The sequence below is a fragment of the Squalius cephalus genome (genome assembly GCF_949319135.1).
Source record: "Squalius cephalus genome assembly, chromosome: 9".
In the NCBI taxonomy this organism is placed as follows: Eukaryota; Metazoa; Chordata; class Actinopteri; order Cypriniformes; family Leuciscidae; genus Squalius; species Squalius cephalus.
The window spans coordinates 29,912,087-30,200,444 of record NC_137130.1 but is presented as its reverse complement, the minus strand read 5'-3'; the positions used below and the strand labels follow the sequence as shown (position 1 = coordinate 30,200,444).

Below are 288,358 nucleotides of genomic sequence, written 5' to 3'. Positions count from 1 at the left end.
AATAGCCTGTTTTAACTTTTTCATTCTTCTTGAATTGCAAAAACAGAATAAAATGGGTTTAGTTGTGATATTTGTATTCTTTTATATAGAAATAAATGGTATATAATTACATTTTTAGAAGATTTTTAGTGTTTCCTTTTTGGACATTATTTAATCCCTCGCCATAGCAAAACCGTTTGAGATATTTATTATCCATTCACAATTTAGCATATTTAATGTAGTTTCATCATGTTGAAAAAGTTTGGTACGAATAAAATAAATAGTTTAAGAGGAGTGGCTAAAAATTCAGAGGCTGATTTTGCAAAAAAATTCACATTCAGACCAAAATATCTGACTTCCTGATGGCCAGAGCTATTGAATGTAAATTAGAAAGTTGTCCGGCTTGATGAGAACAATATACAAACTGTTTTTTCTTTACTGTAGTTAAAACTAACCCCCCCACTTTTGTCAAAAGCATGTTGAAAGTGACACACTTCCTGCTGCCAGTTGGTGGCGCTATAACTTTGACTCACAATAGCTACATCCATCTGATCGGCCTCTTACCACGAACACACTGCTGAAGTTTCATCAAGATCAGTTAATGTATGCAGAAGTTATTCCACTTCCGTGTTTCTCTTTTCTCGCCATAAATTCGATTCCTCGCCACAGCCAAACCGTTCGAGATATCAAAAATCCGTCCACAATTTAGCATCCTCAAAGTCTTGACTACATGCACACCGAGTTTGAAGGGGACACGGTGAATTTTCTAGGAGGAGTATTTCACATTCCACAGCAAGCGTTTTCCAAACAACCCATAATAGCCGACTTCCTGTTGGGCTGGCGTAAAACTTGACCGGGGTAAAGTTGTTTGGCCCGATGAGATCTATATGTGTACCGAGTTTCATATTAATTCATGCGAGCGTGTTTGATATATGGATCAAGTTTTAGAACCCCGTTCAAGGGGGCGCTGTTGAGCCCCCCAGCCACGCCCGGGTACCAGCTTCAGCCCGGCCCTGATGGCCGTGGGTTCTGACCTGTGTGCAAAGTTTCAAGAGTTTTTGAGCACGTTAAGGACCCCAAAAGCCCCTGAAACCTTGATTAACAATATAAAAGCAATAGTCAAATCCCCCCCTCCCCTCACACACACACACACAGAGACACAGAGAGAGGGAGAGAAAATTCTTCAGAAAATCCACATTCAAACCAAAATATCTCTCTTCCTGTTGGTCGGAGATGGTTTATGTAAATTAGAAAGTTGTCCGTCTTGATGAGAACAATACACATACCAAGTTTTGTGATTCTAGGAAAAACTAAGCCCCCATTTTTGACTAAAGGTGGCGCTACTGAGCCATTCCACCACGCCCGTTTCTGAAACTTTGCACATGTCTACGGGCTAATAAATGTGATGTGTCTGTTGAGTTTCATGCAATTTCAAGTATGTTAAGAGTCTCAAAAGCATCAAAAAATAATATTAAAGTTTGATGCGTTGCCACGGCAACAGTATCTAAGATATCAATAATCCTTTAACAGGTTTACATCTGCCGTGTGTCTACATTGTACACATAAAGTTTGAAGCAAATCGGGTAAAAATAAGACACTGATTTCAAAGTATTTTGAAAGTGATGTACTTCATGCTGCCTGTTGGTGGCGCTATAACTTTGACTCACAATAGTCACATCCATGTGATCGGCCTCTTACAACGAACACACTGCTGAAGTTTCATCAAGATCAGTTAATGTATGCAGAAGTTATAACACACTTCCTGTTTCATTTTTTCGCCATAAATTTGTTTCCTCGCCACGGCCAAACCGTTCGAGATATCAAAAATCCGTCCGCAATTTAGCATCCTCAATGTCTTGACTTCATGCACACCGAGTTTGGAGGCGAATCGATGAATTCCCTAGGAGGAGTACATTAAATTCCACAGCATGCGTTTCCAAACAACGCTAAATAGCCAACTTCCTGTTTGGCTGGCGTAAAACTTAGAGCACGAAAGTTGTTCGGCCCGATGAGATCTATATGTGTACCGAGTTTCATATTATTACATGCAAGCGTGTTTGATTTATGGACACGTGTTCGGATCCTGTTCCAGGGGGCGCTGTCGAGCCCCCCTGCCACGCCCGGGTACCAGCCTCAGCCCGGCCCTGATGGCCGCGGGTTCTGACGTGTGTGCAAAATTTCAAGAGTTTTCGAGCATGTTAAGGGCCCCAAAAGTGCCCGAAAGGTTGACAAAATAATAATAATAATAATAATAATAATAAATATAGCTGCGAGCAGCGATTACGGGCCCAAGCCGGTGGCACCGCAACCCCGGTGCCTTTAGTTACCTAAAGGCACCGGGGTGGCGGTACCGCCGGCTTTGGCCCTTCATCGCTGCTCGCAGCTATATTTATTAGGGCCCAAGCCCTGAAAGGGCGAAGGCCCTATTGTTTTCGGTAGGATTATTATTAGGGCCCAAGCCCTGAAAGGGCGAAGAGCCCTATTGTTTCCGGTAGGATTATTAGGGCCCAAGCCCTGAAAGGGCGAAGGCCCTATTGTTTCCGGTAGGATTATTTATTATTATTATTCCTCGCTAAAAGACAGAAAATATTACTTGACTTACCTTATTCTGATTTTATGATACACTCAAAATATTCCACAACAAATCCTTTAAATTTAATGTAAAAATAAAAATGAAAGTAAACAGTGTTGGGCTCACGTAACCCTCTCATTAGAATCAAAATGTTTCAACATTTGCGATGTATTTGGATGCTAAACTATTCTTTATTATAGGCTTTGTTCTTCACTCGTGTTCCAATATCAACGGAAAAAATCATCCTCTTCACACGCGCAAAAATGTGCTTGAAACATCACAGTGGAGCGGTGCTTACCGTGAATGGTACAAATTGTACTACTGACTATTTAAACAGAGCAGTGTAATTTTTATATGCTAGGTTGACTATTTTATTATTATATTTTATTAAGGCTATAATGAACAGGCTGCGATGTCAAGATTGCAATGCTGGAATGTGTGTGTGTGTGTGTGTGTGTGTGTGTGTGTGTGTGTGTGTGTGTGTGTGTGGCACGGGCGCGGGTGCGGGTGCGATTGAACAGTGGACACATAAAAACATACTCCGTCATTTACAGGACATCATTCAAACTGCAAAGTGTTAACTTATACTTGTTTACAGTCGCAATAAAATACAACATTGTGCTTTTGTCAAATAAATTCAAGCAATCCGCCTCCCGAAAGGCGCTAATTTTAAAATTAAACTAAAATACTCACTGCTGCACGGGCATTCATACCGGTGCGCGTCCATGGCGAGGAACGAGAAAAACAGAGTCATCCATAGGAATTCATTGAAAACGCTCGCTCAACCATTATCAAAGTCAGTGCGGACGAACATATTTTACTTTCGTTTTTAAGTTAGCGATTCAAAAGCCCCCAGCGGTGTCACACATCGATTAACCGGTGGGGAAATATTTCCAGAGTCACATCCCTAATATATTTATATATAAATACTATAGGCCTACCTGATTTTGAACACAAGAGGGCAGTATAGCCCTATGTATGACTTGACTTTTATGGGACTAAATAGTACAATAACTATTTTTAAACTTATAAATAATTCTTAAAATGAAAAAAAAAGAATTAAATGGGTTTAGTTGTGATATTTGTATATTTTTTTATAGAAATAAATGGTGTTTAATTACATTTTTTGAAGAAATGAGGCTTTTAGTGTTTCCTTTTTGGACATTACTTTAGTCCCTCACTATAGCAAAACCGTTTGAGATGTTTAATATCCGTTCACAATTTAGCATATTTAATGTATTTTCATCATTTTGAAAAAGTTTGGTGTGAATATAATAAACCAGTTAGGAAGAGTAGCAAAAAACTCAGAGTCTGAAATATCCAAAAAATCCACATTCAAACCAAAATATCTGACTTCCTTTGGCTCAGAGCTAATGACTGTAAATTAGAAAGTTGTCTGGCTCGATGAGACCAATATATATACAGATTTTTGTAACTGTTGGTAAAACTAACCCCCCCCCCCCACTTTTGTCAAAAGCATGTTGAAAGTGACACACTTCCTGCTGCCAGTTGGTGGCGCTAAAACTTTGACTCACAATAGTTACATCCATCTGATCGGCCTCTTACCACGAACACACTGGTGAAGTTTCATCAAGATCAGTTAATGTATGCAGAAGTTATACCACTTCGTGTTTCTCTTTTCTCGCCATAAATTCGTTTCCTCGCCACGGCCAAACCGTTCGAGATATCAAAAATCCGTCCGCAATTTAGAAACCTCAATGTCTTGACTTCATGCACACCGAGTTTGGTGGGGATTGGATGAATTCTCTAGGAGAAGTACTTCGCATTCCACAGCAAGCGTTTTCCAAACAACCCATAATAGCCGACTTCCTGTTGGGCTGGCGTAAAACTTGACTGGGGGAAAGTTGTTCGGCCCGATGAGATCTATATGTGTACCGAGTTTCATATTAATTCATGCAAGCGTGTTTGATCTATGGTCCAAGTTTTGGGACCCCGTTCAAGGGGGCGCTGTTGAGCCCCCCTGCCACGCCCGGGTACCAGCTTCAGCCCGTCCCTGATGGCCTGATGGGGTTCTGACTTGTGTGCAAAGTTTCAAGAGTTTTTGAGCAGGTTAAGTACCCCAAAAGCCCCTGAAACCTTGATTAACAATATAAAAGCAATAGTCAAATCCCCCCCTCCCCTCACACACACAGAGACACAGAGAGAGGGAGAGAAAATTCTTCAGAAAATCCACATTCAAACCAAAATATCTCTCTTCCTGTTGGTCGGAGATGGTTAATGTAAATTAGAAAGTTTTCCGTCTTGATGAGAACAATACACATACCAAGTTTTGTTGCTGTTGATAAAACTAACCCCCCCACTTATGACTAAAGGTGGCGCTACTGAGCCCCTCACCACGCCCGTTTCTGAAACTTTGCACATGTCTACGGGCTAATAAATGTGATGTGTCTGTCGAGTTTCATCCAATTTCAAGTATGTTAAGAGTCTCAAAAGCATCAAAAAAGAATATTAAAGTTTGATGCGTTGCCATGGCAACATTATTAAAGATATCAACAATCCTTTCACAGGTCTACATCTGCCGTGTGTTTACATTATACACATAAAGTTTTAAGCAAATCGGGTAAAAATAAGAGGGTGATTTTAAAGCATTTTGAAAGGGACACACTTCCTGCTGCCAGTTGGTGGCGCTATAACTTTGACTCACAATAGTCACATCCATGTGATCGGCCTCTTACAACGAACACACTGCTGAAGTTTAATCAAGATCAGTTAATGTATGCAGAAGTTATAACACACTTCCTGTTTCCATTATTCGCCATGAATTCGTGTCCTCGCCACGGCCAAACCGTTCGAGATATCAAAAATCTGTCCGCAATTTAGCATCCTCAATGTCTTGACTTCATGCTGACTGAGTTTGGAGGCGAATGGATGAATTCCCTAGGAGGAGTACATTAAATTCCACAGCATGCGTTTCCAAACAACCCAAAATAGCCGACTTCCTGTTGGGCTGGCGTAAAAAGTAAAAGTACGAAAGTTGTTTGGCCCGATGAGATCTATATGTGTATTGAGTTTCATATTATTACATGCAAGCGTGTCTGATTTATGGACCAAGTTTTCGGACCCCGTTCAAGGGGGCGCTGTTGAGCCCCCCTGCCACGCCCGGGTACCAGCTTCAGCCCGGCCCTGATGGCCGCGGGTTCTGACCCGTGTGCAAAGTTTCAAGAGTTTTCGAGCACGTTAAGGGTCTCAAAAGTGCCCGAAAGGTTGACAGAAAAATAATAATAATAATAATAATAATAATAATAATAATAAATATAGCTGCGAGCAGCGATTACGGGCCCAAGCCGGTGGCACCGCAACCCTAAAGGCACCGGGGTGGCGGTACCGCCGGCTTGGGCCCTCCATCGCTGCTCGCAGCTATATTTATATATATATATATATATATATACATACATACATACATACACACACATACATATATATGTATATATATATATATATATATATATATATATATATATATATATATATATATATATATATATTATTGTTCAAAAGTTTGGGGTCAGTAAGATTTTTAATGTTTTTAGGAGAAGTCTCTTCTGCTCACCAAGGCTGCATTTATTGATTAAAAATACAAACAAAAACAGTAATATTGTGAAATATTATTCCAATTTAAAACAGCTGTTTTCAATTTTTAAATATTTTACATAGTAATTCATTTCTGTGATCAAAGTTGAGTTTTCAGCATCATTACTCCAGTCTTCAGTGTCACATGATCCTTCAGAAATCATACTAATATGATGATTGATGCTCAATAAATATTCATTATTATTTTCAATGTTGAAAACAGTTGTGTACAGATTTTTTTTTTTCAAAATGCTTTGATGAATGTAAAGTTCAAAAGAACAGCATATATTTCAAATATATATATTTTTAACATTATAAATGTCTTTACTGTAACTGTTGATCAGTTTAACTCATCCTTCATAAATAAAAGTACTGATTTATTTTATTTATTTCCCCCAAAAATAAAATTTTAATTATTACTAACCCAAAACTTTTGAGCGGTAGTGTTTAACGTTACAAAAGCTTTAGATTTCAGATAAATGCTGTTCTTTTGAACTTTCTATTCATCAAAGACTGTACACAACTGTTTTCGACATTTAAAATAATAATGAATGTTTCTTGAGTATCAATCATCATATTCAAATAATTTCTGAAGGATCATGTGACAGTGACGACTGGAGTAATGATGCTGAAAACTCAGCTTTGATCACAGGAATAAATAACAGTTTAAAATATATTAAAATAGAAAGCAGCTGTTTTAAATTGGAATAATATTTTACAATATTACTGTTTTTGTTTGTATTTTTAATCAAATAAATGCAGCCTTGGTGAGCAGAAGAAACTTCTCTGTTATGTGCGCGCCACAGACTGCACGCACGTCCGCTTAGAGTTCCGCCTTTTGCCTTCCGTCAATATTACGTTATTAGAAAATATTTTTTTAGAGAATTGATTTTTTGACATTTGTGAATCGATTCAGAATCGTCCACGTCCGCATCGCGATGCATCTAAGAATACATTTTTTCTCCCACCCCTAGATTTCATACAACAGGTTAATAAACAGTTACAATTAAGTCACTTACATTTTAGATGCAATGTTGACTGTTTTTGTTCTGTTTCAGCAGCGAAAATAGTTAAACAAAGATCACGGCAGAACCATCACGCATCACGTGTTTTCTCATAACTGAACGATTCAGCATTTTTAACGAATCGGTTGACTCAAAGATTGAATGATCAATCCATAAACATCTGTCTTAATCATGATCGACTCATTCGAACGAATCGTTTGAACGAATGAATCAATGACTCGCTTATTAAGATGGATGCCTGGCGACACCTAATGGCGGTTTAGTGTTGTTTAAAAGCATCATTCTTTCCCACATGTGTGTGATTTGTGTGTGCAACATTATCATTATTTTTCTTACACTATTATATTAGCGATTTAAAAGCACCCACTCGTGTCACACGTCGATTAACCGGTGGGAAAATATCCTCAGACACATACCTAATACATGTATATTTAAATACAATATTGGCCTACCTGGTAAAAAGTTTTATATACTATTTTGATGTCCTTTTGGACACAAGAGGGCAGTATAGCCCTATGTTTGCTTTTTTGTTGAACCAAATAGCACTAAATAGCCTGTTTTAACTTTTTCATTCTTCTTGAATTGCAAAAACAGAATAAAATGGGTTTAGTTGTGATATTTGTATACTTTTATATAGAAATAAATGGTATATAATTACATTTTTAGAAGATTTTTAGTGTTTCCTTTTTGGACATTATTTAATCCCTCGCCATAGCAAAACCGTTTGAGATATTTATTATCCATTCACAATTTAGCATATTTAATGTAGTTTCATCATGTTGAAAAAGTTTGGTACGAATAAAATAAATAGTTTAAGAGGAGTGGCTAAAAATTCAGAGGCTGATTTTGCAAAAAAATCCACATTCAGACCAAAATATCTGACTTCCTGATGGCCAGAGCTATTGAATGTAAATTAGAAAGTTGTCCGGCTTGATGAGAACAATATACAAACTATTTTTTCTTTACTGTAGTTAAAACTAACCCCCCCACTTTTGTCAAAAGCATGTTGAAAGTGACACACTTCCTGCTGCCAGTTGGTGGCGCTATAACTTTGACTCACAATAGCTACATCCATCTGATCGGCCTCTTACCACGAACACACTGCTGAAGTTTCATCAAGATCAGTTAATGTATGCAGAAGTTATTCCACTTCCGTGTTTCTCTTTTCTCGCCATAAATTCGATTCCTCGCCACAGCCAAACCGTTCGAGATATCAAAAATCCGTCCGCAATTTAGCATCCTCAATGTCTTGACTACATCCACACCGAGTTTGAAGGGGGCACGGTGAATTTTCTAGGAGGAGTATTTCACATTCCACAGCAAGCGTTTTCCAAACAACCCATAATAGCCGACTTCCTGTTGGGCTGGCGTAAAACTTGACCGGGGTAAAGTTGTTCGGCCCGATGAGATCTATATGTGTACCGAGTTTCATATTAATTCATGCGAGCGTGTTTGATATATGGATCAAGTTTTAGAACCCCGTTCAAGGGGGCGCTGTTGAGCCCCCCAGCCACGCCCGGGTCCCAGCTTCAGCCCGGCCCTGATGGCCGTGGGTTCTGACCTGTGTGCAAAGTTTCAAGAGTTTTTGAGCACGTTAAGGACCCCAAAAGCCCCTGAAACCTTGATTAACAATATAAAAGCAATAGTCAAATCCCCCCCTCCCCTCACACACACACAGACACAGAGAGGGAGAGAAAATTCTTCAGAAAATCCACATTCAAACCAAAATATCTCTCTTCCTGTTGGTCAGAGATGGTTCATGTAAATTAGAAAGTTGTCCGTCTTGATGAGAACAATACACATACCAAGTTTTGTTGCTGTTGATAAAACTAACACCCCCACTTATGACTAAAGGTGGCGCTACTGAGCCCCTCACCACGCCCGTTTCTGAAACTTTGCACATGTCTACTGGATAATAAATGTGATGTGTCTGTCGAGTTTCATGCAATTTCAAGTATGTTAAGAGTCTCAAAAGCATAAAAAAAGAATATTAAAGTTTGATGCGTTGCCACGGCAACAGTATCTAAGATATCAATAATCCTTTCACAGGTTTACATCTGCCGTGTGTCTACATTGTACACATAAAATTTGAAGCAAATCTGGTAAAAATAAGACAGTGATTTCAAAGCATTTTAATAGTGATGTACTTCCTGCTGCCTGTTGGTGGCGCTATAACTTTGACTCACAATAGTCACATCTGTGCGATCGGCCTCTTACAACGAACACACTGCTGAAGTTTCATCAAGATCAGTTAATGTATGCAGAAGTTATAACACACTTCCTGTTTCATTTTTTCGCCATAAATTCGTTTCCTCGCCACGGCCAAACCGTTCGAGATATCAAAAATCCGTCCGCAATTTAGCATCCTCAATGTCTTGACTTCATGCACACCGAGTTTGGAGGCGAATCGATGAATTCCCTAGGAGGAGTACAATAAATTCCACAGCATGCGTTTCCAAACAACCCTAAATAGCCGACTTCCTGTTGGGCTGGCGTAAAACTTAGAGCACGAAAGTTGTTCGGCCCGATGAGTTCTATATGTGTACCGAGTTTCATATTATTACATGCAAGCGTGTCTGATTTATGGACAAGTGTTCGGATCCCGTTCCAGGGGGCGCTGTCGAGCCCCCCTGCCACGCCCGGGTACCAGCTTCAGTCCGGCCCTGATGGCCGCAGGTTCTGACCTGTGTGCAAAATTTCAAGAGTTTTCGAGCATGTTAAGGGCCCCAAAAGTGGCCGAAAGGTTGACAAAATAATAATAATAATAATAATAATAAATATAGCTGCGAGCAGCGATTACGGGCCCAAGCCGGTGGCACCGCAACCCCGGTGCCTTTACCTAAAGGTAACTAAAGGCACCGGGGTGGCGGTACCGCCGGCTTTGGCCCTCCATCGCTGCTCGCAGCTATATTTATATATATATATATATATATATATATATATATATATATATATATATATATATATATATTATTGTTCAAAATTTTGGGGTCAGTAAGATTTTTAATGTTTTTAGGAGAAGTCTCTTCTGCTCACCAAGGCTGCATTTATTGATTAAAAATACAAACAAAAACAGTAATATTGTGAAATATTATTCCAATTTAAAACAGCTGTTTTCAATTTTTAAATATTTTACATAGTAATTCATTTCTGTGATCAAAGTTGAGTTTTCAGCATCATTACTCCAGTCTTCAGTGTCACATGATCCTTCAGAAATCATACTAATATGATGATTGATGCTCAATAAATATTCATTATTATTTTCAATGTTGAAAACAGTTGTGTACAGATTTTTTTTTTTCAAAATGCTTTGATGAATGTAAAGTTCAAAAGAACAGCATATATTTCAAATATATATATATTTTTAACATTATAAATGTCTTTACTGTAACTGTTGATCAGTTTAACTCATCCTTCATAAATAAAAGTACTGATTTATTTTATTTATTTCCCCAAAAAATAAAATTTTAATTATTACTAACCCAAAACTTTTGAGCGGTAGTGTTTAACGTTACAAAAGCTTTAGATTTCAGATAAATGCTGTTCTTTTGAACTTTCTATTCATCAAAGACTGTACACAACTGTTTTCGACATTTAAAATAATAATGAATGTTTCTTGAGTATCAATCATCATATTAGAATAATTTCTGAAGGATCATGTGACAGTGACGACTGGAGTAATGATGCTGAAAACTCAGCTTTGATCACAGGAATAAATAACAGTTTAAAATATATTAAAATAGAAAGCAGCTGTTTTAAATTAGAATAATATTTTACAATATTACTGTTTTTGTTTGTATTTTTAATCAAATAAATGCAGCCTTGGTGAGCAGAAGAAACTTCTCTGTTATGTGCGCGCCACAGACTGCACGCACGTCCGCTTAGAGTTCCGCCTTTTGCCTTCCGTCAATATTACGTTATTAGAAAAATATTTTTTTAGAGAATCGATTTTTTGACATTTGTGAATCGATTCAGAATCGTCCACGTCCGCATCGCGATGCATCTAAGAATACATTTTTTCTCCCACCCCTAGATTTCATACAACAGGTTAATAAACAGTTACAATTAAGTCACTTACATTTTAGATGCAATGTTGACTGTTTTTGTTCTGTTTCAGCAGCGAAAATAGTTAAACAAAGATCACGGCAGAACCATCACGCATCACATGTTTTCTCATAACTGAACGATTCAGCATTTTTAACGAATCGGTTGACTCAAAGATTGAATGATCAATCCATAAACATCTGTCTTAATCATGATCGACTCATTCGAACGAATCGTTTGAACGAATGAATCAATGACTCGCTTATTAAGATGGATGCCTGGCGACACCTAATGGCGGTTTAGTGTTGTTTAAAAGCATCATTCTTTCCCACATGTGTGTGATTTGTGTGTGCAACATTATCATTATTTTTCTTTCACTATTATATTAGCGATTTAAAAGCACCCACTCGTGTCACACGTCGATTAACCGGTGGGAAAATATCCTCAGACACATACCTAATAAATGTATATTTAAATACAATATTGGCCTACCTGGTAAAAAGTTTTATATACTATTTTGATGTCCTTTTGGACACAAGAGGGCAGTATAGCCCTATGTTTGCTTTTTTGTTGAACCAAATAGCACTAAATAGCCTGTTTTAACTTTTTCATTCTTCTTGAATTGCAAAAACAGAATAAAATGGGTTTAGTTGTGATATTTGTATTCTTTTATATAGAAATAAATGGTATATAATTACATTTTTAGAAGATTTTTAGTGTTTCCTTTTTGGACATTACTTTAATCCCTCGCCATAGCAAAACCGTTTGAGATATTTATTATCCATTCACAATTTAGCATATTTAATGTAGTTTCATCATGTTGAAAAAGTTTGGTACGAATAAAATAAATAGTTTAAGAGGAGTGGCTAAAAATTCAGAGGCTGATTTTGCAAAAAAATTCACATTCAGACCAAAATATCTGACTTCCTGATGGCCAGAGCTATTGAATGTAAATTAGAAAGTTGTCCGGCTTGATGAGAACAATATACAAACTGTTTTTTCTTTACTGTAGTTAAAACTAACCCCCCCACTTTTGTCAAAAGCATGTTGAAAGTGACACACTTCCTGCTGCCAGTTGGTGGCGCTATAACTTTGACTCACAATAGCTACATCCATCTGATCGGCCTCTTACCACGAACACACTGCTGAAGTTTCATCAAGATCAGTTAATGTATGCAGAAGTTATTCCACTTCCGTGTTTCTCTTTTCTCGCCATAAATTCGATTCCTCGCCACAGCCAAACCGTTCGAGATATCAAAAATCCGTCCGCAATTTAGCATCCTCAATTTCTTGACTACATGCACACCGAGTTTGAAGGGGACACGGTGAATTTTCTAGGAGGAGTATTTCACATTCCACAGCAAGCGTTTTCCAAACAACCCATAATAGCCGACTTCCTGTTGGGCTGGCGTAAAACTTGACCGGGGTAAAGTTGTTCGGCCCGATGAGATCTATATGTGTACCGAGTTTCATATTAATTCATGCGAGCGTGTTTGATATATGGATCAAGTTTTAGAACCCCGTTCAAGGGGGCGCTGTTGAGCCCCCCAGCCACGCCCGGGTACCAGCTTCAGCCCGGCCCTGATGGCCGTGGGTTCTGACCTGTGTGCAAAGTTTCAAGAGTTTTTGAGCACGTTAAGGACCCCAAAAGCCCCTGAAACCTTGATTAACAATATAAAAGCAATAGTCAAATCCCCCCCTCCCCTCACACACACACAGACACAGAGAGAGGGAGAGAAAATTCTTCAGAAAATCCACATTCAAACCAAAATATCTCTCTTCCTGTTGGTCGGAGATGGTTCATGTAAATTAGAAAGTTGTCCGTCTTGATGAGAACAATACACATACCAAGTTTTGTGATTCTAGGAAAAACTAAGCCCCCATTTTTGACTAAAGGTGGCGCTACTGAGCCATTCCACCACGCCCGTTTCTGAAACTTTGCACATGTCTACGGGCTAATAAATGTGATGTGTCTGTTGAGTTTCATGCAATTTCAAGTATGTTAAGAGTCTCAAAAGCATCAAAAAAGAATATTAAAGTTTGATGTGTTGCCACGGCAACAGTATCTAAGATATCAATAATCCTTTCACAGGTTTACATCTGCCGTGTGTCTACATTGTACACATAAAGTTTGAAGCAAATCGGGTAAAAATAAGACACTGATTTCAAAGCATTTTGAAAGTGATGTACTTCCTGCTGCCTGTTGGTGGCGCTATAACTTTGACTCACAATAGTCACATCCATGTGATCGGCCTCTTACATCGAACACACTGCTGAAGTTTCATCAAGATCAGTTAATGTATGCAGAAGTTATAACACACTTCCTGTTTCATTTTTTCGCCATAAATTTGTTTCCTCGCCACGGCCAAACCGTTCGAGATATCAAAAATCCGTCCGCAATTTAGCATCCTCAATGTCTTGACTTCATGCACACCGAGTTTGGAGGCGAATCGATGAATTCCCTAGGAGGAGTACATTAAATTCCACAGCATGCGTTTCCAAACAACGCTAAATAGCCAACTTCCTGTTTGGCTGGCGTAAAACTTAGAGCACGAAAGTTGTTCGGCCCGATGAGATCTATATGTGTACCGAGTTTCATATTATTACATGCAAGCATGTTTGATTTATGGACATGTGTTTGGATCCCGTTCCAGGGGGCGCTGTCGAGCCCCCCTGCCACGCCCGGGTACCAGCTTCAGTCCGGCCCTGATGGCCGCGGGTTCTGACGTGTGTGCAAAATTTCAAGAGTTTTCGAGCATGTTAAGGGCCCCAAAAGTGCCCGAAAGGTTGACAAAATAATAATAATAATAATAATAATAATAATAATAATAATAATAATAATAATCCTACCGGAAACAATAGGGCCTTCGCCCTTTCAGGGCTTGGGCCCTAATAATCCTACCGAAAACAATAGGGCCTTCGCCCTTTCAGGGCTTGGGCCCTAATAATCCTACCGGAAACAATAGGGCCTTCGCCCTTTCAGGGCTTGGGCCCTAATAAACAATAATCCTACCGAAAACAATAGGGCCTTCGCCCTTTCAGGGCTTGGGCCCTAATAATAACAAATAATCCTACCGAAAACAATAGGGCCTTCGCCCTTTCAGGGCTTGGGCCCTAATAATCCTTACGAAAACAATAGGGCCTTCGCCCTTTCAGGGCTTGGGCCCTAATAATCCTACCGAAAACAATAGGGCCTTCGCCCTTTCAGGGCTTGGGCCCTAATAATAAACAATAATCCTACCGAAAACAATAGGGCCTTCGCCCTTTCAGGGCTTGGGCCCTAATAATAATAATAATAATAATAAATAATCCTACCGGAAACAATAGGGCCTTCGCCCTTTCAGGGCTTGGGCCCTAATAATAAATAATCCTACCGAAAACAATAGGGCCTTCGCCCTTTCAGGGCTTGGGCCCTAATAATAAATAATCCTACCGGAAACAATAGGGCCTTCGCCCTTTCAGGGCTTGGGCCCTAATAATAAATAATCCTACCGAAAACAATAGGGCCTTCGCCCTTTCAGGGCTTGGGCCCTAATAATAAATAATCCTACCGGAAACAATAGGGCCTTCGCCCTTTCAGGGCTTGGGCCCTAATAATAAACAATAATCCTACCGAAAACAATAGGGCCTTCGCCCTTTCAGGGCTTGGGCCCTAATAATAATAATAATCCTAACGAAAACAATAGGGCCTTCGCCCTTTCAGGGCTTGGGCCCTAATAATAATAATAATAATAATAATAATAATAATAATAATAATAATAATAATAATAAATAATCCTACCGGAAACAATAGGGCCTTCGCCCTTTCAGGGCTTGGGCCCTAATAAACAATAATCCTACCGAAAACAATAGGGCCTTCGCCCTTTCAGGGCTTGGGCCCTAATAATAACAAATAATCCTACCGAAAACAATAGGGCCTTCGCCCTTTCAGGGCTTGGGCCCTAATAATCCTTACGAAAACAATAGGGCCTTCGCCCTTTCAGGGCTTGGGCCCTAATAATCCTACCGAAAACAATAGGGCCTTCGCCCTTTCAGGGCTTGGGCCCTAATAATAAACAATAATCCTACCGAAAACAATAGGGCCTTCGCCCTTTCAGGGCTTGGGCCCTAATAATAATAATAATAATAATAAATAATCCTACCGGAAACAATAGGGCCTTCGCCCTTTCAGGGCTTGGGCCCTAATAATAAATAATCCTACCGAAAACAATAGGGCCTTCGCCCTTTCAGGGCTTGGGCCCTAATAATAAATAATCCTACCGGAAACAATAGGGCCTTCGCCCTTTCAGGGCTTGGGCCCTAATAATAAATAATCCTACCGAAAACAATAGGGCCTTCGCCCTTTCAGGGCTTGGGCCCTAATAATAAATAATCCTACCGGAAACAATAGGGCCTTCGCCCTTTCAGGGCTTGGGCCCTAATAATAAACAATAATCCTACCGAAAACAATAGGGCCTTCGCCCTTTCAGGGCTTGGGCCCTAATAATAATAATAATCCTAACGAAAACAATAGGGCCTTCGCCCTTTCAGGGCTTGGGCCCTAATAATAATAATAATAATAATAATAATAATAATAATAATAATAATAATAAATAATCCTACCGGAAACAATAGGGCCTTCGCCCTTTCAGGGCTTGGGCCCTAATAAATAATCCTACCGAAAACAATAGGGCCTTCGCCCATTCAGGGCTTGGGCCCTAATAATAATAAATAATCCTACCGAAAACAATAGGGCCTTCGCCCTTTCAGGGCTTGGGCCCTAATAATAATAATAATCCTAACGAAAACAATAGGGCTCTGCGCCCTTTCAGGGCTTGGGCCCTAATAATAATAATAATAAATAATCCTACCGAAAACAATAGGGCCTTCGCCCTTTCAGGGCTTGGGCCCTAATAATAATAATAATAATAATAATAATAAATAATCCTACCGGAAACAATAGGGCCTTCGCCCTTTCAGGGCTTGGGCCCTAATAATCCTTACGGAAACAATAGGGCCTTCGCCCTTTCAGGGCTTGGGCCCTAATAATAACAAATAATCCTACCGAAAACAATAGGGCCTTCGCCCTTTCAGGGCTTGGGCCCTAATGAAGAAAAAAAAAAAAAATAAAAAAATAATAATCCTTACGAAAACAATAGGGCCTTTGCCCTTTCAGGGCTTGGGCCCTAATAATCCTACCGAAAACAATAGGGCCTTCGCCCTTTCAGGGCTTGGGCCCTAATAATCCTAACGAAAACAATAGGGCCTTCGCCCTTTCAGGGCTTGGGCCCTAATAAATAATCCTACCGGAAACAATAGGGCCTTCGCCCTTTCAGGGCTTGGGCCCTAATAAATATAGCTGCGAGCAGCGATTGCGGGCCCAAGCCGGTGGCACCGCCACCCACCGGGGTGGCGGTGTCACTGGCTTGGGCCCTGCATCGCTGCTCGCAGCTATATATATATATATATATATATATAAATAAATAAATAATGCAACAATATATATATATGTAACAAAAAAAAAAAAAAAAAAAAAAAATATATATATATATATATATATATATCAGACAAGTAATATTCTCTGTCTTGTCCCTTAATGTTTTTTTTATATATATATATATTTTTTTTTTTTTTTTTTTTGGGATGCTAAACTATTGTTTATTATAGGCTTTGTACTTCACTCACGTTCCAATATTGAAGGGAAAACTTCACATGCTCTTCACATGCGCAAAAATGTGCTTGGAAACATCACAGTTGAGCAGTGATTTCTGTGAATAGTATGAATTGTACTACTGTCTATTTAAACAGAGCAGTGTAATTTTTATATGTTAGGTTGACTATTTTATTATTATATTTTATTAAGGCTATAATGAACAGGCTGCGATGTCAAGATTGCAATGCTGGAATGCACAATATGTTGTTGTTTTGTTTGTGTGTGTGTGTGTGTGTGTGTGTGTGTGTGTGTGTGTGTGTGGCGCGGGCGCGATCGAACAGTGGAAACATAAAAATATAGGCTACTCCGTAATTTTGTTCATACAGGACATCATTTAAATTGCAATGTGTTTACTTATATTTATGTACACTCACAATAAAACACAACATTGTGCTTTTGTAAAAAAACATTCAAGCAATCCCACCCCCGAAATGGCGCCATTTTTAAAATGAAACTAAAATGCTCACGGCTGCATGGGCAATATGTGTCTACAGCGAGGAACGAGCAGAACAGAGTGAATGTTTTTTAGTTCATTCCTACTGGACGTCCATATTTCACTTTCACTTTTAAGGTAGCGATTTAAAAGCCCCCACCGCGCTGTCACACATCGATTAACCAGTGGGAAAAAATTCTCAGTCACATCGCTAATATATTTATAAATACAATATACAATGGGCCTACCTGATTTTGAACACAAGAGGGCAGTATAGCCCTATGTATGACTTTTTTCTTTTTACTAAATAGCTCATTCTGGCTGTTTTTAAACTTGTACATAATTCTTGAATTAAAAAAAAACTGAATAAACCCAAAACTGGGTTTAGATCTGATATTTGTATAATTTTATATAAAAATAAATAGTGTATAATTAAATTTTTAGAAGATCTGAGACGTTTTCTGATTCCTTTTTTGACATTACTTGAATCCCTCGCCATAGCAAAACCGTTTGAGATATTCAATATCCGTTCACAATTTAGCATCTTTAATGTATTTTCATCATGTTGAAAAAGTCTGGTGTGAATAAAATAAACCACTTAGCAGGAGTGGGTAAAAATGTAAAGGCTGAATTTGCAAATAAATCCACATTCAAACCAAAATATCTGACTTCCTCTTGGTCAGAGCTAATGATTGTAAATTAGAAAGTTGTCCGACTCGATGAGACAAATATACTTACTGATTTTTATAATTGTGGGTAAACCTAACCCCCCCCCACTTTTGTCAAAAACATTTTGAAAGTGACACACTTCCTGCTACCAGTTGGTGGCGCTATAACTTTGACTCACAATAGTTACATCCATCTGATCGGCCTCTTACCACCAACACACTGCTGAAGTTTCATCAAGATCAGTTAATGTATGCAGAAGTTATACCACTTCGTGTTTCTCTTTTCTCGCCATAAATGCGTTTCCACGCCACGGCCAAACCGTTCGAGATATCAAAAATCCGTCCGCAATTTAGCATCCTCAATGACTTGACTTCATGCACACAGAGTTTGGTGGCGATTTAATTAATTTTCTAGGAGGAGTGTTTCAAATTCCACAGCAAGCGTTCTCCAAACAACACATAATAGCTGACTTCCTGTTGGACGGAGCTAATAACTTAGAGTGCGGAAGTTGTTCGGCCCGATGAGATCTATATGTGTACCGAGTTTCATATTAATTCATGCAAGTGTGTTTGATATATGGACCAAGTTTTCAGACCGTGTTCAAGGGGGCGCTGTTGAGCCCCCCTGCCACGCCCGGTTACCAGCTTCAGCCCGGCACTGATGGGCGTGGGTTCTGAACTGTGTGCAAAGTTTCAAGAGTTTTTGAGCATGTTAAGGACCCCAAAAGCCCCCGAAACCTTGAAAAACTAAGATTAAATGGAATAGACAAATCCCCCCACCCCCACCCCCACCCCCACCCCCCTACACACACACACACACAGAGACGTAGGCTAGAGGCAGAGAGAGAGGGAGAAAATCCTCAGTCAAACCAAAATATCTGACTTTCTGTTGGTCGGAGCTAAGGAGTATAAATTAGAAAGTTGTCCGGCTTGATGAGAACAATATACGTCCCAAGTTTTGTGATTCTAGGAAAAACTAAGCCCCCATTTTTGACTAAAGGTTGCGCTACTGAGCCATTCCACCACACCCGTTTCTGAAACTTTGCACATGTCTACTGGCTAATAAATGTGATGTGTCTGTCGAGTTTCATCCAATTTCAAGCATGCTAAGAGTCTCAAAAACATAAAAAAAGAATATTAAAGTTTGATGTGTTGCCATGGTAAGATCTAAGATATCAATAATCCTTTCACAGGTCTACATCTGCCGTGTGTCTACATTATACACATAAATTTTGAAGCAAATCGGGTAAAAATAAGAGAGTGATTTCAAAGCATTTTGAAAGTGACACACTTCCTGCTGCCAGTTGGTGGCGCTATAACTTTGACTCACAATAGTCACATCAATGTGATCGGCCTCTTACAACGAACACACTGCTGAAGTTTAATCAAGATCAGTTAATGTATGCAGAAGTTATAACACACTTCCTGTGTCCCTTATTCGCCATAAATTCGTTTCCTCGCCACGGCCAAACCGTTCGAGATATCAAAAATCCCCTGGCAATTTTTCATCCTCAATGTCTTGACTTCATGCTGACCGAGTTTGGAGGCGATTGGACGAATTTTCTAGGAGGAGTATTTCAAATTCCAGAGGATGCGTTTTTCAAACAACCCATAATAGTTGACTTCCTGTTGGGCTTTTGTAAAACTTAGAGCACGAAAGTTGTTCGGCCCGATGAGATCTATATGTGTACTGCGTTTCATATTATTACATGCAAGTGTGTTTGATTTATGGACCAAGTTTTCGGACACCATTCCAGGGGGCGCTGTCGAGCCCCCCTGCCACGCCCGGGTACCAGCTTCAGTCCGGCCCTGATGGCCGCGGGTTTTGACCCGTGTGCAAAAATTCAAGAGTTTTTGAGCATGTTAAGGGCCCCAAAAGTGGCAAAAAGGCAAAAGAAAAATAATAGAAAAAAAAAAAAAAAAAAAATCCTACCGGAAACAATAGGGACCTTCGCCCTTTCAGGGCTTGGGCCCTAATAATAATAATAATCCTTACGAAAACAATAGGGCTCTGCGCCCTTTCAGGGCTTGGGCCCTAATAATCCTACCGGAAACAATAGGGCCTTCGCCCTTTCAGGGCTTGGGCTCTAAATAATATGTGTACTGAGTTTCATATTATTACATGCAAGCGTGTTTGATTTATGGACCAAGTTTTCAGACACCATTCCAGGGGGCGCTGTCGAGCCCCCGTGCCACGCCCGGGTACCAGCTTCAGTCCAGCCCTGATGGCCACAGCTTCTGACGTGTGTGCAAAATTTCAAGAGTTTTTGAGCATGTTAAGGGCCCCAAAAGTGCCCGAAAGGTTGACAAAATAATAATAATAATAAATAATCCTACCGGAAACAATAGGGCCTTCGCCCTTTCAGGGCTTGGGCCCTAATAATAATAAATAATCCTACCGAAAACAATAGGGCCTTCGCCCTTTCAGGGCTTGGGCCCTAATAATAATAATAATAAACAGAGCAATTCCAAGAGGGTCCTCACACCATCGGTGCTCGGGCCCTAAATAATAAACAGAGCAATTCCAAGAGGGTCCTCACACCATCGGTGCTCGGGCCCTAAATATATTGGAATTTTACAATGACATAGACCTTTAAAAAAGGTATTGCCTGTATCACTGCAATTTAAATGCAATTTAAATTTAAATGTAACTAGTCGAGTTTGTCTTTCTTCGTCTCATCTTTGGTATCGCTATATGTATAAAGTATTTTTGAAATGTGATTTAAATAGATCCACTAATTAGTTTAATTGATTAGGGAAAACATAATAGAATAGAAACTGAATAGAATTAGCTGTAGATGTAATACTTGAATTATTATAGAATTTATATGTTGTATGATGTTTTGTGTTATATATTTAGAGGTCAAGCTGCTTTATAAGATTGCATTTAGGCTTTTATTCACATTTATGTGAATAAAACATATAACACATTCATCAACTCACACATCAGTTGTGGCAAACTGAAGCTCAAGCATGTTTGCTTGACATGCGAGAACCAATGACGTTCATTCTTGTGTTACGCAGCACATTTGAGCTTCAGCAAGAACTAATGAGGTTCATTCTCGAGCTTCTGCCAGAACCAATGAGGTTCGGTCTTGCACGTCAAGCAGGTTCGGTTGAGCTTCGGTTTATGTTCGCTGATCAATGTTTAAATGTGAATAAAAGTCTAAATTCAATTTGTTCATCGAACGAGTCTCTTCAGAAAATTTGGACTAAACCGCTCAATTCATATTAGCGGATATATAGTCCGCTTGGATTAGTTTTGCGATCTCTTTATGAACGTTTTGAGCGTCAAATGTAGTTGCAAAGCTGTCTAGACCAATTTCGAGCCGACGTCACAGTTACATCATGGCGTTAGCTGGTGGCAAAACAAAGGGAAAACTGGAGGTGGCCAATACAAACCAGCACAGATTCGGCTACTTAATAAGGAGCTTAAATTATTATAATTGTTATTAAATGTCCTCTTGTTGTGTTGTTGGGTGCAAGGATCAACGGAGTACAGGCTCCAATTTGAAATTTTATGGCATAATGTTTTCTAAATGATTGTGATTATGTTTGAATCATCTATGATTGTATACATTGTTTTGATTGATTGTGACTAGACTTTTTGAAGAACCTGGTAAGGTATCAAATACATAGTTAAAAAATGTATATGCTGTATCTGGAATTTTTGTTTCTAGAAAAAATTCATCATTAAAATTGCACCATAATGTCACTCTTTACATTGTCGTCTTCTGTCTGGTCTTGGTGCTGGCTAGGCAAAACTGCGGATCGTAGGCTACCACACAAGTCTTGTACGTGACCATTTAGTACAGTTATAGGCATCTCTTTATATGCCCTCAGTTTCTCTTTACGCTCAGTTTCTCTATCAGGTAGGTAGAAGTCAGGCCACTGAACCGGAGGAAGTGTTAACGTTAATCCTGTCAGATCGTCCATCCATTGACTGAGCGTGTACGGGTCAGCCAATCTGGGATGTCCGTTAAAATGAACTTTTGCAAATAACAATCATGGTCCTGGACAGTGAGTGACCTTGCACATTAAGTCAAAATCGCATTTTCTCCAGTCATTATTAAAAAACAAGCTAACAAAACTTGCAAACTAACGTTAGTGAAGCGGCCAGAGGGATCGTTCTGCCACCACCTAAGCTCCGCCCACAAAAAAAACGTCACCATGTTTACCAGCTGAAAAGGGGTCTATAAAGCTCTCAGATTTCATTACAGTTTTTCTCAATTGCTTAAACACTATAACCAGGCTTTTGAACTAAAATTTCAAAACCATAATGCCATTTATCAAAAAGCACACCCATTTCACTAAACTATAAACACTATTCCCTGTTTTGACACATGAGTCAGGTTTGTTGAAGTGTCACTGCAAAACTCTACACTCAAATCCCTTAATTTCTCATTGCCTAGACCATGTTGTCATGTATAAAGCACTAGCATTCAATATTGTTCACTCAAGTCAGCACAGCTTCAGCTCAGTTAGCACACAATTATCAAAATTGTCAAAATTGAACACACATCAATCACATCATTCAATAGACAGATAAAAGGGCCCAAATCAGTTTATTGAGATTTGGAACAATGGATCCAGAAAGACATGAAGGAAGAGATCGAGGAGGGATAAGGAGGAGGAGGAGGACGAAGGGCAAGGGCAAGAAGACAAGCAGTCTCAGATGAAATTCAAGCCACTCTAGTTGCCCATGTCTTAGTCAATGTTATGACTATGAGGGAGGCTGGCTACGAGTAAGGCCAAATTTGAGTCGCTTTACCGTCGCCTCGAGAACCTTCATGGGGGTGTGGTGGAAAACAAAATTCTATCACTGAATAAAAGACAAACATTTCCAATAGTCTTTGATGAGGTTTATTTTCTTGCAAGAAAAGGCCAGCAGTCGTACAGTCACACAGAGCGGCTGCGGAGTGTGACAGTGAAGGGATGGCATCCTTTCTACTTTATAGTCTTGACTCCCAGAATGTTACATTTCTAGGCCAATGATGGTATTTCAACCATATGTGGAACATTCTTAGACGTGTTCATCATATTGTCTCCTTGAGTGGAGGCCCTCCTGTCACGACCAACACTCTTTACCATTCCAATACCATTCCATATTAGAATAAGGTTTGTGTGTGCTCTTTTACTGTCATATGATGGTCACACACATCTTTAGAGGAGAGAGTAAAAAAAAAAGAAGAGTAAAACAGGAAGAATTTTGTTTTGTTTTGTGTGTGTGTGTGTGTGTGTTGTTCTGTGTAGTACATGAATGAATAAAAATGCGCCAATGTATCCATTGGTTGTGTCTTTTGTGTTCATCATGTGAAAAGGTTTGTGAGGGGGGGGGGGGGGGGGGAGTTTGGTTTTTCAGCAAGAGTGAATGGTTTTGAGTGTAGAGCATCATTTTGACCTGAAAACAGGATGTTTGGGGAATTGGGTGAGACGTTATGGATTTGTGTTTACTGTTTTGAGAATACGAGGCATAGTTTCAAGAAATGTGTTTAAGCAATCGAGAAAAACTGTAAAAAGATCTTCATTTGTGTTCAGAAGATTAACAAAAAAACAACATGAGGGTAATTAATTAATAGAATTTCCATTTTTTTTTCTTCTTTTCTGAAAAGTGATTTTGGTTTTCAGTGGCATTGCATTTTTTTACTTCACAAAAACCAGCTGTTTACAGTTTTTCTCAATTTCTGGCAAAATCAAACAATTGCCTCAAAACGTCTCGGGTTGTACTTCAGATATGAGTGGTTTTAGATAACCAACTGTACTCTTAATAAAGGGAATAGCTCCTAACCCTTGATGCATAACTAGATGGACTGACTTCTCTCAGCCTGAGGCCTAATGTAGGAACCTCAAAGGCTACGACCTTGACCATCCGACACATGCGATGGAGGATGGAATACCCGAAGAATCTTACCATTGCCTACAGGTACCTCAGTACCGGGCAAAAATAACGTTGAGTGGCTCCCACGCTAGCAAGTAAGAGGGGGCAGCACCACCACTCTTCCAGTGAGTAAGACGAGCAGGAAGCAGACTCAATAGATTCTCCTATATATACTTATATATCTCAAATATATATTCGTATACCTCACCCACAGGACATGATGGGTGCCAGGGATAACCCATCAGCCTGATGCCAATAGGCTGGATGAAAAGGATTCATCCTCCAATCTACAGGAACATGGAGTTTCAGTGGGAACGTCCTTTCGAGCACACCCTTAGAGGCTTGTGGAGGGCACTGAGGCCGCCACAGAGGCCCTAAGCATGAACAGGAGATCCCGTTAGAGAGCGGGATGGAACACCAGTACTGAAGCCAGTGGGCAGTAATAAACTGGGTTCAATGCCCTCCCTAACTTAATTGTTTAGTTCCTAGTAGAGTGGGGTTCTAGTATGGATGTCCTGACCACCTCGGTGGAAAGGGCAACCTAATTATGGGTGGGACCCCCTCAGGGGCCAGACCCATAGTCTCCATAACTCTGGTCGGGGATGAAATAATGTACCATCAGCCTGAGACAGAAGACCTCTCCTAATAGGAATTTTCCATGGAGGACTCTCCAAGAGACTAATAAGGTCCGAAAACCAAATTCGGGCAGGCCAGTACGGAGCTACAAGGAGTAGTCTCACTCAGTACCTCCTGACCCTTTCTAGAACCCCAGGGAGCAGAGCGATCGGGGGAGAAGCGTACAGATGTGACCTCAGCCACATCTGTACCATGACATCCAAGCCCAAAGGAGCTGGATGTGAGAGAGAGTACCAGAGCGGGCAATGAGAGTTCTCATGAGAAGCGAACAGGTCAACCTCCGCCTGGCCAAACTCTCTCCATATAAGCTCAACCACTTCAGGGTGGAGCCGCCATTCCCCGGGCCTCAGCCCCTGCCTCGACAGGATGTCTGCTCCCATATTTTCAACCCCAGGAATATAAATAGATCTGACAGAGAGAAATTTGTCCTGGGACCAAAGAAGAATTTGATGCGCCAGTCTACAAAGAGGGCGAGATCTCAAACCTCCTTGGCGGTTGATATAAGAGACCACCGACCTATTGTCTGTCCTAACAAGAACATGATGGCCTCTGAGGTCTACAAGGAAGTGCCTCAGGGCAAAAAATACGGCCAACATCTCCAAGCGATAAATATGCAATGTGAGATGATGGTCTTTCCAAGTACCTCGGGTGTAACGGCCCTCCATAACCGCACCCCAGCCCGTGAGGGACGCATCCGTGGTCAGAGTTTTTCTCTCACATGGTGCTCCCAAAACCGGGCACTGAGACAGGAACCATGGTTTCTTCCATACGACAAGAGAACGAAGGCAACTGCGCGTAACTCTGATCATACGAAAAGGGTTTTCCTAAAGGAGAAAATCCCTTGTTCCTGAGCCACCACTACAAGGCCCTCATATGGAGCAGACCAAAGGGTACTACCGTGGAAGCTGCAGCCATAAGACCCAAAGCTCTTTGAAAGTGTTTGACAGTGATAGCCTGGCCTAACCTAATACTTTTCATTGTGTTTAAGATAGTATTTATACGAGCAGGAGACAATTGTGCCCGCATCGTGACTGAGTCCCACTCTACTCCCAGGAACGTAATCCACTGAAGAGGAGTTAAGGAACTTTTCTTCACATTGAGTCTCAACCCCACGCACCTCAATGACGCAAAACAACATCTCGATGTTGAATTGCTAGTTCTTTTTGACTGAGCCAAAATGAGCCAGTCATCTATAAGATACGGACCCCCTGAAGTCTCAATGGAGCAAGGGCCGTGTCCATACATTTAGTGAAGGTGCGAGGGGATAAGGCTAGGCCGACTGGAAGAGTCCAGAACTGATGCGCTTTTCCCCCCAAAAGCGGATCTCGGAAACTTCCTGTGATGGGGTTAGAAGGGAAAGAGGAGTTAAGGAGCTTGTGGATCTATCAAGACAGACCAGTCCTCGGAGCTGGTCTGACTGACAGTCGGTAACTTGAATCTGAACCCCCTCGGAGGTTGATCCAGTACCCTGAGATCCAAAATAAGGCCTAACTCCCCCCCCCCTCATAGGAACTATGAAGTGCCAGCTGTAGAACCCGGGCTCCCGTAACCAAGGAAGAGCCCACTTTGAGGTTTCCTGTGTTAAGAGGGACTAGACTTCCTGTTCCAAAAACCGACCCTGCTCGGGACTGGCCGACATGTGAACCACCCTTAGTAGATAATATTTGTATATTAGCTCCACTGTAAGCAGGACCCCCTAAGCTATATTTTGAAGACCCTTCGGGGTGTCTAAATATGCCATTATGGGGACCAGTCCCTCGAGACTGGCCTCGGCTATAAATTTCCAAATGGCTTCGGTGACCTGAAGCAGCTGACTGGCAGGAACTAACCGAAATATGCTCTCTACAGACCTCCTGAGAGGCGGCGAACTTGACAGTGCCGCAACGTCTTCGGGCAGATACTGCGATTTGTGTTCGCTGGAAGCTGATGTGTCCCGAAGCGCCATCGGCGGCGGGAAGCGAACATCAATTTCCTAAGGGCTGCATAAGGGGGCGAGACTCCTGTACTCGCTCTCCTGGGGGAACGCCCATAAGGGTCTGCGTGTTACGACAAGACCTCTTAGTTGAAGCCGTCTTAGCCCGGGAGACAGTCCTCAGACCTGTCTTCGGTATGGAGAGCTTCGTGCGAGAATGTTTCTTCTGGCCCCAAGCCTTATACGGGGGGGCACGAGAGGAAACCTTCTCAAAAAATGAGGAGCTGGCGGCTGTCCCATGAGGCTGCCCCCTGGCAGCAACCCCATGAGACATGGACTGACAACTGGGGATAGCTGATTGTCGCTCTGCCTCCTGAAGCCTCTCGACAACGGTTCTTGCCGCGTCGTCAAAGAGGCCAGAAGGCGAAAGGGGAGCATCGAGAAGGAAAGCCCTGTCTTTCTCCCCGATCCACAAGCGATTAAGCCATAAATGTCTCTCTGAGACGACTAGTGCTGCCATAGAACGGCCAATAGCACGGGCCGTCTCTTTAATAATACGGAGAGATAAGTCAGCTACTCTACGAAATTCAGTAATATCCATTGAGTGAGACCTCCCAGTTATCATCCACCTGCTTGAGGAGGTCAGCCAGGTATGCCTGTAATAACCCCATCATGTGTGGGCATGCACCGGCTCGACCCACCGCCATATATGCTTTCCCTAACAAATTCGATGTACGAGATTTGGAGGGAAGTGTCTGAGCTATCAGGGGTGATGCAAAGTCGGGGAGAAAATATTTCGCAAAATATTCCTCAACCCGAGCCATCACCTCATAACCATTTTCATTAGATTCCCTAATGGATGAGTAAATATATACATGCGGGGAAAATAATGGATTTTTCCACGATCTCGATACCTCAGTATGGAGATCAGTGAAAAAGGGAAGGCTCTGACACGAAGATTGTGACTGGGTCTGCAGGAAGTGCTCATTCATTTTATTTTTCTTAGTCGCTTCCTGCTTATTATATGGCCATTTAACATTTAATTTAACCACTGCCCTGATTACAACCTCCAGCAACTCCTCACTAACGGGAATATGGGGTGGCGAATCCCCATATCCACGTGATTCAGTGTTAATAGATAATATCTAACTCCTCGGAGCCAGATAAATCAAACGCTGTGTCTTTAACACGGTCGGAAGAAGCCGCAGCGCGGGCTTCCGAACCGTGCGCGAGACCAGTGGAGCTGGTTAATAAACACTGAGAAAGGGTCGCAACCGTCTCAGTATCATATGCCAGCCCCACGTGCGAATCCCATGCATACAAGCGGCGCGCTGCCTCAACAGACGCGGGACCTGATGCACTGGAAACGCGAGCCTGATCTAATTGATCGAACAAGCTCTAACGGGAGCGGAGCTTTTTCATTGAAAACAGTTTGCACAGACAGCGCCCTCGAGCACCGCCTGTGCATGCTCCACTCCCAGACAAACTACACAAAGCGAGTGTGTGTCACCCTCGCTTAAATAACGTGGGCAAGGGGACGCACACTGCCTGAATAGCTTCTCTTTATTCGCCATAAATAATACTCTTTTCACGGGACAAACAACACCAAATAGAACAGACAAGATGACATAGAGCGCTTGCTGAAGACCAGAAGCTAACATTTTCTGGTTCCTGTGACCCTTTTGTAGCTTCCGGATCACCGTCACATGCGACGTCACGGGTGACGTTGCACCAATCAAGATTGGAATAGTTGCATAGTTGACTTCAGACGCTTCATGCCGAAGGCATTCCCCAAAGTATCGAGTATCGATGCAGCGGGAGTTCCCTTTACGAAAGGGAACCATTTTATCTGTGCTCAAAATCAAACAATGCTTTCAGATCATACACACATGAGTCAATATTATAAACACTACAGATCATTCATTAGACACTACATCAAAAAATGGAGAACACAGATTCCAAAGCATGCAGTTACAGAAAAAAAGTATATTGTAACAAAGTAAACAAATTTTGCAATTACGTAAAAAAGTATAGTAATGACAACTTACAGTTGTCTATACAACAATAGTAAGGTAAATAAATTATATACTGTATGCACTGCAAGTATAGTATTGTTCTGAATATTGTATAGTAGGCCTATTAAATGTATTTTAATAGGCCTATTCACCACTTGACATATTCATATTCATATAGACATATTCACCACTTGCATACTGTGAAAATACAGTGACCCAACTGCAAAAGCCAAAAAGGTAACAATAAAAAACTCTAAATGAAAAGTATGTTACAGTCACTCAGAAGAGTTGTGCATCTTCAAAATCAAGGTCAGTGAGAGAGATTTTATTCTGCTTCAGGATCATGTCTTCATGTTGGGTCCAGGCGGATAACTTTGTCCACATCACAGACAATATCATCTGTGCAGGCAAAGGGAAAAACCCTAAAGCCAGATCCAGCCTTGACAACATTCTACACACCTTGCTCTTTCTCGTCCTCCTCCTCTTCCTGCATGTTCACCTCCTCCTCTTTTTACTCTTCCTCCTCTCCCTCTTATATTGTTTCCATCCATTGTTGGTATCAACATTCAGTGCAACATTTTGAGTCAGTACTGAGCTCTGAACTGACTTGTATTATGTAATGTTGGTTTGGTCACATCATTAGAAATAAGTGTGAACAATTTTGAGTCGTTGTGTGTAAATGATGACAACTTTGTGGTAGTTGTGTTTAACTTTTGTCTGCCTAAAGTTAGAAAAGCGAAATCATAATCAACAACCCCTTTATTACTTGCCAAGAGTGGTTCCTCTTTCAGCAGTTTCACCCTGGAGATAGAGCCTGTCAGTATACGTCAAGTAGTCACCTTTATTTTTATAGCGGTTTTTACAATAGAAAATGTTTCAGAGCAGCTTCACAATAATAAACAGGACAGGAACAGATTTAATGATCTGGATTTCATCAAATATAAGACAACTTTGAATTCAGCTGTAAAGCAGCTGTAGCAAGAGATTAGTGTAAATATTCAGCTCAGTACAGTTCAGTGATAATTATTCATTAATCCTCCTCTCCTCGACCCCTCCATAACAGAGAGACTATGAACCACAGCACTGGTTTAAACAGCCGCATGAGGTTTATGAGCAAAGACTCTTAACCATTAGAAACTTCTAGAGACAAAGAATTTCCTCTAGCGACAAAGAATATGCATCTCCAGCATAATCAGTTGCTTTAAGTTTTCCATATTATCAGTATCAAGTGTTACTAAAGTAAAAACCCACATGAACTTCACATAATTTATTTAGTTTATTTTTACAATATAAGTGTACCACACATGCCGATAAGTTTACCACACATATAATATAAATCATATAGTAGATTTACAAGTTATAATACTGTACACACAAATTACTTACAACATTAAGAGTGGTGTGTGTTCATTTGTTTTAAATGTTAGGAAGTCAGCTGAGGATGGTTTGAGAATGTGAATGTTGCCTTTAAATAACACAAACACACTATAAACAGTATTATTTACACTGTAGATATTAATTACATATTTTTATGAGATGAGTCCGAGACGTTTCTTGATGAAATGAACGACAAGGCGCTGCGGTCTCTGCTGATATTCCAGAAGAGCATCATGAGGTGTTGAAATCTGATCTCCCTCAAACCTGTTCAGCAGAGTCACACACACCACTGCAGCTGCAAAAAATATCATGCCATTAACCACTTTGAAGTACATTTAAGGTAATTCAATGCTGCATAAAGTGAGGCATACAAAGCAGTATACTTAAACCCTGGACTATGAGCTTTACATAAGGGTTAGTTCAAGCAAAGGTAAAGGTCTGTTATAAGATCTTAGGCAGAATGTCCAAGACTGACATACAATAGCTGTGTGTGTGAGGAACACAATCAAATGTAAGGTGGTATTCACTTAAAACCTTTGCCTTTTCAAAAGCTCTCAAATCTTGCAAAGCTCAAAAATGTCTAAAGCTTTGCATGGTTTTCAGACTTGGTCGAAAAGCACTGATGTTAACCCGGGAGTGATGTGCCTAAAGCAGCAGTGTCCGATGCTGCGCCTGAAGGGCCACCATCCTGAAAAGTTTAGCTCCAACTTCCAGATAATTCTGTTTTTATAATGTTATTTTTTAGAGCTTGACAATACAAATAACCAACCACTTTCCTAGAATGGAGAAAAGCAACTCGGACATTCTAATTTAAATCTAATTTTGTATTTCATTTTATTTATTGAGTGTCTTTTCGAAAGCATGCCAAAAAGGTAGCCAATTTTATTAATTAGATTTTTTTGCATGCAAGACCATAGAGGCAGCACAGCTTTTTATGCATTCTATGGTCTTTTCCTCATATCACATATTACAGTTTTTCTCGATTGCTTAAACACATTTCTTGAAACTATGCCTCGTATTCTCAAAACAGTAAACACAAATCCATAACGTCTCACCCAGATCCCCAAACATCCTGTTTTCAGGTCAAAATGAAGCTCTACACTCAAAACCATTCACTCTTGCTGAAAAACCAAACTTTGCCCTCAGACAGGACACACAAGCCCTCAAAATCACACACACTACAACATAGTATAACACACTGGTGCAATAAATTCAAAACAACATTTCCAAAACTGGTAAGTTATGTTGCTTGTGGTTCCCCTCCTCACAAACCTTTTCACATGATGAACACAAAAGACACAACCAATGGATACATTGGCGCATTTTTATTCATTCATGTACTACACAGTACAACACACACACACACAAAACAAAAAAAATTCTTCCTGTTTTACTCTTCTTTTTTTTTTTACTCTCTCCTCTAAAGATGTGTGTGACCATCATATGACAGTAAAAGAGCACACACAAACCTTATTCTAATATGGAATTGTATTGGAATGGTAAAGAGTGTTGGTCGTGACAGGAGACAAGGAGACAATATGATGAACACGTCTAAGAATGTTCCACATATGGTTGAAATACCATCATTGGCCTAGAAATATAACATTCTGGGAGTCAAGACTATAAAGTAGAAAGGATGCCCTCCCTTCACTGTCACACTCCGCAGCCGCTCTGTGTGACTGTACGACTACTGGCCTTTTCTTGCAAGAAAATACACCTCATCAAAGACTATTGGAAATGTTTGTCTTTTATTCAGTGATAGAATTTTGTTTTCCACCACACCTCCATGAAGGTTCTCGAGGCGACGGTAAAGCGACTCAAATTTGGCCTTACTCGTAGCCCAGCCTCCCTCATAGTCATAACATTGACTAAGACATGGGCAACTAGAGTGGCTTGAATTTCATCTGAGACTGCTTGTCTTCTTGCCCTTGCCCTTTGTCCTCCTCCTCCTCCTTATCCCTCCTCGATCTCTTCCTTCATGTCTTTCTGGATCCATTGTTCCAAATCTCAATAAACTGATTTGGGCCCTTTTATCTGTCTATTGAAGGATGTGATTAATGTGTGTTCAATTTTGACAATTTTGATAATTGTGTGCTAACTGAGCTGAAGCTGTGCTGACTTGAGTGAACAATATTGAATGCTAGTGCTTTATACATGACAACATGGTTTAGGCAATGAGAAATTAAGGGATTTGTGTGTAGAGTTTTGCAGTGACACTTCAACAAATCTGACTCATGTGTCAAAACAGGGAATAGTGTTTATAGTTTAGTGAAATGGGTGTGCTTTTTGATAAATGGCATTATGGTTTTGAAATTTTAGTTCAAAAGCCTGGATATAGTGTTTAAGCAATCGAGAAAAACTGTAAAGTCACAAGCAAGCACAACAATTTTAAAAATCTATTTGAATCCCTTTACAAACAGACATATAAAACGCTTGATCGGAGGACTGTTAGTTTTAATCGTTGCAATATAAGTTCAAAAATAAAATCTGTATTAAACATTTTGCTGATGCTTGCTTGATTTGTAAGATTTTAAATGGACGTTAAGCCAGTTTATAATACTGAAGGATAATAGTGGCAGCGCAACAATAGCAACTATTAGAAGAGACTGTGTTCAACAATTTCCATTGGGACGATCAGTCTTTTCAGTTAAAGCCATTCATTATTGGAATACTTTAACAACTGAGTTGAGGGATAGTAGAAATTATTCAACATTTAAATATAAATTAAAGATATGGCTGAAAGCAAATCAAACAGGTACATAAATCATCTTTTTTTATATTCTTCCATTATTATCTTTAGTATTATCTTTATTAGGATATTAGTATTTGATTTGATATACTGTTTTAAGGTTTGTTAAATTTTGTAATTTCTTAATCATGGAGAAGGTTTTTCTAGGTTTTAATATATAGACATATGTTTGATCAATTGTGGATAATTGTGAATTTTTTTATTTATTTTTTTTTTTTTAAATTTTAGGTTGCCATTTTAAAATTGAAAAAAGTTAGCCTGTTTCTGGCTTATTAAAAGTGTCTGACTGTTGATTGATGAGCACTGTCCCTATTAAAATAATTGATACGATTTGATTGAGAGTGGAAAAAAAAAACTGTTAAATTCATACAAATTTAATTATAAAAAAGATTGTAGCTTTTCAAGTCAAGTTGATTCTTATAGTGCTTAATGCAATTTAAATATTTCCAAAAAACTTAAGTTTCCGAAACAAATCAGCTCTACAGAGGACAATACAGTGTCAGTGAATTAAGTGCTGCAGTAGTTTCAATTATAGCCCCTTCAATACTTTATACTGATGATTATTTTTGTATCCCCCTAATAGGCAGCCCAAAGGCAACAGACAAAGGCGGTTCTCCGTTTCTACATTTTTGTAAAAAAGAAAAAAGAGCAAAGAAACAACATGCAATTTTTAACATGCAATGATAATTCCTATATGTCAATTTATATATCAGCCTTAAGGGGCTTATGGTGGCCCCTTAAAAAAATGAGGTCCATACCTTCCTACTCTGGTACTCTGTGTTATAGTAGTGATGATGACAACAGACAATGTAAACTTATGTACCTTTAAGATTGCAGACACGACACATGGCAGCAAAGACAGTGGATTCCATCTCAATGTTCCTGACGCCTGCCTCATTGGCTTTCCTCAGATATTCAAATTTTTCTTCAGTCGAAAATGAGCACAGGGCTCCATCCAGTCGCCCCTGACCTACAACAGGAAAAGGAGGTTTGGTATGTCACTATATGAAAATGAATATCCTTTAAGTGTGCTGTCTTCAAAAGCACATTAAGATATAGATCCATAGACCACAAGATCTGTTTTTGAATGCTTGTGTGTAAGAGGCCATGCTGTATTGTAAATACAGTCACGGTTAAAGCAGTTGTTAGGCAAGTCTGACATTTAAACTATGGTTATGGGTGGGTTATGACACATACAGTATAGCTGGTGAACAGATTTGACATAACTACAGTATACTATACTATATTTTATACAACTATATTGTATATTTTAGCATGGCTAGAACACTGTATTGACCAATCAACATCCAGGTTCAATCAGTTTGATTCAATCAGTTCAATCAAACAATCAGTTTTTTTTATTTGATTTTTACATTTATGTATTTGGCAGACTCTTTTATCCAAAGCAACTTACATTGCATTCAGTACATTTAATGAGTTCATGAATTCACTGGGAATCAAACCTAGGATCATGGCATCACTAACAACATGCTCTACTATTTAAGCTACAGGACCAGTATGGGCTAATAAATAAAACAAAGTACAGAAACATTGCAGTACCTTCGTAGAAGTCATGTGTGCACATTGTGTTTCCAATAACAGTAGGAATATCTGGAAGCTCTGAGGAATACTGCAGGAGCTCTTGGGCTACATCTTCATCTAGCTCTGTGCTCCTGATGATAACCTTTCCCAAAACCACCTGCTCAAACTGGGGCTTGAAGAAAGAGTCCACAGCTTTATCTGTGATCACTACGGTCCCTGCAGCCAGACCTGTGTGTTCAAACAAACGGCAAAAAATGACTAGAAAGTAGAAAACCCATATACTTCAAGTCCCCCTCCATCCAGCAGTTTTAAATTTCATATGTAATGTTTCAGAATTGGCTGATTCATTTTTGTTAAAAATGATTGCTATTAAAGTTAAAACCGCTTCCTCAGGTTGATGTATTTGTGCTTCATAACTCAATGATACAATAAAGCAGGAAGTGCTCACCAACTCCGCCTGACGTGCCAATGCGAAAGATGATGACATCACGACAACGAGCATGATAGAGCATTTTAATGAGCTCATGCAGCATGATGGAGATGGAGGGAACGCCCATGCCATGCTGTCAGAGACAAAACGGAGGAGAATACATCAATTATGATGCAAGTGAAAAAAAGTGATGCTAGCCCACTACAGATTATGATTAATGATGATTGATGCTAATGAATGATTACACGTTTCATCTAATCATTCATTGTTCATAGCTTATGCATATATCTATACAATAAGTCTGACCACAAGTTCTCCACAAACACACACACACACACACACACACACACACACACACACACACACACACACACACACACACACAGAGAGAGAGAGAGAGAGAGAGAGAGAGAGAGAGAGAGAGAGAGAGAGAGAGAGAGAGAGAGAGAGATCATTAACTCAGTAGTATTCACTGGCTTTGAGATAAAGGTCAACTACCACTGGATAATCTTTATCCTGGATTCAGTGAAATGCTCCTACAGTACATTAACCTACATCACATGATCTTCATAAAAAAATTTCAAATAAATTTACTGGTATGAATAATACATCTCTCATTCAAATACAAGCCTCAGGATTTCAGACACTCACGCTAATGGACAGCACAGGTCCTACTTTATACATGGAATATCGATCCGTTCCCTCACAGATATCTCTGATGTCTGCAATGTTTCCTGGCAGCTCCAGCTGCTCATGGATGAACTGGGCAAAAGATCTCATCCGATTAGGACTTCCGCCAACACAAACAAACTACAGAAGAGATAACAGACAGAAAAACATAGCAAAATGAATCACTTTCTAACCAAAAGTAACATTTTTCATTAAACTATCTGATGTTGCTTTTGTTTTGTTCTGTAGACTTTAAGGTTTTTTTTTCGTTTTTTTTTTCCCTTTCAAGAATTGCCCTTTACTGATATTACATGTAGCTCAAGAAGTCTTAATCACAAAATTCAGATGTATTATTTCAGCTATTCTAAAATCTTGGTTTAATGGAGTAGAAAATAAGAGATCTAATTCATATTTGCGCCATGCAGTCCCCTTTTTGGAAAAATACCCTTCTGTTATGTCAGCCCTGCTCCTCAGAAGGTGTATTTACTTTCTGGTAATATATTTAATGGTAACAGACTACGTATATTTCAAGATATTCTAGCAGGATTTTTTAGGATAATTTGTTTACAACTGTTTTAATTGAATTGAACTGTTTTAAGTCTCATTGGATTATTGAAAAATAAGCCACACCCTGATAATGATGCTAAATGAAAGTAGTCTCAGGCAACTGATTTTCTGACATAACTGTCCTAACAAAATAATTCTGGCTCAAATATTTATTTATTTATTTATTTATTTATTTATTTATTTATTATCCAAATAAGAAATGAAAATATTGCACAATCAGCTGGAGATTATCACAAAATAAACCCCTTTGGGATGATATAAGAGGATTTTGATTTTGTGATAATGACAGGCTGACCATACTGTACATCAACCCTTGTAAATAGATCATAATTTTCATCAATCATCCTCTATACAGTCCTAAAGACTATCTTTCTTCAAGATTATTACATTTAATTTCACCTTAAATGTGCTGTCTAAGGCTAGGTCTAAATTTGAAAATGCCATTATCATTTCAAAACTCTCTCCATCCATACTAGCTTGTCCACACTGAAACTTCCTGTGCATGTGTAAAACTTAATAAAACCTCACTTAGATGATACTGAAAGCCAGACACAATAAAGTCCTCATGCTATTCTCATATCACAATATTTTTATTAGCAAAATATCCCACCACTCAATGTTGCTTCCAGGTCGCAATCAATCGCTATTCCATGTATGGTCTAAAACACAATTAGCCTCATGTTTTAACGCAGGACAGCAATGTAAAGTATCTGTCATTTTTGTAGGAATGTAATATGAAGATTGAATAAAGTAACATTTATTTTTTACAACATTATGAAAGTAAAAAGCCTAACTCATAGACATGAGTTAGACTTTTTACTTTCATAATGTTGTTAAAAATAAATGTTACTTTATTCAATCAGGTGTGGACAGGACTTCTGTACACACCTTCACATCCCCAAACATCTGGGGCAGGTCATGGGTCTTGGTGCCCAGGTTTAAGTGGTACAGGATGTCCTCTTCCATGCTGTCCAGGTGAGGGTTTTTCACATACTCCACCTGTCTGTGACACATCACATCTGTTATTGCTGTGGACTAAGAGAAGTTAGACTGTTAAACACAAATATTTCATTTGTTTCATATAACTCATATGACATTCATGTGTGTAGATAGTGTATAAAAAGTAAAAGCATGGGTACTGTGCTTTACTCAAAAAGTATCAATCTAATTAAAAAAACGGAGAAAAATTATTATTAAAAAATTAGTTAGAAATAGAACGAAGTCAATGACCGAGGAGATTTTCTCATTAAAATATCTTTGCAAAGCAACAAGCACATTTTCTCAATATCCAGACTATTTAGACATCAGAACTGAACCGAACCCAGTATATCCAAAGACCCAAACAAGCCCACACATGAAGTCTTTACACATTCATCAACCAGACATTGTCCAGTTACTTAGCCCATCTTCTCTGATCTGTTAAAGATGTGTGCTTTCTGAGTAAATGAAAGTTATCTTACTGAATGTAACTGCTGTGTTCATTTCCAGTGCTGTTCATTAAAATAGGTGCCATGATTGCAGTTCTCGATAATCTGCAAGAGAGCGGTAAATATAAATTCATTATTTGTTCACAGATATATAGGAAAAAGAAACATGCAGAATTTATTCCATTTTTGTACCTGGCAGCAGTTGTATCTTTCAAGACAATCCTTTAATCCTTTTGATTTGTTCTACTGCTAACTTTTGCCCCTTTACTATGTAGACCTTTGTGTCATCAGGACCTCTGTAGAATAAAAATGTGTCCGACTTAGACAGGCTCTTATAGAGAGCTCAGTATTCTCTGATTGGTTATAGAGGGAGGTGTAGCACCTGCTCCCTGTCTCCACATGGTTACTGATCTCCCTTGATATGTTAACAAATAGACTTATGCTCTACAGAGAGATGCAGGACTGCGCCAACATCAACACAGTTTAATAAACAGTTAAATGAAGTGTGTGCACGGTTTGATGTGCATGTGTATGTGTTTAGCTTATCTAAACATATCTTATATAACCTTATCTTGTGTCCAGCACTGATAGTAACCTTCACTACTCCATCATCTGCTCCAAACCATCCATTAAAAATACAGTTTTTATTTTTTTTTGTTTTGTTAATAAAAATAATGCGTAGACACTGCGCATAGTTGTGTACATTGATAGATTTATATGGTGACTGCACCAGTGTTTGAATGATTATTTAACAATCAATAGAGCAAGCAAAACTAAATACTAAAAAATTAATATTGTTTATGTTTTAATTTATTCAAGAAAATATTGACATTCACTGCAATGGGTGTGACAGTTCTGTTCAGTTCTGTTTAATCTACACCTGTTCTGCTTTCCATTGATTACTCCTGTGTATTTAAACCCTTAAAGTTAGCCTATGTTCTTTGTCTTGCAATAACGTTAAGTTGTAAGTAGTGCAGTTTGTTAGTTAAAAGTTAGTTTGTTTGTAATGCTTCTTTCTCTGTGGATTTCACTACCGCAAAACTAAGATTTTTTTTGTTGAGCCGCCCCCTTTTTTTATTTGCTTGCTGGCCATCCAAATGGATCAGGAGCAACAAAGACTTCACATTTCCCACGTTTGTGGAGTGGGAGCTGGTGAACAACAGTTTGGCATTCACCAATGTGCCCAGCTGAGGAGGACATCACCAGCCTCACTCCGTCCAGACCCAGAGCCCAGCCAGCCGTCTCCCAAAACCTGCACGGATTAGGAATACTGATCCAAATAATTAATAAGTCCTTCTGAAGGATTTTGTAATACTTTAGTCATTACTAGTGGGTTACAATGATCTTCACTTTAGAATGAATTCATTTAGCATTTTTCACATTAATTATGAATCTGTATTTAGTAGTTGAGATGTATGATTTTTTTTATTGATTAGCTAATAGTGAACTATTACTTACTAATTCAATAATCATAGTTTCTTGTTAGTTAATAGTAGTTTCAAGAATGTTCATGTCTAGTTATTCATTAATGATGGAACAGAATTCTAAAGTGTTACCCAAATTTGTTGACACAGAACAGAGTACCCATTAAGCTCTTCCAGCCAACAGAATCACCTTTATCTCTTAAAGCTACAATCTGGAAGATGTTTGTTTTGGTTAAAATAAACAAAATTTCATTATTGAGCAAGCAGATTTAAAAACTGTAAGTGAAAACACAAGATCACAACACTTTGTTTAGAGGTAGAGGTAAGTGTGTATTTACCTCTATCTGCACACTGCACAGGGTTTTGCAACAGCTGTTCAATAGATTACACATTAAGTCAAAGCAAAACAACATGAAATAGTGAAAATTTGAAAAGCACACTGTGTACTTGTCACAATATCACCCTGTTTGGACTTTTCTTTTGTTTTGCACCATTAGTGCCACTAGTGTCGTCATAGTTACTGATTTGATTTATCATCACTGTCAGCTATGTATGAAAGGAAAGAACAGAGCCTTAAATAATAATAATAAAAAAATATTTTATTCTAGCTTCATACATTCTTTTTTTTAAATTAAAACTTGACTGTGGGCATTAAAAAAAAGCAACATTTTGAGCAAAAAGCTGGGAAAAAATCCATTTTGTCAAAGACTACATCCAGATTGGATTCAGCATGATGATCAAAACTTAGATGGAGTAGATCGAGCCTAGGCTGAAAACGGCAAACGCTTGAGGGCGTTATGGCAGCACAGCATTTTTTCAGTTGAGACGCTTCGTTGCTATGATACAGAATATCCGCAGCACAGTTTACTTGTAACTGAGTTCGCAGATAATTTGTTTCATACTAAAAATGTATTTTTCATCCATTTTGTTCGGTTAGCTCTGCTGGTTTATGTTGTTGTTGTTGTACAGAAAGAATGTTGTGACAGTTGGTCGGTGTGGTATTTGTCCCGCCCCTCCTCCACTGTGATTGGTCGGTTGGGTAAAAAGTGACAGTGATGAGCGCAGCAGATGTAAAACGCATTTGCTGCAGCAGGCAGACATAGGCGAGACAGCTCGCACGCCTATTGGCTGCTCTGCGGCTACTGCTGCAACCTATCAGGGCGTCTTGGCATGACTCCAGCACCAATGGGAAGCCTTCCCGCGCTGTCGTCATGGCCCGCCAAAAGGGGGTGTGGCTCTAGCCTATAAAACCCTTTCGCACAGGTTGCACAAGTGATTTCGTCTCCTTTCAGCGAAGGACTTCGCTGGATCTTTGAGAAGAAGCAACGCCTTCGAACAGCATCTCAGTGGGACGAGGTCGAGTCGAGGACACCGGCTGGATTTTCGCCGCCTTCACTCGCCGTACCTGCTGCGCTGTCCGGCGCTCATATCCTTTTCACTGCTCCGTGTGTGTTCGCCGCTGCGACATGCACGTTTTTCATTCTAAAAGAGCAAAGGCATTTTTCAATGCCCATCATGTCCTGCGGCTTGCGCCGAGCCGTTCTCTGTGACGGGGACCTCCACGAGTTGTGCGCTTCTTGCCTGGGGAAAGACCATGCGGACCACGCGCTCGCCGACGGCGGCTGCCGTGAATGCGAATCCTTGCCTCTCTCGACCCTGCGGGCTCGACAGGCTTTGTTCGCCATCAAGTCCGCTGTATCCACGCCTCCTGCTGGGCCGCGCCGTAAAAAGCGCCGCTCACAAAGGCCACCAGAAGTCTCTGTGAAAGAGCACTCGCCGGCGGTGTTCCCGCGAGCCTCTTTCTCTGAGTCCCCCGTCTCATTCCTCAATGGCAAACGCCCCGCTGCTGCAGCGGCCGACGAGATGGAGCGGGATGTCGCGGAGGATGACAGCTGCTCGATTCTGGCGTCCGGGAGTGAGGACTGGTCCATCCCTGACCCCGCCCCGTCGACGCAGGAATCCAGCGTGAGGGCTTCCGTCGACGCTGAGCTTTTCCGCCTCCTCACCAAGGCCGTAGAGGACCTCGGCCTCGATTGGTCGACGCCCAAGGAGCCCGCGCCTAACAGGTTGGATGGCTGTTTTCTGCCTGGATGCTGCTCTGCACCTGTTTCGAGGCCCGCTCCCTTCCTCCCCGAGCTGCACGATGAGCTCTCCAAGTCGTGGGGAGCCCCGTACTCGGCCAGGCTGAGATCCTCTGTCTCTTCGACGCTCTCTGCGGTTGACGGCACGAAAGACAGGGGATATCACTCTGTTCCTCCCGTTGAGGAAGCTGTAGTGACTCACTTGTGCCCGCCCTCTGCGGGATGGCGGTCCAAGCTGAGTCTGCCCACTAAAGCCTGCCGGACGACTTCGACGCTGATCGGTCGCGCCCACGCCGCTGCCAGTCAAGCCGCATCCGCTCTGCATACCATGGCCGTTTTGCAGATTTACCAGGCCAACCTTCTCCGTTCACTGGACGAGGCTGGCCCATCTGCGGAGAGCGTGACGGACTTGAGAAGCGCGACGGACCTAGCTCTCAGAGCTACCAAGACCGCCGCCCAGGCTCTCACCGTCACTGAGCGCCACCTGTGGCTAACGCTGTCCGACATGTCTGAGTCTGACCACGCCACCTTCCTTGACGCCCCCGTGTCACCGGCTGGTCTCTTTGGTCCCTCGGTGAAGGGCTTTGCGGAGCGATACACAGAGGTGCAGCAAACGTCTCAGGCTATGAGACACTTTTTGCCGCGGCGTTCCAGTTCCACAGCAGGCCGCCCCAGAAAGCAGCCGCCCGCTCGGAAAACAGCGCCCCCACCGCCTCCTCCGCCCGCCTCACAACATCGCCAGGCTTGGGATGCACGTCAGCGCTCGCGCTCTACCAGCCGCCGCAGACTGCCTCCCGCCTGGGGACCCAGGCACAAGCTCCTAAGCCTCCTAAGTCTTCCTAGCCACCCTAGGAAGGCGCCGATGGTCAAGTCCCGCTGCGGCTGGACCGCCATCGAAATCTGCACGAACCGCTCTCTCAGTTCCCTCAGCAGAGGCGACTCGAAGGGTGTATTTAGCAGCCAACGAGTCAGTTCCTCAACTCGCTCGCCTGCACACAAACGCCGTTTTCACGGCGGCCCACATATATCTCAAAAAGAGCATTATGTCTGGTCATATTCCGGCTCAGGCCGAAGGTGTTTTAAATGTAGGACAGGTGCCCACTGCCCAGTGCCCACCCCTGCACAAAAACACAACCCTTACTGTGTGTCACACTCATCCAAGGTCGAAAACAATAAAGCTGGCTCAAGCTGCTTCCACTTCCCAGTGTTCACCCCTACACACAAGCACTACCCATGCAGTGTCCCACACCACCACAGGGTCCATATCAGCCAAACCGGCTCATGCCGTTCATATTTTAAGTGTAGGAAATGTGCCCGCTGTACAGCGCCCACCCCTGCCTGTGAATATGACTGTATCTGCGCTACGCACACACATAACGCCTCAGCGTATGAGCCCAGCTCGCGCTGGCAGTGTGGTGAGTGCAGATCACCTGTCTGCCTCTCAGCGCACACACTTTGTGGACAGCTCGCGGCGCGCGCCCACAGAGCTGTGCCTGTAATAAAGCATCTCCCCGCTCACACGGCAGGAGTGCCAGTTACAGAAATACTGCACGAAGCGCTGTCTGCCCCACTCGAAATGAGCATGATGAACGCAGCGCCTAGCGGCGACATTCACTGTAGGGAAGAATCTCCCCCTCAGAGTGTTTCAGAGGATGATGGGTCTCATGGCCTCAGCCTCGACGGTACTGCAGCTGGGTCTGCTGAATATGCACCCTTTTCAACTGTGGTTGAGATGGCGGGTACCAGCGCGAGCGTGGACATCAGGTCTGCTTCATCTCATGGTGAATCAGATATGCGTTGCCGCTCTGAAACCATGGATGAGACCCGGCTGGTACCAGTCCGGCGTGAACCTGGGCATCGCCTCACGAATCAAAGTAGTCTCGACAGATGCTTCCAAAGCGGGTTGGGGCGCCCTATACGAAGGGAGAGCTTCAATGGGCCTGTGGTCAGACGCGGAGAAGCGCCTACACATAAATTGTCTAGAGATGAAAGCGGTCGAAAATGCCCTTCAGTTCTTCCTCCCTGCGCTAAGGAACCACCACGTTCTAGTCAGAACGGACAACACATCGGTGGTGTCCTACATAAATCGCCAGGGCGGCCTCAGGTCCTGGAGCCTGCTTGCAATAGCAAAACGCCTCCTCATATGGGGCCAGCACAATCTGCGCTCGCTGAGAGCGGCGCATGTGCCGGGCGTCCTGAACGTGGGCCCAGATATGCTATCCAGGGCAAAACTCTCCCCAGGAGAGTGGTCCCTGCACCCCCTGACAGTGCGAAAAATCTGGGACATTTTCGGCAGAGCAGAGGTAGACCTGTTCAAACCAACGCTCACTGCCCAATGTTCTTTTCGAAAGAAAGGGATGCGCTGGCCCTAAACTGGCCCAGGCGCCCTCTCTATGCGTTTCCCCCGGTCGCCTTGCTACCACAGGTAATCAAGCGAGTCAGGGAGAGCAAATGCTCGATACTCCTGATAGCTCCGCTATAGGAGAATCAAGTCTGGTTCCCAGAACTGATGGAACTCGGGAACACGGCTCCATGGCCGATCCCGCTGAGGAAGGACCTGTTGTCCCAGGCCCAGGGCGCAATTTGGCACCCATACCCCGAGCTGTGGGCCCTACATGTGTGGTCGATCAAATATCACCATTGCACCTCCCGGAGGGAGTGTGAACACGATCACAGAGGCTAGAGCTCCGTCTACTAGACGGCTCTACATATCTAAATGGTCAGTGTTCGCTGATTGGTGCTCAGCTCATGATTTAAACCCGCTAAGAGGTGAGGTAACGGTGGTTTTTTTCGTTCTCTGAAAAAAACACGCCAGCCACGTGAAAAAGCACTTTGGTGGACACACGGCCTAAGTCTAAGTAGATCTATGGATCTATGGTATGGATCACATATACCACTTCCTGGTTCGACATTTCATTCATTAACTTTAGGCAGTTTTGATTTATATGCTGTTTAATGCTTGTTTCTGCTTCTTCTTCGTCTTTGTTTTGATCAGAAGATTCAGTACTCTTTCAGAAGAAAGTATTACAACTTTCAATTCAACTTTCTATTCAATTTAACAGTGAAAATACAGAAAGCCGGAAATTTAAAGGAACGACTGAGCTAGACATCGCCGTGGAGCTGGAGCCTCGGGTGTCTTACTATTGTGCCTTGAGCAGGGAAAACGCTCCCTCGAATGTCACAGAATTCCTCGACCTAGCACATCAGTCGAGCTTCCCTGCTTCATTCATTCTTCTTCAGAGGACTCAACGCATCGACAAAGGCACAGTTGTCCGGGGAGGGACCTCGAGGGGGCTTCGCCACATTTGTGGTATCCTGCTGGTATCCTGTGGACATGCACCAAGAAATTCAGAGCTAAAACACACCTTTAATACACGTTAGTAGCATGGTGTGGCAGGTGGAAGAAGGCAATGCCTCTCCTACTTAATTTATTGACTGCTTACAGGTTGGCTAAGTTACATGCCTGCAGATGCTTCCTTAGGTTCGACAATAAAACCTTCGATGTCGATAGCATTTTAATAGTTGGCAAACGTATTTTGCACTGAACTGTTATATTTGCGCCCTTTTCTGATTTCTGAATGAACATATTTTTACATTTTCAGCACTGGAACGCATTTTTATCACTCCATGGCATCTCTCAGACAGGTTGCCTAAAGCTTTCAGCGGCAATGTGGATTGATGTAATTGGCAGATGTGGTGCACTGCAAATTCAAATCCAATCAATTCAGAGCCAATCAAAGCATCAGAATAGCATTGCTTTACTAAACGGCCTTTTAAATGGCAGGAGGCATCATGCATATCAAAAACAGGCAAAGCAACAATATCATAATTTCAACATATCCTATCTTTTTTATCGAAAATACTCAGATCCCCTTTGTAATTGTTAACATTTTCCTAAATAACTGTGATTTAATTACACCTTTTTTCTCAGTAACTGTAACAGATTAGTTACATTTATTTTGTAATTAAATTACGTAACTCTGTTACTTGTGCAGCACAGTACTCCCAACAGCATGGCACATTATCCATGTTATCTCCATGAACCAAATTATAAATATAGATCTTCTTTAAAGTTAATTTTACTGCACTAATGTAGTTGTTATGTAATTATGTCACGATCTTTGTGTTTAGTTTTGTTTTCATGGACACGTATGCATTCGTCAGTCACCTGTTTCCTATGTTTCCATTGTTCCTTTCCCGCCAGTCGTTGTCATGGACACTCATTTATCATCACAGCTGTTCGTCATCGTCTCATCATCACTGTGTATTTAAGTTCCTCTTGAGTTCTCATTCATTGTCTGGTATTGTTACACATTACCTGATTCTTGTATTGGATTTTTTTAGTTTGTTTTGTAAATAAATACTTTGCTTGTGGAACTTTTTTTCATCCATCTCATCTTCATCTGAACCTACACGTGACACATTACATGTTGAGAATAAAAAAATTAATATTTACCCACACATTACCAATCTAGCAAATACTGTAAAGTTTGTCTAAATTCTTAATGGATATTAATGCATATTAGCTGGAAATTAAATCAATATTCAGAGACTGACTTGATAGGTAGTGTAGAACCTACTGTATTGTTCAGGCCTACCCTAATATACAAACAATATATTATATATTTTTTTCCAAATCATACCCTCATTGGGGGCTGAACCCTTATGGTGTTACTTACTCGGAAGTTGTGCTCTCATTTCACCCATCCATGTGCACACACAGCAGTGAGAATTTAACTCACCCACACACACACTTGAGCCGGTGTCTGTTCCTGTTCCCGAGCCGGTGTCTGTTCCTGTACCTGAGCCGGTGTCTGTTCCTGTTCCCGAGCCGGTGTCTGTTCCTGTTCCCGAGCCGGTGTCTGTTCCTGTTCCCGAGCCGGTGTCTGTTTCTGTTCCCGAGCCGGTGGTGTCTGTTCCTGTTCCCGAGCCGGTGGTGTCTGTTCCTGTTCCCGAGCCGGTGGTGTCTGTTCCAGTTCCCGAGCCGGTGGTGTCTGTTCCAGTTCCTGAGCCGGTGGTGTCTCCTGAGCTGGTGGTGTCTGTTCCAGTTCCTGAGCCGGTGGTGTCTGTTCCTGTTCCTGAGCCGGTGGTGTCTGTTCCAGTTCCTGAGCCGGTGGTGTCTGTTCCAGTTCCTGAGCCGGTGGTGTCTGTTCCAGTTCCTGAGCCGGTGGTGTCTGTTCCAGTTCCTGAGCCGGTGGTGTCTGTTCCAGTTCCTGAACCGGGGTCTGTCCCGGTCCATAACCCCATAGCTGCCCCCAAGAAAAGTTTTGGGGGGGGGGGCAGTAGGTCCCCTGATGGGACCATGGCCACGCTGCCATGGCCGCCTGAACTATCTGGTCCGCCCTGGCCACCTGAAAGGTTCTCTCCTCCCTGGCCGCCTGTGCTGCCTGCTCCGCCGTGGCCGCCCGAGGGGTCGTCTCCGCCCTGGCCGCCCGAGGGGTTGTCTCCGCCCTGGCCGCCCGAAGGAAGGTCTCCGCCCTGGTCGCCCGAGGGAGAGTCTCCGCCCTGGCCGCCCGATGGACGCCCGATGGTCGTTTCAGCCCTGGCCGCTTGCACGTCCTACTCCGCCCTGGCCGCCCGATGGGTCATCTGCTTCACCCTGGTCGCCCGATGGACTGTCGTCTCCGCCCTGGCCGCCAGATGGACTGTCGTCTCCGCCCTGGTCGCCAGATGATCTGTCACCCCTTGTCCCTGTTTCCCTCCATGGACCTGGCCCCCCATCCCTCCCCCTGATCCTCCACCAGTCCACCTCCCGCCTGGACTCTAGTGTTTTCTGTCACGTCTTGGAGCGTCTGGTAGCCGCTCCGTAGAGGGGGGGTTATGTCACAGTGTCTGGTTTGTGTTCCCTGGGTACCACTAGATGTCCTCCTTCCCCCACGGTGTCTGTCACGTTAGGAACTGCATTCCCCACAATCCTTATCTGCTCTCATCACTGTTCATTGCACCCAGCTGTTCCCCATCAGGATCGTTAGTTTCTGTGTTTAAATACCCTGCCTGTTTAGTGTCTGTCACGGAGTCCTTGTTGTATGTCACTGACACTTCGCAAGTCTGTTCCTCGTCTGTTCTTGTTCTGTTCCTTGTTTGTTTATTTTGTATCTTTGGACTGCTAATATGGATTTTGATCCCTGCATGGATGACGACGAAGTGGATTGCCCTACTAATAAAATTGCTGTTTTTGGATCCACCTGTTTCTCTCCCTTTCCTGTATATGTGGATCGTGACAACACCTCAGTTGTGTGTAATGAGATTGGAAGAGAGCGCTGTTCATTCACTCCCTTATACCTATAAGACATCAAAAACAATATATATTCCTCTTATTATTAACCACCTGGTTAGACAACAACTACAAATGTTTCAGTGCACAGTTGTGTAAACGCCCTTATGGAACAAAAATATATTTCCATATATTTATGATCAATATATTATATGGTGTTAAAATATATTGAATAATATATTGCGTTAATATAATGTATTATATATTACAATATATTGAATAATACATAAGGAATCGCCACTTTTCATATATTGAAAAAAAAATATTTACAATATATTTACAACATGGAAAAATTATTGTCTTAAATTAGATGTTTTACTCAAAGTTGTAAGTTTGTACATTAAATTGTTTTTATTAAACAGAAACTCAACTGAACAAATATATATATATATATATATATATATATATATATATATATATATAAACATCAACATAAAGTTAATAGAAATGACTGCAATAGATGTCTGCATTTTAAATAAGCAATATCATATAACATATAAGCAACATCAAATAAAGCATATCATGTTACTTGGTCCAAAAGAAATTAAGTGCATAATCTGCTGTATATTTATTAATGATATTATTGTCGCATTCGTCAAGACAAAACTTTGTTGTTGTTGTTGTTGTTACACAATATTTTATTTAAACACATTGTGCACAAAACATTTTGAACTTCTGTAAGATTTAGTCACACACAGACATCAAGAATCAGCATATGAATCTCAACAACGGTGACTTTTCATTCTGCTATGCATTCTGAGAGCTAGTTAAAAAAACTCATCCATGGTTCCTGGCATGCATTGCAGCATAAAGCATATTGCTTTATGTTGAGATTCATATGCTGATTCCTGATGTCTGTGTGTGACTAAACAAGGCTGTGATTCTAAATGCTTTGTGCACAAAGTGTTTTTAAAAAAAAGTATCTTACTTCCACAACGGCATTTGATCTCTTGTTATAACTTTATGATCCGACAAAACCTTTGTAATACACCTTGGGTAATAGACCTGTTATCTGAGATATTCAATAATGATTATGAAATCAGCAATAAATACCCATCAAATCATACCCTGCATTTCTCTAATATAAGACAATATAATAATGCAATATATTATTTAATATATATATTTTTATTTACACCATATTTATCATAAATATATGGAAATATATTTTTGTTCCGTAAGACCGTGGTGAAGTTACACAAAGTTTTCAGCGCAAAGTCATGACTGATTTTATGAGAATACCCACATTCACTGAGAATACGTGGAATACCCATGTTCATAGAAAATATGAACATGGGTACTGTTCATATTGAGAATACCCATGTTCATAGAAAATATGCTTTTACAAAAAGTCTAAACAAACTTTAAAAAAATAAAATAGTATCTGGTCTGAATCAACAGTTGTGTAATTTGTCCACAAGATGGCGTCAGAGGCCTGCGCAGTTCATATTGATATGATAGTTTAAGATTATGAAGCAGAGACGCATGCTTTTTTTTATTCACAAACATTTCAGTTGAAGCTACAGAACATTGGTGGGATTAGTCATGTAAATAGCGCAATGACTATCATCAGTTGTTGTAGGTGTAATCAGGGTATGTACTATGGGTGGACTATGAGAGCGGTTATACCACAGAGGATCACAGTGTCTTCCTGGTTGTCCCCACCTGATGACCGTCCTGGCTGTAGTGTGGACTTTTGGGGGCTACTCTTACCTGAAACATTGCTGACTACAAAAAAAAAAAAAAAAAAAAAAATACTGTGCAGGTCTAATGTGTGTTGAATGAACATAATAGAGCACAATTCAATCGCATGATTTTTAGGGGCTGTGCTAACAAACTCTTCTGGGTGTGTCTATGGGATGGTCTATGTCAGGGGGTTTCGCCTCAACTGTTCCCAGACTGCACAATGGTGGGAACCCTGAGAGGGCAGCTCTGCAGTTGGTTGCTATTTTTAAACACTACATCCACAATCTGTCAAGGCCTGCTCCACAGAGACCTGCCACCAGCAGTCTCTTCAAGCCACGGAATTCAACCCGGGACAACTCTCCAGATGAGATGGAAAACATCTGGGCTGAGCTGCAGACAGGCAAAATGGATCTTTCTCTCGCTCGGTTATATGTACTTTTGTACTAAAAGAGGAGTCTATAGAAAATACATTTCCTAGGGGGTTTAACCTCTTATATTGGTGTAATGAGGTTTCTGATGGGTTAAATGGTCTAAAATCTATAGCCTACTCTTACACTATTACTACAACCAAATCACAATTTTGAAATCCAGTCCCAGATTGAAATGATCCAGTGATGTTAGTCAGTTTGGCAGGGTCTGGTACCTTTCTGGTACCTTGCTTTGAGAATGCCTTGTAAACTGTAAACTGAATACCTGAGTTTGAATTGATTGGATTTGTATTCGTTTTTCTCGATTGCTTAAACACATTTATTGAAATGATGCATCCTTTTCTCAAAACTCTAACACAAATCCATAATTTCTCACCCATTTCCCTGAACTTTCTATTTTCAGGTCAAAATTAAGCTTTCCACTCAAAACCATGCAATCTTGCTGAAAAAACAAACTTTGCCCTCAGAAATGACACACAAGCCCTCAAAAAAACACTCGTACAACATAGTCTTACACACTGTTGAGATAAATTCAAAACAATTCGTAGTTTGATTTCGTAAGTTATGTTGCTTGTGGTTCTCCCCCTCAAAAACCTTTTCACATGATGAACACAACAAAAGACACAACAAATTTATACATTTGCACATTTATTCTTAATGTACTGTACAGTACGATACACCAAACAACAACAAAAATAATTTTGCCCCAGCATTCCGTCTTTGGTCTGGGAAAGGCCAAAGAATCTCATCAACATCACAGGCTATATTGGTCCTAGCCAGGCATCGGGTGTAAAATCATCTATCATGCCTGATCCACCCCTGACATGCTGTCTAGCAGGCTTCTTCCATTTCATCGTCTTTGTGTTCTAAAAAAAGTACTGATTACTGTAACACATCCTTTTTACAAAATGGAAGCATTCAGAAACTCTACATTTAATCAATTTAATCATTCACACTTTTATCTAAAGCGACTTACCAAAGCGAGGAGAGCCATAGAAGCAGTTAAACTAACAATAGGACAACAATATGTAGTGCTGTGACCCTTCCCAGTTTAGTCTAACGCAGTATATGTAAAAAAAAATAATATTAGAAATAGAGTAGAGAAAGAGAAGAGAAAAGAAAGTGTTCATATTAATGGATCAAGTGTTGCTAAAAAATATTCGTCTTTAGCCGTTTCTTGAAAATGGCTAAAGACTTGGGTTGAGTTAGGCAGGTCATTCCACCAGGGAATAGTCAGGCTAAGGTCTGTGAAAGTGATTTTTTTGCCTCTTTGAGATGACACCACAAGGCGACGTTCACATGCAGAATGCAAGTTTATGGATGGCACGTAAGTCTGGAGTAATGAGTTTAGGTAAAAGGGAGCAGAGCTAGTGGTAGTTCTGTAGGCAAGATCAGTGACTTAAATTTGATGCAAGCGGCAACTGGCAACCAGTGCAATTTTGTGAGGAGAGGAGTGACGTGCGCTCTCTTCTGCTCATTACCCAGATAGCAACATTGTTTCGGCCCAGATCCGGCCCATATCTGGCACTTGTGGAATGCGGATCTGGCCCACATGCAGCGTGGAATGATGGCACTTGAGCGGAACGCTCCTGTTTGCCAGATCTGGGCCACAAGCAGGCCATAGCAATGCCACATCAGCCAAGAGCAAAGAAATAAACCAGAACTGGACCATATCTGAGCCACAAGGTCTGTGTATATTAAATATGGAGTCATCCCAGCCTTAATAAGCCTGTTAACAAGCAGAATCACTGAAGGAAAGAAGAGAACAGAAAAAGAGACAAGCAGAAACACAAGAACTACAACTGACTTCAGACACAGCCTTAGATGAAATCAACTGAAGAGAAAAGAAGGCATTAAATCTCTGAAGATCTCAGCAGAGGAGGATTAAACAACTCCACAAACAGCATTACCAGCTTCACTTATTACTAACCAGACTGACTTTATTTCTGTCAGACGTCTACAAAAGTTTTATTGAGAATTAACAGAGGTTTAACTCTATGTGTTCCATTTGACGTCACCATAACAGTGATTAGTGTTTCCATTAGTTGGGCTCTTAACTCTTATTATATCATTTGTCTATTTTTGGCTGCTATGACAGTGTGTTTGTCAAACACATTTGCAGAAGCAACAAGCAATATTAACCAACTGCAGAACCGCAGAACCATACGTCATAGCAGTGTGAGGATGACAGCGCCAGCCTAACAGTCTGATGCCGGAAGTGGGAGGGGTAAAAGCATCTAAGGGGTGGAGATGGGTAGGTTTAGGGGTGGGTTTAGGGATCAGGGGGTGGAGATGGGTAGGTTTAGGGGTGGGTTTAGGGTTCAGGGGGTGGAGATGGGTAGGTTTAGGTATGGTATATGTAAGGTGGATATGTATGGTATGCGCTTCCAGCATCAGACTGTTAGAGGCTGGCGCTGTCGTCCTCACACTGCTATGACGTATGGGTCTGTGGTTCTGCAGTGAGACCTATCTCGCAACAAGACCTAAAGTGAAATGAGATCAGGTGATGATGGTTACCTGTTGATGGTTTTATAAATAGCTTGATTCACTGAGGTTGTTTTCAAACAATTGTGTTGTTCCACTAATATATTCTCACCACAAACCCTGTATTACTGGAGCATGAGATCCAGCAATATTATAACAGTCAGTTTAAATCTTTTAACAAACATGGGATAAAAAAATAAGCTTATCTGACACACACAGATATCAACAATCAGCGTATGAATCTCAACAATGGTGACAATCACAAATATTTAGATAAACCGATTAATTCAGAACATAACTGAAAAGCTACTAATTCACAACAAAAACAACAGCAAAAAATAAAAGCAAATATTTAGAATTAAACAAAATAATAGAACAATTCAGCTGCATAATTTATTCATGTTGCAATGCATGCTGGGAGTTTTATACTATGCTGGTACCCAGCATGCATTGCAGCAAGGTACTTTTGATTGTCAGCATTTTTGAGTTTCATACGCTGATTGTTGATATCTGTGTGTGTCATATTAAAATGAATTTTTCGTGCTCATGTTTTTTTAAAGTCTTCTAACTGATTGTTATAATAGTGCTAGATCTCATGCTGCAGTAACACAGGGTTTGTGATGTGAAAATATTAGTGGAACAACACAATTGTTAGATTCCAAAGACATCAGTGAAACAGGATATTTCATGATGATTATAAAACAATCAACAGGTAACCATCATCACCTGCTCTTGTTTCACTTTAGCTTTCTTTGCTGCTGCAAATGTGTGTAACACAGCAAACGTACTCGGTTACCTAATGTAACATCGGTTTTCTCTAGAAGAGGGAACGAGTATTGAGTAAGTTGCTTACGCTATGGGTAAAGTCATCTTTTCTCGAGATATGAAGCCAAAAAATTATCCTTAATTTTGTATTCATTGTCAACGCAGAGCAGCAGCCAGCAGACCTACAGCAGGCTAACTAGCGTGCTCATAGGCTGCCCTGCGGCAACTGCAGCAGCCTACCACTGAGCCTTGCGTGACGTCGCTCCTGCAGCAGCCTACCACTGAGCCTTGCGTGACGTCGCGCCCTCACGCCCTCACGCCCTCACGCCCTCACGCCCTCACGCGTCACAGCCCGCCGGAATGGGGGTGGCTTAGCGTATATAAGGACGGCTCGGAGGCTGCTTCCCTGATTTTCATCGACTGAAGCGAAATGAGCTCGTGGCGCGAGCAGGGCAGGTTACGCAATACTCGTTCCCTCTTCTAGAGAGAACCGAGGTTACATTAGGTAACCGAGTACGTTCTCTTACGAGAGGTTCTCTCGTATTGCGTAAGTTGCTTACGCCACGGGAACCCCTTGTCAACGCCATGCGCGCCGAGCATCCACCACATAAGTCCCAAGGGAAGCCTGGGGGACACAAATAAGTGGGAATAAGGCGGCCAGCAACGCGGTGTACATAATGCACCTCTTAGGGGATACAGAACGGCGCTGCCGGTCCATCATAGAGAATATCAACCCTTATAGTGCAGCTCAACCAGGAGAGCTAAGTCACGTGAGAATAGCCTGCGCACGAACAAACTGGGCAGGACATACACACGATTTAGACTGATAAAAGTCTAGCCTGCAAGGCAGGAACTTCCAGGTTGTAAAACCTAACAAATGTAGAGGGGGAGGCCCAGCCTGCCGCCGTACAAATGTCATGAATAGAAATCCCGCTGGACCACGCCCACGATGAGGCCATGCCTCTAGTGGAATGAGCCCTGATGCCCAGAGGGCACTGCAGGTCTTTTGACGCATAAGCTGCTGCAATCGCGTCCACTATCCATCTGGACAGGCTATGTTTTGAGGCGGCGAGACCCTTGGTACGCCCACCAAACGAAACAAAGAGCTGCTCCGAGCCCCTGAAGGCGGCGGAACGCGTGATGTAAACTCTCAGCGCCCTGACAGGGCAGAGGAGGTTATCATCGCCCTCGCTATCGGATGCTGGCAGAGCCGATAGAGAGATGACCTGCGCTCTGAAGGGAGTGCCAATCACCTTAGGGACATAACCATGTCTCGGTTTGAGGATGACTTTAGAGTCATTTGGTCCAAACTCGAGGCACGCGGCGCTAACAAACAGCGCGTGTAGATCCCCCACACATTTGACTGATGACAGAGCTATCAGAAAAACGGTTTTGAGCGAAAGGTATTTTAGATCCACAGAATTTAACGGTTCAAAGGGATGTGTTTTCAGGGCCTCTAGGACCAAAGAAAGATCCCAGATAGGAACCGAAGGGGGCCGCGGGGGATTCATCCTCCTGGCTCCTCTAAGGAAGCGGATGATGAGCTCGTTCCTTCCTATTGACTGGCCGTGTGTCGACTCTGCGAACGCTGCAATAGCCGCAGCATACACTTTGAGCGTGGAGGGGGACCTGCCCATATCCAGCAGCTCTTGAAGGAAGCGAAGCACCCACAAGACCCCACAAGTTTGTGGGTCTACATTTTTGTCGGTACATCATTTTGTAAACACAGACCATTTAAACGCGTAAAGCCTTCTCATAGAGGGAGCTTTAGACTGCGTGATCGTGTTCACAACCCCTTCTGGCAAGGCAACGGGTATCCGTTGATTACCCACACATGCAGAGACCAGCGCTCTGGATGGGGATGCCAAATTGAGCCGCCGGCTTGAGAGAGAAGATCTCTCCTCACCGGAATCGGCCACGGGGCTACGTGTGAAAGCCGCATCAGCTCTGGGAACCAGGCTTGGTTCTCCCATCGCGGGGCTATAAGGAGCACCGAGTGGCGCGCTTCCCTGATTCTCTTGATTACCTGTGGTAACAGCGAGATCGGAGGGAAAGCGTACAGTGGGCGGCTGGGCCAGATTTGGGCCAGCACGTCCTCGTTCTTTGAAAAGAACATTGGGCAATGAGCGTTGTCTTTTGACGCGAAAAGGTCGACCTCCGCTTTGCCGAAAGGCGCCATAGTAACTGGACTGTCTGAGGGTGCAGGGCCCATTCTCCCGGGGAATGTTGTCCCTGGACAGTCTGTCTGGGCCATCGTTCAAGTGGCCCGGCACATGCGCGGCTCTCAGGGAGCGAAGTGAGCGCCGAGCCCAAACGAGGAGGCGTTTCCCAGAATTCCCAGAAAAGAGACTTACTGACTGGGCAGTAATGAGCTCTTGGTCCAGTTGACCGTAAGACCCAGGCTTTCCAGGTGGCTGAGAAGCACTGTTCTTTGAGATATAAGTTCTATCTCTGACTGTGCCAGAATCAGCCCATCGTCCAGATAGTTCAGAATCAGCATACCCCGATTTCTCAGGGGAGCGAGAGCCGTGTTCATGCACTTCGTAATGTACGGGGTGCTAAAGACAGGCCGAACAGAAGGACGGTGTATTGATATACCTGACCGGTGAAGGCGAATCTCAAGAATAGCCTGTGACGGCCTGACGAAAAGCCTGACTCGCTCAGAGAAGGAGGTACCGGTTCTATGACCCCTTTGCACAACAGTCTCGCTATTTCTGCACGGAGTAGGTGTGCTACTTCCATATTGATTCTCGTCTCGGTCCGTGCTCGAAAGCGCGGGGGACGGCGAGCGAAATGCAGCAAATAGCCCTGTTTTACTGTGCTCAGCACCCATTCTGACACGCCTGGAATAGCTTCCCATGCTTCTGCATGTACAGCTAAGGGCAGAATGGCCTCTGGGTTTCGATTGCTGCACTTCGCGGGGTCGAGAACCTGAATCAGAGGTGTGGGCGCGCAGCGCGCACTGTCAGTGCTTGAATACGGCGGCTCGCTGACAGCGATAGCTGGTTGTTTTACACACGATGTCCCGGTTGCTTTGGACGGGGAGCATTTTGTGGGAAAAATGGGACGAGCGAGCAGCGCCGGGGGTAATATGTTTGTCAGTAAGTGTGAGCGCTCGTGAGCGGGCACAGGACTTACATTCATAACATGACCGGTAAGAGGTAGCCTTGGCCGTGTAAAGCCTGGTTCACACGGCAGGATAATTAGGCCAATTTTAGCCCTGATTCACCCCTTCCGACAATCTTAAGGATGCTCCGATTATCATAAAATAATCTGATCAGATATTCCTGCCGTGTGTGGTGTGTTAAGACTGCTCTCGTCTGCTCGGAAGGACGTCGGGACCGCTCCGATCTCAAATCGGGGATATCCAACATGTTGAATTTTTTTGGCCCGATTTCTCCTCGTGTGTGGTGTCCCCCGGGGACAAACGAGCACGCAGCCTGTGGACTGTGGCGTGTAGCCAATCAGAAAGCGAGGTGACGAGGCGGCGAGGAAGCACTGGGAAGTCAAATCGGTTCGTGTGTGATGTGTTGATTTTGCCGTGTGGCTGCGCACCACACACTGTACGACCAAAACTGTTAGAACCGTGATTTTTTTATCGCCGTGTGTGGGGTCTCTCAGGTTTGGAAAATCAGCCGACAATTTTAAAATCGTCCCGTGTGAACCAAGCTTAACAGAGCGGGCAGTGAGTAGGTGTGGGCACGGGTTCGTGGGCACATATCCTACATTTAACACTCGAGCGGCATTTGCCAGCTTTATGAGAGTGGGCTCTGTGAGAGAGACATGGGGGATTATCTTGCTTGTGTGTAGGGGTGAACACGGAGGCGTGGGCACATTTTCTACACTTAAAACGCCAACGGCGTGAGCCGGATAACCAGACATTACACTCTTTTGAGATTTCTCTGGGTTGCCGTGGAAACGGCGGTTGCGTGCAGGCGAGCGGGTTGTATTACCGGCTCGTTGGTTGCAAAATACACTTCTGCAGTAGCCTTTCTAAGGGACTGACAGAGTAAATGCTTTGAAGGCTCACATGTTTAGACCATAGACTGTAAAAAAATATGGACGTAGTGTCCGTGACGTCACCCGTAGGTTTCTGAAGAGCATTTTTGAAGCCTAAAGTGGGCGGAGTCGGGCGTTAAAAGACATGTGTGACAGAGGGCTCTGTCACGATCGCGACAACACTGTATTCACACATGCATATGATCCACTGTTCAACCGTTCGCATGTTTATCCTACCCTTGGGTGCACACTAGGGTCAGGTTAACGCTACAGTTTCATACATAACGCATTCATGTCCACTCCATTACTACATCCTATCCTATATCCCTTAATAAACACACACAAACACCAGATAAGTTCAGCAATACATATTTATTGTACTTATCTGCACGTTATTTCGTCATTAGTTGTGTGTTTGTGTTGCGTCTTTGTCCATGTTACCGGAAGCAAATGGCAAACCCCGGTGACGATCCAGAAGGGTGGATATCAGTAAATTCCCGCATTGCGCATGCACGATCGCTCTGGTAACTGGACTGTCGTAAATGTTGTTTGTTTAGGGTTGAGTTAATACATGTATGATAAGGAATGATGTTTATATACATATATATAGTATTTTATATATATATATATATATATATATACACTGCTCAAAAAAATAAAGGGACCACTTTTTAATCAGAGAATAGCATCAAGTCAGTTAAACTCCTGGGATATTGATCTGGTCAGTTAAGTAACAGAGGGGGTTGGTAATCAGTTTCAGCTGCTTTAGTGTTAATGAAATTAACAGCAGGTTCACTAGATGGGCAACAGTGAGACAACCCCCAAAACAGGAATGGTTTTACAGGTGGAGGCCACTGACATTTTTTCCCTACTCATCTTTTTGGACTGTTTTTCACCAGTTTTGCATTTGGCTAGGGTCAGTGTCACTACTGGTAGCATGAGGCGATACCTGGACCCTACAGAGGTTGCGCAGGCAGTCCAGCTCCTTCAGGATGGCTCATCAATACGTGCCATTGCCAGAAGGTTTGCTGTGTCTCCCAGCACAGTCTCAAGAGCATGGAGGAGATTCCAGGAAGACAGATAGCTACTCTAGGAGAGCTGGACAGGGCCATAGAAGGTCCTTAACCCATCAGCAGGACCAGTATCTGCTCCTTTGTGCGAGGAGGAACATGATGAGCACTGCAAGAGCCCTACAAAATGACCTCCAGCAGGCCACTGGTGTGAATGTCTCTGACCAAACAATCAGAAACAGACTTCATGAGGGTGGTCTGAGGGCCCGACGTCCTCTAGTGGGCCCTGTGCTCACTGCCCAGCACCAGGGAGCTCGATTGGCATTTCCCATTGAACACCAGAATTGGCAGGTCCGCCACTGGTGCCCTGTGGTTTTCACAAATGAGAGCAGGTTCACCCTGAGCACGTGACAGACAGGAAAGGGTCTGGAGAAGCCGTGGAGAATGTTATGCTGCCTGTAACATCGTTCAGCATGACCGGTTTGGTGGTGGGTCAGTGATGGTCTGAGGAGGCATATCCATGGAGGGACGCACAGACCTCTGCAGGCTAGACAATGGCACCCTGACTGCCATTAGGTATCGGGATGAAATGCTTGGATCCATTGTCAGACCCTATGCTGGTGCAGTGGGTCCTGGGTTCCTCCGGGTGCACAACAATGCCCGGCCTCATGTGGCGAGAGCATGCAGGCAGTTCCTGGAGGATGAAGGAATGATACCATTGAAGGGCCACCACGCTCACCTGACCTACATCTAATAGAACACCTCTGGGACATTGTGTTTCGGTCCATCTGACATCACCTGGTTGCACCTCAGACTGTCCAGGAGCTCAGTGATGCGCTGGTCCAGATCTGGGAGGAAATACCGCAGGACACCATCCGTCGTCTCATTAGGAGCATGCCCCGACGTTGTCAGGCATGCATACAAGCACGTGGGGGCCATACAAACTACTGAGTACCATTTTGAGTTGCTGCAATGAAATTTCAGCAAAATTGACAAGCCTGCTGCATCATTTTTTCACTTAGATTTCCGGGGTGTCTTTGAATTCAATCCTCTGTAGGTTGATCATTTTCATTTCCATCAAACGATGTGGCATCCTTTCGTTCATAACACATTACCCAGTCCATATTAGTATAGATATCCAGCATGATATTTTTCCCCATTGAGATCTGATGTGTTTTCAAAGTGTTCCTTTAATTTTTTTGAGCAGTGTATATATATGTATATATATATATATATATATATATATATATATATATATATATATATATATATATATATATACAGGGCCTGAAGTTAACTTTTTTGACCACCAGCCAGATTTAAAAATCCACCCGCCACAGTGACTTTTTACCAGCCAGTTTTTTTTTTTTTTTTGGCCTCATAAAAGATGAAAAAAAGGAACTGCACAAACATTTGTTCTTTAACTTGTAAGAATACACATTTAAGTGCTGTCAAGTTATTAACGAGATCCATACAAGTAATAATAACTCTTAGAATACAGATATAGACCTAGTGCAGCTCGTAAACAAATCACACGCGGCTGTGTTGATGGCTGGGCAGCTGTTAGTTACAGCGTTCAGGAACCGTTAAGCAGAACTAAATTAATATTGTTATTACTGGTAAAGTTACCGGGTAGGCTACCGGACATTTTCTCACCGGTTCCCAACTTCCAACATCTGTGCAACTCGGCGTTGCATTATCATCTCATCTCACCAACAGTTTAATACTTAACTCACACATTCAAACGTAGTCAGAGAAGGGCCTCATCTTTCTCTCCGATCACATACGTTCCGAAACACTCAAACTGCGCTGCTTTCACAGATGCTTTCTTTACTCCAGTAATGTGCCGCCACATTTTTTAGCTAAAATCCAATGAAATGGCTGACTTCGTTTAAATGTCAAAGAACAACAGTTGCAAAAAAAAAAAAAAAAAAAAAACCTTCGCAAAGACCTGGCCCCTTTAGTTACTGTTGCTATGTCCGACAAGCTACACCGCGCGCGCTCACGCCAAACCATGATCTCACGCAATGAAAAACACATCGCGCAGCAGAGAGGACACTGACAACACGCTGACAGACAAGACAGTCCTGGTTACTTTTGATATTATACAAAGTCTCAACGTTAAAATTTGGTAATTTTTAAAGAAATTTAGACAATACCGTTTTGTGACTCTGCAGCCGTGAACCGATCATCTCTTCCTTCTAGTTAATTTATAGCATCAAATAAACATGAATTAACATAAGTAGGAATGTAGTTAGTTTTAACTGCGGAAAGATGTCAGTAGGTCTACTCAGTACACTCCGTTTTTTCAAGTTCAAATCATCCAACGTTGAACTCTCCTGACTGCTTTGTCGGACAAAAAAGGCGGATTCGGCGGATTATGATTGGCCAGATCGCCTGTCAATCAAACTCCCCGCGAAGGGGCTCAGTGGCTACCTGCCAATGTGGCAGGTAGATTGACAGTGTTACCCGCCAATTGCAGAATTCACCCGCATTTGGCGTGTGGTCGGGTGTTAATTTCAGGCCCTGTATATATATATATATATATATATATATTATTTAGGTGATGAATGTTACACAATGTGAATGTGTATATTTGATTTTCTGACACTAATGTTATGTATATAAATATGTATGTAAAGCTATAATACTTACCTCTGTAAGAATGTGGATGAGTCCATGTGGGTGGAGCTTCTGGTTTAAAAGCCAGCCTTGTTTGATTGTTCAGGGGGTTTGTAGTTTGGAGTCTTACTTTGACAAAGTGTAGTTGTGTGTACTTACCTTTCTGTAGAAGGATGTAACAGCCAAGGGCTGTCTGGATATTTTTACTCCAGTTTCCCCATCTTTTCATTTATTATTTTGTATATATTTTTTTCTTCAATAAAACAACTTGCACCAGAAGTACTATTGCGGCCTTGCCATTATTTTCTTGTGGGGGACCATTTTTCTATCACGCCTCATCACAAGTGGTGTCAGAAGTGGGATTGGCCATCCGCAAGACAGTGAGTATGGGGAGGCGGACCAGGAAGGGTCTGCGATCACAGCACAAGTTTGTCGAGGAGGAGGAGGAGGAGGAAGAAGAAGAGTTGGAGATGGCCGAGGCGAAAGGGAGTTCATCACAACAACTGTCAGTCGCAAAATCATCCTCGAACGAGATGGTGAGCATGATGCGAGAATTCCTGACAGCACAGCAAAAGAGAGAAGAGGGTCTACTCTTTGAACTGCGTGGCCTGAGGGATTCACTGCAGCATCAGAGAACGCCACCAGCTTCACCTGGGTCGACACCGAGTCCGAGTCCCCGAATGGAGCTTCCTACTCCAATGAGGCGGCGCCAGGAGATGACGTCACCAGAGCGACAGCCATTGGGAGCATATGCACCATCAGTGTCAGGTCTGACACCAAGACAGCCAACAGTACTATGCTCAGAGCCTGCAATGCCAGCGTATCATGAGGGGGAAGATATGGAAAACTACCTCCATCGATTTGAGCGTTTGGCACGGACTTGGAATTGGCCAGAGGAAGAGTGGGCTTGTCGACTTGTGCCGTTGCTTACTGGGAAGGCACTTGAAGCGTACATCGCCATGGATGAGGAGCGTTCAATGGAGTATGAGGAGCTACGTGAAGCATTACTGGAAAAATTTGACATTTCAGCAGAGACTTACAGACAGCGGTTCCGACAGACCTCTACAAAACCGGGAGAAACACCCACTGAGACTTACCATCGTTTGAAGGGACTGTATGCTCGTTGGATAAAGCCACAACAGCGCACCAAGGAGGAAATCGGTGAACTGATTATTCTTGAGCAGTTGTTGCGTGTGTTGCCGTATGATCTGCGTACGTGGGTGAAGGAGCATGAGCCTGCAGATGGACTGACAGCAGCCCGACTAGCAATGCAGTATACTAACGCACGCCGAGGGGGACGACCACACCAACCATCAACGATGATAAGAGGTACTTCAAAGACTGAGCAGGACAAAGAAGGTACTGTTGCAAATGTTTCTATGAAAAGTTTGATTTGCTTTTACTGTCAACAACAGGGTCATAAAGCTACTAATTGCCCAATGCGCAAACCTAAACTGTCAAGCTACTGCTATGTGCCAAGGGGGGACAACAATACAGACAGTTCTGAACTCTTTATGCACTGTTGCACAGTTTCTGTGAATGGACAGACCTTGAAAGCTTTGATTGACACAGGAAGTTCAATGTCATTGATTAAACATGGTTGTGTCCCTGAAAATGTGATTAATTATGTGAAGACCATATCTGTACAATGTGTTCATGGTGACAAAGTTAAATACCCTACAGCTGAGGTTACACTTAATGTCAATGAACAAATGTATTTGGTGTGTGTTGGGGTAGTTGATAGACTTCCTGCGGACATGGGATGGGATGTACCAGTGTTGACTGACCTGTTAACCCGGTGTGATAAACCCACGAAAACTTTAACTGTGGTATCATGTCCAGTGCTCACACAAGCTCAAGCCAATGCTGGTTTACAACCTCTGCCAGACTTGGATGATAGTCTGATCCAGAGTTGTAACAAACCTAGAAAAACACGTCGGCAACGCCGAATGGCAAAGTATTTGGGTATACCAACACCCAACGTGTCAACAGATGGTCTAGAGGGCAGAGATTGGAAGATTCCAGACAAAATTGCCCAGTTACAGGAGGCGGATGTTACTTTAAGGCCGTTGTTTGCCAAAGTAGGTAATGATGAGAGGAAAGTACAAACTCTTGGGGCTGAAATGTATGTTTTGCAGAATGGTATTTTGTATGTGATGTCTGATGGTGTTACACGTCTTGTCGTTCCAAAATGTTGTAGGTCTCTGGTGTTACACCTTGCACATACTATACCATGGTCAGGACATCTTGCACACCAGAAAACATACCAAAGACTCAGCACCCGTTTTTTTTGGCCTTCTATGTATACTGATGTACTCACATACTGTGCCACATGTCCTGTTTGTCAAAAAACCAGTGCTGTTCGCAGGTCAAACAGAGTACCTCTGTATCCATTGCCGGTGATCTCCACTCCATTCTGAAGAATTGCAATGGACATAGTTGGACCTCTGGAGAGGAGCAGTCTTGGTCACCAGTACATCTTGGTAGTGTGTGATTACGCTACTCGGTACCCTGAAGCGTTTCCCCTAAGATCGATCACAACTGCCATGGTAATCAGTGCTCTTGTGCAAATGTTTTCCAGAGTCGGGATCCCTGATGAGATCATCACAGACCAAGGCACCAACTTTACATCGAGTTTGATGAAGAACCTCCACAGACAGCTGGGCATCCAGTCGATCAAGACAAGTCCCTATCACCCACAGACAGATGGACTAGTTGAGAGATTTAACCAAACACTAAAGAACATGCTGAAAAAGTTCGTCAGTGACACAGGGAAAGACTGGGACAAGTGGTTGCCATTTATACTTTTTGCATATAGAGAGGTACCCCAAGCATCAACAGGGTTTTCGCCTTTTGAATTGGTGTACGGATGGTCTGTTCAGGGTCCACTTGACCTGCTGAGAAAAAGCTGGGAGGCTCCGACAAGAATCGCGACTGGTGATCTGTGCATTCTTCAGTACGTGCTGCAGATGAGAGACCGCTTAGAGAAGTACCGAGAACAAGCCATCGAAAACTTGGAAGTGGCCCAGAAGGCACAGAAAACGTGGTATGACCGGCATGCCCGTCACGCCCGTCACAGAGAATACCAACCGGGGCAGAAAGTACTATTGTTACTACCGTCATCAACGAACAAGCTATTAGCAAAGTGGCAAGGACCCTATGAGATCCATAGACGAGTGGGACCGGTCACTTATGAGGTATTGCATCCGGAGAGGGGAAAGTCCAGCCAGGTGTACCATATCAACCTCCTGAAAGAGTGGCGCGAGAGGGCAGCAGATAAAGGGAAAGTATTGTTTGCCTGCAAAGGAGCCCCAGAAGGAGAGGAGGGTGAGGACGAGATGGAAGACGTGGCTTTACAGAGATCTCCGGCAAAGATAACCCTGGAACATTTGGAAGAAGAACAGAGGGGGCAGTTGCTACAGATCGTAGACAAGCACCCAAATCTTTTCAAAACAGAGCCAGGAAGAACCAACCTGATCGAACACACGATCAAGCTCACTGACTCAACTCCAATTCGACAACATCCCTATCGAGTGCCTGAACGACTGATCGAGCCGCTGAAGGGGGAGATTCAGTTGATGAGGAAAATAGGGGTGATCGAGCCGTCAAACAGCCCATGAAGCAACCCGATTGTCCTGGTACCAAAAAAAGATGGATCACTGAGGATCTGCCTGGACTTTCGGAAGCTCAACGCTGTCTCCAAGTTTGATGCATACCCAATGCCTCGGATTGATGAGCTGGTGGAACGGATTGGCCAAGCCATATACATCACCACGTTAGACCTGTGCAAAGGTTACTGGCAGGTGCCCTTAGCCCAAGAATAAAGAGAGTACACCGCCTTCAGAACACCCTTAGGACCATTTTACTACCATGCCGTTCGGGTTACATGGAGCTCCAGCTACCTTCCAACGGTTGATGGATACGGTTCTACGAGGGGAAGAAGACTGTTGTGCGGCGTATCTCGATGATGTGGTCATTTACAGTGGCATTACAGAAGAGCATCTACAGCACCTGAGCAGAGTCTTGCAGAAAGTCAGTGAGGCAGGTTTGTCCTTAAATGTCTCAAAATGTGAGTGTGCAAAACAGGAGACACAATACCTAGGATTTCTGCTAGGCAACAGCGAGGTTCGACCACAGGTGGACAAGGTGGTGGAGGCCATACGTAACTGTGCAAGACCTCGGACAAAGAAAGAGGTACGTGCCTTCCTTGGATTAGTCGGATGGTATCGAAGATTTATACCAGAGTTCTCCAGTGTCGCGGTACCCCTGACCAACTTGACTACAAAGATGGTTTGTAATCCAGTCCCCTGGACCGAAGAAGTGGAGCGGGCGTTTCAACAGCTGAAGGAGAGCTTATGTAACAGTCCTGTGCTTCAGAGTCCTCATTTCTCACAGAGATTTCTAGTTCAAGTTGATGCTTCCGCCTATGGATTGGGAGCCGTACTGACACAAGGAGAGGGAGGCCAGAAACACCCAATCCTTTATCTAAGCCGTAAGCTGCTACCACGGGAGACTCGATACTCCACAGTTGAAAAAGAGGGACTGGCCATCAAGTGGGCGTTGGAAAGCCTTCGATATTACTTGCTGGGAAGGGAGTTTGATCTTGAAACAGACCATCGAGCATTGACCTGGATAAACTCAATGAAGGATCGAAATGCCAGGATAACAAGATGGTACCTATCACTGCAGCCCTACCACTTTAAGATCAGACACCGTCCTGGGAAAGACAACCTAACGGCTGATTTCCTATCCAGATTGCCGGGTTCGTCAATCTAGGAGAGGAGGGAGGTAATGTGACAGAGGGCTCTGTCACGATCGCGACAACACTGTATTCACACATGCATATGATCCACTGTTCAACCGTTCGCATGTTTATCCTACCCTTGGGTGCACACTAGGGTCAGGTTAATGCTACAGTTTCATACATAACGCATTCATGTCCACTCCATTACTACATCCTATCCTATATCCCTTAATAAACACACACAAACACCAGATAAGTTCAGCAATACATATTTATTGTACTTATCTGCACATTATTTCGTCATTAGTTGTGTGTTTGTGTTGCGTCTTTGTCCATGTTACCGGAAGCAAATGGCAAACCCCGGGGACGATCCAGAAGGGTGGATATCAGTAAATTCCCGCGTTGCGCATGCGCGATCGCTCTGGTAACTGGACTGTCGTAAATGTTGTTTGTTTAGGGTTGAGTTAATACATGTATGATAAGGAATGATGTTTATATACATATATATAGTATTATATATATATATTTATGTAAGAACAATGGGTTGTACATTAATATTAATATTAATATTAATATTAGCTCAAATTATCTATTGGGAATTTTAATAATTAATCATGAATATGATTAATATGTTGTATGTTACAGTTACATTAATTTAGCGCAGCTGAACTAGATTGATATATGAACGATTACCATAACGGGTTATGGTTCGTCATTAATACATCAATTGTGCTTATTTCAGCTCGAAGTTATGGGATAACTTTAATGGAATTAATTTAGTTATCAAACAATCTGTTTGTCCAGCAAACATATACGTAAGATTAACTTAACTCTCAAGGAAAATTATCCTTCTTACAAACACGAGAAAGAGTATCTTTTCCAGGCCTTGAAAAGACACTCTCGGTGTTTGTAGACTAAAATTAGGTTACTTAAATCGTAGCCTACCAAGATAAAGCATATAGCTAAGATCGAACATTTCAGGGACTAAGTAACATGGGCAACTAAATCAGAGTCAGTCAAGGGCATATGGAATTTAATAATTGGACCAATACATCGAACTAAGGAATATATCAAACTACACAATACACACGGATTATATGTCTATGTACATAAAATACAGTTAAACAATACAAGATAACGAATAACAGTGAGAGAGAATAAAATGATCAGAGTTAGAAAAAGATAGAATGCCAGAAAAGGATTAAGAGAGAGTGGATGAGAGAGAGAGAAGGATGCGGGACGAGATCGGAAGTGAAAGCAAAAATCTGCGATCAGAGATCGCAGTTGGCTATGGCAAAATCACAGACAGTAACCCTTAAGACACAACAAAGAAATCTCATCATAAGTTCAATTCAATAATCGATACTTGCATGGCATATGGTTCTCTTTGTATGAGGTGTGTAGGACCGCAGGGTTCTGCGTGTCTTTAAAAGCAGCGCGAGTCGTCTGAGGGGAGGCGTGCGCGTGCTGTCTTCCGGCGCGCGTGCGAGCGCGGGAGCTTCAAAGAGTTGCCGGGAATGATTCAGGCTAAGTTCATTCAGCTCGTGAATGAACAGAGGCGAAGAGGAAAACGAAACTAGACTATAGAAAAACATAAAAGAAATAAATAAAAAGAAAAGAGAAGCAGGCCGAAGCCGGTCCGGACTTGGGTTTTGGAGGAGGAAGGAGAGGCGTAGGCATGAGAGAGAGAGAGGTTTTCTGAGTCGGTCTTTTATGGACAATATGGGTTGACGCCTCTGTTCGCGCGAACAACCAATGAACGTCCAAAGGTCTGAAGCGGGAAAAATGTCTTTGTCTTAGTTCCCAGTTTAATTTGCATGTTTTATGGCAGCGTTATTATGTGATCAGTTATACTCTAACGAGGGTAAAAATAGTATCATACATTTTACCAGATCCTGATGCATACATTTGGTTCCAGTACAAGGAGAGCTTTACGTGGATACCGAATTAGATATGTTTCGAAGGTACACGTCGAGATAGATTATTATTCTGTAAAAATAAGCTTAAAAGTTAAACTAACAACCTAGGAATAAAATGAACCCAACATGTGGTGTACATTGATAAGTGGGCATTGAAGATTGGACTTTAGAAAGATCCACATGGCATATCTATGATTGAAAAAGGGTGCACATCTGAAACATTATTCCTTTACGGTTTACAAGAATACAAAAACCCATCACAGAGAAGAACAATCATGAAAAAGAGAAATTACATTCAGGCTTACATATTTCTTCAATGGTTATACATATAAAATATCTAGGATGAACACCTAATTCTGCTCTTCTGGCTAACATTCCGTTAGGTAATAAAACACAGTTCCACACAGGGGGGAAGGGATTGCCAGAGAATGTTAGTGAACCCTCTCTAACTAAAACACTATTGATTAAAGAATACATTTCAAAACCACACCTCTAGAAAATCATAATTATATGGTCAAACGAATTAATAAAACATGCGTACAGGAAGATCAAACCCAAATCTGAGTTACATACATTAAAACTATATTTCTATAGGAGGATGTTTGTGTGTGTGTGTGTGTGTGTGTGTGTAGAAGGTTTCAAGTTTCGTTATCTCTCTGTGGTCCAGAGAGGGGAAAGGGGGGGTTTGGAATGTCTCTGAGGTGACATTAGTGTCGTAAAAGTCAATTGGTTCCAGTCTTTATGGAGCCAAAGCCTGATTTGCACTCACGAGTTCAAAGTGCACCAGCTTTTGTATTCAGGAAGAAATGTTTTTAGCAACACAGAGTATTTGAATTTGTTAATTCAAACCAACGACGAATGATTCGATAGCCATTCGATAGTTGTTACATTTATTTAGGTGATGAATGTTACACAATGTGAATGTGTATATTTGATTTTCTGACACTAATGTTATGTATATAAATATGTATGTAAAGCTATAATACTTACCTCTGTAAGAATGTGGATGAGTCCATGTGGGTGGAGCTTCTGGTTTAAAAGCCAGCCTTGTTTGATTGTTCAGGGGGTTTGTAGTTTGGAGTCTTACTTTGACAAAGTGTAGTTGTGTGTACTTACCTTTCTGTAGAAGGATGTAACAGCCAAGGGCTGTCTGGATATTTTTACTCCAGTTTCCCCATCTTTTCATTTATTATTTTGTATATATTTTTTTCTTCAATAAAACAACTTGCACCAGAAGTACTATTGAGGCCTTGCCATTATTTTCTTGTCGGGGACCATTTTTCTATCACGCCTCATCACAAAATGGCTACAAGTGAGACTGTGTATCGTGATTCTGTACGGTTCTGCTAGTTGAAAATGTATTATGCAGTAACTATTACTCTGAGAGAGTGTGTGTGACAGTGATTTATGTGCATAACAGTTACATGTCAGTCACTCTTTTTTTATAGTCTATGGTCCGTCAGCACGGCATCGCTCGTCAAGTTCGTGGAGAGCTTATTCAGTCTATTTTAAATTCTGATTTTGGCCGCCTCTCAAATGGGTTAAACCAAAGATATATTACCTATGAAGTTCAAGTAAATGCGCTAGAAATCCGGCTCATTCAAGGATGTGCATTTATTGCATGAACGGAGATAGTGCCGACACCTGCAGGATTTCATCTGACGGTAACGTTACATATTAAGCATATTATAATAAATCTGTTCCGTGAGAGCAGAACGAACGAGCCTTTATAGACGTTTTTAAATCTGAAAACTCCAAAAACCAACGAAATTGTCAGACATCCATTAGTGCATGTTCACAGAGGAAAACAACTGAAATACAGCGCTGGTTGTTCTCTCGAACGATACTCGACGACAACGATGGAATCCAAAGCCGTGGGTGAAGTAATGGGTGTATTAAATTGTATGAAATAATCCCGAAAAAAGCACAAACACTGCAGAAATGGCAAGTTCAGCAGCTAAAATCTGCTGAGGTGAAGTGAGTAGTGACGCAGCTAACAGCAGACAAACGGCTAGCATTGACATCAGCGGGAATCCACCTGTCACTCAAAAGTGGACACACCCTTAATTATGCAGAACTTTAAATATTAATCAACTAAACGGATGAGTTATAAAAAAATTCACCCCCCTCACAGTTGTTATGAAGGGCAAAATTAGCTGTATAGACCAAAGCCACAGAGAGAACCAGGCTGTAAACATGTTTTTTTCTGCTGTAAAGTTGGTAATTTTAACATGGGGGAGATACAGATTTGACTCACTTGTGCAGCCAGCCTCAAGCGGCCAGTCAATGAATTGCAGTTTAACTCACTTGGTTTCACTTGCAGTTGGTTTCAAGAGAGAGACGGGGAGGTTGGCGCTTCGTTTAGACGCTCATAATACTTGCGGGAGGGTGCGAGAGGCGGGTTCGCATTCTGTATGTAAGAAAGCTGGCCGCGGACTCGGAGAAGCGAGCAGCATAATTTTTATCTGCCGCCAGAGCCAGGATTTGAACACGGGTCTCTGGCGCGAAAGCCTAAGGTTTTGTTACTGAGCCACAGGGGAAAACACATAAGCTTTCGGTCAGCGTGAGCATATAAGAGAGCGTCATCATGTCTGTGTCGGCGTTTGATTGCAAGCGTGCATGTATTATAAAAGGCTTATTTACTGCAATATTAATATTTCCAGCCGCCTGAACTTGAGAGGGGACTGAGAAATGTGTGAGAATTGGAGGTTGGTCCGGCCTCGGTGGGACTAACAACACTCTCTCTCCTCCTTTCGCCGGTGAGTGAGGCACGCGGGGTGCTGAACCTTGCTCGTGACCGTCCGCTCTGACCTTCCTTGTGAACGGCGCATATGCGCGGCACAGACAAAGGGAAGAGGTTCGTAATAGGCGAATAGCCAGAGAGACTTGTGTAGGCGTTTGTTTGCAGGCGTGCATGTACTATAACAGGCTCGCTTACTGCAATATTGATATTTCCAGCCGCCTGGGACTAAAACACTCTTTCCTCCGTTCGCCGGTGAGTGACGCACGCGAACGGGGTGAGAGAGCGGGAAGAGGCGTCATCATGTTTTGTGTCGGCGTTCCTTTGCAGGCGTGCATGTATTATGACAGGCTCATTCACTGCAATATAGATATTTCCAGTCGCCTGAACTTAAGAGGGGACTGAGAAATGTGTGAGAAATGGAGGTTAGTCCGGCCTCTCTTTCCTCCTTTCGCCGGGAGTGACACGCATGAATGGGGCGCGAGGGTGGGGTAGCTTTCTTGTAACGTAAAGAAAGCCAGCCCCGTAACTGTCCGCTTCTGACATCCCTTGTGAACGGCGCAGTTTGCGCGGCTCAAACAAAGTGAGAGAGAGCAGGAAGAGGTGAGTAGCCAGAGAGCGTCATCATGTTTTGTTGCAGGCATGCGTGTATTATAACAGGCTCATTAAGTTCGCCTGAACTTAAGATGGGACTGAGAAATGTGTGAGAAATGGAGGTTAGTCCGGCCTCGGCGGGACTAAACCACTCTTTGTCCTCCTTTCGCCAGTGAGTGACGCACGCGAACGGGGCGCGAGGGCGGGGTTGCTTTCTTGTAACGTAAAGAAAACTAGCCCCGTGACCGTCCGCTTCTGTCATTCCTTGTGAGCGGCACAGTTTGCGCGGCTCGAACAGAGGGAAAGAGCGTTTTCGGTGGTCTCTGGGAGCGGCGCTTCTTCTTGCACGGCTCGCCTCGACCCAGGCAGAGAGCGCAGATCACGTGGCGGTCTCCGTCGCTGAGTGAGGATCACGTGGCGGTCTCCGTCGCTGAGTGAGGCTCGCAAGAGCTACGGGAATTGCGAGGCCTCGCGCTCTTTTAGGCAGAAAGTGTGCGTTGCGGCGGCGAGCACACACACAGAAGCAATAAAGGATATTGTCGCCGGATAGCGCAGCAGGCACGGATGGCTGAAGGCAGCGAAGACGGCCGGCTTCCTCAGACACTGTCCGATTTTAGCCCGATTTTGGCACGATCCGTTTGACGTAGGGTGTCGTGGGGATTCGCAAACGACAATGGGCGTCGGGATGCAAGATTCGATCGTTTCATCTCGTATAGTGTGTCATAGTGGGCGACAACCTACGTCGTGTCCGCGATGCTTCACGAGATCACGACAGAAAGACTAGCATGTTTCATTTTTTAACGGTCCTCCACGACGACGGTGCGCAAGTGAGTGAGGGAGAGTGAGTGAGAGTCTGTGTTCGTGAGTGAGTGAGTGAGCGAGTGTGTGTGACTGTGTGTGTGCGCGAGAGTGAGTGTGTGTGTGTGTGTGTGTGTGTGTGTGTGTGTGTGCGTGTATATGTGCGAGTGAATGAGTGTGTATAACCCGGTTATATTATATATCCTAGGCTTGCTAATCGCTTGCTTCGACGGCGGCGGCTTCTCTCAGAGTCCAGCGATGCGTAGAGCTCGCTGAAGAGATGAAAATCAGGGAAGCAGCCTCCGAGCCATCCTTATATACGCTAAGCCACCCCCATTCTGGCGTTCTGACGCGTGAGTGCGCGAAGTGCCCTCATTGGGCATGACGTCACGCAAGGCTCAGTGGTAGGCTGCTGCAGTTGCCGCAGGGCAGCCTATGAGCACGCTAGTTAGCCTGCTGTAGGTCTGCTGGCTGCTGCACTGCATTGACAATGAATGCAAAATTAAGGATAATTTTTTGGCTTCATATCTCGAGAAAAGATGACTTTACCCGTAGCGTAAGCAACTTACGCAATACGAGAGAACCTCTCGTAAGAGAACAAAGAAGACAAAAGATTTTTTTTTTTTTTTTTTGTCTGTTACGTTAGTCACTGTGTCAGATGACATGATTTTGACTCCTAAAAATCTTGTCATGTCGTGGACAAGAAACATGTCAGACTACACGTTGTTTTCCGACCAGTCATCGCGAGCCGTCTCACACACTCATTCACTCGCACATATACACGCACACACACACACACACACACACACACACACACACACACACACACACACTCACTCTCGCGCACACACACAGTCACACACACTCGCTCACTCACTCACTCACGAACACAGACTCTCACTCACTCTCCCTCACTCACTTACGCACCGTCGTCGTGGAGGACCGTTAAAAAATGAAACATGCTAGTCTTTCTGTCGTGATCTCGTGAAGCATCGCAGACACGACGTAGGTTGTCGCCCACTATGACACACTATACGAGATGAAACGATCGAATCTTGCATCCCGACGCCCATTGTCGTTTGCGAATCCCCACGACACCCTACGTCAAACGGATCGTGCCAAAATCGGGCTAAAATCGTGTAATCTGAACCAGGCATAAGAGTTAAGAGCCCAACTAATGGAAACACTAATCACTGTTATGGTGACTTCAAATGAAACACATTAGAGTTAAACCTCTAATTCTCAATAAAACTTTTGTAGACGTCTGACCGAAATAAAGTCAGTCTGGTTAGTAATAAGTGAAGCTGGTAATGCTGTTTGTGGAGTTGTTTAATCCTCCTCTGCTAAGATCTTCACAGATTTAATGTCTTCTTTTCTCTTCAGTTGATTTCATCTAAGGCTGTGTCTGAAGTCAGTTGTAGTTCTTGTGTTTCTGCTCATCTCTTTTTTCTGTTCTCTTCTTTCCTTCAGTGATTCTGCTTGTTAACAGGATTATTAAGGCTGAGATGACTCCATATTTAATATACACAGACTTTGTGGCTCAGATAAGTTCCAGTTCTGGTTTATTTCTTTGCTCTTGGCTGACATGTGGCATTGCTATGGCCTGCTTGTGGGGAGTGGTGCCATCATTCCACGCTGCATGTGGGCCAGATCTGCATTCCACAAGTGCCAGATGTGGGCCGGATCTGGGCCGAAACAATGTTGCTATCTGGGTAAAGACCACTCTTGCTGCAGCATTTGGGATCAGTTGCAGAGATTTGACAGTGCAAGCTGGAAGACCAGCCAGGAGAGCATTACAAAAGTCCATTCTGGATAGAACAAGTGCTTGGACAAGGAGTAGTGTAGCATGCTCTGATAGGAAGGGCCTGATCCTCCTAATGTTGTATAAGGCAAATCTGCAGGACCGCAATGTGGTCTGTGAAGTTCAATTGATCATCTATCACAACTTCAAGGTTCCTGGCCGACCTTGATGGAGTTATGGATGACGAGTTGTGATGAAGTGTTGGGTTGGCCGAGAACACAAGCAGCTCTGTCTTCGCAAGGTTTAGTTGAAGGTGGTGGTCCTTCATCCAGCAAGAAATGTCTGTCAGGCAGGCTGAGATACGCTCGTATCAGCTACCGTCAGATCCTCTGGTTGGAATGAGAGGTAGAGTCAACAGCATAACATAACATAGGAGAAACCATGTTTTGCAGTTTAGTGCAACAGCTACAGTACATGTATGTGTTGTAACAACACAAAGTACAGCACTCAAAAGTTACAGTAGAGAGCAGTGAAGTACAGCTACCGGTTTTCCTCCCTGAAAGTTCTTATGATCGAGACGACGGTGAAGTTGTAACGCTTTGACCAGGATAACTCGTGAAATCGATAGAAGAAAGAGCTTAAAGGCGGAAAGGCTGTATTACGCACATTTAATGGCAGGTACACAGACAAGGAGCTCCTCCCATACATGAAAGATTACTCTTTCTTAGCGTCACAAAATAAATTAATAACCAAAAGTATAACAAGAAGGTAGAGCACTAGTCTCAGCATCTACTGTGGTTATCTCAAAACTCACAACTCAACAACGTCATCACGCATAGCGCACGTCATGACTGACGTGATCAGTCTCTTAAAGGGCACACGCACAATAATGTGATGCATGTAAATACACAGTTTCGTTCGTTACAGATTCCCCCCCCGGAAAGAAAAAGGCTGTCCCCAGCCGTACACAACATAAGGACAACATACACATCCAGCACCATACATGGAAACATGGAAACCTGGAAAACCCAAACTATGTTTCACATACTGAAGCCAATAACTGCCATACATGTCAGTATGAACTACACATTACACTGTATGCACTTCAAAGACATCTCATAGAAAACAAAAGCTTGTGAAAACCATACCATGTGTACAAAATACAATTTTCTTGTTTTTTTTTCAAACATAACATGAAAACTTAAGAACCAAAATCAAATGTACATGTTTCTATTCCCTTGTCAGAAAAGAATATCTCAGAGGAAACATTTAAACACAGAATACATTCAAACCCAACATTACTTTAGGTCTAATCTGTCGGTATGATACTCGTTAGTCCATCCACTATCCGACCAACCTGAAGTGATTCTAGGGCCAACCTAGGTCTGAGATTGTAATGAGGGCCCTGTGGGACAAAGTCACAGTCAGGGAGGTTTGTACTACCTGTAGATTTGTTAATGTCAGTGTCAGAGATTTGAGTACAACTTGTGTAGACCCTGGTTACGTCATGAACATTTTCAGTGAAGTCGTCACCATCAACAAGAGTCTCATCAGGTAGAGCAACGCATGTTCCCTGAGATATATCTCCATTCAACTGTGTTGTTTGCTGACAGTCCTCAAATGCATCATAGGGCGGTTCAGCCGCATCCTGAGACACACTCATCATATTGCTGCCACACGAGTTCCAAGTGTGGAAAGGCTGCATATTGACCACATGAAAGACTCCAGCATCCTCACCAGTGTCCAACTTTGCAAGTCTGTAGTTCACACTAGACAAAACTTGAGTGACACGGTATGGACCAGAGTACAGGGGCGCCAGTTTAGCTGTAAAGTTGGCCAAAGCATCTGATTTAGGATGAGTTCTCACTCTGACAAGGTCACCAATGTCATAAGAAACAGATCGGCGTCTTTTATCATAGTGCAGCTTCCTTTTGTCATGACTGGCTTCCAGAGCTGCCTTGGCATGATCATGTGCTTCTCGCAGTGACAACCTTAAGCGCTCAGAATAAGGGACTTCAGTCTCCTCCATCCCATCCCAGACAGGCTGAGTGACCAGATCCAATGAAGTGTCCAACTCCCTCCCATACAACATCATGGATGGTGTTTGACCCGTGCTTTCATGTGGCGCGGTCCGCAGTGCAAAGCAGATTTGTGGGATATATCGGTCCCAGGAGGTGTGTTTTTCATCCACGTACGCTCGAATGGCCGTCTTGAGAGTACGATTTACCCTCTCTGTTGCATTAGTCTGCGGGTGATATGCAGTTGTTAACCGATGTTCAGTTCCCAGGGCAGTAAGCATCTGTCCAAACAGTTCACTCACAAAAGGGGAACCTCTGTCCGAGTGGGGGCCCCGTGACGGGAAAAAACTTCACTCAGTAGTTTGCTGGCTGCCACATGAGCTGTGGCTTCTCTTACTGCCACGATCTCAACCCACTTTGAAAAATAATCAACAAATACCAAGATATAAGCATTTCCCCTGGAGGAACGAGGTAAAGGGCCAACGAAATCAACACCCATATACTCCCAAGGTTTCTGAGGCTGAATCGGGACCATTAGACCGGCAGGCTTCCTTTGACTTGGTTTCGTCAGTTGGCATACTGTGCAACAGGTTACATACCTCTTTACCTCGGATGCCATCTTAGGCTAGAAAAACCTGAGTTTCAGTCGGGCTAAGGTCTTCGTTATTCCCAGGTGACCTGCAGTTGGGTGATCATGATAATACCTCAGCAAGGTACCTTTAAGAGACTCAGGAACATACAGCTTCAGCCATTTCAAAGGGTGGATACTGCAAGCAGGTTTTGGATCGTTGAAGTACAACAGACCATCTTGAATGGAATACTGAGAGAATTCATCAACTTGACTTTCCTGTTGGAGTGCGGCCTCCATTTTACGGAGAAGATCACCCGTAACTAGATCATCAAGCTGCAGTTGTCTGTCATGAGAACGATCCGTAAGCATCACAGAAGAAAGTGTACGGAGGTCAAGACCACCAATCACAGCGTACTCAGGAAGTATGTCCATTGGCGACTCCTCAACTGTTAAGGGATTCCTCGACAGCGCATCAGGCACTTTGTTTCGAGCACCAGGCTTGTGAATAATGTCGAAATCAAAGTCCTGAAGGCGGAGAGACCATCGAGCGAGACGGCCAGTGGGATTCGGGCGGGACATCAACCACTTAAGTCCACTGTGGTCAGTGAAGATTGTAACATGGAGACCCTCAACGTAAGGCCTAAAGTGCTCCAGGGCCCAGATGACAGCCAGACACTCTTTCTCGGGCGTGGAATAAGGCTTCTCAGTAGTGGTGCAACAGATCATCATTGATCCGTGATCCGTTCGGATCAATATCTTCGGTTCGGCACACACGTGATCCGCGGATTGATTTATGAAAAAAAGAAAGTTGTGCGCATGTTCAGTCCACACACAGCGTGGTCATGGCGAGCGGAGGAACGGAGGAGCTTGAACGCCCCGCGTCATTTAACCCCCTGAGGTCGGCTATCGCGCCGGCGCGATAGGCTCGTTTTTTTCCTTATCAGTGAAAACAAATAAATAAAATAAAATATTACTTTTTATCTTATATGCTTGTGTTATACATCAATCGATCCTGTTAAGTGTGTATTATTTTTGTGTATACTCACAATAAAAACAAAGTGTTGTGCTTTTCGCCAAATAAAGAAAAATAAACATGATGCGAGTCTGCCTTCTCTCTGTCAGTGTAGTCCATTCTAAAACGCGTCCGAAAATGAACCATAACTCAGCGAATACTCAGTCAAACAGACATACAGACACAGGCATGAAGCTTGAATTCTCTTCTTTTAAATGAAGTAATTTATATAAAAAACAAATATTCTCATCTTGTGAAATCTGCATTAAAAGAGAGCGATTCCAGTCGAGCTAATTAGAGCTCATTCAGATGTAATGTGACCCCGCCCACGGAGAGCGCGCGCTATTCAAACGCAAATGTCTGAGGCAATCCATGCAAACTGTGAACGCCAACATCAGCTCGAGAAAACACATCAGATCATTGTACTTGATCATTGTACACAGTCTCGCAGCGCTGTGAGGAATAATACTATAATGGAAAATTTACCTCAGAAGTACGAGGAGCAACAGATCCGAGGCTATGGAATAATGTAATAAGTTTTTTTTTCATTCTCAAGTGCGGCACGTATCTGTGCATGAATGAATGAATGAACAGCAGAGATGCCGCTGTTTACCACAACTGGCAAAAGACGGTTTAAATTTGAATCGTTTCTGTCTGTGAATGTTTCGCTTTTAGCAAACTGTATTGCTATAGGCTACTCAGTAAAAATCGAGTGAAATATGTTGAAATAAAATGTATTTGTATAAGCAACGTATTAAACTGCAAATTAACATTTATATTTCTTATAATAAAAACGAAAGTTACTATGTTACAGACATATGAAAGACAACATTTCATTGATTAGTTTTGGATAGATTATACATTTTTACTGTAAAATATCTGCCACCTCAAATAAGCTTTTGTTTGCCAATTTTTGCTCATATGTTAAATATAGTATGTTTTGTCAAAAATAATCAAATAATATGTTATAGTGTTTATTCCAATGTAGCCTAGGCTATATTCAAGTAATGAATCCTTAACTTTGAAATATGTATGATAAAATGTATACTTTAGTTTTTACAAAGAAAGATTACACTTGAATTGTTGTTGTAATTGTAACCTTTTTAATAAAAAAAAAAAAAAATACAAGGTAGATGTAAACAAACTAATAAAAGGTAAATATAAGCCTTTTCTTTAAAATAATTTTTTATTGTGTTTTATTAGTGACAAATTTGGGGAGAGGATAAATATTCCAAAACTGAAAATACAGTATGAGAATTAACTGCACAATTACTAGACATGTTTTCCTTTTGATATTATAGGCCAATTTGCAAGCACAATTTGTGGAAAAATAAAAAAAAACACGAGATGCTTCCAACTGTTGCTCTTGCATTCTTTCTTGTGACACACCTGAATGAATGGCTCATTAAGTATGTGGGCCCCATTGTCTCCAGGTGCGAACCACTAAATATGCATGATCGTTGACGCCCACTCCGCATATTGCCTTTCCAGACAGAAAGTGTTTTGCAAAATTTAAATCAATGCATTGTGTTATGTGAATGATTAGGCAGGATAATTTTCACATCATTTTGAAGAAAAAACTCTAGGCGATGACATCCATTAGTCAAAAGTCTTATTGACACATATTTAGAATGTGTTTTATGGCCTTATTTCAGAAACTTTAGTTTTTAGTTTTTTCAATAACCATGCATAAACATTATTCTCTCAAAAATACAAACATGTACATGCATGGTGCTCACATATGATGGTAGCCCTGTTTGTGCTATATAGAGTGAATTTACACCTTTGCCATTAATATGTTTATAAGCAACTGAAAAAAGCAAAAATGTCAGGGCATGTCAGAACATCTCAAGGACCCCAAAAACACCTTAGACCCCAGAGGGTTAATTCCCCTGTATGGGAGCATTTTGGCTTCCCTGTCAAATTTTGACAGGGATTTGATCCAAGATGGCGCCGCGGATGGCTGCCTCGGTGTTGAGCTCTCCAGTTGTTACACTGTTTTTGTTAGTTTGTCCTGTTTTATGTTTGTCATACGCTATCAGTTATACCAGGGACGAACTGCTGAACATTCGGCAGCGCACACCAACTGATCACCAACCAGTTTTTGATTCTTCTGGCGTTTTGCGGAACATTGTCGTCGGTTGCGCCGCTGCACTGTGGAAACAGTATAAGACGCGCAGGCGTGGGAAGCGAGCCGGCGCACTCGTTAAGCTCAGGCAGCGCGAATTCAGAACGGCGCTGCCTAGCATCCATCTGGCGAATGTCCGCTCTCTCCCTAACAAAATGGACGAACTACTTCTGCTCTCACGCAAAAACAAGGACTTTACCAACTCTGCTGCTCTGTGTTTCACGGAAACCTGGCTGAACGAAGCCATTCCGGACAGCGCGTTACATCTACCGGACTTTCAGCTGTTCAGAGCGGATCGCGATATGGAGTCAACGCGGAAAACGCGCGGTGGTAGGACATGCTTTTACATCAACAGAAGGTGGTGTACTGATGTAACTGTGTTAAGGAAGATGTGCTATCCTGATGTGGAAGTGCTTTTCATTAACTGTAAGCCGTTCTACTCGCCGCGGGAGTTTTCCTCGCTCGTTCTCATCAGTGTTTACATTCCACCGCATGCACACGTGAGTACGGCGCTGCAACAGCTGGCTGATCTGATCACAGAAACAGAACAACAACACCCGGACTCTGTTCTTATCATTCTCGGAGACTTTAATCAGGCAAAACTCACACGTGAGCTGCCTAAATTCAAACAGCACATTACATGCCCCACCAGAGACAATAATATTTTGGACCATTGCTACACCACAACAAAGGATGCATATCGCTCCGTCGCCAGAGCAGCTCTAGGACTTTCCGATCACTGCCTGGTTCATCTTCTACCAACTTACAGGCAAAAACTTAAAACTGCTAAGCCAGTAATAAGGACTGTAAAGAGATGGACCAACGACACAGAGCAGGTCTTACAAGCCTGTTTTGAATGCACTGACTGGAGTGTTTTTGAAGCTGCTGCCAGCGATCTGGACGAGCTCACAGAGACTGTAACATCATACATCAGTTTCTGTGAGGATTTATGCATCCCTACCAGGACTTACTTATCATTCAACAATGATAAACCATGGTTCACACCAAAACTCAGACAGCTTCGTCAGGTCAAAAAAGATGCCTACAGGAGTGGGTATAGGATCTTGTTTAATCAGGCCAGGAACACATTGACAAAGGAGATTGAAGTGGCTAAGAAGAGCTATGCCAAAAAGCTGGAAAACCAGTTTTCCTCCAACGACCCTGCATCAGTGTGGAAAGGCCTGAAAGACATTACCAACTACAAGACACCATCCCCCAGCACCGACAGCAACAAGCATCTTGCGAACGAGCTGAATGTCTTTTACTGTAGATTTGAGACCCCCGATAAGACACCCCACACCCGCCCTGACCATCTCTCTACACAGCCATCAACACCTCCAGCCATCCCCCTCCCCTCCCCCCCTGCACTTCAGATCAGTGAGGATAATGTGCGTCAGATCTTCAGGAAACAGAAGAGAAGGAAAGCACCAGGCCCAGACGGTGTTTCACCAGCCTGTCTGAAAACCTGCGCTGACCAGCTGGCCTCTATCTTCTCACTGATCTTCAACAGATCACTGGAGCAGTGCAAAGTCCCTTTCTGCTTTAAACGCTCCACCATCATCCCAATCCCGAAGAAACCAAAGATCACAGGACTCAATGACTACAGACCTGTTGCCTTAACATCTGTGGCCATGAAGTCATTCGAAAGACTGGTGTTAGCATATCTGAAGGACATCACTGGACCCTTGCTGGACCCCCTGCAGTTTGCCTACAGAGCAAACCGGTCTGTGGATGATGCGGTCAGTATGGGACTGCATTACACCCTGCAACATCTGGACAAACCAGGGACCTATGCAAGGATTCTGTTCGTGGACTTTAGTTCTGCCTTCAACACCATTGTCCCATCACTGCTCCAGACCAAACTGACCCAGCTCTCTGTCCCTAGCTCCGTCTGTCAATGGATCACCAGCTTTCTGACAGACAGACAACAGCTAGTCAGAATGGGCAAAATCACGTCCGACAGCCGCATCATCAGCACCGGTGCTCCACAGGGATGTGTTCTCTCACCACTGCTCTTCTCCCTGTACACAAATGACTGCACCTCTAAAGACCCCTCTGTCAAGCTCCTGAAGTTTGCGGACGACACTACTGTTATCGGACTCATCCGGAACGGTGATGAGTCTGCGTACAGACAGGAGGTGGAGCAGCTGGCTCTTTGGTGCAGTTATAACAACCTGGAGCTGAACACGCTCAAAACAGTGGAGATGATCGTGGACTTCAGGAGAAACCCCCCTGCACTCCCTTCACTCACCATCATGGACAGCACTGTGACTGCAGTAGAGTCATTCAGGTTCCTGGGCACCACCATCTCTCAGGACCTGAAGTGGGACACTCACATAGACTCTATTGTGAAGAAAGGCCAACAGAGACTGTACTTCCTGCGTCAGCTGAGGAAATTCAACCTGCCACAGGAGCTGCTCGTACAGTTCTACTCAGCTGTCATCCAGTCCATCCTCTGCACTTCCATCACCGTCTGGTTCGGCTCTGCTACCAAAACCGACCTCCGTAGACTACAGCGGATAGTTCGGACTGCTGAGCGAATCACTGGCACTACCCTTCCCACACTCAAAGAACTGTACTCATCCAGAGAGAGTAAAAGGGCTCGCAAAATCACTCTGGACCCGTCACACCCAGCACACTTTCTGTTTGAACTGTTACCGTCTGGTCGACGCTACAGAGCACCGAGCACAAAAACAACCAGACACAGGAAAAGTTTCTTTCCCCAGGCCATCTACCTCATGAACACTTAAATGTTCCCCTACTGTGGAACAAACATGTGCAATACTTCCCTCCGACATTTCATTATAGCACCTTATAACTTTACTTTATATATATTTATAATTTATAATCTTTTATTTTAATTTTTTTATTTATACCTATGTTACTTGTCACTTGTCTTGTCACTTTATATTGTATGTGTACTGGAAGCTACTGTCACCAAGACAAATTCCTTGTATGCGCAAGCATACTTGGCAATAAAGCTCTTTCTGATTCTGATTTCTGATTCTGATTCTGATTCTGAAATATAATGCAGAACGAAAGAGGTTAGTGGATAAAACCGTGACGGTGTGTAGGCACTGTGGCACAAGAAAGCCATATGACAGTAGGGCTGTCAACGAATATTCTAAATTCGAATATATATTCGAATAGTTTTAAAAAACAGAATATCGAAGGTGAAAATTAATATTCGAATGTGGAAAAACGCCCGCGGTAGCAGAGGCGCGGCTGTCTGCTTTGTGAGTGGGCTCTTTGTATTAATTTGTCCTGTTATTGACATAATGCACGTCATTGACAAAATGCGCAACCAGATGTTCGAATAGTTCGAATATGTGTTTTTTTAGAGGGAATATTTTTGAGCATGTTTAACAGTGGAAACACATCAAGCATTGGTCCATGTTTAAATGAATGTTGCACTTTAAGTTGTTTTTCATTAATTATGTTAAAAAGAAGATATTATGCCTTGTGCACTTTAAGTTGATTTTATATATTTTATTTTAATAATTTAAAAGTGTTAATAAACAAAAAAAAAAAATTTTTTTTTGCTGATCCGAAAAATGATCCGATCCGTGACTCTGATCCGAGAAACGATCCGAACCGTGAGTTTTTTGATCCGTTGCACCCCTACTTCTCAGCTTTATGCAGGGCCCGACTAGCGTATGCCACAGCAACATCTCTACCCTTTTGATCTCTCTGCATCAACGCAGCTCCAAGCCCCGCGTCACAGGCATCAGCGTGAATGAAGAACGGGAGAGTAAAGTCGGGGAAACTTAACACAGGCACCGAAGTTAATTTTCCTTTTAGAAGGTCCATAGCATTCTGGCAAGCCCTGTCCCAGACAAAAGGAACGTCATTTTTTGTGAGGTTGAAGAGTGGTTCGGCAAGGCGAGCGTAGTCCTGCATAAATCGACGATAATAGCCTGTCAAGCCCAGGAACTGCCTCACTTGCTTCACATTGACAGGGGTTTTAAAGTCCGTCACGGCCTTCACCTTTCCTTCTTCCGGCAGGATGCCACTTGAACAAACCCGATACCCCAAGAAGGTAAGCTCTCTGCGACAGAACTGGCATTTGGCTAGTTTAATGGTCAACCCGGCAGACTCAAGCCTTGAAAATACTTCCCTGAGATCATCAAGATGTTGTTTGAAAGTGGGCGAAGCCACAACAATGTCGTCCAGGTAGACCGCACAGGACTTATAGATAAGCCCAGCCAAGACGCTGTTCATGAGTCGTTGAAAGGTCGCCGGTGCATTGCACAGACCAAATGGAAGCACTCGGAACTGAAACAGCCCACAATGTGAGACAAAAGCAGTCTTCTGTCTTCAGTCTTCTGCCAGTATCCCCGAGCAAGGTCAATTGTAGTCAAAAATTTTCCTCGGGAAAGGAAGTCAAGGGACTCATCGACTCTCGGCAATGGGTAAGAGTCCTTTGTGGTGAGCTGGTTTAACCAACGATAATCCACGCAAAATCGTGGTTCACCACAAGGTTTCTGCACAATCCCCACCGGGGCAGCCCAAGGACCCGTAGACGGTTCAATGATGCCTTTGTGTAACATTTTCCCTATCCGTTCCTCGATTAATCGCTTTTTAGCTGGGGAAGTTCGATAAGGGGGAAGGTGGACTGGTTTGGCGTTTCCCGTGTCTATGGTGTGCTCTGCTAGAGAAGTACGGCCCAGGTGACCATCGAAGAGGTCTGGAAAGCTTTCAAGTAGCTCTGTTAACTGTTTTTTCTCTGCAACACTCAGACACGCTTCCTCAATTTTTTCTTGCAGTGCTGAAGATGGAGCTTCCATGAACAATAAACTGTCATCCGACTCATGCCCTGCTCCGCCATCCAATTCCTCCATGAATAAAGGATTTTCGCCCATGACAACAGTTCTAGATGGGATGTGAATGGTAATGGAAGCACGCAACATGAAGTCCATCCCCAAGACCAACGTTGAGGGAAGGCATGGGACCATGGCAAAACGGTGATAAAAACGCTGTCCCATAAAGCCAAAAGCTAACCATGTAAGCCCCACGGGCTGGCATGCTCCACCATCTGCAAGTTGTATAGGGGAAGATGTCCATGGTTGAACCTTAACATTCAATCTATCATGATTTTGAACGATGTCTGCCTGCACTGCAGAAAGTGATGCGCCAGTGTCAAGTGTAGCATCCAACACCTGGCAACGTAGGTTAATCTTAACTCTTAATGGGGTGTTCCAAAAGGAAGGGGATGCGGGATCTTCCACATGACAAAGGACAGGTTGTGCAGGAACAGCACAATAAGTCAGTTGAGGCGAATTCATCTTCTGGAGGGAGGATTGCCTCTGTGAATCATCCTCCCCCCTTTGTAGTTTCCCCTCTGAGTGACAAAGGGAATATTTTCCCCTGCATTACTGCTTTCAGCTTTGTTTGTATCCTTTGCATCAGGAATCGGTCTTGAATGCCCATCAGGGGACTCACTTCGTTGTGAGCTCATGCTGGAAAGTGGGTTGCAATCTGGGCACGTGCGAGAAGTGAAGCCAGGACGTGAGCACTTGTAACAGTAAGTTTCTTTGCCAAGTTTAGCTTTACTCCGTACTGAAGTTGGGAAATAATTACTTGGTCCAAGAACCACATGGAGCTCATGAGCCCTCAAAAGGAGATCCATGACTGAGGAGACAGAGGTTCCATAGAGTGCAACTCTGTATTTCTCAAGAGCATGTTTAGAAATAAGGTCGATTTGTTCTTGCTCTGGCGGGGGAGTTTTTAGCTTCCTGAACTCACTTAGCATGTGGGCCACAAAAGTAGGGAGGGGCTCTTCAGGACTTTGTATACGGTCTAAGATACCTCTCATTATTTGTTCCTGACTGTTGGAAGGAAGAAAGACTGTCCTGAAGAAATCACAGAACTGGGCCCATGTGACGACATGTGTGTCAAGGACTGTGAACCACTTCTTTGGTTCCTTTGCCAAAAATCGTGGTAGCTCAAGAAGAATTTGGGCATCGGTTAAGTCAAGTGAGGTCCTGTAAACATTGACTGATTGGAGCCAGTCCTCTGGGCTTACATGTTCATCCCCCGCAAATACAGGTGGCTCAAGCCTTGACTGGTGCAGTACAGATGCAAGGATTCTACTAGTATTACTCACATCAGAAGGATTAGCCTGTGGTGAGCATGTCAAGTTTCTGAGGGAAACATTATCAGTAGTTGTACCTTGTAATGGCATCTGGCCTGTTGAAACCCGGATGTGTGGCGTAGAACTGGCCATAGGAGGTAGCTGGTCATCTGGCGCTGCAAGGGTGTCTACACCAGGAGGTCCAAACCGTCTCAATATGCTCTGCTGCAACTTAAGAGAGTCATTGAGACACTGTTGTAGCACCGATACTTCAGCTTGTAGAAGTTCCACTTGAGTCTCCAGACTCACGGCCGCACGCTGCGCTGACTTGTGTCTCTGTCTGGGAACAGAATCTGGCAATGAGTAAGTCAAGTCAGTCTTAAAGTCTGGGTGGTAAGCCATCACTGTAACTGTGCATTCACATAAACAGCAGTACAACAACTGTAAAATTCACAATGTAACCCAGAAAATATAAATTGACATCAAAATAAACACACCATCAATTAAATCTTAAACAAAATTCAATAAACCAACATTCAAACTGTGCAAAGCAATTGCACCAAAAGATTTACTCTCTTTTATGTGAGTTCAGTATTATATTGTCCTTTAGTATACTCAGAGCAAAGGAACACGCTGCTTCAAAGCGAATAGAGTGTTTTCAAAGTCACTTGACCATGTAAATGAGTCCAAAAAGTTAGAAATCGCCCAGTTCGCCCAAGCAAGTACAGTTCAGGAATGAAGGAGGAAAGAAAACAAAAATCCCAAAACTATGTTCCAATACGTTTCTTCCGTGCTCAGAAACACAGTTCAGATACAGAAACAAAACGAATAGGTTTTACTGTCCGTGTGCACAATATAGTCAAGAAAAAAATAAAATAAAATCTGTGCTGAAACATCCCAAAAAGGTTATGCGCAAAACGTCAGTCTGCGTTTGAAAACAGTTAGGAAGAAGAGAAAAAGAAAAGTTGGATCACTCCCAAAAATGAGAAGAAAAGAGAAAAAAATATATATTCCTCCGTTCCCAATCGACCTATTTCACTCGGTCCTTTACCATCGGCTTGCAATCATTGTCAAAATATCCGACGAAGCACACAGTCTAAATGTATATAATGAAAATAATCAGTTGTCACAGTCACTTAAAAAAAAAAAAGGTTCAAGGGAGAGAGAAAAAAAATTCGCTCACACATCAGTGCATGCACGCACACGTGTCGCCCAGCGTTAGCAAGCTAATCTCACCAGTCTCTGCCACGCCAGTTGAACACTTTGAAAAATCTCCACACACGATCGGAGTTAGAATTATAGTAGGTTCCACGTAGATGACGGATCCAGCTTCAAGTTGTTCGGGCGCCAATTGTAACGCTTTGACCAGGATAACTCTCGTGAAATCGATAGAAGAAAGAGCTTAAAGGCGGAAAGGCTGTATTACGCACATTTAATGGCAGGTACACAGACAAGGAGCTCCTCCCAAACACGAAAGATTACTCTTTCTTAGCGTCACAAAATAAATTAATAACCAAAAGTATAACAAGAAGGTAGAGCACTAGTCTCAGCATCTACTGTGGTTATCTCAGAACTCACAACTAGTGATGTGACATTTGAACCGAGGCGTCGGAGCGTGTGTCGAGAAAAAGTGGGCGTGCCAGATGAAGCCGCGATTCGAGGCTTGTGTTGTTAACGTGAAAATCACGTGACTAATGACAAACGAGGCCTCGGTTTGTGTAAATACGTCATCGGTTCGGTCTGAGTGTCGCTTCCGGATAAAAGGCGATTCGAAACTCGCGCCTCCTTGTGGGTGTTGTCAGGAGTAGTAGTAGTGTCAGAGAGTTATCATTGTCACTGTCGTTATTGTGTCATATGTGAGGGCTGTAGGCCTATATTATTACATTATTAGGTTAGAATAGTTATAGTAGCCTATATTATTATTATAGTAGGCCTAGCTATATTATAGTCTTGTTATATTAATTAGATAAGATTATTTGGATTGCCTTGGATTTTTGGATCTGGAATGGACTGCTTTTTGATTTGGATTGCCCTTTTGGATTTGTTTGCTTTTTGTGACTCTTCCTTTTTCCTGGTAATGGAGCCAGCAAGAAAGAGGGAATCCTGCTCAACAGAAGCATCAGTATCCTCATTTGTACCACTGCCATTTTTACGTTCCCCTGCATCCTCTGTTCCTTGTGAAAGGATCTTTTCCAAGGCTAGAGAGATTTTGTCCAAGAAGAGGAATCGTCTAAACCCAACAACACTTGAAATAATTCTGTTTCTCAATAAAAAATCTATTTTTATTTTCCTTCCTTCCGGACTATTCTGTTGCAGTTTACTTTAATCTGTTATCTAGAATCTGTTAAATTAATAAATGTATTACACTCCCTCTAACATAAGCACTGCACTCAACACAGTGTCACTGTTGTTGTTCATACTGTCCCTATCCAAACAATTTATGAATAATTAATTAACTGTGTGTGTGTGACTCTGCACAAGTAAATTCAGACAGAGAAAGATACATATTTTATATTATACACAGTAATGGACAAATGTCTGATCATGTATTTTTATTATTGCAAATGAAAGGTACAAAATAAATAAATAAATATTTTTTATTTATAAAAATATTTGTATAAAATATACATATAAATATAAATATACAAATAAATATAAATATTTATTTGTTTATTTGTATATTTACATTACAAATAAATATTTTTTATTTATAAAAGTATTTTTATAAAATATAATTTTTATAAAAAAAATATTTTTAATTAAATTAGGGAGGGAGGGCTGATCTGCCCACTGTCCACTGGTTCAGAATGAATTAATTTGTCTGCTATTTCTTTGCACAGTAGCTAGGTGTCACTAGTGAGCAATGCTGAATGAAGCTTCGAGTAATGAACCTTTAGCTGAAGCAATGGCCTGCGAGGTCTCAGTGGTTCAGGAAGCCTCATTTTTTTTTTTTTTTTTTTTTTTTTCACTTTATTCAACAATTGCACAGTTTACAGAAACTTTCATCACCATTATAAAAATAACATATTGTGCAGTTTCCAACATTGCAAGTGTTTTAACATAAACAAAACATAAACAAAAGACTCACATCATCACATTTTGCCAGGGGAAGTACGGATTTACAAAAATATATCAAATTGTTTACACACATTCACAGTTTTTGTTGCCTTTTGATTAAGAGAATACTTAATCGTGTTGACATATTAGGAAGCCTCATTTTGCCATCACTACTCACAACTCAACAACGTCATCACGCATAGCGCACGTCATGACTGACGTGATCAGTCTCTTAAAGGGCACACGCACAATAATGTGATGCATGTAAATACACAGTTTCGTTCGTTACAAAGTGACTCAAGTTTGGCTGTTTGTTGCCCAGCCTCCCTAATAGTCATACCATGGACAAGGACATGGTCAACTTGAGTGGCACGAATTTCACCCGAGACTGCTTGTCAAGTCAAGTCACATTTATTTATATAGCGCTTTTTACAATACAGATTGTTTCAACACAGCTTTACCGAGATAAAAGGAAAATAATGCAACAAAGTTTGTTTCCAGAAGAAAATAGCATCACAGTCCAGCTTAAGTTCTGTGATGTTTCATTTTTGTTGTAAAAAAGTTATCAATTTAGTTCTGGAGAAAAAATAAGCTGAAGCTGTGCTGACTTGAGTGAACAATAGTGAATGCTAATGCTTTCTAGCATTGTGTAGGCAATGAGAAATAAAGGGATTTGTGTGTAGAATTTTGCAGTGACAGTTCAACAAATCTGACTCATGAGTCAAAACAGGGGAATAGTGTTTATAAAAGTGTTCAAGGTTTTGAAATTTTAGATCAAAAGCCTGGCTATAGTGTTTAAGCAATCGAGAAAAACAGTAAGATAAAGATAATGCAAATGTATTAGAGAAATAAAAAAGGAAATTGGTATATAAAAAAGGAAAATTAAAGTTAAATAGCATTTAATGAAATTAAAAATGTAACTTTTTGTTGTTGTACAAATTTCCCATAAACAAACGAAACACTGTGGTGCTTCATGGTAAAATTAAGCTGTATGATATGTAAACACTGACAGTACTGAACATCAAGAAATATGTCTAATCAGGGAATAAATGGACATAATTGCCCACGATTAATTATGTAAATCTTTTTGGGAGCCACCTTCCATTTAAACTCATTTATTGAAATGCAATAAACACATTTTCAAACTCTTGCCCAACACATATACTGTATTATATGGTTACTACTTTTAATACTGCTAGTATGGGCCCGGGATGCATTCAGGTTTTGTTGTTGTTTTCTAATATAAATATTTTACATATAATAATTAAGCTAAATTGTATGAACAGCTGATAGGACTGATTTATAAAGAAAATAATTTTTTTACCACATCCAAAAATATGACTCAATCATATAAGTTCACAATATTCGTTCACAATACTCAATTATCAAAACAAACCACACTGATTATCCAAAGTCATTTATTTATTGCTTTAATTTACAAAAAAAAAAAAAAAAAAAAAAAAGAAGATTACTTGTCATTTATTACACTTAGTAGTTAATGAAACACTTCCATGTTTTGTTTCAGAACAGGTTACATTTAGGCACACAAAAATGCATACAACAAATATTTTCCTCTTTCAGTTCAAACTTCTGACATGGAAGAGGAGGAAAAGAACCCAGAATTTACTGCATGAAAGACAGACACAATGCAGAATTTTACATCATAAAGTAATTCAGCTTTCACAATTGTCCTGTAGTGAAGAGGAAGATAATCCCTTCCGCTAAACTCTATTAATTATTTTACTGTAAAATGACAAAAACACATCAAAAAGTATAACTGAAGCAGAAGCAGAGTTTCTTCAGAAGTTTAGGAGTACAAAAAGTCCACTAAAACTGCGAGAAAATATCACATTAAATACGACTGAAAAAAAGTATAATCCACAATCTTGGTAAATGGCATATACTTGAGGAGAGTGCACTGTTTGCTTTGCATCCAAAGAATGCATTGCTGCTTGCACTCAAAAAACAAAAAAACAAAAAAAAAAAAAAAAAAAAACATGTGGGTCAGACCTTAAGAAAAAAAAAACCCATTTATTATTAGTAGATGTGATCAAGCCAAAAATAAAATGATGCAGCCCACATTCCAGTGGCAAAAAAACATATAGATTTTGCCAATAGAGTTATAAGACAATACCAACTACTATAATTAGCCTCCTTACATACAAGTTCTACTGCTCATGGAAATGCAGCTTTAAGTAACACACTGAAGCGGACTTCACAAAGATCGTACCGGCCAGGGCTCTTGTGTTCCGGTTATTAACGTTCTTCTATGAGGCCTTCTGAAACAAGCGCTCACAAAAGGTTTTAACCGGTCTAAGTAATCCCAGATGTGAGAACCAAGTCTTCCTGCTGCATGGAGGCATTTCCACATATGCATAATTGTTGTCTAGTTTTTAGGGGAGATCTTTCGATCATTGGAGATTCCATTATAAATGCAGGCTGTGGACGGTCTTTAGGCCCAGTGAAATCAAACGATGAACTGCATGAATATATACGAACAACGCCGCATTTCAGTGACACGTTAAAAATTGTGGGGAAGTGGTTTTCATGATAACACCCTAATTTAATGTATGAAAAGAATGAAGTAAGCATTGATAAACATAATACATGTTAAGAAGCAGGATTCAAATGATATTGTTTGGCATTTGTCATGAAAATTAATCATTATTTGGCTTATAAATAAGAAAGTGTCCGCACTATAACGTCTACAAGATAACGCCTTTCTCCAGGGAGGAACAGCTAAATGGCACAAGATTTTAGATCGCAAAATGCCTTATCATTTGGCAAAAGTCAGATGAGTATTTTTCTAATAAATTATTGTTCAGCACTAGAGAAACAAAATGAGAATAGAACACATCAACCAACCAGTCAGTCTTTCCTGACCACCACCCCAGTGAAAAAGTGCAATCATACATTTTGTAGCTTTTCAGCCTCTTTCTATGAACTCAGCAAAAACCTTTCAGAATCTCCATTTACATAGTTTCACCCAGAGTATGACAACTAAAATGAGTTGCCCAAAGCACGAGGTGAGATTCACCAAGCAAATCTTCAGTCAATGTCAGCCAGAAAGCATCTAGTTGTAATCATAATGGTTTTTATTGTTATTTTAATTAAAGACTAATTCTTGTGAGTCCCAAGAATTAGGACGAGAGAACAACGGACTTCCACCAAACCATTATAAACAGGGAAGCAGTAAAATCTTTAGAACTGCTGATTTGACTATAGAATCAGAAATGACAATGACAGGATCAACATAATTGCACAATGATTACAGGATTGGGGGAGGGTGAAGAATCTCAGAGATGACCGAGCTGATCCCTCCTTATGGTGACGGAACGGACACTTCCAGAAGACGGTTGTTTTTACGCTTGCAGGCGACACCGTTGCCGTTCTTTGGTGTACCCTGGATGAATTTTACACACACTTTGTCCTGTTTGAACTGCACTAAGAACCTGAAAGAGAGAGAGAGAGAAAACTTATGCTACAAGAACCATACTAAGGAAACAACATGCACAGAAATGTTGGACACTTACTCATCTGAAATATCGATCTTGATCTGGTTCCTGTCAGCTGAAGCTGCACCAGTGCGATGAAGTTTGGTGATGATCTCAATCAGTCGGTCGCTGCTCAGCAGGAAGTCACCTTTGGCTGCAGACACAGCACCCTAAAGAGAGAGCATGGTCAGTAGTGTTCCTGACTGCCTTGTGTGAGATGACTTATTGTATGCTGTACCTCTTTGAGCTTAAGGGCGAAAAAGCCATCGTTCTGTGTGCTCACAGACACACTGCTGAGGTCTAGCAGGGGAACGCTGGCCTTCACCTGGCCTGTCTTCTGATCCGCAAGAACCAAACTCTTCTTGGTCAGGAGGAATATTCTTGGAGCTCCCTAAAAAGTAAATCAGTAGACTTTAAATGTCAAGTTTAGACAAAAATTTAATTTTGGCTGTGTGCATGTAGTCTTTATATTTAATGGAGAAAACAAACCACGGAAGTGTAAAATCAATGTCAAAGAACAAGTGATATTTAAAAAGTTTTCTAAAAAACATCCACCATACAGTATTCTATGATTCCTTTCCTTTGTCCAAAAGCAAAACATCTCTACATTTGCACAATCATTGAACATTTGTAGAGTGATCCAACGCATGAATTTTTCAAGATTACTTACTGGTTTTGTGAACGGAACAAACCACTTCATTCACTAGCTTCTCTGGATACCTAGTATCTAAATTGCATGTACCACAACGCCTTTTTACCATAATGACTGGAATTTGGCAAAAAAGGGTCTGTATGCCACAGACAGTAAAGTAAGTTTGACTGAGAAATGAAAGATAAGGCTTATCAGCACTGCGATTTGATTGATCAGTCCTGTTATAAGGTTAATTCTATTGGCACAGGGCTACTTGTACTCACCTTGCCATTGGCACGGTTGATTTTACTGACCACATCTGCAAGAAGAACTTTATCCTCTGCCAAGCTGTTTAGCTTCTGGTACTTTGGGTTTTTGGTTATCTCCACATAGTCTCCTTTGAAAGGCTGCCCCACACTGTAAAGCACAGGACATCTGTCATTGCAATAAATTGCTACACTGCAGATATGCGTTTTCAGTAGGTAAATTACATAAAGGAACATAGGTGAACTGTTTTTTTCCTACCTGCTAGGATACAAGGCCTTCTTATCTTTGAAGAGTTCACTAGCTGCAAGCTTCTCCTCATAGGTAGCCTTCTTTTCTTCTGTGAACTGGCTGCGGTATTTCTTACACTAATAGAAGGACACCATGAGGATACGTGGTTAAATCACAGGGGAAGTAGGGGTGCTTCGGCACCTGTTTTCACAGGATTGTAAACGCAATGCAAATTTTGTTCATTTACATTTATTAATTTTTAGCATTTAGTAATTTATTTGTAATAGATTAGTGGGCTATAAAAAACAAGTGTTATTTATATGCCGAATTATGTTTTTTAAAACGTACAATCAGAGTCTGACATCATATTTTGACCGTTGCAGTGTGCGTAGAAATAATTAGTCTGCTATACACCTGAGCCCAAGTCCACCTTTGGTGTTGTGTAAGGTAGGTAGGCCTTTTTGTGTTAATTTTTATTTATTGTATATGACAATGTGTATATGACAATATGTAAACAGCTCAATAACCCTTTTATTTAAAGGCTTAATTTATGTACAATGTATTACGATTGCAAGTAGTATCAATAATGTCAACAATGTCTTGGTGTGTATGTGGTTTAAATGAATGTTCTCAAATTATACTCTTGTTGTGCTTTGTGGAGTTTTGACGCGTTTTATAGAATGTTGTTTCTTATTCAAATGTGAAGCACAGCACCCACAACATAAAATGTCTTCCCCCATTCCTGTTAGATTATTATTACTTTAAAGTCAGACATGAGTCATGACAAAGGTCTTATCGGTTCATTTTAGATATACAGAGTTGATGAGTCTGATGACACAGACCCTCCACAGATGGAAAACCCTCCTGAGCTCCTTGTGTGTCCCGTCCAGGAAACCATAGGGTCGAGCTGGCCAGCTCTTATCAATCGGTGACATGGAAGGCATCGTCTTCTTCAAGCCAAGGAAGTACTTCTGCATCTGTAGATAAAAACTTACATCAGTGTACCAGGGAGTATTTTCTTTCTTCTCTGAAAAATGATTAAATGGAGAACATCTAGGAAATCATTTCCTGGGGTAGCACCAACTAGTTTTAAAATGTATTTCTTGCACTGCATTGGGCCACGTGAATTCAACTAAATGTGAAGACAAGACTTAATTTGCACTCGTTCTATACAGGGACTCAGCAGGCGAAGAATTCCTCTTTCTGCTGTTATTAGCTTGATATAGTTGGTTACGGCCAAATATATACATGGAATGAAAGTGAAAATAGTCAAGCAGGAGCACTCCAGCTTTATTATTTCTGGCAAGTCCAATGGTCCTTTGATAGAGAACATAGTCTTTATAAAGACCTGATACTACACAGTTTGTGGCAAATCATAAGGTAAACATTGGCCCGCCAACAAGTAAGACTACTTTTCTGGATAACTAGATGACTAGCAAAAAGTATTGGTTAAATTAAGTCACTTAAGTCACTTACAATTCTCTGGATGGTGAAGTCATAGATCTTCTTGCCAGCATTAGCTCTGAAGAACTTTCTGTATTCCCGACGGACCTGTGAAAAGGTGGGTTTAAATAGTCACTTCTTTGTATTGACAGTCTTGTAATGACAGCAGGGATGGGACAGGACACTATCAGTTCAGACAAGTGGTGTGTGACAAGCAGGGTCTTTACACCTAAAGAGCAGCACACTGGAAAGCAAAGATGAGAGAACAGATGCTGTGAAACCAGGAAAGATTCACAGTCATTCTTTTGTACACAACAATCATTTCACTGAACTTAAAAGTTTGATGTCACCCCTAAAACCCAGACACAAAACAAAACCAGTAATGACAGCAAGTTAAAAAACAAACACACACACACAAACAAATGGAGGCAAAGCACAAGAAAGGCCTGTAATGTCTGTAAAAGCCAACAGTATATTAGGAGCAGCATGCAGACAGCAGACAGGACAGGCACACAGCAACAGACAGAAAACATGGCTGTCCTATGGTTGATCTACTGGGGCAAAGTTTTCATGTCTACTTATTTCTGTCAATGATAAATTCATGCCATTCTGCTCTGTTATTCAGATGTCATCTCGCAAGCCCGACTATTGGGATAAAGCCGGGCGTAACCTGTAGATCATTTTACAAGTGACAGCTCATTTAAATACGTCATGATGGCCTGTCCTGCAAAAACTGTGTTTTGGTCAGCTTTGGTCAGAGTTTCCCTCCATATATAAATAAATAAATGTATATATACACAGACATTTTGTAACAAACTCAAAATATTTTATTGGGTAGAAATTGCTATTTGAGAGCAAAAAAATAATTAAATAAAACCGTTTAACACAAACATATTTAATGTTAATGGTTGATTGAATGGTTGGCCAAGTACTGTATTAAGGACACAGATTTTTATGAAAGCATTTTTGTTAAAGGGGGGGTACAATGGTGTTTCATGTATTCAGAGTTGTTTACAGTGTTAAAGAGATAGATTCTCATGCTAAACATGGGCAAAGTTGTAAAAAAATATTTTGGACGAATAACGGAGAATTTCTATGCTGAAAATCTTACTTCCGGGTTGGTACAAGTTTCGGCTGTTTTTTTTTAGATCGTGGATCTAATGACGTAGACCAGAGTGCAACTCCTTATATGAGCATTTCTCTCGGAAAAGCTCGCCCGCGCGCACGTCGACTAGAGGAGAGCGAGACCGCGCACATCAACGCGCTTCAACAGGAAATCATCGGCAGCGCTGCATAGGATTTGTTCAAGAATGTCTCCAAAAAAGTGTGTATTTGGATGTGAGGGAAAGCTTACCGTGTTCAGTTTTCCAAAGAACCCAGTGTTACAGGAACAGTGGATGCAGTTTGTTTTTCCGGGGCAGCAACGGAGTGTAGGAAGTGCGGTTGTGTGTTCTGGTCGTTTCAGTGACGAATGTTTTATTAACAAGGCCCAGGTCGACGCTGGATTTGCAAATCGTTTGCTATTAAAACGTGGAGTGGTCCCAGTGATAAAAGACCCCATTCATAGTACAACTGGATCAGATTTCTGTCTTTTGCTGGAAAACAAGCACTACCGCTTGACTCTATAGCTCCGCCTCCAGGACCTCGGCTTTTTCCGGAGAGAATCGGAAAGCTGTATTTTTCTTTTCTAAATATAATAAAACTAAACACTTTTTTGAGATATTAAGGATGCACTACTACTCTATAGGTACTCAAGATTAACATGAGATTAGGTGAAACTGTGCATGTTATGTACCCTTTAAACACATTCATTAAGTGCCTATCATCTTTCAGCAAGAAGTTATAGTCTCTGACAGGTAATAAGGTAACATAAGTTTAAGTAAGGGATAATGTACATACAGCCGGTGATTCTCTCAGAATATATCCCCGACAGGTTGATGAGGACCCCGATGCGAAGCGGAGGAGAGAGTAGTTGCTAGCGCGGCAATTTCAAACATTTAAGAGATACGGTATACAGTCATACCACTTTTTACACAGCATTTCGTCACATAAATAATTATGGAGATAAGAGATATTGATTTCAGATTAAACTGTTTTAAAATCGTACCTGTTTGTATCTTATAATCCAACAGTGTACAAAACAATAGTCAAAAAATGGCAGCAGCTGCGTTTGTGTGAAACAAGAGAGAGAGAGTCCACGATACTGGATGGCATAATTAAATAACTGTATACATATTTAATTAGCTCACCAAATGCAAAACTTCCACAAAGAAAAAACGTTCCTAGCAAGCGTATAGCGCTGCTGACTTCAGTTTCCCGGGTGAGCCTGCGTTATCTGTTTTCAACGGTTATCACATGGCTCCGCTTCGCGTCTGTGTCCTCATCACCCTGTCGGGGGTTTATTCTGATATAACAACCGGCTGGATGTACATTATCCCTTACATAACATACCGCTGGATGGCGCAATTGACCAATCAGAATCAATTCCACAGAGCCATGTAATAATAGTTGATATCACAGTTGCGCAGGCACTAAAACACTGTACTGACAAATTTGCATCCAGGACAAGAACTATCCATTTTTATCAATTCCAATATTTCAAAGGACGGTCCTTACACGTCGGCAGATGTTTGCGATACACCCCGAACACCCACTGACCTTGGAACAGCCCCTGACAGAGACCGCAGTATCATCAGGCAGCCTCCGTAGGACTCATGCTAACAGCTATTTTGCCCAGAGGAAGCTTTTCTAAAGCCATGGATTATGAAAACATATTTGATTCTGCTTTCTGGAGACACATGCAGTATCTAAAGCCTCGTGACATGTTTTTTAGCACTTCATCCTCGCTTATGACAACAGTGACATGTGTCACTGACTTAGATGCTAATGGAACTGTGGAACTGAACTATGAGGTTAGGTTATATTGTTAGTACATAGCAGAGCAGCTGGTTAAGGACACTTAGAGGCTGGTTATGTGCACGCTTCCCACTCATTTCAACGCCTGGCAAGTACCGATGGTTGGAAGATACCTTAAGTCCCAACCAGTAGGCCCAAATGACAGCGATGGCGTGCTTACGCCTGGCTTCCTCCTTCAAGCGCTTCAGCTCTCTACGTGCCTGTGAAAGAGGGAGAGGGGCATGAATGCAGAAAGGAGGGAATCAATTGAAAAAAGCAAAGCGCAAAGAAGCAGCATAACACCAGGTCCACGCCACACAAAACTGCACCCCATTACCAGCTGGTAAACACATTCTGTGTTTGCTGTTGGTTAAGACAGATGGACATTGTTGAGGTTTTCCTGTGGAGAGCACATTTATTTTCATGGGGTTAACTAAACATGAGCGAGAACAAGGGGAAAAAGAGCAATAAAAAAGAAAGCAAGAGTGCAACTGCTCTCTTAAGGCGCACACCACACAAACACACAATAAAACAAGCCACATCAACCTCAAGAAGGCACTCAGATTGAGTGGGAGAACAGCAGTGGACTGTGATTCCAACATGCAAAGAGAAGTTCACATGGGATTGTGGATGGAATGAGAATACTTTCTCATCTATTAGACAAGCCTATCTTAATCTTCATCAAGCCTGCCATGAGGTTATTCAGGCAATCAGAACGTTCCTCTTATAACAAATAAAGACGGTGACACTGCATGCAAGTACATCAATTATAAAGCACTGCAGTTATGACACATCGTAGCACTCGTTCGCAGAGCAGATGGGCTCTAAAACGTGCATATTATAGTTGTTAAATTAAATTGATAATCACTGGTTTATCAAAGGTTTTGCAATTCATCAAGTCATATTTCTTTTTTAATAACCATGAATCAAAGAATCAGGATATGCAAAATTCCTTAGTGACTGGTCCATTGTGACACTAGCATAAACATGAGACTATTTGTGGATCTTGGTTACTGCATAGTTTTAAACCAAATAAAAAGTAAAGCGTCAATTTATTGACCCCACAAGCTGACTATGGTTATTATTCTTAATGGACACAAAAAATGATAAAAGAAACATTTTAACTAAATAAAAAATGTAAACTGGGCAAAAGGACAACTAAAATAAATTAAAAATTAGTTTTAGCTTTTGATACATGGGACGTTTTTGAATTTTTTATATATATATAAATTACAATATAATTTGGCAGAGTAACTTTGACAGCCCTAAAATATTAGTAAAGCAAGTAAAAAGTAAAAAAGAAAATAATGATGGGGTGAAAAAACTGTTCTTGTATTTTCAGAAAACCATAAATCTATTATAACTATAGTAAAAACCTTGCGACAAAATGTACGGATCCCTGCTGCAGAAATTCACTGGATATTGTGAGATATGACCAAACATAAGGTGTCCAGACTCACTCTTAGGGATCATTTAATAAAATGGTGCATTTGGTAAAGACAGAGGTCATCCGGCTGTGATGCAAGCCTGTTGCGTGGGAATCGGCCCGCTCTGCAGGGTGACTGTCGGAATGAGCTTTAATCCATCGGCAGTCAGAGAAAAGAAGCTTAAAATATCGCATTCGGTTCTACCCCCAATCCAATACCCGTTGACCATACTCTTTCTGCTCCCATCCTCTGCCATTCCATCTAATTTCTTACAATGAGCTACAATAAAGTGCAAGTATGATTCATGCTGTGGGTTCCTGAATGTATCGGCATGCACAATAATATGGGATGAGCTCAGGGAAGATGGGTCATGATCCGATCCACCTCATGAACACATGAAGGTGTGAGATGGGTTAAGTGGATGATGGGATGCCACACAGACATAGTGGTGAATACCTTAGTTCCTTGCCAGCAGGCCCAAATGACAGACACGGCCTGTTTACTGCAAGCTTCATGCTTTAAGTGCCGCAGTTCTCTTCGAGCCTATCCAGAGTGGTGTTTTTTTGTTTTGTTTTTTTTGAAAATGAAGGAAAAGAGGGTGGAAAAGTGTTAAGAGCAGAAGCTAAAGACACAAGTGTGTTTTAAATTCAGTTTTGTAAATCAGTAAAATTTTCATTGTATTTGAACTGAAGTAATGTATTTGGACTTCTTGATTCTTGCTTATCAGTTCTAATAATGTAACATTGGAATGTCTAAATGAACCCTTAGGGGCTCAAATTATTGTAAATAGTTATATCTGTATCAGCATATATGGCCCATGTCTTTTTTTTTATTGCAACAAGTGAGAGACCACGTGGCCAGCCAGGACAGACATCAGTCACTTTTGAAAAACATATTGCTTGATAACAGCTACTAGAAAGTGCAGGAGACCTAAGTTCTTAGAGTTTTCAGTACAGTTTTGAAATCTTCAAAACATGAAAGGAGAAACACATCACAAGTTCCAAAATGCAAATAAATAAAGGAGTGATAAAACATTTAACAATATTGTTACAGGGTTATAAAGGTTTATATAGAAGGTGAAAAAAGGGTTAGTTTTAAGAACATAAGATTCATACATGCAACTTGGATTCATCAGTTTTCATTTTCTGGGTACAGATGTTTCAACTCAATGTCAGCAAATTAACAATATGTTAGTATTTCCCCATCGTTTCCCACAAGACGTTACCAACAAGATGATGAAACAGTTAGTCACACGCAAACAAAAGGTATGTCATTAACAGTGAGGTGAGGCGGGATGGGACACGACTTCATTTGGCAGGCTTGTTAAATACCTTAGTTCCAAGCCAAGCTGCCCAAATGACAGACACAGCGTGTTTATTCCGTGCCTCTTCCTTAAGACGCCGCAGTTCCCAGCGAGCCTGCGGATGTTGGCCGAGGAGGGCCACGTGGAAGCAGAGATAGGGTGGCAAAGGTTAAAGTCAGAAATATGACAAGGAAAGAGTGACTGAAAAGAGTAAGTCACATCAAAAGCAGAAGTGAATTAGGACTAGAGAGAAAAAAAGAAGGCAAGAAGCTCCAGTGTTGAAAATCTAACCCCACAATTTACCATTTCACCTCGTTATTCATAGAGAAACTGAGTTCAGTACCTGAGTTCCATGCCAGAAAGCTGAAATAGTCGTGACGGCCTGTTCACACCGCTTCTTGTGTTTCAGTTCACGCAGAAGCTTCCGGGCCTGTGAAAGAAGGGCTACCGTTACATCGTGGTGACAGACCCGTTGGCTACATTCACACTGTCAGTTTTTGGGATTGACAACCGCATTTATTTATAGGTGTGAATCTTGAAATGTCCCGATCAAACAGCATCTTACAGTAGCATCTTGAATACTGACTGTTAGCTAGTAAAAGTGCAACAGGAATCAAGACTGTATTCTCTTACTAGTAAACATAGTGACAGTGAAAAAAATCATATTAAAGATGGCGAAGTCCATAAAAATGAGAAGGTCATCTATCAAATCTTCATTAACTGACAGCAGTTTTTATATTTGGGTGGAGAGCGAAGCATTTGAGTTGCGCAGAACAAAAAACTGACGGTAGCAGCTCTAGTAACTGGATCTAAAACCTTCAGATGATACACAGCTCATATCTCCATCGCTGTAAGTTACTGAAAGCTAAACCACAGACAAAACCCGCAACACATTGTAGATATGTGTTTGTTCATCGCAGAGCATCTCTCTTGCACTGCATGACGTGACAAACAACGTAACTGTATTAAGGACTCAAATACTAGACTGACAACAGTATTCTGCTGCAAGGTGAATGTGGCCTTTGTTTGCTAAAGGAAATGAAATTCAGTGTACCAGAAACCTACCTTCCATCCACGGATGAATGACTGAACCACTAAGGCAGAGCACCTGATGTTCTGATACTTCTTTTGTTGCTGCAATCAAAAAACAACCAACAGCAATCTTGAGATAAAAAAAATCTGCCTCTGATTCCTGTGAAACAATGAATCATATTGAACACAATCAATGTTTTCTATGAAAAGTGTAGGAAAAGAAGCGCACCGCAAATCTTCGGTACCAGGCGGAGACCACCACCTGGCTCTTCTTCATCAGAAGAAAGTGAGTGCGGCACTTCCAGCCACGGTAGATCTTCTGGATGAGTGCTGCCAAGTCCTCTAGGCACTGCCTTCTCTTTTCTTCCAAGAAGAAAAGCTGAAGAAAAAATATATCAGTATCAAAATAAAGAATAGATTAGAGGCATTTTAGGCAGGCAGGAAAAATCAGATATTTTGATTTTTGGAATATGTGACTCAGGAAAACAAAATAAAAGACAAAACAAAAAGCAATACACAAAACAAAAAACACAAGAAAATAAAAAAATAAAATCAGATTTTTGCAAACCTGACAAAAATCACATAAATATTTTGGAAAAACAAATCTTTTTTTTTTTTTTATCATTAGGGGTGCAATGTGACTAACACCACAGACAGGTGCAGTACAGTCATTTTCTTAATTTGTTCACACTAACATGGGGCTCATCTTATATATTCAGCAGTGAATGACAGAGCTGAATGAGCAGTTTCAAACACAACATATGCATGAATGTGTAAAACTTATTTCATTGCTGATGCATATCAGCACTGCACAGATATGTCATGATGGACATGTGCCAAGGAAAAAAAAAACATTCATCATTATCTCTTTCATACTCAGCTATAGTAATGACATCAGCTCAATGCCAACAGCTGAGTATGAAAGAGCTGATGTCATTATAGCAACTGATGTAGATAAACACTTTTATCCCTTGCAAAATGACAGCACAGACAGTCAGCCTCAGATTTGAACAAGATCGGATTTGAAAAAAACAAATCAGATTTGTACGCAATGTGAGCAAAACTAAGATATAAATGATCACATTCCCAAAGATAAGACAGTGAGAGTTGATGGAGAGAACATTTGTTAGACCACACGATGATGGCCAAGACCAGCAAAATAAATTCCAGCCATTGTGGGACCAGCATCCTCTACTTAAGTAGTTATTAACATAGTCGGCCAAACCTTTCCCACCTTCACTGTTTTTTCTTCAATGAGGCCAATTGTAAGAGTCAATAAAAAAAAAAAAAAAAAAAAAAAAAAATTGTTGCCATTAGTGGAATTGCATTAGCATAGTTCAAATCATACTTATCTGGCTGTTATCAATTTGTAGCAGTAAATGAAGAGGTATATTAACCACAAGTTCAGTATGGTGTACTGCAAGGCTCAGTACTAGGACCGTTGAACCAGGGTGTGTTATTTGATAGCAATCTTTCATTTGAAAGCCACATTTCTATTGTTTGTAAAACATTTTTTTCCATCTATCTATCTATCTATCTATCTATCTATCTATCTATCTATATATATATATATATATATATATATAAAGGGGAAATCACATTATAAAATAAATGTTTTTCTCCAAAACACGTTGGACACAATTATTCATACCCTTTTATTAAATACCTTTTTGCAATCTCCTTTTGCCAAGATAACTGCTCTGAGTCTTCTTCTATAATGCCTGATGAGTTTGGGTAACAACTGACAAGAGATCAGAGACCATTCCTCCATACAGAATCTCTCCAGATCCTTCAGATTCCCAGATCCATGTTGGTGCTTCTTCTCTTCAGTTCACTCCACTCATCAGGTCAGTGAACTGGGATGGTCATGGCAGAAGCTTCATTTTGTGCTCCCTAACACATTTTTGTGTTGATTTTGATGTTTGTTTTGGATCGTTGTCCTGATGGAAGATCCAACCACGGCCCATTATAAGATTTCTAGCAGAAGGCGTCAGGTTTTGATTTTTTATCTGTTGATATTTTATAGAATCCACGATGCCATGTATCTGAATAAGAAGTCCAGGACCTCCAGCAGAAAAATATGCCCACAACATTAAAGATCCAATGGTATATTAAATTGTACACATGGGGTACTTTTTATCCTTGTGTGCACCAAACCCATCTAGCGTGTTTGCTGCCAAAAAGCTCTTTTTTTAGTTTCATCTGACCACAGATCCCTGTGCCGTTTGAAGTTCCAGTCGTGTCTGACAACTGAATATGCTGGAGTTTGTTCTTGGATGAGCGAGGAGCATTTTTCTTGAAAACCTCCCAAACAGCATGTGGGGATGTAGGGGTTGTTTGATATTTTTTTTTAGGCTTTCTGACCCCCAAGACTCAACTAATCTCTGCAATTCTCCATCTGTGATTATTGAAGAGTCTTTGGCCACTTAAACTTTCATCTTCACTGTCCATTAAGAAAATATAGACACACATCCTCTTCCTGGCAGATTCGTAACATCTTTAGTTGATTATAACTTCTTAATTATTGCCCTGATGGTCAAAATGGGGATTTTCAATTCTTTAGCTATTTTCTTACAGCCACTATCTATTTTGTGATGCTCAACAATCTTTTGCTGCAAATCAAAACTATATTCTTTGGTTTTATTCATTGTGATGGATGATTCAAGGGAATCTGGCCTTTGTGCTTCCTCATATTTAAACTCCTGTAAAACAAGAAGTCATAGCTGGACAATTTCATGTTCCTCGTCACCCTGGTGTGCTAAAAAAGGTAAATATTAATGGGAATATACTTCAGAGATATTTTACTCATAAAAAATTCTACGGGTATGAATAATTGTGGCCAACGTGTTTTGGAGAAAAACTCTGAGCACGGCTGTATATATATATATATATATATATATATATATATATATATATATATATATATATACATATATATATATACATACATACACATATACATACATACATACATACATACATACATACATACATATATATACACACACACACACAATATATTTATATACACAGTATATAAATTAATGACATAAGCTCTCAATGTCAGATGCAGAAAAGTTAGTTCATGCAGTCATGACCTCAAGGCTAGATTATTGTAAAGCTTTACTGGGTGGTTTCCCTGCATGCTTAATAAAAAAAGACTCCAGCTGGTCCAAAATGCTGCAGCTAGAGTAGGTGGGGCGATATGGCAAAAAAATCATATCACGATTGTTTTTCAGAAAAAAAAAAGAGATCACGATTCTATGATTTTTTTTTCATGTTGGTTTTACTATTATGCATGTGACTGAGCAGCACAGCAATACTAATTTCCCTGTTTTAAAAATGTAGCCTCACAAGGTAACAAAATCGAAAAGAAAAAAGAATGAAAGACCATTTAGGCCAAAGTAAGGGTGGGGCGAAGATGAAAATCTTTATTTCATTATTTTATCTTTATATTTAAAAATAAGGACAAAGATGCACATTACATATACAATATAATATAATACACAAAAGAAATAAACAGTACTTTATTTTTTCACATAGGTGTATTTAACAGTAGCATACAAGTAAGAAATTGAAAAAAACAAATGTAAAAGGTTATAGGTGCATAGGTTATCACGCGCGTGAACTCGTCAATCGACTACTGTGGACTTCGACCGAAAAAAGGAAGAAAATACAGGTATGTGCGCTGGCTGAAATAACAATTTTTATTCATATCTTTCACATCTACTGCAGTCAGATTCACCGCGTTCACTCTGAAGGAATCACTCACAATGGCTGGGCACTTGTAATGACACATCAAGGATGTTAAGAGGCTAAAAGCAGGTTTAAAACTTGCCCCATTTAAGTCAACAGGGTGCACATTTTAAAAAGAGGATAACACGGTGTAGGCAACACCGATTTTTGTCGTTGTTCTCTGTACTGACAGCACTCCAAATTGACAAAAAATGAGCTCAATGTTAAAATTGACTGGAGTTGTCCTTTAAGACTCGAAAGATTACTTCGATTGTTACTCAAGCGCTGTTTGACAGGGTTTTAGTGTGCGCAAGCTTTGGGTGTACACGCTCAGAAAAGCGCATGTCAGAACAAGTGCCCGAATAAATTGTTTAACCGGAAAGGCTTTAAAAAGTATGCAAATAATAAACTTTCGTGATTGTGAATAACTGCAATGTCACATGAGCGTAACCCTACCTCTGCGTTAACATTATGTTAATGTATGTCGAGTTGTACAGTAGGATGGGACAGAGGCGCCAGAACTGCAACTGATAGATTTTGCACTGTAACACGATATTTCTTTAAAAGCAGATAATGGAGACATTTTAATCGTTCACAATCAAAAATGGTGATATCGCACACCCCTAAGCTAGAGTTCTTGCTAGAACCAGGAAGTACGACCATATTAGCCCAGTTCTGTTCTTCCACACTGCATTGGCTCCGTACTTTAATCATGCTAAATACTTATAAAGATCTAAATGGTATAGCTCCTCAGTACTTCAGCAAGCTCTATTGTAGTTTTTAGTCCAAAATCTAAAAAGACTGCGGATGGTAGATCCTTTTCCTATGTAGTGCCCAAACTCTGGAACAGTCTTCCTAGCATTGTTTGAGAGGCAGACACACTCTCTGTCAGTCTAAATCTAGATTAAACCATGTCTCATTAACCTAGCATACACATAACACACCATCACATTTCTATATATTCAAATCCATTAAAGGATTATTAGGCTGCATAAAGTAGATCAAACGTAACCGGGAACACTTCTCACAACATCCAATCTATGCTAATATTAGTCTACCTGTCTCATCCTTCTCCCATGGTTACATAGTCAGCCGGATACAGATGGTGGACCTGCACCTAGACACGACGACAATGCAGCCCTATATGTCAGCAGAGGCCATGCCAACTAGCCAATCCCCAGCGAATAGAGCCCGACCGATATGGATTTTTGGGCGCCGATGCCGATACCGATAAAAAAAAGCCAGATACCGATATATCGGCCGATATTATTTATGTGTATATTATAATACAGTAGCAATATTATTTATGTGTATTATAGTACAGTAAGTTTGGACACACTTTCCAATTGGTGTGTACAAACTTTTGATGGGTACTGTATATAGAAAAACAGTATAAACAGAATAAATACAGTATATAAACGTTTTGCAATGATAACTCAAATGTGGTGATTAAACACTTGTGTGACAAAGATATGTAATGGAGGCAGGGTGAATGATAGAATGAGAATTTGAGCTGTAATATTTTATATTATATTATAATATAATATATAGCATATTATATTATATTATATTATAAATACTCTTCTATTTTTAATCTTAATTTCTCTAATATCTACCAGTGGAGGAAGAGCTCAGATCTTTTTAGTAAAGTAAAATTAATAATATTATAATGAAAACGTTTATAATTACATATGTACAGTAGTTTTATACTATTTTAAATAAGTAGTAAGCAAAATGTACTAAACGTGAAACTAGGGCTGTACCCGAATATTCGAATATTCATTCGGTGGGTTGGTATTCGATTTGAAAATTTGACATTCGAATATTTGTTGTTGTTGTTGTTTTGTTTTTTTTACATCTGGGATCCCCCGCGAAACGGTTCTCATTCGCGCTTGAATAAGGCCGGCGACACACTGACTGCGTGGCATGGCCGTTTTTATTTCGGCTCCCATGTTAACAGGTTGGAGTTTGCACACTGCCTGCGTGAGACACGCGTCTCTCAGGCGCGGCTCGAGCCACGCGGAAAACGCATGCATGCTAGAAACAGAACTGACGCGCAAGTGTTCCAGCAACGGGAGTCTTCTCTGGCAAGAGCGCAGAACAGCGGAGTTTGTATGGAGGAAGTGCATGTCTGAGCTTGTGTTTTGGATTAAGCTGTGTTGCTTTGACATTGTGGAAAATAGAATAATAGAAACAAAATGTATTAGCCTTTTTACCCGTTATGATCAATCTAAATTAATCTCGTTTAATTTCTTTATTTAAATTTCGTTTAATTTCTTTATTTAAATTTCGTTTAATTTCTTTATTTAAATTTCGTTTAATTTCTTTATTTAAATTCCGTTTTTCTTTATTTAAATTCCGTTTTTCTTTATTTAAATTTCGTTTAATTTCTTTATTTAAATAAAGAAATTAAACGAAATTTAAATAAAGAAATTAAACGAAATTTAAATAAAGAAATTAAACGAAATTTAAATAAAGAAATTAAACGAAATTTAAATAAAGAAATTAAACGAAATTTATATTTCGTTTTTCTTTATTTAAATTTCGTTTTTCTTTATTTAAATCTACCCTTTACTGTGTCAGTAATTTTGTTAGTCAGAAAAATATTAGACTACCTTAAAAGTATTGCTTAATTTAACAGACCTGTGTGTGTGCGTTTTATATCACTAACAGTGTCCGTTCTCGGACGCGTTCTCTGCCGGCGTGAGGTGCGCCGCTTCCCGCTTGCGCTGTTCTGTAGTTTACTAAAAGTGTATTAATTCTGAACGTGTCACTCTCCATCTGGCTACTTTTAATGCAAAATGGCCCTATATAAAGTGTTATAATTACATAAAGTATTGGAATATTGCTTGATGTTGTAACATAGCAGAATGAGCTTAACACTGTGTCTACACCAGACGCGCTGTTATTTTTTTGCCACTTTTGCCAGTTCTTTGTAACAGCTTTTAGGTGCTTTATTGGCAGCGCCATCCTTACATAAATCACTGCACGCTGCATTTTTTTAAATATTAATTTATCGGCCGTTATAAATGCCGATACCGATAGTTAGGAAAATGCCTAATATCGGCCGATAATATCGGCCCGCCGATATATCGGTCGGGCTCTACCAGCGAAGACCTTGTCTAACAGACAGCCATCGGCACAGATCCTCAGCAAAGACCACGATAACCAGAAAAGTTCTCTGGACAAACCCTGATGGCCAGCTTCGTCTCCATAACGGCGTGATGAATCCGATCTTCAAGCAGAAGGAACTGGATGAAATATTTTGAATGATACTAATCCACATTCTGATCCATGACTAGTGATGTAGCCTGGAATTAAACCAGACCATGTTGCTTTGTTTGGCCAGAGGATAACTGGTCCCCTGACTGAACCTGGATTCTCCTAAGGTTTTTTCTTCACCATTCTGTAACCGGATGGAGATTGAGATCCTTGCCACTGTCGCCTCTTGCTTGCTTAGTTGGGGAAACTTAATATTCAACAATATTATTGATGTGACTGTACTGACACTATTGGATGAGAACTAAACTGAGCAGGACAATGACATCAATGTCTTTCTGCAGAACTGCTTTATAAATGAAATTAACTAATTTAATAATTGATGATCTTTACAAACAGAACTGAATCAACACTGAACTGACTTCAACTAAACAATAACACTGTTTTCTTGTAAAGATGAAATGAACTGTATGCATCATTTAATTATTTTCCTACTATCACTGTAAAGCTGCTTTGAAACAATTTGTATTGTATAAAGCTCTATATAAATAAAGGTGACTTGACTTAATTTAAAGCTGCTGGGTTTCTTGAAACAGAAACAAAGGTTAACAGTAACAATGCCAAACAAAACTAGATCGCTCCCATTGTAATAAAAACATCTTGGTTAAAAAAGGTTCTCAAAACAAGGACCATTTGACAAGATTTTGTGGGAAAAACAGGTCCTTTGTCTGTCAATAGTGTAGCTATATATAAAGCACAGCTCACGCAGAAGCTACTTTCAAACCAAGCAGCTTTATGTTGGTCAACACAGTAAATTCACTTGACTATCTTGAACATGAGCTAAATCTGAATGGGGAACCTTTCTCCCTAATGTGGAACTCCCGATCATGCAAAGTCCTATTGAAATGACTGGATTTGGAAATACAGGTGAGTTTGAGTTTGCAGGTCACTTCTCCGTGCACCGATTCATTTTGGTGGAAAAGAGGTGAATGATGACTAGACTATTGTCTACCCTAGAGGTCAAACATGATCTTTAACTCCACTGGCATTGAATGAAAATCTGGAGATGGGAGATTATGCAGGAGGAATGGACAAGGAGAAGATAAATGCTCTGTACTGCTAGATCGGTGACTGACACCCAAGGCTTCAAGTGCAGGGTTTTCATGGGCTCCTCTGGAGTTTCTCAGCTTAAGTCTCATTTCCCAAATGGCCAAACAGTGGAGGGGGGGGGGGGGGGGGGGGGGGCTAAGTGAAACCATGTGTGTGAATGCCTGTTTGCGTTTCTTTCATGAGGGCAATTGCTACTAATTATATGAGAGAAGCCTGAAAGAACATGACTTCCTGTTTGAGAAGCTTTAAAAAACCTTGAGAGATCATACGTATCAATTGTGCAAATCCAAGCCTTGGAAGTGGAATAGAGCCAAATGATATATTCTCCTGGCTAGAGCCATCTTCTGTGTAACTGATTCAAAATCACACTCAATGAACTTAGTAGTAACTCACTCACCGTTCTGGGGTTTCTGATGAAGATCTTCGAACGACCATAGGCAAACTCCTCTGCATGAACCTGCAGACCTGTCAGGAGAACCTGGACACCCTCCCTGATAATAAATAGGCCACCAACTGTCAGTCAACCAATATATTCACAAAAAGCATATATGTGTGGGATCCAAATGTCTGAAACTAAACTGCATTTTAATTCTAACAATTTGAGTAAAAATGTCCCTGAATTTCTCATATTTGGTATTATTTCTTTTATACTTTTGTAAGATGCTTTTATACAAAGCAACTTTGAATTACATTTTGCCAATATGCTCATTCTTTGCAAACCAAACCCACTCCCTTGGCATTGCTAGTGCAACGCTTTACCAGATCTACACAATCAAGATCACAAATAGTGCAGAATCTTTTTTTCATCATTTACATCATAACTTTGGTTTACTTTTTACAAAAGACTTTGATATTTATTTCCAGGTTTTAAAAAAAAGATTTTCAATGTAGTCTCAGACTTTGGGACCCCATTGGGGACATCACTGAACAGTTTCTGTTAAACAAAAAAATAAAAAAATAAAAAATAATAATAATAATGAAGCAAGGAGACAAAACAAAGTAAAGGTGCACCGTATGATTTAGCACAGAAACATGCACCATGTTAGAGATAAACAGTGTCTGAGTGATCTGAATGAAAAGTAAAACATAGTCTAGCCACAGTCGGCATTGAGATGATGATAACATTCCAATGAAAGATAACATGATAAGATGTGCAAGTCCAAATCTCCATGAACACTAGATTCTCCTATCAGACAATTCAGTGAAATGACTCAGTGTCTAGAAGTGACAGTTATGAGGGCCAATTCTGTCCTGGCATGTTTGCCATCAGATACAAGTACATTTGAAAGAGGACTTATTTTCTGTAGCCAGGCGAAGTTAAGGTAATCGTTAAACATTACAAAGTATGAAGGGAGATTTAAAACAAGAGACAGCATGTTTAAATATCTACAAATGAATAAAAAGGTCATGCAGATAGAGGTACAGCCATTGAAAGATCTTAAATCTCAAATGTGATGACAATATAATGACATCAGCTGAAAAGCATGTTCAGAAAAAACATTAAAGCCTGATGAAGAGTTCTTTAAAAAAAAAAAAAAAAAACAACCCCACAAAAGACCTGTATGACATTCTTGATCAGTGGGGGTCTAACCTGGCTGGGCCCCTCCAGTGGGGCCAGGTCTGCTTACAGAGCATCTTGTACCGCTCCAGGCAAGACTCATAGGCCTGGCGGAAAGCATAACCAGCCCTTCTTACACGTACATTCTCCATCAGACCCAAGTAGCGCACCTGGTGACACACTAGTGAGTCTGTGAAAATGTGGGCTGCTTTCTTGTCATTGGGTTTGATGCACCTGAACAACACAGACATAAATAAATAAATATTCTCAACAAATTATTGGGTGAATCTTCAGAAACCCTTTATTTAACTTTATTTCAGCAAAAAAAAAAAAAAAAAAAAAAAAAAAAAAATCTCTTCTGCCTCTTTTAGCACTGGAATGGTTTAAAATCTACTGAATGTGTGCACTGGTAAGACAAAACGAGCAAATTATAAACATTTGAACATAAACCGTGTATAAAAAAATAAATATATATATATATATATATATATATATATATTTTTTATTATTTGTTTTAAGCTTACATTGCTGTTTAATTAAAATGATAATCCATAAAAAACAATGCAATTTAATGTTCCATTACGGTTATGTCATCATAACGTCAGTGTCAGGTTTGTGATTGTTACCTGATATAGTTGGGGTTCTTGGTCAGCAGGTTCTTCATGAGCGTTCCCACTGAGGCTTTAAACTGGAATCCAGCTGTGGGGGGCCGCTTAAGGTTCACTTTAGCTGGATTTCCCTCAGGAAAGAGAAGCTTCATCAGGCTGTGATTGGCTTTGTACATGGCCTGGGATAAATCTCTGTAGAGGAGGTCATTGTTTTTATCCACAAATCCTTCCGCCTGATACAGCACCTGTGTATACAGAATACTATATTAAATAACTCTTCTTCACTTCTCAGATCTTTACAATGTGCTTTTTTTCTAAAAACACACAATGTGGGTTAAAAAAATATTTGTCCAAGTAAACTCAGATTTGTGTATGCTGGAACCCTCTGGCTCCTCCCATCATCATTACTGGTTTTCCTCACTTTGAACAGCTATAACTTTTTATCTCTATGATGAACACTCACCAAACTTTGCATGTATAAAGGGCATGTTTTACACTGTGGCCAATTTTGGGATGGATGATTGCTTTTGTAGATCTAGATATTAAAATTTAAAACCATCATTGCAACTCCACAGACTGTTGGATGTGGGTTATACCGAACAGCTGTTACTTTAAGAAAACCATTTAACCTGCAAGCAGTGATGTCAACATTGTCAAATAAGAGATCTTCTCCACAATTTAGCAGAAGAATGCTATTAAAAGGTTCAAAGTTCATTATATTCACGTCATAAATCATAGGTGGGTCACACAGCATGTGGCAATCATGTCTTTGTTTCAAAAGCTTAATATACAACATTTTATGTAAAAAGGTATTGTGAGCATATGATGCATGTTTTCCATGGCCTTGCATGCAAAACTAAGAAAAAAAGAGAGTGAGAGCTTGAGGGAGTTGAGAAATAGGGAAGCTGTTTATGACCTCACCTTTCCAGCATAGTGCTGGATGCGGAAGCAGTTGTGTGGCAGGCTGTGGTCTGTGAGGAATTTGGAGTTTTTGCTCCGTCTGCTCTCAAAATGCTGGTGTTCAGCGCACACAGTGTTCAGCTTGTCCAGGAATGTCTCATCTGTCACTGTGCCTGGCCTCAAACACTCCTCATCCAACATGGCTAAAATCCCATTCTTGTTCTGAAAACAAATTATGGTCATCACATTAAATAAATCTATACTGTACTTTGTAAATTAGTGGGATTTAAACCATGTCTGTAAGCTTTGAGACCATCTTTATGCTAGTCTCCTACTTAAAACTGAAAAAAATGAACCTTTTATAAACTGTAAATACACGGCAAGTTATTTACTCATTGCGGCTAATACATCGGAAGTCTCATACATTCACAGAAAATAGCTTAATTCCGTGTTGCAAAATAAGGTGTATGCAGTTTCTGCAAGTATTTTTCATGAGGTCTATAATGAAGAGATACTTAGGATTACAGTAACAAAGACACAATTGTCTCAGATGGTGGTTTGCAATATTTGTAAAACTACTGTCAGAAACACTCACATTCTCGATGAGGTCACATATGATGGCGTTGTTGAAATACTCAATGTTGGTCCACTCAATACCCTGTAGACAAAAATAGTCATCAGTTTTAACTTTCTAAAGAGAAATATTCCTAGAACGCCAACTTAAGCTAAATCCTGTTGTCAACAGTCAAACCTGATTGGTTTAGGAAAGATACAGACAAGCTATACTTGAACAGGTAAACAACACATATCCAATACACAAAGGAGTAATCCTGTCACGATTATTTCTCAACTGTCTAAAAGCAATGATTTGATTTAATTGCAAATTAATTAATGTCTAATTTAAGATAACTAAATGAATAGGTTATTAAAGTGAATGACAACAACAACAACAACAACATTAATAATTAACATGAATAAAATAGTCTTATTAATATTAATAATACATACAGTTGACATTAAACAAATAAATAAGTACCATGAATTATTCAGCTATTCTATTATACATTTGGAATGTTTGTTTACAAAGCTTGAAAATAAAATAATGTAGTTAATTGTAGATAAATGACTTACACTGAAGAGAGATGAAAAAAAAGCTAAAATCAAAAGTTATTTATGCCAATTAATTGCCAACAAAACTGTCAAAAACACAACAATGATCTCTATGATGGTATGCAGTTCAGCCATGTAGTTTAAGCCAATACATTGGCTTGATGTCCATGTTGTTATATTTCATGACTCTTTCTTTCTGTTGTAAGAAATGTTTGTTAGTCTGGCCAGAGAACTAGTCCCCCGACTGGGCCTGGTTTATCCCAAGGTTTATCCCCCCCCCCCATTATTTTCCTGTTTATCACTGTAAAGCTGTTTTGAAACAATCTCTATATAAATTAAGGTGACTTAAAGGGATAGTTCAGGATTTTAGACATGAATCTCTATAGCTTCCCCATAAGCAGTGTGGTGCATTGACCATGACTTACCCCCGACAGCGTCCTGTGAGCCGAGCTCCGGTCCAGTTTTGGTCAAGATGAAATTAGTCCGGCAAGATTGCTGGGGTCACGGCAATAAAGCTTTTTTCTTCTCAAATCAATATGTGTTCAAAAGAGTGATATATTTGCGTCACTAAAACGTTGTCTATGGAGAGGTCAGACCTCGTAATGGCTTGGCACTATTTTCTCCCCTGTCATATCACTGCGCGCTGCCGCTACCTACAGCCAGCTGCGAGCTGCGCAGGCGCACACCACTTTTTCAGTTGTTCGGCAGTGTTTACAGCAGTGTTTACGTGCTCAGAACAGCTACACGAACGAGCTAACATAGCTACTGCAGCAGCTGTGGCTCCAGCTTCAACTTGTTCAACTTCTCTGTCCATCCTCTCTCTTTCTGTCCTTTCTAACTCCATCTGGCGTAACTCGTCATCTGTGTATTCAGGTTCGTAAAGATATCCTTTTGGCTGTGTGTCGAAGTCAATGTTGTCATCGTCGCTGCTGTAGTCAGACATGTTATCGTTCTCTTTACGAGCTGTAAACAAAGTGACACGTGCGCGGCTCCCAGCTGGCTGTAGGTAGCGGCAGCGCGCAGTGATATGACGGGGAAGAAAATAGTGCCAAGCCATTACGAGGTCTGACCTCTCCATAGACAGCGGTTTTGTGCTGCAAATATATCACTCTTTTGAACACATATTGATTTGAGAAGAAAAAAGCTTTATTGCCGTGACCCCAGCAAACTTGCCGGACTAATTTCATCTTGACCAAAACTGGACCGGAGCTCGGCTCACAGGACGCTGTCGGGGGTAAGTCATGGTCAATGCACCACACTGCTTATGGAGAAGCTATAGAGATTCATGTCTAAAATCCTGAACTATCCCTTTAACTATGATATTTAGGGTCTGGAGTGTAAATGTATATGTCCCATAACAGAACTATGGAATCGGCCATAGATTTAAACATAAAATCAGAGCCAATGAAGGCCACACTGGATTAACAAGCTGGAAAATAGCTGTGAGCTAATTGGACTGTGTGAAAGCTCCTCAAACTAGGAGGTAGATGCAAGCGGGAGGAGGGTTCACGAATGAGGAATGTGGAATGTGGATCGGGGCAGACTGGTCCCTAGACCCCTGCATCCCTCCTCAGTCTCCAGAGCAGTGGTATTTTCCCATGCACTCTACTGGAGTGAAGCCAAAGAGTGTAATATCACAGTGCAGGGGTCACGGCAGCGTCAGGGCACATACTCAAGAGTTCTGAAAGCAAACAGAGCTCCAAGCTCTTCAGGGACAATTGTGTTTACCCTGACTGGAGTGAGGGATTGTTTCCGTCCCCACAATCACAGCACAAAAGGACTGTGTAATTAGTACTGTGCAATAAACTCTGTATACCACCTATTTTATTAAATATTAAGTAAACAGTATGGATGTATCGAAAATCGGGAATGCTGCCTTTTCAAGCAGTATAGGGAAGTAGGAGATCATCAAGGAACATTCAAACTCAATGTTAATGTAACATTTCATTTCATCAGACAAAAAGCCTGAGGAAAATATAGCAGCCATATCACCCTGTAGCCCAAGACTGGTTGCCCACTGAAGCTAAGCAGGGCTGAGCCTGGTTAGTACCTGGATGGGAGACCTCCTGGGAAAAACCAGGTCGCTGCTGGAAGAGGTGTTAGTGAGGCCAGCAGGGGGTGCTCACCCTGTGGTCTGTGTGGGTCCTAATGCCCCAGTATAGTGACGGGGACACTATACTGCCAAAAGAGCACCGTCCTTCGGATGAGACGTTAAACCGAGGTCCTGACTCTCTGTGGTCATTAAAAATCCCAGGATATCCTTCGAAAAAGAGTAGGGGTGTAACCCCGGCATCCTGGCCAAATTTGCCCCTTGGCCTCTGTCCATCATGGCCTCCTAATCATCCTCATATACTGATTGGCTTCATCACTCTGTCTCCTCTCCACCAGTAAGCTGGTGTGTGGTGGGCGTTCTGGCGCAATATGGCTGCCGTCGCATCATCCAAGTGGATGCTGCACATTGGTGGTGGTTGAGGAGATTCCCCCCTTCTATGTAAAGCGCTTTGAGGTCTCAGAAAAAGCGCTATATAAATGTAACGAATTATTATTATTAAGTTGGCTTGAGAGAGCCAACTTACTGAAATCCTATTTAAACTTAATATTATTATTATTCTTCTGTGAAAAACTGTTGACTCAAACTCGTCCTAGAGCTTTAACTCTACATACTCCAAACTCGGCTCAGACACTCAAACTGATCTGAAGTTAGTTGCTATATCTTTTCAGACTGATCGGACTTACGGTTTTCCTAAAAATGACGATCAAAACTCGGAAAAACTCCCATTGACTTACATTGGGGAGTTCTAAAAAATTCAAATCCAGATTCAAACTCACCAACCGACAAAAATTTAAATCTAAACACCTTGAAGACTAAACCAAACTGCCGTTCTATATACTATATGAGCCATTGAGACTCATTTAAACTAATAAACTCTAAACTCATACACTTATAAACTGATTAACTTATAAACTCATGAATTCATAGACTTATGAACTCTTAAACTCAAATTAATAAACTCTGAACTCAAACTCATTTAACTTATAAACTCAAAACTCAAACTCATACACTTATAAACTCAATTTATACACTTATAAACTCTAAACTCATAAACTCTTGAGTGTGCATGTGTGTGTCTGAGTGAGTGTGTGAGCGAGTTAGTGTGTGTGTGTGTGTGTGTGTGTGTGTGTGTGTGTGTATCTATCTAACTTATTTATCTATCTATCTGTCATAAACTTCAAACTACTGTAAACTACTTTAAACTTCAAACCACTTTAAACTTCTTACGTTTAAAGCTCCCAGCTCCCAAGCAACTCCATAGCAACCAAACTTGAGTACCATAGCAACCGTTTTGCAAGACCTATATCTCTGTATCAGAACATCGTATAGAGATGAGGTTTGGCTCTTTTGACTCATGCTAGCAAACAGCACTTCCAACATGCTACACATGCTAGCAGTGAATAGCTACATGCTAATAGTGATTGGTTAAGTGCTAAATCATTCTAATAACTCTATAAAAACTCCATAGTAACCATCTGTGACAACTACCTACCACCTAGTAACACCATAGCAACCGCCCAGAACACCCTAGCAACCGCCTAGCAACCACCCAGAATACCTTAGCAACCGCCTAGCAACACCATAGCAACCACCCAGAACACCCTAGCAACCGCCTAGCAACCACCCAGAATACCCTAGCAACCGCCTAGCAACACCATAGCAACCACCCAGAACACCCTAGCAACCGCCTAGCAACCACCCAGAACACCCTAGCAACCAACCAGAATACCCTAGCAACCACCTAGCAACAGCATAGCAACCACCCAGAACACCCTAGCAACCGCCTAGCAACACCCTAGCAACCACCCAAAATATCTTAGCAACCGCCTAGCAACACCATAGCAACCACCAAAACACCCTATCAACCGCCTAACAACAGCATAGCAACCACCCAGAGCAACCACCCAGAACAACCTAGCAACCGCCTAGCAACACCATAGCAACCACCCAGAACACCCTAGCAACCGCCTAGCAACCACCCAGAACACCTTAGCAACTCACTAGAAAACCCCCAACAACTTTTTAACTTTAAACTACTTTAAACTAAATTAAACTTTAAGCTAATTTAAACTTCAAACTAATTTAAACTTTAAACTAAATTAAACTTTAAACTAATTAAAACCTTAAGCTAATTTAAACTTCAAACTAATTTAAACTTTAAACTACTTTAAACTTTAAACTAATTTAAACTTTAAACTAATTTAAATTTCAAACTACTTTAAACTCCAAACTATTTTAAACTTCTTCAAACTTTCTGGTCCGGCTTTCTCAAGCCAACTTAAAGTTTGTCTCGACGAACTTTTTAATCTAGTTATTATTATTATTATTATCAGGTTGGTCTTTGAAAGCAGCATGGATGCACCATTGATTGCCTACAATATCCCACAATCCTACAGTATGTTTTTGGTTCAGCCATTTTAATAAGAGCACTCTGCTCGGTTTGTTAATAACCCATTCAAAATTTTAGTTATTTTTCATGCTCACTGCAAAGTTCTGGATTGACTACCATATTTAAAAGCAGGACTGAATCCGAAAATGTGATGATTGACAATGATAACCATAGAAATATAATCGAACATATACAAACAACATATCGACAAGCCCTATTTCTTACAAGTCTTAATGGAAAGTTTGTCGCATACCTCACGGACATACTCCTCCTGCTCTTCGCGGAGAGTAAGCTCGATGAAGATTTGCTGGAGTTTCTCATTGCAGTAGTTGATGATGAACTGTTCAAAACTGTTGTCCTGCAGGAACAGAAGGATAAATGAGAACCAATACAACAAATCATAACTGTGATAATTAAAATACACTGCAATCTACAACACGCTGCAAACCAGCACACTAATACACCAACATTCACTCAACATTCTTTACTAAGCACCTTCCTCTAGGAACCTCTATAAGCTGAATACAAGTTGGAAAGTTTGATTTTGGATTTTTTTTATGGAGAGGAATGCCACAAAAATCAAACAACAACAACAACAAAACCACATCTACTTAAAAAAAAAAAAAAAAAAAAAAAAATCTTTAATTTCTAAAAATCTCTCAAAAAGTTGGCCTCCCATTGTAGCTGAGCAAAACTATTATTATTATTACAGCAAACTTACCACTGGTTTGCTACCAAAATGGTACACTGGAATTATTGAATCATTCTTAATTGGCATGTGATGGATCTCTGATACGTTTTCGGCAAAAACGCTCTTAAAGAATTAATAAGAAATTAGTTGTATACTACATCAAAAATAACCCTGAGCAAAGTTTGCTCTTACAAAACAGGTCTTTATAGCTAAGATTAAGCAAAGTACAAGGAGTGACATGGTACAATACATATCAAGGCTGCATAATCTTATCTGCATCTTTTCATAGAGGTGAAGTCTTTAACCTTTTCACCCACAGTAAATATGTGATAAATTCTTTTAGGGTTACGAACACAGGGTTAGAAAAACTAACCGTTTCCCTTTCTCATGCTAAACCCCAATCAGTGAATCAACACCACTGTTAAATGAAATAAACAGTAATACATTTTTATGCTCATTTGCTTCTGATAAAAGGTTAGGATTGTACTATTTATCCATGATGCTAGGGCTCAGGAATTAACAATACTCTTCTTTAGTCAGTTTTTTTTTTTTTTTTTCAGTCCTAGGGCATGTTAGTCTCTGCAACTAAAGCCACTGCAATGATCAGTACTATGGGCCTGGCATTAGGAAAAGCCAAAAAAAAAAAAAAAAAAAAAAATCACTTCCAAAAAGCAGCATATGGCACACTGAAAAGCACCAGGTCATTGTTTCACTTGGCAATGCCAGTTTAATCTTGGCACTAGCATTAGCACATCAGCCTGGAGCTGCAGTGTTCTCAGAGTAACAAGAATTGAAGAAGTAAATCTGTTCAAAGAATAACCTCAACAATTCTTGCATTTTCTGTAGCCCAAAAAGCTCAAAAACACTGCAGTTCTCTGGCTGGTTTCAGTGAAGCTTAAATAAATACTTCACCAAAATGTTTTAATTGTGTCATTATCAAATCATGCTCAAGCTCTAAAAAAACAATACAATACAAAAAAAAAAAAAAAAAACTACAATATGGGTTTGGAAAAATTTGATGATGATAAATAATGACAGAATTGGATTTTTTTGGGCTGAACTGTTCCAATAAGGTCTTCTAAATACAGTATAAATGATGCTAATGTTGTAATATGAAGTGTACAGGGCATACCAATACTACTAGGAAACACTATGCTTCAGGCTTCTGCTCTAACAGTGGCTTATGCTGCTGAGGTAAAAGAGCTGAATTAAGACTAGGATTAAGTGCTAAAAATTGCAGCATGCACACTGCCACAGGATTTCCTCCACAGGTCTACTTACTCCATCCTGTCGCCATGGCCACAACAACATAAACAACATTCAGGAGAGAGTGATACAGTCAGACATCAGAACACATTCAATGGACAAATAAAAACCATTGGCTGAAAGAAGAATTAGAAGGCCCAGACCGAATGTGCAGACATTTTTCACACTCTTTTTGGTGGAAAATTAAGTGCATTTAAACATGGCAATGTATGCTGCTAAAAGTATTAAACAGACTTAAAAAAAAATATGGAGTTCAGATTCAGTGTGGGCCAGAGAAGTAGTTCTCTGTATTATGTTAAACACTTGTGAGATTTAGTATGACAACAACTAGGGATGCACCGATACTGCACTCGTACTCTGATACCAACAACTGATACTCCGCAGTGTGTACAGTACAGAGCTTGTGACAAAGAAACACAGACAACAGAATAAACAGAGCACAATTGATATATCAGAGATGGATGTCTATGAAGTAAATGCATCTAATTAATAGAATATTAAACAAATTAAACATACACGCTATAGTCGGTGTGCGCGAGCTGATAAACGAAAGCCAGAGTGGATTGAGCACGCAGTGACAAAGTCAATCAGCGAGTGTGTGTTCGCGCAGCGAGCTTGTTTATCGGATTTCTTTTTTCACAAACATAGCTGGAAACTATGTTTTTGGTTCTGTCGGATATGGCAATAGCAAAGAAAGTAAAACGAGGAGCACATAACTAACGTTAACTGACGGCAAAGAGAGAGAGTGCGGACACTTCTCAAAATGCTCTTGATTTCTGATCGCTCACTCAGCACACATGCATCATTTGGATAAAACTAAATCGTTTGTGCAAGTAAAAACATGAACTGTTACGTGATTTGCATAGCCTATAACGAGTGGTTCCCTACATAATTACAGGAGTGCGTCACAGTAATCACATGACGTTTTAAAGAAGTTCTGTGTGCAAACATTCAAAGTGCGCGTCTAGAAAGCTGCCTCTCAGACAGTGTGCGGATAGCCTATTAAACAGTTCTCTTTCAAGTCGTCTTGAGCTTGCACAGACAAATTCACACAAAATTATGTTAAAATTAAACAGTCAGTTATGTCTTAAATTAATCTAAACAATTGAGAAAGAAAACGCATGTGAAACAGTATGTTGGATACGTGCAGCTCTTAAAGTGACATCATTCAAACAAACCTACTGTCGTGTTTGTCCTCAATGTTAATCTAACAACAAAATCTTGACTAATCTTGACTGGTTGAGCCCTGCTGGAGCAGCTCTAAATATTCACTGTGCTATTAAATTAAAGATAAAATATGATAGAGCAATAATATGAACAGTGAAAGAAACAGAAGGTCCTACAATACATTTTAACAGGCATAATTAGGCATGAAAATAACTGAAGGAAATATCTATTTGTAAGCCAACTAATTTGATTAATATTCTTTTGATTTCTCTGATCAATATTTTTTTTAAATTAAAAATGCAATGAAAATACAGGTATCGGTACTTTGTATCGGTATCAGACACATTCTGGGAAAAGTGGTATAGGTACATGCCTAGCAACAACAATAAAGTCATTATAGCCATATTATTAGCATATAAATAAATTAGGACAACAGCATGGGATGGTTGAGGTGCACAGTAAGTGTGTCAGCCCAGAAATGCAGGACACTTTTATCTTAATCAACATCCAAAAATTGTGTTTGGTGTATGAGTGTGTTCAGCCTGGAAACATCCCTTTGAATAAACTGTGAAGTGTTTTGAAAATGATGTCTCTTAAAAATTCATTTTCCCAGACCAAATCTCTCACCTCAAAGATTTCAAAACCGTAAATATCCAGGACTCCCATAACTTTCTTCGGTTTCTTGGATTGAGCCTGATCAAAAAAAAAAAAAGAAGACAGCGAGTTATTAATCATAATTCTAAGGCAAACCCGACTTGGCCATGCACCACATGGCAGGAGCAGGATCTCGTTGTACAAACAATACTCTTGTGTCACTAGCTATAAACATATCATATCAAACAGTTCCATTAACTTTAACTAATTTGCTCAGCAAACTGTTGCTCACCATGACAGTAGTCCAATAGAAATAGGTCCAAAAGGACACTCAAATTTCCAATGCTGACCAGCTTTCTGTTGCTTGGTTTAAAAGTAACTTTTGTCTGAGTTGTATTTAACACTTCCCTACAATTTTGACAATAGACTTTTTTTGGGGGGGATTAGTTTTCACTGTTATGCTGATGATACTCAGCTCTATGTCTCTTCGCGCCCCGACGAAACTTGCCAATTCAAGAAATTAACGGAATGCATAACTGATATAACATTTTGGATGACTAGTAATTTCCTACTTCTTAATTCTGAAAAAAACCCAGAGTTTCTAATGATTGAACCAAAAACCTCCGCACGTACTAACCAAGGATACCGTCTAAGAATTGATGGCTGCTCTGTCAAGTCTTCGTCGTTGGTTAGCAACCTGGGTGTGCTCTTTGATACCAATCATTCATTTGAAAGTCACATTTATAGAATCTGTAAAACTGCATTCTTCCATCTTAAAAATATATCTAAATTAAGACACATAATAAACAAACTACAGCTGGTCCAAAACGCAGCAGCTAGAGTTCTTACCAGAACCAGGAAGTACTGTATGACCATATTAGCCGGTTCTGTCAACACTGCATTGGCTCCTTATTAAACATTGTATAAATCTTAAAATATTGCTGATTACTTACAAAGCTCTAAATGGTTTAGCTCTGCAGTACTTGAGCGAGCTCTTAACGCATTATAGTCCTTCACGTCTATTGCGATCTCAAATATCAAAATCTGATTGAAGACTCCGATCTTCAATCAGATGGAACTGGATAATATTTTGATTGTTCTAATCCAATCTGACTTCTGGCCTATAATGCTGCCTGAATCATAATCATACACTGTTTGTTCATTGGCCAGAGGAGAACTGGCCCCCGACTGAGACTGTTTTCTCCCAAGATTTTTTTCTCCATTCTGTCACCTGATGGAGTTTTGGTTCCTTGCCACTGTTGCCTTTTTGCCCTTTTTTCACCTTTGTTGCCATTGGCTTTTGGCTTGCTTAGTTGGGGACATTTTTATTTAATATTATTGATTTGCTTGCATTGACACCATTTTATGAGAACTGAATTGAGCTGGACGATGACATCACGGTGTTTCTCCAGAGCGGCTTTATATATAAATTATCTAAATTAATAACTTTTTAACAACAAAAATGAAACATTACTGAACTTACTTAAGCTGGACTGGACTATTTTCTTCTGGAAACAAACTTTGTTGCATTATTTTCCTGCTATCTCTGTAATGCTGCTTTGAAACAATATGTATTGTAAAAAGCACAATACAAATAAATGTGACTTGACTTTTAACATGACAGCACATTTACAAGGAACATCAAAGATTCACTGAAAATCCAGAACAACATACCTTAATGCTTTCATTGATTCGGTTCACCAGCCAGCTGAACAGTCGGCTGTAGAGGTTTTTGGCAAGAGCATCACGGGCATAATAGGCCTGATATGGGAGAAGTCTCAAATTATAATCAATGTTCAGAAAGATATTGTTTAATCTTTAGCTCCAACTCGCTCAATGTCTTGTTACTGCATCATGTAATAACACTATTATCACTGTTGAAAAGACCAAAAAAGATTCCTGGTCTCATCTTGTGGCTCGGATCCAAATGTGCTGAGGTCTGTCATCTATCAAGCTAACTTGGACCAGAAATGCATTTTAAGTTCATGGATAAACTCTTAACAGCATGATTTTATGTCAAGGACACATCACAAGATGCTAATGGGACGCTCACTCAGATGTAATTATTGCAGTAATCAAGCTTTTAGGTTTACATGGATTCCAGCAGCCTTTACTGATGTTTGGCCGGTAATATCTTTTCGACCTCTAATTATGTTGTTGGCTCGACAACATAGTGGTATTGTACAAGGTTAGGTTAAGAGTTTTTGTTTTGTTACTGCTCTTTTTCTTCTTCAAATATTTAAATGTATAAAATGTTTGCCTCTCCTAGACAGCTCAATCTGCATCCACTCTGTGCTGCTCTGTTATCTTTTCTAACATAGCTTACAATCAAATTCCACAGATTTATAATTTTTGACTGTATGTCCATGCAAATCTTTCAAACTATGTCCACCAAACTTGGCACAGACCCACAGGCTGTTCTGACATAGTATGCTTTAGTTATTTTATTTCACCTTACTTGTTTTTCCTGTAGTGGACAATCAATCATTCAAATCAAATGAATATAAATATGAATATAAATATACTTTATTTATTTGTTATTATTATTATTATTATTATGTGCTCAAGTATTTAAACTACGTAAGACTTAATTTCATCATAAGGCCCCCCCCCCCCCCCCAACCCACACACACACTTTCAGACAAGGGTTTCAAATTGTGTCTTGACTAACTTTCCTTTCCTCATTGTTTTTGTTGTATCTGGCTGAATGTCTTTGACCTCTGGGGAACTTTGTTTTCTGGAGTGTCTCCCCATCATCTACACTGAAAATGCAACAATGATTTCCTCTCTACATTGGCATTTTTGAAGCTGAAACTGAAACGCTTGTGATAGTGAGTTACTATGTGCCAGGTCAATAAGATGACCTTTCATTCATAAGTGATATCATTTAATGCTAGTTAGTTTGTCGTCATATTTTAGGCTTTCCAATATCTTTTGATCAATGAATTTCTATCACTTTCAGTCATTCAAAATAACAGAATGATGATAAAAAATATATATTTCAGGAGACTGAGAATATATATAAATATAGAATCAACCATTTAAAAGGAGCTCAACCTACAGAGAAGGACTGTGCTTGTGCTGACCTGAGCCACGTTGAGCGTGGTGGACACCTTCTCCATCTTAGCCTCCACTGTACGGAAGCTGAATGCTCTCTCTAGCACAGACTGTTCAATGCCAAGCAGCTCACACATCTCCTTGAGGTCTGGGACAGGAAATGCAAAATAAACCCAGGCAGATCAGGTTAAAGAATTATTTATGGATAGACTAGACAGAGTATTATGTAATTTAAACAAATTTGGCAATTGCCAAAGATGAGCATAAATCCTCCAGCTCTTAAAAAAACAAAAAACAAAAAAAAAAAACCCTCAATTTAGTGTAATAATGCCTTTAAAAATTTAAAGCTACAGTCATTCTTATCAAAGGCTTCTCCTAGAGTCTAGAGGTCAAAGTTTAGACTGACAGATGACACAAGACCCTTGCAAGCAGTTTAGAGCTATAGAGTATTTTAAAAGTGTTTCTTTTTTGAGAGGAACATCATGTACACCCGCCCCCCCCACCCTTCCCACACCAGCTCAATCTGCCTCATTTTAGCAACATTGCTATCCGGTCAAAAGGACAGATGAAAGCACATTACTGCTAATGGGTTTTAGCACAGCAGACGAACCAGACGCTGTAGTATGTAAATGGAGGTGTTGACATAAGACTGTGATGTTTAGTCTGGGACGGCCACTGCCCTGGCCATAGGAAACTACTAGAACAACCAGTGACAAAACCCTTATATGCAGTGCATGTATTTAAGTAATTGACATATTTGTTTCCCATGTAAATTATATTTAGCCTTAAATATTTAAGTCACACTTAAAAATGCATGAATGTCACTGCATTGTATGAAAAATGCTGCTAGGGTTTTTCTTAAAACTAATTTTAGTGACACTTTTATTTGCACTATTTCTAGGAAAGTATATATTTTAGGCCTGTTAAAGTTTTAGCATTATTTTGATTATTTTGCCTTAATTTGTTCACTTAACAGAGGTAAACTGAATGTTTAATAATTATAGAGGAATTGTAAAATGGTTTAAGATTAATTCCGGCATGTAACAGGACACATCTGTCACTGATTTAAATATAATATCTACCCATTAGTCAAGGAGGCATTCATCTGGCTTTACAAAAAACATTTTTATCATCAGCTTATGCATGCATGCTAAAAGCTGCAAGGGTTATTTGGTAAAGTACCCATGTGGTTGGTGTTGATTAACTATACTACCAACTGCAAGCTATTATTGTAAATATCTCTGGACAGATCAATAGATGGCAGTAGTGAACAACCTGTTGAGCAGATGAAGGCCTGTTATATATAAGATGACAGTATATGCTGTTTCACAATTAATATTAATTAGATTTTCCATGAAAGCAAATGTTTAAATCATTATGTCTAATACTGATTGTGATGTTTCTATTTGCAAATAATAATAATAATCTTTCAGTTGTACAATATCTAACCAGATCTCCTAAAAAGCGTTTGGTTAGGCAATGCTTTCTGACAGAGCCTAGAACTCACCGTTCTTGTCCTTCACTCGACTCTCATCAAACCCGTTGACGCGGGACTCTGGTTTAAACTCTATATTTCCTAGCTTGAGAATGGCAGCCACCAGCTCAAGTACTGACTGAACCTCATCCTCCATGAAGCCCACAATTTGCATGGCATTCTGGGAAAACAGAAGAGAAAATATTTTTAATCAATAGTGGTCTGCTGATGGACATTTAACATGGCAGTACATGTTGGCTTCTGTTAAGTGATTGACTGGCCCATGACCACTAATGGACAGCCTGAGGGTGTTGAACAATCTAGAGGAAAAACTAATGACAGAAATTTCCATCACACCACAGGCTGTCAAAGAGAAAAGATTGAGCATTGGTTGTGGTCTTAATAATAAATTGTGTTTACATTCAACACCTTAAAGGGAAAGAAATAAGAAATTATATTTTAAAGAAAATTTTCGGACCAATAATTTTTATCATTGTGCCATTATTTCCTTGACAATAAGCAAATTACTCCACATTTCTCATAAAGAAATTATTTTAATGTAATGCATGTGGATGTTTCACTCATTCATTCATTCATCATTCATCATTGATTTGATGTTGGGATAAAATATGGCCTGAGACTTACCCAAGTATTGTTATTTACGTTAATACGTTATTGACATTTTACAGTATATTTAGTATTTCACCAACAGAATCATCAGAGGCTTATGATTTCGCATGTTGCTTGTGCTTCAATAAATTGTGTCAATATTTGTTCTTGTGAAGCCATAAATTACATTTGAAATGTCATGGAATCACTGATAATGAACGTGCAAGCAGTTCATTGGCAAAGTCAATGATCTAAAGGCCAGAGATAGCAGCGAGTGAGCTGTAAAGGCCTCAAACGTGACACAGCTCAAAGGGAATGACAAACAAAGTGGAGAAACTCTTCAATAATGTTTTCATGTTAATAAGACAGTGTCTCTAAGAATGAAAGTTCTGCTGAGTTTTGTATATTATTTACAGCCTAGCATAAATAGCAACCATCCTCCCTTGTGGAAGTGTTTACTGTCTCCTACACACAAAGCCTTATTTATGCTTAACCTTATAAACTGCAACTGTCTACACTGCAAAAAAGCATGTTTCTAATTAATTGGATTTGACTCCCCAGGCAAGACAAAGCCACAAAGCCAGAGTCCCAGCACATGCTGAGTTAGGGTGTTCTGATGTGTTGTGAACTTAGAATCGAAAGACCAGGAGACTTGGTTGTTTCTTCAGCAGGATTCTTTATTGAGAACACGAGCTGTCGGTAGCTGCAGTCACCAAGTCTGACGTGAAATGTTCTCTTACAGTTTATATACATTTAGGGCCAGGAACCGAAAAAGACAGGTTTAGGAACCGGTTCTAGACTGGGAGCATTGCCCACCCTAATCCACTCAGCATATCTATTCAAACACTGAGACCCGAGTACAGGACTGGCTGGACTTTCTTGCTAAAACACAAACTCCAAGAGTTTCAGTAAAACAGGACTGACCAGAGTCTTTTGCTAGAAAACTCTGATAATCATAATTTATACCTAACCTTAACATGCTAAATTCAATGTAAACCTACAGTATATTAAACATTTTAATAAATATGCTTTCCCACAGATGTCAGCATGGAGCTCGGCTTAGACATATTGTTCATCAGAACTGCACTGCATTGTCTGATACAGTGCTGGATTCTGAACAGTTTAATGTGGGCTGCATTGTTTGCTGGGACACAAACACTACAGTGATTCAAATGTAATGTTATGAAACGACAAGAATACTTTTTGTACGCAAAAAAACAAACAAAAATTAAGACTTTATTCAACAATTTCTTCTCTTCTGTGTTCTGACATGGAACCCGGAAGCGATGTACTGTGTTTACAACGTGAATAGCGTAGGAGATCTGACACAGAAGAGAAGAAATTGTTGAATAAAGTCGTTTTATTTATTTTTTGCGCAAAATGTATTCTCGTCGCTAAATCAACACACTACATAACTTATAGCTGTTAGCAAAAAATGCATGTTATTTGTCATAAATTTGTCTGGGAAATACATTATTAAATGTTAATAAAACCATTTATTTGTCTATGTCAGAAACCAAGTATGTGTTTAAAAAAAAAAATAATACTGTAATAATTTCTGCCCCAGGGCCAGTGAAAAAGGGAAGTAAAAATCTGAACTACTGTCTCAACCAGGCCAGCAGAAAATAATCTTATTGTCAAGCCCTACATGACCCTTTTCACAAAAAATAAATATGCATGAGAGAAGGAAAAGAAAACAGAAGCAATGATTTCTATTTGCATAAGTCAGCTAAGAGCAGGTGGAATTCCCCCTTAAATTAACCTCCCAGTCTTTAAGTAGAGGCTTGAACGAAGCTCAAATTACATAATGCCACAAGGCAAAGTGTCTTGCTCGGATCAAACTCCACCTCAGTGGGGTAAAGGATGATATTATCCAGTTAAGCTGAGGAGATAAGGTGCTTTGCTAACCTCTCATAATACAGGGTGCCATGGATCAAAGCTAATCCCTAGACAGTCTGAACCAATGTCTCACATGCTATAATGTGTTTAGGAACCAGCTACTGTATGTACGGTAGGCTTGAAAGCAAACTTACTCTGACTGTTCTGAAACTGGCAGCATCGTCCAATCCATTGACTGTTGCCGAATCCAAGCTAAGGTAGTTGTATTTGCTAAAGTCTCGGTCCAGCTTCAGTTTTTCTGAAAGAAAAATGAAATTATAGTGCCCTTTAAGGCAATTCAGTTCACTTGACAACAATCTTTGATAACTGAACACTGTCATTTCTCCCAGTTGTTTTTCTATGAGTGGTAAATCTTTCTCTTTTACTGTCTTTGGTTTTGTCAAAGATTTCTGTCTATGTATTAGTCATTTCATAAGATTTGCCATCAGATTATGTTACATCTATGTGGTTTTCTGTCCAGCTCACCCCTTTGATGCCTGAAATCAAAGTCTGTTATTGTGTTCTCTTTTATTAAAAATGTCAGACAATGGCCATGGTCCAATGTGGTGCGAACCCCCCCCCCCCACCCCCACCCCCACCCCCACCCCCACCCCCACCCCCACCCCCACCCCACCCCACAAATGAACCATACATTCTCAGGTACGCTTTAGTGCAGTCTTTTCCTCACCATGTTCTGAAAGCCACTGAATGGATAGTGCATCCAGAATACACATATAATCAAAATAAAATTTAAGTAGTCTCTTACTGAGCAAGTCATCTGATGCTCCAGAAAGCAGCTGGTAGAAGATGTGGAAATTCCTCTCGCCCCTGGTCTGCTTTACCACACGGGATTTCTCCAAGAGATCTGTGATGGGGAAATATCAAAACATAAAACAGTTCATGTGCACCCATGACAAAAGATGACAAAAGCTGGGGGTGATGTCCATATAAAGTAAACGCTTGTCCTCAAGTGTTGCCCCAAAATAAAATAAATAAATAAAATAATTAATTTTCTCCATAGAAAGTTTTAGCGAGAATGTTTAAACCTAAAAGACAGGACTAACATGAGATACAATGCATTCAAGCAATGATATCATCAGTGAAGTCAATGTGTTTTCAACTTCATAAATGAATTTCACAATATACAATTTTCTACTTTATTACTTTAATATTAAATTATATATTACTTATATTACTTTTATACTGTATCCAACAATCAGAGAATCAACTGTTATGGAATAACAAAAATCTGTGACTGCCCACTCCAATAAAATATTGTAAATAACATAAGTCTCCCTACACTTCTGAACATCTTTCATATTTAAATTTGGATATATCTTAATCTTTTGCAAGGAGATTCAAATTCTTATGTCATTCACTTTTATTTTGTTGTGAAATACAGTTTTGCTTTTGTCTTAAACGTTTTGCTTCCTGAAAGTAGGTGATTTGTCATACAAACATATTTAATACATGATAAAACAGCTATTGGCTACAGACAATTCTCCCGTCATTTTAGAGGAAAACAAAGGTGTTTTCCTGTTTACATTAGAATGAATATTTAGGTATCCATGATGAAGCTTCCATTGTTCATTGTATTTAGATTGAGACAGGAAGTCTCACAGGAGATATTCATCTGTAGGAGGAGGGACATGTCACACCACCCACGCTCCATCCAGATGTGTGTCCAGTAGAAAACAGCAGCATCAGCCCAAAGCCTTGATTATTGTATCATCAACCACATTTATTAGGTTGATATGAGAGCAGACAAGACGTGGAGCATTGTTCATCTGCAACTACAAAACCTAGGCTGAAGGCGTAACTGTTAGTAAGTCAGTAACTTTTGTTTCAAATATCAGAAATATCATTAGGCTGCTATTTAGGTATAGGGACACCCCTGTATGTGACGGAGTGAAGTACAGAAATCACAACAGCAACAATAAGAGATTGATTGATTCTCTCACATGGATGGTGACATACTAACCGTTCGACTAGTCACTCAAACTGCTGTACTATATAATGTAGGTTACAAACTCTCCTCAAATCAATTGGCTAATTATGTCAATGGACCGTGTCAACAGTTACAGGAAGTTGTTGTGGGATAACAAACTTAGGTTAATTTTCGAGAATTAAAAGGAGATCAATGCCAAGTGGTAGCACTTTTGTTTCCATTTAAATACTTTAAGGGCACTTGTCATAGCAGCAAAATCACATTTTTGACCAGATAAATGTAGCTATGGTTAAGAAATTAACTTATGCCAGCAATTATGTATTAGGTTAGTAGACAAATAAAAGAAAGTGTAATGATTTAATGTTGAAATCTATATCAACGTATTAGACAAAGTACATATTTTCGGTCCTCCAATTGTTCACCATTCCTTATTTCATCAACCCATTAATTGGAGACTATAAATGAACCAAGTGCATGAGAAAACCTTGAGCTACCACTGGCTTCAACAGTCAAGGGTATGTGTGCCAAACCAACTAGACTGCTGGTCTGGATTTGAATTTGCAGAGAGACAGGCTAAAGGGGATATTACAGTAACCATTTGCTTGCTATGCTGCTACAAAACAGTCAAAACAAAACAAAAACAAGGACACACTCTGGATGGTTTGTGTATATGAAATGCACATCGCTAAAAGCTAGAGTAAAGACAAGGCCACTTGTATAAAATACTAAAAGAAATAGGTGCCCAAAATGAAACATCTGTCATAATTTATTCTCCTTCAGACTGACTTCCAGAAAACAGAGAAATTCTCAAGAATGTTCATGCAGTTCTTTTCCATAAAGCGACAGTTCATGGTAACCACAGCAACCATAAAAGTAATTGTGCACTACATTCCATATATACTGCTGTTCAAATGTTTGGAGTCAGTAAGATTTTTTCACTTTTTTAAAGAAGTCTCTTATGCTCACCAAGTCTGCATTAACTTGATTAAAAATACATGAACAAAACAATCGGTTCTAGTTGTATTTCCACTTCAGCCTGGTACGGCACGACATGGCACGATTACAAACCATTCTAGTCTCAGGATTTTCAGCATGGTTGGCTACAGTTTCTAGTGTGCTATTTGAGTAAAGTAAACACAATTTATTGATAAAAATAAAAATAAATATAAATATCTGATCATCCTCCATAACGTACATCTCATGCAATCTGTAAACTCTTGCAATACCAAGGCAATGCATTTTTATTACATTTCAAAGAGCTCCGTTATCAGTCCCACAGTGGAAAATCAAACCATATCCGTGCCGGCTGGGCCAGATCGGCATGGAATGGAATGGTTAAGCAACAAGGATGGTGGAAAAGCGGTTATAGTCACAAACTGTTGCTGTGCAAACATTTTTCCAGCTTTCTTCCTTTTGTATTAAAAAAAAAACAAAACAGCATAAAAGCTTGGAACAACATAAGGGTGACTAAATAATGACAGATTTGGGGTGAACTATTCCTTTATTCCTTCTTGGGAACTATTACAGGGACACTCCATGGTCTCTGCCTTAAAATTATACTCACAATTACTGATGACTCCACCAATGGGGTCTCCTTTAAAGTCAAACTCGATATCCATGTACTTTCCCTGTAGAAAGAGAAGAAATTGTTAGCACATCCCATAAAAAGTGCATGGTGGGTTAGTTGATGACATGGTTTTTTATTGTTGTTTAACAGGGCCTTCTTGTGCAGTCAAAATAAGATATGATTAAGTTGTTAAGGTCTAAGAAGTGTGTCCCTCCCCTATGGTGACACTTCAAGGCCTTTAGTACTAATGGAAGGCTTGCTGTGGAGAACCACGTGGCTCTTCAGTGGTTTCTGATGGTAGGAAAAGACGCATGACAACGAGGGCAGTGATCACTGCAAATAGGGCTGAAATTTGAGCCTTCCGTGAGGCAGATGAGAAAAAAAGACTTTCCCTCTAAGCGCAGTCAATTCTCCAAGCACAGGCCTGTTCATAACACATGCTGCCAATCAGACATAGATTTGCAATGGAGTAATGGACTACTGTGAGAGAAAAGGCTTTTTTTCCCCTCCGCTGCTGTAATGGTAAAATAAACTTTTTTTGTCTTTGTCCCTGTACACAGTTTTGGAAAGGAACAGTAAGCCCAGTGTCTCTGGAGCCAATAACAATGTTCCCTCTTTATTTATATCCAACAGCACTTCTAAAGGAAACTGTGTTAGAGGCTGATGGATAAATTCGAAAATCCTCTTCCAACACAGGAAGTAATAGCTGAAAATTGCTTTGATATTGCTATAATACAGAGAGCTGTTGAAAAATTATATGATAAAATGGTGCTTGAAAATTGAGCTTTGAAATTTTAAATGTTAAGGTGTTAATGTGGCATCTATAGGGCAGCATCCTAACCAGTCCACAACTGTTTGTGCCACATAAATGGACTTCCAAAAGAGCTTGGTGATAGCATGTTGCTAAGCTAAGTATATATAACCTCTTTTAAAAAAAAGTGAACCTAATTGTATTGTATGTGCACATGTAGTTTACTTCAAAACTGAAATATTTAAAATTGTACTTGCAATATAATATAATAATGAAATAAAATGCCACTTATGTGTACTTGGTATACTGTTTAACACTTTAAGTACACTTTTAAAAAGTGCATTGTAATAAATGTCAAATGAGAAGCTTTACTTTTAAAATCATTGTTTTAATAATCTTTTGTTGTTCTATAAAGTACACATATTTTGATGTGCTATGATTATTTTAATTTAGATAACACAATGTACTAAATTGCAACATCATTACAAATTTGTAATTACGATTATATGTAAATACATAACATACACATTATAATAGAAATTACATTAGTATAATGTAAAGTATATTTAAGTTTACCATTAATACTTGTATTGACACAATATCTCAAAGACAACAGAAAACTATAATGAAATTACATAAAGATGTACTTAAGTTCTACTTAAGCGGATCCAAAAAATATTCAGCTAAATGCATTTAATATAAATTTAAACTAAAACAAATTTGAACTAAAATACAATTAACATGCAATTAAGTGTCTGAAAACATTACATTCCGTTCACACTTAAGTACTGTATATTATTTTAAAGTATATTATTTCGCTAACACTTTACAATAAAGGCAATGTATTAACAACAATGTTTGTTCAGATTAGTTCACAGTGCAAAGCCACAAAAATAAATGGTTATGTAACACTGATGGTTTCATGTGGGTGATGCAAGAGCCAGTAAGAGTGCTCAAACTAATTTTTGTGCATTTTGACCCATGAATTACTCAAATTTAGATCAACAGCAACAACAACATTGACTCAACACTGTTCTGTTTACCCTGTTATGTAAATTAAACAGCACCTCTGAAAGTCAATGCTGGACAATTCTGTGTGGTCTGACCTCTGTAAGTACACACTCTATAGCTCAGTGTATGTTTATTTAGTGTGGTCAGGCCGTGATAGACAGCTGAAAAAAAAGGCCACAATGTCAAAGAGCCGCAACATCAAACATATTTGCATAAATTGAGATATTTAACTGTGCTAATCTTTGCGAGTTGTGTTGAATGGCATTGTGGGAGTCAGGAAAAAATCATAGAAAAGTAAGCAGAAAAGAGTCAAAGGCATCTGTAGGTGGTTGCCAGAGAGGTTACACAGGGTTCTGTTTGAATCCAACTGTATGAACAAGCACGGACAGCAATCACTCTACTGTTGCTGTGTCAGAATTGATGTGTCAGTCAATAAAGAAGAGGAACACAAAGCAAAAGGAGACCGTAAGCAAAACCAAACTCCCAAGAAAAGATTGATAAGAGAAAACACTTTAGGGTTGGGCTGACAAAGCAATAGAATCATTTGCCTGTGTTTATATCACTGATCAAAAGTCCATGTTGATCTAATCTAAAGCAAACATGCGCTAAAGGGAGGAGCAGCATCAAAACAGTTGTAAAATATTCTTCTTGGTAGAAGAAATAGATACTCACAAATCGAGACGAGTTGTCATTCCTCACGGTTTTGGCATTACCAAAAGCTGCAGTGGAAAAACATGCTGCGAGTTAGATATGCCATATTAATTCAGCACTATATTTCTACTTTGTGTGATGTCATCTGGTGGAAAAAATATCCTGAATCCTCTAAGCTATCTTTCATCATATTCATGAAACACAAAATAATTAGAAGGCCAAAAACAGGAACAATTTCACATGTCCTATCAATAATTTTGTCCATTATAAAACAGTGTAACGAGTATATGCAAATTTTAGTTGACTGTGATGGACACTGAATGGAATTTACATTTGGCAGACACTTTAATCTGAAGTGACTTTCATTGCGTTTACTGTTTACATTTTATTAGTTCATGCATTCCCTGGGATTTGAACCCATGACCTTGGCATTGGCATGCCTGTTTAAGCTTCAAGATGGCACCACAACAAATGAAAGTATTATTGAGCATTCAGATTAAACAAACAATGGCTACATTTAGAAAAGCATACTAATATATTAGTGCAGTACATAGTATGCATACTGCGTTCAGTATGCAAACGTTCTGTATGCATGGAACATTCAGATTACCTTACAGCAGGACATTTGCAGTATACAAAATACTGTACTCAGAATACTGTATCCCACAATGCAACTTTCCATTTCAGTGACAAATAAAAGTTGATAACTTTGAAAATGGCACAGTGGGACTTGGTAAAAATTGCTGGTCCCTGGTCTAGTTGATGAAATATAGGTAAGTATAACTAGAAAAAGTGGCCGTATAAAATGTACTGAGTCTTTTTAGATTTTGTTTATTTTCTGTGACTTTTTCAGGTCTGGTAAACTTTAAAATTCCCTGAAATGTTTTGTTTTCCTAAGTTATCCATGACCATGGGACTTCTGCATACAAGAACTGCCTCATTTCTTTCAAATCTATTTTGTTCTCCAATGAAATACTTTTTTGTTTTGCTGCTTTGCAAATATGGTTTTACTGAAACTAACATTAATCACTCTTAAAAATAAAGGTTCCAAATAGGGTTTTTCACAGAGATGCCATAGCATAGAAGAACCATTTTTGGTTCCCAAAAGAACCTTTGAGTAAACAGTTTATTTTATTTCAGTCTTTTCTTTTATTTAAGAACATTTTAGAAATCTAAATAACATTTTACCACTGTAAAGAACCTTTTGTACAATGGAAGGGTTTCATGGATGTTAAAGGTTCTTCATAGAAACATAGATGCTAATAAAGTTCCTTTATTTTTAAGTGTAACATGTCCCTCATTAAATATAATGAATTTTTGCATTTTCCATCTGAACGACATCTCCTCATAGTATAACCTACATACACAGAAAGTCTATGGTAGAGAAACATGCAGCAGGAAATGTGCAGGACCCCCAGTGTGGGGCTCATTACTTCCAGCAGCTAAACTCTCCCAGATGTGGGACTTCACTCTGCTCTGAGTCCTGCTGCCAAGAAGCACTGGGCATTCCTGCTCCATCTCCATCTCATTGCTTATGGGCATTTCCTGTTCATGGCCCCACATAAAAACACAACTGTCTGATTGCCAACAGGGACCAGGGAGCTTTTGGCCCATTAGTAGGGGTAGGATTATGGGAAAATCCAAATGATATACGTCTCAAATCATCTTGATTTCAAACTCGCCTTCAAGAATCTGAAAGATCTGCCACTCAGCTTGCCTTTAACTGACCTCCAGAACATCCAATGTATGTTTAAAAGGACAAGGGACCTGAACATCCTACAGGTGTGACAACTGGTACAAAATCAAAAGAAACGGAAAACTCACCCTCAAGCACAGGATTGGACTGAAGCAGCTGCTCCTTCACTTTGTTCACCTCCTGGCCCTTCCCACACACTGCTGCCACATATGACATCACAAACTTACTGGCCTCTGAAAAACAGACCACAGAAGAATGAGGTCAGGGGTCATCTTTGAGACAAGACCTCACCTCCAAAAATCCCCTTTACATCAACTCATCCTACAGGGAGAAAACGCCTTTCCCATTCAAACTCCCCCATTCCTTTAAAAGCCAACCATGAGATCAACTGTTTAAAGAGTCTTCCAACATTCCATTGAGCTGGTGCTATTAATTATAAAGAGATGACAGACCAACTCAAATATAGGGGAATGCTTGTGCATCATTGTCCAGTTTGCCTTACATAAAAATTAATAATAATAAAAATCATATATAGATATGATCACTATATAGATATAGTTTGTTAGATTCATATCATCAAGTCAGATTTATTTCTGTAATTCAGTTAAAAATATTGGTTTAAATGATTCTATTTAAAACTTATTCACTGATTTGTTTGCATCATCATTCAAAAATGTCAATGGAAGTCCCAGTGTGCCTTAACAAATATAATCAAATATATCTAGTCAAATATTGCTGCATATTATTAAATTGGTGCGTATAAATGAAAATGTTAAATTAGACTTCCTTTAGTTCATTTCGTAAAAAAAAAAAAAAAAAAAAAAAATGCGCAAATTATTTTAAACTATTTGTTTAAAACTGTTTTAGTTTTTACATGAAATTATTTAAATCTACTTGGCACAAATGGCTGTTTAAGATTTATCTTGTTCAACACTTAATGACTTTCCCATGTCTGGACCTATGAGAGTAGTGACTTACACACAGAAGTGATGATATGAAATGTTTTCTGAAGGGAAGGACGCCCACTTATGTTTTAGAGATTTACAGCTATTTTTGGACTCTGCTCAATTCACAGGACTTAAACTATGAAACATTTTGATCAAATCTAATATATAGAGATAGAGTGATAATCAAGCAGATAGAAAATAACACCATAACTCCTATTTCATATAGCTTAAGCATGGATCCTGAATATGGAATAGAAGAGTCCAATTTAATTTATTAAATTGGACTCTGAGCTGTGGTAGATTTTCATTAGTATAGAAGAGCATTTTGAAATTAACAGTCACCTTGACTAACAGTCAATGTTTTTCATCAGCCCTTGCTCTGTAGTATGAAGTGCGTGGATTACCACAATCCTCATTTATCTCATTGCCTTAACTGTTGGACATCCTGGAATGGTTGGCAGAGTAAGATGGTCATTTTAAAACAAGAGTCCAGCTATGCACTACTAAACAGCTGTGGTTTTGTAAAATAAGACAACTTCTTTCAAATGAACATGACAGAGTTGAGATGACATTAAAAGAACAAGCAAAGGTTCAGTCAAAAGAGCACTATACTACACCTGCTTGTAACACTTGCAATACAAAAACTACAATAAAAGTGTGTATTTTATTTTATTTTACCATTATTATTATTATTTTTTTATTGATATAATATGCATGTTGAGCAAGTCATTAACTGCTCGATCATCTTTATTTTCTGTAAGGCAAATATTTATTTTTTAAAGATGGATAGGCAGGCACAACTTTATTACACAGAACTTCTAAACAATTTGCCATTCTAAACACAAAGAAAAATTATGTGATGTCTCAAAAGGGAGAATATGAGATGGTATCCATATGTAAACACTGAATGGGAGCCAAATTAAAGCGTCAAATACATTTATGATTGGATCATAAATTATAAGGAACACAGCACCTGTTACCCATTTGTATATCTTGATCTGTTTCCCAACACCAGATGAACAGTTTGACACAAGAAGAGTAAGTCCTCTAAACCAATTTAATCCAAGATATTACTTTAGATGGCAGAATAGTCATTGCATAACAATTTTACTGTTGATCCATCCAGAATCTATAAAATACAGTTTACTCTCTACTTATCCCACAAAGCAAATGCAATGGAACTACTGTAAAATGTAATAGGAGCAAGTTAGCAACAGTGCATTTATGGGTGAATCATCCTTTGACGGCATTGTTAAATATGAATTGGAGATAATTTAGGAATGAGTGGATTAAAAGAATGAGCATGAGGGAACAGGAAATGACATCACATAGTTACAAAATCCTATATAAAGAAAGTATTTAGTATCACAATACTGGAAAAAAATGTAAAGTTAGCAGCATCACTACTGTTATTCAGTTGTCTTGAGAGAGTCAACTTACTGAAATGCTATTTAAACTTATAGATACTATTCTTCTTCTGAGGCTAAATTTTTCAACTCCAACTCCTCCTAGACTTTTCAAGCTAGAACTACCAAACTCAGACTAGACCTTCAGACTGTTCTGACTGTGCTATATCTTTTCAAACTGATCCATCCATCCATCCATCCATCCATCCATCCATCCATCCATCCATCCATCCATCCATCCATCCATCCATCCATCCATCCATCCATCCATCCATCCATCCATCCATCCATCCATCCGATAGACTGTACTGCCTTTAAACCCATCAAACTTTATGCTTTTAAACCACTTCAGATTATTTCAAACTGAAAACCTTTCAAAGCTTTTAAAACTTCTTCAAGCTTTCTGGTCAGACAACCTAAAATGTTGTCTCAACAAACTTTTTTTTATCTAGTTTGTTACCGATTAGCTTGATTCAAGTGTAAGTATTTTCAGTGGTCTTACCCGTCTTTCCTGCTCCGCTCTCTCCAGTGATGAGAATACACTGGTCTTTATCTTGATCCCGCAGGGACCGGTAGGCCTCATCTGCCAGAGCATAACTGAAAAGAGAGAGAATATTAAGGCCTTAAGAGTTAATTGAACAGCAAAGCAAAGCTTGCATTTGCAATTAGGCACCTGTCTTCAGTGCTCTGCTGAATCTGTATCATATCAGCAATTTACTTCAACCATCTAGACCTATTATTAACATACCAATCCTAAATCGAGAACACTTTGTGATATGTTCCAATAAGAGGACATGCAGTGCATGGCTTAGAGGTGGAAATTGCCAGTGATGGCCACACGCCAGGGATTCATGTTTAAAACCTGGACAACACTAGGTCACATTTATTTTCAAATGGATTAGGGTAGTGGAATTTAGGACCCAGATTTTACATGGGACAACAAGTGGCGACACAAGACAGTACCAAAATTGCTATTCAAACATAAGTACACAAATAAAATCCTTGCAATTATAACTTTGAAATGTCTTCATCTTGATAATACTGCATACACATTATAAATTAAATAGCTATAAAAATAGTAATCTCTGCATCCAATAATTCACTGCACAACACACATTGTTCTCAAGCCATACTAAACACTGTATATGATTAAAGAGATAGTTCACTTAAAAATGAAAATTCTGTCATCATTTACTCACCCTCAATTTGTTTCAAACCAGTATGAATTTATTTCTTCTGCTGAACACAAAATATATTTTGAAGAATGTCGGTAACTAAACAGTTGATGGACCCCATTGACTTCCATAGTATTTTTTTTTTTTCTACTATGGAAGTCAATGGGGTGCATCAACTGTCTGGTTACCTACATTCTTCAAAATATCATATTTTATGTTTAGCAGAAGAAAGAAATTCATACAGGTTTGAAACAAATTGAGGATGAGTAAATGATGACAGAATTTTAATTTTGGGGTGAACCATTCCCCTAATTTTTATTCTGCCGTGCACAACAACTCTACCACAACAGACCTGTGATCCATGTTTGGTCACAACCCTCCAGCAGTCTGTTGAATCATTTTGCTTTGCATCAAATTTTCTTTTTAATGATGGATGCATCACCAGTTGACAGCACTTGAGAAAATTGCTCAGACCAATTACATTGATTTCCTGATAGAAAACAAACAGGATATATCTTCTTAATTAATATATGCAATTAGATTAATTCTACATAAATTCCAGGGTGATAAACAATAGAAAAGTGGGTCATATTATCCTATAACCCAGCAAGCTCTGTAACAGTGATGTAATTGTAAGTGATTTGTTTGAAGAGGAAAAGACAACAGCAGCAGTCTTGTCAGTTCACATTTGTATGAGTGGGTTTTTGGCTGCTGTAGACACTAGGCGTAAACACGTCCATTACTGACTGACACTCTCCAGTCTAAGTGACCAGCTCTAAATAAATTGGCCTAAAACAGTGCTAATTTCAACCCATTTTATTCTACCTCCCAGTTTCCTCCCAGTCTGTGCTTCTCAACAATCATTACTCAGGAATTTTCCAAAACCACTACTAATAATAGGTCTGATTGTGAGGGAAATGCTGCATGTATTTCCCCTCCTCTAAGTCTGGATTCATCAGGTTCACGAGAAGCTATAGTGGTATACATAAAATCATAGTGTACAAAAACTCCAGAGCATTGATAAGGAGTTCCAGGGTTAAATGGAATTGATGTAATACTTAATTTATATGCATACTTAATTTATATGCATACTTAATTTATATGCATGTTCTTAATGACCATGACAAAACTGCCTTATCTGATGTGGCATGCCATACATTAAAACATTTGAGAATTTCACTGGTTTGCCCTAAAATGTCAGTACTTATTCAACTCATAAAAAAGGGTAAATAATGCAAGTAAATAAAATGTTAAGATACCATGCAAACAACAACCATATTTGCAATACTTTGACTTCAAAATCTTTCAAGTTGCCTACATAGACAACATTTTTAGGCATCTTAGGCTGTTCCAATAGTGTCGAGGATGATTATGCTGCCTTCTATGATGCATTACTATAGTCAAATCCAAAAGGCACTGTCATGTTAACAAATTTTGTGGGCAAAGAAGGTAAATTTCCTTTATCAATAGTGTAACGATGCATGAAGCACCACTTACTCAGAGGTCGCTTCCAAACAAAGCATCTTTATATTGGTCAAGGCTGCAAATTCATGTATTCAAAGCTTAAATATGAATCTGATGCAAACTACAATTGGGGAAACATCTCTTCTCATGTGAAATTGTGTGGATTATAAGCAGGCTCCATTATAAACAATTCAATACCAAAAAGTATAGATAAAAATAGTTCTATCGATTATTTTACCCAAGTATTTTTATTTTTGGAGAACTTTATTGTTAGATTAGCAGCATGCTAAAGCTAAACTCTACTGAAATCAAGTGAGAGTCTCCTGTAGGTTTCGCAACAATAGTGATATTTGTACGGCACACAAAGTTACTGCATATGTAGAGTGTTCCAAATCAGTAATGTATAAATTAGAAGTGTTTTTACTTGACTGCAATAACCAACTATTTCATACAAACTCCTATTGGTAGTCACTAGAGCTGTAAATCTTCACTTGCTTCACGATTATATTTGAGTATAAAATGATTCTCAATGCATCACAATGAATCTTTTCCTCAAATTCATTTATTGATTATATTTACTATGCAAATAAAAAACAGTAGAACAAATATAATATAAAGTAACAAAATATAAGATACACCCAAAATCTTGAATGTACTGAACAGACTGACACTCCAAAAAATTGCACCGAGAACTAAACCCAAAAATATGGAGTCCATCTGATGCTGGTTTGGGCTCTGGGCGGAGGTCTGGGAGTAGAAAAGTGAAGAGTAGGAGAGCCAGAAATGGCACGGGGCATTACATCAATCCAGAAACGTGCACAGCCTAGAGAGCAGATGTTTGAGCATTGTGGGGTGGCCAAAACGCTCGACATGGCCCAAACAAAAGAGAAGCATAATTCAATTACCCAAACCCTGACAGAGGAACATGGGAGGGGTCAGGGTCCCATTGAAGTAAATTTGCCAAAGTGGCAGATCTGGACCAACGGGATGCTTTAGGCACTGCAAAACCTCTTTAAGTGGAGGTGGGTCAACGTGAATATGAATGCCTTAAATCTGAAGATGAATGGACCCTTCAGGATTCCTCAGTCAGTCTACTAAGAGCAACAAAAAAGATAAGCACTCTTCCAATGACAAAAGGGAGGAGACGCGTATGTGGTACTTGTCCTGAACTGTGAGCTAAAATTGAGTTTTGGTTTGCATTCAAAGGCCAAGGAATCATTAGATGTTCTTCGAAATGTCTTCACGCCCTGCCTGGAGCCACACCATGTGCGGAGAGAGAGGAAATTGAGAGTAAAGTGAGAAAATCTGCAGTTAAATTTCTCTGTGTGATTTTCACAAGGTTAGGATAGAGGGGTCAGTTTGCTAAGTCTACAAGAGAGAGATATTTCTAGAGTATAGAATGTAGAGAAGTAGTGTCTTGCATCACTCTGACTGATATAAGACTTGGTGAGATGAAATTTGTGGGCTTGGAGCATCCACATCTGACCATGAGATGAATGAGAGCTTCATGATGAATGGAGGAGGGATGTCCTTTAGCACATGGCCTACAGGAGATTGAACAGTAATTTCAGCTTGGCTTAATGCCGTGGTAAGGCCCAAATCCGCAACATGAGGCACATGGCAGAAAATAGTAGGTTTCTACCACCCGTAGTCCTACATATAAGGGAAAACTGATCATAAGGACAGGAACACCCAAAATACAGCCGACATTAATGCAGTTAATGTACAGAGCTTTTCTGTAGAAGTGATTCATTTACACTGTATGATACTGTCACATCTAAATGACATATTGGTTCTGAACACCACCACTTAATTCTTTAATATTGAGAAAACTATATTTTTGGTAACAATTTGTTTTTTTATTATAACAAATCTTTTTTTTTTATTGATTTTATTTTTTATCTAATTATTCCAAAACTCTATTTTGAATGTTACAGTTCTTAGTTTATTTTTATTAGTTTTATGTTGCCAAGTGGACAGACTGAATTCAGTAAGTGAGACGTTAGATTCAAACCAATAACTTTAAATTAGTGGTGGGCACAGATTAATTTTTTTAATCTAGATTAATCTCACTGTAATCTTGGAATTAATCTAGATTAAAATGGCTCATTTGAATTCTGCCGAAGGCATTCAGAATATGTGTGTGCTACCCAAATAATGACTAAAGGGCACGTGTTTCTTAAATACAAAGTGACATTTAAAAGAACTTGTGAAGAAATGCCAGAGATTTTTTTATTTTTTATTAAAACTTAACATAATAAAGTATGATTTTTTTTTACATTTTTTTTTACTTTGATGAGCATATAAAACAAAACAGCTCCTTGGAAAAAATGAAATGTAGCCTAATATTGTAGTAGTTATAAACAAAGGTCTATTTTTAGTTCAGATTAACATTTGAGGGCAGCAATTTTATTCATAATGTCAAAATAAAACCAACGTAATGTTACTTGAAAGCATTATAGCCTACTATTCCTGCCAAACTTCCATGGTTGCAGTTAGTTTTACTACAGTAAATCCATGGTAAATGTTGCAGATCTGTGGACACTGGATAGTTCATTCATGGCACAATGTTTCTTCCTGGCTTATGCACTGTTTGATCCGTTAATAATGGAGAAATGTGAATGTTTCTCACTAGATCTCGCAGTGATGTTATTACTTAAGTAGCGAATTCAAATAATTTATTTACTGGATCTCTTGATCAAGATCGGCTCGCGCTGCTTTGGTCTAAACTGATAAACAACGGTCCGTCAACCACACAATAACGAGTAGCTCAGTTTCGTTCCGCTTGCATTACGTTTGCCATTTGATGTCGGACAACGTTGTGGTCGCGCCAGCGTCTCTTACCCGCCTACATTTGAAATAACGAAATTTTGGTCGGCAGGAAAAATGGTCCAACGAACCGTTCGGTTTGAAAATGCGTACCGAACACCGAATCGAATCCGCGCTAAAATATCAAGTATCCCAACCCAACTTTGAGAATAGATTAACGGCGATATTTTTTTTATCGCCCGAGTCTCACGTTAACGCAGCACGTTAACGCCGATAACGGCCCACCACTACTTTAAATCAAGTTCAAGTCTGATTGTCTGATCTTTTTGACCAATTCACTTCAAAATAACTGACTTATAAAGAGCCATTCATTTAACGATTAGCAAGAAGAATGCAGACATTCAATAAACTTCTTTCAAAGGTGTCAAGAAAATAGTTAAAGGGTTACTTCAGGATTTAGCATTAAGCTTTGTATTAGTAGAAAACCTGTAGTATTTTCGAATTACCATGCTTTCCACCCTCATATCCCCCTGAGAGGAGAGATTTATGTATTTTTTGTCTGGAAAAAATCCTCCGATGACGCAAAAATCGTCATTTTGCGTCATCGGAGGATTTTCTGGCCAGAGGCTAAAGACTACAGCCAGTAGATGGCGTTGTTCCGCATGTTTTCAGCCCGCCCATACAGGGTGGGATCTCACTCACAGAATGTACACAGTGTCAGCCGTCTTTCTTTGGAAGCTAAGCTAGCAGGCTCTTGTTCTGTGGAGAAAGCTGAATAGTAGGAGAAAGCTGAGTAAGTAACCATCCTCCTTTTCCCGGACTTGTCCGGCCCGATCGTTCAAAATGTACGGGATTCAGCTTTTGCTTTCTGCGGTCGCTATTCCTTGTTTACATGCACACCTTTTGTTTCAATCTAACTGAATTCATTCCGATTGGTGAATTTGAATGTAGTGTTTACATGAACGCTAAACAAGTGATCGGTTGATGTGCGTTTTACCATTGCTAAGAAAAATTCCCGCTCCCCCGTGAGAGATGCGAGACCCGGAGCGTCTCAGTAATGACACCACCGGTATCGCGCCGTTCTCCCGCGGCCGTCAGCCTCGTCCTGCTCGCCACAGTAAACATGATGAATGGCGACTGTAGAACGCAAAAGCCGAATCCCGGACATTTTGCACGATCTCTAAATCCCTTGCAAACTCATCACGTAGGCTAGCTTTGTTGTTTTAAACTGCGCACTCTTACCGGTAGGCGTGGCCTCCTGAGACAGCGAAGCAAGTGCATTCTGGGAGTTGTTGTCTTTCATCCACATAAGCCAAAAATACATTTTCTGGCTTTTCTCATTCTAGAAAGCTCCAAATTAAAAAATTTCTTCACATTTCTTCTACTTAAATGACCTATTTTAAATACACATTCATCTTCCCAGAGGTGAAGTATCCCTTTAAGTTCTAGTAAAACAAGAAAAGAAAAAAAGAAAAGAAAAAGCAGCTGGTTGCCTGAAAATAGCTGTACAAATATGGTAATTTTTCCATATTTGTGCCTGTATATTTTACAAATTATAATGTATTATACTGTACATAATAATTCATATAAAATAAAATCATATGTGATGTCACAGCGCTTTTTTGGAAAGTTCTTTGACCATTTTTGAAATTTTTGTTTAACACAACTGAATTGTTTTAACTTGCAAAAGCCATACATTTGACAGTATTTTACAGTAAAACTGCATACAATGCGATGTTAAACATTTACAGTTCTTTACCTTTACTCATAAGGTAAGGTAAAAAAACTGAACTATTTTATAACATACATACATACAAATAATTAAATAAAATGCCAAATACTCAAGAAATGCCACACAGCAACTGGGCCATTAAATCCATGTTTTTTTGTTTTGTTTTCTGGGCAGGACAAAACACACTGTAGCCAAATAATGAATTGCGGCTCAGCATACTGGACACCTCGCTACACTGGAACAGGACATCCATATCTCCTTCTGAATGAGCCACAGCGGAAGTAATGTTTTCCAACTTGAGGTGGAATGATCACAGACTACACTGAAACAAACAATGGACCACAGAAGCCCGGAGAAGGAAAGCCCCAAAAAACAAAACAAAAAAACAAGTGCATTCAACCAGGTGGCAGAACACCTCAGCTGCTTCATGCACAAATATAGCTCTTGTTTTATAGACTTTAGTGTGTCCGACTCTTCATGCACATGGAGAAGCTATTGCACAGCCTGAGAGAGTAAACAGCTACAGGACGTGATGCTTTTCCATGAGAGATATGAAATAAGACAATGTGACTTTCAACAGTTCAATAAAAGCGTTTTTGATCTCCAGCCAAAGTCATGACAGATATTGGGTGTAAGATGAGAGGTCTACTATACACTGAAGACTTTAACCTAAAAGTAAAATTGACTTTATAAAAAGGATATTTCAGACTCCTCCAATGTAATTATGTTTTTTGGGGGGAAAAACAAAACAAACTCTAATCTTCCATTTGCTGAGTGCTTTTATCACAAAAGGTACTTGCACATGTTGTGTTGAAACAATAGAGACCTACACTTGGGATCCCCCTTCCATCATCCCCTTCACACGCTCAGGAAGTAGCAAGTCGGTCTGTTTTTAGTCACCCAAAACCGGATGACTTTACTGCTTCCCTCTATCTGCACTGACTCAGCTTTCCTGACGTCTGTACACTGTATGTTCTGTCATGTGTCCTACATCTGTCCTTTGAGGAGACCTATGTAGACTTAAATTTAGGCCAACCAAGAGAGCTCTCTGTGGGAAGTATTTTAAGGGAACATTTATACCTTCTTTTGGGAAACAGAAGGCAGCATTACATTCTTCCTCAAGCAGATGAATAATCCAGAATGCATTGCAATGAACTCATTGGAAAATAAACTTGGCATCTGAATATGCCAACTTCCCTTCTATATAGTATGACAAGAATGTATGTGAAGAGAGCAGCATGTCCAAATTATTCGTTAAGAATTCATAAAACAGTAGGCGAGAAGTACCTGGACTACATACCACTTCTGGGATTCTGAAGAGAGCATCCGATGGACACTTTACCATCTCATGAGGCCATAGGGGAGAAGTTGTAAATGGCAATGAAGTGGCGCAACATGACAATGACAAATTGGTAGATGTAGTACACCCAAATTTCATTCACACTACAAACATTTATACTATAGAGAAGGGATGCACCGGGCCCGATACTGCGCTTGTGTATTCGTACTCATTAAAATGCTCCGATACCAACAACCGATACCACACAGTGTATCGGAGTGCTTGAGACAAAGAAACACTGACAACAGAGCAAACAGAGAGCAGAATGGATATATCAGAGAAGGAAGTTTATGACGCAAATGTATGGAATTACTAGAATGTTAAACAAATTAAATATTTACCCCTGTTGGAATCAAATGCATGTTGCGGTTTTAATATAATTATAATGGATTAATTTTTACACAAAAACTTTAGCAATGAAGTCTAAATAAGTATAGTTGACACATGGCTTCTCTGCAATCTTGCTCACAATGCATTCTGTGATTGGTTTCTCAGTAAAGGATACACATTTCTGCCATGGATTTTGGCCAAAGCCAACTATCTTGGATGCATTTTGGAACAGCCTTCAAATTGGGAACACATCTATGGTGCCTTAAAATGCTGTCTAGGCAGTAATAAGAAGGCTTTTGTCGATGCACAGGAAAACGGATGAACTAAAATGAAGTCCATGCAAAATAACAGCATGCTTTAAAGGCCCAGGACAAACCTTTGGTGTTCTGATGTCCTGATGCCCCAGAGAGAGAACATCCTCTCTCATTCATTAACCCTTACTGCGCAGGGAGAGAATACGGCTTTCCAATATTCAAAGTTGACTAATACCCAAACTAGAAATGGCATTTGCCAATGTAGTGGGTGACACAAAGAAAGAATAGTTGAACATGCCACAAAAAAATACATCACTTGACATGTCTCAATGGGAGGGGAGGGGGATGTGATCCAAGCGTGACCCTGAATGGATGTAGTGCTGTTGGGGAGGCAAACGTTCTCCAACTAGACGACAAACGATGCCATTGTGGCACGAGCTAGCTGTGGCCAAGGGGAGGCTGTTCCACACGAGCCAAAGCTTGTTTATCCAACCCCGTGGCAGGAAATGAGGGAGAGGGATTGTGAACATGCTGGGAGAGGGGTCACCTTCAAATTTTGAGAGCCAAAATAAATAAAATTATATGGTGCAATAGGATGATTATATAATGGTCATAACTTATCACAGTATAACGTGGCTGACTACCTCAAAGTCTGCTTGTTTCTAGAAAGTTTACAGAACGTCTCACAGGAATGAATAAGTAATTTCTGTGAACAGCATGATATAACGCTGTAAAAAAATGGATTTAATTATTGGACCTTTAGAATAAAATATTGATGAAAATACATTTAAAAAAGTATGCAAGTGTTGTTGTTTTTTTGAGTATCATATTTGATACATCAGGCTTTTATGGCTCATTTAAGGAAGATGTTCATAGAGCACATCCTCAAGGAAGAAAAAAAACGGCGTAGCTTGATGACGATGTGAATGAGCGTGGAATGATGGGAACTGTTGTTTTAAACTCCACCGTGGATGTAAATCAGTCAGACGGGAATCGAAAAATCATGTTCATGGATGAGGCTAAGTTCTATTTTTATAATGACATGCTTTTTGTGGCGAGGGGGGCGTGTTATGACATTCTGTATAGGTCAGTGGGCTCAGCGCGGTCTGTAATGGGAGAGAGAAGAGACGAGCGGGTCAAGTGCAAATGACGAACAAATGTGTCTTATTGCTGTGATCCGCGTGGAGAGACCGCTTATAAGCCGCGCGCTGGAACGAGAGAGAGACTGAAGAGAAAATTGGACGCAGAGAAAGAAAACCGGTGGATTCGAGCTCTCATTTTTTAACTGTTTTGTTCCGTCGCGGTTGCCACGGTGAATGCGCGTTGTGCACGACTTTTGTTTGTTTTGCTTTATTTTAATAAAGTACGAGTCTCAGTCACGCAGACCCCTGTCTTCTTCCTTCCTGACTCTTGAACCTCATCACACTTTTATTTCATTAAAATGAATTAACCGCAAGAAAAGTAAGGTTTAATACTAAATTGGTTATCATAGATGTTACTGTATGTCGAATTCATTGTTGTGATAACGCTGCGCAGTTTTACGTGTTCTAAACAATTGTTGTAAAAGTACATTCGAACATACCCACATCATTTGCCAAAATACTGATTAATCTTTGTGTATAACACATGCTATATTTATTTACATGGCCATAAACACCAGACGTGATAAACAATGTCAATAAACTAAACACAAATCTAAAGCAATAATACTTCCCTTACATAAACATAACTATTACCGAATGCTACATTTGGAAAATATAAAATTAAGCATGCTTTGTCGACAGAACCAGCTGCAATCGGTAAAGAATAATTGTGTTCCATAACGACTGCAAGAAACAAGCTAACGTTTGTTGCTTGATAGACGCTACAACTACAACTTCCGCATTTGTCCAGGACTCCACCATAGACTGTAATAAATATGGACAAAGCGTCTGTGACGTCACCCATAGACTTTCTGAAGAACGGGTTTGAAGCATAGACTGTAAAAAAATAGGTTTGAAGCCGTTTATGGGGGGTATGGGCGGCGCCATCTTGGAAAATCTTGGGAAATCCTAACCCCGCCCACCTTCTAACGCAGCGCGCGTCACTCAGCTCGCTCTGCTACTCCGGTTATCTCTGTGTATATTTTAGGCAACGAAATATGTTATAAAACACCACACTAACTCTTTTCGTTTTCATTTAAAGAAATCTTAAACATTATAGCCACACAAATGTGGTTCAGGCAACGCGTATTGATTATATTCACTGCACATAACGTTTGCCTATTTATGAAAAAACAAAATATAAAACACAAACCTGCCTCTTTTCATTTTAAATATAATATAAAAATATTAAACATTTTATGGTCCAGGCAATATGTGCATTTGTACTAAACAACAGATTTTGCAGTAAACAACATTACAGATCATCTTCGTTGTATTAAAATTTAAAAATGACAAAACTCAACCCAGTCTCTTTTTGTTGAATTTCAGTTTTATCAATATTAGCCATTATAAAAGTATAAGTAAAAGGTATAAGAAGCTATACAAATAAAGCAAACAATTCAGTCAAACATACAAAGTCAGCGCTCTAGTCTAACCATACATCGGTAAAGTTAAATAGCTTATAAAGTTCTGAAACTTCCCCTCAGCCAAAACGATTGCACAGGGAAAAAATGAAAGATTCAAGAGACCAAAAATCGCCCATTAGATATACACAAGACGAATTATGTCTCATGTTTAACCACTACAGAGACGCCAGAGTCCGCGGCATTGGCGGCAAACCTAGCCGAGGAAAGGCTGCTCCAGGCGGGGTACATGAACGCCGAGCGCCCGGTCATCGCTGGATCAACTGGATAAAATTTTCATAAATCTTTAAATAAACCACAGATTTGAGCTTTAAACAACTACATTCTCGCCTGAAAAACTCTTAAAACTAAATTTCATGATACAGAAACAGTAGTATTATATGTCAACTGTATTAAAAAATGGCGCTTCTTATGTTGTCATTCTCCGTGGCGCTGCCTTGTCAGCTGTCAATCAAGCTGTCAATCAAAGTTAACCACGCCCTTATTGTCATACATTTTATATCTAAATACGATCTAAACCAGGGTTCACCAATCTCGGTCCTGGAGGGCCGCTGTCCTGCAGAGTTTAGCTCCAACCAGCTCCAACACACCTGTTTGAAAGTTTCTAGTATGCCTAATGAGACCTTGATTAGCTGGTTCAGGTGTGTTTAATTGGGGTTGGAGCTAAACTCTGCAGGACAGCGGCCCTCCAGGACCGAGATTGGTGAACCCTGATCTAAACTAACGAGTTAGAAAAAAATTCACCCCCCTCACAGTTGTCAGGCACTCGGAAGCTATCGAAAAATACAATAAAAGTCCATGGGACCAACCTGTAAAAACATGAATTTATGCTGTGAAAACGGACATTTTAACATGGGGGCTATGGACATTTGCTCCCTTTTGGGACCTCCCTCTAGCGGATTTTCGATGTATTGCAGTTTTTCGCACTTCCGGGTAGGCTTCATTTTTCAGATCAGAATGTTGCCGCTTGGACTCCACGCAGAACGAGCGGAAACCGAGGGTAACGCGGATATGACGCAATTGACTGGCGACTCCCAGCTCCCCCCTGCTCTAACGCCCCGTTTCCTTGGTTAAAATCGCAATTTTCTCACGATTTAAAAATAGTTGGAAACATTTGGGATATTGTAAGTAATCAACTTAACAAAATATATAACACTGGCCTTGAGATTATGGGATATTTTAATGCAAAATTCTTACATATTGTACCTTTAATTATAAAAATATGATATTTATATGACCAAAACGTAAGATGAAATTCCGATAATATAGATCAATAAGATATTCATAATAGTATAGCAGCATATCTACATAAAATGCATACATATATATTAGCTGTCACTCCCAATAATATGTCTTAAGATGAGTTAAAAAATGACAAACTATCAATCAGATGACAGAAGGCATGTAGTAGATGTTCAACAGGTTTTTCAGCAAAGTTTTGGTTGTTAATAATTTAGTAGCTTTAGAAATTTGTGTATCAAATCTGAGAAAATAAAAATGGTTCTTAAAGTTGTTATTGTCATGAAGACTGAAATAAGGTTTGACATTGCAAAACCTAGGTTTTACTTTAAAGAAATTGTTACATTACACAGAAACTGTTGAGATTGTAAATCAAGCAATTGCTTCTCAGAGATATGACAGATGGCAACAGTTGGCAAGGTAAAATTGGTAATCACAGTAACAGTAATATTTTAAAGGACATGGCTTAGCGAAGTGTCAATTTCTCAATTAAAACAGCAAGCAATTTAACCCATGGCTACAGTTTAAAGCTTATTTCAAACAAGTGCCTGAATCCAGGGGTAAAAAGTCAAGTGTAAAGTCAAGATGTGAAGTCATTGCTGCAACCCTGAGAAACCAAGGAAAGTCAAAGCAAGAATGTAAACAATGAGAAAAGCAAACACTGGCTGAGGCCAAGTTCATGACATACCATAGATCTCAACATGGGACAATTACAAATTATAAATCCACACAGGGCAAAAGGATGATACTTTAATATTAGGAAACTCGACAAAGAAAGTCCTCAATGCAGTAAATTATTAAAATATTTATCTGTTTCAAATGTACATATTAAAAACAGACAATAGCGAATATGAATGCAAAAACCCATCAAACTCCTTTATGGATTGACATGTCAAGTCAAGTCAAGTCAAGTCAAGTCAAGTCAAGTCAAGTCACCTTCATTTATATAGCGCTTTTAACAATATGGATTGTTTCAAAGCAGCTTTACAGTGATAATAGGAAATTACCGTAACAGATTGTTTAGGCTTTACAACAGCTCTAAGATAAAGTTATTGTCCAGCTAAAGTTAGTTTTGGCTGATTGATTCACTTCCGTTGCGAAGATCATTAGTTATTAACTAAGGGGCCGCTAACACAACACGGTTCTAACAGGAAAACCCTTGACACGCTTGGACCACCCATCCGCACAAAACAGTGCCTGGTGTCTCGAGAACGCACTCCCTGAAATAGGTTCGAAGGTGCAAACGATTGTCCGTTATCTCTGCACAAACCTCAAAAACACAAACCTCAAAAACGCAAACCTGCAAAAACGCAGATGTTGCGCACATGCGCATTACGTGTTCAGTCCAAAGGTAAGCGCGTTTGAATATATGTGCACAGGCTTGTAGTCCTTTACAAATCAACCCTCAATAAACTACTTGTCTGGCCTTAAAAATGTATAATACAGATTTTTTTTGTTGCGTTTGCATAGCCACGCGAACCGGAATTATCCCGACAACATTTTATCTGTACTGAGGTAAAGGGAAGGGGAGGGACTGGTTGACACTTCAGGACTGCGTTGTCATCGTGTCCAGGCACAGGTCCTTCATCAGATCTGGATACGGTCTGGATCAGGCAGACTGGGGTAAACCTCGGATAAATATAGAGACTAATATTAGCGTAGACGCCATCCTTCTTATGATGTAACAAGTACATCAGGATTTATGGGGAGTGTTCCTGGTTCCGGCTGACCTAATCTATTAGGTCTAAAAATTATTCTAAAATTATTTTACTATAATAATTAACTGACTTAACTGGCAGACAAAAGAAATTAAACACTTGTTTGCATTCAGATGCATATCTATTGATGACGGAGGGGAGGGGATTTAGTTATTACACAACCTGAGCCAGAACAAACAGTGTGGAGCCGATATATTCAAACTCTTATGCAATCCCATAGAAGGGACTTTCCAGTTGGGAAGTAAGCATTTCCCCTCACTTTATCCCTATGGCCCCATAATAGTCCAGAATATATATATATATTTTTTTTTTACACTTATACAGCTTTGCATTGTAGGCAGTGAATACTGCTGGGACAGAGGTGGTTAGCTTTGTGTTTCACTGCCAAAGGATGAGGGTGGGTGGCCACAATTACATGAGAAGAGAAGCTTCACACTCTACCGAAGAGCATGTCTGCCAACGCAAAGTCCAGAGTTCATCTCTCTCTGTGCTAAAAGCCCCCACTGATAACAACAACCGGGATGACACACTCACTTAAATGTCCATGTGAATGTTGAAAACTATTTATCAACACTTATATACAATATTACAATATTACCTGGAAGCATGTGTGGGATGAGCAACAATGAACAAGAGTCACTTGCGGCTTATAAAACTGTGCTGAAGTGATAGAGAATTTTTTTTTTATTTGAATTAAACGCAGAAACAGCCTTAAGTCGATTTTCTTTTTCTGTCCTTTGCATATACCTAAGATCTTACCAAGGTCACATTTTACAATCTGATAAGCAATAATTGTAAAGTCAGATATTGTGTCATCACCTATCATTTATCTAAGATATACAACTTAGAACTTTGCTCATGATTGACTGCGTAATCAATAATCGTTCTGATATCTTCATTGGCGCAACAAACTGAAATGGTACCGTACAAACCCAAGCAATTTACATTTCACAGTGTAGGGAGAAAGTAATGGGCTATTTTCTGTAAAACTCTGGATCGTTCAGGCATTCTGGGAAAGCAAACAACTGTAGAGGCTCTGTAAACAGCAGAGGTAGCTGAACATTTCCTTATTGCCTAATGCCTACATCCGTACACGGGCAGCTGAAGAGACAAAATGTGGTACTGTAGGTTTTCCAATTGCATTGTCATGCAGCCATTATGAAAATTGCACCGTATCCTTTTTGTGTAAAATAAAATTGTCTTAAAACACCTCATTATATATATACACACACACACATATACATATATATATATATATATATATATATATATATATATATATATATATATACACACACATATATATATATATATATATATACACACATATATATATATATACACATACATACATACACACACACACATACATATATATATATATATATATATATATATATATATATATATATATATATATATATACACATACACACACATGTTTCAATGCTGCTATGAATCTAATGCACTATGACTAATGTATGTTATATGGTCTGATCAGATAGCACATCTTTTTAACAGTAATTAACTTTTTACACCATAGTTTCTCTATCTGGTCTGGCAATGGAAAATAGCTCAAAGTCTTGGCTTGTCAAACACAGCTTAAAGGTGTAAATAACCAATAGGGTTTGATTAGGCTTAACACAGATCCCCACTTTTTAAATTATTTTTATTTTATTAAAAATGTTCTCCCTTAGGTCCAGTTATTTTTTTCACCAAAAAGTCAACTTAGTCAACAATTTTCCTCTGACTCTTTTACAATTACACAAAAGCTGTTTTGAGTGCCCTATTTTGGTGTTTTAAGGGCTCCATCCTTCTGTGCAAAGCTGCATTTCATTGCAACAAATTCATAAAACAATCCACAATGAAATGTGATCAGACTGGAATGATCAGAGATCTTGTTAAAATATATTTCAGTTGCTCATGTCTGCCACTGGGATACTGGGATCTGCTGAGTAGGGTTGCAAAATTCTGGGAATTTTCAAAGATGGAAACTTTCCATGGGAATTAATGGGAATTAATGGGAATTTAAGGGAATTAACAGGAATTTATGGGAATAAACGGGAATAAACTGGGAATTTTCAAAGTTGAGGGTTGGCTCTTCATAGGGAACTTAAATATAGTTGAGGAAAGTATATTTTAGCATAATCTTGACTAAAACAAACAGATGCCATTCAAATACACTTGAATATCCATGCAATTCCTCAATCACATGCACATAGTACACTGCTTACTGCATGGCTATTGAGACCACACCCCCTACTGGCACTGTGCACGCCTCCATCACATGTACAGAAGCCCAAAGCACAAGACTATTGAAGGCACACATTTGAGCCTGTGGACTAAACAAAGTGAAGTAAGTTTTGATGATATTATGGGGAAATATATTTATTAAATGTTTAAATTGCAAATATCACATACAAATGTATTCATCTAGTAGATAGCAAGCTGATAGGTTAGATGCTAAATAAGCTAGCATAACTTTATTTACCACATAAGTAGGGCTGGGCGGTATGACGGTATATATCGTTACCGCGGAAGAAAATGTCAACCGTAACAGATTTTTATTATTCTGTGTATACTGCAACATGTAAATAAGTAGACGTGGTTAACTCACGTTCAGCGTGCGTGAGACTGAGACACTGATATTTGTCAAAGAAACATGAAGAAAGACCAAGAGGATCCACAAAAGGAATTACGTTTTCAAAATGAACGTGATATTTTCGGGGGGGAAGGTGCAGAAGTCAACTAGAGCAGTGCAGCGCACTGAAAGTTTAGAGAGACGCACATGCTCGCAACGGGGCTTACTTGACAACAAGTTCATATATCAATATTCTAACGAATAGAAATAACCTTAAATAATGTATCTATCCGTCTCTTATGTGTACAGTTACTTTCAGAGTGGACGCGCAAGCGGTTGCCGTGGTAATGAATATTTCCAAAATTCCCCAGCTTAACTTCCCATGGAAATTTACCGGAAACTTTCCGGAAATTTACCTGAAATTTTCCACCCCTTTGCAACCCTACTGCTGAGTAGTAGGTGATACACACAGAAAAAGCACAAGGCTTGGGTAACGTTCTAAACTTGAATCTCTCATTAGTTCTTCTTGATTCCTCATTATATATACGACCCCTTTAGGCGGCAGTTTCAGCAAGTTTGTGCCAGTCTGGAGTTTAGGCGTGATGAGAGAAGCAGACATCTGGCCCACACCCTGGATGAAACCTGCCTCCTGCTTCCCATATGTGTGTGAGATGTGGCAGTGAGAGACCAAGTCAAATAAAAGAGTCTCCTGCACACACAACACTCCCCAAATTCACACTCCTGCAATTTGTGGGAATGGGGTGATCATGATCTTCTATTGGTGATGCTGATTCCGTGTTGAAATAATGACGAATCCATCCTGTAATTTCTACATCTCTTTTTCTGTTTGTAAAGATAATCATGCACAGAGACACACCCTACACTACAGTAGTAAAGGATATAGTAATGTTATAGTAAACAGGTAATCAACAACATCAAAAATACACAAATTACATGTACACCCAGCCCTGGCCTACAAGTAGGAGTAAAGTGCTGAGATAATATTAGCCTAAATTGCGGTTTTCAACCTCAAGGAGGGCTGGACTGCCTTTACCAAAAGGTGCAACATGGCACAACCCAAATATGATTCATTCTCAAAGAAACAAGTCTTCTAAAATTGACTTTAAAGCATTAGAAGTTCACCAACAAATGTCATAATTTGATCATAATTTGAAATTTGATCATAAAACAGAGCAATTAAACATTATCTTACATCTTCTTTTATACATATTATTGGCAGATATAGAGTGACAATTGATATTTATATGCATTTTGCCTGCCATACTGTTATAAACATCTATCAGCAATCAGAATTTCATCTGAATTTTTTTGACCATATAAATATTAGAAACTGCATCTTACTTTTGCTTAGTTTGAGCATTTGAATAAAATTGCAGTTTTTTCTTCAAGTAAGGGTGCTCCAATCAGGATTTTTGGGGGTGCTCATGATTACCGCTCACTGGAAGCAGTTTTGGGCCATACCGATCAACGAAATAAATAATAAGCCAACTATTCTTAACAATGCATTTTAGGTATAAGAGATGAGAAAGTATCATGAATTGATAACTTTATTGGCTAACAACATATTCCATTCCCTCTCTTAGAGCTTAAAGGGGGGGTGAAATGCTATTTCATGCATACTGAGTTTTTTTTTACACTGGTAAAGAGTTGGATTCCCATGCTAAACATGGACAAAGTTTAAAAAATTAAGTTGTACGTTTGCCAAAAATACTCTGAAAGTTTTTTTTGAGTATGGGCGTGTGTGACGTTAGCTGCGGCGGAATTTCCTTATACGGGTCCTGGGCACTTCTCCCGGAAGGGCGTGCGCGCACCCGTAGACCAGAGCGAGAGAGCGAAAGCAGTACGCCCATCAAAGCGCTGTGCTCGGCTTTAGGGAAGTCATCGGCTGCGCTGCAGTCAAAGGACTTAAAGAAATAAACAATGTCACCAAAGAAGTGTGTTTTTGGTTGCCAGGGCAAGACAACCCTGCACAGATTCCCAAAGAACCGAGCGTTAAGGGACCAGTGGATGGAGTTTGTTTTTCCAGAGAATCAACGGAGTTGTGCAAGTGTTCTTGTTTATTCCCTGCATTTCGACAATGATTGTTTTATAAACAAGGCCCAGTTCGACGCCGGATTTGCAGATTGTCTAATGCTTTAAGGGGTCATATAATGGTACATGCACTTTTACAAGTTGATTGTACTGAAATGTGTGTTGGCAGTGCCTGTACACAACCATCATAAAATGATAAAAATCCATCCAGTGTTTTTTTTTAATCTCCTTATATGTTTGACCCTCTCTGAAATCAAGCCGTTCGATTTTGTGACGTCACAAAATCGACGCCCCTCCCACGATTGACAGCAGCGTTTCAACACAGACCCGCCCTCGCTCGTGTGCAAGCTGTCTGTCATCATAGTGCATTGATATGCTGGAGAAGAATGGCGTCTAAGCGATTGTGGCGTTCTGTTCTTGGGTGTAATAAGGAACAGCAGTCATTTTGATGTTTTGATGGAATATTCCCAAAGCACTGACGCGGGGATTCCCTCGCAGGGATTCCCCACGATCAACGTCCATGCTTTCATGTTTGCGCGAATCATTTCACACCAGACAGCTTTACAAACGAGGGTCAGTAAAGCTGGTTTTGCTAAGAAGCTGTTCCTGAAAATAGGATCGGTACCAACTATTCGTGTTCCTGCTGCACCTCCAGAAGAAGAAGTGAGTGTAACGTTTTATTAACCTTTATATTAATATTTATATTAATCTTTGCAAATCGCTTGCTGCACGCTTCATGATGAATGCGGGTGTTTACACTCAGGGTACATTACGGCATGTTTTCTATGTACGATGTTCTCAATATAATTCATAATCCCACGTTTATAATGAACACCGCGTTATGGTTATTGTGTTACTGTGTTAGAAACTGTGTACGCACAGAACAGAGGGGCGGGGTGAGCAAAGCTCATCATCATTTAAAGACACATGCACTTAAACGGCGTGCTGAAAACAGAGCTGTTTTTGACCAGGTAAAATTAGTGTTTTCTTACAATACTAATGAGAATTTTTAATTAAAGTATATTACAAACTTTTAATTTATACCCTAAAGAATCATATTAGCTTGTACAAAAATGGCATTATATGACCCCTTTAAGGATGGAGCAGTCCCAACGATAAAGGTTCACGGTCGTGCGTTGGAACCGCAGGCGGTGAGTAAAACTGCTTCAAATGTCTGTGTTGTTAGCTATCGGCGCGTAAGCACAGCAAGTAAACAACATGATCACGTATAGTTAATGTATCTATGGAGCATGCGATGTATGGTGTGTGTGTGTGTGTTTAAATACATTTGTTTAGCTGGCCACTGTAGGTGTCTGTTTGTTTATTGATAAATAAACTGCACGCTTAATAAACAAACTACAGCTAGTTCAAAACGCAGCAGCTCGAGTTCTTACCAGAACCAGGAAGTATGACCATATTAGCCCAGTTCTGTCAAAACTGCACTGGCTCCCTATTAAACATTGCATCAATTTTAAAATATTGCTGATTACTTACAAAGTACTAAATGGTTTAGCTCCGCAGTACTTGAGCGAGCTCTTAACGCATTATAGTCCTTCACGTCTATTGAGATCTCAAAATTCCAGCCAGTTGATAATACCTAGAATATCAAAATCGACTGCTGGCGGTAGATCCTTTTCCTATTTAGCACCAAAACTCTGGAACAGTCTTCCTACCATTGTCCGGGAAGCAGACACACTCTGTCAGTTCAAAGCTAGATTAAAGACACATCTCTTTGACCTAGCATTCACATAATACATTATAGACTTCTATAATTCAATGTTAGGCTGCATAGATTAGGTCAGCTGGAACCGGGAACACTTCCCATAAATCCTGATGTACTTGTTACATCATGAGAAGAATGGCATCTACGCTAATTTTAGTGTCTTTGTTTATCCCGAGGTCTTCCCGCAGCCTGCCGGATCCAGGCCGTATCCAGATCTGACGAAAGACCTTCGCCTGGACCCGATGACAACGCAGTGCTGAAGTGCCAACTAGTCTCTCCCTATGGAGGATCCCTTTACCACTCTACAGATAAAGCCTTGTCGGGAAAACTCAATTTGCGTATATCTACCCCGAATAGATAAAATAAAATAAAATAAAATTCTGAATCAAAACTATAAGGAAACACCAGTAATTTGTTTAGGCTTGATTTGTAGGGAATTCCAAACCTGCACACACATATTCAAACGCACATAACTATTGAACCCGTTCTTAATGCGCATATGAACGCCATCAGCGTTTCTCACAGGATCGCGTTTAAAGTTTGTGTAGAGAGAATGGTGTCGTCTTGGCGGCCCCTAATTTAATAACAAATGATCGTTGCGACGGAAGCGAATCAATCAAAACTAACTTTAGCTGGAAAATAACTTTATTTAAGAACCGCTATAAAGCCAAAACAATCTTACCTTAAATTATACGTCTATCACTCGGGACAGCCTATCTTTCTTTTATAAATATAATAAAACTAAAGACTTTTTGGAGATATGAAGGATGCAATACTACTCTATAGGTACTCAAGATTAACATGAGATTGACTGAAACTGAGTGTTTCACCCCCCCTTTAACAAAAATAGCATATAACAAAAAAACAGAACAGTCTTTATAAACAGAAAGCATTCAAATGTAAAATAAAACTGCATAGTCTGTATAAATTAAATATAGATTAATCCTTCTGTTAATCCAATCTACAAAAGGTTTCCTTTATTTCCTGTACTTTGTTGTTTGATTAACATTAATGACACAGATGGCAGAATTATTGTCTTAAGAGTTTTGTGTCATCTGATCGGCCTATATAGAGACCACTGATCTAATTATATAAAGCTATTATAGATAATAGCTTTTATTATTAATAATACGTAAACATTTATTTTTTCTTTTATACATTGTCTAAAGGTTCAGTAAACTATTCAATAAAAAAGTTGTCTTTTTCTGACTATAATTTCATTTTTCAGGATTTACAGGGTTAAACCAATGTGATCAGACAATTCCTACAATAAATATATACAGATATCTAAATACAAAAGCTACTGTGATTAGACTGATGGCTGAGTGCCCTGCATGGATGAAAATTTAGAGTAAATCTGCCCCTGATCTAAAAACCCCAGGTGTCTGGAGCTTAATTCTGTTGGACTGAAGAACATACCCAAAACACGAGCCAAAAGAATTGTCTCATGAGGTGTAAAAACTAGTGGTCGACCGATATGGGATTTTTAATGGCCGATGCCGATGCCGATATTGAGAAAACAATCTGGCCGATTGGCCGATATGAGGCCGATACAATACATGTGAATACAGTAAATGAGAGACATAAAGAATATTGGTGAAACTAAATGAACATTTATTGTACATACTATTTATGCAAAATTCTTTTTGCAATAGAAAATATTTAATAAGAAATTAAAATGTAAACAAAAAGGTAAGGTAACACTTCAATAAATAAAGTTTTAGTGCAGCTTCTTGTCTGCTTTAATATTTACAGTCATTTTTTCAGTCACATAAATAATTACTGCTGCTTACTGCAGGTTACAAATAACATTTATCATTAATGAACAAATCGAAACAATATTCATAAATTAATGACAAAATAGTATGTGAAATTACATACATTTTATGTACAATACAAAATATAAATCTCACATAGTTTATTTACACTATTTACTTTAAAATAGTTTAAATAGTTCAACCTTTTTTTAAGGTTGTTTTACTTCAAGTATATTTAAATAATAATGATTTATGTGTTTAGTTTTGCTTGTTTGTTTCTTTAAAACGTTGCAAGCCGTCACATGTATTTGCCTGACATACATGAACATATGAAAATGTATACTACACACGATATTACGCCAATCATGGATACATAAATACAGTAGATAGTGAATAACATTTTCAAGGATTTATTTTCAAACGTAATATTATTACATAGTGTTCTCCTCTCATCCACCTCACGCGACCAACTGATCTGTAATGCAAGCGACGCGACCGACCCAGCTTTTCCGTGCACGCGAGTCCGTTGGAAAACAGCGTCTAGTTTAAATGTAACCCGAGAACAACACGCGTATCTGAGGAACAGCCAGTCACAGGATTGTTGACTGTTTGTGAGGTAAAATGTTTTCAGTTTTGTTTGAATTCGTTTATATCACATCTGTGACCCCCACTGGAGCTACCGTTGGGCTGCGGATCTGACATATCACGGTACTGTTTGAATAGACTCTGCTGCACGCCGGAGTGTTTTTGTGTGTAACACAATGTAGCGTCAGGTTAGAAAGCGAACGCGAATGGTCATTTACTGTGTCTGTCAGATGTCTGCTTCACTAGTGGCTTGTTTTACGGTGCTGGGCGGAGCAGAGCGAGTGTATTCAGTTAGCCTAAGTCCCTCCCCTTCCGGTCGACCACCATGGGACCTTATTTCGGAAAAATATTGTATGGGAGTCAATGGCGAGAGACAACAAATATTTTGATCTCGTTTGAATTGTGCCCTGATTTACACATATGATGTTTGTCAATTTAAAAGATACATTTTAAAGTCAAGAAAGTCGCAGCTTGATGTAAAACTGCTGAGGTATAAGACTGAAAATACGTAATTACAAAGACTACAAACCCAGAAGGCGCACATGCGACGTCATACCTTTTCTCTCAATGAATGAAGCTAACTTTACTGAAGCTAACGTCTGTCATTTTTTCTATAGTCTTACATTATAATCGTAACGTAACGCCGTCATGCCTGAGTGTTTTGAGCCAGAATACACACATACGAGCAACGAATCTTGTGACGTACATAGTGCGAGACGAGAGATGTAGTTCATTGAGCGATTTTCACATAAAACTAAACGTTACTCTTCTGTTTTATGACAAACTGCGACTTTCTTGACTTTCATAATTACCTTTTAAATTGACAAACATCATATGTGTAGTTCAGGGCACAGTTCAGACGGAATAAAAAGATAAGTTATCTCTCGCCATTGACTTCCATACATATTTTTTCCGAAATAAGGTCCCATGAGCCGGAAGCGAAGGGGCGGGACTTAGGCTCTCTATTCACGCTCGCTCTGTTCGCGTCAGTGGAAAAAAGGCGCTAATGCACAGTCACAAACTGTTTTGAAATATATCGGCCAAACGGAAAGATTTATCGGCCGATGCCGATATCTAAAAAACTCCAAATATCGGCCGATATATCGGCATCGGCGATATATCGGTCGACCACTAGTAAAAACTGCTGAACTGATCTTGTTCGAGTCTCTGCTCCGCATCCTTCAGCACGTCAAAGGGACTCAAATGCTTTCACTCAGGTCCTGCTTTGTGTATGAATGCACTGGTCATGGGATATGACTGTGTACTGTTATTTTCATAAGGGTCACTAAAACAGGAAATCCAAACACTGACCTGCAAATCTTCAATAATGCAAAAATCCACACTTCACTAGAATATTAAAGGTTTGAGAATCGCTTAAAAATCTGCACCCAGCTAAATGGTTCCTAGACAAGAATGTCAATATCAAAGAAAATTTTATTTTATATGGCAGTAAGCTTCATTATCCAAACATTTGCTTTGTTTTTTTTGTATGATGATACTATCACAAGCTGCATTTAAAGTAATTTATTCCAAAATCATCAGGTATCCATTCTTGGCGGGTGTGGTTAAGTAATACCTGTTGTAATTTCAATTGTCTATCCATTCATCTACTTTTCAATTTGCTTGTCTAGGTAGGGGTCCTACGCTTGAATGCTGGAGCCAGTCCCGGAATCTTGGGATTGAAGGCACTAGGCAGGGAAACACCCTTGATGTAAGGCCAGTCCATTGCAGTGGCTTCAACCCCACGGTACATTCTCTCTGCAAACAATGCCTTGGTGCTGCTCAATAGCAGAGTCCTGAGAGGTCCCATTACATCATTACACAAAATGTAATACAACCCCATCCCCTGAGACACAGCAGCTCAAATCTGGGCATGACACACTGACCAAAGTCCCCATCTGCAACACCATCTAAGACCCCCATCTTCCAGAAATGAGACGAGGATAAACACCTGCCACCAACTTTGTCATGCAGATTACTAAAACAACATTCAAAGCCATATGTGGACACTGATTGGCTTATAGGATGTTTAACGTCAATGTTTAATGTGATGAATGCTGGCTAGTGCATCCAGCGCAGTACAGTGTGGCTTTGTCCAAAAACCTTTCCCAAATCAAACTGAAATGGACCTAATAAGCAGGACCCAGACAGAATAGTCAGACGTTCGCCCCTCGTTTTCAGTGCATATTTTGAGGGAAAACTGTGGAATTCAGCAAAACTGATTTAAACCTGGTAAAATGTGCTCTGCAGGTGCAGGTACAGATTCAGTGTAGACTAATTCATATGCAAGTGATTTGGAAGGCACTACATAGGCAACAACAAGTTTATCATTCAACAAGCACTCCTCGTGCAAAGCACACAATAGACTTGACTACCAGAATTTTCAGTATATTTGTTGTTAGCATGTTGCTAAGATAAATGCCTTGGCACATAGAAATACACACAAATATTAGGTAAAATTGTCATTAATATTTGTTCAATACTGTGTTAATGAATGCCCAGTAGGTTTGAAGCAGAGCACATGAATATCACTGTAATGCTATTTATTTTTCTCCTCTAATCAGACACAATTAGGCCTAATTGACTGGAACACAGCTGCAAACTCTCACTGCTGAGGGATAAGCAGTATTGGGTAGCAGGTGCAAGCAGGAACACAGGAAACAGAAGACCCCAGAGGGAAGACGGGTGCCACCTAGTCATTACATATGGGCAATGACAGTGTTTCAAAGATGTCTGGACAGACAATGCTTGTCTAAAGCATTTGGCAAAGCTCATCCATTTAATTAAGATAATGTGTGTGCTGTGGTTAATGATTAGGTAATTGATCACCAAGCCTGCGGAAAGACTTTTCATGTTTAAACATCTTCAAAAAAGAGGTCCTCCTATTATGCCCTTTTACGAAGTCTTGATTTTTTTTTTTGGGGGGGGGGGGGGGGGGGGGGTGTACTAGAATAGGTTTTCATGCTTGATTATAAAAAAAAAAAAAAACATTATTTTTTTTAAACATTTTATTATTGCAGCACCCCTGTTTAGTTCCTGTCTGTGTCAATTGACCTTTCGCCGGCCACTCCCCCAAAACGGCGATTGTCCAATCACACATCATAGCAACCGTTACTATGTGAGCAGGTCCGACAAACATTCTCCGCCCACGGCGTTTGTAAATATGTGGAATAATATAGTTATTCATTTAAGCCATTAGTGGACAAATCGCCCCTTTATATTAATTGAATTACTTAAATAGGCTATATAGCCTACAGGATAATGAGCGTTTACGTAATATAGCTGCACTCAAGCGCACGACCGCAGGCATAAAGCTTGCCACAAAGAACCGGTAAAAGTAATTTGGGGTCAGTAAGATTTTTTAAGAAATTAAGAAAAGTAATAGGCAAGGATGCATTCAATTGATCAAAAGTGACAGTATAGACATTTATAACGTTAGAAAAGCTTTCTATTTCAGAAAACTCTGAAACTTTCTATTCATCAAAGAATCCTGAAAAAAAAAAACAAAAAAAAAACAGTTTTCTACATTGATAACAATCAGAAATATTTATTGAGCAGTAAATCAGCATATTATTCCCTCAGGTAGGTTGCACGTTTTCTTGCGTGGGTGGATGTTGGAATCAATAATCACGTTGTTTGCATTCGCCTAAACTGATTTGCCGAAATCAAAATGCTGACATTGAAAGTCCCGCTCGGAGCGGTAAATCAAACAATTATTTGTCCCTAAATAATGATATATTATAGCATAATATATTATATATTATTATTATTGATAGGATGATAACAGGTGTCGTGATCAGCACTGCTGCTGTATCAGTCAGTGGTTAGATCAGCTTTGCAGTCAAAAAAACAGGACAAGGGAGAAATAAATTATGCATTATTAATTATGACAAATAAATTATGCCCAAATACGGGACATTTGGCAACCCTAACGTTAGTTTTTCCCTTCCCCAAGAACAAAGCACATAACGTTAGCAGGGCTGAACTGGAACAAAAAAATTTAAATCAAATTTGCTAATAAAAATGAGCAAAATATAGCTAACAGCTATAGCTAACAGCTGCGATTGTCTTCAACAAATCAGAGAAAATCAAGACAGAAGAAGAGGTCTACGATGCCTACGGATGTTGGTTGATCACAAACTTCCAAGATGCCGTCTGCAAGTGTGTTTATGTCGATTGCGTGGGTATTAGAGATTTTTTTGCGATTGTCATGGGGTTTCTCAGATTTCGCTTGAGACCGGTAAGCATTAGCCTCGATAGTAGTCGTGTCTCCTTCATTGCGTATTTTTATATTTTGAATATATCCCTCCACTGCATACTGTAACCCCTTTTGCCTCGATCTGGAGGATATCGCGGAGGTATTGCTCCAAAAAAGGTCACTGACACGCAGGGGTATACCTCTTCCTGTCATGGCAATCTGTCGCGCTGGTCGTGTTTGACCATTTGTTTGTCGGACGTAGCAACAGTAACTAAGGGGGGTGGGGCTCGGGGCTCTGCGAAAGGCTAATTAAGCCCCTCCATCCAAAATATGAAATGTGCTCTAATTGGTTAGCTGTCCCAGCGTGTTGTGATAGGTGAATCACTTAGAGCAGCGGTTCCCAAACTTTTTTTCCGGCGCACCCCCTACTATGTCCCAACCGGGTTGGCGCACCCCCAATCCCCACTTCAAAAAAATAACGCAACAAAGCTTTGTTTTGTCGCCATATAAAGACTCATGTTTAATCATGCGCAAATAACCAGAACACGCATGACAATAACAACATCAACAAAGTTTCAATATAATGCAACAAAGCTACGCACAAGCTTCCACTTTAAAGAGGACGAGTGATAGACAGGCCCAGTAACAGAAAGCACGGTTATTTTCAGCCGCTAATTTAGTTTTATTTAAAGACTAAATATTTTGTAACATTACACATGTGACATGTTTTAAGGTCACTTTTGATCACTTTAATGCATCCTTACTGAAAAAAAAATCTGACTAACCAACACATTTTTGAACGGCAGTGTACATTCAGTTGGTCATTATTGCAATAAACACTATCAGACTGATCAACAAGGTATCTTTTCATTTACCAGTCAAAGACGGAGCAACTTTCTGCTCTTATGTTTACTCCGTGCACTGTCAAGGGCTTCATCATATTTGTCGCGGTACCGGTCTTTGCAGCAATTATTTTACCGCAAATACGGCATCGCGCGCTGTTGGCATCGAGCCTGGAGAAATGTAGCCACACTTTTGATCGACTTTTCCACATCTTTATGGTATTGTGTGTGTGCGCTCGCGTCTCATATGAGTATGTGCGCGGAGAGTTTGTGTGCTCTGGTCACATTGAGTATGTGTATGTGCGCGAGTTTGTGTGTGTGTGTGTGTGTGTGTGTGTGTGTGTGTGCTCGCGTTTCATATAAGTATGTGCGTGGAGAGTTTGTGTGTGCGCGCGCGCGTCTCATATGAGTATGTGCGCATCTCGTGTGTGTAGAGTTTGCTTGTAGCCTATATGTGCGTGAGCGACTTTAGGTGTGTCGTTGTGCATTTCATATGTATTTGTTTTATCAAAAACTAATAAATTATAGTTTTTTATTTAAAATAAAAGGAAAAGGAATTTACAAAGGAAATGTTTACTGTTCATGTTTTTTTATTGTGTGGAAAAATCCCACTTAAAAAAACAGACCGCCATTACATTTTTCCTCTCGCGCACCCCCTGGTGGTAGCTCGCGTACCCCTGGGGGTGCGCGTACCACACTTTGGGAATCCCTGACTTAGAGCATGTTCCAGAAATGTCACGCCCCTTACCATAACCGCAAGTTTATTCTGCTCAGGTGTAAATATTAACGATGATGTCAATTTTGCAATACCAATTCGAGCCTGATTCAGGCCCAGAGAATGTTTACAAACAAGAGGATCAAGCAGGACCTTTGCAAGCATGGATATTACAGGACGTTTCAGAGTGGTAAGTTGCTAAGGATCGGTGAACAGTCTCACAAAAGCAAGAGCTTACAAAAGCGTGAGCCCCGTAGGTAAACACTACATCAACACTGTAATTCATGCCAGGCCAGTAGTTGCCGATGCAACTCTGTAAAGAAAAACTACACGCTTATAGGGTCATTCCGTGTCAACTGAACCAGAGCTCCCCGGCTCAAATGTTTTATTTTGTTAATGTTTTTTCTGTAGAAAGACAAACATAAATAGTGATTAAAGCCAAAAGATTAAATGTTACAGATGTATATTTACTGAGTAATCCACTATTTTGTAAGTCACAAAATGACAATTTTGACCTAAGATTTGGAGCCAAATTAGAGGGGTGTAAAAATGACTTTAGAAAAATGGCAGCATCATTATTTTCTTTTTACACAGAGTTTGGTAGGTCTATTAGTAAAATATGTTGACTTTAGCAATCTTTGTTTTATTATATGCCAATGGTGACAGTTCAAATCTGGAAAAAAGCACTTGTTGTGTAGTTTGCATGCTTGTAACTCAGGAAGTATTAAAGATATCTTAATATCCTTTTAGATTCTGGTTCTTAAATTTTCCTTTTGGTATATTCATTTTAAAGGCCCTCGACAGTTCAGTCCCAGAGATATGGACATGTTAATGTGGCTCCATGAGTAAATTGTACATATTTTCAATGGTCAAAAACCAAATGTGGGTCACTTTGCATACAGCTGATACGTTTTTCTTTTAAAAAGGAATATCTAAAGAACAAATAATGTTAAAAAATGTGAATTATTATTAATTATTTACTTTAACCCTCTGGGGTCTAACGTGTTTTTGGGGTCCTTGAGATGTTTTGACATGAGATGTTTTGACATTTGGGCTTTTTTCAGTTGCTTATAAACATATTATTGGCAAAGGTGTCATTACACTCTATTTAGCACAAACAGGGCTACCTGTTGATCACATGTAAATCAACAACAATTACAATTTTAACAATATTTCAATTGTGATCTTTCTTTGTAAAATATATAATTTTTTTTATTTTTTATTTCAAAGTTAAGGATTCATTCGTTTGAATATACATTGAACAAACACTATAATAACATCTTAGTTGATGACTTTATTTTTTACAAAACATCCCATAATATATTTAACATACGAGCAGAAATTGGTGAACAAAAGCTTATTTGATGTGGCAGTAGTCTATTTTACAGCAAAAACTTTCAAATCTATCCAAAACTAGTCAACAAAATTTTGTTTAACATTCATATTTCGTCTGTAACATATCGTTTTTATGATATATTAGGGCATACAAATGTTAATTTGCAGTTTAATACGTTGCTTATACAAAGACATTTTATTTCAACATATTTCAGTCAATTTTTACTCATCTCAGTATAGAAATATAGTTTGGTAAAAGCTAAACTAGTAGATGTGTTCAAGTAAAAATAACATATTTACTAATGTAAGTGCCTGTAAACAACAGCGCACATCTGTGCCGTTCATTCATTCACACAGACACTCGATTCATATTTAAACAGTCTTTTTGCGGTTTACAGACACTATTCCATATCGCGATTAGAACAAAGCACTTAAGAATATAAAGACTATTCACAATCCTCAGCTGGATCCGTTGCTCCTCGAAATGAAAAAGGTAAATTTTTCCAGGATTATATTACTATTACGCTATTATTATTCCTCACAGCATCGCAAGACAACGTAAAGTACATGAATCTGATTAAACTTGATGTGTTTTATCGAGCTGATGTGGGCGTTGACAGGTTTGCATGGATTGCCTCAGATCATTTGCATTTGAATAGCGCGCGCTCTCCGTTGGCGTGTTCATATTAGCAGATAATGAGCTGAAATGAGAACGACTGACATCTCTCTCTTTTCATACAGATTACATAAACAGAGAATATTTGTTTTCGTTTTGAATTAGATCATTTAATAGTAGACACTTAAATGTGCATAAAGATATTGCTCATGCCTGGGTGAATAGTATTTGTCGAGTTTTGTTTAAGTTTAGAGACGTGCTCCAGAAAAAAAGTTCACAGAGATGGAGAGGCAGAAAGCACACCCTGTTTATTTTCTTTATTTTACAAAAGCACAATGTTTTGTTTCGATTGTAAGTGAACACATAAAAAAGTAGACAAGTTACAGTTTATTTTTTCATATTTCTTAAGTCTGTATGTCTAAATGATGGAGTCTAAATGGAGTATTTTAAGTCTATTTTGCTGCTATGTGAAAAAAAAAAAAAAAAAAAAAATCAGGCAAAACGCACCGGCGCGTTTGCCGAACCCAGAGGGTTAATAAATCTGTTGGAATGAATGATTCAATGACTCAATCAACATTTTTTTTCACGTCACTTGTAGCCAACTATTGGCGTAACAATCTAATTGATAAAATCTTTATTTGAAGTGTCAAGTTACTTTCAAAATGTGATTTACTCTATTTTGATATCTGCCATAGACATCAGTATTTATATCCGAACTATATATCCAAACTTTAAACTTCTGTGAACCAGGGGCCTGTTTCAGAAAGGAGGTTAAAACTCTGAGTATGTGAAATGAGGGAAACTCTGGGTTTTCTGTTTCAGAATGGGAGGTATGTTAAACCTGGGAAAGCAGAGTAAGTCAAGCCCGTTTCTGAAAGAGAGGTACCTTATACTCAGAGTCAGTTACCATGGTAACTTACTCTGTGAACCTAACCTGGTCGGGAGCAGGTTTTCTTCGGTAAACCCAGAGTTTCATTCGCTCTCCTCCCCTTTTTTAAAGAGGAATTACATGATGCAATTACATCAGCTTTTACTTTAAATTACAAAAGAAGAGTAATCCCTTTTAATTAAATTACAGTATTTAGATTACTTGGTAATTAATTACACCCAACACTGTATAACAGTAATTAAAATGTAAACTTGCGCATTGACTCGAGCAACTATTTTCTCCCTAGCTAACTCTCTGTCCTTCACTGCTGGAGCCTATATTTAAAAAATAATAATAATATGTGTTTGTACTCTCCATATGCTTGCAGAAGCTCATCCAGTTCTGCTGGTGAGAATTATGAAGACCTCTTTTTGTCTGGCGCTGTTGCCATGGTGACTAATAATATCTGCGCTCCATTGATAATGGCTTTTTATAGTTGTGGTGCACACACTTAACTCAGAGTCAGTCAACTCAGAGTTGATTGAAGTAACTAATTTCAGCTGTTCTGTAACCGAAAACTCAAGAGTTTTCCATCTCAGGGTAAGTCAACTCAGAGTTCAAGTTTTAACTCAGGGTTGAATTATTGTAACAGAAATAATGATACTGTATGGTTGAGAAGACTGTCCCATACCTACACGACAACTTCTCAGGTCAATGGCAGCGGTCAAATGCAGATCTCAATGTTCCGCTGTGATCATCGTCAAAGGTTTATTACATTTTTCATTTACATTTATGCATGTGGCAGGCGCTTTTATCCAAAGCGACTTACATTGCAATCCAAGGTACACATTTACATTCTTATCAGTTCTTGCTTTCCCTGGGAATCGAACCCATGAACTTAGCGTTGCAAGCACCAACGCTCTACAGGATTTGAGCTACAGGAAAATAGACATCCAATCATTATCATTTAAGAACAGGATTATGTGGGTGTCTGAACTGAGATGTTCCTGAGAACACTTTCAGTCCTGAATTATATAAAAAAGCTCTGTTTAGTAAAGCAATAGAGCAAAATGTGCTGAACACATTCTGGGACATGGGACAACATTCTGCATGAACCTCAGACAGAGATGTCATAAAGACCATTGAAGGGACAGTTCACCCTCAAAAAAGATGGGAATTCTGAACACAGACAACCTCATTCACAGTCTGATTCGACTGAATTGTTCTTACCACACTCAGATGGCCACTAAGCCAAAGACAGCAGAAGAGTGTTTGGGAGGGAGAGGTGACACCGGGGCTCTTGAACCATGTGTGGTTGCCAGAATGAAGCGTTTCACATTCACGCTGGGTCATTAACTAAAACCATCTCAACACCACAGTTCAAGCTCACATTCCAGCGGTCAGATAAGATCCAATGCATAGCATTTCCAAACATACTATCGAATACAATTTTTGCCTTCTGATAACATACACTATTTATCTACAAATGCATGTATTTTTTTTTTTCTGAAGCAGAAACAGTGTTTATTGTAATAATAATAAAAAAACATTTACATTTATGCATTTAGCCCTCTTTTATCCAAAACGACTTACAATAGACGAGCATAACCAATTGGTCACAGAGTCAACAATATTATTAGTTTACAATGGCATGTTTACAGAAAACAATTAGCACAGGAAAAATACAGAGAAAAGAAACACATTTTTTAAAATTATTTGTTATTATTTTGTTTTATACAAAATATAGAACTAATTATGGGTGTAATGGTTCTAATTACTCAGCACATACTGAACCTTGACCCTAGAACCCTGACCCTAAAACCGTGATACAAATCGAACTGTTCAGAAAAAACTACTGACTACAGACTAGTCAAATGAAAATAAGAACAAATAATCAAACTATAAGAAAATACATACAATTTATAAATACAAATTAAATAATCAGTGCTTTTCAGGTTTTTGAGGTAGGTTTAACAGTTTTCAGGTATATAAATTGAATAAAGTAATCAAATGTAAAATAACACTGCATTTAATCTTCACTGTATAAATTAAATAAAAGATCAATCCTTAAAGTTACAAAAAGTTATTGAGTCAAGAGCAGAGAGTGAATTCTTTGTCTTTTGTTGTTTGATTAACATTAAAAACAAAGACAGCAGCAGGCATATTAGGCTGCTGTCACTTTAAGACAATGTATGGATCCAAAAGTGATACCTCTACAAGTGTTGTCTTGCGTTCACACATAACCGACTATATGTTTGCTAGGATACTCGCCAAGACAGGCAAGCTTTGGACATAATTTTGTGTGAATGTGTCAGTTCAAGCGAAACACGGCGAGAAGGAGAACTAAATTTAGTTTTCACATGCTGTCTGAGGCACATTTATTTCCAACAAACCATTTAATATTTACCACGGTGCAAGTGCGTGTCGAACCGTGGGTGGAGAACGATACGGCTCGCTTTTTTACCATGAACAAATATAAAATTATAAATACACCATGAAATTACAGAGTTGGATTTCACAAACTAATTTCTTAGCATTCTAAGTCCTGCACCAGTGTTCTCTCTGGGCTGTCAGATTGGCCTGTTATTTAGACCTCTTGTGAGGGCACATAGCTCTTGTTAAGATATAGTGGCAACCAGCAGATGTTTGCCACCTCCAGTGAGTGTCTTTAAACACGCTACCATCTGTGGTGATTAGTGAGCATGGTGGTCTCAGACACTTTATTGTCTCCATGGCTCTGATCACCCCTGAAGCTCAGCTACCTGTTCCAACAAACCCCCAATGCTAAGAAAACCCTTAGAGATAAAACCTTTACAATTGATTGGTTAACAATAGATTTATTGCAACTGGACACGTCCTGTTAAAAACAGGTGGGCATATGAGTTCTCAATGCCTCAGGCCCATCTGGCCACTCTGTCCTCTTTCAAAAACACACTGTAGTTTTACATGATTCAAAATCAGCAATAATAATGTGGTCTTAAAACAGCGGAGTCATCCAAACAGAGGCAGGACACAGTGAGCACAGGGAGAGTCTGTGCGTGCTCGACTTGTATAAAAGAGTTGAATATATGTTGAATATAATATCCAATGAAGCAAAGAGGGAATATTTGTGGGTCCTTATAATGCCAAATGTCTTGATTTAACTATTAAAAAAGGGAATACATTATTTTATGTAGTTGTGACAGATTGCAAGTAGGTTATATGCGTCAAACATAATTTTGTATTTTCAGCTTCAGAATCATGTATTTTTTCTTTCTGGTGTCACCATTGCCAACTGCATTGGCAGGAACAAATCCAAGCCCATTCAAGTTCACCCCCCATGTCCATAATTTTTTTTTGCGTTTTAAATCAACAGTAAATGTGTTAACTTGTTACAATATGTCTTAGAAGTAATAATAATAAAACCCTCTTCTTTATTTTGGCTTAACCCTCTTGGGTCTGAGGTGTTTTCTGGGTCCTGGAGGTGTTCTGACATGCTCTGACATTTGTGCTTATTTCTGTTACTTGTGACATTTTCATGGCTAAAGTCTGATTACACTGTATTCAGCACAAACTCTGCTACAATAATATATCAGCAGCATGTATGTAAAAGTTTGTAGTTTTGAGATAATGACATTTATGCGTGGTTTGTGAAAATACAAAAAAAAATTGTCACTGAAATAAGGTCATGAAACCCCTACTGATTATTTCTTCGCAAGGCTTTTGAAAATTGCATCACGTAGCCTAGAATATTTGCTCCAAAACTATGTGAAAATCACCCTGATTGCTCATTCAGAGAAGACAATATATTGATTTAAAATTTCTAAGACATGTTTTGTGTGAGAAAGCTTTATGCGAAGGGGCGTGATCACCTCATTAATATGTAAGCTTTTCACACCTGAGAAAGACAAAGACACTCCCTAATGGCCCTATTTAAGGAGCTATCAGGCCCTATCATTCTGAGCAACCTTGCACAAAGAATGAGGACATTTAAAAAAGAATGACTTTTTGATTGTTTGGATTTATTTACAACACAACATAATCCAAATATACACAACAAATGACAAAAAAGCACACTGTTGAAAACAATGATCCAAAGACAGAGACCTTTGTGCCATTCCTAAAAACATTGTACATACCTTTCATTTCCAAGGTGTTTGATTTTCACTTTACCATGTTCATATACAGAGACTCATGTGAATGTTGAAGTCAGCAGGACTCAGTGGCATCTGGTCCCTGAAAGAAAAAAAAAGTGAACATACTGATATCAAGAGAAACTATAGGGAATATAGTTCTAAAATTTATTGGGAATACATTTTAGACTTTTCTGGTTAAAATTGCTTTTTAAAATTCACAGAATACACACACACACAAATGTTTCCAACAATATATAATATAATGAACACCAGGTTTGTTGTGCCTTGTAAGCATAGGCTATGCACAGTGCTGCATAAAATAATAACAACAATAACCTATAGCAGCATATAAATCTTCCAAAAGATTTCAGTAACAACTACGCTAGAGAAAAATATATTGATTATCATATGTTACTTCAAATGTATCCATTCGTTATGATGATATGAAATGAGATAATAGTAAAAACATGAAGCCTTTGTTTGCTGCGTTTTGCTTTTCAAATGCGATCGCGATACATTCAAAACCAGAGCTCGCTCCAAAATATGAAACATTATGGTTACCATATTATACATATCTACGTTTGAGCAGATATCCACAAACACAGTAACAAGTAAACACGGGTCCAAATATTATAATATTCACCATATATCTAGCAACAGTTCAACTGCAATGTGAAGTTTATGCAACAATAACATGAACTAATAATTAAGAATTTCTTACCTTACATCTTTCCTGTCTTCAAATCGCATTCTTCTTCTTCTGAGGTAAATCCAATGTAAGCTCACGGCACGTCTTTCAAACTCGACGAAAAGCAGAGACTTGTAAAGTTTGTTGGTGCTTTGTTTTTGAGGTAATGAGCGCGTTCGCGTTCCATGTGGAGATTTGCATGTGAATCTCTTTTGCGCGTGTGGGCGTGGTCAAATTAAAAATAATTAGCAAGCGCGTGAGAAGCTGGACATCTTGTTGGTTTTATACAAATTACTTAAACAGAGAATATTTGTTTTCAGTTTGAATCCGATCATTTAAAAGTACACACTTAAATGTTTATAAAGGTATATGGCTCATAAATGTGTGACAAGTATTCGCTGAGTTTTGTTTCAGTTTATAGACATGCTCAAGAAAATAAAGTTCACCGCGACGGAGAGGCAGAAAGCACACCCTGTTTATTTTCTTTATTTTACAAAAGCACAATGTTTTGATTCGATTGTAAGTGGACACATACAAAAGTAGAAATATCACAGATTCTAATTTCATATTTCTTTTTTCTGCATGACCATAAAATGACGGAGAAATTTAAGTTTATTGTGCTACTATGTGAAGAAAATCCAGCAAAACGCGCCGGCGCGTTTGTCGACCCCAGAGGGTTAAAGTATTGCGATAGTATCGTATCGTGAGCACTGTATCGGGAATCGTATCGTGAGCACAGTATCGGGAATTGTATCAAATTATGACCTGAGTGTATCATTACACCCCTAACAGTGGATGAAGAGCAATCATCACATACAGTATCACTAGACAGCAAATACACTAAAGACGGACAATATAAACCCCAATGGTCATGAACAGCTGTTAAAATCGATAAGAGTTGAGTGACCTCTTAATGGATAGGAAAAGATTATTAGGGAAGGACAACTTCCAAACCCTGTCATAGTCTCATCTTACAAAAGATCTACCACAATAACCCCAAGCAGATGGCCTGACTTGGAGATTAATATCAAATTATGGAGTCTTTTACAAAGTCCTGAAAAACCTCACAGTCTTTGAGTAGGGCCTAATTAAAAGATACCTTAATCCAAGCCTCTCATCCAAGATAAGAATTACTCTTAGGTCTAAAACATACTAAACACTATGACCATGGCGTCCAGTCCTGCTCCTGGAGGTCCAATGTACTGAAGAGTTTAGCTCCATCTTGCCTGGAAGTTTCTAAGGTTGTATATAAAATTGCTCCCTATACCCTATTCCCTATACTACTCCACTATATACTCCACTAAATAAGGGTGTACAGTCTGTCTTCTGGAAGGACAATGTCCTAAAGAGTTTAGCTTCATTTTTGCTCCAGCACACTTGCTTTGAAGTTCCACTAATACGGTCCACTGAATTAGCAAATGAAAACCAGTGAGCCAATTCGGACATTGAGTGTACCAGAAGAACTTTGCAGGGTAGAGCAAAAGTGCTAGTGCATGGGTATTTTAGCGGCTAGCCATTAAGTGTACATCGGTTGTACACTTGATATTTAGGTGCATTATGGGATTGAATGAGAGCACTCGATAATATCCACCATGGTTTCGGATACCGATATAATTGTGTCCAAAATAACTTATTGTATAAATTACAATCTATACACTATGTACACAATGTGCGTATGCACTATGCATAAGCATAGTGTATAAACACTATGTACTTAATATGCACTATGTACTCAACACTATACATAAACTTTATAAGGTTAGTTTGTCATTCAACATCAGAGTCTGAATGGCCCCCCCGCTCCACTATGTAATTACAGCTGCAACAGTTGAGTGCAAGAAGTGTCCAACATTACACACTTCATTTTTTCAGTTAATTAAGCACATCATTCGGGTGTTCAAAGTGCACTTTTTTGGGGGGAATTTTGGTGAGTAGTGTGAACATACTATACTACAAAATGGCATAGAATAGTGCATAATTACACAAATTGGAACACACCACTTCATTAGTTTGTTCAGGTGTGTATAATTAGGATTGAAGCTAAACTCTGCATGACAGTGGTCCTCCAGGAGCAGGATTGGACACCCCTGCACATGTAATAATGTGTTTATGTCTGTATGACGTTCATGATGCAACAAAGCAGCATGCATTACATTCATCGTGTTGTTAAACTATCTTCAGTTTTCAAGGTCATTGACCGCAAAAGTGCCCATGAGCAAAGAGGGCTCTTCATAATATTTCTGAAAATGATAAAACAAGCACAGACTTGACAAAAACTCACCCAAAAGCCTGACAGTAGTTTGAGCGGAGGGGCTCTGGGCCATTTTGCTACTTCCACTGCCTGACTGCTCTGTTTACAGAGGTGATGAGGTGATGATCATAAATACAGACTAACTTGTGCTGTTAACAGAACCGGTTACGGCCCATTGTCCCAGGACGCCTGAATGTACGAGCCCGGGAGGCCTGTAAACCCAGAGCCATCTAAAAGGTCCGCTTCTCAGGCATGACAGGAAAAGCAGCTGCCCTGGAATGAGCTCAGAGTCTGGCTTCAGATCAGAGGAGCATCGACCCTGACATCACTGTAACAGCGCTAAGACTAAAACATATGAATATGGAAGGAATTAAGACTGAAGGAGAACTTGCATACCACAGAAAATATTTACTTAAAGCAGATCAGATGAACATGATGATCCCAGAAACAGAAGAGATATCAATTTAGAAACACGAGGAGAGCAAACTATGAACATATAGGCAAAAGTATCAAAAGACAATAAAGGAAAAAATAAATATTGGGAAAGAAAATACAGCTGTACACAGCTGTTTATTTGAACTTTCTTTTCCAGGGGAGAGTGTATAGAATGAGTAGGAATGCTTTGTATTTGAACAGCCATTCCATTCTCAATGACTCTTGTTTTGAGAGTTAGATCGGGCTACGATGTTTTTCAGAGGGCAAGTGTGCATCTGCCGATCAAACAAAGCAGACTGCTTTGTTTTGATTTGTCAGTCTGGTCAGGCGCCTAGCAGCCCACTAGAGAGACAGATGGTCATTAGCTGGAGCAGCACAGGACAGTGAGCTGGAGTAGCCCCTCCCCCAGCAGCAGGGCTGGACAACATGTCTCAGGGGTCGAGTGAATGGAGTACACTCTGTTTATGCACAACTACTCTGCAAAAGCACTTCTTGCAAACATGACACTGCTGGGGGACTTTTACTTATTATTGATAAAAGTGCTTTATAAAATCTGCATGGCATTTCCAACCCTGTGTATTCATGTCTAAACCGATTTTCTCAAGTTTGCGCTCTGCTGACCAGAAAGCCTAGAAGAAACGAGAAAGTGGGCCCTATCATACATCCAGCACAATGCGGCGCCAGGCGCAGTGTTTTTTGCTAGTTTCAGCCTGATGCAGTTATCATTTTCAAGTTCTGCACCACGTTGTTTAAATAGCAAATGTATTTTCACCCATTTGTGCACCCATGAGCGTGCTGGTCTGAAAACGAGGTGTGTTCAGGTGCAATGTTGGCGCATTGCTATTTTGAGGCAACTGAAATAGACTGTGCCATTGACCAACAAAAACCTGGTCTAAAGTCAATGGCGCAGTATTTTTCTTGTTATTTAAAGAGCTCGTTAGTAATGTGCCCCTATAGGCGGGTCCACAACGCATGTACATTTTGTCCCATAGATGGTCTGCTTGCGCACTTTAACCTCACACACGAGCAGATCCGTTTCCTCTCTGGTGAAGCGCTCCGTTTTTCCGCTTGCAAATTCTGCCATGTAAATAGCGAATCCGCCATGTCGCGAATGCAACTGGCTTTTAAAGGGAATGTGAGATGAGACTCTGATTGGTTTATTGCACATTACGCCCAAAACACACCCATTACTCATTAAGAGAATAGGGGCGACCCTTTTAGACCATGCGCCAGGTGCGCCGACCATTTCACCCGTCGTCAAACTAGCAAAAGTGGATTCGGACACGCCCTAAGTGCACTTGTGCCGTGCGCTTTAGACCATGCGCTTATATCGTTTAAATAGGACCCAGTGACTCTGTTGGACAGTGCTCCCAAAAGATTAAAATCTTTGCTGTAATTTATTGCTAACTGTTCCTAACTTTAGTGCTAAAAACTAAATGTTAAAATAGGAAGAAACAACTGAATTCCCTGCCTATGGTCCGAGATGCTGGTATAGGCTACCCTACATAGGACAAGCTGTTTGGAAAATGGATGGAAAAATAATATGAAATATAAACAATAAAATTAAATCAAATAAATTTGCAAACATCAGTAATAACCAAAATGGTGCTGACATACTGTCTAACCCCAATTGTGTGTAATCTTGCAACACAGAGGTCAATGGATGAGAGGGATTCTAAACTCACATGTGTGGACTGAGCTCATAGAAGTTCCTGTTGCGATACTCCTCCACCTTTTCTGCTGTGTAGATGGGCAGGGACTTGTAGGGGTTCATTGAGATCACCACACTGCCAATGTATGTCTGTGGAGGAAAGTGAAAGAAGCAGTGAACCACTGATCAACAAACAAGAAGAATCAAGCATGGGAATTTGTGAAAATACCTGATATGAGTAGAGACAACATAACCAGTCATATATTCAATATACAGTATATAGACAAATTTTGGTACCCAAGTGTTGTCACTGCACACTGTTTATGCACGGGTCAAGCCAGTCGTAATGAAAAAACGGTGCCTATTATGAAAATGATGGTAATTGTGAATTTGTACTGTTATTGTGACAACCCTAAAAGCTCACTGTATTTATACTTGTCAAATCTAGTTCATCTCCTGCTGTGAGACAGACATCAGCATGCACATTTGCTGGCTCATTCTGTTGTAGGAACAGCGGTGGCAGCAGTGTAGGGGAGTAACGCTACAATATGCCTCCGTCTGCACGATCCAGATGGGAATTCCTGGGTATTGTTCAGACAGGCGGGGGGCCCGCAAGCAACTGAACAAGAGAACACAAACAAAAATGTTCAGAATCCCAGGAAGCATCAACATCACAGGGTGGTCAAAAGTGGACAACTGTGTCTGAAGTAGTCTATTTCAGAAGACTTATACAAACATTGAATAATTTATTCCAGCTTCTCTTTCTTTAAGTCTATCTTTCCGTATAGGCTACACTACAAATAATTTTCAACTTATCACGCTAAAAGCAAATCTCAAATGTCTGAGGGACCTCAGCTGCCGTCTTCAAACTTTACTCATTACAGTGAGTGTTGCATAAGGCTTGCAGCTGGTGGATCAGACCTCTCCCATGGCAACACAGCCTATTGTCAAGGTGTTCACAAGAGGCATAATGAATGCCTAAGATATAAAAAACAATTGTAAATGGACAGATGAAGTAAAAGTTGAAGAGAAAAAATAAATAAATCAACAAAAGCAGACATCTCTCAAGGCATACACTAACCATCAAAAAAGTTTGGAGCCATTGGGACAATTCCAACAACTGAATTTATCTTAAAAGCTTTTTGAACTAAATTCCTAAAATGACATTTGTAGACAGGGGCGGAGCTACGTGGTGGCCAGGGGGGGCCACGGCCACCACTGGTCAAGGCTCGGCCCCCCTGCCGGCCCCCCCAAACTCACGGCCCCACCCCCAGTCTGAGGAGGGGGAAAATAAATTTAATTTAAAGAAAAAAACCCTCCTGAGTTTAAATAAATACTCAGAAATAAATACTCGACCCCCGCCGAGTGAACAGGAGGGCGCGAGGGGCGGATTCGCTTTCTGTACGTAAGAAAGCTCATCTGCCGCCAGAGCCGGGATTCGAACACGGGTCTCTGGCGCTAAAAAGCTTAGATTTCACCACTGAGCCACAGGGAAAGATACATAATTATACCGTTAGAGTGAGTATAGAAGAGAGCGTCATACTTTGTGTCGGCGTTTATTTGTAGGTGTGCATGCTTTGTTTATAACAGATTAAAACACTCTATTTCCACCTTTCGCCGATGAGTGACGCAGATTTGAAAACTCACTCAGCAAACAAACAAAAAGACAATTATGAAAAATAAATTGAATATTGCACTTAAAATGCCATGGTTTACATAAATAAATTATCGCCTAAAAATGACAATTCATATTGTGTCTTTCTGTCATTTGCACTAAAAAAATCCCCGTCTCATGCACTAGCGGCGCCAGGATTTTGATTGTAGGTGGGCCTCCAGAAAACTGGATGGGCCAGTTAAAATAAGCCAAAAAAAAAAAAAAAAAAAAAACGGGTTTCCCTTCATCTCCGTTTCAGCGCTTTTCTGCGGCACTGAGGACAGCGACTCATACCTGAATTTAATGCGTAATTAGCACAGGTAAAAAAGAAAAGAAAAACTTAAACAGGAATTTTTTGTTGCTTTTAAAAAAAAAAAATACAATTTCATTTAATGTATTGTTTAATAAAATTATAGGCCTATTATTTTTAGTTTATTAACAGCAGCAACAGCTGTAAAGATGAAGTTGTCGATCGTCAACTCCGTGAACGCGCCTATAGAGAGAAATGCACATCATGGATTGCATAATCAGAGAGTAGGCCTAGCCTTTTTCTTTTCGTTTTAAATTGTTAAAAATACATTTCAAGCTTTAAGATAGATTTCATGTCTGTGAGGCATATGCTGAGTTTCGTTAAGTTAGGATGAGATGCGCTCCTGTTCACGAGCAATGCAAGTGACCGCGCGGGCGCGCCTCTTATATTGTCTCCTATTTGCTTCATTAAATACAGGCAATTTGTTGATAAAAAAAATATTAAAATTAAGATACAATTTATACAAAACGAAATTCACTTAAAAAAGAGCTTTCGAACTTCATTAAGTGGTCAAAATCATGTCTGACCCGCTCCATGTCTCTCGATATTGAATATCCTATCTTACTCGTGCGGTTCACTTTTCATAATCAACTTAGATGAAAAAATAACATTCTAATATTTTAACAAATATGAAACTAAATGAGTTTGATGGCTACAACACATATAGTAGGCCTACAGATGTTAAGGTCCCTACGCAGAGGAAACACTGAATTTCGATCTCACCGGTGTGAGTAGAACGTGATCAACTGCTAAATTCAAACTGTGCTTTTTTTTTCCCAACTAACGTGATCATTATAAAGGCGATTCAATGCTTTAGCTAACAAATGTGTGAATATTTTGTATATTTACATCAGTATGTATTGAGTGGTTGTGGTCGTGTGACAACACGTCACCATGGAAACAAAGTGATACGATCTATAACGGTCGCCTTGAAAAGCTTACGCTTGGGAGCAGCTGATTTTTTTTTAAACTTAACCAAGTGTGTGAAAAGGTTAAATATAAATGAATGTTAGGTGGATTATTAAATTATGAAAAGTTCAAAACTGCTATTGTGGCTTCAATCTGGCAAGAAAAGTTTGGATCAGGAGGAGAATGTTTCAAATACAAGAACTGAAGAGGATGAGAGTGAACCAAGCACTAGTGCTGCTAACAACACAACAGTGGCAACTTTGAAAGCGCCGGTGAAGGCAGCAGCAGCAAACGCTACAAAACAGTGAGAAATTATGATGAGATTTTATACATTTTTTAAAAAATTACCTGTGTAACAGTGCACACAGTGCAGTGTTGATGTTAAAACTGTGTTGTTACAATGTTTAAAGTGGCTGACAACAATACATATTCTTATTATAAATAAAACTGCCTGTTTTTTTTAGCTGTGCATAACTGTAGCTGAATAGTTAGGCCTACTACGCTACTGTATTTTAATATTGATCATTATGGTGGTACTTGGAGAGCCAAATATTTTCTGAGGTGGTAGTCTACTTGGTGTAAAAAGTGTGAGAACCACTGATCTAAGCACCCATCCCAATAACATGGATTATCAATAAGACATTATTAGTGTCCATAAGGAAGTTCAATCCATTGTTTATGGCCTGACGAGCCGCGGGAAAACCGCTACTCAGAGTGAGTTTTAAAATAGTAGTTTTTGACAATCAAGTGCCACCCCAAATAAAAGACTGGCCCAAGCTGGCCCCCCCAGAAATAATGTCCTGGCTACGCCCCTGTTTGTAGACATAATTTGTGCCTATATATTTTTTTTTGCAAAGCAAAATGAATAGTTTACATTGAAATATAAAAATAAAAAGTACATTAATAAGTAACTAAATGAACAAATGAAAATTAGATTAACTACATAGAAGGAAAATCAGTTAACAAATGGTCTGCCTACATTTAACTCAATCAATACTGTCATTTAGAGATGCACCGATTACAATTTTCTAGGCCGATTCCGATTTCCGATTTTTCATTGAGTTTGACCTGTCGATGCCGATTTTAGCCGATTCCGATTAAAAAAAATTCTAACCACTTTACAGCACACACAAATATTTATTTTCGATCTTTTCTTTAACCCTTTCACGCGTAAGTTTAAAATATTCTAACTGACACCCCCACCCCCAGAGTGAGTTTTTTCATTCGAGGCGAACGTTCCTTTTAATGTTTCCATAGCGACGCGTCACGCGATACACCGCAGCCACAATAATACTGTATGACAGATGTGTCGCTTTTATTCCGCTTTTCCTTTTTTATTCAAAATATTCACAAACTTGCTTACCATGTCATCAATCAGCCTATCTGTTATTCCGATTCTCAAATACGTGTAAGTGAGTGTGTTTGGTCGTTTAAAAACCTTTATAAATAATCTTGATCTATAACATGAGATGGGCACCGCAATGTTGTCCTGTCAGTCGGATTTACAGCACGTGAATTAATCAGTTTCTCCCGAAATAAATGCAAGAAAGTGGCCGGTGAACTGAGAAGAATAGAGTAAACTTTATAGTTAAGTTACTTTCACTATGTTTGTCTGATATGAATAACACATGTCGGCAAATTATATTTGAATAGATTGTTATTGCTGCTTCCACAGACATCAGTGTGTATTTTACAAACTCCAAATGTATTGTTTTACTCGTGCTTATGTGTATTTAAATATCTGAAACCTAAAATAAACATTATGAGGTTGAAAACACTGCTTAGTTGTGATATATGACAGCGCTGAACGCGTACGACTCTGGCTCAGCGCCAACCAACGCGCGAGAGCACAGTTTGAATCTGGCAGTTATGCGACGTCACTGAACATCCTAAATGTGGCACCGTAACATTACTCAGGGCAGGAGCACATAAATAAAAATACCATATATGAGACGGTACCGCTCAAAAGGTTAATCATGCGGCGCCCGAGTGCATTTGACCATCATAAAATCGGCATATGTCAGACTGACCGGCCGGTCGCCGGTCATGGCCGATCACGTGAAAATCGGCCAATTCCGGTCACCAGCCGATCAATCGGTGCATCTTAGCAAAAAAAATCAACCATGAGAGAGGGAATCTAGACAGAAGTTGGCAACTTTGAGGAAATAACTAAATTCCCATACATTAATTTATGTTATATCATAGTTTGATGACATGGAACTTAGTACAAAAAAACCAAACATTCTTCAGTATTATTAACTTCAGAGCGATTCTTCTTTCACACAAACAGAAGAGGACTGACATCTCTCATTTCTATGAGGAATATGATAACATCCTCCCATTCCCAGATGTATTTAAACACTGTCAACAATGGTGACATCGGGGACACTAGAGATGAAACTACTATCAGTGTATTAGAACAGGAGTAGGCCAGTCTAAGTTTTTTTTTACACCTGAAAGTCCGCACCAAGGTCCGAATCAATACATTTTGATACATTTTATACATTTGGTAAGTTGTGGTTTGGGTTTCACATAGCAATTATGCGAGCACACTAAAAACTTTACATGACATACTTGGGTCAATGACGTGACGGGTCATTTTTTTTGTCCAAAGGCCTTAATAATAATAAAAAAACAAATATATAACATCCAAAGCATGTAAGGTAGTACAACTTGATCTCTTTTACTGAATCCAAAAGGTTTTAATTATATTTTACTACATACAAAGGTATTTTAAAAATTTTGAAGTGTCAAAAGGTCATTCGGTAAAACCGATATAGTAAACATTTAAATGGAATAATATTGTTTTTAATAACTAAAGGAACTACAATAATACAAATATAAAGCAGATAAGGCTCTTTTTTTTTTTACATTTCCCTGTGCAATGTTTTACTTGAATATGTTGGAGTGTTTAGAGTAGTCCAATAAATGATTACATTTATGAGATCAGTGATAATTTATTTTAATATTTCTTCTGTGGTACACACTATATACTATCTCAACATAAATGTTAAATCAGTTTTTAACTTTCAAATCAGTGGTTAAACCGAATTAATTTTTTGGTGAAATTTTTTCCATCTTGTAAAAAATTACAAAAAACAGTGTTAATTGATTGTACAAACCACAAAATCTTAAACTAAAAAAACAAAAAAGTAAACAAAAAAATGGTTTCAAATATAGTTATATCTCCATTCTATTTGTTTACACTTTTAAAAACCTTATTCGTCAATGACCCACTTGCGTCCTGTTTTCATCATCTATGTGGGCTGCATCTTGACATTGATTGGTTTGTAAACGGACGTGGGTCTGATGTCAGCGTGTTGTCAATTCAGAGGGTAACTTTGACAAGAATGAATGAACAGATGCATGTGCAAATTTGCAAATACACACATTCCCATAAATACATTTGTTGTTTCTTGCAGTTAATTATACAGAGAAAAGTTTAATGATATCAATAAATACAAGGACCTTTGTTTCATAATTCCGCTCTTATTGCCTGCTGTATCTAAAACTGGACCCATCATAGCCTCTTTTTACAGGGCACTGATTAGATAAGGAGATAACTCTTTGTTAAGTTAGCATTGTATTGGTGAAATGTAAGTGATATGATGGACAGTGATGTAAGCTTCTTGGCATACATAGATGATACTGAGAGTGGAGACACTCCTAGAAACTTCATGAACCGTACAATATAAGCTTAAAGGGTTAGTTCGCCCAAAAAAGAAAATTCTGTCATTCATTACTCACCCTTTATAAGGGTCAATTTTAATGGTGCCACACAAAATGCAAACAGGCCATTCAGCTGGATCATTTAATCTTGATACTTCCTAGTACTGAAAGCAATTTTTTATAAGGTGTGGTGACTAACACAGCAAATCACTTGGAACATTTTTCATTGATTTCATTGCCCCACATAAAGATAAATCTAACAAAATCTTCCAAGAACATGTTACCTTGGATACGTTGGGCATGGACACCTGTTTGTTTTTCATTATCATCTCAATCGTGGTGATGCTCACGTTACATTGCAGTTCTAAGTCATCATGAAAGCATTTTATTTGCATGTGTTTTAAATCCATATCAGATTAAAAGTCTGATATAAGTTTTTTCTGAACACTCTTTTGCATCTTATTGAACTTAAACTGTCAAAAACTCTCAAACACAGTCAGTTATGTCTGTGAACGTAAACAGCTGGGAAAGAAATCGCAAGTAGGGCTGGGCGATATATCGCATGACATTGTTAGGCGCATCTCGTCAGTAAAGCCGGTTCCTTGATTAGTAGTAAATCGCCATCACCTGCTTTCAGATGGAGCGGCATTTACTACAAAGAGCCGTAGTTAACTGACAAGCTGAGCCATATCGCATTAATTATCGCATGCGATACGCATTTATATTAATTATTACATTTCCCTGCCTGAATACTACTCTTAGACATAACTATTTCTAACTGTTTTTATAGTATTTATCGATGTTTTAATTTATATATTCTTATGTTTACTGCGTTCATTTGTCTTTAATAATATTTGAACTTTATTAGTTAGGAATTGTTGCTATGGCATCAAAGTACTTAAAGTAATAAATGGGAAGCAAAGTTATTAGTCTCAAAACTTTTCTACTTTCGATATTAAATAAAAAAACGACTGAACGAATGATACACAGATTCATTACTTACATAGATCTCGTTGTGATCGAACCGCTTCTTTAGATTCTCAATGAAGGTGTCTTCTGACAGGGGCTCAAGGAGGACCATATCGCCCACCCCTATCATATTGTCGAGAAGTGATGTCTTCACCTCCATTTTGGACAGCAACCCCTAGAGAGAAATTTAGACAATTATATATATCAGAAAAATGTAGGCCTTGACTTATACGTTACCTCCATTTACCTAGATACATGTCTGTATATAGATTATTTCAAAATACATTAAAAATACAATTTATACTGACAAATGGCTTGAATACAACTCTTCAATGATAAACGTTATAAATTTTTGATAAAAAAATTGTGATATTTTTGTGGATATTATTGTTAACTAAAACCAAAACCATTCATTTCATTTATAATGAAATAAACACAATGTAGGCTAAAAAAAAAAAAAAAAAAAAGTAAAAAAAAAAAAAAACTCATTTCTGTTTAAAGAACTAAAACACACACACTAAAAGCAAAGTTTATAAAAGCAAACATAAAAAAACTTTTGTCTGACAAATTCTGTCTGGTATAAAATTACTTGGTTACACCACTAAATGGTGAAAAGGATAAAACCATGTGAAAACACCATGAATACCAAGACAACATTTCCAAAAAATCTGACATGCATTTTCAATTGAGTTTAAGATTTTATCCACTTTTTGGACACTTATTTTTCACTGACCCATCTAACCCAGCATTCTACGCGTGGTCCTTTCACGGTGCATTAATGCTGGTGTCTGTTCATATTGATAAAACGTCACCATCAGCTTCTTGCACTTCTTAACTAAAATAATTCTGGATTTGCAAAGCAGCACTTGACTGGACTGGCATGTTCAGTTCTGTTCAGGACACTATGGACACAAGATATTCCACCGGGAATTATGTAACAAAAAACCCTTGTCCCAGCTGATGACCCATAGATATTCCCAAGATGTTTGAGGGGTCGAGTCATACATTTTTTTTTACCACTTTCTCACTAAACAAAGTGAACGGCAAAAAAAAAACAAAAAAAAAAAAACTTTATTTAAATGTTTACTTTAAGCAAACCCATCACGTAACATTAAATTGTGATTTCACAGTTAAACAGCTAAACTGCTAGGTGCGCTAATTTTTCCCTTCTCTGGTCACTAATCCAGGTGCCAATCGCATTCAGGGCTTTGATACCAGGCTTTACCGAGCCCCTAAACCCCCATGCACTGTTCAAACAAATGGGCAATGGCAAACTGTAGTGCTCAGCATAAAGCTCCTCCAATAAGAGCCTACGTTTTCACTCCCAGCGAAAAAAACAACAAAGCACCCGCATTGCCAGTCCTAGTCAAACATCAGCAATGAAACAAGTCCCAAATAAAGGGCAGACAGTGTAATGCATTGTGGTTTGTTGATAACATAAACAAGTGTCATTTGAGTGCACTGATAAGCATGACTGAAGTTTAATGTAAATTAAGGATTAAGAGGTGAAAGCCAACAGCAGATCTTGGACTGTTAAACTTGCCAGTATTTAGGGTGGAATTATTCATCAACTTTCAGACTTTGCTGCCCTGGTGTCAGAAATTAAAAAGAGCCTATTAAACTGAAATCAGACTTTGGCTTTTTATCCACTAGTGTACTCATAAACGTTGGCATTACATTTAGCAGATAATGTACAATAGAAAAAAATATTGTGCATCTTGCACATCATACAAAGTTTTGCCCAATCAAATAATCTCTCGAGAAGGAAAATGTCCCTCCCCTAATACGGTTTGCCAGAAACTATATAGTAGCAAATCGTGGATCACAGCTGAAATAAACAACACATAAAAAAAAAAAAAAAAGTCATGAGCACATTGATATGTGCCACTGCCACCTATACTTCCTGTTTGAACATCTATACAGAAATGAAAACTGTGCTCGTCATTTCATCGGTTCTTCAGCTTTTTATTTTTTTTTTATTTTTTAAAGGGACAATAACCTTAAGGTTACTTTTTTTTCAATATAAAATAGTGTGGAGCACATTAATTAAAAAAAAAAAATAGGTATAATTTTTCAAATTCTAAATTATTAACTAACTAAAACAAATAAATACAAAAGTAACTGCACAGCTACATAGGCTAAAGCACAAGACATATATATTTTTTTCCCCCTTAAATAACACTAGCCTAAACATTAGCTAAACAATTAACAAAACTCGCTTTGGAGACTGTAAAAAAATACATATCTGACATATCTTAAAAAATAAAACGCTACATAGAGTTCATGTTATGAATTAAATACACATTGATTTTTATTAAAGCTACTGAAGTTATTCAGTTAAGATCAGGAAGTGATTTTCTCTTTATATCTTGTTTTATTACCATTAAAGGCACAATATATAACTTATGTAATATGTAACTAAAAATAGCAAAAATCACTATATCTATGTTATATATTTTTTTTAGTTGTGTACTTACATTATCCCGACTGTTTCCAACAACTTTCAAACCAGGAGAAATTTGTAATTTAATTCGAAGACACGTCCCGTTTCTTTATTTCCGTTTTGTCGCCGTCAATGGCGTCATATCCGCGTTGTCCCTGGTTTCCACTCATACTGCCATAGCAACCAGAGCTATGAACCAGAGCCCTCTGATAGTAACCAAGGCGACAGACGTGGACCACTGTGTAGTTCGTAATGTCTATCTGCACACTGTTGTTGTTTCGTTCAAACATTATGGACCATGGCAAGCAGACTTTGGATAAAAAAGGAGAACTAAAACGAGAATCAATATCAGCGCGGTGTTTTTGAGATGCCGAGAGCTCCACGTCCGAGACTTCGACCGCTCCTACATGTAGCCTACTTTATTAAACAGGTGATCACATTTACATAAAACTAATCAATGTTATATAGTTCAACAATGATAAAATGTTAGAATATGATCTGTATGTTATTCTAATGTTGATCTAGCTTACTGCTAGTCTCATACAGACAAACTAACACATTAATTTCAACACATTCAAATGCAGTTTAGTGTGATAGTGTAATGTTAGACCAAGTGAAACAGCGCTGCGTTACCTCAAGTTTAATTTGTCTAATAAACTGACCTGTGAGTTGTAATTCTGCACTGCATGTAGTTCGGTAGAATGAAATGTCCATATTCCTTTTATATCCGCGGAACTCGCGTCGCGTGTGGAGCTGACAGCTGTCTCTTAGCAATCCCGAACTGCTTCATATCACAGTCATGATAAAAACATTGATGTATTCAGTCATCCATAAACATTATTAGATCAGTCGGCTTGACGTTGACGACAAGATCCATAATTCTTAGCAAATGTTGCGTCATCAAACTACGCCTTTGTTATTGTAAAGAGGTTAGCGACCCCTAGCGGCGAAAAATTCCATACTGTACGTTTAATGACAAGGTTTATTAGGCTGCGGTCCAAACGCACAGATCTAATACACAGACACGCATCCGAGTAGTCATGCGCTGTTTGACAGGTTTTTAATGCACTTTGGGTGTACGCGCTCAGAAAAGCTTATATCAGAACAGCGTGCACATAAAAAGCCTAACTGGCAAGGCTTTAAAACACATGCAAATAAAGTTTAGTGATTGCGAAGAACTGCAATGTCACATGCATGTAACCCTACCGCTGCGTTGCTACGTGAATTCATGATGTGAATGTATGTCAGTTTGTACAGTATGTTGGGACGCAGGCGCCAGAACTGCAACTGATATAATATGCACTGTAGCAGGATACTACGATATTTCTTCAAAAGCAGATCATGGAGACATTTTAATCGTTCCCAATCTAAAATCGTGATATCGCACACCCCTACTTAGGCCTATATCGTCAACATGTTAAATAAGAGATATATAGATCTAAATAGGGGTGCACGATATATCGGCCGGCGATATAATATCGGCCGATATGGTCATTTTTTTTACACATCGGTATCGTTCCGATGTCAAAAAATGGCCGATGTGAACAGGCCGATATTTGACGTGTGAAGTTGAAGATGAAGTTGACGATGCTGACTCGCGGTCTTAGCAGTAGTGAACTGCCTGAGAGAAATGCACATTTGATACAGATGACATAAGCAGAGAACAGTCTGTTTTCTTTCGTTTTGAATTGTTCTGTTTAAAAATAGATGTTTCAAGCTTTCTATATATGTCTTAGGTCTGTGAGGCAGGTAGGTTTCGGTTCATTTGAGACGCGCTTCAGTTCACGCGCCGTCGCCTGCATGTCCTGATATTTTCTAATATTTACTTCTTATTTATTTTGGATGAAACATTGATCAAAATTAAGATACAATTAATACAAAACGAAATTAAATTTAAAGACAGGCTTTGTGCTTTCTGTTTGAGGTCTCTGTGAAAGTTTTAAAGCTGTCTTTTATGCCGCTTTCGGACGTGCGTAACAGAGAACTGTCCCGTCAGTAACATTGTTAACGCAGTTATTTTTTTTTTTCCCTCTTAATGACACATTTTTGATTGATCGTTTTTTGACTCGTAGATATTTGCATATATTGCATGATATTTGATACCTGTTCGAATTTGATTTTTCTCAAAAGTGACAGCGCGTGTGATTTGTGGATTACTGATAAGCGCGAGTGGAGAAACAGGCGTTTATTTATTCATTCTCAGTGTTGAGAAACGTAGCCTTCATGTGTTACGTTATTGTGTTAATAATAACTAAAGTAGCCTACCTAATTATGTTACATATTTATTTTGTATGAAAACTAGCGCGTTCGTTACTTATGGATTCAAAAGTAGACTACCGTTGTATCAGTGCTGCGCGAGCTCTCTCTCACAAACACCAACCACGGACGCGCGCACACAGAGAGAGAAGATAATTGTAAAATGAAAAATTGACGGGCTAAGTTTAAATTTTGTTATTGCTTGGTTTTTTTTCTATCAAAATGTCAGAAAGCATTTTGTATTATACATCCGTGTTTTTAAAATTCGTTAAATGACGGACGTTTTACTGTTAACACAGCCCATATGTCGGATTCGTCTTATAACCTACTTATTATTTTTAGAATAAGTGCTTCGTTATGCTATTATTGGACTCCTGTCTATTCATTGTCAACTGTTTTCTATAAATATGTTTGTATTGGCTAACATTTATTCAGCTAATGCGTGTCCTGTTTAAAATGTGCAATGTTCAAAGGCAAAGACAGCACGTCACAAATAGAAGCCCTATTCCCTGTGGTATTTAGTATCATATTTGGATATTGGAATAATAAATTAAGTAGCCTATCTTAATTGTAGACAATTTTCCTGTTTTTTTTCTTTTTTTTTCTGTTTTCTAAGGGTTTCTTAATTTTAGACAAGTTGACCAGCACACATTATATGCAATGCAATATAATGCATGTGTGTCGTATGTGTGACATATTTTGCATACAGGTAAAGATGCCCAATATCAGTCATTTCTAAAGTAAAAAAAAAAAAAGTGTTTTGGAAAATAGCTCTTTATTTGATAATCATTCAAATTTGTTTTCTATACAGAGATATCGACATCGGTAAATATCGGTATCGGCCATAACAGCAATTTTAATATCGGTTATCGGTATCGGCCACAATTTTCACATCGGTGCATCCCTAGATCTAAATACAAGAGATATCCTGTTAGATAACAAGAGTATACTACAGATCATACTTTTCTACCACATGCATGCCATTTTTGCCCATATGGTTAATTTCTGCACTCTAAACACTGACAGAGATTATCAAAGTGCTAAAATCATTAAATATTTTTTTTGCTTATGATACATATACTGTATGACCCTCACTGCTAATAAAACCACAGTTATCTCAGCCAGCTACTTAGGATAGAACAATGAAGCTTTTTAGAATTGTTTTTCTGTTTTGCATTATCTTTGCTGTCGAATAATAGTGGGGGAAACCACCTATCTCTATGTCTTGCTCAATATGTGTCTTGGCAACAGCTGTAACCAAGCAGCCGGGGATATAATCAGCTACCTGTGAAAAAGGACAGTGGAAAGGACCACAGACTAAAGGTCAAACAAGACATGGAGAAACCCTGGATGTATCCAGCGGTTCCAGCGTAAAGAGAATAATTCCAGGGCTCGCTCTCCCCACTGCATAGCAACTCCTGGCAAAATCTACAACTCTAACTGAATACCAGCTGCTCTGGAAGGGCAAATTATTGGCCAATAAACATTCTCCTCAGAAAACCAGTGTTTTTATTTCTTTAATCCATGATCATCAGTGCTTCAAATACTTGATGGTAAATATTTGGTTTCACATAGACAGACTTTATAAGAAAACTTGTTTAAGAATGGCATTTATTTTAATATCTTTTGGTTTATTTTATGTTGCCTGTATGCCACATGGCACAAATGGACAATTTATACTGTGGACTTTATACAGGAAGAGCAGAAACACAAGCCAGGAGGAAACCAGGTAATAAACAGGAACCACCAAATATGTGGTATTAAATCTGCCAGTGATGGGGTGCATGGGTATGTCTCTGATCATAACATTTATTTCAATAACACCTTTTCTAGAAGGAAAGATTACAGTAGGGAGAAACATCAGAATGAAAGTCCCATCAAAAGGGGAAACTTGGAAACGGTTGTTCTACTAAAATTTCCAAAAGCGTGGTCCGATCCTCAGCAAGCATGTGAATTAGTGCTGTTAGCCTAGTAGCCCAGATTCCCCCCAATGACATAACTACATTTAAACAGCACTGGAGTACATGGACCATATAATAAATCCTTCAGAATCAATCTACAGATCAAGAGAGGCAGGATTACGTTTTTTTTTCTGACAAGGACAGCACATCATGTGGTATTTATTTTATTTAATCTGCAAAGATTTTGAAAAACTATTTAAAAAAATGTTTTAAAAACACTATTTTAATCGTTTGAGCCAAAGTAAAGAACGAATGGCTGAATGAACGACCGAATGGCTGAATGAACGACCGAATGGCTGAATGAACGAATTATTGATTCTAGGCAACAATGGCTATTTGGTTGAATGCTGGTTCTCCTAAGATATATTGAATATCGTCAAGACGATATTGTGAAAAATATATATTTTCTGCTATGTTGCCCCACCCTGATACAAACTACTTCCCATTTTCACTATTGCAAAGGAACTGCTGCTTTAAACAAATGGACCATGCAGTTTCCATGCAGTGCATCAGGTCAGACATGTTTTTCTGCCCATAATTGGATGCAGTTGATGTGCATTAGCAAATAAAGGCATCATTGTTGAAGCCAGATTTCAGAATCATCGCACAGAGCTTCCCACAACTCTTTATAAATCCATCAGATTAAGCCGCGTAGTATTTTTAGTTACATGACTGCCCTAAAAATGAAGCCACCATGTGCAGCATCAGCATTAGTATTTCACTGGATTGACCGGCTGTCACCTTTCTAAACTGGCCCACACCCAAAACTCTGCAGCTGCCCTACATTTCTAAGTGCAACACCAATAATGTATAATTTAAAATTCCTGGAAGTGAGCCACGTGTGTTTTTCCGTACACGGACAAGGCAGAGCAGAAAGTCCCTTTTTTTTAAAGCTTTCACCTAAAACAACCAGACCTGCATTGAGATCAAACAGACCCTTCATTTACATTTTAGAACACATTTAAGTAAAATAGGATAGGATTCAAGTTAAATAGCTAAATAGGATTCAGCAATTTCAGCTCAGTTTCAAATCAATCCATGCCCTTTCTAAAAGGTAAAAAAAATCTGGAAATGCAGAACCAAAACGTTAACCTGACACTTAGTGATGCCAGTGGAACAAGTTAACAACATAATAGGGTTTAATCGAGTACAGACTGCTGAATAAAGGGCCAGACACATGGCTGGTGATGGCAACTTCAGCTGGGATCCAAATGAAGCGATGGGGCAAAGCCATTGTGGCTATTTGTGAGTATATGCAAGCATGCTCAGTGACCTGAAACACTGCTATGCAAGTCTGCACCGTTTCCAGGGTAAACCCTCGGACTGACTTTCCACAATCCCACGGGAGCCAGTCTTGGCAGTCTAGAATGAATATCTGAATTGCATCTTTGTGACATTTATCATTTAAAATAATAATAATAGTAGTAATAAAACTAACATTTTGTGTGACAAGCTTATTGCTGGTTCATAACTCCAAGTCTTGCTTCAGCAACTAAAATATTATGAATTTCTGCTAAGACACCATAAAAGCTCACTCAAGTCCAAAATAAGCCTATGAAGATAGAAATGCGTTTGAAAGTCTCAATCATAAAGTATCATAAATAGGCTTATATTTAAAAGCATCAGTATCCTATAAATATGCGTACAATATGAGTGCTTTAAAGGCTACTTTTACAATAGTTTCAATTGAGCATCACATGAAAACATGACATTATCATTCTTCGCGACAAATAACTAACTCCTGATACTATGCTTTTCATCCGTGTATCCTCCACTAACTGCGCCCAAAGAGGGATTACTTTGTCCTGTTTTCATGTGAGGAAAATAACCTTAGGAAGTTACTTTCTCCCAGTAACAATTAATCTCTCTACAGAGTAAAATCAGTGCTGTTAGCCATGAGACTGAGATAGTGAAGTGACAGAGGTCATTGGGTCTCATTCACCAAACATGCGTACGCACAAATTTGAGCGTGAAATGTGCGAACAATTTTAAGAACAAATCACGATTCACCAAAAATGCCGTAATAAAATGTATTCTAAATAGAAGCAAAATTATAGGAACAACAAACCACACGCACGCAAAAAGCACTTAATCGCCTGCAAACAGCGGCAAGTTTGACTTTGATGAGAGTGACGAAAGGCTGTAAGGAAAGCGTGTGCAGAAAGCCCTTATATGAAGAAGGTTTGAGCGTGTTTTATGCAAATGACTAACTTCGTGCACGAGGCCGCTCATTTAGAATACTCTAAATTCACTAACATCTGACTGCATTTTCAAAATAGCTCAACTGTGCGGGAAAACCGTGACCCTGGCAACACTTTCCATGAGGCATGTCTGAGACAGTAGAGCCACCTCAAGTCTGTTGCTCTTATTCTCACTGCTGATTCATGAGAAGCTGCTTAACACTAAGCAATATAATTGTTATCTGGTTGAACTTCTCTTTCAGAGTGCCAGTGGCACCAACCAATAGAGAAAAAAAAAACAGACCTAACTTCATTGAAGTATGCAAAACATGGAATATCTTTATATTTTGTGCACAGAAAGTTAGTTCTTCAACTGTTCAAAGAGGAAAAGAGATATGCTACGGTGAAATTTCATACCAATATCCTTTAAAAAAATAAAATAAACCCCACCTGGGTTAAAGGTGTCATAGGAGACGGTGAAGAGCAGGGTTCTTCAAATCTGGCCCCTGAGGAGAGATCCTGCAGAGTTTGGATGTGTCCGAAATTGCATGCTATCGGAGTAGGTAGTACATTTGATTAGGAATGAACTTCATGAACATTAAAAAAGTGCATTCTATATAGTATGAATGAAATTGAGACTAACTAATTTGTCATGCTGGCTTTATCATGTAACAGTCACTCCACTGCCATTCAAAACTTCTCCTCTCACGGGATAGAAAAGAGTCCATCTAATGCGCACTTCAGAATCTCAGCAGAAGTAGTAGGTCATTTACTTTTCGCCAACTGTTTAGGAAATATTCTTTTCACATAATGTTTTTCGGCTATATAGTACGGGAGTAGGAATATTCATAAAGAGGTTAGCACCAACTGCAATTAATGGAAAAGCTAATCAAGTCCTATGTCTGTACTCTGTATATGCCTACTTATCTACGAGTAGGTGAAACACAGCATGTCCGAATTCATATTGATAAAATATTAGGTGAAAAGTACTGTCACTGATTCTCAGTATTTTTCAGAATCTTTTTTCTCCAAAGACAAAACTCTTCAACACAGAGTTAAAAGCTAGCAACCAACTCCAACATGAGTCACAACACAACATTCAAAGCAAAAAGTAACTACTGAAAAAAATGACAAAAGGACCAAAACGATGTACTCAAGTTACAAGGGAAATAACTGCTTATGCCATGAAGCATTGCAAATGATGCCATTGAAACAATGGTAGCCTATCCTATAAATTTATTATAAAAAGTCCTTAATTAAAGAATAGCATACAAATTCAGCTAAATTTTGAGAGAGCAGTGAGACTGACTCGGAATAAAAATTAGATTCGAGAATTCTGCAATGTCTTTATTTTATTTACATTAAGTTGTAGTGGGCAATGATTTTGAGTTTGAGTTTACTCATCTATGAAGAGTTCTCAACCAAACATTTACTATCCCTTTCTGTAAAAACTAAATGTAGAGACCTCGATAACAAGGGCCATTCCATTAGAGAAAGTGACTCTACTGTATGAAGCTTGAGAGACCTAACCCTCTTGAAAAGTCAACACTCTCTTCAGTCTTTCACATCTGTTGATTGTGGTTTGCAAAGCACCTTTCCAGAGAATAGCGATGTATTTGTAGGCGTCCAGTGGGTGGAATAATGCATAAGCTCCAAGTGAGGTGAGAGTAAGGTGCAAAGAAATTGCATTACATGCAGTACTTATCATTTCTACAAAGTTTAATGCTAGAGAAAAGACTCTATGTGAACTCCTTGATTTATGACATATAAATCAAATTTAGAGAAATACCTGCTGCACTTTCACTAATCACAAGTCAACATTGAGGGAATTACACAAAGTTATAAAAAAACTACAGTCAGCCAGAACATAAAGCCAACGGTTTCCAGTTACACTGATTAAATACATTACACCAAACCCAATATGAGCAGTTTCTTGGCACTAACTGTTGGCCATGAGTGGTTTCCATAGACCATAAACTCAATTCACAGAGAGTGTATGTTATGCAGGCAGCAATATGGGGATCTAACATGACAGGTGACCATTTAATTTTACAATAACAAATATGTTTTTACTTTTTGTGTGCTTCACATAAAGAAAAAAAAACCCTTCTCTTTCTCCATTTGATCATCTATCCCATCAATCCTTAAAATAGCACTAACAATTACTCTAATAAGGAAGTTTCCACAGTACTAGGCTACTTATTAATGAATCAAACCAATAAAATCAAAATAGCTTTTAGTGTTAAAGTGCAAATCAAGTTAGATCAAAGGGAAAATAAATCACAATTATGTAAGTCTAATGGCTTTAATATCTCAGAAACATAGAAGTAATAGAAAGAAAAAAAAATAAGAAAACAGGGTAAACATTTTCTGAAGGAAAGGCAAGTGCCTGTTACTCACTGCCACAACGCTAAGATGTTCCGTGGTTTCCAGGGTGTTGCTATGCAGTTGCTAAGATGTTCTGTGTTGCTATATGGTTACTTTGCTCTAGATGGTTGCCAAGATATTGCTATGCAGAACACCTTAGCATGTTGGTATATGGTTGTTAAAGTGCTCTGAGTAGTTGTTGCTTGGTTGTTCTGATTGGGTTTTAGACCATTACCATATGGTTAAAATATTCAGTGTGATTGCCAGGGTGTTGCTATGCAGTTACTATGGTGTTCGGAGTGTTTTTAGCATGTTGCTATACAGTTGATAGGGTGTTCTGAGTGGTTGTTAGGTGATTTGAATTTTAGAGTATTGCTGATTACTACAGTCTAGATTGTTTCTAGGGCATTGCTATGTGGTTCTGAGTGCTTTTAGCATGTTGTTATGATTGCTATGGGTGTTCTTGGTGGTTGCCAAGGAGTTGCTATGTGGTTTCTGTGTCCTGAGTAATTGTTATGTTGATATAGCCTACATTTTCTAAGGTGTTCTGGGTATTTGCTTAGTGATCCGCCCAACAAGTCTCTACGATATTCTGGTCCAATTGATACAGATCTATGGGATTTTATAGTTTGGTGGGGGAAAAAATCTGACAGAAAAGTAACAACATCCCTTCCCAGTAATTACTTGAGGTAGCCTATCCTGTATCACTCAAGCCCGTAACAAGTCCTGAGAGGAACGAGTTATGTGCTGAAGTTTAATACGTTTTTAGGGGGTTGAACAAACCTTTAATCCAACATTATACGAGTAATAGTAATAGTGATTTTTGTCCTGCCACACACCACTAACAAGTGGGGGACATTGGACAAAAAAGTGGTCTAAGTACACTGGGTTTTGATAGATCCAGCTCAAACTCAGCAGGCTTCAGGCTTCTTTGTCTCTGCCACTTAACTTTAAGACCATTGACGCTCCCAGTGTGTGTGTGAGTGTGTGTGCTGCCATATCGACCATCCATGCAAATACTGTTGCGCTCTTTATGCTTTATCATTTAAAGTCTCAGGTTAACGCGCAGTTGCTTGGCAATTGACCCAAACATTAAACTTTTTTTATTATTATTAATCGAGGCTCTTGTTCCTTCCTCCCTTAACTCCTTCAGATAATGTTTAAGTCTTCAGCTCATTTATCCGGTTTACACTCTGAATAAAACTTAAATCCTGTTTTCTTGAGCATCGATGCTCTGACACGCGGTTATCTGTTTAACTTATGACCACGCATTTTGCAACAATAACTAAAGTAAGTTCACCCTGAAACTGTTCAAATAAAAATTATCACCGCTTGCGTCTCTTTCTTATAAATTTGACTCAATTAATGAATAAGTAAATGTGCTGCGAATATAAGTACAATTAGCAACCCAAAAGATTCATCCGGAATGAAAAAGAAACTTTTAAATGAATGAAAACATAACTTGCCTCAGCTCTTGATTAAAATGTCCCTTTTAATCCACCTTGAAGGCAAAACGATATCCCGCTCTAAATAAATTGGGAAAGATGATTCGCGTGTTGCCTTCCCGGCGCCTGTGTCTGTGTGTGTCCCGTGAGCAGTGTGGGACGCGTCCCTCTCTCGTGCAGTGAAACTGACTGAGACTAGGCTACTGCTGCTCCATGAGCACGGGGAGTGGTAACTGGAGTCCCACTGTGATAATCACCTTATCCCAGAAAAACGCCCATCTCCTCCAACCCCTTTGAATGAACAGCCACAACTTTCGGTAAGCAAAAAAACTAACTGCAACACTGCCATCATGCGTCGTCTTGATGAAATCGCACCACTCACATTGAACCAGAAACTTTTAACACATTCAACACACACTACTACCAGTTAAAATAGTCAGTTAAAAGATTGGGAACACCAACTCATTGTTTATTAGGCTAATATTTTCTCTATTTTAATTTAACAGTAAATAGTAAGCCATTAAATCTATAAAAAAGAACATAATGGAAGAACAAATGGCATTATGCTGCTAACTAGTGACTGTAATGTAAAATACAGTAAATAGAATTTTAAAATGAAAACTAACAAACAAAATGTATGCTAGCTGGACACTTGTTGCTGATGATTTTCAACCATAAAAATAAGTTAATTAGTTAATACGTTTTGTATGCACAAATAATATTGAGTAGAGTTTTGAGTCGGAAAGTTAACTTTCAGTTAAGTGAGTCAGTTCAGTAACCGAATAATTCATGAAAGTTTTTATTCACCAAAAAGGGTAGGCTTATAGGAGTCATATACTGTAGGTGCAGGAAACGCACACTGGTCAAAGTCAATGGATACCCTGGATTTTGAGTCACTAAAACAAATCACATAGGCTATGTGGTTGCTAAGGTGTTCTGGATGGTTGTTAGGGTGTTTGAATGGATGCAAGGGGTTTGCTATGCGGTTGCTAAATTTTCCTTAGAGGTTTATCATTGCCATACAGTTACTTTGTTCTAAATGACGGCGATGACCTGATGTGTGGCTGGCAATAGCATACATATCCAGGCCTCATCTGGGCCAACTATAGTGCATATGGCTCAGTTCTGGCATTGGCAAAGGTCATATGGGCCGTATCTGGCCCACACACATCAAGCCGGTTTTAGTGTGAGTTGTGGTTTGCTGTGTATGGGCCAGATACGGCCCATGTGACCTTTGCCGCTGCCAGAACTGAGCCATATGTGCCATAGTCGGCCCAGATGAGGCCCAGATGAGGCCCGGATATGTATGCTATCTGGGTAGCCTCTTTAATAAGGGTAGGGTTAGTAGTGGAGGTGGGTTAGACACAGGGTGCAATCAACTCCCTAGCTTCCTTGGTAGTGAACCAGTATACCGTCTAGCCATGGTGTACACAAATACGGGCACTGGTAAGGACAGTAAGGACCTTGGCTCACTACACATTGGGACACTGATGGCCCTATTTCCGGTGGCATGACAGCGTCCTCATTGTAGGGATAGAGCCTTGTGAATCTCTGAGGCTTTCCCCTGCTTGTGAAAAGAAAGTCTCAGAGTATCGATTACAGGGCCATCTAGTGGTTAATAAAATGTACAAGAGCTGGTACTATGGATGAAGCTTCACTGGATGAAGCTCTCACCTCATCATTGATGTAATTTTATTCCAACAACGTTTCCCCTCTGATAATATCTTTTATGTATAATATTAATTCATGCAAATAAAAGTCAATATTAGTTAGTGTAATATAATTGCACTGCTTAACTCTGTCGTGGGGGCCCAGTAAGCTAGCAATTGATAGCTTTTTATAACTGAAAGAGTTGTATATGGCATGTATTTGACATACAGTTATTTGTATAGTAATAACATGTTATTTATTCAGCTTGAATAGCAGTATACCGGTATGGCATAATGTAACGTCAAAGAAGTTCCGGGGGAAAAAACACCCATTCACTTTTTTCACAAAGGTGGAAGAAAAATAAGAAGATAACATTTGGTGAGACCTGGGGCCTATACCATGTAGCTGGTTTAGGTGGCTAGCCAGGTATGTTTCAGTTTAGTTTGTGCCAACCCTGGGTTTTAGGCACCATGAAAGTGGTTTAGCTTTCAGCAGTGTTCATCGCCATTGCAACTTACGCTCCACGGCTAACCTGGTCCAGGGCAGGTAATGTTCCAGGTAAGAGGTTGCAAAACGAACTTGGACCAATCAGCTGTGAGCAAAGTAACACATGTCTGATGTGATAAAGTCACTCCACCTGTTTCTACTCCAAATTAAAAGTCACTACATAGCAAACGATTTTTAAAGACTAAATCGTCTGGCTTTTAGTAATTCTTATTTAGAATAATAAATTTGACTGATTTAGATATTATTTATGTAATTATTATTCATTATTCATCAATTATTATACACTTAATCGATCACACATGTACAATTTTAGTTCAAGTTATTACGCAGAGTTTAAATGAATAAATATATAAAGGTAATATAAATTTAGAATCAATAGATGAAGCTATAAAATGACTACATGTGAGCTTAAATGTTCAGTTCTCTCTATACCTTTATCAACTGTATAAACTAACTTCACAACTTTTACTTGCACTGATACACAGTAGCGAAACTTTTTCTTTTAGTTGTCCTCTTTCATAGACAGCTATTTTCTTGCTGTGTAAATTTGTATATATTCTTAATATTTTAATACCTTTATTTAATAAGTGAATTGCGCTGCTTCTCTCACGAGAAATGAATTTCAATGAGTTTTGAATGAGTTTCACTCTTTCTCAGCATGTGATTGGCTGTTCGCTTCTGATGTCACACCTAAACTCTTAAACTCAGGATCAAAGCCTGAGTTGATAGAGAAAGTTGATGATCAGCATCAAGGTACCAACAAAGCCTGGTTGGATTGGTTTGGTGGTTTTGTCAACTCGAAACTAATCCTGCAACCCTGAGTTTGTTCAACTACCATCATGGTACAAGCCCCAGGGGTCATGTGGTTATTAAATGTACTAGTGTAAATGTGGGAAACTGTAACTTTTTAAATGAGAAATAAAAGTGGTTTGACTGTTTGGGCTGAGATTTCTCCTCTTGAACAATACTTCCTCTTCCTCCACAGGGTAGGCCTACAGATAAGGCTGTCGTACACAAAAACTGCAATGCCATCAGATATAAACAGTTTTCCCAATATTCCAATGGGCTGTTGGTATGTTCAGTCTCTTTTAGGTATCTTGAACTTTTATTTTGACGGGATGATTGGTGCACCACCTTTATCTGGACTGTGAAGGCGCTGTAGTGCGCCACAACAACGGAAACAACTGCTTGTTCTACTTTCACATAGCGCAGATCCTAAGTACGTGATATGAGTAGTTTGATATAACTGGTGTAAGTATGTCACATTTGTCAATGAAAGAGCAAAGTGGCTGTCGAAAACTGTTAAAATTATTACCCCTGGACGACTTGCTCGCCCTTAAAGATACAGTAACGAATCGACTGATTGCTGTAGAGAGCACAGAAGGTAAGACTACTGTGAAGCTAACCTTTTTCCAAACGGTTCTGTAAATATCGGCGATGTCTGGTGGCTAGAAAAGTGTTTAGGTAGGCGGCACACTAGATTTTGAGCAATTGTGACTTGTTTATTGTGAGCTGTGTATCTGTCAGTCTGTCACAGTCTATTTCCTGATCAACAGAGGCTATTGAAGCCACCATAACTTACTCAAAAGATGCTGAGGAGCTCCTCAAGAGAAAGAAGGTACACCGGGATGTCATTTTTAAGTATCTTGCCAATGAAGGAGTTGCCATGCCACCTAATAGTGAGAAACATCAGCTGGTCAGGAGAACCATTGAGTTTTGGTCGTCTGGTGAGGTAGGCATCGAGACTGATCTTTTCACACTCGGTCAATCTTTAAACACTATTTGTCAAAAACATATTTGGGTGATATGCATCTCAATCAACAGATTTGTTCCCCCTTGAAAAATATTTTTTAGGACCATTGAGGCTTGTTATATTGTGTTCATATTTTTTATGACGCTTAAGTAGATTGATTTAGTAGACTACATTTTGCCCCAATTATCATTGATAATCTAATTTAAATTACTATTTAAAAAGTGGTTTTACTTTACAATATAGTTAAAGTATTTATACATCATAATAGAGCTTAAAAAAATGTATAATTGAATTACAGTGCAATAAATTATAATATGTTGTAATAATTTATTTATTTATTTGCTTGCTTGTTATGGGTAGTTGATATTAAATAATTTTTGGAGGTTGACATCCTGACATTATATGCTTTATTTTAAAGTACTGTAATCAGCATTTTCTAATTCTATTATTATTAATAGTAGTAGTATTAGTAATGTTTTGATTAAGAAACTATGTGAAATATTTGTACTTTTGAATGTTTATTTTTCTCTCTGGGGCCATTTAAATGAACCAGTGAATGCAATAAGGTGAAGGTGATTAAAATGAAAAAAATCACATATGTGATGAAGCATAGAAGTTATAAAATGTTGAAACAAATAATTCGATTTTTTATGTAGCCTATATATTTAGGTTATGATTTTTAGTCTTAAAGGGGCATTCCACCCATTTGAACATTGTTTTTTATTTAAAGTGGGTCATATATGTAGTCGAAATGTAAAATAAATTTTGAATTTGGTGCCTTCGTGACCGAGGAAAGACAAAAAATAACTTCAGGACGCATTTGTATGAAAGACAACAACTCCCACAATGCACCACATTGCACAGCTCCGCAAGCCACTCCCACTAATCCAGAAAGCGCATATCTGCCTATAAGAGAAATCACTCTTCCGTCTACAAGGCTAGCTACCACCAGAGCTTGAAATTCATTTCACATTCACACAAAATGTCTAGTTAGCTGGCGAACTCATTAGTGCATTACTCCTCGTTTGTATTTCTTTCGAAAAGGTGAATTATTGAATGGTACCTGGATGTTCAGTCAGAACATATGCGGTGCGAAACTAGGAAAGTTCTCAACACAAACGTCCGTGTCCTCGTCTGATTCAGAGATTTCGTCCAGGAGAAATTGTCATCGTTGAAATTCTTTGCCGCAGACGGACTCTATCTCTGTGTTCGTAGTTGCATCTTACAGTCTATGAGTTGCATAGTGAGATCACCGGCGCCACCAGTCCGCCCTAACTCGAGCCAGTCCGGGCTCCTCCTCGTCCGGGTCTTCTGCCTCGGCTGCTCTTCGCTATAATGCGGCTTGTAAAGGTAGCCACAAACACCTGATTCAAGCATCAGACTTCCGAAATCCTCTTCTTCTATATCATATTGAGTACTCTCCTCCGCTATTGTCATTACTTTACATCTGTCTCCACAGCGCCTGTTAGCTTAGCTTCAAACAAGATGGAGGATATTGCTTTCAGTTTCAGAGAGTAAAGTCCCACCCACTGATCTGTAATAGGTCTGTAGCGTGAGCGGGTCCCGCCCCCTGGGAAAGATGAGGAACTAGTCCTTGTAGTCTCAACAGAAATCCCCCCTCTTACACTTCCTCCTACAATGACGCAAAATGACGATTTTTGCGTCATTGTAGGAGGAAGTGTAAAAGGTAAATAACGGATTTCTCCCGTCTCAGGGGAAAATGAGAGAGTGTTGCACGACCATTCAATAGTATGACTGGGTTTCTAACAATGCAAAGCTTAATGCAAATGGGTGGAGTGTCCCTTTAAATCATAAGGTTGAATAATGGATGCATTATGAGTCAACTACCCTAATACAGTTAAAAATAGCTCTATATTACAGAAGGGGTTTATCATCATAAAAATAGCGTTATGCAAGAAATCGTAATGTTCCTTAAACTGATATCATTGCCTTTATGCAATGATTGATTGATTGATTGATTGATTGATTGATTTTAGTGTGTAATGTGGCTTGGACATGTTTTCTTGAGATTCCCCCTACTGGAAATGCCATTGACATGGCTTGTACAAAGTTTGGAAATGCTTGATTTTATTGCTTATGCTTTCAACGTAAAGGATTAGTTCATTTCAGAATTAAAATTTCCTGATAATTTACTCACCCCCACGTCATCCAAGATCTTCATGTCTTTCTTTCTTCAGTCGAAAAAAAAATTAAGGTTTTTGAGGAAAACATTCCAGGATTTTTCTCCATATAGTGGACTTCAATGGGGCCCAATGGTTTGAAGGTCCAAATTGCAGTTTCAATGCAGCTTCAAAGGTCACGCGTGACGTAGGCCGGAGGTACAGACCTATTGTTTTCAAAGCGAACGTGCAAAGACTAAGTCAAACGCCATTTACAAAATAAAAAAAAGGTACAACAACGATGTCAGACGATTTTGAAGTTGGAGGAAATTTTCAGGCACATTTTTTCAATTATCAGGAAATTTTAATTCTGAAGTGAACTAATCCTTTAATTGTGTTGAATTGTGCTTGCATTTGGAATATCATCCTTGAAAATGCTTGATACTTGTTATGTTACAAGAATAAGGATAATTAAAAAAATCAGTACTCAGTATTTTTTGAATGAAAGTTAAATAACACAGCCCATAGAACACCACTAAAGCTGGGATTCAATAGAAGTTTATGAGCAAAAGCTAAACCATAACTGTCAATAGGGCTAAGATCGATGTTTATTGAACATGTGGCTTTAAACACGTCATTTTTGCTGTGATTGTGTGTCAGAGTGATATGTGCATATGGCTGGCATCTGATTAAACATTAAACATTGAGCTTTCAAGCACTGTATTTTGTCCCGCCTGGAAGCCCAGCTTATCTATTGATAATTGGATGAGGTATTAAAGATGCAGAACTTTGCCTTGAGTGGCCAATACAATTAAACCTGTGACATACATGATTGACAGCACTTGTCATTTAAAAAATATTGCTGTACATGGAGTGTTGTAATATCTCTTCCTCTCTGTGTGTTTAGAAGTCTAAAGTGTTTAGAAGTGAACTTGTGTTTAAAGGTTTGTGGTCGGTAAGCTTTTGAAAGAAGTCTCTTGTGCTCACCAAGGCTGCATTTTTTATGATAAAAAAAAGCAGTAAAATGTAATATTGTGAAATATGCTTACGATTAAAAATAACTTCTCATTTTAATATATTGTAATATGTATTTATTCCTGTGATGACAAAGCTGACTTTCCAGCAGCCATTACTCCAGTTTTCAGTGTCACATGATCCTTCTAAAATGTGCTCCATTATGATTTAATATTCCAGTAAATCTTTTATAATAAATCTTTTTTGTACTTGCCGCATAAAAGTATTAAAAAAGTTTAAAAAAAAAAAGAAAAAGAAAAAATCTTACTGACCCCAAACATTTGTGTAATTAAGTCATTTCACTTAAAAAAAAAAAAAAAGAAGAAGCTTCCCCATTTCTTGAAAAGAACTGGCTGCCACTGCTTGAGAAGTGCTTGAATTTCTTCTTTCAAATCTGTATGAACGCTGCATTGAATATCACTTGTCAAGTTAAGGTTTTATAGGTGTATTTTGACCTGGTCCATATTTCAAACAGATCTCAAGGCGTGAGAAGAACACAGTCATTACAGATGAGGTTGGAGATGGTCTGTCAGACCTTGCAGCTTTGGGAAAACAGTTTTGCCAGTGGTTCTACAGCCTTCTGAACTCTCAGAACCCCAGTCAAGGGCCTCCGGTGCAGGACTGGGGTCCTCAGCATTTCTGGGAGGACGCGAGACTTCGACTTCTCTTATGTACAGGAGAGCAGCGTTTAGATGAGTTCAATGGGGCACAGATGGTCAGCCAGCGGCTACATGCTCTTGCAGGAGAGGAACGTCTGTTGTTCTGCCCAAACTTGGAGGGTTATGGGTTAAAGTGTATATCTTCAGCTCATGGACTGGTGGCAGTTGCCGTAGCAGGGACCATCCACCGTGACAATGCCTGCCTTGGGATTTTTGAGCAAGTATTTGGGCTCATTCGCTCACCAATGGAAAACAATCGCTGGAAAATAAAGTATGTTTATATAAAAGTAGAAGCACAAAGTGCCATCACAGAGAGAACGTTACCACTTGTTACATATGATTCAAAAGAGTTGCTGAGGCTTTGTAATTGAGAGTCAGAGATCCTTGTGAGGCCTTTTTGTTTTTGTTGACAGTGAAGAGATAAACTGGGTTAAACATGGAGGATGTAATGTTCTGTGAAACATCTTTAAACATCTGTAAACCACTTTATTGTGGGATAGATATTCACTTATAAAAGGATCTTAGTTTGTATTTTTTTTTTTTTTTTACTTGAAGGACAGTTTCCAGTCAGTTTGAACCCTAGCAAACCTCAACTTAATTTATACTAAGATTTCTGTAAAATGTAATCTTTCAGTAATTTTATGAAAATGATTGATCTTGGCCTTTCACAATTTTTAATTTATAAACAAAATGTGTATAAAAGAAAAAATAAATTTGACTTTTTAGTAATTTTAGATCAAATGTGAAATAAACAGAAATACCACTTTAAGATGGCAGTCTTACTTTTATATCTTGATTTATTAATATAGAATATTAATAATATTGTTTAATATAGAAATCCTATATGAGGGCTATTTTTAAATTCACATTCAGAATTTCTTTGTTGAATTTGTATTAGGGCCAAAATCAAATATTTCAATTTTAATTGTTTCATGCCATTTATTTTTATTTCATTTTATTTTTTATTATTATTATTATTCATTTGTGAATTCTGGTTGACTAGAATTCAAACTGTCTGGAATATTAGAATCATCTTAAGATTCCATTTAAAATACCTTAAAAAAACATTACTGTATTTATAAGTACTTTTATCAATACTTGGATCACTTCCCAGTAAAATATTTGTTAAGAACATCTCTGTGCCTCATGGCTTTTATTTTATTTATCAATTTGTGGCTCAAACACACGAACATCTTTATGGATCTTGGGAAGAACTACTTCTTTTTTTTTTTATTACTGTATGGTACTCCAAATCATTTCCACATAATATTAATAATTTTGTACAGCAGTGGTGTTACATTCACTCATTCCCATATGAAGGCCTCATGATCATCAGCTCTGTTGCTTTATTGCGGAAGGAGCAATAACACTTTTCGCTCCTTACTGGAATAAAGTACCTTTTGTGGGGCTTGAGAGGCTAGAAGCGACTCATCAGTCTCTAATTGGGCAGTAGATGAAGCTGCATTTCTCTCTGGAGGAATATGGAAAGTGAATATGAGCCGGGCTGGGAGGGGTGTTCACCACAGCAATGTGTGGTTTCAGTGGGGAATGTTATATGTGGGAAATTATTCTTGGCGTTCGCTTCAAAGACTGACGCTTCGATAATATCATTTCTTGAGCTGTTTTTTAATGCCACAGAGTGCCATAGCTGTGGCAAAAGACGGCACCACAACCATTGATCTTTTTCCTGTTCACCTCCCCGAAAGAAAAATAACAAGCTCCTCGTTTTTGTCTTTATAGCCGTGGCCTCTTTCTTTTTAATAAGTGGTTTGGCTGAACTCACAGTTATGACGTGCAGGTTCAAAAATACAGTTCACTGGCGTCTGCGGATCATTGCGACTTCAGATTGTCTTTAATGGAGAAGTGTGTTTCTCATAAAGCCCATGTTAACGTCTTGATGGTAAATCTCTCAGATATGTTTTGGAGTGGTGAACAATGAACTTTTTTTAATTGGCAAGTCTATTTTTTTGGTTGTTACGTTTAAATTATTGCTTGAAAGGTTAGAAAATAGCACACAAGCTCTTTAATGTGTTCACTTGTTTATAGCCTTTATAGGCGTATTCAAACTGAATGGCTGTGCTATGATTAAAACGTTTCTCTAGACATTCATTCACTTATGAATCTGTTTCATAGTGGAACTAAAGAAAATTTAGAAGTTTGGGCTAAGCTATTTTGCCATGCTGTATAGAAACCTACTTTAACTTTTAAACTTAAACTATAAGCTTTTTTAATTACTGGGTCAATTTACGCAATATAGTTTATCAAAGAGCGGCACAATAAATCGTTTAACTGCTGCAAGATTAACTCAACACAACACAACACCTACAATCTTATTCGTGAATGACAAGCTATGTCCATTAAACCGTTGTCAAGTACGATCACAGCGAACATTCATATCTGAGAACATTCGGATCTTATTTAGAATAAGTAATTACTTCACGACTGCTAAAAAAGTACATTCTATATAGTATAAATGTGTTCAGTGTGAATGAAATCTGGAACGTACTACATCTACCATGTTGTTCTTATCATGTGACCTACCAGCAACACTTCACTAACATTCACAAATTCTTTCCCGTGGCCTCATGGGATAGTAAAGTGTCCATTATATGCACACTTCAGAATCCCAGAATCTCTTTTATGAGTACTGTGAATTCAGATTTCAGATGCAGGCAGAGTTAATCACTGTTTGAATGTAGCTTGACGCTTCAAATCATTGTATCAATTATTCCAGTAGGTGGCAACAAGTGACTGTAAAAAATGTATTTGCCATCGAGTCATTAGTTCAAGAGATTCGATCAAAAATGCTGATTCATCCAGTAGGCTAATGAAACTAGTGAAATATACATGTAAAGTGTAACAAGGACACTGTAAAATAAAGTGTTACCAAATATTGTTTCGTTGTATTCATTTAGCTGAAATTTGTATCCTATTTTTACAGGGACAGTCCCTCTGGTATAGCTGAGCTCCAGAAAATCAGTAATGAGGAGGTTTTGACAGTTACAGATTTGAAAAACAAAAGGCCGGAATAAAGAACCCTAAACTCTTAACACAAAGAACCATTTTAGCATATAAAGGGTTCTTCAGGACAATACGGTTCTAAATAGAACTGTTACTACGTTAAAATAACTTTTAAAGAACCATCTTTTTTTTTAGAGTGTATCTTGAATAATTTATTTAATACGATTTTTAATGACATTCATATTTTAATGTTATGTAATAATCATAATAATAATAAATTAATTACATATTTTTTATATAGACTGCAGCAATTAACATTTTCATTGTTGTCTATTCAGAATCTTGAGAGAATCGTGATTTAAAAAAAAAAAAAAAAAAAAAACATTTTCAATTGATCCAGAATCATACAACTCTAGTATATCAACTTGTTTCAGTACTTGGACTTTGCTGGTCTGCTAGAGCCTATTTGTCACAAAATCAATGAAATGCCCACATGGGGGCACAATTGCCCCATTATTTGTGTCAAATTCAAGAGGCAAAGCAATTATTTTAGGAAATCAATTTGTTTTATGCAACTCCAATGTTTTATAGTGCTTTTCATGTACCAAAGTGTACATTTTGAACTTTATTGTTGATTGCTTGCTTGTAAATCAATCTCATCCTAAGTGTATAGCAAATACCTAAATTAATACTTTTGGAAACAACTGGATGAAGTATATTAAAAGTGAACATTATTTATTGATGTATTTGACAATGTCCTTAGTAAAAGAGGGGTGGGGGAAGAAATACAAAAACTCCTTGAAGCAAGTAATCCATCTATTAAACCTTTGACAGGCCAGACAAATCAATTGGTTAATTCAATGAGTTACTGTTTGAAGTCCGAGAGACCCTCATCCATAAGAATTAGAGCTGCAAAGCAAACAGACGGCATGTATAGTGCATCAGTGTACTGTGGCGTGTTTATACATGTGGGAAGGACAGAACCTGAAGACGTGATCAACATTTATCATCTGACCTCTGTTCACTTGTACATTAGTCTGTGGAATGTTGCCTTGTACAGCAGCAGGGATCAAAACAAACTCCCTCGTATGAAGTGCAGGCTGATTTTTTTCAATGAGAATGAGTTTATTTTGCTTCTGCCATCACTGACCATTTAAATAACGTTTTTTTTTTTTTCCAAAAAGAGTAAAGAGCAAATCTGAGGCGTTAAATATCATCATTATATTATTTTATTTTGTTATATTAATCTTAATATTTATTTGAAATTGATTACCTGTTACCAAAAATTTTTTTGTAGTTACTGATAAACTATACATTTAAGAGAACATTTGTTCTAATCTTTAAAAAAAAAAAAACAGGATTAAATGGTTGAGCTTGTGAAATGTAGTCAACACTACATGCGTAAAAATATATTTAAAACAAGAAGAAAAAAAGAATGAGATTTATTTTGTTGTTTTCTCACCATAGAAAGGCTCCCAATAATATTTCTGTAATGGATGAAAATGATGCAATAGCATGTTGCATAAGCTAAACAAAGTTAATAATAATCAAAACAAAGTTTTACTACAATACACTTCAAATACAACAGATTACAATGTCATGATATTGTGTAATTTCGTTTGTTGGATATTTTAATTAACATTTGGAAAGAAGGTTATAAAGTTGATGTTTGAAACAATTTTTTACTTTTTGGTATATTATTAACTAACATGTTTTAAGTTTTTCTAACATAATCACTCACTTCAAAAAAAGACAACGGAATTTGTGTCTTATTTTTGAAAGCACTAATCTTTGTGAAGCGTGCTGTAGATTAACACTTTATTTCTTTGTGGAGCTCTTTCACAGAGCGATGCAGAATTTGGGTTCCTCTGGTGTAAACGATTAACAATGAATAAGCACAATGCAGTTCACCCGAACCCAGTAAAACTGTTGACAAACTAAATAAATGAAAATAATTCAAGTGATGTTTAATGACCTTTACATCTCACTTTAATGTTTACAGCACAACAAATCAATCCTTTCAGAGCTGAAGGTGGTCTGTCAGAATGTCCTTTTTTGGAGTCAGAAGTATTTGGACCAACTCTGTAATATGTGTACGAGGAGCGAGCAGCGGGTGTTAAAGAGGCTTGAGCGAGTCTGCTGATGGGGAAATGATCATGTTATCTGGAGTGCCAGCAGACTGTCAGGTTGGCTTTGGCTGCTGTCCTCTGGCTCTTCAGGACATCTGCTGTATCTGCATCTAAACACCGATCTCAGGCCTGCTGCTAGCCTGTGTATATTAATTGCCCTTGCCTCCTTCGCTGTTTGCCACTGATTACTGTCATTAATTTCAATTCCCCATGCCCCCCCCCCCTCCCCCTCCCCCTCCCCCCTCTCTCTCCCCATGACATCAGCACACAAACATTCTGATGCAGTCAGGCTGCTGTTATTATCGTCAGCGTCCACTATGTTGTTTCCAATATGTGTCTGTAGAATTCCTGTTTTAATTATATAAAGGCAAAAGCTTTAGTGGTAACACTTTAAGGTTTCATATGTTAACAGTAGTTAGCTACTGTAGTAAACATGAATGAACAATACTTCAACATTTGTTAATCTATTTTCAAAATTTACATTTTTTAAAATCAAAATTATATTTATATTTAACTAACATTAACAAAGATTAATGGTAACACTTTACATTAAGGTCCATTAGTTAACATTAGTTAGTTAACATAAACTAAGAATGAACAATACTTCTTTAAGGTTTCATATGTTAATATTAGTTAGCTACTGTAGTAAACATGAATGAACATGAACATGAATGAACATTACTTCTACAACGTTTGTTAATCTAATTTCAAAATTTACTTATATATTTTTAAAAAAATCAAAATTATTATATATATATATATTATAACTTAGATTAACAAAGATTAATGGTAACACTTTACAATAAAGTTCATTAGTTAACATAAACTAAGAATGAACAATACTTCTTCAGCATTTATTAATCTTAGTCCATATTAATTTCAAATTTTACTAATACATTATTAAAATCAAAGGTTGTATGTGTTAACATTAGTTAATGCACTTTGAACTAACATGAATAATCAATGAACAGTTGTATTTTTATTAACTAACATTAACAAAGATTAATAAATACTGTAACAAATGTATTGATCATTGTTAGTTCATGTTTGTTAATACTAATGTTAACTAATGAACCTTATTGTAAAGTGTTACCAGATTATTAAATGTTGTAAAAATATATATTGCTTATTGTCAGTTCATGTTAGCTGCATTATAATGTTAACGAATGGGGCTGAAAGTTTTACATATTTCAACCCGACACACTACAGGTCTAACATTTGGATTTCTTTAAAGTCTCTTATGCTCAAAGGCTGCATTTATTTGATCAAAATACAAAAAAGAAATTGAAAGTGAAATATTATTACAATTTAAATCACCTGTTTTCTATTTTAATAAATTTTATTCCTGTGATGCAAATCAGCATTTTCTATGTTGATTTGGTGCTGAATTGAAACATTGCTGCGAAGCTGCTGAAAATTCAGCTTTGCCATCACATGAATAAAATACATATTAAAATTGATTAAGATAAAAATAAAAGTTATTTTAAATTATATTAATATTTCACAAAATAGTTTTTACTATATTTGTGATTAAATAAATTCAGGCTTGGTGAGCATGCATGAGACTTCTTTCAGAAACATACATTTTTTTGAATTATTCCAAACTTTTGACTGTAGTGTATTTTGACTCATATTCACCTCCAGGGATGAACTCATATTCACCCAGTGATAATTGTGGTGATTTTAGTGGTTTAATCCTGCATACGTGTGGCTGTACAGGTCAGGCTATATAACGCTCTCTGAGGTGGTCATCATTAAGTCAAAGCTCATACAATATTGTTTAAGTCCATGTTTTATGATTTATGTCTTGCTCGTTGTTTTTCTAGCAGCCCAGCTGTGCCGTTCTCCTACTCTGTGTTTGTCACCTCAGTCCATGGCCATTCTGGGAAAGTGAGTGTGAAGGAATGATTCATTTTACAGCAGTACTGTTACCGGCCTCATGAGGGTGACACTTCAGGGGTCAGTGATTTTTTTTGTGGCTCTCGGCAGAGAAAACCGCTCCCACCCGCTGAAACTCCACTTCCGATCAAGGGCCTAATCCAATTAGAGAACAGTATTTTCACGGTGGAATGAAAATGGCAAAAGTTAATTTGCCATCTGAGGTCCGTTTTACTGCAGTGCCACTTTATTCGCAGAAAAAGGAAGTTTTGCTACGATATCCTTTAGTAGTTTATTTACCAGTGGAGGTCTGTAATTCCTAGGTGGAGGAATTATCCAATAGCATTCCCATTCATCTCCATTGCAGTTTCTCAGCTGGCATGTGACCTGTCAGAATTACGCAACCAGCTTATTGCGTCTTTACTCACAAATTTCAGGCATTTTTTTTTTCAGACAATTTCCTTAACAATAAATGTCATGTAACTAATCTGGAGTCACAGGAAATGACATCATGACAACGGTGATCGGCTGATGGCACCACAACAATGTACACAGACCCAAAACAGCAGCAGAGATTGAAAAAGTGTATACACTATTCAAAAGTTTAGGAACAGTAAGATTTTTTAAAATATATATTTAAAAAAGTCTCTTATGCTCACCGATGTTCATTTATTTGATCAAAATACAGCACATTGTGAGATATTAGTACAATTTAAAATAACTATTTTCTGTTTGAATATTTCAAATGTAGTTTATTTCTGTGATCAAAGCTGAATTTTCAGCATTATTAATCCAGTCTTCAGTGTCACATGATCCTTCAGAAATAATTTTAATTAGCTGATTTGGTGCTCAATAAAGTTCTTATCATTATCCATGTTGAAAACAGTCATGCTAATTAATATATTTTTGATGAAACTGAGATTTTTTTTTTTTTTTTATGATTAGAACGTTTAAAACAACAGCCTTTATTTGTTGTAGCGTTTGTTGTATGGATGTCTCTACTGTCAATTTCGATCAATTTAATTCATCCTTGTTGAATAAAAGTATTACTTTCTTTAAAAAAAAAAGTATTTTTGAACCCAAACTTTTTTTTTACCTTTGAATGATAGTGTAAAGATTATACTTTAAATGTAATAATAAATATAGCTGCAAGCAGCAATTAAGGGACCAAGCACAAAGAACACGATAAGTCATGCAAATATGGCTGGAAGCATCAGACCAACTGCAGCAATGAGCAATTAAATGGTAAATGGACTGCATTTATATAGCGCTTTCATAGACCTATGGCCACCAAAGTGCTTTACATAGCCTCACATTCACTCACTCATTCATACACCGACGGCGGTGTCAGCCATGCAAGGCGCCATCCAGCTCGTCGGGAGCAGCTGGGGTTAGGTGTCTTGCTCATGGACACCTTGACACTTAGTCAGGTGGAACCGAGGATCGAACCAAAAAAATCATAAATACAGTCACTAGTAATGATTTAATTGTCTAGCACTTTTGACCAATAGGTGGCGCTGTGACCAAATTGATGTGGTGTGGTCAGACGAAGGGGACAATAACACATGCAAAATTTGGTGTCAATATGCCAAAGCATTGAGACACAGCCTCAAGAGTCATTTTGGCATCATGCCTCAACTTTGTTGCTGCGGTACTGTATATGAAAACTCTTTTGTCTATTGACACGAAATCCATAAATTTTTGCCAGCATGGTCTGAAGATGATATTATTCGAAATTGGCAAAATTGGTATCTATGTTCTAGGCCTGACCTAAGGAATCAATTAAGACCAGTTTCATTACAATCTGCTAATTTCATCAAAAGTTATTATCATTTTTGGATTTCATTAATTTCATTATAACTTTTGACCACAAGATCACCCAAAACTTTTTGAGTACCGTCATACTGGCATATCGTTACGAAACTCGGTATGTGTCTTCGGCACCATGCCTTGACGGACCGTCAAGGCATGGTGCCGAAGACACATACCGAGTTTCGTAACGATATGCCAGTGTGTTCATAAAATATAGAATTTTGCGCCAAAATTAAAAATGGGCGATATTGGAAAAATTGGGCATCATTCGACTTGACATGCTGCATCGAATCTAAAGACACCAGATCCATCATCTCCTGACCACTAGATGGCACTGCACTTAGGAGGAGTTTGAAAAAATAAGCTTTTTCGGAAAATTCAAAATGGGGGAAAAATTTCGTGATGGAAAATTACATCATAGGGTGCAATCGAATCGTATTGAGCCAAGGAATCAGAGGATTTTTTTTTTTTTTTTTCCTAGCCTTTACAGTTCAAAAGTTATCAACAGATACAATAGGTGCCTATGCACCTTCGGTGCTTGGCCCCTAATAATAGTAATATAAATGTAAGAGCCCTGTCCCATAAAATAAGTATTGACAAAAAAATTAAACAAAATAAATAAATAAAAATACTATAATATAAAATAGCCTATCTGCAAACTGCCTCACTGCTAACTAGCAAAATGTTGAGCCCTTTGATTTACTCAACAAGTCTTCACAGAAACTGACACTCTTGTCACTTTTGTTGAAGTCAAGCTGCCATTTAGCTTGTTTTGTTCCACTTCATTTAGAACTGAAGGGCAGCATTTCAGGTTGCTTTGTGGTTTTGATGGAAGTAATTTGATAAAATCTCCCTGAAAAGATTCATATTGTTCTCATTCCTGAGTTAGTAAAACATGTTCCGCTGCCTTTGATCATTTGAAAGGAATGCATGGAAAGTTATGGACGCCGAGCTCAGTTTGTTTAGGTCCAGCTGTAAGGTGCGTGTCTCAGCTTGGTCCGGTTTCGTTGCTGACATTCAGGAATGTCTCCATTCATCCTCATCTAGCCAGGCCCTTGGGCATCCCCCTTTTTATTTCCCATGGTGCTGCTGTAAACCAAATTCTCAGGTCCAGAGAAGCACTGGAGAGAACTGCATCTGTCAATACATCATCATGAGAGCCAGTTGGCAGCACACACAGCAGAGATCAGCAAGTGTGTGTCAGCAGGTTTTTTTTTTTATTTTTTTTTTTAGCTGATTCAGTCTAGGGTTCAGCAGCCCTCAATACTGTTATGCCATGTACCAAACACACAGAAAATAACTCATGGGTAAACCTTTTTTATTTTTTCCCAGATCACATAGTTATTTTGTGGTATTGAGTAATCTGTTGTTGTGTTTGTTGACACAGCAGTTGTGTGCTATCTCAAAAGACTCATTCCTCAGACATAACTGCAAAAGCATTATTATTTTGTGCAGAACAAAAATGAAAAGGCCACCAACTGTGTTAGAACTTAAGTTTAAAAAAATTATATTTATAGTATTTCAAAACACAGGTAACATATTAAACAGTCTGTTCCACTTGTATAAAATAAAGCAACAAGGCACGATAAGCAACAACATGATAAAAGCAATGCCATTACAGTTTTTATTCAAGAATTTCCATAAATAAGTTTACATTCTTGCTAAAAAATTTTGCTAGTAAGTTTGTATAGATTGTCTCGACCAACAGGAAATAGTTTCAAAAGAAAGAGGTTTGCAAACCAACATACAAATTTTAACAAAGTAGTATATGAGTGAAAATTACTGCAAAAGTCTTCCATAATCTACTCCAGGTTGTTGTCTGAACGTAATTTACTCAAATTGAACTTTTTGTTCATCAAACTGTTGAATAAAAACAATTGTGTGTGTGTGTGTGTGTGTGTGTGTGTGTGTGTGTGTGTGTGTGTGTGTGTGTGTGTGTGTGTGTGTGTGTGTGTGTGTGTGTGTGTGTGTGTGTGTGTGTGTGTTATGCAAGGGAACATGAAAGACTGAAAAATGAAGTGAATTTGAAGAACAATATTTATTGACTTAATTTGGGACTCTTGATTCAGGAGCTGAATGGGCCAAAATAACAAACAAAACGTCCTTATTTTTTAAACCTCTTTCCTAAACCCTAACCCAAAAAGAAAAGAAAAGGAAAAAAAAAAAATACAATATACAAACCAAACTCCATAACCAACTACAGAGATCAAACAGTTTACAATATTTTACAACCAGGCAAACAAAAAGGGCACTCCAAAATCAGCATCAGAAAACAGGCAAAGGGGTCAACTATAACAACAAAGTTTCTCAGGTACAAACAATATTTGATTCACACAAGCAAGCAATACTCACAGTCTCTAATAACCTTAACACATTCAAACTTTCCTAACTCACAAACAAACTCTCTCTGCTCAAAACACAAGCTCTTTCTCTCTGTAGAGGAAGTGATGATGCACTTTTAAAAGTAGCCTACTTTGTGCACCTATCAGGACAGTCAGCAGTATGCAGGAACCAATCAGATGACGTTCCTAGACACATACACTCACAAAACAACAGAGAAATAACAAAACATAAACCATAGGGTTGTAAGAGTGTGATATTGCTTCATTTTAACAGCTTTTCCCTCGAGAAGTCAAGTGAACGAAGCAGTCTGATATCAGAATCAGCATTGTTATTGTAAACTAAAATTAAAACTAAAACTATTAAAATAGTTTTTGTTTATTGAAAATAAAATGATGAAATAAACTGAAATGAAATTAAATGAAATTAAACAACAAAATTAAATGACAAAATAAGATAAAATAAACTGAAATGTATGAAATAAAATAAAAATGAAATGAAATAAAAAAAAAAATGAAGTGAAGTGAAGTGAAGTGGAATGCAAAGAGAATATTTCATGAAAACTTTTAACTTTAAAAAAAAAAAAACTTATCCTAACAAAAATGTTAAATTGTATTGGCAACTAAATAAAATAAATCAAGGATTTGAAGTTTAAATGCTAAAACTGCTAAAAACATAAAAATGACCAAAGCATATTATTTACTAAAATTTAAAGAAAAACTGGAAATATAAAAATGAAAGCTAATTCAAAATATCAATCCATTTTACATTTATTTGTATAGTGCTTTTCACAATACATATTGTTTCAAAGCAGCTTTACAGAAAATGCATGTTTCTATGACTAGTGATCTGTCATCAGAGGTGACTGTGTCCAAGTTATGCATTTCAGAAATGTACATATACAAATCACAGTTAACTAATAATGTATTAATTAAATCAATTCTAATATGATATATAAATAATACTAAAACTGTTTTCAGTTTAGCTCTCTTTTCTCCCCCTGCCACCAAACGTCTTGCTTCGTTTAAGAGAAAAGGCCTGCCTGTTCAATAATGATCTGATAAAATGAAAAGGCCATTTCTCTTAAATTACAGGAAATTGCAACTTAGCTACTCTACTCCTGAATTACACTGCTTAAGAGGGAACCCAGATGAAGAAACACATGTTGCCAGACTTAATGTGTGGCAATGCACTTTTAATGGAGAAATGAGTAAATTTAAGCTTCGCAAAAATACACACTGATTAAAGAGCGAAGCGATTAAGGAAATTAGATATTACTTTATCATAATTAAGAAAATGTTTGCAAGGTTTACACAGTGACTCGCCCAAGAACGATTTTCATGGTTATGGCTCCTCTCTCTTTTAATGTCAGACTGCATGATTAGAATTGAATGATAATTTACAGGCAAAATGTTTTACATTAAGCAAATCAGATGATAGCAGTGAACGCTGACTTTGGATGTAAGCTACTGTAAGAGTGAATCTGAAAGCTGAAGGCACTGCATTTATCTGTGAGGGTTGTACATCAGGGTGGATTACACTATAATCATAGCTGTCATTTAAATAATCTTTTTTGTTATGGAACTGTTTTCCTCAAATGACGGTAATTTATCTTCTCTTTATTTCCCTCTCTTTGCTGTAATTCCATTTCAAATAGCTTGAAGCGTTTAACTTTGTGAACTATTCTAGAAAACTATCTGAAAAGTTGTCTATCAATCATACGTCCACGTATGAGGTCTCTGGCTGTTTGGACGCCATTAGTCAATTCCAGACAGAATTCTATCAGCTTCATTTAGGAAGAGGTTCAAAAATAACATTGATTTTATTTCAGGAAATACTAACAAACTCGAAGAGGGAACTGTCAAACATTGGTCCGATCTTTCAAGGAGTTTCAAGGTGGACACCGAATGAATCTGGGACTCATCCAGATCATGCCACTAAAACACATAGCCTACCTTTCAAATTTACGGATGTGGCGCTTAAATTTACTACCTGCTTGACAAAGTTATTTATAGCTGCTTTAAATCATCATGATATAAAGTCAACTGTTAGTAGGACTATAAATCTAGAGACATTAATAAAGTGAGAGTAAAAACAATATTGGCTTTATTCTTGAATCAAGCCTTCAGGGCACGAGATACTTTTTTATGAAGCCACTGCAAAAAGACGTTTTAATTTGACAACAAACCAAAGAAGTGCGTCTGCCTGACGTCTCCTATAAGTGCTTTTAAAGAACGTAAGTGATACAAGAGATTTTCTGTAAGCACCTCGCTCTGTTTCCACTCCAAGAGCTCGTAATCTGAATACAAATGAGGTGAGCAGTTTAAAGCGCGCCTCAGGTGATGCTTCCTTGAAGATGGTGAATGATATCCAGACACTGATCCATTGCAGTCAGATCAGTGTACAAATCATTATTCATCCCTCAAAGAATCATATTGACTTTGTTTTTTTCCAGCACTTCTCCTCTATGTTCGTCTCCCCTGGTTATAAATCTTCATATGCCATCGGGCAGGTTGTATCTGGTATTGTTACAAGAGTCAGTTACTTGATGTCAGTCACTGTTTGCAGTGTCGTAATGGAGCCACTTCAATTTGCTGTGGTCAGCCGAAGCACAAACTGCATGTAGTCGGGTCAGTGGTGGAGGACACAGGCGTTCCTTATAGGGCAGCTTCTCGGACGCAAAACAGTGTTGTCATGACAATGTTGTGGGAGTCAAATCCATTACAAAGCATGATTTATTAATCCATCCTCTCTCTTAAAAAGTAGGCCACTTGTATGGCCTCTTTACGCATAGCTAAATTGTAATAACTCGACTTCCTGTTTCTTCCCCCCACTGTTGCACTCATTACAAAGTGACCAAATTGATGTTTTAATTGCAATTTTTGACAGGGAAATGAATTAGTACTTTTCCCCCTCCCCCCTCGCCCACTATTCCCAGGCGGTGAGAATTTTTTTTTTTTTTAAAAAGCTTTGACCTTCTTTTGGGTTTTGCTGTACTATTCTGGAATATGGTGGTTTGGTGACAGTGTCCAGCTCCTCTGGCAAGAGATTGGCAGTTGTGTTTGAATCTGCAGTAAATCTGGACCTGACTCCACCGTTTTGTCTGGCTGAGAGAAACCGTGCAAGTGGCATTATCAAACTCTACCCGGTCTAGACTTTCGACCACACATGGTGATGCTGGATCCAGTAAGAGAAGGTTGCCATCTGTTTGTGTGTATTTAAATGGGTGAATAGAAATGCATATGGCACACATGCTGGCCACAGAGACCCGAGAGAAATCCTTCATGGGTGAAGGAATTCCTTTGCAATTTTGCACACAGTGGATAAGACATTACATGAAAAATAGAGCAGAAAATGGGGCTCAGATCCGTGTCCGTTTGCATTTGATAAAATTACAATGACATAAAAGTAAATATCTCAGTTAATATGTTGTTTAATCAATAGTTATCTTGTTTTCTAGTAAAATATCTAAACATTGTTAAAACAAGATAAGTATACTTTAAGATGTGTGAAGACTTAATAAATGTACATGAATATAATACATCTTTCCAATTAAATGCACTACTGTTCAAAAATGTGGGGTTGGTAACATTTTTACAGTAAATGTTTTATATATAAAAAAACCCTCTTATGCTCAACCAAGGCTGCATTTATTTGATTTAAAAATGCAGTAAAAAGAGTAATGTTGTGAAATATTATTACAGTTTCAAATAATTTATTCCTGTGATCAAAGCTGAATTTTCAGCATCATTACTCCAGTCTTCACTGCAACCTGATCCTTCTGAAATCATTCTAATATGCTGATTTGATGGTCAAGACAGAACTTTCTTCTTATCAACAATGTTGAAAACAGTTGTGCTGCTTAATTTTGATGGAAACCATGAGACATTTAATTTAATTTCAAGATTCTTTGATGAATAGAATTGAAATAGAAATCTTTTTTAACATTACAAATGGCTTTACTGTCATTTTTGATCAATTTAATGTATCCTTGCTGAAACTGTTGGGGGTAACGCATTAAAAGTACTGCGAGTTAAATAATCAGATTACTTTTTCAAGTAACTAGTAAATGAATGCATTAATTTTAAATGTACAATAAAATGTCTGAGTTACTTTTGATGTTTTTTGTTTTGTTTTTTGTTTTACTTTTGAGAACATGATGGTTATTGTAGTTCTAGTCTAAATGTAAACATGCATTTACTTATCTCACTTGCACAAAAACAGTTCAGTATTCCGTATTCAGCATTCCTCAAAATTAATAAAAAAAGTGAACTGCAAACTCAGAATACTACACAAACCTGCAATAATTAAATGTTAAATAACACAAATATACTTTAATCTCATGTTATTAACTAATGCCTTTGCTGCTGACCTTCGATGATCCGATTCAACCATACCAATAAGCAAAAATGAATTTATATAAACATCACATTGGTTTTTAATTTTTAGTTTTGTTTTTATTGCTGCAATAAGAGTGCTGCACTTTCTTCTCCTGCATCCTACATGGTGCAGGTATGACATCACTTTGTAGGCCAAAACGTTCCATCATTCCGAAGTCAATGGAGTTTTTTGAATGGGGTTTTGGTTAAATGGCTGAAATAAGGTCTGTGGTGAAAACAAGATCAAGACAAATTTCTCGTCTTATTCTACTACATAAAATTCATCAATATTACCCCACATTTGTGATTTTTTGAAGCAGTTACGTGTCTTGAAAAAGGCGGTAGCTAATAAGTGGCTAAATGGGACTACAGAGGCTGTCAAGGAGATTAAACGCCATCATGATGAATAAGTAGGCTCAGTCCACTTTTACAGCTTCGTAATGCTTATAATTGTGCTCTTATAAACTAAACTAACTCAAACGTTCTGGGAAAATGTTTTTGATAAAAAATGAAAGAGTTGTCGGAGGCTTAGTGATGGTGACGTTGAAATCATTTGGTGTTGTTCATTAATAGCCTACTTTTTTACTTCTGGCGACTGCATTTAGGCTTCAAAAATGAATTTGCATTTCCGGTTTCACTTTATTTTGATGGTCCCTTTTGAACACTCTGTAGACTATAAGTAATGTTGCACCTACATGTCTACTAACTCTCATTAGAGGTTTAGTAGAGTATTAGTAGACTGGTAGGGTTAGGGTTAGAATAAGTTGACATGTACAGTAGTTGCAAACTTACTTATAGTCAGTAGAATGTCTGTTGGAGGACCATCACAATAAAGAGTTAGCAGATATTAAGCAAACAGTCTACTAATACTCTATTGAGAGTTGTTGACATGTAGTTGAAAAGTTACTTATAGTCAACAGAATGTTCAAAAGGGACCATCAAAATAAAGTGTTACAGGTGAGAAAAAGTTATGCAAAACACATTGCTTTCCATAAAAAGTAAATTAGTAATGCAATTGATTACTTTTTTTTATGGAGAAATGCAATACTGGAAAGCATTACTTTTAAAAATAACTTTCCCCAACACTGCCTGCTGAATAAAAGTATCAATTTCTTTAGATTTATTCTTCAAATTATTATTATTATTGCTCATTCGCAAACACGTTTTTAAAAGTACAAAAACAAATTTAACAATTTTTTACTTTTTTTTTTTTTTAATGGGGCAGTATGTTGACTGTCACAGACAATCATTGATTAGTTTTATTATCATGGACTTTTAGTTTGTTTTCATCAGTTTTCTTTTTATCAGTTTCCTGCCACTCTTTAGTCATGGTAACAGATGATTCGTTTTCTGTTCAGCTGTGTGTCATTAATTACCCTCGTTTGCCTTGCTATTTAGTTGCTGTGTTTCTAACTCTCATTGACTACGTTTACATGCAGCCAATAACCCGTTCAAAACCGGGATATTAGCAATAACCCGGTCCCGCACGGCCATGTAAACACCGGCAAAAACCCGAATATGCTCATATCCCGGTTTTTAAAAACCCGGATATGATCCCTGGGTTACCCCTTTTCTAACCCGAATATTTGGTCATGTAAACGCGTATCGGCATATCCCCATCAAAAGGAACATTGATTTGTGTTCTGCGCATGTTCTATTCGCAAGGAATCTTGGTATTTTGAGTAGAGACGGCGCATACAAAAACCCGCGTGCAGTATACCGGAAGTAAACAAGAAGTAGATGTAAACATGGCGAGACGCAGCACAACAACACATTTTTGGAGCGAGGAGGAAAGCGCAAACAAAGGCGATCGCTATCTGCCCCGAACTATTCATTATCCGCGTGCTGCTGCTGTTGTTGTTGTCTTTGGATACATGAAGAAGAATCAGAAATGACGCATATTGCGTCTTAAGGTTGTCCGTATGTCCAGACGCTAACCGTGCGTCGCCGTTTACATCGGGATATTACCAATTGATTACAAATTCCATGTATACAGGAGTAACTCTCTCTGCTCACGCATGTAAACGGGTTATTCCGAATGTTTCAGAAACTCGAATAGTGACCTTAACCCTACCATAACCCGGTTATTGGCTGCATGTAAACGTAGTCATTGTCTCGTTACGTTTCTGCATAGCGGTTGGTTCTCGACTCGTTAATGCACTGAGTTTGGTTATGTATTCGTATTTTTACTTCAATCTTCATTGTGCTCTCTCACACACCACGCTTAGCAAAGTGTTACAGACTGATACAGGAATGCCTCCTTTTTATTTTTAAAACTTGTAATGCTAGTCTAATTTGAGTAACATGATATTTTAAGATGACTAAGAAAAAATATTTCTGATAAAGTCCAACATATTCTGATAAAAACAAAAATACAAAACAATATGCAAAACAGTTCAACCCAAATCATAACTCAACTCAGTAATTTACCCTTGCACCCATGAAGAACTTTTTATAGATCGGATGCTTCTAGGGCCAAATGCACCATCTGAACAACTGCCATTGATGAAATGTAACAATAACAGACAGCTTTCTCCGAGTGCTATAGATATTGGTTAAAACCAACAATCATTACAAGCATATTGCCTTCTTTCAGTGAAAAATGGTAAATGAAGAGAGAGCACAGGAGAGAGACAGGTATTGGACAGTCAATGTGGAATATGTGTTTGGGAGCTAGCTGGACACTCGGGCAGAAAGGCTAAACGCTATTGGCTGTGCTGTCTGACGGGGCATTAATCTACAGCAGGAATGCTGAAGCTCAGTGAAGTGGGAGCCTCTTAATGCCAGGCTCTTGTCACAAGGAGAATTAGACTCTGACAACTTCCTCTGCTTGGTTAATTGAGGTGATAGATACTCTTGACATTTATCTAAGCACTGCTGAGCAGATTAAGACATATTTTGTTCTCATGCTTCCCTCATATTAGAAGAGGTCACTTGCTGGGGTCTGTTTAATACGCCTATGCAATTAATAATGCTTTAATTCTGCCCTGTATTGCAGACTGTTTTAAGTTCTCTCTTCAGAGCCAGATAACACCCGCACTCCCTCATCCCTCTGTTTGCTTGAAATTAGTCTAATCTCTTTCAAGTTCACCCTCCGGGTGTACGCTCCCTTCGCACGCCTTTTCCGCCTTCGTTCTATAAAAAAGAACTGGCTGGAATAAATAAAAAGATTATTTTCCACAAGGTCTCAGTTGAGGTGCTCATCTATGTAGATTTAATTATTCATGCCATATTCTCACATGATATCTGTTTGATTTTTTCCCCCCAATAGTGATCAAGATGGATGTAACCTGGTACTTGGTGAAGTCTCAGACTCTGTCGAAACCTATTGAGTTGCCTACAAAGTCTTTTGCAGAGAAGTCAATCCCAAAATGCATTGTTAGAAGCAGGGTCGGATAAACCATATAGGCATTTGGGCACATGCTCTAAGATTTACGATTTTTTTTTTTGTTCACAAGCTCACATGAATTTTTAATTTGCTTGTTTATAAAATTTCACAGTATAATTAATGTTAAGAGCATGGACAACTTCTGTCCTAGAGGGCCACTGTTCTGCAATACATGTCCTGCCTGTAATTTTCAAAAAATCATTTAGACTTTTGTTAGTTTTTTTAAAGTATGATTGGGGATGGAGCTAAACTCTGCAGGACAGTGGCCCTCCAGGACTGGAGTTGCACATCCCTGGTTTAGAGAGTTGATGAAGCAGCACATTGGCTGTGTCCCAATTCAGAGGCTGCATCCTTCGAAGGACTCAGACTTCAGAGGCTGAATCCTTCAAAGGCCGCGAAGGTCAGATCCTGCGTTGTTAAATGGGACGGTCCAGCCTACAAAGGACTGTTCTTGTCGTCTAGCAAGTATGACAGCTGCGTGACTCACCTGTTATTCAGCAAACACGAGGAGTGACTGTGTCAGCATCAGCCGAATATTATTGACAGCTAACTTGATGATGTAAAGCCAATAGTTAAAGTTCATGTTTTTGCCCTTCGAAATACTATAATAGTTAAAAGACATATATAAAAGTGTGACTATGTGTGTCGTGATGCTGTATTATTCTGCTAGTTAAAAATGTATTATGCAGTAATTTACAATATAGCTCAGAGGGTGCGTGTTTGTGACAGTGATTCATGCGCATACATGTCAGTCAGCTCGGCATCGCATAAAGTCTATCTGTTCCGTGAGAGTAACGGTACTGCAGAACGAGTGTAGCCTCTATATCTATAGACATTTTTAAATCTGAAAACTCCAAAAAGCAACGAAATTGTCAGACATCCATGATGAGTGCATGTTCACATAGGAAAACAACTGAAAAACAGCACTGGTTGTTCTTTTGATACTCGACGACGACGGAATGCAAAGGCGTGGGTGAAGGTATAGTGCGTGTATTAAATTGTATGAAATAACCCTGAAAAAAGCACAAACATGGCAGCGATGGCAAGTTCAGCAGCTGGGATTAGCTGAGGTGACATTACGGCTAACAGCAGACAAACGGCTAGTAGTGACAGCAGCGACAATCCACCTGTCACTCAAGTGGCCATGCCCGTAATTATGCAGAACTTTAAGGCTTAATATAATTTAAACGGATGAGTTATAGAAAAATTCACCGCCATCACAGTTGTCATGAAGGGCAGTTGTCATGAAGGTCATTAAATTAGCTATATAGACCAAAACCAATTTTTGTACCAGGCTGTAAACATATTTTTTTCTGCTGTAAAGTTGGGTATTTTAACATGGGGGATATATGGAATTGACTCCCTTTTGCAGCCTGTCTCTAGTGACCAGTCGATGAATTGCAGTTTAAGTGTTTTTATTTTTTTTTATTTTTTTTTATAATTATTATTATTTTATCTAAACCTAAAACTATATTAAAAATAATATTTTTTAATAATTGAAATGAAGCTGAAATAAAATATTAAGTGTACAGAATATAAATATTAGATCAATCAATCAATCAATCAATCAATCAATCATTTTATTTCTAAAGCACGTTTAAAAACAATTAACACAAGTTGACCAAAGTGCTTTACAGACCATAGACTATAGATGAAAAGCTTGCTCTTAAAATAACTTCAACTTTTTTATTTCTAATTGTTGTTTAAGTGCTAAAATTAATAAAACTAAAACTGAAATAAAATATAAATTTAATAAAATAAAATAATAAACAAATAATAATAATAATAAAATAAATAAAATATTTAAAAAACTAACAACAAAACTTTATTATTATCTAAAAAAGCCCAGATGAAATTACTAAAATATAAAAGAAATTAAAATGAAAACTGAAAATATAAAACTAAAATCTAATTTAAAATATTAGTAAATATTACAATACTATATAAATAATTCTAAATTAATACAGGCTTGGGCATTGTGCTAAGCATACCCCTTTGTCTCCATAGGGTGGTTTGGAATGACATAAATGGTTGCATAAATGATAACACACATTTTGGTGTATTATGCCTGTTCACATGCTCAATTTGTTCAGATCTATATCTCTTCAGTTGAACAGATGGTTATACTGTTATATCTGTAACAGTTGGGTTCACTATTTTTTATCATATATCAGAATAGCTCTGGTTAATTATTCTTGTAAACCACCATGTTCAGGTTTTTATACTAAAAATTATTGTGCATTTGCATTCATTTTTATTTTTGAGGTATATAGGCTCCTCACAATTATTATTATCAGTAGTGTTCATATGGCACAATGTGCAGTGTGCTTGGGTGGATTCTTCTGTAAATTGATGATGAAATTGTTTGTTATTGTGTGGTCTTGTGTGCATGCTGTATTACTCTCTGCTCTGTTTATCCCCATGTGTTTTTTTTTTTTTTTTGTCCCCACCCATAATGTGTCAGGTATGTCAGTATTCATTTGTTCATGTTCATAGCAGCCAGCCTGCATGCCATGTTCAGAGATCAAGGAATTGTTTTGGATGAAGTTCAAAGCTCAATGAAAATAAATAAATAAATAAATAAATAAATAAATAAATAAATAAATAAATAAATAAATAAATAAATAAATAAATAAATAAATAAATAAAAGTGTTCTTATTACAGAAATTATTCTTTATAAGATTATATTTAATTGCAAACTGAATATAATCTTTTCAGACAGTTAATTGCAATTAAATTAAAATTTATTATAGATTAAATTCATATAGCTGAACTTTACAGTGTTTTTTAAAACTCATTTAAATAAGACATCTTTATATGTAATTTCATAATTACCTCTATTGTCTTCAAAATATGGTTAAAGTGTACAGCCGAATGTATTGACAAGCATTTATGTAAACTAATATATATAATTTCGGTCCCACTTTGTATTAAGTGGCTTTAAGTACTACTTACATTGAAAAATAAGTTCAATACACTTATTGTGCTCATGTTGTATTGTAAAACACTTTTGCTGCTATTGAGGTGTGATACGGGTAAGGTTAGGGACAGGTGTGGTGGTATGGGTAGGTTTAAGGGTGGGTTAAGGTGTAAGGGAAGGGTCAACAGTGTAATTACAAATGTAATTACATATGTAATTACATAAATGAATTACAGCTGTAATTACATGCTGGTATTTTCAAAATATAAGTACAATGTAAAAACATGTATGTTTCACAATAAGTCCATTGTATCAAATTATTAATGTCAATGTAAGTACATAGTACTTAAAGCCACTTAATATAAAGTGGGACCGTAATTTCTATTAAAGCACTAATTTTGTAATTACACATTTATTGTAATTACACGTTTGAATATTTTTGTTTAAAAATATATTAACTTTAATTGTAATATGGGATAACACATTACAGTTAAACTTATAATCAAGTGCATTACATGAACTTAAGCATGTTAGTCAAGATATTAAAATAAGTGTACTTTTTTTTAAAACTCGACCAAAGATTATTAAAACATAATTATTTAAAAAGTACTTTTAATTTGATATTATTACAAATTGTACTTTTTAAAAGTGTACTTAAGTGTTCTAAAACAAAATACATGTTTATGTCTCTTAGCACACTTAAGTATCCTTTTATTTAATACATTTTATGTTATCTGCGAGTGTCAGCAAGGCTGTATGGTACAAAGCCAGTGTTGACCCCTGTCTTTAGCTTTAGGTGAGGCTGAGTCATGTGGTTTCCAGCTGTTACAGGCTGGTTTCTTCTGGAAGGCAGGTCTGCTTTTAGCAGGGTGTTCTTAAACCTTGCGAGTCTTCACAGAAACCCAGTTGACTTTCATCTCTGCGTGACCATTCCTTTACACTGTGGCCTTCTGAGACCGGTGTTTCTCTCCGGCTCCCGGGCTTTGCCACATTGACTTCCACCAAAAGAGTGTGGCTTCCTTTAAACGGCCAATCTGCCATATAATCACTCATTGAGTGATCTGTTTTGTTCTGTTGAAACACTCTTATTAGAGGTTAGCAGAAGAGATGGCTGGGTCAGATTGTTAATGTTGCCTGTCCATGTGCGTGCTGTGGTTCAGCTATGTTAAATGATATCCTGGAGTGGATGTGCACAGTTATCAGAGTCTGGATCTGAGGGAGGATAATTCACTTATCAGATTGCCTGTACACAGCTCATGACACACATCAAAGCAGTGCTCTGATCTTGCTCGGGCTGAAGCTGTGGAGGTATATTTCAGTAAACAGACTGGGGTTGAAAGGATTTCTGGTCCCAATTTGGCCCTTGCTGTACTACGGGTGAACTGCAAGCCGTCTAGTGAGCAACGTGGAGACATACTGACTTATTCATCAATGAAGCTTTCAATTCATTATGAGGTCTAAAATCTATAACGCATAATTTTCCTTTTTAGAGATCTAAATACAGACTGGGACTGTCAAGCTCCAAAATGACAAGCTCCAAAATTAATAATAGTAGCCCATGTGACTTGTGCACTTTATTTCAGGTCTTCCAAAGTCATATAGCTTTATGTGAGGAACAGATTGAAAGTCATTATTCACTGAAAATTTTCATGAGAGAAAGAGCAATGTCCGATTCAGAAACTAATCGTTCCGTTTAGTCTGATATTTTCAATTAATTGGTCCATCCAGTTAACTAATCAGAATGAAATGGTTTTCAAGTTAAACTCACTGACTCACTGATCAAGATCTGAGAAACAGTTAAAAATGATCCGTGAATAATGGCTGACATTTTGATCAGTTTCTGCCACAAAGCTACCAGAAGACTTCAGAAGAATATTATGATTATATTTGTTAATCAAATAATAACCGTGGGGGATAAAAAAAAAATACTAAAAGTGTATGGAGACCCCGTATGTGTTGTTTATGTTCATTTTATGGTGAAAGATTACAATAATTCTGGAGCTGATTTAATGCACGTTTTAATTGCCAGTACAGAAAAATCTTTGCAGAATTAACAGACTATTGAAAAATATATAAAGTCGCCTTTATTTATATAGCACAGTGATAACAGGAAAATTATGCATTTTGGCTGTTGTTGAAGTCAGTTCAGTGTTTATTCAATTCCGTTGTAAGATCATCAATTATTAAATTAGTTAATTTAATCTATAAAGCAGTTCTCAGTTCAGTTATCATACAACAGCGTCAGATCAATACTATTGTTGAATACTATTATCTCAATATATTATATAATTGAGATAAAAAACAGATTTTTATATCAATGTTTTTAAAGTTATCTGAAAACTTTGGGGTGGGTATTTTTTGTGTTGCTTTATACAAAATTAAAATCTGTTTTGATTTGTTAATTATTCTTAACTTATTTTAGAAGAATATGTCTAATCAGTAATTAGTCAAATTGAATCATCTAATTATGTTGTGCTGCAAAATCTGTGTCTGACTAATGAAATTCCTCTGTTGTCTGACTGTTTCTCTGAATTGCTGTTCAGGAAATGAGGCCAATGCGATTCAAATTCTAACTCATGAATTAAAAGGGAGCCAAATCAAAAATAAATTCAGATTTTTTCCCCAACCCTATGAGGGATGGAATCTGTAAGAAAGTCACAATTTTGTTATTCAAACAAAATAAACAATAATTCAACATGACAGCACTGAGGTTACTTTGAAAAAGCGAATATCGCCTCGTCTGATCAGAGCTGAAAATGCTGTTGACTATCGTGCAGCTGTCTGAAAACGCATCTCCCTCAGCACACTAGCGAAACCATGTTCTTATCTTTGATGTGCAATTACCTTCCAGTTGGGTGTTTTACTGTGATGAGTTGCTTGTCTTCCCTTTTTTCACTGCTGCCATCATTTCCCCATCATGGCCTGCAGCTGGATCATCTGCTATTGTCTCTCCCACCTGTGGGACAGTTTATCGAGCGAAAATCCCATATTATTATAATTAACAAGTACCTTTCTCATCTCACCATGGCAAACGCAACGCTTGCATTCCCAAGCCAAACTCTTCTGCCACTCGTGCATGTCAAGTCATTAATTAAGCTGTCATTCTGCGCAATCGGGCTTCATTCATACCTTCCGAAATTACAGCTTTGGGAGCATGTGCAGAGCTTCTGCAGGTGACCCCACACTCTTGCCTGTAGGGGTGGAGGAGACACAGGGGAAAAATACCTTCAAGTGTCAGCTGAAAATGGCTCCTCGTACCACCCAACAAAACTCATTATCACCATGGTGCGGTGTGAGAGTCTGCTGGATTCTCTGTGTCCTTTCAAAACTCTTTATTTGCTGTCACTGACAGATGTGTCTTACATTCTGTGTGTTGGCAGTAACAATTTAGCCATCATTTGCATGTTTACATTAATGTATAATGCCAGCATGCGGTGTCCCAGATAGCATACATATCCGGTCCTCATCTGGGCCAACTATGGCACATGTGGCTCAGTTCTGGCAGCGGCAAAGGTCATATGGGCCGTATCTGGCCCACACACATCAAGCCGGTTTTAGTGTGAGTTGTGGCTTGCCGTGTGTGGGCCAGATACGGCCCATATGACCTTCGCCAACTGAGCCATATGTGCCATAGTCAGCCCAGATGAGGCCCAGATATGTACGCTATTACCAGCCACACATCAGGTCAAGTCATCGCCGTCATTCCATGCGGTAAATGGGCCAGAAGAATGTGGGAGATGTGGGCCACAAGTGGGCCAGATGTCATTTGCTATCTGGGGTGTACTGTATCTATCTCTACTTGACCATTAGTATTAATAGTGTCAGCAGTTGATAACCATTCATCAAAAAATCATTCATCATATACTTTGTGAACAGAAAAAACAACATTCACTTAACTGGCAACTACAGTCTTTTTGTATCCTACTGTATTTCATTTCAACCTTTGCATCTTTATTTAGTTTCCCTCATGGTAGATGGTTATGGTGTAGCATTTGAGAGTAAAACATTTGGTTAAATTTACCAAACCTCTGCGTATGAAATAATTGTCATTCATTTAAAAAAAAAATACTTTTATGACTTACTGTTTCCGCAAAACATGGATGACAACCTTGTTTATTCTACTGGAGGTCATGGAATTGCAGCAACTTGAGCAGCATTGAATTGCATCAAATTGCTTTCAATGACATGTATGTTGACAAGACACTCACTCAGTGATTCACACTTAACCATCACATTTTTGCTTTGTAACTTTTTCCACAACTGAGCAGGAGGGAGGGAGGGTGCGAATGACTGTGTGAGAGAGAAAATGAGTTGGATGTTTATGAGCAGCAAGCAGGAAGAATCAGGTGAGCTGGAACATACTTCCATACCAGACTGATGCTAATTGAGACATTATGATGCTTTTTTACATTTTAGTGTGTAATGTTGCTGTTTGAGCATGAAAAAGCATCTGCAAAGTAACAAAGCACAAAGTCAACTCCAGAGGAAGTTATTAGCAAGCACTGTTTGTGAACTCACTGAAACGCCTTGAGTTTTCTTCCGGGAACGTAAATGTCACAATATTCCTCACTTAAATATTTCCAGCCCATGGCATATTCAAAATAAAGGGGACAAGGCCTGGTTGAGTTGCGTTACAGTGTGTTGAAACTTGTGGTTATGGTAAGGGGGATGGCATCTCCGAAACATGCTGGAAACGGTTTCGGAAAAAGGAGCTTTAAAGAGACAGGAACTAAACAGAGCATTACTGGGAGGTGCTGCAACAATGTCAAATATGTGAAAAAGAATGTGTTCATTCAAGCAATGAAAACCTATTCTAATAGACCCCAAAAACAAAATCAAGACTTTCCAAAAGGGCATAATATGGTCTCATTAAGGAGCGTTCACATGTGACTATTGGCGATGTAATGTAGACATTTCTAGATTCAACAATTGAGGTGTTTTTCACTGAGAACCACCATCCAATCTGATAACACACCAAAACCTTTGTCTTACAACGCCAGTTTCTTCTTAAGAAAAAACAAGATGTTCATAAGACTATATTAGAGAACATCAATTGTTCAAGAATTGCACTTATGAATTTCATAGAATTTATTCCAAGAAATGTATTCTTTCTTTTTAGAAGATTTTGCGAATTCAGTTTTGTTCAATAACTGTGTAAAATTCATCAATTATGTAATGAATTCAATTCATTTACAAAGCTGCTCTGTAGAAAATAGTGATGTCATCCAATAGTGTTAGTGCATTCAAGTCAATAAAATTGCTGAGTATTAACTGCCCCCAACTAAGCAAGCCAAAAGGCGACAGAGGCAAGGAACAAAAACTTCATCAGTGACAGAGAATGGAGAAAAAAAAACCTCGGGAGAAACTAAGCTCAGTTGGAGGGCCAGTTCTCCTCTGATGAGTGAGGGAGGGTGAGACTACTTTTCTTAAGTTTAAATATTCATACATTTTTTTGTGTGTTACAATGTGTGGTAAGGCTTGCGTGACTCTTCTAGTTGACAAGTTGTTTAGAAATGTAGTAGGCTTGTCAGCAAAGCAATGTTTACCTCATGTAAATGACGTGCCATGCCGCATCAGCAGTCTGACGGCCAGCTGGAGAGAGTGTGTGTGAAGCTGAAGCTCCTGTATCTTCATTGTTCTGTTGTCATGAATGGTGAAAAATAGACACATCCCACTTGCTTCTTGTTTCTCCAAGCTAATTCTCAGTTATTTTCAGTATACAAGAATTTTGACTTGTATGTGAACACTCTAGATGAACTCAGAGCATATAAGGTGATTTATTAATGCGGTTTCATTTTATTTGGCTGCTACATGATACAATGCAAAACAAATAGCATGCAAAAACACTTGCAAGCAGTTTGTGGACAGATTTCCCTCCATCTGACAGCATAGCACAAGTAAGTCATGTGATCGGGAGTCTCGCATAGCCAATCTTTGGACCAATAGCATAAGGTCGGGTCCACATTGCAGCTTATAAGATATTGTCTGATTGACATGTAAAGAGGCCAGTCACAGTTCACTTTGTCTTTACATGCCAATTAGGGACAGGATTATCTGTAATAGATTATACCACAATAATATACATCTTGGAAAAATAAAATTTCAAATAGTATAACATTCTCTGTGAATGGGTTAAAACATTATAGATACTGTATGCATAGACAATGTGATCAGGATTGGAAGAAGAGGAGAAGAAGAACAGATGTGAGTAAGTCATGTGTGTGGATTCTGTGAAGAGAGGAAGCAATCTGCACTTCTTCTCTTCCTTCCAGTGTTGAGGAATAACTTAACAAAAGTAGTTTTGTACGAGGCACTAGTGCAAAAACTCCAAAACCATATCCATTCATACAACTCACTGCAGTTTGCAGCTGAAATGAACTCTTGTGGCAGTAAAACACCAGCAACTTTTATTCCTTTTCACACAAATTATTACTGGAGCAAATAATTATTTCTGCGTCGTTTCTTGCACAATGCTATGTTATGTCCTCAAAACAGAAAATATAAAAGCCTCAAGTCACATAGCTACTTTTTGTTAAAAAGTAAAAAACAAACAAAAAAACAACCTACAGTACTTTTTTAAAAAGTGTAGCTTAACTTTAGCTTAAAGGGATAGTTCATCCAAAAATGAAAATTCTGTCATCATTTACTCACCCTCAAGTTGTTCCAAACCTTTATGAGTGTCTTTCTTCTGGTGAACACAAAATAAGATATTTTGAAGAATGTCGGTAACCAAACAGTACTTCCATACTATGGAAGTCAGTGGGGTCCATCAACTGTTTGGTTACCAACCTTCCTCTTTTTGTGTGTGTGTGTTCAACGGAAGAAAGAAAATACCATACAGGTTTGGAACAACTTGAGGGTGAGTAAATGATGACATAATTTCATTTTTGGGTGAACTATCCCTTTAACTTCCCACAATGACTTCCTTCCCATGAGAGCCATAAGGCTCTGAGCAGATATGAACCACGGCAGACTGCAGTCTTCCCAGAAGCTCCGCCATCTATTTTGATGTTGTGATGGTTTTGTGTATGGTACCAGTTTCCGGCAGCCAAAACATAAATTTGCTCTAACATTTGCCCTTGTGAAAACTATCATGAGATGAGATTTCTTCCGCCACCACTTAAGGCTGATTGTAACATTCCGTAAAAGAACTGAGTAATCTGTTACTTTAGCATGGCCACTCACCTGTTTTTTTTTTTTCTTGCTAAGTAAGTATTTGCACGCAATCTAGTGATATTTGATCCACCTCAGTGTCAAGTGCTTCCATAGCTTTAAAAATTTAATAGGAGGAAACTCTCGAGTGGCTTTCAGCTGGCAGTTTGATTCAGATTTTATTATCCGCAATGGTTCTATAATAAGCGGGAACTGTCCTTTTGCATTAGCCATGCTTCGCGGCACTACACACACACACACTCTTAGCTGGAGGAAATGGAAGCTCCCACTGCCAGACTTTCTCCTGGTGAGGCAGAGGTGCATGAAGAGGAGCAGCCAGACAGACTCTGTTGTGATGTCCCAGCATGCACTAGAGAGAGCGTGTGCGATAGCAGCAGCACAGGATCAGGTGACCATATGGCACTTGCTAGCTAGGCATCATACAACCACTCATGCGACACCAAATCTGCAGAAAACATACATTAACATGAGTAATGATTTATCTTTTATCAATCTCTCTTGCCGTGTTCGGAATGTATATTTGCTGGTTTTCAAATGCAGTGTGCCAACACATACAAGCAAGCATACTTTGACCTAATTTTTTAATCGGAAGCTGTGTTTTCCTGTTTTATATATGATCTTGTCCTTAAAGGGGTAGTTCACCCAAAAATTTTAATTGCTTCATCATTTACTCACCCTCATGTTGTTCCAAACCTGTATGAGTGTATTTCTTCTGTTGAACACAAAAGAAGATCATTTAAAGAATGTTGGTAACCAGACAGTTGACGGTAGCCAATGACTTCCAGTATTTTGTTTTTCCTACTATGGAAGTCAATGGCTATCTATCTATCTATCTATCTATCTATCTATCTATCTATCTATGAAGAGTTCAGATGCAAAAGCCTCTAAGTGCCATCTGAAATTTTCTTCTAGAATGATAATTTTTATAAAGCTTATTTCAGTTAATTAATTTCACTTAAATGACAATTAATAGGTAATTTGCATTGCCATTTAAGTGAAATTATTGAACTTAAATATACGAGCTTGATAAAAATGATCATTCTTTCAGATTGCACTTAGAGGCTTTTGCATCTGAACCCATATATATGGGAACATCGGATACATGAGGGAAATGCAACGTTATGTTACATTGTTCACGAGCTCTTTTATTGGCATCTTTCCTCGGTTGAAACACAGAGTGAGTGATTACATGAGACATGATATGGATTTAGTAAGTTGTACTGTATCAGTCAACATGCTTTATGAAATTAATGCATGTTTTCATACACTGGTGCATCTAGTCATAATCTATTTTTGTTAATGAAGGCTCCATTCTTCAATAACAGCTAATTTGAAAAAAAAAAAAAAAAAAAGTTAAAAAAAAAAGTTCACCTTCTCATTTCTCATCAAATAAAATGTAACCCCCCCCCCCCCCGAAACTTATTTTATTTCAGCTAGATGACAAGCTAAAACAACTAAAACAAAACAACTAAAAATAAATCAACTAAAAATAAAAAAAAACTTATTAAAAACTATGTAGAAATAAAAAAACCAATAAAAATAACAAAAACACAAAACAACTTTAACTAAAATGAAAACAGAAAATTACTATAATAGCTTATAAGTGACACTAAAATAACACTTATATTGTGTCAGTTTGTAATAAAAGCATCTATCTTACGGGACATTCACTCAAAAAATAACAATTCATTACTATTACAATCCTGTCTGACCAATTTTCTCCCAGAAACACCAAAGAAGAAGTTTAGCAGAATGTCTGAGTTGCTCTTGTCATAAAATGAAAGTGAATGGGAAACGGTGCTGTCATGCTTAAAAAAAGGAGAAAAAGCACCATTCAAATATCATTAAAGTAGTCCACATGGCACTCTATTCAAAGTCTTCTGAAGCTGAACGATTGCTTTGAGCATGGAACATAATGAAATTTCATATCATTTTTGACAGCTCACCATTCACCTTCATACCATGGAAAAGAGCAGCGTGAACATCCAGCTATAAATAACTCTTTTGTGTGCCACGGAAGAAAGAAAGAAAGAAAGAAAGACTGAAAATGATGACTGAATTCCTATGTTTAGGTGAACGTTTCCTTTAAAGATATACTTCAAAGAAAGAGGGTTTTAATAGCTTGAGTGTTATTAATAGCTGAACTGAATTCACACAAGCATGAAGAAAGGTCTACCTGCGTAGTGGAGTAGCCTGAGGCTGATGGATCAAATCTGCAGTGTGGAGGAAATGCCAGCAACTGCAGTCAGCTGGGGAAACACGAGGTCAGTTGTCCTTAAACCAGACAAAAATCTCCAACCAACAGAGATGTAGTTTCAAAATATTATCAGCTCAGAATCATGGGTAATGAACACCGGACGATGACATCTTATCACTCGAAACATTTGTTGCTGTTCGAGAACCTCAATACATTACGAATCCATAGTTTGGTGGCCTCTTTTTGACCCCATCCTCCTCCTTGATGGATGTAAGACTTTTTTTTTTTTTTTTTTATCATTCCAGCACAACGGTTTAGAATCCGTAATGCCATACGTTCCGGAGATTTAGAAGCTTTTCCTTTGGAGAGAGTGCCAAATCCACCTACAGCTGCTTTAGCAGTGGATGAGTCACTCTTCAGGCCGGGTTATATCATCATAGCGCTCTCTTCATGTGACAATCCGAGCTGTGCCCTCATGATATTTCAGAGTGTCACAAATACATCAACGTGATCCTCCTTGCTTGTTATAAATACACTGGCTTTGTTGCGTGGTGGTGCCTGGTTACGAAATACATTTTCTTTGAGAACCTCAGGCAGGGGTTTAAGCTTCTTATGGCTGCATAACACATTTGACACTTCACTGTTTGCCTTGTTAACTTATGTTTTATTTTTGTAGCTAATGGGAAACATTTTTTAGAATGTTCTGGCAAGGTTCTCTCATAGTTTTGAACAAACGTTCTTCCAGTAATTCTAATAGAATGTCTGTACAGTGTTATCTGGTATTTAATAATGTTCTCAAAACGTTGATCTCAAAACTGGACATTTTTGAAAATTCGGAGATAGTTAAAAAATAACGTTTTCATAACCTAACCGGAACGTTTGCAAAATGTTCTCAGAGTATATTTCGTTAGCTGGGAAGATGAATGCTTTTTGAATGATACTCTACGGTGGCCCAGTAGTGCACAACACAATGAAATTTAAAAGCAAACATAAGTTCACAACACAATGGAAACAAGCCACAACAGAATGGAAATGCTCCCAACCACTAGGGGGCTCTTGGAGCACAGTAAAGTTAGTTTTCCTTGCGACTGTTCTATAGAGTCGGCAGTCTTAAAAATATATCAATACCCCGATTAGTTTTAACAGCATGTAACCATTGTATATCGACATGAAATATTATTTCAAAATCACCAACATGCATTATAGCTGCATATTTATATCTAAGAATGCTTTGACGCGCTACCACGGCGCATGATGCAGGAACATCTTCCAATTCCACCAAGTGGTTAAAACGTATAATTTGTATTAAGATATGTTCAAATTCTGACTGACTTACTACAGGTGAAAGTGTGCCAATACCTCCCTAAATGTATGTACAGTAGACATTTTTTTTTTTATAAAAAATACTGTAATTCACCAAAAGAGTTTTTTTTTTATTTTTTAATTTTTTTTATATGTTCCTGGTGACCAGGACTTATTACAGGTGAAATTTTGCCAATATCTGCCTTAATGTATGGACAGTACACAAATATTTTTATAAAAATTACTGTAATTCACCTAAAAGGTTTTTTTTGTAGTAGGTTCCCAGTGACCAGACTGTCTTACTACTGGTGAAATTTTGCCAATACCTCCCTCCAGCAGCCATATGACCCTGTAGCCCAAGACTGGTTCCCCACTGAAGCTAAGCAGGGCTGAGCCTGGTTAGTACCTGGATGGGAGACCTCCTGGGAAAACCAGGTTGGTGCTGGAAGAGGTGTTAGTGAGGCCTGTAGGGGTGCTCACCCTGTGGTCTGTGTGGGTCCTAATGCTCCAGTATAGTGACGGGGACACTATACTGCCAAAAAGCACCGTCCTTCGGATGAGACGTTAAACCGAGGTCCTGACTCTCTGTGGTCATTAAAAATCCCAGGATGACATTCGAAAAAGACTAGGGGTGTAACCCCGGCATCCTGACCAAATTTGCCCATTGGCCTCTATCCATCATGGTCTCCTAATCATCCTCATATACTGATTGGCTTCATCACTCTGTCTCCTTTCCACCAATAAGCTGGTGTGTGTGGAAATGTCTGGCGCACTATGGCTGCCGTCGCATCATCCAGGTGGATGCTGCACATTGGTGGTGGTTGAGGAGACCCCCCCCCCCCTTCCATGTAAAGAGCTTTGAGTATACCCAGAAAAGCGCCATATAAAAGTAACTAATTATTATTATTATAATTATTATTATTATTCATGTATTACAGGTATTTAAAGTGAACAATTATTTTCAAGAAAATATTAAGACTGTTGGTAAGACTGACTTACTACAGGCAAAATAATTACAAAATAATTGTGCCTCCCTAAATGTATGGACAGTAAACAATTTTTATTAAAATTCACCAAAATTTCACACACACACACACACACACACACACACACACACACACACACACACACACACACATATATATATATATATATATATATATATATATATATATATATATATATATATATATATCATGATATAATATATTAAAATATATATATTTTATATTACAGGTGAATAATGCAAAATCTCACTTGTAGTAAGTCGGTCTGATCAGTCTAGGAATGCACTACAACCATTGAAACATGGAAAAAACCCTTTACAGTATGAACTACAGAATGTTTTCTAAAAATATTTTTGTACTGTACAAACATGAAGGGAGGTATGGTGAAATTTTACCAGTAGTAAGTCAGTCTTACTAATAGGAATCTACTACAAGCTTTGGAATTTGAATGTCTGTTTTTAAATGTTAAAAGTCACTTTTAACCACTTGGTGTTGTTGTTTCTTGTTTCCGTTGTGTTGTTGCTTGTTTCCGTTTATGTGGTGTCTTGTTTCCATTGTGTTGTGGCTTATTTCCGTTGTGTTGTGGCTTGTTTCTGTTGTGTTGTGGCTTGTTTCCGTTGTGTTGAGTCTTGTTTCCATTGTGTTGTGGCTTGTTTCCGTTGTGTTGTGTCTTGTTTCCGTTGTGTTGAGTCTTGTTTCCGTTGTGTTGTGTTGTGTTGTGTTGTGTTGTGTTGTGTTGTGTTGTGTCTTGTTTCCGTTTTGTTGTGTCTTGTTTCCGTTGTGTTGTAGCTTGTTGTGTTGTGTCTTGTTTCCGTTGTGTTGAGTCTTGTTTCCGTTGTGTTGTGGCTTGTTTCCGTTATGTTGAGTCTTGTTTCCATTGTGTTGTGGCTTGTTTCCGTTGTGTTATGGCTTGTTTCCGTTGTGTTGTGGCTTGTTTCCGTTGTGTTGTGTCTTGTTTCCGTTGTGTTGAGTCTTGATTCCGTTGTGTTGTGTCTTGTTTCTGTTGTGTTGAGTCTTGTTTCCGTTGTGTTGAGTCTTGTTTCCGTTTTGTTGTGTCTTGTTTCCGTTGTGTTGTAGCTTGTTGTGTTGTGTCTTGTTTCCGTTTATGTGGTGTCTTGTTTCCATTGTGTTGTGGCTTATTTCCGTTGTGTTGTGGCTTGTTTCTGTTGTGTTGTGGCTTGTTTCCGTTGTGTTGAGTCTTGTTTCCATTGTGTTGTGGCTTGTTTCCGTTGTGTTGTGTCTTGTTTCCGTTGTGTTGAGTCTTGTTTCCGTTGTGTTGTGTTGTGTTGTGTTGTGTTGTGTTGTGTTGTGTTGTGTTGTGTCTTGTTTCCGTTTTGTTGTGTCTTGTTTCCGTTGTGTTGTAGCTTGTTGTGTTGTGTCTTGTTTCCGTTGTGTTGAGTCTTGTTTCCGTTGTGTTGTGGCTTGTTTCCGTTATGTTGAGTCTTGTTTCCATTGTGTTGTGGCTTGTTTCCGTTGTGTTATGGCTTGTTTCCGTTGTGTTGTGGCTTGTTTCCGTTGTGTTGTGTCTTGTTTCCGTTGTGTTGAGTCTTGATTCCGTTGTGTTGTGTCTTGTTTCTGTTGTGTTGAGTCTTGTTTCCGTTGTGTTGAGTCTTGTTTCCGTTTTGTTGTGTCTTGTTTCCGTTGTGTTGTAGCTTGTTGTGTTGTGTCTTGTTTCCGTTTATGTGGTGTCTTGTTTCCATTGTGTTGTGGCTTATTTCCGTTGTGTTGTGGCTTGTTTCTGTTGTGTTGTGGCTTGTTTCCGTTGTGTTGAGTCTTGTTTCCATTGTGTTGTGGCTTGTTTCCGTTGTGTTGTGTCTTGTTTCCGTTGTGTTGAGTCTTGTTTCCGTTGTGTTGTGTTGTGTCTTGTTTCCGTTGTGTTGTGTCTTGTTTCCGTTGTTGTGGCTTGTGTCCGTTGTGATGTTTGCTTTTTAAATGTCGTTGTGTTGTGCACGACTGGGTCACCGTAATATTCTCATTATAAAATGGTACCTTTTGCACAAGACTGGAACAGTATAGATTTCCCTGAAGTCCCGCAGTGCATGAGCCTCCAAGGTATTCATTCCAAACGGCAAGAAATTACCACTTTGAAATGCTGAAGGTCAGGGTTGGCTAAACCAGGCACATCATTTTTAAAACAGATGTATTTGACTCCAAACTACCTCAACTTCTCTGCATTATTGAATAATCAATGCATTTAGAGCCTTTCTTTTCAAACAAATATTTTGCAACATGCACCAACAAACGGGAGGGGTAATGCCGACCTGTGGAGGATCTGCAGGATAAAAGAAGAGTTTTTAGCCCTCTACTCAGAATGGCAGATCAAGTTTGTATGGCCTTTGTATCCCTCTGATACTGGAGGACACTTTCATCATGATGAACATTTCAAATGGCCCCAGACTTACACTACAGTGCACTCCCTACTACGATGGCATTACTGAGAGCATCTCTATAGATGATGAGGACTGAAGTGGACTGTTCACACAGTCATGGCTGATAAAGCAGCCTCATACTGGACATGACTGTCGTGGTGATTTTAGTCAGGCCCTCCTTCTTCCTCTTTTATGTTGGAGCCTTATTTTTTACAAGTTAATGAATCCATTTCCATTTGAAAATGCAGTATATTAATATATGTATATATATATATATATATAGTATAATAATATTATTTAATTCTGATTTATTCGGAATGTATCCTATCGTCCTTTTTTACTGTAGTTAATTAACACTTTACAGTTCTATGCATTAATATGAGTTAATCCATATCATTAACTAAAAATAAATAATAATTACAGCTTTTATTAATAATAATTTGGTTTATAAATACACCATTGTTCATTATCAGTTTGTTTAACATACATATGTTATGATGAGAATTTGAGGAGAAAATTTGGCATGCAAAAAAGTTTGTTACCTCATGTGGGGTATTTCTTTGCAGTGTAGACTTTTCCAGTGTATAATTTATACACATAACTACGTAACTTGGTTCTGCATGCTCGCTACTCCTGCATTTTTTAAAGGGCAGGCATTGAGGGATTTTCTATCATGCTCTCTTGCTTTGTTCTGATCACGCAAGGTGCCGCTCTCCTCTTCCACATACAGGGACACTCCAGACCTGCTATCAGTCTGACACTGAGACAGGGACATGCACATGTGGCACATCTCTACACATACAAAAGTGCTTGTCTAAATGAGAACTCTTAAGCTGATGATAATGACTAACCTTTACCTTCACTAAAATGCAGCTTTTGATAATTTTTTACAAGCAAATAAAAACATTACATAAACTCTTTTTGGTTACACTTTATTTTAAGGTGTCATTGTTACAGTATATATATTTAAATACTGAGAAATATTAATTAATAACATGTACTTACTATAGGGTTAGGGTAGGATTAGGATTTGGTTGAGGGTCAGTTGCACGTAATTATTGCCTGTTATTATGGTAAGTACATTTAACATATGTAACAAGGACACTATAAAATAAAGTGTTACCCTCTTTTTTTTACTTTCCTGGAACTAATTGCTTGCAAAGTAAAGGGCAATATCACTTAAAATAATAAATAAATCAATAAAATATAAGATAATTAATAAAATATTTTAACTGACATGAGAGATATTAGTGTCATTTTAGTTTATGATTTCTATTGAGAATATTTTACACAGAAATATTTTTATATTTTATTTGTAACAATTTGAGGATTAGACCATGCAATTGTATTTCTGCACTGTAATATAAATTATCTTAATAAAGATATAATGAAAAAATATATATATCTTTCATTTAAAAAATAATAAAAATGAATAAAAAGCCATTAACCTTTTGTATGCCACAATTAATACTTTTGATTATTCTGGTTTACTAGGTTTCATTTGCACTTTACTAAAGACTAGACATTTTGTAACACACACACACACACACACACACACACACACACACACACACACACACACACACACACACACACACACACACACACACACACACACATATATATATATATATATATATATATATGTATATATATACACACAAGAAACATATGTTCAGTCAAGTGTACAAACTTTTGAATAGTGGTGTAAAAAAGGTCCAAAATAAAAATACGAAAGAAAGAAAGAAAGAAAGAAAGAAAGAAAGAAAGAAAGAAAGAAAGAAAGAAAGAAAGAAAGAAAGAAAGAAAGAAGAAAAGAAGGAAATATTTGATTTTTATTTTATTTTATAAATGTTCTAACTATTAAATTAGATATTTTAAATGTATTATTATTAGTAGTAGTAGTTAACATTGTCCTATAGAGCTGTTACACATATGGAACAATGTAAATCTACATAACTAAATGTCTATTAATTCCAAACACATAGAACAATATTATTTTTTTCTAAATAAAACAATGCTCCTTTGAGAAGTGATGCACATGTGCGACAGGTCTTTTGACAGCAGCTGGAATTTTGAGTCTAATGTAGTTACACATATTTTCTGTTTTGAACTTTCAAGCAATCGAGGTGTTCAGTAACATGTTCTAAGGCTGCTTTATCACACAGAGACTAGACAGACTCCTCTCCTCTCTCATCCTGCTATTTAGCACGTCTCCAACTATCCACGCAATGCTGATTTCCACCCTCAGCGCTGTCATTTAAATTCCCTCCCAACATGTGAATTTAGGTCAAGCTGCAGTTTCCTCAGATCCCCTCACCCCCTCGCACGACACGGCAACAGCGGTTAAACTAGCGTTTCACACCATTTCATTGAGCAGGGGTGCAGAACGCTAACATAAAAACAACCTGTTTCCAGAGCCCACTTTTGCTGCCCAAAAGCTGTGTGCAGGCCAGCAGAGGCAGACGGCGAGCCAGCCATATAGACATGCAGCTCACGTTCCCTCTCTCTGCTCACAGCACTTCCAGCACACAGACCATATGGCTTCATTATAGGGAGTTCAGTCTACATGTACACGTGCAGCCCTGAGTTCTGGGACAGATTGAGGGGAAGACAATGTGGGACGCAGAGGGACGTCTGGAGCTGTCAAGTCTCAGCTGCTTCCATTAATAAGATTTACAGTCACACGAGTGGCATTTCAGATCAATGAGTGAGATGTGTCACGCTGTGATTTTCCAATCAGATCTGCTAAGAGAGATGAACTATTAGGCTATGATGGAAACAATGTGCTGGTCGATATTTACCATAAATACAGTTGCAGGGGCACTGGTAATGATGAGGTAATGAGTCTTACAAAAGGGTTTATAGTAGAATAACAAACCCAATATTTTGGTGATAATTTGGAAATGATTTTGGAAATACAGTATTTTTCAGTGAGTGATGGATTTTTTTTACGAGGACCTTGCAGATAGACGTGTTCTGAGAGTAAAAAAAAAAATGAATCTGTAGTTCAAACTATTTTACTTTTGAGAGAAATTACTCGAGGGTCTGAGAAACCCTTCAAATGACAAAATCTATTGCTTTTGCTTTACATTTGACTTTTTTATTTATTTATTTTTAGCAAAATGAATAAGACAAGTAACAAGTGAATTTAGGTCATTACAAAGCTCAGTTCATATCTAATCTCAAAAAATACAATATTAATTAAATTCATGCAGACAATGTCTTTATGCGGCTCTTCTGTGATGAACATGAATGTTTTAAGTTTATAAATTGAAAGTGATTTTGGTCAAAAAAGGTTGTACACTCATATTCATTTTTTTTTTTTTTTTTTTTAATATTTAAATAATTTTACTTAATGGTTAAAAATCATTAAATTGACACTGCAACACTGTTACTAGAGCAAGCACCAAATCATCATATTAGACTGATTTCAGAAGGATCATGTGACACTGAAGACTGGAGGAATGATGATTCAGCTTTGCCATCACAGGAATAAAATACATTTTAAAATAAGGCTGAATTCAGGGTGATAGGGACACTTTTTGCCATTGAGATGACTTGGGAAGTGTCCGAATCAACCTGAATTCACCCACTATATTAAAATAGAAAACAGTTATTTTAAATTGTAATAATATTTCACAACATTACTGATTTTACTGTTTTTTGATCAAATAAATGAAGCCTTTGAGTGTAAGAGACTTTTAAAAATGTATTCCAAACATTTATACATTTTATTCTACACTGTACTTAGTGCAGAGCATATCCATAAGGTACTATTTTCATACGTTTACTGTATAATTTAATATAATTCAACACAACCTTTCAAAGAATCATTAGAGACATTATTAGTACTCAATTATTAATAATATTTATTATTATTATCAATGTTGCAAACAGTATTTGCTGCTTTTTTCCAGGATTATTTGATTAATAGAGTTCAAAAGAATTAATTTATCCTTCCTGAAGAAAAAAAAAAAACATTACATTTAATGGTAGTGTATCATGGTTTCCAGAAAAAATAAAATAAAAATGAAGCAGCACAATTATTTTTAATAAAAATGTTTCTTGATAGCATGCTACACTCAAAAAATGTACTCTTTAAACTAACTTAATTCAGTTATGGACAGTGGTTCCACGCAAGCAATTTTCATTAACATTAATGGATTTTTTTTAATCTATGTAAGCTCCTTGTGTTGTGAAAACACAACTGAATGAGAAAGAATCTATGTGAAATAGTAATGTCCATCCAAATCAATGGAATTGCTTCCCTGTAACTTAAACTGGTTAAGTTTAATGAATATGCTTTAGTTTATTTTAAACTGCACTGATTAGTAAATGTGTGTGGGATTTACATAATTTCTCATATGAATCTTTAGATTTGAATCAGTCCACATCCTAACCAAATGCTCCACTCTTCTCCACAATGGTAACCCACTGTAATTTAAATGGTTCTAATAATTCCAATGTAATTGAACATTAAACACAATTACACACTATCAAGTCTTCCCCTTTCCTCATTTTCTCAAAAACACATAAAAAAACACTTAATTTCAACATTTATTCTCTCTTAATTCAGCTATATGCAAAGCATGCTGAGAACTAACAAGCACCGCCCAGTTAGCAACACAAATCATTCATGTAATCCAACACAAACAGATTAAGTAAACTTAAATTTGACATATTTAAGCAGTTTGAACAATCAAATTAAGTTTGGACAAAATGTGTAGCAATTGTGTTGCTTAAGCTCATTTTAATGAAGCAATTTCAACAAGCAGGCAAAATCATTTTTGATTTCTGAAGGATCATGTGACACTAAAGACTAGAGCAATGGCTGCAAACAACAACAACAACAACAACAACAACAAAAAACAGCTTTGCTAATAAGCAACATTTTAAAATATATAAAAATGGAAACCAGTTGTAACATAATTCACATTATTACTTTTTTTTCATGACTGTTTTGATCAAATAGTGAGCATTTGATTGAGCACTTGGTGAGCATGAGAGACTTAGCGTCTCTTGCTTAAGTTTAATAACTAAAAAGGAGGTTTTTTTTTTTTTTTTTTTTTTTTTTGCTGATTTCTTTGTGATGCAGTCATTTGTGAAGTGGACTGAAGGTCAGTCCGTTGACCCATACTGTGGTTTGCTTCTGCTGCTTTTGGGCTTTGCATCTCACTCAAAGGCTTAAAAACACTAATTCCCATTTCCAGCAGCAGTAAATGGGTGAGAGAGGGGGGTGCGTGAACTACTTGAGGGATATTAGTGTCATGTCAGCGGGTGAGATGAGAGGTGATGTGGCAGAAGCCGAACTCCACCTGAAGCTGTGGATCGAGCCACTGACCTCATCACGCAGCTTGTTAACTGATCACACCCAATCACATCTTAATCTCGACGGGCCCGTGAAGCTGTGCCTCTGGGACCAGGTCACCAGTGGACCTTCATCACTGCAACCACTGGCTTTAGTCTACTCATCCCACAGTCCAACTGATGGACGTTATCCGTCTCTTTATTGTCTAGGATAATCGTATAAGTGTGCAAAGCATGAAATGCAATCATATAACACGCATGAGAAAACGATAATCTTGAAAATGCACCTGGGTCTCTCAATAAATCTCTTTTATAGTTCATTATAAGTCACTAACATCCTTAAACTTGAGATTATATTGAGGTCATCTTGTTGATGATGTTTAAAGTGTTCAAATATTATTTTTTTGCATGTGATACAAGCATAATTTTACCTTGTGCATGATGTTTTTGTAATTTTTTTTTTATTTCACCTCTGACTTATTGACAGGGATTCAAGGTTGATTCCGTAATATACAATTATTATGTAAATAGACTTTGAGATTCGTAAGTCCATTCAGAAGCACTCGGGTTGGTGTTAATGGGGTCAGACTGAGTTCAGAGGGCCAGAAAAGTCATCAGACCCCCGATAATCTCTATCCCACCCTCATATGAACACATAAACTGACAATGTCGTGCTCTTAAAATTAGACTTTCATAAGGACACAACAGCTGCATCAAATGAAGTGCTGGTGACTGTGCTTCTGAAAAATAAATAAATAAATAAAATATTTTAAATCTAATATCTAAATTGTCTTACAGTTGTACAAATGTACAGTTCCTAAAACCTAGTATCTTTATTTTAATAGTAGTCTACTAACTTTTTAATGTACTTTAATTTGATGAACATTTATTTCAGATTCAACTGGACTACTTATGTGAACTCATACAGCACAAATTATGATGTCCAAAATATGATTGTTTTTAAAGGAAAGATAACAAATATGCTTATTTTCATTTGCTGTTTTCATCAGTGTGAAATTTTCAGTTGCCATTGTGCTCATAAGTGCTTGTTTTCAGGCAATTAAAGCACTGCCACGGGGTCATGCTGTTTTTATTGCACAACAAGACTGGACTTCGAATTGCCCTTTAACCCCAGTAGTCAAACCTGATCAACCCACTCATGCAGGAGTCGTGAGATCAGGACGCCGGCCTTAGCAATCACATCATGTGGGCTGAAAGCAGGACATTTCTCAAATATTTTTGTTGATAGCATTTTTCCCCTGCAAATTCTTAAAAAAATAAAAAAATAATTAGTCTGACACTTTATTTAAATGACACCTGTTTTATTTATGTTTTTAAACAATGAATTGAATATTCATTGAATATAGTATATTGTCATAACCTTTTAAAATACAGCGTCATTTTCAGCACATTTCAAATGATGTATTGTGTTTAAATACATTCTGTGATGGAAATGATAATGGTGGAAAATTTGAAATTTTTTTTTGTTATAAAATGGTAGACTGGTCCATTATAGCCACCATTTATTTAGTCTACATACCACAAAATTAAATAACATTTTCAGATATTTTTGCATTATTTGACAACATTTTGGAAATGATGCACAAAAATAGTCTGTTCACCATGCAGTGATATTTATTTAATGTCTCCTTTTTAATAAACAGTAACTTACAGGACAATAACAAAAAAAATAAAAAAAAATAAAAGATATAACATATACAAATATATATAAATAATTTTCATATTTATGACTAAAAGTCCTGAGCAATAATAATAATAATAATAATAATAATAATAATAATAATAATAATAAATTAGGTAAAAAAAAATCTATCTATCTATCTATCTATCTATCTATCTATCTATCTATCTATCTATCTATCTATCTATCTATCTATCTATCTATCTATCTATCTATCTATCTATCTAATTATAAACTTGATATTATTAAAAATATTGATATTTATCAATATTACTGCCTAAAAATGGTTTTGTTGTCTTATAACAACTCAAGCATCATCTCAGGAGATGGTCATTCATTTGATGTTGTTTTGATTTTATAGGTCAGACCAATAATTACTGAGATTGGGAATTTATTGCAGTTAATCTGTTTAATGTGTAAAAACTTGTCTTCTAAATTAAAATGATTTTAGAGGGCAAATATTTGCCTGGTAAAAAGGTAATGTCTGACACTATAGTAATAATTTTAATAATATTTTATTTAGAATTTTTCAATAAGGTAAATAAATAAATATTTAGCTCGTATTTCTTATAATAAATTGCAGGGGGGAAAAAAGAAATAGAAAAAAACCCTACAAAATCGGGTAAGGAGTCTTGTCCTTGTTCTTTACCTCAAAGACTCCCTGTCCTCCGCTGGGTCAGCCTATTAGATTTTTCCAGACTTGTTTCTTTTTTCTTTGCCTGATCTGTCACAGCTCGTTGATGGGGTTAACAGTGTGAGAGAAAAGCTATCTTGTTGAGCTTACGTTTCACTTTCATGTCCTCTGAATCCCTTTTCGTGCTGAGATGTCAAGTAGGGATATGTGAAGACATTCCTCTAATGATTCCTCCAATTTATGGAAGCAGACAGCCTGTGCCAGGACCCCTGTATTGACTGAGTGACAGAGCGCTCTCACCACTGAAAGGCACTCCTGTTTGTTATTCCAGACCCTCCTCATCGGACGGAGAAATGTGGCACTGGGGGCCAGTTCACCCTCCTGCAGTCATCTTTGAATGGCTGCCACCAGCACACAATGTGGGCAGTGCCAAGGAGCGGAAAGCAAAGAAGAGGAGGAAAGAGAAACTAGATTAGCCCTGTCTGCAAGGCCACTGGGCGCCTGCCTGCACCGAGCAATCCGTGGCTTGGCTCTGCTTGAAACACAACTGCCAGTTTAATTGCAATGTTAAGACAAACTGCAACTTTTTTCCTCGATTTTTTTTTTCCTCACTTGTCTTTCTTCCGCTCCTTCTCATGCTTCAAAATCTTGTTATTGAATTTAGTTCAAGTGGACAGTCAAAGTGTTTCAGAATAGCAGATAAAATTGAGAATTTTAAAATTGGCTACTTTTAAAATAATGTATGAATTTGAATTGATTTGGTCCTGAACCACAGGATATTGACGTAAATAATAGGAAGTGAAATTGACTAAATATATTTTTCAAAGAGATTCAACAGTCATAAGATTTTTCGTATGAATTTAGTCCATTAGTTCAACACAAAAATGGAGAACAGAGAATGTTTTTGTTTTTGTTTTTATTTGAGAAAGAGTTTGTCCACTATTTATTACATATAAATATTTACATTATCTACATATCAAACATTACTAAAATCATCTAATATTTAATTAGATGATTTTAATAAAGGATATGGACCAATTAAAATGGTGATGTAATTATTTCTGTTAATAATAAAAGATAACGATCCTGTTATGCTACAACATGCGCTGATGTTGCAGCTGCTGACTCATCACATAAAATACGTAAAAAACTTAACTGTACATAGACTTATAGAACATAATACACCACAACAGACCGGGTTATTAAGCACACAATACACTCAAATGCTACACAAATCCGTGTATACATGATCGTCAGTGCCGGCAAACAGACCGTGTTAACATGACGTCGGTGTATATGCGTATGCGATACGTGAGTGTGTACTCAGTCCGTGCATTGTCACAGGCTTATACCGTGACATTTCCTCCCCCTTCCCCAAACAGCACTCGTGGTGTCCTGGAGAAGAAATCTGCTGAGCAGTTCTCAGGACCAGTCCGATACAAAACTTTAAAATCAAATGGCTGTACAGCCAGTAACCACCATGTCAGGACAATAGTGTCCTTCATTTAGCCAAGCCAAACTAGTGCCCGGTGATCAGTCTCCAACTTAAATTTCCTACCCATGAGGTAGTACCTGAAAGAGTCTAAAGCCCATTTGACAGCCACTTCTTCTCTACGGTTGAATACCATGTTTCTCGTGGAAGGAGTTTCCAGCTGATAAAAGCAATGGGTCTCAAGTGTCCTTGTTCTCCCTGTAAAAGCACAGCTCTAAGACCATGTTGTGAAGCATCAGTCTGAATTGTAAAGGGTTGTTCAAAATCTTGACTTTGCAACACTGGTTCCTTGCACAAAGCATCCTTTAAATCCATAAAAGCACATTCTGCAGTCAAGTTAAGCTTGTTAAGATTGTTCTTTTTTGTCAGTTCAGTAAAGGCTACAGCCTTTTCAGAAAAGTTTAGGATAAAGCATCTAAACCACCAGGCCAAGGAAAGATCACACCTGCTTCTATGTTGCAGGCCGAGTTGAGCTTCCGAAAGTCTAAGCAGAATCTGAGTGAACCATCTTTCACAAGCACAAGCACGATGGGGTTATTCCACTTTCTTCATCATCTCTAACTCTTGCCTCATGATCGGCAGCAGTCTTTCTGGAACTCTGTAAACTGGTTGTAGGATAGGTTTTTAATTCTTTCATGTAGATGTGATTTTGTAAAAGTCCTGTCCTACCAGGTGTGTCCAGGAACAGTTGGTCAGGTATGCATTCCAGCAGTTGCTTCATTTGTTCAGCTGTCAGATGTTGAAGGTTTAAAGGGCACTCACTTCGATGAACAGGCAAGTACTGCTCCTCTGCCTCGTCCTCCTCCAGTACTGCCCTCACCAAGAGTTCCTTCACGGCAGCCCATGCTGATTCTGGCGGGGAAGAACTACTGTGCCACTTTTTCAACCTGTTGACGTGGAAAGTTTGCAAGGGTTGATTTCTGGATGGCTTTTCAATTTCATAGATTACAGGACCAACTTTGCCCCTCACCTGGTAAGGATCTTGCCATTTGGCTAACAGTTTATTATCCGATGTATGGACTTGCTCTCGTGGTTGAAAGGTTCTGGTTCTGGCCTTCTGGTCATACCATGCTTTCTGCTTCACTTGTGACTGGTGCAAGTTCTGTCAAGCTTGGGTAGATGCCAGTTGTAACTGCTCTCTCATTTTGAGGATGTAAGAGAGGATGTTTTGCTCAGGTGGTTTGTCAAGTGGCTGCCCAACTGTCCCTCAGGACATCCAGTGGACCTCTGACCTGGTGAGCAAAAAGCAGTTCAAAAGGCGAAAACCCGGTGGATGCTTGGGGTACTTCACGGTAAGCAAACAAAAGGTAATGCAGCCACTTGTCCCAGTCTTTTCCAGTTTCAGACACAAACTTCTTTAGCATGCCTTTTAAGGTCTGATTAAATCTACCAGACTACCAGACCGTCAGTCTGGGGGTGATAGGGAGTAGTTTGTACCCTCTTAATGCCCAGTAACTGATAGACATGCTATAGTGTGTGACTCATGAAATTGGGACCTTGGTCAGTCAACACCACTTTAGGGATGCCTACGTGTGAGAAGAAGTTTAGGAGTGCGGATGCGATCTGTTTTGATGTGACCTCTATCAGGGTGTATGCCTTGGCGTATCTGGTTACATAATCACAGATAACCACAATAAACCTGTTTTCTTTTTGGCTTCTCTCCACAGGTTCAACAATATCAACTCCTATCCTCTCAAAAGGCATTTCAACTGCAGGTATCAGAATAAGAGGTGCGCTAGCAGGTGTTTTGCCAACTGTCAATTGACACTCAGGACAAATCTTGCAATATTCTTTCACCCTGCTATACATACCGGGCCAATAAAACGCTTCTCATTAGCGTTTTCATGAATCCCATGTGAACTGCCCATGGAATAGAATGGCCAAGTTCATCTCCTGAAGGGTGGTATCAACAGAATATTGTGGTTGGATCGCCTGGGTTAACTTTTGGGCCTACGCTAGGGGAACTACCCCACACCAAGCTATCTCCTGAACCAAGTCTGCTAGTATGGGCATGTCAGTTCCTAGAATGTGCCAGCAGCCATGTCACCCTGTAGCCCAAGACTGGTTGCCCACTGAAGCTAAGCAGGGCTGAGCCTGGTTAGTACCTGGATGGGAGACCTCCTGAGAAAAACCAGGTTGCTGCTGGAAGAGGTGTTAGTGAGGCCAGCAGGGGGCGCTCACCCTGTGGTCTGTGTGGGTCCTAATGCCCCAGTATAGTGACGGGGACACTATACTGCCAAAAGAGCACCGTCCTTCGGATGAGACGTTAAGGTCCTGACTCTCTGTGGTCATTAAAATCCCAGGATGTCTTTCGAAAGAGTAGGGGTGTAACCCCGGCATCCTGGCCAAATTTGCCCCTTGGCCTCTGTCCATCATGGCCCCCTAATCATCCTCATATACTGATTGGCTTCATCACTGTCTCCTCTCCACCAGTAAGCTGGTGTGTGGTGGGCGTTCTGGCGCAATATGGCTGCCGTCGCATCATCCAGGTGGATGCTGCACATTGGTGGTGGTTGAGGAGATCCCCCATTCTATGTAAAGCGCTTTGAGTGCCGAGAAAAGCGCTATATAAATGTAATGAATTATTAGAAAGACTGGATATGGCAGATTTGGGGCAACTCTGACTTGTCTCCATGTACACAGCATACCGTTACTCACTGTCTCCTCAGTCACTGACTCTCGGGTTATGTACTGTGACTGTACTAAGGTACATGCGCAACCTGTGTCTACCAGGGATGTCAGTGGTTTACTAATCAATAAAACTGAAATGGTGGGTTCCTTATCTGGTTTAAGTACTACTGCAGGGGTGGATTGGGGCACATAACACAATCTGGCAGATTTGGGTTTTCTCAGGGGCCAGTGTGGGCTAGTATGATCTGACTCTGCACAGTTGTAACATACTACATCGCCTTTAGGCAATGTCTGGCGTGTGGCTACAGGTGGTGTGGGCTTGACTTTGAGAGAACAAACTCCCCCCTGACCCCACAGACTTACCTTTCATTGCTGAAAGGCTGGCATCATACCGGAAGGTCCCGGAAGATACTTTCCACGCTGCAATGTTGGCTTCTACCAGGTTGGCTGCTTCTCCTGCAGTGCAACTCCTGCTTCTCACTTCTGGGTACAGCACATGCATATACTGCTCCACAACCAAGATCTCCATCATTTCTGTCTTGCTGCTCACCTCAAACTGGACCCACTTTGAAAATAAATCCGGATGTATAACTCCGTCGGGGACTCATCAGCAGGTGTGTTCAATGAACGAAATCTCAGTCTGTAAGTCTGGACTAATCTCATACTTCTTGAGAATAACTTCTTTAACTAGATCATAGTCCCAAAGGCAGGTGTCATGGAGACAAAACCAATCCTCGCTTTTCCAGTGAACAAAAGAATCAGATGAACAGCCCAGTCCTCCTTTAGTCACATGTATACCTCTGCTAGTCTCTTAAACATAGTCAGATAATGTTCAATATTATCATTGACTTTTTAGCTTTGGCAGCGGAGGCACATGATCTTGTACTCATGTTACTGGCCGTTCCGAAGAGGTAGCGCCAACCCTGGTACACTCCAAGTCCTTCTGCATCTGTGTGACCTGATGATTGAGGACTTTGTATTGCTGCTCCCTTCGAGCAGACTCTCTCTCTTGCCTCTCGTCCCTCTCCTTTTGGTACTGTAGGAAGGCTTGGAACATTCCTTCCAGAACTCACAAGAACACTGCTAACAATGGATTGAAGAGTAAAAAATTCTTGGCTCAAAGCTGCGCTTAAAAGTTAGTTATCAAGCATGTCAGTCGTAATTTAAGTGAAGTGTAGGACTACATTTTAAGTGTCAGTCTTAGAGATGATTCACAACACTTTGCTGTGCCACAAACAGGATTTTGGATAACGACATAAGCATGGACCAATCACTGAATAGATTTCCTTATTTAAGAATATTCTCAGATAAATTCACATTGAATGGTGAAATTCCTAAGAGGAGTTCAACAGAATATTTTTCAAGAGAATACACTATGATATACACATTGTAAATGAAAGATAAACACGTTTTCCAGAATGTCTTAAAGGACAATTCCGGTATTTAACACTTTGAGTCTATTTTGTAGTTTGTTTTGGATGAACAAGAGTGGTGGACAAAGAAATTTTGACAATGGTTCCTGTCGCGACTTTTTGACTATTTTAGAATTGCCCATGACCGCTTTAGAATGGGAGTCAATGGCCATGCACGAACATGTCCTTAAAACAACCCTTAACGTTCGTTTTCAAAACTGTGCAACTCACCGAGTGGTTAGTGGTGTTCGTTGATGATCAAAAACAAGTAGCGTAGCGAAATACAGTTTCTGTCGTGTTTTATTTGGCATTTTGTAAAATCCATTGATTTCCGTTGGAGGACTCATTGCTCGCTGATATTACTGCGCTACCGGAAACTGAAAGGGGGCTGTTTACATTTGATTGTAGTCTTTTAGGTCTTTTCGCTCGGTTCTCTGTGCTAGCGTGAGCAGAGCAACGGAAGTTGCGGAAGAGCGGAAGTTTATACGCGGTTGTGAGGTATCTGAAAAAATAGTTCCACTATAGAAAAATAAACGGATTGAAATCATACATTGCGCCGATATTTGTTTTTAATCATCAACGAACACCACTAACCACTCGGTGAGTTGCACAGTTTTGAAAACGAACGTTAAGGGTTGTTTTAAGGACATGTTCGTGCATGGCCATTGACTCCCATTCTAAAGCATTTCCCATTCATGGGCAATTCTAAAATAGTCAAAAAGTCGCGACAGGAACCATTGTCAAAATTTCTTTGTCCACCACTCTTGTTCATCCAAAACAAACTACAAAATAGACTTAAAGTGTTAAATACCGGAATTGTCCTTTAATTACAATTTTTAAACTGGTGTGCTGTTGACAGGTATAGCCTAGATTTTATGATCAGCCACCATGGATTCCAAAAGAACAGCAGAAACATGTTATAAAAGGCAAGTTCAGGCCAACATTAACCAGCGCTGACAAAGATGATGCTAAGTTTGAAAGTATAGGAGTAAATTTCATGAATTCTCAGCACTTAAGACTAAAATGGCTCTTTGAGAAGCTTGATAAATACTAGGGGTTGCACGACTACTGATTTCTGCTAGTCGATTTCTTAACAAAACAATACTCGTCAAACAGACCATGTTAACATGGTGTCTGTGTATGCGATATATGTGTGTGTTCTCAGTCCATGCATAGTCACAGGCTTATACTGTGACAATGCCCAACCCTTATATTTATACCAATCTTTTTGCAATTTGTCAACAGTCACATTTATCTTTCACGTGAACATGAATTATTGTTTATTTTCATATTATTTATGTATTTCAACCACATACTACCCAGTGACAGGATTTCTTGGTTTTACTGCAGATGATAACCGAAATACTTTTTTTTCCAGATTTTTTTTCAGTGCAATCTTATTCAGTGTTTTACTGACATAAATATATTTTGTCATCTATAGTTTTGATAATAAAATAAAACAAATGAAAAGAAACAAAACATACCAAAAAAAAAAAAAAAAAAAAAAAAACAGAAATCAGACTCATATAGCTATTATGGAATAATGTCAATTATAAAATGCAATTATATAACTACAATTTTAGCAGAAAGGTATATGTGCTGGCTTTATAATACATTAGGGCAGGCAGGCGCTTATAAGATTTATCTTCTTGATGTATTTAAATGGCCTAGAAATTTGTAAACACAGGAGAGCTATTCATTCTCTGTACTTTTTTTCACCATTTATGACAGTAGTAGTCTGTCATTTAAAAAATACATTTAATTGAGAAATATCGGAATAAGGAGATGTGTCCCTCTCAATGTTTGTGAGGTCCACTACTATGAATAATCTGTCACAGTTTAGTCCCCCCCACCCCACCCCACACAGTATAATATTATTGTTCCCCCCAAAATATGCATTGTCCCTTTCCTCCCATGAACTCTTTACATTCCATGCCTTTACAAGACAGAGCACATGTCTGTGTTTTGAAAGGCAGTGGTAGAGTGATTTGTTCCACTGATACAGAAATCAGCTGTGCATTTATTCTGCTCATGGTTTACACAGGTTCCCATTTTCCCATGAATTTCATTAGAGTGCCACACAGGATCAACAGGTTGTGCTTATTTAGAAATGCAGAAACAACTTCTAGGCAATAAATCCACTCCACTATTGTGGGCTGCTTCAGTCCATCATGGTAGAATGTGACCCTGTTGCTATAAAGTCACACTCGCTCACTGCTAGCCTGTGACAGATGAGAATACTGCAAGTCTGTGGGCATGGCCCAGGCATCCATCACCTCGGACGGCCCGCTCGCCTCCTGATTTACACCTCAGCGTGAGATGGGGCGGTCCGGCAAAGGCCAGTCCCAGCTGCTTCATCACCGCCTCCCCCATCAACGACAGCCCAGAGCTCATGCTGCCTTCTGCGTCTGCTGTGTGAACGCCATCCATACATTCATACAGAGAGTGGATTGTGCTCTAAACAGCTTATGAATCACAGCTGCTTTGAAGTGCTTTGATCCCTTAGTTTACTTTTAAAATACCTCTTCTGTGAGTCAGACGAGCACTAAGGAATACATAAACTTTTAAATGTGTTTCCTGTGGTCCACACCAATGCTTTGTGTATCACAAAATGGATTTTAACCAGGGGCGTTTTCTCTAAGGAGGCAAGGGAGGCAGTGCCTCCTCACAAATTTGGATAAGAAAATAATCCATATTACGAAAATAAAACGACGCAAATATTACAAAATGTGTCATTAAAAAGTATATACACTGTCCTACAGCGACACCAGTGGCGGGTAAGGTTGCAGAGGAAGGCCGCGTCTCTCTTGCCTCCCCCATATATATATACAGTAGCATACTTTTAAAAATACTGCTGATTATAGAAATAATGTACCTTAAAAGAATACATAAGTCCAAAATGAATCTGTTTCAGGACACTTAATTATGTGCTAATTGCAATTAAATGAAAATGTATCATCATTTAAATTTAACTTTAGAGTGCTTTTTTGACCCACTTAAGTAGGACTTTATTACATTTTTATATTGATGTAATTTGGGTAACACTTTATCAACACTATTGGGTAACACTAAAGTTACATAGTTGCACATTACTACATGTAGCTTACTTATAGTAGTAACAAACTATGCATAATTACAAGTAACTAACTCCAATCCAAACCCTAACCCTAACCGTGACTCTAAGTACATGTAGTTAATTAATATTACTCAGTATTTATTTGAGTAAGTACAATGTAACTACGTCACCTTAAAATAAAGTGTAGCCAAATAAAGTTTAACCATAATTTGTCTTTGAAATATGCTTAAAGTGTACTGCTGGATGACAAGCATTTATGGAAAAAAAAAACAACAACTTTGATTTAATTTCTAAAGAAACTAGCATGTCACATATTTAAATATATAAATATATTTAAATATATAGTAAAATGTATTAACTAATGCAATACTGAATAACACACTACATTTAAAATTATAATCAAGCACTTTACATGTGTTTTAGTATGTTAGTCAACAGTGCAACAAAAGGTTATTGAACAGTGATTTAAAAAAGCACACTTTTTAAAAGTGTACTTAAGTGTGTTAAGAAACATAGTAGTTAAAGTGTACTCTCTTTAAGTACATTTAAGTGGCCTTTTATTTAATTAATATGATATCTGCAAGTACAGTTTTTGTGCACATTCAAAACAATTAAGAGTACTTTTTCACAAGGTTTATAAAACCTGATTCAAGCAGAGTGTATCACAGTTGTCAAGCAACATATAAACTGTGCATTACTGTAGCAGTCACCTGTGTATCTTTGCCTGCATTTTGAATTTGTATACAACTTATACTATCAGAATTAGTAGGCTACTACATGTTTCATATCTATTTGTTCAATACTGTCTCCCTGGCTGATCAACTGCTTATATGGGCAACAAGAATACATCTTTCCTTAACGGTCAGTTCATAATGACATATTGTATGCGAATATAGAACAATCTAGAATTTGCATTTGTTTTTCCAGTATTTCTCAAGAAATTATGTTGGATCAATTTCTTCAACAAGCTCCAAAGTATTTACCTTAGGACAAAACATCCTACTTCTTCCATCATAAAATGTGTGCGTTTTCCTTTACTATCACTCAATATGTGCCAACATCATGAGACAAAATGTTAAATATTTATTATAAATATTGACAAATCTAACCTTCACTACATTGAAGTAATCAGTTGAGAGAATGCTTTCAGCACTGTCTGTTGAAGAAAATCTGATCAGGTAAAGTCTGAGCAGGTGAAATTTTGTACATTTCAAACTTATTTATGGTAATTCATAAAAATACATAATGTATTAAATAGAGCAGCCATTTAACCCAGTAAAGCTCAGTTACTACTTGTCAGGAACCACAGGAAATAACAGGACCCAAGCGCAGAGATGAGCGGTGAATGGCGATTTATTAACAAAAGGGTGTAACGTGTAACTGTTGCACAGTCCAGAGGCAGTCCACGACAGAGGTCTAGACAGGAGACCCATAACCAGCAGTCAGTGCAGTCTCAGGATGGGCAGGACAGGACAGGACTCAAACACACAGACACACAACACAGGAGAAACAAGACAAAAACAAAACCACTAAAACATTAGATAAGTACAAGGCAGGGCAAACACTGTAGTTAATTAACTGAAAAACTAAACCTTTACATAAGAGAAGAAAACTAACAAAACATTAAAGTAAATAACTAAAGTAAAACAAGTCCAGAACAGGAGAAATCTAGGTATTAGATAAGTAAAAACCAAGGCTAAATAATAAATCAAAGAGAAAACCAAAGTAACAGAAACTAACTCTATAAATCTGAGACAGAATCACACCTGGATATGACACAATAGGCACTTAATTGAGAAAGTGGACATGAATACAAAACAACAATCCAGCAAAGACAATCAGGAAGGAAGCACAATATAAAGGGAGTGGAGCAAACGAGGACCAGGTGAACACAATTAGTGAATGAGGACTAGACAAGGACTAAATGAGGGGGCATGGTAAGGGGGAAACTAAGAGGCAAAACAAGGGGAGCACGTGGCCAACATAAACAAAGACAAAGCCATGTGCTCAAGCACACAACAAACATGGAAACATTAAACAAAGATACAAGAGACAAAGCTTGACTATTAACAAAACTAAAATTAAAACAAAACAAAAAATAAAGTAAAAATATAATAAAATATAGAAAAATATAGAAAAATAGAATAGAATAAGGTATGAATAGGTATAGAATAAGGTATGAATAAGGTTTCATGTGGAAAAATGATTCCCTCTCTCTGTACATTTCATAACAATATATTTTTCTGCAGATCTCCCTGTTTGAAATGAGTAGAAAAAAGATGAAAAAACTTTTTTATAAGGCTTAAAAAACATCACCATTTTGTGCAATATACTAAACTCTGCAAAGTATATTATGTCCCTGTAATTAAATCCATATTACAGTCAAACTAAATATAGAGCTCACATGAGAAATGCACTGCATTCCTGCATTTAATCCAGGATGCAAAAAAATATGTAGTATGATAATGAGGTGTTCCAGACAGGAATAAAGAAATAAAGAGGCAAATTAGTCACAGCAGGGGAGGACTGCTTCACAACCCATGTGACAAGAGCATGCTCACTTCCAACAAAGGGAACAGCTTTGAATATAATAACTGTCATCTACACCAGACTCACCAGCTTCGGAACTTTTCAGTATACTAAACCTACAAAAGACTTTCTGTGTACTTTCAGCAAACATTATATAATAACGTCTATACATTCAAGCTAATAATGTTTTAATTGTGAATTCAAGTTTAATAAGCTTTCGTTTTGCAAGTTAAGCTGAACATTAACATTACATAATAGTGATGCACAACTTCCTTAGTTTGTCTAACTTGAGTTTCAGTATGTTTAAAACGTAGCTCATACACTGAAGGGGCTAAAACTGGACCTTATTTCATTTTTAAGTATCAGCATTTTCTACATTTGATAGTTCAAATAACCTTTAAAATACGGCATCATTGCTTGCAATTGCAATAGCAAGCAGCATTTTATTCATGTTGTAAATATTACAACTCTGACCAAGCATCACAAAGCAGATCTATGTCATTAAAGTCCATGCCTAACTACTGCATCCAAACCACACAAGCCAGATTGTTTTCCCACTAAGGGTTAGCAAGACATACCACAATGTCAACATGTAAACCACAAGATTCAAAAACAATTTCCACCCGCAAGCAATTCACATTATGAGCAGCTTGAGTGAGGTTATCTAATATCATGGATCTGCCTTTTACCTCTTATTATATGATGCCAAACAGCTACACATCTGCCATATATAGTAGGCCATTTCCAAATGTACACTGTTTGTTTATTGTTATTGCCTCATATAACCACTATGCTGCTTTGTAATATTGATAAATGTGGCTGGCTACAGTGTGTTGTATATTATACTGCAGTTGAATAAAGAGTAATACTTCTCTTGGCAAGACCTCAAGCTATTTATCTCCCTTGTTGTACCTGTACTTTTTTTCTCAGAGAGAATTAAACTACTTAAATTAACATTTTACCCATTGTGTCCATGTTTTATTATATTTAAACACACTTATTCCAATAATAATATTACTACAAAGCTTAATGCATGGCTCTGTTGAGCACTTGATTCTCATTGGTCAATTGTGGCATTCTACAGTCAAATATTTCTATAATTTCTGAATAATTGACAGTAGTACCAAGCAACCAAGTCTCTTGAATCACACTACAATCTCTTCTCACACTAAATAAATAAACAAATCAGCTGTGGACCATCTTAAATAAATACTCTGATTTGTTACTGTCAAATTAATTAGTTGTTTACCCCCTCAAACTATATTTATGGTTAACTTTTGATTTAATGTTAATAAATCCCAAATAACCCCCCAAAGGAAAACAAAAACATTAACAAAAATGATCAATTGTAAAGACCACACCATACTTAATCAATAAGTTACTTAGACATACATCAAAATGCTACTTAATGTAGGTCAAAAATTTCATCCTTAAACAAAAGCTGTATGTACTGTAAGAAGAATTTTCTTGATAAAACTAAAAACACTTTGTTAAACAACCACTTTGTTTGTTAACTTACCTTAAGTAAATACAACTTGAAAGTTATTGTGACATCTTTTTAAAATATGCAGAATATTTTCAGATTTTTTAAAAACATGATTTATGATTAGACTAATATAAAAACAATCACTTTGAATAAATGACCATATTTACACTTTGAATATATTTACAATCTCCACAATGTAATTACATATGAAGTACATGTTGTTAGTATGTATTATTCAGTAATTACATATGTAATTACATTGTTACTAATATAAAGAACGACATCTTGAATCATAATAGCGTAGCCTGAATATTAAGTAGTAACTCCAGCCAGATGAGGTCAGTGCAGCATTAAGGTTCTGTTTTGTTTGACAGGGCGAGTCAAATGAAAGTGTCCAACTTTCAGTGAGGTGCTTAGGTTCATATAGCCTACATATTCCAGATGCTGCTTTCAGCTACAGGCACTGAATACTTTTATCTTTTTCCTGTCTATTTTTCTCCGGCCAGAACTCGGGGCTGCGGAGAATGTGGACGAATACGAATTTCAATGGGCTTTGTATACAGCAGATCAAAGACTTCGGCATGATGTCTGCCAGCGCTGAAGTGCCTTTACTGAACAATTCTGCTGCATCATAACTGCTATAAATAGTTCATAGAAAGTAACCCTGCAAAGGTATCAGTGAGCTAGATCAGAAACTGCTCTATTGCTATACAAAGAGCTCAGAGCAGAGGCCTACCCACACACTGTAATATTGTTTTTGTTTCAAAGTAAATTCTACACCATTTTTTCCAGATGATATCACAGATAAAATTACATAAAATGTGATGAATAAATGAACAAATAAATAACATAATGTAAACATGGTTCACTGAAATATAGCAGAATGCTGCACCATTTCAGGTTTCACTAGGTATTGTGTATTGTTATTGTTGTGGTATTTTATCAAAATAATTTATCATATTTTACACGTTGGAACCATTCAATTATTATGATTTATATAAACTGACATAACTTTCAATGCAGTCGACTGTGTTTCTCTCATATACTCAGGAGGGAAAATTGTGCAACTAACAGAAAATAACCAGCTAATTATTTTGTTTCCATCTATAATAATAACTAAAGAAGAAGAAGAAGAAGAAGAAGAAGATGATACAGTATATATCACACACACACACACACACACACATATATATATAGTATATGACATACACACAAACATACAGATTTATATATATATATATATATATATATATACACTGTAAAGCCAAAAGCAAATTTATCCTGTAACTTGAAAACATTTCTTGCTTAGGCAGGATATTAGGTACACAATATGTGTGTCATAGTAGCGCATATTGCTGTGGGTGTTTGGCATTAAAATGTCAATAATATGATCATTTTTTTCTTCAGTCGAGATGCCATCTAGTCAAGGTGTTTGTGAGACTGTATGTGAGATGGCAGTATGTGATCATCAGAGTCTCTAAATGTAGTGTCTGTCTAACACAACCTTTTCTCACTTCCACTGCACCCATCTGGCAGCTTTGAAGAGCCGCAGTGTATTACCGCGAGAAATCAGAGCTGGCTGTCATTTCCTTATTTCTGAGTGTGACTGTTCTCTCGGAACAGGCAGCTGGTATCCTGGCATCTGTAGAAGAGATGCGAAATCCAGCAAATACTCACTCAGTGCTCCTAAATTTCATTACCAATGGGGGTCCACCCTGAGAGCTGACAATCTTGATTACTCAGACAGAATATTCTGGCACGGTTCAGTTGATGACTTTTCATGTATATAGATGGAATGATGATGTCCGACTTCTCTCCAGAAGTCAGCGTAATTCTCCTTGAGATTTCTCCACTAAAGGAACTTGGACTCTGTTTTTGGACTCTGGCGGCTACAGCTTTCTCTCTGGAATTAAAATCCAGGATGGATTTGGACAGGATTCAGGAAACAAACCCTGAAATTCTGAGGCTGGAGCCTGCTCTCCACCACACGCAACACTGCCAACATTCCTCCGCTGGATAATCAATATCTGTTCTTTCTCTTGGCATATTGGTATTGCTCATGGTTTGGCCAGACAGAGTCTGTAGAAACTGGAATCAACAAAGACCAAAATACTCCGGATTGATGATCCTGATTGTTTTAGCAACAATCTGACGTTGGTGTCTGCCAAAACCATGCTGGGAGATGATGGATTTTAATATTCCAAGTGTCATGAGCCTACTGTTAGACAAATTTGAAGTCATAAAGTCATAAAAAATAACTTAAAATACCCATAAAGACAGCAAACCAGATTACACATTTACAGTCACCTTTAGGGGGGTCTGTCAAAAAATCACATTTTTATTCATTTCCACAACCAGGCAACTTGGAATAATGTCATACAATATTAAAATATAATAATGCACTCGTTGGTGTGACATCACAAGCTGTGCGTACAACAGCATAAGAGCTACTTAGAAGAAGTGGCATGTTCCCCAGTTGCCCATCTATAACAAACCTGGCAGAATGAGAGCGGCCATCTACCTCTATCTGTCAAAATACATTTCTACTGAATCAGAGACATAAAACTAATGAAGGGATGTTACGAAGACAGAGGAAAACATTTTTCAGGCAATTAACTTGACTTGTTTAGGGCTTCTCTGCATTCATCGCCAGCCTCGTGTGCTGTTTATCAGAGGAAAACTTTACTGCAGCGAACTTGTGATGGTCCTGATAAAGCAGCATGTTAATTAAAGCAGGATGAAGATACAGTGTTTGTAATCTTGCCAGTTCCCACTCTGCCTGGCACTGTTCAATGCTTCGCGCTGAAAGGATCGCTTAAATCTGACAGTCTCTTGGATTAAACGCAGCCTGCTAGGATGAGAGAACAACAAACCAGAGGTGAAATCGGGGGCAGGGAAGAGGATTCATGGGAAGGAACCATAAATATATGCAAAAGTCTAAATAATTACAACAAAAGACTGAGATTATCTTAAAAAATGTCTAATTATGAACACTTTTTACATCGGGGGCTGACAACTCAGAATCTTATCTGTTTGATTACTATAGTGATTTCGATTAGAATCTCATTTAGAAGTTCTCAGATTTGACCTTAAGTAACTTAAATTTAAACTTACATGAACATTGGACCTGTTTCAATACAACTAAGGCTCAAACTACCACAAATGACTACAACAATTCATTCATTCCTCAGTAAAATATAATTAAATAGATGTGATTTAGGGGCTGATCATTAAACCTCAAAATACACACTCAACAGTAGAGCTACAAGATGAAAACAATATGTGTTAACATGATTTTAATATGCAGCGTAATGTTTAACACCTGATCACAGATTTCACAGATCAAATAATACACAGGTTTTAACAGAATAATTAATATCCACAACCAAGTAAAGTTTGGGGATAGATGAGGATTCCATGTGGGACAGAGTCTTAGAACACATCTTGTGTTAAAGGAGTGGCCTGTTGGGTAGTGAACATGCTCCGACATGTTATGCATTGACACTTTGGGCCCTATCATACACCTGACACAATGCAGTGCCAGGCGCGACGCAAGTGTTTTTTGCTAGTTTCAGTCCGACGCAGTTATCATTTTCACATCCTCCGCCACGTTGTTGAAATAACAAATGCATTTGCGCCCATCTATGTGCCCATGAGCGTGCTGGTCTGAAAACGAGGTGTGTTCTGGCGCATAGTTGACGCGTCGCTATTTTGAGGCAACTGAAATAGACTGTGCCATTGACCAACCAAGTCCTGGTCTAAAGTCAATGGCGCAGTATTTTTTTTTTGTTATTTAAAAAGCGCGTTAGTAATATGTGCCTATATCCGTTTCCTCGCTAGCGAAGCGTTCAGTTTTTCCCACTTGCAAATTCCGCCATGTAAATAGCAAATTCGCCATGGCGTGAGAGCAACTGGCTATTTACTTGAGAGCAAAGGGAATGGGAGGATTTAAGTGCACTTGTGCCGTGCGCTTTACACCATGCACTTAGATCATTAAAATAGGGCCCTTACAGTATGTATGTGGGAGACCCAAGTTTGATTCTGGCACGGGTCATTTCCTGGTATCACCCCCTCATACTCCTCATTTCTCTGTTGTTTCTTCACTTTCTTGTTCGACTAACAGCAAAAAATTCCCTTAAAAAAGAAGAATGCATCTTGTTTTCTTTGTGGTGGTAATTATCTTCGTCTTATCTTCGTTTAATAGACTTTTGACTCAGATGACTCATACAGGAAAGTGTGTCTTTAAAATAGCACTGGGAGTCATGCTTCCTCTGAGCTGCTGTTGACGCTGAACTGGTGTGTAATCCTTTTGCTGTTGATTCCTCTGCGGATGGCGGATTAATAAGTGTACTGTATGCAGCGGTTTAGACTGTCAGCACACACACACTCTCATTCTCTTAGACTCTGTGGGGACACTACTAAGGGAAAGTCATTAAAATCGGATCAGTTTTAGAAATCGAACAGATACAAGATTTACAATAGTCCTGAGTTTTAACTAAGCCTGTTTTGATTTAGAGTTCTGTTAAATCTGAAAAAGTATGAGACTCATTCTGTGGGAAAGCACTACTTTTTGGTACAGGAAACAATTCAGCCATTATGTAGAATAGGCCTACTCGTTTTATATATATATATATATATATATATATATATATATATATATATATATATATATATATATATATATATAATGTTGTAATGGCATCTTTTTATGAATGATACTAATACTGGTACTGATAGATTTTTATCTCTCATTTCTCACAACTCTTTAAGTTCATTTAAGACGTTATTTAACTCATTAAAGACTGCTCTTATGAGAATATTCGACAAAACAGGCATTTTGGCTTAATTCTGAGTGTTGTTGTTTGTTCAAGCGGACAGGACATTCATGGTGAAGCTGAAAAAAGGTAATAATGACTTTGGTCATTTTCAGAAATGTTAATGCTCAACTACACATGTATTTTTTTTTTTTTTTTAATGGACTCTGCATTTACTATTTAGCCTTATGCTTCTCAATGCTTTAAGATTTAAATTGGAAATTTTTACATTTCCCAGAGACTTTAATCCTAAGTGTCTTATATTGAATTCAAGGTAAATGGCCAAATGGAAATGAAAGGGAGAAGAAATGGGTCAGAAAAAGACTATCAAAAAGTATTTTCTGATTGTCTGGTCTAATTCCACAGACCCGGACCTTACTCTCCACACCACTATTCCTGCTACTATACTGGTTTTGTAAATTTTTTGTTGTTGTCTGACTCACCCAGATGGTGGACGGAATCAGTGTAAATAGCATTTGCTAACAAGACGGGCTATTTGTTCGTATAGTGTAAACATTCCATTCAATTTTTTAAATTTATTTATTTATTTATGCAAAAATAGTGTAGGGTCACATATTTCTGTTGAAGGAATTATTAAGAATTTATTTATTGCAATTAGTTATTGATGCATTTCAAAGTTGGTCTACATAACATAAAATTTATTGTCAAAAATGTAGACATCATGTGGCATGTGATATATCTCTTATCTCAGAGTAATATGCATAAATAAGCCATTTGTAAGCTAATTCAAGCAAAAAGTGTTGACATTAAACAGATGCTTTGTTTAAGCGTCCTGACCAATCTGACCAATCAAATAGCTAGAGGAAACCTGTTTGAAAATGAAATTTTTGCGATTCTATTTAGTGACATTTAACTCAGTTCCACTTAGAAGAACTGGTCCTTTAGCATCTTTAGCATCGACACCAACATCACTTTCTTTCCTCAGACTGACGTTACTGTGGAGGTCATTGTTTAAAAGTGAGAGTCAGCAGCTTGTATGTTCACCGCCTGGTCAAAAAGGAGACATGTTAGACAGGCCCTCTGAACTCTGACCACAAGGCCAGACACTATCTGCTTCTGACTGACAGCTCCTGAATCATCTGGCTCCAGTCAAGGACCGCTACCAAGAATGCAAACCAGGGCTTATCACTGAGAAGATATGTCATTGCCACATGGTAAATGAGTCAGGGCTTCTACTTCTAGTTAATGATAGGAGGGCATTAAAGGGAATTATTTGTTATTGTGACTAGACTGTTTTGAGGGCCAAAGCAAGATGCTGATTCTCATTGTCAGATTTTTTTCATTTGTCTCGGAAATAAATCATCTGAGTCTGTTTCATTTAGTAAACCATGCCATGAGAGGAAGTGTTGGGTTTTTGTTCTCTACATTACAATATATATATATATATATATATATATATATATATATATATAATTTTTTTTTTTTTTTTTTTTTTGGTCTTATTTTTCAGTGCACATTTATAAAAATTCGTAAATCAAGATACATTTATTTTATTCAAATGAACTAAGATATTAATTATTGTTTTCTGCAAAAACATAATCAATAAATAATTAATAATAACCAAAAAAAAAAAAAAAATAAGTGAGTTTTTTGCTGAAAACAAGACAAAAAATCAGCCAATGGGGTAATTTTTTTTTAAATGATTTTATTTTTATTTATAAAATTATTATTTTTTTGTACCCTTTTTGAATTAAGTTTGAATTTTTCTTACCCCATTGGCAGATATTTTGTTCTTATTTTAAGCATAAACTCGCTTAATTTTGATTCATCTTTCCGAAAAAAAGACTTAATAGCTTAAAGTCCCCGCGTGAACCAGAAGTTGTAAACAACTTTTCTCCAGTGTTGTGACGTATTTCCAAGTGAAACGGAAAATTGAACAGAGGGCAGGGTTTTACTTAGTGCTCCTCCTCTCAATCTCTCGCTCATAGCAGACTAACGGTTTGAGGGGAGTGGTTAAGCGTTTTCAACCCAAGCCGTCAAACTGACGTCATCAGAAAAGGATCACCATTCCAGACCGGAAGTAACTTTTCAGATTTTGATTAAAGAATTACCACGGCAAACAATTTTTGTAATTCTGTGTATTAACTTGCACAGATTAATTGTTCACCACAAGACTAGTAATATGCGCTAACAAAGTAAATAGGGTCAATTTTGATTTCATGTCGACTTTAAGTAATTTTGCTTCTCAAGTAAATGTATTTTTATTTATTTTGCTGTGTAACCAGAATCTCCAGAGTCTCTAGCTGCTGCACGGGGAGTTCGATGAAGTCATGACTATTTATATCTCGCCGTATTACTGGTGCTAAGAGGCTTGTGCATGTTGTACAGTTGGATGGCATTACTGGATCCACAACTCTGTTGAAACCAGCGTAACCAAGTTCTTAACATGAGCCCTCTGAGGGGCTTCTGACCCAGACATGCCACTGGCCAGGCACCACTATCTCCAGTAAAACATGGGTTGCAAGAAGACACCAAATTTTCTGCGACATCTCATCACTCCACTCATGGCAGTGCAATACAAAATTAATCGTATTTGAAGTTGTAATAGGATTATGTCATTTCATTTAAAGGACATCTGGAGCAATAACAACATAATACTGAAAGTGTGGAAAGAATCACAGTTCAAAAGGTCAAGCTGTAAACTAATATGCAAGAACAGTATGTTTCGAATTAAATCAATAGAATATAATGTGCTAACACTTGCATTTTGCACATACTAATTATTGAAGAAATGCATTTTTTTCCCCCATTTGGATAGAGATCTGCATAATGTTCTAATCCCTGTTCGGATTGGTAACTGTAGTTATTTTAGCATTTACAAGAGTTTTTATTGCTGTTCAAATCGGAAAGATATGGAAGTCTGTTTCTGCCTCAGAGTAAAAAAAAAGAACACAATGTGAGATTAAAAGTAACAGTTGTGAAACATAAAAGTCATAATGTCAAGAAGCTGATTAACAAAAAAAAAAAGATAAATAACAGCACTGGGATACAGTATCAAGTCATATTATGAGATTTCAAATCCTTTAAAGATATAAACTAAGACTAAATATTACCAAGGCAGTTCACTTGTATTACTAGTATGAATGGGAGAAACCAATTTATATATGGCAGCGCTATAACTGAAGTCCCACCTAAGTAAAAGTCATGAAACAGGAGATGAGACATGTAACAGTTCTTTATTAAAGGGTTGGTGGTGATTGTGAAGATCTGCAGACAGGTGAGTGATAAACATAAGCAGTTCAAATGACAGTCACACTTAAAGGATTAGTTCACTTTCAAATAAAAAATTCCTGATAATTTACTCACCCCCATGTCATCCAAGATGTCCATGTCTTTCTTTCTTCAGTCGCAAAGAAATTAAGGTTTTTGAGGAAAACATTCCAGGATTTGTCTCCATATAATGGACTTCAATGGCAACCAACGGTTTGAAGGTCCAAATGCCAGTCTCAATGCTGCTTCAAAGGCTCGACACGATCTCAGTTGAGAAATAAGGGTCTTATCTACTCCAAACTTGTAAACACTGGGTCGGTACTTCCGATTACGTCACGCGTGACCTTTCCAACGTGATGACGTAATGCATGGCGCATCTCAGAGATAGTACAAGACGGGCATTTGTGGTTAAAAAGTATATATATATATATATGTATATATATGTATATATATATATATATATATATATATATATATGTATATATATGTATATATATATATATATATATATATATATATATATATATATATATATATATATATATACAGTACTGTGCAAAAGTCTTAGGCATGTTAATACCCCCCCCCCCCCCCCAAAGAAAATGGTTTTAAGTCAGTTATTTATATCTTTTGCTGTAGTGTGTCAGTAGGAAATATCAGTTTAAATTTCCAAACACTCTTTTTGCCATTAATTGTAATAATCCAGTGAGATTTGTGTTTGCACAAGGAGTCTGACAACAGCCATGATCTGATCTCACCATCATCGAGTCTGTCTGTGATTACATGAAGAAACAGAAAAAAACTGAGGCAGACTAAATCCAGAAGAACTGTGGGAACGTCTCCAAGATGCTTGAAGAAACCTGGACATGGACATCTTGGATGACATGGGGGTGAGTAAATTATCACGAAATTTTTAATTGAAAGTGAACTACTCCTTTAACTGATGAGTCTTTCTGCTTGTAGGTTGAAGACAAGCACTACGATGACAACTGGTCCAAGTAAAAGAGACTCTGGAAGAGGACGGTGAAGGTAGGCATAGGCATAGGCATAGGCATAGGCATAGGTAGGTGGGGTAAGGAAAGTTACTCTCCTGTAGAGACTGACGAGACCGGACCATGAGTGTGTGTGAACAGGGTGCTTATATATGGGCTGATGAGTTGATTGTTGATAGCTGGTGGTGATTGAGGGATGTGTGCAGGTGGTGGACCAGGAAGGATTCTGGGTAATGTAGTGTTGAAGGTGACAGGCATGGTGACTAGAGATCGTGACAATAAAACAGCCAGTCGCCAATTGGAAAAGTCGTCCCATCACTGCAACTGCTGTTAAGCTCTGTTAGTAAAATGTAAGTTTGGCCAGCAGTTTTTGAGATTTCGGTTTCCCCCATTCAAATACATAGAATTTGGTGTTGCATGACTGAAATAGCTGCCTGGAGGAGTTGGCAATATTGTTGCTAGTGAATAGACTTTCCTTGAAAGGAACTTAAGTTACAATTATATGCTATTCGGTTGTTGTAGGGAAGTGGGTTTTGACGGCAGTGTTATGGTCCAAGATGGAAAAATAAAAATGATGGCTCTACTCGCAAATGCACTATGGTACAAAAGATGGTATTTTATTTATATAGAGGTGCACAGTATATACAAGTCCAAAACTGTACAAAAATAATCAACATTAGCATGAGTAATGCACTATTAACACTCTAGTAACTACAATTAACTAACAAGAAACTCTGATTTATGAATTAGTGAGTAATAGTGTTGAGTTGAATGAGGTAGTTCACTATTAGGTAATCAATAACTACTATTTTTGTCATACCTCCCAGAGGACTACTAAGAACTATGTACAGGTTCATAATTAATGAGACTAATGCACAATGTATAATTAATTCTAAAGTGAAGATCATGCTAACCCATTAGTCATGACTCAAGTGTTACCAAATCTATTGGAAGGAATTGCTATCCAAAACCTTACAAAAACATACAAAACCCCCAAAACCTTACAATGACTTCAGTAATTACTAGGGAGTTATCATGTTTTTCACTTTAGAATACTGATCTAAATATTTAGTAATTCCTTCTGAAGGATTTGGTAATACTTGAGTCATCACTAGTGGGTTTCCATGACCTCCACTTTAGAATTAATTATACATTATGCATTATTCATGTTAATTATGAACCTGATTATAGTAGTTCTTAGAAGTCCTCTGGGAGGTATGAAAAAAAAAAAAGTTATTGATTAGCTAACAGTAAACTACCACATTCGACTAAGCACTATTACTTACTAATTCATTAATCAGAATTTCTTGTTAGGTAATAGCAGTTACAAGAGTGTTAATAATGCATCACTCATTAGTTCCTGTGTAGTTATTCACAACTGAACAGTATATTCTAAAGTGTTACCTGTATTTTTCAAATGTTCTTGTACAGACGTCCTAATTCCAATAATACATTTCTCATACCAGTTCTCGAAGGGCCCATTTTGTTCATTGACTTGAGATGACAGTTAACTGTGATTAAGGGACAAATCAATCTTAAGTACATTTCTATACTGTATTACAGTAGAAATGATACAACAGACTTCACACAGTTCCTATAATCAGGTACAGCAGACAGAACCAGGCTAATGTGTCACAGCAGGATGTGTTCTGTCATCGGTTAAGCGGCGAGACTCCAGGCATCGCCATTGTAAAAGTGCTTTCCTTTCAATTACCTGCAATGAAGACACAAGGCGGCGTTTTGTACCAATTAGCTTCAGCACTAAGAAGAGCCCGCTGGCAGAGAGAGGAACGAGATGCGCTTGGAGCGTGATTAATTCTCTTCACCTTGCATATCATTTGCATTCGCCTTCGTCCACATCTAACATTACATCTCTGGGTAACTTTGCATTCCTTTGAGACGGTGTTCAGAGTGGCGGTAGCTGTGGTATAACCTCCAGGGTTTATTTGCAGTTGAAGGTGCTCTCAGACCCTCTCATATTCAACTCCCTTTGTGCTCGCAGGCCTGATGAAGCTCTGCCTTTTGAATGTTACATAGTGGCGAAGAGGGTTTGAAGAGCCTTTCAAGGGAACGTTTGAACATAAAGAGCGCTTCGGGACAGAAGAATGTGATATTGTGGATTTTGGCTTTTGGTTCAAAATGAATGAATATATTTGAGATTAACATTTTTCAAAGGTACCGGCGAGTCTTAGTTGTGAGGCTTAGTGGTGAAAGTGTCCCTGTAAAGAAGAAAATAAAAGCTGATGAATAAAATCTGTTTCTCTCTCTCCATCAATTCAATTTAGGAGGAAAATTACCAGTTAAAGCAGAACACAGTCAGAACACAGTGAAAAAATAATGAATTTATGTTTCTTCCTGCTCGTTCACAATGTTTTCTGTGCACGTGCACTTCTGATTTTCAGCACAGACGAAAGAAACTATCAGGACACAAGGCAGACTGTGGGGGGAAAAACAACAGACTTCTAGAAACAGAGCTAAATGAATGAGCAATTTAAATTCATATGCATGTCGAATGATTTTCAGTATGGAATTGACTATGTGAGAAAACTGAATGGAAACACACAGAGGTAATTAAGAGCATGTGAACTGCTTCTAGTTAGGCGAGTCATGATTTCATGCATCATTGCATTCCAAAATGTGTCAAATTTATAAATAACTCAAGTACATGTTGTATTGTCCGTGTTGTTGACTATATGTGGACATCACATTGAGTATATGCATGTTTGGTGTTGCACAGGACTGCACACTTGTAATTTTTTGGTCATGCATTCATGTCTGTACCTACGTAGAGTATGTTATTGCTTCATTTGTGAGATTAGAAACATAGTACAATATCGATATTTTAAGTTCGCAGCGGCACCAAATGGAACTGCAAAATATGGAAACCCAGATACATTATTAATTTATTTCGTCCCTTAATCTCCTCTTTTAAAAAGTTATCTTGAGAAAAATTATTATGAAAAATAAATTATTAAAAATGTATTTGTTGTATTCTACTGTATTGTTTTACCATATAAAATAAAACTTCTACAGTTTTATGAAATTACAAAAAAGACAATATTTAGCCTAATAAAAAGTAATTGTAAGAATTGTTGGTTACACCTTATTTTACAGAGACTTTGTTACATGTAACATTTTATGCATAATTATATGCAACTAACCCTACACCAAACCCTAACCCTAACCTTATAGTAAGTAGTTAATTAATATTACTCAGTACTTAAATGTTTAATTCCACTTCAACAAGGACACCTTAAAATAAAGTGTAACCAAATAGTTTTCTTTTGCATTTCTTTGCAATAAATGGCACAATGTACACTGCATTGTCAGTACATAGGGTGTTTCAGCTCATGTGGCAGAAGGGTCTGCCAAATAGACATAATTTTTGCTCTGCATTGCTCTTTCATCATCAGGTCGTCATTTTTCATTAGCAGGGTTTAATTCTCTGGACCAAGACCCCTGTGCTTCTCATCCATCTCAATCACATTACAAATGTCAATAGTCATTTCGTCCTGGTACCAAAAAACACCCCAATCAGAGCACGGAGAGACACGGCCATGTTGACTCTGCTAACTGCTTGCCAGTCCCATGGCAGTTTCTAATTTCCTCAATTACGTATAAGCAGTGCTTGTCCCACAATCTCCTCTCTCTGACTCACTGGATCAACACAGCCCATATTTGTTCAGTTGAGCTACATTATGCGCTGTGCTGCAGCGTGCGCTCTAAACACTGACACTGCTTATTTGTACGCACTTGGTGAGGCAGATCGGAAATTATAACTGCATTTTCAGGTCCAACACTCTTGGCTAGGCTATGCTGGAAGGTTATGATGGTTCCATGTAATGATGGCTCAAATAACTAGAGAGGCCAGTGGGTCAGTGGCCAAGTTCTGGATTTTGTACTTGCAGTAACTTGGCTTTACTCATCATGACATAGTAGAAGAGAGATTATTTTTCTAATTCCCTTTAAGAAGGTCAATAATACCTGGATAAACAATTTCATCTCAATGGTGGTTCCTCAGCAGGCATATGATCCCCAGAAAGAACATATCTTTGCTCATGAAAACTCCATTTTGGATACAAATATGTTTTTTAGTCAATACCAAACCCTTCACTAGCAACTAACCTGAGCTGTTTCATCAAAGACAGGGTTTAGGCCACTTATTTAGTCTTTATCTCATCAGTTTGCATCGTGTTATGTGTATTTTTTATGAGAAAAATTGCTCCATTTATTTTTTTTTTAAATTGTGAAATTTTGTTATGCAACTAGACACTTTTTTTTATCAATATAAACATATTATTTTCTATGATTCTTACTAAGATGGTAGGGATTGGTTCTTATTTAGTTCTGTATTTTATAAAATACGGAACAAGTTTTTCGAAAAATTTGCATACTTCCACTGATGTGAACGGAACGTCAAAATGTATCAGAATCGTTAATCAGCTTTTCTTTTTTTCGTAGATCATCGTGTGTTAGCGTAAATCGACAACCAACTTATGCATGTGTAATTTTTTTGTTTATTATGATTAAAAAGTGTAAACATACCTGTTCATGTTATATATTGGGCAAATGTAGCATATGACATGCCTGCTAAAACCAAAATATGGGTTTGGGAGAGAAAAATTAAGACAGGAATGTTTCAGTACAATAAATGTGAACAAGTAAGCTATTTTCTTTTCTGACACCATGTCTACACCGGACGCAAGTGGTGCAACGTAACAAAAGACAATACAACCTATTATAATTAGTTAAGGGTGCTGTCTACACTAGATGTGGCATGATGCAACATGTCAAATGCCCGTCAGTAAAGGGACGGTCACACAAAACTTGTCGTTCCTTTGACTTCTATTCCTACGCATGAAATGCTGGAGACTGGAAATGCAAGGTCATGAGAAGAAGTTTAGCATTTCGGTGCGTTCCAAAGTTCATGTTCGAATTCCAGTCACATGAAGACTTGTGACCAAAAGAAGATCGACACATCATGGCGTGACCTCTTCAGAAAATCCAAGATGGAGGAAGCACTGATTATAGCGGTATGGCACGATCCCATTTTATACCACACGGATTTAAAAGAATATAAAAACAATATAAAAAGAGAAGCTGCCTAGATGGCAATGCTGCATGGAACAGATGGTATATTATTTTGTTATTCCTTCAAGGGTCCTCTGAAGTATTTACTGCTGTACATTATTACGAAATCTTGGTGTGTGATGTCATATTCACAGCGGTCTCCGTTTATATTTGCATGCTGAAAGTCTAGTGTGACCACCCCTTATACTGATGCCTCTGACGTACTCCAATCGCCTGTGCTGCTTCTGACTCAAAGGACTACGATTCAATCACAATTTGTGATTACAGTTCTGTTGAAATATAATTTGATTTAGAATCGGAACAGAACATATTCCTTTTGATTTTAAACCCTTAGTAACTGCTGTAGGCCACTTTTATCAGGGCAGTTAAGCGGGTGACTGCTGTTATATGGAGAGAACGCATATGAGATGGGCCTGGAAGATCTCAAGGGATCATATCATGATGAAAGCATGACACTGATGAATCCTGTGTGCTTCCCTTCTCAGGCCACCTAATATGAAGGACGGTAGTGATGCCCTCAAACAGGGGGGTCCGACATTCCTCAAGCATGAACTTCATGTCTCTTCCCCTGAGACACTGACCTCAAAAAAAGCAGAGCCAATATACCGACTTAATGAAGATCTGTGTCCAGCGAGCTGGGATTGTTTATGCTCTTTAAAGAGGTAATGAGGTGACTGATGAGCAGCAGGGCTTTTAAAGAGAATATATTTGGAATCATTCCTCTTTTGGCTTTTCTCTGTTTGTCACTACATTGTCAGCAAATTATCATAATATTGCCATCTTTTTGTGATTCATATTTTTTTAAGGATAACAGCAGGGTTATTCTACAAAACAGTGAATAGTTGATGCCTCTTTTACTGTGTTACTATAGACATTTTTCTGAATACATCTAAAAAATCCAGTAACTTATTATATTTGAACCAGGGTTGTTATAGTTAACTAACGTGACCATGACGATCATGGTTCTTTTTAGTTTCATCATCTTGTTCTGTTTAGTTTTTTGTCATGGTTTTCTTTGTCACAGTCATTGCCTGAGTTCTAATTCATTGTTTGTTGTCATGGTTTCTGATTACACACCTGTTCCCTGTTTTGTTAATGATCTATATCTGTGTTTATAAGCCATTTTCTCAGTTCTCTGTTCAGTGTCGTCAAAGTTATGCTAAAGTGTAGTGTATGTTCAGAAGTTTCCTCACATTCATTCATAACATTTTATTGTCTCTGGTTCATTCTGTGACAGTAGTACCATGACAACTAAAACTAATACCATAAAAAACTTGAAAACTTGGGCGCCATTAAAAAAAAAAAAAGTAACTTATTTTATTTCAGCTAGCCACCAAGGCAAATTTTCTAATTTTCATTTTTTTTGTATGTTACAAATATTCAGTTGTGTTTGTTCTTAGTTTCGTTTTCATGGCCTTTTTGTTTGTATTAATTAGTTTCCAGTGTTCCTTTGTTCTTTTCCTGCTTCTCTTGTGTTGTCATGGTTACTAATGTCATTAGTTTGTTTAGTTCAGCTGTGGCACATTAATTACCTAGTTTGTCATCATACTTAAGTTTCAGCCTTTTCCTGTGTTTAGTGTCTGGTCTCATTTGTGTATGCAACTCCCTTTTCTGTTTCTGAAACTAAACTGTGGATTACTATTGAAGACTTGTGGTTTGAACTTTATCCTTCTTCATTGTCTGTCTGTGCAACACTTGCTGACAGAAGACTGGACTACAAGAAATGGATTATGCAGCTAAAGTTGCAGCAATTGCCCAAAAGGGTTTGGACTTTTTTCATTTCACAGAGCAGTTCTGCCATCTTGCCGTCACCTGACCCTATGACGACGAGATGGCAGAAATCGCTGTAATGGATCGGGGCGATCTACCACCACCCAGTAGACCTCCCAGACACCTCAGGACTTGACTGGAGGGAGACCATCATCAGGTGTCAAGAGAGCGCCTGTTCCCAATTCAGGACATCGCCAGACCCAGTGTCCAGCCCACCAACACCCTCAATAATGGAGCCTTCGCATGAGCCCCCCGCAGATGGAGAGCGACCACCCGCCGCAATGAGTGAGCCAGAGCCCAAAGAGGAAGGGACAACGCCGACCATAGCCCCGGAGCCCCGGAGTGAGTCTGACCAGGGGTGTGAGCCAGCGACATCAGTGGCAGAGGGAATACTAGTGGAATTGAACATCGAGGACTGGCTGATTGATTTGGACACAAAGGTACTACCTCCAAACCTATACCACCTTGTATTATCTGTTGTCCTTCATCTCTGTTTCAAGACAGGAGTGAAACGGTATCATCGACCTGTTGGGAATTGGAATTAACGTCATTGATCCTGTCAAGCTTACCTCTGTCACCCTCACATCACAGCTCAGCCAGTCCTCCAGCCCTGCCTCAGCTGGATTCCTGCAGCCCTTCGACTTCCATAGTGACACCTTGCAGCAACATGAAGCATCAGGTCGAGCAATCACCAGCCTTGCCTGAGCGAGAGGATCCTTTGGCTCCACCTCGGCCCGTCGACCTGTCGGCTACACCTTGGCTGCTCCCACCCTCCACCAAAGACCCTCAGTCTTGCGGCTACACTGGGTTCCCTCATCCCAACGGCTTCACCTCGGTCAGTCGTCACTCTACTTTCACCACAGACTTACGAGCCTTCCGCTTCGCTCAAACCCCCCCCCCCCCCCCACCAGCTACAGAGGGTTCCTTCGGCTCGGCTTCTGTGCTCAGTCACACCGGCCACGCCTCAGTCCTTGAGCACTCTGGCTCCGCCTCCGCCTGGCAGTGACTCCACCTAGGTCTCCAGTACCAGCGGTGTCACTCAAGTCCATCGGCTCTCCGTCTGCGCCCTGGGATCCATCAGTCCCTTCTCCATCCGTCGTCAAACGGATGCCGTCGGCACTGTCCTCCTCCCTCCCTCGACTCCACCGTGGGCTGTCATCACAGCCATGCTCTGGGTCTGCATCAGCGGGCATCCTCCATCGCCGCCGACGGTGACCATCCATCCGCCGTTTCCTGTCACCATGCCTTCGTCCTCCTCCTAAGCTGCCTCATTTTCATGCCACGAGGTCACACCTTCCAGGAGGGATCGTAATGTTATTCAATTGTGTTTGATCTTGGTTTCGCTTTGGACTCTTGTATGCATTAGTTTCCTGTGTTCCTTTGTTCTTTTCCCGCTTCTCTAAATTGTCATGGGTACTAATATATTTTCCTGTGTTTAGCATCCGGTCTTGTTTGAGTTAGCATTTGTATATGCAACTTTTGTTCTGTTTTAAGCTGTGGATTACTATTAAAGACTTGTGGTAAAGACTTGAACTTTATCCTTCATCGTCTGTCTGTGAGACACTTGCTATCAATCTACTAAAGCTAAAACTAAAATAAAAATGTATCAATCCAATAAAAAAAAAATACTAAGACTGTAGCTAAAACTAATTCAAACTATTAATAAAAACTAAAATAGTTTCTCAACTATACTAACATTGATTTGAAAATTATTTTCACTCTTCACTAGGATGCTTTTGTTGTGTGTTTCCAACATATCTCTGCAAATGTGCAATTAATAAACACAAAATATATGGAAATAAAAACTAACATTTTGTTAATATATATACATGCACACATTCTTCAAAGATGACCTTTTGTTAAATTTTGTCTAGCGAATGATATGATCTTGAAATGTCAGTGTCAAATGAATTTATGTATTATATAACTAATAATTGAAAAGAAAATCCCTTTCAAAAATCACTTTATAGTCTCATGACCTTGAGCACAAGACTTCAAAACTTTAAGTCAAATCATACTGTACACCTGTCATTAACAATCATTTATGTTAGGATATAATTATACCATCAGAAATGTAGTAGACATTTCTGATGGTATAATTATATCCTAACATAAATGATTGTTAATTTAGCTAGACATGGTATGAAATTCATTAACGTTTAAAACCAATAATGTACTTTAAAAATGACCATATCAAACTGGAAAAGGCACACATTTTATAAAATGACCTAAAAGTGAGATGTTGACATTCCTCTTCTCTTACCCAAAATGTCTGTTGGTTGCAGTATTTCATGGTATTTTTTTCTTTTTCTCTGAGTTCTAAAGCCCTGTGAGAGATCAAACAAAGTCATCGCCATCTCCGCCTGCAGTCTGATCCCTCTGCGCTGTGGAATACTGCCAACAAACAGCAAATCTGCCGTTACAAACCCAAATTAGCACGGAACTGCCTCCCGAGCTTATCACAGCACCATGTACATCATGTGTGTATTTGCATGTTGTGATTAAAAGTGACATCTTTATTGGGTATGAATAATAACAAGCCAGGATTTTCCACTGATTTCTGACTGCTTTTATGTTCTCAAGAGTTCATGGAGTTCATTTTCATGTGAACTCGCTCTTGCTATCATATGAATAAATAGGAAATAATTATTTTTGTGCTTTTGACGGTTGTGTCCTATTTAATTTTCTCTTTAAGCGTCTTACTCTTCCTGCTGTCTTGAGTAAAGACATATGAAGACAATATAATGCTGAAAACCTTTCACTACAGACCATAAAATGCAGTGGCACTGTCACTGAACCACGTCAGTTGTGTAATGTTTGCATCACTTACCCAAGACACATAATTTTCACACTCCTCTGCTGTCTTGCTCTGTCCTTGGAATTTTTTTGTTTGTTTGATGGGAACAGTTTCATCTGCAAACAATGTGTGGCCAAAGGAACCATATAGTCAATCTCAACAAACACTCTGTAAACCCTGATGTGCTGTGGACATTGCAGTTATATTTAGCACTTTCCATTAATAAGATACAAAATAATGCCAGAAAGTTTTTTTTTTTTTTTTTTTTTAACTATAGATCAGTGAAAGGTGCTTAACTTTGAGAAAATGTTTAGCCTCAGGAGGTTATACAAAATTTTACTATAATATTACTAAATAATGATCAAAATTACACAGAAAAAGTTACGGAATTATAATAAAAATGGTTGCATATTCAGTTGTTGGTGTATTCATAATTAATAATTAATAACAGTTAAAACTAAATACGAAATAGTAATTTTGGTCACATTTTAGTATAGTTGTCTTTAACTACTACTGTATGTACTTAGATAATGTCCCGTCTGTTTTGGTTTGGTTCACATTCATGTTTTCATGTCTCTTATTAAGTAATTTAGTCCGAATATGCCTACTTCCATATTATATAGTAGGCGAAAAACAGTATGTTAACTGAGTAGTATGTCCGAATACATATAGTATTTATAAAACAATATTCGAAAATTTCCCAGATGACCTATACTGCTTCTGGCGAGATTTTGAAGTGTGCGTTCAATGGACTTTACTATCCCATAAGGCCACGAGAGAGGATTTGTGGAAGTAATACAACTGACACATAGGTCAATAGGTCACATGACAATGACAACATGGTAGATGTAGTACGTCTTAATGTCATGAATACTAAACACATTCATACTATACAACATACTTGTTTTAACGATCGCAAAGTTTCAACCCAAATGTCACGGTGTGACAAATGAGGGCGGAACTAAAGTTCGCCGCAATTGTGTCCCCTCCGGTACAATAATAAGGAAACACTACCCCCCCCCCCCCGTGTAAGTGTATATCGGTTGCCCTGCCAACCGGGATGAGGAAATTGACACCAGGTGTGAGCAATTAATTTGGAGCCATGACAAAGCCATGTGGGCATTGAGAAGGATATAAAAAGCCAGTGAAGAGAGACTGTTGGGTGGTTCTCTCCCGTGAGAAGTCGTTCTATTTGAGTGTTGCAGAGAAGAATTGTGGTGTGCAAAGGGAAGTGCTGCTGGAGGGGACTCGAGGAGTGTGGAAGAGTTGTGAAAACACACCGTTTGCCTGGAAGGGAGAGAGATAAGTAATCGACCATCGTATCTCGTACCTGCATGTTTCAACACTGAATTTGAGGTGGATTGGAGTGCTTTGATTGTGCTATCTAAACGTCACTGAGTGAATTATACTGATTCATGTTCGATCTCTTACCCTCTTCCCCCGTGTTGGAACGGTGATGTGAATCCTGTCTATGTCTGTGGAGGAAAACCCCGAAACCTCTTTTTCCCAGCATTGAAGCTCGTTGCTTGTGGCACGGAGACCCCTGGGTGAGTGCTGGCCTTATCTGCACTTATTTGAAGTGGATTGCAGTGCCTAAATTGACGTTTCCCTCCCTCACGTTGCATGTTTGGAGTGAAATTGCCGTGTGTGTGTGGAAGATTTATTTTCTCTTGCCGTGCACTCTCCTCGTGCCATGCTGGTCTACTGTCAGTAACTGGAGCTTCATAATGTCGATTGGTTCCATCTGTTGAGGACTAGAAGGAACAGCATCTGTAAGTCAAACTAACCTTTCTGTTTTGAAGTAGTGGTTCTGACTGTCTTGGAAGAAGCTCCGCTCAGCCTGTTGACTTGGAGTCTGCTGCAGCCCTAAGCTCACCTGTACGGTGTGAAGTTATCTGCTCCCTGCAACACACGTGAGAATTGTATACTGCTGTTGAAGTTGATTCTGTTTGTCTTCGTAGAAGCTCCACTCAGCCTGTTGATTTTGAGTCTGCTGCAGCCCTAAGCCCACCTGCACGGTGTGAAGTTATCTGTCTCCTGCAACACATATGAGAACTGTATACTACTGTTGAAGTTGATTCTGTCTGTTCTAGAGAAGCTCCGCTCAGCCTGCGACTTTGAGTCTGCTACGGCCCCAAGTCCATCTGCATGGTGTGAAGTTATCTGTCCCCTGCAACACACGTGAGAACTGTATACTGCTGTTGAAGTTGATTCTGTCTGTTCTAGAGAAGCTCTGCTCAGCTGCGACTTTGAGTCTGCTACAACCCCAAGTCCATCTGCATGGTGTGAAGTTAGCTGTCCCCTGCAACACACGTGAGAGTTGTATATTGCTGTTGAAGTTGATTCTGTCTGTCCAGGAGAAGCTCCGCTCGGCCTGCACCTTTGAGTCTGCTATAGCCCCCGGCCCATTTGCATGGGGTGAAGTCACCTGTCCCCGGCAACACACGTGAGGCCTATATACTGCTTTTGAAGCTGACTCTGTCTGTCCTAACTGTCTGTCCTAGAGAAGCTCCGTTCAGCCTGTTGACTCGAGTTTGCTGCAGCCCCAGAGTCCCAACTGTCTACTCACCTGTGGAAACTCACCTGTCCGTCGTGGGTCCCTGTGAACTCTGCATCGGTGTGAGAAGAGGAAGAGCCCTGACCATCTACTCACGGGTGGAAACTCACCTGCCTACCGCATCCCATTGTGAATCTTACAGCGGCGTGGGAAGAGGAAGGGCCCCGACTGTCTACTCACCTGTGGAAACTCACCTGCCTACCGCATCCCATTGTGAACCCTACAGCGGCGTGGGAAGAGGAAGGGCCCCGACCGTCTACTCACCTGTGGAAACTCACCTGTCTGTCGTCGGTCCCTGTGGACCCTGCATCAGTGTGGGAAGAGGAACACCCCCGACTGTCTACTCACCTGTGGAAACTCACCTGTCTGTCGTCGGCCCCTGTGGACCCTGCATCAGTGTGGGAAGAGGAACAGCCCCGACTGTCTACTCACCTGTGGAAACTCACCTGTCCGTCGTAGGTCCCTGCGGACCCTGCATCAGTGTGGGAAGAGGGTCAGCCCCGACCGCATACTCATCTGTGGAAATCCATCGATCCATCACAGGCCATTGCGAACCTTGTACCGGCATGGGAGTGGGCCCCGGAGACTGCTGCATTGCCTCGATTCCGGGGAAGAAGAGGAAGGGAAGATTTTAGCTTAGGTTATTCAAATTACTTTTAACTTTAATAAAAAGAACTGTTATTCCCTTTAATTCTGTTTCCGTCTCGTCTCTGACACGTTCCTCAGGGTGGTCCTGGTTCAGGGGTGGGCGCAGTCCGGCTTGGCCCATCCCGACCTGTGACACAAATGCAGTACCTAACAGTATGCGATTTCGGATGCAGCAGTAGCCTAATCATGTTTCCTTTTTAGTCTTGCTTCCTGGTTCATGTCATGTGATCCTGTCATGCATGCTTCCCCTGTTCCTGTGATCTTGCAAGTGGTTCCTTTGGTTCTTGAGTCAATGGGTGAGTTCGACTTAATGCGCACAGATCGATCGGTGCCTGACAAATGCAATGCATTCTGGTTAAAAACGTGTGCCTCAAAGTACCACGAGAGCAAGACGAGACCTGCTGCTTGGGTCAGACCCTGCAGTTGCCCCCAAATCGTCTGCTCGAGCTCTGATGATGACACAACTGTTTCACGATTGGCCGGATTCACCGAAGACAACAATCTTGTGTATTTCATGTTTTTTCTGACACATTCAGCTCAGCTGATGCCTCCAAATTTATGTTTTTATAACAGTAAAAACTTTTATCATGTTACCTAAATGTTATATTGTGTCATGTTTATCAAAATAAAGCTGATAAAAAGTATAGACCCACTTGGTCTATATATTGGTATTTAAATAGTTTAGGCTTATGTTGAACATTATTCTTGTCCATAAGATGCTGTATTAAGCAGTCCATAAAATATGTCATGCAATTGTTTCTGTTGCTTCATAATGTCTGAAACGGCTTTGTTTGGGCAAATATTGCATCTAATCTACCGACTTCATGTATATTTTTTTTCAACTCCTTCCCGCTTACAACCGGCGGATCTCGTCCGTCGCTGGAAACCTGGCTGCGTCCGAAAGCTTAAAAATGCTGCTTTTGGAGAATGCATTCCAAGGTAGAAAGGCATCAAGGCACGTCTGAATCCAAAGTTAGCTTCACTTCCTGTGTCCTGAGAAACATTAATCTGATAATTTTTTGAAGACAGCATCGATATCCTTTTCTGCCTTTTATATCCCATTTTGCTTTCCATTCTGTGACAGTGAAGCTAAAAATAAAGATGTTGTATGAAAGTTGGTGATCAGTTTGTCAACATTTTCCACTTTTGATGTAATTTCTAGAAAGAAATTACTATTGAAGTAATTAAATATTTGCTTAGTTATCATCAAAGCTCTCTCTATTTTGTTGTAGATCATTAAACCGTTACGCTGCCTCAGAAGTCTGTCCAAAAACAGCAGGTACATTTATGCACAAACGCTGCCTGCAAAGGCAACAAGTCAGCTGTCTAAGCTTTTGGAAACGAGCACCACAACCAAAACAGTAGCCACCTTTTTGCAGTTCCTCCTGATCCAAACCAACGAGCTTATGCTGTGTTCACGCCATAACTACAGTAATTTGTAAGAGATGGAAACAGGTGACGTTATACTCGGAGCGGTTTGTGATTCGAATTTATGTGTTTCAATGGCAATATCATCAACACCGAAATGAATCTGCAGCAGTCAGGTGGTACTGGTCAGTGCTCTTTAAGTTGTTTATGTTCATTATTATTGTAATGTTATGTGCTTTGAGACATGGGGTAGTTTAACACCATCTCACATGACACTTTTGTTTGAAGGTGTGGCTTTGGAGATGCTCTGAAGGGAGGGTGGGATCTTATGCTTTTAAAGCTAGATGGCTATTGATTGCCTCTCTGAAAATCACATACCTTTAATATAAAGTGGAACCATCGTTTTTTACTACAGTTCATTGAATAACAATTCAATAGATTCAAACTTTAAAGTAAAAAATACGACTTTGTGTGATGCTAACTGAATCAGGAAGGTTAATGTAAAATCCCTGTAACCCCCTGTAAATTTAGAGATAATAGTCACATTAAACACTACAAGTCTCACTGTTACTTTTCTTTTCCCAAAACAAATAAAATAAAGTAGACTGTAACAAACTCTTCTCATACAGTCACATGCAAAGCATGCTTGGAGCTGAATCCCCTGGAAAGGCTAATGTTTCACTTTTTTTTGTAAGCAAGTGGAATTAAAGTTTAGTAAAAGCAAAACTTTTAATTCCAAATCTTAGTTAAGTTTACTTGCATCTAGTTAACTTCAATTGAACGGTGAGGTTGACTTCTTAGACCACATTAGCTGACCATGATTACCAAGTTTTAGGGAGATTAATTAATTACTTTGAGGCAACTTTCAATTAATTATCTGGAGACAATTAATTTGAGGCAAAATGTACTCAAACTCGTACATCCAACTTGGTCAATTTACAGTGTAGTCTTCAAGGAGAAAAGCCGTTTAGTCTAGCCCTCCCTCTGAAACCCCGCAGATCTAACTTCCCAAAGCTTTTCCAGCTATTAAGACAAGAATCAGGAAGATCATTACAGAGCACTAATCGCTCCAGTAAGTCCATCTGAGGAATTTGCCCCACAAATACTCGCATCATTTTCCAGCAGCTTTTAAAGCCTTTTTGTCACATGGCAAATATTGAGCGATGAATGCATCAAGACAAACTACTCAAACAAAACAATTTTTGTGGTAATTAAAATATCAATGAAAACAAGAAACATTTTGCAGCATAATAGAAATGAGATGGAGCATGACATTATTCTCGGTGGAGATTTCCTCTCATATTAGACTTTTCGCTTTAATTTCACTCCATGCAGTTAATGAACCCCTCTGAATGACTTCCGAAGTTTCTCCAGGGGAAATATATCTGCATAATGTGGACACTTTGCAGTTTCCTTGTGTGTCATCAAAGAATTTGTATGTCGTATCCTGAGATTTTATCACAATGAGAAATTTTTTGCTTCTGTAGCAGATGAAAAGAGAGTTCTTCACTGCAATCTACTCAATCAGTTACTGTATATGATCAGGAAGGCTTATGTCCTTCAGATGTTCTGGAACCTTTCAAATCTCTCTGTCCTCAAAATTATTTTTCACACCGACTTATGAGTGACCTCAGAATTTGCATTTAACACCCTCCGGAATATTGAAACAGCATATTAAATAGCGGGGAGAGAGATAGAAAGAAATTCTCCCCCCACCCCACCCCCAAATAGATCTCACCCTCAAGAAGACTTAAACCAATTGGTATATTGTAGAACAAAAATTTCTAAAAAGAAATTATTAAAAAACAAACAAAACAAAAACCAAAAAAAAAAAAAAAAACACAAATGTATCTTTCATTTGTACTAAGCACTAATTCAGAATGTTTCAGTATATGTTTTGTTTTCTGAATATACATTCACACCGTTCAAAGGTGTCATGTCCCCTCCCCCCCATAATTTTCACACTTTATACATGCGGTAACCGTTAACTGCAACCTTTAAGCCAAACATTGGCCAAAGACCAGTGGTGCTAAGATGTTTTACTCAAAATATAATTTTGTGGTGGATAAAGTTTCTTGGAAACCGTCAAGAAACTTGGAAAAGGCAAGAACGAACAGATTCAGTATGTTGTGTTATTGCAATTCTTTCAATCCCATTCTTAGACATAAGGAATTTGTCCTCTCCACAACCTATATAATTATTGTGGTTGATATTTATGTAACTTCCTTCTTATAATTCATTCAAGAAACTCTCTTGGACCAACTAAGATTTTGCCAGTGTTTTATCATCAGCTATCCAGATAGCATAATTTCACAACATTCTTGACTAATTCATCCTTCAATGTAATTAGTCAGCAGAATTAGAAAAGTTCTGATATAAAGTAAATGTGACTTTTCATTGTTTGTAATATCACTCCACTTGCTTGTGTCTAGACAGTCTCTGCATTAAAGGCACACTATGACATTTTCCAAACAAAGGCGTAGCTTGATGACGCCTTGATTTCGCGGAATCATGGGAGTTGTTGTCATCACCTCTACAGCCGATGGAGAATACGAGGGGACTCGGGCAGAAATCATATTCATGGATGACCGGTAATGTATTAAAGATTT

General features: G+C 38.8%; 3 protein-coding genes across 7 annotated transcripts; 1 reads left to right on the top strand and 2 right to left on the bottom strand.

Annotated features, from left to right (window-relative positions):
• Window positions 1-29,187: 29,187 nt before the first annotated feature.
• Window positions 29,188-37,620, bottom strand: upp2 (uridine phosphorylase 2). Of its 2 annotated transcripts, XM_079880744.1 has the most exons (8): window positions 37,399-37,620; window positions 37,240-37,311; window positions 36,668-36,782; window positions 35,195-35,353; window positions 34,562-34,676; window positions 34,132-34,341; window positions 33,395-33,541; window positions 29,188-30,117 (listed from the first exon to the last, which is right to left on the bottom strand). In XM_079880744.1, exons 2-8 carry the CDS (start codon window positions 37,290-37,292, stop codon window positions 29,975-29,977), a joined length of 942 nt encoding a protein of 313 aa, XP_079736870.1. In that variant the 5' UTR covers window positions 37,293-37,311; window positions 37,399-37,620; the 3' UTR covers window positions 29,188-29,974. The 2 variants fall into 2 exon arrangements, with proteins under 2 accessions (XP_079736870.1, XP_079736871.1); XM_079880745.1 differs by lacking the exon at window positions 37,399-37,620 and having other exon boundaries at window positions 36,668-36,814; window positions 37,240-37,308.
• Window positions 37,621-88,773: 51,153 nt separating this feature from the next.
• On the bottom strand, window positions 88,774-198,893 carry myo1b (myosin IB). 4 transcript variants are annotated; one of them, XM_079881744.1, is made up of 32 exons: window positions 198,672-198,893; window positions 186,033-186,173; window positions 178,522-178,637; window positions 137,992-138,086; window positions 135,265-135,369; window positions 133,462-133,508; window positions 131,025-131,088; window positions 128,279-128,377; window positions 127,668-127,771; window positions 125,059-125,206; window positions 123,581-123,699; window positions 122,169-122,255; window positions 120,528-120,593; window positions 117,030-117,134; window positions 111,820-111,882; window positions 111,246-111,446; window positions 110,343-110,569; window positions 109,750-109,950; window positions 108,556-108,649; window positions 100,324-100,473; window positions 100,128-100,196; window positions 99,406-99,492; window positions 99,091-99,177; window positions 98,216-98,302; window positions 96,467-96,553; window positions 93,471-93,545; window positions 92,837-92,971; window positions 92,025-92,131; window positions 91,784-91,916; window positions 91,107-91,259; window positions 90,908-91,038; window positions 88,774-90,826 (listed from the first exon to the last, which is right to left on the bottom strand). In XM_079881744.1, exons 2-32 carry the CDS (start codon window positions 186,156-186,158, stop codon window positions 90,697-90,699), a joined length of 3,498 nt encoding a protein of 1,165 aa, XP_079737870.1. In that variant the 5' UTR covers window positions 186,159-186,173; window positions 198,672-198,893; the 3' UTR covers window positions 88,774-90,696. The 4 variants fall into 4 exon arrangements, with proteins under 4 accessions (XP_079737870.1, XP_079737871.1, XP_079737872.1 ...); XM_079881745.1 differs by lacking the exon at window positions 98,216-98,302; XM_079881746.1 differs by lacking the exons at window positions 98,216-98,302; window positions 99,091-99,177.
• Window positions 198,894-201,935: 3,042 nt separating this feature from the next.
• cUnh3orf38 (chromosome Un C3orf38 homolog) lies at window positions 201,936-207,120 on the top strand. Its single transcript, XM_079881545.1, has 3 exons — window positions 201,936-202,191; window positions 202,364-202,539; window positions 206,170-207,120. Exons 1-3 carry the CDS (start codon window positions 202,065-202,067, stop codon window positions 206,722-206,724), a joined length of 858 nt encoding a protein of 285 aa, XP_079737671.1. The 5' UTR covers window positions 201,936-202,064; the 3' UTR covers window positions 206,725-207,120.
• The last annotated feature ends 81,238 nt before the right edge of the window (window positions 207,121-288,358 follow it).

What these genes read in the sequence shown, in the direction of transcription:
- upp2 (XM_079880744.1), bottom strand. Translation starts at nt 37,292, where the DNA reads ATGGCACCTATTTTAATGAACAGCACTGGAAATGAACACAGCAGTTAC. An exon ending in GAACACAGCAGTTACATTCA is followed by an intron (nt 36,783 to 37,239) that starts GTAAGATAACTT and finishes GATGTGTCACAG; the next exon opens with ACAGGTGGAGTATGTGAAAA. An exon ending in AGATGTTTGGGGATGTGAAG is followed by an intron (nt 35,354 to 36,667) that starts GTGTGTACAGAA and finishes TCTCTTCTGTAG; the next exon opens with TTTGTTTGTGTTGGCGGAAG.
- myo1b (XM_079881744.1), bottom strand. Translation starts at nt 186,158, where the DNA reads ATGGAGGTGAAGACATCACTTCTCGACAATATGATAGGGGTGGGCGAT. An exon ending in GGGTTTTCCATCTGTGGAGG is followed by an intron (nt 92,132 to 92,836) that starts GTCTGTGTCATC and finishes TCCTTCTATTAG; the next exon opens with TGTAAGAAATACCGCAGCCA. An exon ending in AAGGCCTTGTATCCTAGCAG is followed by an intron (nt 91,917 to 92,024) that starts GTAGGAAAAAAA and finishes TGTGCTTTACAG; the next exon opens with TGTGGGGCAGCCTTTCAAAG.
- cUnh3orf38 (XM_079881545.1), top strand. Translation starts at nt 202,065, where the DNA reads ATGTCACATTTGTCAATGAAAGAGCAAAGTGGCTGTCGAAAACTGTTA. An exon ending in TGCTGTAGAGAGCACAGAAG is followed by an intron (nt 202,192 to 202,363) that starts GTAAGACTACTG and finishes CCTGATCAACAG; the next exon opens with AGGCTATTGAAGCCACCATA. An exon ending in AGTTTTGGTCGTCTGGTGAG is followed by an intron (nt 202,540 to 206,169) that starts GTAGGCATCGAG and finishes TATTTCAAACAG; the next exon opens with ATCTCAAGGCGTGAGAAGAA.